Source organism: Diaporthe citri, assembly GCF_014595645.1.
Source record: "Diaporthe citri strain NFHF-8-4 chromosome Unknown scaffold_1, whole genome shotgun sequence".
NCBI lineage: Eukaryota > Fungi > Ascomycota > Sordariomycetes > Diaporthales > Diaporthaceae > Diaporthe > Diaporthe citri.
The window spans coordinates 4,561,524-4,823,564 of record NW_025064846.1 but is presented as its reverse complement, the minus strand read 5'-3'; the positions used below and the strand labels follow the sequence as shown (position 1 = coordinate 4,823,564).

Below are 262,041 nucleotides of genomic sequence, written 5' to 3'. Positions count from 1 at the left end.
CTACCTTAACTATCGTAAGAAAATAAGGATGTAGCTTTTATTAACTAAGGCTAATAAGGAGGAAAAGTTTATTTAAAGGGGCGTAAAATTTTTTCTATAAAATGGGGCTTAAAAGTAATGTTGGCTTAATGCCAGCCTAGGCTTAAAGTAGATTAGCTATATGCTAATTAATTTAACGCTATAAAAATACTTAAAATTTAGGAAATTCCTGTTAATAAAGTAAATTGCTTATAATTAAGCGCTAATTAATTATGGATTATATAATAAATCCGCAGTCTTAAGGTTTTAAGTAAAAAAGCTTATATAAAAAGCTTGCATTAAAGGATTATAGGAATGCTATTAATTTAGCTGCTAACTTATGCTTAAATAATTATTTCTTATTAGCTTGCTTTGGCTAGTATATTGAATTATAAGAGCTGGGGTGTATTAATTATAAATAATAAGCTAAGCCTTTGACATAATTAAGAGGCGCTAAGGTGTAATTAAATGGCTGGGTAAAGAGCGATATTTAATTTATAATTAAACCATAGTGTCCTTTATTTTTTATTATATAGCTACTCTTTAAGGCCTGCTATGGGAACTTAAAAAAGGAAGATATATTATGGTTTGGGCTTTGCTTATTATAATTAGTTAGTAAGCTTTGGTTTTATAAGAATAAGCTTTGGCGTGGATGTAAATAGGGAGTGAACCTTCTCCTTTGCACTTTAAATATAAACCCCATTTAAATACCTTACGGTAGACAACCCAAGGCTAGCTTATAACAATAAGTTAATATTATATATTATTAAATTAATAATAAAGGTTTTAATTATTAAATATTTTAAATATATATATTAAAAGTTTATTATTTTTATTATTTAAATAATAAATTAAAAAAATAAATTAAATATAAAATTTAAATTTAATTTTATTATATTAAAAAATAAATAAATAAATTTTAATTTTATTAAAGTTTTATTATTTTTAATTAAATTTAATTAATTAAAAACTTAAAATTAAAAATTAAATTTTTTTTTAATTTAAAGTTAAGTTTATTAATTAAATTAAACTAAACTAATTTCAACCCTGCTTATGTGTTTTAGCATGCTGATGATATTATTTACTAAAGGCAATAAAGATTCTGCGAGTCCTGGTTAGTTGCCATGGCGTAAAGTGACTCGTTTTTGCTAACGGCAGTCAAGATTCGGTAAACCCTGACGGTCTGTCGTAGTATTAGCGCGACTCCGTCGTTGCCGACAATGACAAAGGCCCAGCGAGCCCTGACTAGTTGTCATGGTACAAGCGCAGTTCCGCCACTGCCAAACAACCAATCTACGACCTGCAAGGAGGGTGAAATGCGCGAAATAATCCGATGCTGAATGCTGTGATCAGATGGGGGCTCTTTTGTCTCAAGTTCCGGAAACTTACGCCGCACAGCTACGTTAAGCCCTACGGAAGGACTCAAGTCAGTTAAGTTTAGGCTCTTATAATGCAATGATACATTTAGTATGAAACTCAAGTTGCCAGCTAACTAGAGTGCGTAGTGACAGCCTCAACTATTTATAGACACCGTGAGAGGAAGTAGATGTTGTGAATGGACGTCTCTTAGACCTGTTCCCCGTCTTCCATCCCCCCGATCCGAGATCTGGCTTCTGGGAACTCCAACGGGGAAGCTACATAAGGGTCCGAAAAAGATTTAGTAGAGTAACCTTAGCGGGAATTAAGCTCGTTGTGCGGTTAAACTCTGTTTGGGATATCTACGGCCTCCGTGACACAGACGGCCAACCAGACTCTACAGGCCAGCCCAACGCTCCCCCGGATGCGCCGGATAAGTAGTGAACGGGCCCTTTGGGTCGCCTGGATATCACCTGATGTGAAAATGCAAAGAATGCAAAAATATCAGGCGATTATCGCCGGGAATTGAGCCCGACGTGGGGGTCGAACCCACAACCTTGAGATGTATCTCTTGTCAGAATCGTGAGGTTCTTTCTAAGAGTCTCACGCTCTACCGATTGAGCTAGCCGGGCGCCTGTGAAGACGCCTTGGTCGTTAGATTGAGAGTTTCCGGTGGGATTATAATGTCCGTGAAAGGTCCAGTGGGCTGACTGAGCATGCAGGATTGTACAGCGCTAGTCTCGAAAAGTGCTCGCGTGGCGTCTGTGCCTTGGAGTGAAATGTGGGCCGTTGCGCCGCACACAGAGCCGGCCTCTGAATGGGGCGCGAATCGGCTTCGGGAGTCCGGGCGGGCCTCGAGAGAGTGGGCACGTCCTGGCGCCTTGACGGTTTGGTGAGCGTGACGACCGCTCGGGGCACGACGCGTAGAACGAATATTGGTTGTCTGTCTGTCGTTGTACAGATATCCTCCCTGTGCTCCGGTCGCGTTGTTACATCGTCGAGGGAGAGGTATCAAGGGCGCCCGTCTGTCCGGCCGTCGAGCGAGCCGAGATGAGCCGCCGAGTCCACGACTCATTTGAACATTCGGACCGAACAATGCTCAACAGTGAGCCGCCGCAACATCTGTGTTCGATATTTGGGACGTCGCGACCGGGCAGGTTGAGCCTTCGCGGCTGCATGGACGCGTCCGATCCTGGGAGTCGACGAGGGGGCGACGGAACACCAGCGCTGGCGTGTGCCTCTTTGATCATTCTATTTTCATTTATTCGGCGTCACGACTGGCATGAGAGGCTGGCGATCTGCGTGTTTCGCAAGATGGTGCTCCCGGGACTGATTGCGTACGGACTGTCGCACCGCTGTGCGGAATGGCTGCGTGCTTCCGCGTCGGACGAGCAGCCGCACGGCCCGTCACCCCTGCACGGGAGCACGTCTCATTGGCCGCTGACCTTGTCCACTTTGCTCCTCCCCTTTGACTACCACCACCTTGATGGTATGGAAGATCGCCTACTCGTGGAGAGTTGTACACTGCGAAACATTAACGCTGTACAAATATTTGTGCTGTGAAGTGGCTAATCTTACGGGCACTCTACGTGACAGGCATGGATCTCAAGGGTATCTCAGATTCCGCGGCACCTGAACGTGGTATCCCATGTCTCCTCCTTAGCGAGCTCCACCATATTCCTCCAGGTTCACATTCTCCGGCATAATCCTCCTGAGTGACACCGTCGCCAATCTCAAATGACAAACGATCGTGCTTCTCTTTCCAGCAAGAGACAGTGACGTGTCACAATAGACCATCCTTCTGATCCACTCCGTTTGAATGCCTACCTACCTGGGCACCAAATAAGGCTGAGCTCAGGACAACCTCGTCTACATTCGAGAAGGTGACCCACATTCCAGATCTGTCGTGGCTTCCAAATGGGATGAAGATGTCAAGCCAGCTTTCTCCAACGTCTGCTCCGAACGACGCTTGCCTCTGTTATCTGGATACTTCATTATCGACCATTCCAAGGCCAGCTACCTGTACCGTGTGCTGCTTTAAATGGGTTTCACGAGATCCAAGGGATATAACATGGGCTTGAATGTCTCTAATTTCGGATTGTTCTAGCAATTTCATGTCCTTGGAGTGTGGTAACACACCCCTTGCAGGCCGTCGACCTCCCCCCCCCCCCCACACCAGCCCAGAAAACACAAACTGCAAGGGTTAGGCCCAGCTCCAGGGCACAAGAAGGTGTTTGCAGTTTTCCTCCGCCCCGCCCGAGACATTCCTGGACTGGCGGGCGCCTCGAAAGGTTTTAGGTTGGCGGTGCTATTGCTCATTACGAAGCAAGGGTGAGATGTGCCTGTCAATTGTCTCAGGGCTTGGCGCCCGCCCGCTAGGAGGGCCTGGCCCAGGAAGGAAGGTCGATTTCTGCCAGCCTCACTTTCCGCTGCGCGCCGCGGTGCGTTCTTGTGACGGTAGACCGAGGCCGGGACACGCCTGGGGGGCAAGTGTCGGGGGCGGAATCAAGCCACACCTTGACAAGTCATCCATCCCACACCACCATCTTTGAAAGCATGCGGGTCACCATGGAGGTGGCTAAACTTTCCAGGGGTACCACAGCAACCGGTCTGGCATGCCCTTGCCTCCGATCCAGCCTATTGGGACCTGCTCCTTGCAGGCTTTGTCGTCACCTTTACCATGTACTGCCAACGCATACATGCCCGAATACCATGATTTCTTGCATCGCCTGCGGCCTCCAAGCATCATCATCGCCTTCAAAGCCACCTTTGCAGGCCAGGGCAGGGCATGACAGGGGCCCCGGGGCCTTGCAGACTCCGGGGGAGACACCGCCGTTGTGGCTACTGTACTCCATCTGGCTTGCATCTGACAGTCAGAGATCCCAACGAGACGGTATGACGTTTTGCTCCCAGCTCCACAGAAGGATTGGGCAGCACCCAAGTGTGGGGTGACTAGACTGTGGCAGCATCGACGAGAGGGGACGGTGACCCCGAACTGACTCCTGTTCGACGTTGGACCGCCTGTGATCAGTGGGACGACGGCCTGGTCGGGATTGGGAGTGGCAGGCGAGGGACGAGGAGGAGGGGCTCGAGGGGAAATGGACGGGAGTATCGTGAACACCGTCGATCACAGGCGAGGGAGCCCTGTGTGTCCCGTGACGACTAGCTTCACCGTAGATGCCCATCACACAGGGCTACCAGAGATTTTCCCGAGTCTTGCAAAGCTTCACGGCTACGAATTGGGTCCTGTGCCTCCGTGCGACCAGCTACACACTGTAGCCAGAGCGCGATGTTGGCCCGGGGGACTGACTGCTGAGGGCTGGGAGAAATGGGAGAAATCAGGCCCCCGTACAACATGAGCCTGACTCTTTGACTGACCGTGCCAACGTGCCGAGCCAGACCAGACCAGAGTGATGGCCGTTGGCGAAAGAATCCATTTTTCTTGGTCCTGTTCCTGAGCCTCAAGGTCTAGTGGCCCATCACTGGTCAGTATGACGAGTTCGTCTGATAAAAGATTCTGGCGCCTAACCCTTTTGTCTGTGACAATAAGGCAGTATCCATGGCTATGGGAAGGAAAGGCATGGATAAGAGGGCTGGGAGTGTGCTGATCTAGGACCAAGCTGGAGTAAGCTTGAGTTAGAGGTGAAAGGCTCGGTCGGGCACCCATTTACAGTCAGGAACATCGGCTTGCTTGCGAGGATGACTCCGGATGAGGATGCTGGACTCTCCCAACACTGAGCAAGGACTGTCGTGCCTCGTTCCAAGGGCCAGAGAGGGAAGGGGCCAGCTGAGGAGCTGAGGCTACCTATGCTACCCGCTACCTATATTAGAGCAGGGGAGAGGGAGGAGGAGAGGAGGAGTGAAGGAGCGGCACACGCACGCGGGCTGATAACACGACATGGACAGGCCGCTGTCGTGCCTGTCCCTACACTAGTCTAGTAGATGTCTTGACTTCTCCCGGCGCGACCTGTTAGTAAGGAAACACCCTACCCGGACTCGAATGAAACGAAACTTTGCTCCTTTTTCCCATGAGAGAGAGAGTCCGGGAGACACAAGACCTGCATGAGGTGAGGCTGGTCTGTCTGAAGGGGGTTGTCCGCTTGTCCCAGGGACTTCTCTTATACAGTACACACCCCGCCCGTCCCTTCCCTTTCCCACTCCCTCCCGTGCCCTACGGCAGCCAGTCCAGTCAGCCAGTCCTCCCGCCCTGCACTCATTTCCCGCATGAGAATCGGCATCAGCAGCACGTCAGCAACAGAAAAATAAAAGGCTCCTGTCTACTCGGAGACGTGGCTGCACCGCCACAGTAAACAAACAGCAGCCCTCATTGTCGAAAAGGAAATGAGCGCGGCCTCGTAAAGCCCCACGGTCATCTGGAGGGCCTGTGCGCATCATCCTGGGTAGCTCCCCTTCGCTGCGACATCTTTGCCTGGCAACGAGGCGCGAGTCGGTCCTGCGTGGAGACGGCCGACGAGCTGAATATCATCACATCAGCTTCTGTCAGAATCTTGATTCCCGGCCCCGAGGGAGCTTCGAGCTTTTGCATCAAGCTTCCTTTTCCAGTTCTCGAACCGCCACGCTGTTCTGAACCTGGTCTGTGGCTCGGCGCAACGGCTGCGGATTTTGACACGATTTGACATGCGACTATGACCCGGAAGACAAGTCCAGCCTGTTCACCGCCCGACCAGCTATTTTCCTCGGCACTCCCGGTCGTGACGGGCATCGGCGTGGAGGTGGGTACAGGAGGGTGCAGGAGTGGGAAGCTGGGCAGAGGCCGAGCTGTCATCAAGATTCAAGGTTCGGCACCAGCACCAGCACAAGCAGGACCAGCACGGCCAGCAACCGCAACAGAGCTGGGCCAACCGGGCACTGTTGGGCTCGGACACCAGCGCGATTCACCAGTCTCCTTCCCCGACTCCCAGGTTGAGGGCGCCAACACCTTTGCCAACGCGACACGCTGGTGACAACCCGACACATCCAATACCTGCCCACTAGCGCCAGTGAGTGAAGCTTGCACTCAACTCATGCGTGCACTTCGCCTGCCAATTCGTCCCAACTGACCGTCACCACCTAAGCAAGACGCAGCCTGCAGGAAGACGGTCACTTGGCCTTTTAGCCTGTCCGATCTGCCCGCCACCTGCTTAATCCTGCCCGCCTACACTGCCAGTCAGTCCCCGTCCTCGCGCCAACACCACCAGCCCCCTCGATTTTCCAATGCGACGGATCGTGGCGCGCCCTTGCACAACTGCGACTGCGACTGCGACTGCGACAACCACACCGGCCGTCTGGACCCAATTGACCTTTCCTGCTGGCTGTTCTTTTCTCTTCTTGCTGTGTACTGCCTAACAGCCTCTCCTGCCTGCGATTGACTTTCCCAGTGAGTCAGGAACCACACCCCCACATACCTGTGCTAGCCAGCCCACCATCTTCCTGCTGCACACGAGCTCCTGCCTGCTGGTGTGAGGGAGCTTGCACAGGCCGCGATACCCAAACTATCGGACTAAGACTGACCGCTCCAACGCCTCGGTGCTCTAGGCCGCCTTTTGTCATCCGATCACAAAACCTAAACTTGACTTTTCCCGTCACCACTCGCCCGGGTGGTGATCATTCACCTTGTCCACCACTTCAGCCCCGTCTGGTGATAAGGGAAAGGCGACCGCAAAGGTGACCGACCCAGGCCAATTCCCTTCTTACGACCGTTACGAACGTTACGAATCCCCCGATCCAGCCCAGCAGCGCCAGCAGCGCCCTCTTCGTCGATCGCAGACCCCAATCTCTCCCGAGCAAAGCTCCAGGTCGGGCGCGTCCACACCGCTGTCGCATCGGGGCCTGCGCCGCACCACTCGGTTTGTCGGCACACCAAGTCCGCCTCCAAACCCACCCGCCTCGCCTCCAAGACGAGTGCACTTGGAAGCAGTCTCGGTCGGTATCAGCCCCGGAGGACTCTTTGCGACAGCTGATCCGAAACGCACACCTGAACCAGCCGCAAGGAAAGAGCGGCAGCGACCTGTAAGACGGCTCTCCCAGGATCTTCTCAGCGACCCCCTCGAAGAGGCCTCGACAACTCTTCCTCCGTCCCTCATCCCTCCAAGAAGCTCATCCTCAAATCGAACCCACCGAAAAGCCGCACACCCGGCTGTGCACATCTCGCAGCATACTCACAGTGCGATTCTTTGGGCGCTCGAGGAAGCACTGAGACAGCCCAATCCTTTCACCCCGGATCTGATCGAAGAGAACGCGTCGATGGCCGATCTCCGTGGTGCCGGCGGCCAACCCGCCGTCACGAACGGGTTCTCCTCCTCGACGACGAGGCCGACGGCCCCACCAGCTCAGACTGGTTCTCCGTCTGGGATCAAGGGCCCGAGGATGATCATGCGGGAGCGTCAGGCTAGAGAGGAGCGCCAGCGTGCAGAGCGTGACCGGTTGGAGCGGCAGCACGCCGAACGAGGCAAGATTAGTGGAAGAACAACAGAGAAGAATGGCGGAGCGTAGGGCCCCTGCTGCTGGCGCTGGACCCACTACTGGCATGGCTCAAGGAGGCGATCCCTCCGCCTCCATACCCACACAAACGCTGGACCCTGCCGAAGGTACACAACGCAGGCAGCAACAACCCCTGGCGCCACATGCGCAACAACCAGCACTTAGACCGCACCAACCTACCCAGTCACATCGCCACTCACGATCCTCCGCCGCGCAACAGCAGCAAGCTCATCAGTTCTCCGGCGTGCCAGATAGCGGTGGCGCTGGCGAGCAGGTGCCAAGCGCAGCAACGGCGCAGCCTGGCGACGCCTCCACGACGACCAAGGCCCAGCCAAGGAACTCGTTCCCGCACGCGTTTGAGCGATGGGAGGCACTCTCAGCTCACTGGGAGGGTCTGACTTCGTTCTGGATACGGAAGTTGCAACAACACGCGGACGAGATCGATCGAGACCCCGTGTCAGCGCAACTTTCGCGACAAGTCAGCGATCTGTCAGCAGCTGGCGCGAATCTGTTCCACGCTGTCGTTGAGCTACAACGACTCAGGGCAAGCTCGGAGCGCAAGTTCCAGCGGTGGTTTTTTGAGACTCGTTCGGAGCTGGAACGGCACGAGGAGACAAAGGCGTCCCTCGAACGCGCATTGCGAGAAGAGCGCCAGTCCAAAGCAGCCGCCATCCAAGAGGCAATTGAAAACGAGCGTGCCAACTCCAAGACACAGAAGCGCGTCAACGAGATGCAGAAGGAGCTCCTCATATCCAAAGAGGAGGCACGACGCGCTTGGGAGGAACTAGGCCGCCGAGAGCAAGAGGAACGAGATCGCACATTCTCCTTGCAGCAAGGCCTACCTACTATCGTCGGAGGCGTGCAAGTGGTCCCGATGACCCAGGGTGTTCCCAGCAGAGGCCCCAGCACCCGGGAGTCACGACAGGCGCAACAGCCTGAGCTGCCGCCACAGCAGTATCCTCAGTACCCCCAGGCCAAGCCGCCCCCGCCGGCGGCACCCAGCTCAGGCGCAGGCGGAGGTTACTATCAGCCGCCACAAGAGATCGAAGAGGAGCGGCCATACACTGCCGAAGGAGGATCCGAGGCAGGCTATAGCGAAGGTGAGTACGTCATCGATGCTCAGGGCAACTTTGTTCGGGACTCGCACGGAGACAGAGTCCCCTACCGTGCCCCAGGCACGCCAGGAGATGATGACTCTGACTCGTGGACAGAAGAATACGAGACTCCTTCGGCACAGCATGGCGTTAGCTACCCTCCTTCGGCCTCTCAGTGGTCGGGGACGTACACCTCGGGCCAGCCTGACTATACAGGCACTGGCTATGCTGCCCCTGGCTGGGAGACCATGCCCCGCCACCACCACCCCACCCGACTCAGCGACGTGCTCGAAGAGGACGAGACGCGTAGCAGGACGAGCGCCAGCCAGAGCCAAGTCAGTCGGGCTTAGGCCTCACGGCAACTGGGCGAATTGTGTCGCTGTCTTGCTCCCGGATTCTGACGGCCCCTCGAAATCCTGAAATTCAAGATGCCGTGGTTCGAATGCAGAAAATTCCATGGTGCTTGACAGGACTGGTCGAAGTCACACGGAGGGCAGATGTAGTTTGGCGACGCTGACTACTGAGATGTGCTCTGTCGCATCTTTGGATTAGGTGCGGCGAGAATTTGGGAACCAGGCATTGGACACCTCGACAGCATTTTATTGCATAGCATGCATCGGCGGCATACGGCGACCAAGCTCTTTACTTCGTTTTATTTGCAATTGAGGCAGGGACGATGTGTTGTTATTAAGTGTACACAACCGACTGCGACTGATACCACATTGTACACCCACACAGAATCTCCTGTCTGTTCTACGCCGTGCAGATGCTCAGATCTCTGAGACAGGGGAAGGGAGGTCATATCTGCACTGGAAGGAGCTGTTGTGCGGGGGATTATTTCTTTGAAGGACTTTAATGCTCGGTCGGACTTATGGGGGCTGTTGGGTCGGTCAAAGTCTTGACGAAGAAGACGACGAGACCATGCAGCACTGGTATCCAAGGAACTCCAGGCTCTCCTAGGAACCTGTTCAGATCGCTCGGCCTCGGCATCTGAGCGTGGTCGCAAGTCTGGCCCACGGATCGAAGTGAAGAGAGGGAACACAGCTCGTCATCCTCGACTCCTTGCGCCGGACGGATGTCCCCTCTCGCCATTCTGGGCCGAGCGACGTTGGTCCCCTGGACCCACAACCTACCTGCCGCAGACATCTCACGCGGGGATGCGAAGGAGCAAGGATAATAGAAGTGGGAATGAGGTTGAAGACCAGAAGAGCGTATTGTAATTGTATATTTCTGTAGTAGCGAGAGTAATTATCAGAGGCCCGAGGCTGGCAGAAAGCCGGTGGCAGTAATCCTCGCACTTGATGATCCATGTTTCAAGTGATTGGCTGTATGCGCTGTGAGTGTTTATGTGAGGGTGTCCAAGTGCCACAGTGGGGTCGAGTGGGATGAACAAGAAAAGACTCCCAAGTCTGTTATCCCGATGCGCAAGTGACGGTGATCGGCGTGAAGTCATCGGTCGGGGCCCGAATGTGCGTGCAGTGACACGGCAAAAGAAACGCCGCCCCACCCACACCGCACCTCCTGCAGCTTGCCGTTCCGTCACGGCAGGGGTGGCTCCTTGGCCGGCCGGGAGACTTCAGTTTCAACATACTCAACAGTTCCAACTCGGCTCTCACGACTCTCGTACACACACCACACAAAGTAACTTCTCACTCCCGGCCTTTCTCTCCCTGGCTGTCTACCGCCGACGGAGCCCCACACATTTAACCACTCAACCGGCTATAACCCGGCGTGCACAAACCCCCTCACCGTGTTCTCTATCGCACGCACGCGCACGGGCAGGCAACAGAGAGAGCACCAGAGGCCACGATGAACGCGGCGTCGAGGGTAAAGGCGCTGCCGCTTCTGCGGTCCTCGCTGCTGGCCCGGAGTAGCGGCAGCGCCTGCTGCGGCTACTCCTCTGTTGCGGCTGCCCGTGCGCTGCCCCGGAGGACGGCAAGTTGCCGTCCCCCCTCGTCCTCGCTCTCGCGGGGCGTCGACGCCGCCGCGGCGAGGACCTGGCGTGCAGAGGGCGTGAGGTGGAACAGCACAGAGAGTAGTAGCAGCAGCAGCAGCAGCAGCAGCAGCAGCGCGAGCTCCGATGATGGCGGGAGCGTGGCGAGTTCGCAGACTCCGCTGGGCAGCGAGGCGGAGGCTCAACCTGCGGCGCCAGCATTTTCGTTTGCCTTTGAGTGAGTTCTAGGCTGCCACCTCGTTGAGTCCTACAGTGCGAAGCCGCTGACTTCTATACCAGCATCGATGGCGTGCTGCTGCATCCAAGCCAATCCCTGGTGCAACTGAGACTCTCAGGTTCCTCCAGCGGAACAACATCCCGTTCATCCTCTTGACGAACGGAGGGGGCAAGTCTGAGGCCGAGCGGGTGGCCGACCTGATGGAGAAGCTCGGCGTGGAGCTCGACGTGTCCAACTTCGTGCAGAGCCACACCCCGTACCAAAAGTTGCTCGACCCCGATGCGGACCTGGGCCACCCGGCATTAGAGAAGTATCTCGAGCAGTCTCTCGGCAGCAAGAGGTTCTCAGGGAAGGAGACCGTGCTCGTCCTGGGCTCTGACGCCTCCAAGGCACGGCGCATCGCCAACGGGTACGGATTCGAGTCGGTGGTCACGCCGGGCGACATCATCAAGGCGTGCCCGGAGATATTCCCGTTCGACCCGCTGCGTGAGTTCTACGACCGGCAGGAGATCCTGCCGCTGCCGAAACCCATCTACAACCCCAAGGCCGACCCAGCCGTGAAGCTGGAAGACTGCCTCAAGATCGATGCCATCCTGACCTTCAACGACCCGCGCGACTGGGCCGTGGACATCCAGCTCATCACCGACCTCCTCCTGTCGCACAAGGGCTACCTAGGCACTTACAGCAGCCGGAACGGCGACATGTCCCTTCCCCACCTGGAACAATGGCAGAACGACGGCCAGCCGCCCCTCATCTTCAGCAACATCGACCTGCAGTGGAGCACGGGCTACCACCAGTCGCGGCTGGGCCAGGGCGCCTTCCACGGGGCGGTGCGCCACGTGCTGCAAGATCTTATGGGCGGGCAGCAGTCCTGTGAACCCAGGACGTTCGAGTTCGGCAAGCCCTTCCCCGCCACCTACGCGCACGCCTGGGCCACGCTGGACCGGCACCGCCGCCGCCTCGGCCTGCCCAACCCCACGGTCGTCTACATGGTCGGCGACAACCCGGCGAGCGACATCCGCGGCGCGCACCAGTGGAACACGCACCTCAAGCGTTCGTCCCCGGACAGAAGGCCCGCGCTCGGCCCGTACTGGAGGTCGTTCCTCGTGCGCACGGGCGTCTGGAAGGAGGACGCCATGCCGCTCAAACACATCCCCAAGGTCAAGAAGCCCCACCGCGCCGTGGACGACGTACGGTCCGCAGTCAAGCTGGCGCTGGTGGATAACAAGTGGCCGGGCAAGTTTGAGTGATTGGTGGCGCGGGGCGATGTGCCCCCAGCCCCAGGGTGGGCGTTGGATAGGAGGCGGGCGTGCGGCGGGAGGCAGGGGCGTTCTCAACGGCTTACGGCACGCATGTTGCGGAGTATTGGCGGCGGGTTCTCTGGCATTGGGTGCGTTGATGACCAGGCGGTGTCTGACATTACGCTACTACTCTACAAAGGAAGAATCGTGTGAGCAAGACGAAGTTTCCGCGACTCTGCAGCTCGTCCATGCACCCGCTGAACCCTGCGTGCTTACGTCTTCTCTGTCGGCAAGGCCCAAACTCGGGAATATAGATTTCAGGGCCCTCCTGGCGAAAGAAACTCAAGTGGTCACCGTCCAGGCCGCTCGCCATCCAAGGTAGATGGCGTTGCGGGGCTGCCAAAACCGAAGTCGACGCCGTAGAAGATGTCCTGACCATACAGGAAACAGTAGTCATCTTCGATACTTGTCGGTCCCCTGCCCAGCCGCCCGCCACACCAGGACCGAACAGCTCCTCCAAGCCAGAGGGGACCAAGCACTGCGCGATGGATCTTTCTTGCCAGTGCACACCGACTTTCGCGGCGCACTAAAGCAGAAGTGAGAACTCGACACCGTCACCTCTTGGGTTACGATCAACCGACGGCGCGACGGCAACAAGCCGCCCCCCCCCCCCTTATTTCGCCGTGACACCAAATTTTGATGTTTTCCCGAGGGCAACAAGTAGGGTGTGATTCATTTCTCGTCTGTTGATTAGATTTCTGCAGGTTGTGCTTGCGCTGGCAATAAGAATGCTCGGCATCGGCATATTGAGGCTGGGACACATGAACAGGGATGATTTAGAACTGGCTCCCCGGTTGTTCCATCCAAGTCAATGGAAAAGCCGATTCCTGAGGCTGACTACGACGTCGCACTTGACGAATTTGCTTTTACGAGAGGATCATCGATCTGAACTCGGCAATGCTGGGGAAAAGCAAAGGTATGTAGGGGGGTCGCAGTGGGATGTAAGAGTTATAATGCGATGTACCCCCGCCTGGCTTGTTGGCCCTATTTCTCGCGAAGTTTTTGTCACCTTGCTGCCAGATCTTTTATCTCCTGGGGTAGGTGTATGGTTCTGAGGTTGCAGGCGCAAATTTGCACCTCAGCCCAGAGACAACCTGTCCGGGTCACCCGGCTTCGGCAGAGGAGCACCGAGAAAATGATCCGCCGAAGCGGGATGGGAAGCCGTTGGCAGAAAGCGGTGAGGAACAATCATGGGGAAGTCCTTCCTGGTCCAGATCAGGCCACACGTTCCATGCAAGTGAGTGCATCGACGAGGACTTGGTCCGCCCAACCGGAAGAGCTCCAGGCCTTGTCTTGGAGACAGAAGCTCGTGGCATGACAGGCAAGATCCCTCTCTCTCTCTCTCTCTCTCTAAGAGCAATCGGATAGCATCAGCAGCAGTAGCGTGAGAAAACCCAAATCCCCACCCGGGGAACGAGAACCTGATGTCTTCTCAACAAAGTCGCAAAGTAGAAAGTGCATCGCATCTGTGCTTTGGCGGAAGAGACCCGCGGGATGCCATCAGGCGGTGTGGTGTCGCGGGCGCGCGCACACATTAGACTTTTTTTCGCCTGTCTCTCCTTTCGGTCTGTTGCCAGTTTCCAGTTACTCCGTCGTGGAATGCTGCGACGTCCCTGAGGAGTACTTGCAGAATCTGCCCACCCCTTCTGTCGGACCCAGGAAGGACGCTGGAACAGAGTGGTGTTCGTCCGGGCTGGGCTGCAGGGGCGCATGGATCGTCGCTGTCAGCTGCAGGTGGCCCCCCCGGCAGCCGGGGAAGTTCTGGGCAGAGCCCCACAGGAGCTCTTCCCTGACGGTCGATGCTTTGTGTAGCGTACAGTACGGGGTACGATGTAGCCGCGCGTCTCAAGGCGAGCAGGCATTGCCGGGGGCATAGTGCAATGCGTCTCGCCGGTGGCTGTTCTCTGGACGGGGGTCAGTAGGTGCTTAATGGAGCAAGGCCAGGACCGGGACGGATGGGGTCTGGGTGTTTGCCCTGGGGACGGCGATGATGACGACGGTAAGGATGAGGCTCTGGGGGGGGGCAGAATCCGGAGATGCATTAGGGCTGCCAGGGGGTGCCTGACTAGAGATGTACTGTGTGTGTATGTAGGTGGGCTCCAGCACCGTACATGGTACGGCACATTGATCATGTAGGTGAGCTGCAGGTGACTGTGCAGACAGCAGCGAAGAGTTGCAGCCGCAGGGCCGGCGCCAGCGCCAGCGGTTAAATCTCGAGTGCGTGCATGCGCGCATCCAACATGCCGCCTGGGCAGTGTACAGTGGGCTGTTTCGAGAGGCGCCCCAATGTGGGAGAATTGTTTCGCAACCCGCAACCGCTCCCTAGAGAAAACCGGCGTCTATCCACGCGCTGCGGCTCCAAACCCCGGGGGAGGTCAAGTGTAGCACGGACGGGCTGGAGTTGAAGGGCGTAGCGCTTCGATATGACCCGACCATCCATTACCCTGCCTGGTGTGGTCCTGCCAGGTGCCCAGCAATTCCATCAGATAATAAATGCACACTCACATACACATACACTGGTAGGGGTTGGAAGGAGTGACAGGGGGGAAGCCAGCCCCCAGTGGGCGAAACGCCGCACGAAAAGGAACGCTGATAGGCAACCCCCCCTGCTGATATGCCCATGTGCTCTTGCCCCATGTCCGCAATTGCGCCCCTCTCCTGCCGTTCCAGTTCCCAAGTTCGCTCGCTACCTGCCGGTAGGTAGCCTGCCCTGCACTGCAAGCAGGAACAACGTCCAGCCCTCCAACAAGATCAGAATCAGAATCAGAATCAGAATCAGAACTAGCACACCGCAGGCGCGAGCGATCTGGAGTCTGCAGTCTGCAGGCTGGATTGAGACTTGAGGCGAGGACCGAAGTCTGGAGAGTTGCAGCCTTGGGATGCCCTCTGCCCACAACCCGCTTCCGCGCTTCGCATGTCCATGTCCATGTCAGCTCATTTCCGCTCAGCACCAAAGTCGGCGTCATGGTTCACCTGTCCTGTTGAAACCCTGCCTTTGTGCCATCCTCATCTGACTGACTGACTGACGGCCTGTCTGTCTCTGTGCCCGGTCCGGACGGCCCACTCGGGATATCACTCCTCCTCCCTGTCAACTTGCCTGCTGCTCGCTGGTCCTTCTGCTACCCCTCTACCCCTCTGCGACAGCTTCCATCCTCTCACACACAGCGTTTGTATGTGTATGCGTGTGTGTGTGTGTGTGTGTGTGTGTGTGTGTGTGTGTGTGTGTGTGTGTGTGTGCCGCCTGCTCCCCTTCTTCACCGACTTTATATGCTTTTGCGCTTGGAGGCTGGCTCTCTTCGCCCTCGGCCCCTCCCCCTGGCCTGGTTCCAGCCCTGGCCCTGGTCCTGACCCTCTCAACATCTCCATCGCTACGCTCGTGCTCGAAACAATTGCCAGGACCCGTTCCGATATTAATACCGACACACTCCTTCTATACATATCGATCCGGGGAAGCCATCCGTGCGTGAGGCTGTCTTGAACACCACACTAAAATAATAATACCCGTCCGACCCCAACAATCCCTTGGTTATTTCTACTAGTCTACCTGCTTCTCCTGATCGTCCTCTCGCTCGCGCAACGTCTCCAGACCAGCGAGCATCTTTGCGACCGACGCCCGGCACACCAAAGGCACACCAAAGGCACACCAAAGGCACATCAAAGGCACACCCAAGGCGAGGCAAGGCTCTGTTCAGTCGCCATTCGTTTCTGTCTGGGCACTGTCCTGTCCCGTCCCACCCTCGCAACCGTCGACCCCTCCAAGCTCATCTCACCTGTCAATCAGCACGCCTTTGCTCTTGCTCTTGCTCTTGCGCCTGCGCCTGCTCCTCGCTCCCCGTGCCGTCCAGAACGCCCATCCTTGTCAGCAATCGGCGCTGTCTCCGTCGCATACCACCCACTTCAGCTATCCGCGGCTCGGCCAGGGAAAAGGAACCGGCGAGCCATTTTCGCGCCTCTAAGCGCACGCCCTCGACAATCATCTGCCTGCCCTCTGTCTCTGCCTCCCTGCCCTTGCGCAACCGAGGCAGAGGGGTTCGCGCAAGGAGGGCGCAAATCCAAGATCGTGGTCCAAGACAACCCGCAGGCTTACCCGGAGTCGCTGTTACATTTTGGTCCCTCACTGGCGGGCACATTCGGCGCCTCTCTCCTGGGCCATCTGCCCCTTGGGTGCACACCTCCGTCATCGACCTCTCTGTATCACCACCACCCGGCCAGAGAGGAGACCCTCCGCCGACTGGGTTTTTTTTTTTTTTTTTTTTTTTTTTTTTATGGTTTTTTTACTCGGCTCGGGCTGCTTATACACCCCCTCGTTGCAGACTGCCCACCACCTCCACCGGCCCTGTGACGCATCTTTTCTCCCCTCTCCTTATCTTTGCTGTTCGGCAGGTCGACAGTGATTCCCAGTGTCCTCCTTGCGTGATATACGCTCGCTTCCTTGTATCACAACATAATACAAATCCCCAATACCGGCTGTCAGTTGTGATTCCCGGCCAGCCCCGCGGCAGATTTCGCCTGGTAAACCTGCGGTCAATTTGTGTGCGCCTCGTCAACAGCAATCTTACCCAACCCACAGCATTGCCATGAGCGCATCTGCTCCGGAACAATGACGCCGTGCGCGAAGCAGCCGCAGACGCTTCAGTTGAGGTCGCTATCGTTGTCCTCCCCCTGTGGGACGACTCGGCGCTGTGCCCCGTACCCCGCAATCCGATTGTGGGATTGTTGCCGTCTGCCTCCGAGTCGGTCGCACCGCAACCACTGTGGTTCTACACGCCCAAAACACACCCGGCCATCAGTCAGTCGCGTTGCGGCTTGACGGAGGTTGAGGTGCTGCTTTGCGAACCCGAGTCCCCTGGAGGGACCTCACCAGAGCCCACGACCCCTCGCACGGAGTTTGAAGCACACGCCGAGTCCCCACGTAGCAGCAGCAGCTTCTTGACCGCTTCCGCGACAAACCCCCCGGGCCCCCGCTCTCCGGACACACCTGAACTCTCGCCCGGGACCATGTCATCTACGTCGCAGGCCCCCCAGGCGGTCCCTGTCAGTCAGCTGGGCCTTTCGGCCGAGGTTGCGGTCCTCCAGCACGCACAGAGGGAGGCAGCCGCGGGCGGATCAAGTTCTTCACGCGCAGCCAGCCGTGCGTCCTCCCAGGGCCTTCTGATACTGGACAGCAGCTCCCTCGCCCAGCTGGGACGCCACTTCGACCGCCTCATGCAGCAGATCTCCCAGCAGCTAGATCACCTGACCGAGCAGTCCCAGATTGTCACCATGGCTGTGTATGACGAGGCTGGCAACCTGATGGACAACTGCGATGTCGAGATCCGGAGGTTCCATTCCATCATGGCGCAAATCGACGACCTTGAGGTCGAGTTCGACCGCATCCGCCACATTCGAGACATTGTTCGAGGCTACCGGCAGCGGGTGCAGGAGATGGAGCGCGCATTGGAAAGCTCCCAGCCAAGCTCGTCGCGGCATCATTCGAGCAGTAGCAGACACGGGCACTCCTCGCATGGCCACTCATCATCATCCCACCGACACCACCACGGCCATCGGAGCTCGAGGCATTGAGGTGGAGGACGAGAGCCGGAAAGGACGGGAAAGAGATATCATAAAAGAAGAAAGTTAGGCACCTGCGTCCTGGATCCCCGCAAGGGAAGGGAGGATCGGGCAGAACGCAACGTTCGAGGAAGACCACTGCCGGGCGACTGGAATATTATGAAGAAATTGGGGACACTGTCGTACAGCGTACTTGGCCGGGGCATTGTTGGTCAAGACAACAGCAAACACGGCAAACACGCCTCGTCTCACGACAAAATGGATTGGTTAGAAAATGAGGTCACGCGGCCGCATGGAAACACAAAAAAGGGGTTCATTCTATTTCGCGGGAGGAGGATTCCATTGCGAGAAAGCAAGCATTTCAATCGCGGGTGACTACAGGACCGCAGCTTGCCAGGGGTTAGCTTGCACCCCGAGCGAAGAGATCGATGTCACAAGGCCGTGCCTCTCAGTATTGAAGCCGGGCTCGCCCCCCACTCTATGTGTCGTCGGGGCAATGCCAAGGTCCTCAACGAGAGGTGAACGGTGGACGGTCGATGGCAGAAATTCCCTTATTGTCTTCTCCCATGGATGGGGTGGTCTATCTCTCTCTCTTTAAGATCGATCTGCGCCTCACGGCTGGACTAAGAAGGGACTATTTAGCCTCGCGGCAAGTATGATGACGACGATACGATGATACCGAATTCTCCTTTTTATTTTTGTTCCTCTTCATCGCCCCTATTGTTGCTTCACCCTGTCCGATCTATCTGTATCTAAAAACTGTCTCTTGCATGGCGGTTTGCCCGTTAGTGTGTACTTGTATTGGTGCGCGTTAGCTCCTCGGACAGCTGGGTGGGTGTGGGGAAGAGGAGAGAACAAGATTGTGTCTTGTGATATACCCCCATAGTTGAACCAAGGTCTTTGCTCCGACATGTGCTCGCTTGAAAACTTGGCTGGGGAATGATTACTGTTCTGAGCGGAAATGTCCCCCGCCTGGAGTAAGACGTTTCTTGGCCGTGCAGGCGACCAAAGGATCACCAGTTGAGCCCAGTTCGTAGTCAGTCATGCAACGACAGCGAATGATTCTTGAAAGGCTATTGATACAATGTTACCGCTTACATCTCAGGCTTGCTGCTTCCTCCTACCGAACTTGACACCGACGCAGCCCAGACGTGACAGACTTGACGATCCACCTAGCACCACAACCCTCGAAACGACAATAAAGGGCTCCCTCAATCCGCAGTCTTTAGCCTTAGTAATCAATCATCTTAATCCCCACTCGCAGGCCCTCCGGCAGCTCCTCAAGCTTGATGAGCCCCATCTGGACACAGTCGCCCCAGAAGAAGAGGGCGCGCTCGTGCGCGTACGAGAGGTAATCAAATCCCTCCTCGTCCTCGCCTCCACCGGCGCTTTCGCCGCTGCTGCCAGCAGCACTGCCCTCAGAGGCCACAGGCGAGGCCGGCGCCTTGTTCTGATCCACGTCTCCGTCTGCCTCGCTGCCCTCCGCGGCGGGCTCTGTGTACCCAGGTATCTTGGCCTGCACGATACCCCAGGCGACCCACTGAGCGCTGTTCATGGCACGCCACAGCCGCGTCTCCCTGACGAGCTCTTCGACGCGCTGGTCCGTAGCGCCCTCTGCGCGGCGCTCCTCCTCCTTCCACCCGCCGGGCGGCGCGCGTGCATCCAGCATGAACTCGACGACGGAGCTGCTCGGGTTCTGCGGCGTCACCAGTGGCGTCGCCGAGGGCGTGACGTCCGCGTCCGAGGAGGCGGATGCCGGTGCGGAGGACGCGATCTTGGGCCGGTGCTCGATGTACGCCTTGATGAAGCGTTTCTGCTCCTCAGTCGAGGGGTAGCGCTCCACGCTGCACGCGAACGGCGCGTGCGGGTCGTGGTAGTTGTACGCCCACTCGGTGAAGTGGTTCGCAAACTCGCAGCCCGGAAGGTTGGCCGAGGCGTACTCGAAGTCGATGACGATGAGCTGCTTGTGCTGGTTCTCGGGCTGCAGAAGCGGGGACTTCTCGTCATCTGTGCAAACACGGAGGATGTTGCCGTATTGTGTCTGGGAATTTGTGAGTAAGCGGTCTGAAAAATCCCGTAGCCTGAGCCCAGGACATCGAAGACAAAGGGAGACTTACGTCGTTGTGGGCGAAGACTAGCTTCTCATGGAGGCCTTCAGATCCATAGTACTGAACGAGAAAGTTCCGGTATTTATCAACCATGGCCTTGAACTTGGGCCATTCTACACCACACACAAAATCTGACTGCTTCCAAGAGTCTGCTCCCCCGGCTAGCCTACCCGCAGCATGGGCTGCAACGAGCTCGTCGAGGAAGAGTGACCTTCTTTCAACATTGTCCACCCAACTGTCCCAGTTCTTGAACAATGTCGGGCCACCGTCCCTCTCCTCCTTGAGAAGGTCAATGCCGGAGTGGAGCTCACGCATACGCTTGGCGATCTGCCTGGAGGTTGCTGATTGCCTCATTTCTTCAGGGGTCAGGGGCACGGCGTTGAAGAACTGCTCAAAGCGACCGTTTGTGAACGTTCCCAACATTCGGGGGCCTATCTTCTTCCGGGCCAGCCGCTTCAGGATGCTGAGCTCGTTGTCCCGATCGATCAGGTTTTCAACATGGGGCCCGTAAATCCGCAGCAACAGCTTCTGTGGCTTCTTCTTAACAACCTCCGAGTCGCCAGATGGCACGTTCTCCGGCGGCGTCACAACATAGACTGCATTGGTCAGGGCACCACTCAGTCGCTCAACCTGGATGTCATCGCCGGCGTCCAGGGCCACACGCCTCCAGCCTTTGAGCCGAAGCGTATGCGCCAGGCGGATGATCTCGTTCTTGAAGGTTGCCCAAGCTTGCCTCTCTTTTTCCTCGCGCTTTCCGGATACAGTTGAGTGGTCGTCTGCGGATGCCTTGCTGTATTTCAGCGTTTTGGAGTTGTCAAGAATAGCATCGCAACTTGGCACTATGGCATCTCCATCCACGTAGTCCGTGTCCGACGAATATGCTCGAGAGAGTTGCAGAGTGGAACGTGAAGAAGTCTTCTTGCGGTGCGAGAGTCGTCGGCCCAGTTTCGCGCTGTAGTGCGGTACAGAACTGATCCCCAGAGCAGCCATGCTATCATCGAGAATGCGCTGCAACCGATCCAGGGAAACATCGCTAGAGTTGGAGTCGATAGAGGCCGTCCTGCGCAGCACGTTCTCGACCTCGGGCTCCACCTCTGGCTCTTCAGCCACCGGAGGCTCCTCGGGTTGAGCCTTGTGCTTCCGCCGCGAGTGAAGGTGGTGGTGGTGGTGGTGGTGGTTGTGCTTCCGAGGCTTCTTGGTATCCCGCTTGGCCTTCTCACGCTGAAGCCATTCAGCCACCTGAGCGAGTAGCTTCTCGGACGCGCGATCGACCCTCTGGGAGCCACTGTGAAACTGGTGAGAGCCCTGCGACGGTTGGTCACCCTGGGCTGCAGCGTCTTCTGGGAGCTGCGGAAGGGACGAAAAGCTTTGGTTCCCATTAAGATCCAGAGTGTCAATGCTGCTTTGGCTGGCAAAGGACGTCCGAGATGAGTTCGCCGCTGGCAATGGGGGTCGGCCACTGAGGCGCTTCCCGCTCACGCTGGCAGCAAATTCCCTCCTCGGCCTTGGCTCCTCCTGAGCAAGGGGCTCAGGCTCAGCGATTTGGACGGCTAGAGATGATCAATGTCAGTAAGAGGCATGCTAATATGCTTACAGAGGCAAAGGAAAAAAAAAAGTCCCATGCGACGATTTGGAGAGGCGCCTTTGCATTCCGTCCGCTGAGACAGTCAAGGTCAACTCACCTCGGCCATGCACTCCAGAAATTACGGACACAATGATGAGATGGAATCCAGTCTAGAGCACTACAGGAGACCGAGACGACCAAATCTGGGGCGCACTGTGCTCTGTGCAGGGCGCAGATGCAAGCGCCGCATAGAACTAGTGGGAAGGTGAGAGCAGAGGCAGCTCGGGTTTGAGGGAGGTCTTACCCTTTGTCGGGCCACAAGGTGGTGTTTGGGCGACATCTTCCTCGTTCTTCAAAGCAGACCTGATAGGCTGGCCTTGGGCGTTGAGAAGTGGTGTTGAAGGCATTGTGATGGCAGGGTTTGGTGTGAATGCCGTTAAAAGTGCTGATGTGTTGCTGAGTCGTGGTGGTTGTGTCTACTCGGGCATGCAGCAGTTATGGCTCAGGTGAACGTGTTCCGAAAAAAAAAAGTGCGGTGAGGAGCATAAGGATTTAGGATCAAGGCCTGACAGATAAGCGCCGGGCAGGGGAACAAAGATCTTTCTAGGTCGAGTAGGAGCCACGGCGGACGGGATGCCTGCCACCGTTATCTTTGCTGGAGATGCAGGCGATGATACACGGTCAGAAATAGGCTCCTTTGTGTGCGAAGTGTGCGTTGTCGACGAGACCAGACACGATGTTGAGATTGGGGACGTGGGAATTGGACGGGGACATGGGCAGGGACAAGGGTGTCAGAGGGTTATCATGTGTCAAGAGCTTTTCCTCCCACGCTTGTCAATCGAAATGACAGGCAGCAGAACAGATGCAGTAACAAACTTGAATTGGATGGCATGAGGCTTGGTCGTCGCTGCTAGCCTGAGCCGTGGCGGTGACGTAAGTAGCTCCTCCCGCCTCTTGAGTCTCTCCTCCAAGGCCTAAGCCGCCAACGGGGCAGGCCAACTGGAACTGTGGCGCAAGCCTACTGGTCTTGGACTTGCGGCGCGTCTGCACCATAATACATCATGCTCAGTGCCACGAGGCCTCCCCCTGGATAAAAGTCGAAGTCATCGTGCAGTATCAATAAGCATGCGAGGCTGCCTTGGAATTCCACATGGCCTAGCGTCACATGGCTCTGAAAGGAAGATGCACGTCGAAGAGCCGCGCTGCAACTCTGCCAAAAGCATTGCGTGATCGACAACTAGGAACTATCCTCCAATCGAGCCTCGTCTTGGGCTGCGGGCTATGCTTCAAACAGCATCAGGTCAACATTCTAGATTCTTCCAAGTGGCTGGAATCCCCACTCGTCGCATCTGAGCCGCGTCAGCCGCGTCAGCCGCGTCTTGCCGCCGTCTCAGGGTCGGTCCGGATGTATTTTGTTTTTACTTGTGTCAATAACTTTTGTACAGGTTTCATACAATATACAACTAGAACCTGTCCATCTCTTGCAAGGTGTAGATCGCCATCGCAGACAGGTGTAGTCGGGTGAGTGGAGAGACCACGCCGTTTCACAAGCCTCCATCACTACTTCCTGAACTCGCCCTTCCACTCCCTCATGTGGCCAAGTATCACGCTCGATGCCTGGTCAGGCGAGTGTTGCCGTCCCAACGCCTCAACGAAGTCGCCCTCCGGATCCATCAGGTAGAAATATATGCTGTGGTCGACCAGATAGTCCTGTCCCGCCGGGACCTTTGAAGGTGTGCTGAAGTAGACCCTGTATGCCTTGCACATGGCCTTCACCTCGTCATATGTGCCCGTCAGCCCCACAAACTTGGGATGGAATTCGGCCAGGTACTTCTTAAGCTCCTGAGGACCGTCGCGCGCAGGGTCGCAGGTCACGAAGATTCCGTTCAGCCCGCCGGGGATCTCCTTCTCGACGTTGTCGAACATGATCGCCATCTTGTCGAGCTCTTCAGGGCAGATGTCCGGGCAGTGTGTAAACCCGAAGTAGACCTGTACGTGCGCGCACGCCCGGTCAGTCGTTATTCTCGTGAATTCGGGGCTACACGGCTGGTGCAGTGGGGTTGCTCACCAGGGAGTACCGGCCCTTCATGTCCTGCTCGGTGAAGGGCTTGCCGTCCTGGTCCACAAGCTTGAACGACCCGCCGACCTTTGGCTTTCCGACCGCTTTATTCGCCTCTGCTATGCGCTTCTTCTGCATGCGCTCCTTCTCATGTTCGAAATACCAGGTCAGGCCGCCGGCTGTCACAACGAATAGCACAAGTGCTCTCCAAGAAAAGGGCTGCGATTCGACATGAGTTAGCTTCCTTGATGATGTGCTCTATGCGCGGAAAGCGATTGGGCGCTAAGATTGTTTGCCTACTCCTATTTGGTACCGGCTCCTGGCCTCCTCAACCGACTTGTACTTGAAGCGCTTCTGCACCAAGGGCTGATGTCTCGAGGGCTGGTCGAGGTTATTTGTGAGGGCTGGTCGTCGAGTCAAGGAGGCCTGCGTTGAGGAAAGGAACCGCCGGCATTGTCGCGAGGGGACTTGTGTTTCCTGGAAGGCCTTCAGGAATGCCCTGGATGGGGCAATTGATCGAGACATGTTGCTTGTGGCTAGGGGAGAGGAGTTGCAGGCGAAAACGAATCCGCAGAGCAGGAGAATATCCACCAAAGTTTCACGCCACTTGGAGAGGAAATACACCAAGCGATGCCACTAGAGTCGGGACCGAAATCGAAAGCTCATCATCCAAAAAGCTACAGGGAGCTCGGGCCAATTCGCGACTTCTCCAAGTCATGCTGGGTGGACGGGTGGAGTCGAGCGTGGAGCCGAGCGGCCGCCAATCAGCTCTCACTTCCTCCACGCTCCCTGAAGCCGTGAAGGGAATGAATTGTTGAAATTAATGAATTCGCGGTATTCCATCCACTTCCTTTTGCATCAATCATCAAGCCTGCTCCAGCTGGTTTTTGACCGGCCTTATAATTCTGGCATTTTTCGACTTCTTCAGATCCAGCCGTGACATCCGGAAGCGGGCTGATGAACCACATCCTATGGATGCCTTCACAAGCTCACACTTCGCCTCCGCCAGCTATAGCCATGGACATTGATCAGGCTGAACCCGCAGTGGTGCAGGACATGAGCATCAAAAGAGAGACCAGCAATGGTGTAGACAGCGATCCTAGGATGTCGCAAATCCCAGAAACTGCAAACACGGGCTCCGCTGGCCCACGCTCGTCGCAACCGCGTTCGATGTCTCAGGCGGATGCCACACCAGACGACAAGTCGGATGTCAAGCTGGGGCCCACGTCCAGGGCCACCAGCAAGAAAGGCACGGCTAAGATCGTCAAGAAAACTGGCCGGAAGACTACCGGCAGCGGGACCCGGGGCGGTCGAAAGTCGCGTGGCGGTAGCAAATCTGGAGCATCATCCCGGGCCAAGAAGACAACAACCACCGCCACTACAGCCTCTCAAGCATCAGCCTCATCACCGCTAGGAGGGCCTCTGGCATCCAGCGAGGCAGGGGCCAGCGACGAGGAGGAGTCGGACCACGGGCCTTACTGCATCTGCCGGGGACCGGACGACCACCGGTGGATGATTAGTTGCGACATGTGCGACGACTGGTTCCACGGGGAGTGCGTCAATATCGATAAGACGATCGGCGAGGCCCTGATCCAGCGTTACGTGTGCCCCGGCTGCACAGACAGGCAGGGCATTAACGTCACTAGGTACAAGAAGACGTGCAGTCTTGAGGGGTGTTGGAGGCCGGCAAGGATATACGACGATATCCGCGGTGACGCGGACTACAGCGTGTTCTGCAGCGACAAGCACGCCGAGGATTGGTGGGAGCAGCTGGTCAGGTCACTGCCCGAGAATCGGAGTCTGAGGGCCAAGGAGGCGGACCTCACGAGGGAGAAATTCATGGGGTTGTTGAACGTGCCCGCGGCGCACAAGTTCGTTGAAGGCGAAGAGCCGTGGCATCTCGGCAAGAAGCCATTTGGTGAGAACATCCATCCTGCTTTCATCCTTGACTTTTGTTCATTCCGAGGCAGATGAATTCGATGGGTGCGGGATGATGTTTCCGGATGGACACTGACGATCAAATTTCTAGCCGTACCTAATGAGTTCTGGTCACATGTCGACCAGACTCTCGTCTTCACGCTGGAGGAACAGTCTTTCCTGGCTGCGTCCGCCGCAGACCGCTACGCACTAGCCGAGGAGATCGTGCTGAACAAGAAGATGCAGCAGCTTCTCGACCTGGCCAACGAGCGGCGCAAGGCCGCCATTTCTGAGGGCCTGGTCGAAAAGGACGTGTGCGGGTACGACACCAGGCTGGACCTGGTCGGCTGCCCGGAAGAGTTCGGCGTCTTCGTCAAGTCCGCGCAGGGCGAGGCCATCTACAAGAATAACAGCCTCGCAACGGGCGGCGGCTGGACGGAGGAGCAGGTCCAGGCGATGAAGGCCGCCGCCGCCGAGGTCGAGGACGGCAGGGAGTGGACCCTGGCCACAGCGGGCATGTGCGACCGGAGGAGGTGTAAGCCGCACGCCTCGTGGTACAACATCTTCACCAAGAGCACGCGGCACCTCATCAAGGAGCTGGCGCGCCAGGCCAAGGAGAAGCTCGACGCCGAGACCAGGGTCCGGGAGGCGGCCGCCACGAGGTATTTCAGGCGGAGGAACGAGAGGACCTCCGTGACCAGGTTGGATGAGATGGTCATGACTTGACGTACGTGACGACCCAACGGTCAGAAGGCGTCAGGTGAAAGAAAGGCGATACTAGGGTTCCTGTGGAATCATACTCGGAAGAAGAATCATCTAGGTCGCTGTGGTTGGGTAGACGCGGCAAAAGTATTACTATCCCGGAGCCGGCTCTCAGAACTCGGTTATAATGTATGAGCAGCTCTACCATCCGTGCTTCAGTCTCGTCGCCTCCCTGTGATGTATCATCTCTACAGGTGTGAATAGCATCGTCTCAGAAGCCCTGCATCGGTCCGGCCTCACAGGTCACTTTACCACGAGTCGATGTGCTGTGTGTGATGCTGACCGAGCCGGCTTCGCCGAGTCCACTGCGTGTTATTTGCCTCGTGGAATGCAGTGACGCTCTCCTCCTCCACGTTATCACAGGTCGAGCAGTCACCAGTTCGTCACGGTTCCCATCAACCTATCGAAGCGGTGTTTCTCAGATATCCATCCATGTGAGAACAAAGCACATCAGAAGGGACATCTTGGCCTTTGGGAAGGACGTAAAATGTGGCACACGCGCGTTGAACTCGATCAGGCGGGAGGTCTCGCGAAGAGGAATCGGAGGATGGAGGTCCATGGTGACGCGAAGAACGATCACTCTCGGGCTCGATAACCTGGACAGATCTGGAATTCAAGAACACTCTTTGACTCAGTCCTCTGGTTCAGCGAAATGGTCCCTCTGCGAAGATGAACAGATTGAGAGTCAGCCTGCCCTGTAACAAGGAGACGGACAGGATGGGGCACATGTTCTAATTCACAGCACGACGCTCAGTACGGATCAAAGGCGGAGCCAAATTATTCCCTAACATATTTCAACCCTCTTCAACAACGACGTCTCTGCTTGCTGTCTAGAAGAGCTGATTGTCTTCGTACAGTGGTTGTCATCCTTCCAGACTTACGGCGTCCGCCTGGCAGAATGAGGATGGGCTCGCCAGATCAGCCACAGGTACAAACCTGTAGGCAGGCCCCGACTGAGAATGTGGACGATGTATCAATGTATTGAGCACAGCCTCTAGAATATTAGTGAATACTACTCCTGCTGAACAGCATGTTGTTTGACTGTTATGTGCCACTCACGTCGTCGTTGACCGAAATTGGTTCCTGAACCTGGCTTGGTAGCGACACGGCTTAGAGCGTCTTCTCACCAGCTCGATACACCACACCCTACCTGTGGCTCTTTACATGACCGACTAACCCAACCATGCGTCTCATCTTCCACCAAGACCGCACCGCTCTAGGCCGCAACTTGAGGAAGCCCCATGCCTCAGTCTCAACCAGATCCACCAGCCTCAGCCGCAGACGATCCCCTCGCCGCAGATCATGATCTGTGCCTGCGTCCGAACATACCGGGGCTGCGATCATCAAGCCCCCCGTCGCGCCCAGGCAGAAGCGAACACGGATGGAAGCCCTCCCGCCCCTCCATCCCTCAGAAGCCAGTCCCACACACGAGAGCCCCAGCACGAAAGAGTTCGGTCGGGCACCCCGTACACGAGCGCGCAATCTCATCCCATCGTCTCACCCAAGAGGAGTTTAAACATCGGAGGAGCCACCCGCGCGCGATCCACGCACACCTCGCCAATCCCCAGGGTGCCCCAACGTGATGTTATGGGCCCTTACCATCCGCCGGCGGTCGTGAAGTTACATACAGGCCGCTGTGGACCGGTTGCCTTCGCAGAAACGGGAGGAGTTCTAAATCTGGGCACGCCCTCGAACGTCGCAGGGGCCGGCTGGGCCCCAGCCACCCTTGGGGGACGCGAATACGGGGTGGGATAGTGTGTTTTGATCTCCATGGCCATGGGCGGGAGGATGTACGGGGTCCCTGCCTAGAAAATCACGACTCTAGGGCCGTTTATCACGACGCACTCCCTTCCCGTTTGGTGCACTCTCACCGCTGGGCGTCGTCCCAAGGGGGAGGGGTGGAGGACCTGAGGTAGATCCACGTCATCCCTTCAGACGCCCCGCCGCCGGGCAGCCGTCCAGGCGATCCCTCCCTGTAGTGGATACGGGCACGTGCTGCAGGGCCTGCTGTTGCAAGCAGCTCACAACTGCCACTATTAATGACCGATTTGCTCGGTGTGGTATAACCCACATATACAGGACGGTACGGAACAGAACAGAACAGGATCCCCACAGCGGGCTGGCGGTCTCAGATCGGCCTGCGGGCCAGGGCCAGGACGGACGGGAGACGAGTCTCGGATCTGTCAGGGCTTCCCATGCTCCGGATCAGCTGAGTTCCGAGAGGCGGTCCCCTGGAGGCAGCTGTCATCTGGGGAGAAAACTGTCATCTTCGACATGCGGCAACGGTGGAGGCAAAGCAAAACGATGGGACGAAATCGTAAATAATGCAAAGGCCGTCCGTCGGTGAAGGTTGGAGAGGTGGTGTGAAGGAAGCTAACTCCCGGGCAGCAGATTTCGAGATGGCGCTGGCGAGGTGAGATCGCTGATTATGCTCGATCTCCCATATCTCGAGCCTCGCACGGATTCCAGCCAGCCTTGTTGCAATACCACCGTACCAACGTGAGCTGGACATCTGCACACGTGTAGCCAACAACTCGTGATGCGCAATGATTGCCTCAGCGACGAGATTCGCAGACGATCCTGGTGATCCTGGACCGATTCTCAGCAGGGCACCCGTTGATGGGTCCATGGCTTGGAAATCCCTGATACCTCCGCGCCGACGAAACACCATGGGGGAGGATGGGGGCAGATCTGTGGATGGGGCATGGCCATGACGCGGTGAGCACACATCAGCAAACAGGTCGTGGCCCTGGAAGACCCTTGACACTCACTTTGGTGTAGCAGGGGGGGGGGCTCCGAGGTAAGCTTAAGTGCTGCTCCCGAAAGCTTGGCCTCAGCTGGCTCCACTGTCTTGTCTCAGATTGGGCAGGGCTGCCAGACGCCAGCCTGCGGTATGACCAAAGGCGCGTGCGTGAAAGGCGGCCTAGGCTGCGCAGAGATGGGATGAGAAAGCGGCAGTCGTGTGGCTCGCCAGGTTGGTGGTCTGGGCGGTAGCTCCCGGGGCCCATGACGGAGAGGCTCAAGAGAGATTGGCAGCCTCGTGAGACAGGACGACAGGTTATCATCGCAACATGTCTACGGACGACGCTGCCACAGGATGAACGCTGCTAACGCCCACATAGCTGCAGATCAGGGACACCATCCCGAATTCCGGCGGTGTTTGATAATGCACCGCTGGGCACTTGAGGCGAATTCCAAGCCTTGGGACGCATCAATAAGACAGCGGCATATGATGTTCCTCCAGCCTGTCGTCAAAGTCACTGCCTCCAAGAGGTATGTACCCGCTGGGCACCCTGGACCCCGGCCATTTCATAGGGCTCAGTCGGATCTGCAAGGCCCAGCATAACTGAAACGCGACCGCCTTCAGGATGGAAGGCAAGGCTTAGCCTGCTAGCAGAACCGCGTTTCAAGCTCCTCTGCGTATCCAGCTCGTCACGCCTGGTACTGTCAGGGCTCTCTCACTCACTTGAGTCCGGCCCGACGGCCGGGGGCTCATAGTTGCTTGACACGGGTGCGGCCAGGGCACATGCTGGGGCATGAGGGGATCGCAGAGGAGTCCAAGAAGAGGCTAAAACATCCCAAGGCTACAAGGTGTTGGCCGAACTACACGTGCCCAGGCACCCAGGTGGGCACCGAACAGGCGGCTCGTGGCGATCTTTCTGGCCTGTGCTCTTTTTTTTTTTTTTTTTTTTTTTTTTTTTTTTTTTTTTTCCCTTTGCCAGTGACATGCTGACTGGGCCTATACCCTTTTCCTGGGACAGTCCACCTGGAACTTGACAGCCGTCCTACCGCAGCGACGGCCTCGGGAATCACTGACCTCGCCGAGACCACTGCAGGAGCTGCACAGACTGAGGCAGTTGCCCACTTCCCGTAGACACGAGGCACCCAATGGACTCTTCTTTTGCTGCCGGTTGATTCTCGGATCTCTTGGGTCACCCAATAGACTTCCACACTAGGCAGTCTGCCAAGTTGGAGGTTCAGTCGTACAGAGTGCACAGAGTAGCCGAGATCCAATGGCGAATTCTTGGGTGTCATTTCGAATGGCCTGGCTTTGCTTAGTCCACTGACATGATCTGATCTTTCAGACCAGAGAGAGCGCTGGTGTGAAGTCTGTCGAGCAGCCTGTGGCACGCTGGAACAAGAGAAACTCCGAGGTCGACTTGCCCCCCTGGTTCCCCGGCCCCGGCTGAGGAGCAAGCTTAAGCGCGGTTGTACTATGCAGTAGTACTGCTATTAAGTGTGCTAGTAGTTGTCAGGAAGCATCGTCACCTCTCACCAGCCGCGTGGACAAGCCCTCGGGCCCCTGGTATCGTAGCAATTGCCGAGCTCGGGGCTTGCAGCAGCGCTTTGGCCTCCTCCGTTGCTGGTGGTGCAGCGGCCCCATCCAAAGTTAATAACAAGAAGTTGGTGCAAGCCCATCCTGGCCGCTGCCTCGTATGTGCTGGACGGGGGCTTGTCGTCGGGGCAGGTTAGGGCGAGGTGGGAGGACGACGACTCAGGACCAGGCGACAGACGGCACAGCCCAGCATCGACGCAGGGCGCAAACCTGGCCGAGCTGGAGCTGCCACTGCTGTTGCTGCTCTTCTGAGGCCAGGGCGCATGTGCACCCATGGCTGAGAGCAGTTCGAGTCGGGACTGCGGCGAGAACAGACGGCGACGGCTCATGCACGTCGTCTCATCTGAAGTCTGGCTGTCGTTCGCGGTGGCGAGCACACATCAGAGCCAGCGGCCGTTGTGTGGTGGCATTGAATCTTGCCCGTGGCCCCGTCTGATGTGGTTTACTCAGGTAGCCGCTTCTGGTTGAAACAACGGGGCTGAGATGAAACATGGAGGAGGGGCTCAGACCACCTGCACACCGACCACCGTCCACCGTCACCGACGCCATTTTACTCGGCCTCGGTAGCTTCTGAGGCTCTGTCCAGCGTCAGTGCCGCTGCCGCGAGAGACCTGGGAAGGTTTGGAGATAAAGTTCACCTTAAAGCCATACCTGAGTCGACATCAGATAGCAGCGCGACGAGGGGTGGCGTGATGACGAGGGAAGCGCGGGACTGGACGGATTCGGTGTGGTCAAGATTGGGAAACCTGTTGCCTTGCACTGTAGGCAGCATGCACGGCCGAGGGGATAGAATACAGAATAATCTAGTCTACTGCTGCATACCTGCATGCTGCACAGTCGGGTATTGTGTGTTGGGTTGACGTTGATTTTGGCTGTTTTTGAAATAGACGAGCAGGGCCCTTGTCTCTGCTGCTCTGCTGCGGTGATCCGCAAGCGAATGGTGATCTTGGCACGGTGATTGGGCGGTGAGGATGCACCTCGGGGCTCTGCAGCATAGTAAATATGGAGACGGCAAGGGCCATTTCCAACACATCGGAACCTGTTGCAGCCAACCCGCGTGCGAGTCACAGCAGAATAGAGACATGGTTTAGTCGAGCACCTGCCTAACCACCTTGACTGCCTCTTGTCACTGTGTACCTAGGTAGACCAGGTCCTTATGCACGCAATACGGCGCCAACCAAGAGCTTCTGACACAGCCGCACGCACGTACAATGGCCTACTTGCATCTATGCTGCATTTATCCACCCGCAGCTTGCGGGCCGTGCACCTCTGGGCACATGTTCCCTCTGACTCCCAGGTAGCTGGCATCTCCCGTACAGCAGTCCACCATGGAGTAGGAGGATGTACGTAGGACAGAGATGAGGTACTCTACCGCCCGGTACAGGACCACGTCGGCACAGAACTCACAGGCCGACCTTCCTTGGACTCGCATATGGCAGTGATCTGCAGGAACAGGGGTCCTCCCACCCAGGCACCACCTGCAACAAGGGCATAGCCAAAACAGCAACGACGGGCACCCCCTACCTGCGCACACGCTGAGACCACAAGAGCAGGCACGACCGGCTAAGTCCCCAGTACCCATGCCCCGTACTGGCGAGATGTGCCATTCCATGTAGAGAGTACCTTTCGCCTCCGACAGCCAATCTCAGCTCTCAGCTCGCACTAATGCCCAACTACAGTACCTTTCCCACCATGTGGACAAGCGACCGTTTGACGCCACTCGCGCCAACAGCGACGCCGTCTCATCCTGGCGTCCAACGGCGTCGGCAGCCCTTGACGACTTCGACAACCGCTGCTAGGCCACATGTTATAGCATTCTACCTGCCTGGGCAGGTGGATATTAGGCTTTGCCACAAATCAATGCGAGGTCATCTCCTCCTCTAACTGTTGTCCCTGGGAACTGACGTGTCGCAGGCCCGGACCGCAGACAGGCATCTCCCAGACGGCATCGACGCCCCAGTGGACGTCGCCCGCGATCTCATCAAAGCGTATCGGCGAGCTGCGCCCGCAACCGCTTGATGTCCTTGTAATTGGGGTCATCTCGCGAACTGAGGCTTAACTTTCTTTGAATCGGCTCGAGTCGAGTCGCACAACGTCCACCTGGTCTTGCCCAGCTCTGGAAACACTTGACGATGTCGCCGCCAGCCGGCTTATCACCATCATGGTAAAATGGGCCCGGGCAGATTCTGCTGGTCGTGTTGGGGAACCCCCTTTTTGTCGTAGCTTGGATGAGAAACAAAACAGGAAGAATGCATGCCAGACAAGGCTTCGTTTCCGCACTCACACCTTTGGCCGCACAGTACGCAGTACGCAGGACATGACCCGCCAGTCCACCGCACACCGCACACCGCTTCGTCGAAAAAATCTACACGTACAGATACGCGCGCTGGAGCCTTGGTCGGGGAAAATACTGGGCTGGCCGCTCCCTTGGTACCCTCCCAAACCGCCCACCGCCCGAATACGGGGCGTTGGGCCTCAGGAACAACAAGCACCACGACAGCCGCAGCGGGCGGGCTTGCAGACGTCGGCGTGCACGACAGCCCGCAGCCCCACCCCCCCCCCCGACTCGGGTCGAGGTCCCACGGAGGGCGACTTAGTGGGAACCTCAGATTGCCGCAAGGGTCCGCCGATTGCGACGATCTGTATCGAGCTCGAGCTTCCTTCCCTTGCCTCGTGCCTTTGTTCTCCAGTTGCGATGCTAGCGTAGCCTCAGCGAGCCACGTTGTTTCCGGACCCTCTCGATGCCACTCTGGACTGCAAAGCTCCACGCCGTCCCGACCTAAGTTGCAATAACTGGGATCTGCAGGATTTGCAATAACGGGCATGTGGTTTATAAACTCTAACCGAACTGGCGCCCCTCGGGCGCTGGATTTGACGCCGACTCGCCAGCTGTCCCATATCCGAAACCATAATCATGCTGAGACTTGACAGCTCCCACAATCAGGATCGTCGGCCAGTGGCTGACCCCGTCCCCATACAGTCACGAGGCAGCCAGGAGGGGGGCCATGAGGGGCCCGGGTGGGTACGCAGATGCGTTGGAGCGAGTCAACCAACCTTGATTATGACAAGTGACAACAACAAAGATCGTCGGCCAGGTGTGGTCGGTGGGGCTGAGCGGAGGGAAGACGCAGAGGGCTGAAGGCTGAAGCTGTCCCCGAAGCCGTGCTGCCCGGATAGGCCCAAGGGACGGTGGGACAGGTGAGTAGAGACTGGTCGATGGGCGCTGCCGAGTCGAGTCCCAGGACGATTCCAGGCGAGCTCCACCGCCGCATGGGCGATCATGACCGGAAGAGGGAACAAGCAAAACTCAAAAGCCCAGAAGGGGGAGGGGGGCGGCCTGTAGGTAATTCGCGCGGCAACATGGGCATTCCAGAAACACGGAGGGGAGCAGGACGGAAACCTTAAAACACCACATCACCAAGTCAGTGGCAGTATAGTCAGTCGAGGGCCCCTATATCACGCACAAACAACCTATATCCTGACCCCTAGAAACGCGCGCTGAGCGCCGTTTGGAGAGCCATGGCCTTGCTACGAAGGTGAGGTACGCAATGACGGCCACTGTGACGGTAGCGACAGGCACCCGGAACATTAATTTTTGATATAGCCCGCCTGCTTGAGTCGCCGATCGCCGGTCTGGCTTGATTTGGAGGACGATCCCGAAGGCTTGGCCATGCGGCAATTTCCTTGTGGGGACGGGGGCGCCACGAGGCAGGCCAGCAGCACGCACTCGTGACGGGCAGGAGGGAAGGGGGATCCAGAAGCCAGAGACCTGCAGTAGCAAATCGCTCAGCCAGTGAGGCATACGACGCGTTGGCGCTGTCTATCTGGGGGAGGCGGTGACAAACCTTGTTGGTCGTTGAGGAGGTGGATTGGGGGAAGCCTGGGAGGGTGAGGGTGGGTGCGGGTGTGGGCTACCTACAGTTCACGACCACTAAACCCGCTACTGTACTTCCAAGTTAATATCAATGACAAACCCCCATAAACAAGAAAAGACCACCACCGCAGATAAACACAGAGGTAAAGAAGAATGGAAACCACACAGGGCAAGAGACCCGGGGAATTTCAAGAGGGCTGAACCGAACAAGGCTTCCCCGGCTCGCCTACCCCACACACACACACGCACACAGAAACTCCCACACACGTACCCACGCACATACACACCTAGTGTAGGCTCATACCTTTTCCATACCCACCCGCTCTCCTGGGCGCAATTCCCTACCCCCCGATCGGCCGTCTGAATCGGCACAACTCTAGTCAATCCTGGCGCTCATCACCGCGGATTCCAGCCCTGGCTGGGTCCCACGCGCTCGTTCATCACCATGAGGCCACGAGTCCGAGGGACAAGGGCGCCCGCCCGCCCAAAGTCCCATCCGGAAAGTCTATTGTGATGACGGGTGGCACTGGTGGTGTTGGTGCGCGAGTACCCGTCGAGACAGACTTTTGGGATCGTGAGGTGCATGATCTGTGCAGTATAGTTGCGTGCGACTCATGAAGAACTCTCCTGGCTTGTTGGCCGGAGCGGTGTCTTGGGATTGTGTTGACCCTCTGCGGGACGAGACCAGACAGTAGTCACTTCATTGTGGGGAAGACTCATGTTGATGACCAGTGATGTGTTCTCGAAATGCCAATTGACTGCTTTCTCTTTTTAAGCTTTGCCAGCTTGTCAGAAATGTGCGGGTACCTAGCGTACCGCCTGAGTCCTCCCACCCTCTTCCACGGGCAGAGAGTATCGTACATCAGCTCCCAATTGAGCAAATCTGATCTATCGATGTAGACCGTAACATGGGGAATATACAATAAGTTATAGTGTAAGCGAGTCGTCCTCGCGTGGGAATAATTTTGTCCACCAGCCCTGGGGGGGAAACAAGACCTCTTCACCGTGTCCCCTTTCATCCAGAAAACAATAGACCCTGTAGCGCCCGTGAAAATGCTCCCAGCAAGCGCGAAGGCGCAGACAGTAAACCCCAGCTCAACGCCTGTACCGTGGGGGAAACAAAAAGAATGTTTTGTCGAGACGTCCCGGGCCTCTTCAAACCCCACACCTTTCCCCCCGTTTGTGATGGTTGAGGGCATTCCTCTAACCCGTTTGTTGAAGAATTGGTATCATTCCAGGCAGCCTCCCCAGTGCCAAATTTGGCCATCCCGTGCCAGGTATTGCGCATAAAAGGGCATACCGCGAGGTATTCGTCCGTCTGATCATTCCATCTTCCAAAAGTAACCGTCGTGACTTTGTGGCGCACCAATTAAATGTACGTAGTTGAATAAGCTTTTGTGAATCGAATTTGTCGTGGCGACAAGACATTATTTTTCTCCTCTCTCTCTATGACATCAGAGGCGATCCGTTGCTGCTGGTCTCAAAGTTGTGACAGCCACGCTCATGTCTCTTCATGTTGCTGCGAACACTGAAGGCCTTGCCGCAACCAGCATGAGGGCACTTGAAGGGCTTCTCGCCGGTGTGGGAGTGGCTGTGAATGCGCAGTGAACTGGGCCTGGAGAAGGCCTTGTTGCAGGTCTGGCAGATGTAGCGGTCCTGGGACTGGGGAAAGGAGGCTGCTGAAGACGGCGAGATGTAGTGGTGGTGTTGCCAGGGGTTCGAGCCAGACGAGGGCATCGCAACGCCGAGTGGCATGGGAGGGAAGGCCTGAATCGGATGTGAGCTTGAATCCATGTTGGCTGACCGGGTGCGTGGTACTCACGTGAGGCAGCGGCCTTTGATAGTAGAGCCCAGAGACCTGAGGCTGTGGTGGGGGAGTGGGCTGCATAGCCGGGTAGTAAGACGCCATCGCGGGTGGTCCCATGTATGATGAGGCTGCGAAGGCAGACTGCGCGTACGAGGGCGCCTGGATCGGGAGGCGGGGAGCCATTTGCTGGCGTTGGGCCTCCGGCTCCACATGAGCCATTGCAGGTGCCGCGTCGTAAAAGTAGTTTGATGCTGCCGATAGTTGGCTCACAGACTTTGTCGAAGGCGAGTGGTAACCCTCGAATGAAGCGTCAGAAGACATTGGCGGAGTCGGTGGGAGCGCACCGCTGCGGGCAGCGACATTATTGTAGTGCGAGGAATCCGGGCGGGCATCGGCCTTGTGCGATGAAGCTGGCCGGTATGTCAGTGGCCGTTGAAACTGGTCGCGTCGGTGCCTCTTACCTTGTTGCGACGCCGGGGAGTGTTCGGTAGTCGGCGACCCTCCATCGGCCAGACCAAGCAGGTTGGAGATTGAGGGCAGGGAGCACTTCGATGTCTCGTCCATTGGGGGCGATGGTGGGCCCTGAGGTTGTCCGTATGCGTAGTGTGCGCTGGGCTGTGAGGCGTAGTGATTCGACATCATCATCGTTGCCATTCTGTTGTGATTAAAATAGGCTTCCCTCGCGGAGGTGAAGTTGAGACTGTTGTATACGGGTCGCGGCAAGGAAGCAATAAGACTAATATTATCCAAAGTAAGATGGAGTGGTTGAGAGAGGACGACCAGATCTGCGAGAGGATTTGATGCTGGGGCTGATGTATGTTTATGTTGAGATGTTCGGAGGGACAAGACGAGTGCCGAGGACAGAATGTGGGAGTGGTGGATATCTTATGTAGGTGACGACGAAGACAAGCCCGATGTGGGAATGGCAGGGCAGGTCCAAGGGCAGAGAGGCATGCTAATGAGATCTCCCGAAGTAGAGAGGCAGGGACGATCAAGCGTAAATCGATGACCGTTGATCCCTGGACGCGGATGCCGCAATAGCAGCTGTCACAAATTATGTGTGGGTCACCCTCTCTGTGCTGTGAGGTTACGACAAGGCCTTGGACGGAGGGGAATATCAGCGCAGGCGGCGTCCCAAGGTACTCGTGCGTAAACGAGGAGTACTCTCGAGTTCCCTCTGACTCGGGACGTGATCGGGGTGATCCTTAGCGGTGCTCTTGCATGGCGGACCCGTCCTTGCACCCCCTGCCGACAGCCCCTGGCTGCCACGATCGCAGGCAAGGGTGGTGGGGAACTGTCTGCAGACAAGGGTCCGACGAAGCGGTCGAGTGTCATGGTCGCGGCCGGGGGTCGGCCACGATGTACCCCATGTACCTGATGTATCCGATGTACCGCAGTACCTGGAGCTTGGGAGAAGATGATCGGTCTGAAGAACATGACTTGCAAGGATCTGCACTGGATCCGCTCCCGGACACTGGGAACCAAACGGCTGCCCGCCAACCCGACCTCTGCCTGTGGCCGGGAACATGTAAGATCATCCCAATCTGACTCCATTCGATGGAGAGCAGCGTGTGCCATAGTAGTGGGCTCGGATGGGGATGGGGGGAGGCGGAGGGCGCAGAGCGCGAGGGTGAAAATCACGGCACCAGGTTGGCAGAGATGCCGAGTTGCGACGAACCCATCCACCCATTCGTTCATACGTTCGTCCATCCAGCGTGCCCGGGCCAAGCGATTTCAACGTTTAGACTAGCCCGAAGGAGTAGGACGCAGGGCGCTGTCATGGGCCACCTTGCCTGTTGCGGTGTCGCTGCCGCAGTCCCAAGTTCGACGACAGTCTGTGAGAGACCCTGCTTGGACGGCAGGGGTATCCCGTCCCACCCACCACACACTTGAGACGAGCAGCGACCGGATTGTCCATTTGCCTGATAATGTTTGAGGCCCCAAAAGCTTCATCGGTGCTGTATGGGCTTGGGCTGCGACCGGATTGACTAGCCATCTCAATGCCGTCCTGCCCTACTAAAGCTGTCATCTCAAACCTGTAGACGTACTCCTCCCAGCGTTCGGATGACCGCTGTCGCCGTTCCAGAACTTCAGCCCTGTCTCTGCCTGGCGACTTGGTCTTCCTACCCGGCCCTCCAGCCACAGCCCGCCGCCCAGCTCTTCGAGGCTGGTGAGGAGGTGGGGGGGGGGCGCTCGAGAGCATGAGGTCTGCTTGGTACGGATTGTCGGATCTGATGCTGGTGGAGCGAAGGATCGACGGCAAATTCTCCTGGCCCGCAAACATAGGTATGCAAACGCGTCGCGGGGTGGTGAGTTACGGATGTGCTGCATGATGCATTCCGCCGCCACTGGTGACGGTCCCGGAGCGCCTCTGCGTGCACTGGAGGGTCTCATCCCCCACGCAAATGCCATGATAGTTTGCAGGCAGGTTCAACGGGGGCAAAAGCCCATCACGGCCACCGGCGCACCTGCAGCAACATGATTTTTTTTTTTTTTTTTTTCCCATCATTCATCCGTTGTGCATGTGTGGTGATGAAGCGGCAGGGTTTGTGACTTGACCGATGCGTCCCATGAGAGAGAGAACGGTAGTTTTCACGGGGTACAATTAAGCTTGAGTGAGCGTGGGTGGATTTCCACATGGGTGAAAACTTGGTTGAGGCTCTGATCTCCGTATTACGGTACCGTGGTAGGTGACGACCCGCATGGGGGCAGTGATGAGACGCGGCCCTCCAAATCTCAAACACTCTTAACCCAGGCTAATGTTTTCTCCTCGAGAAACGGCCGGCCGGGTTTCGAGACTTGGGAAACACAAGTCGGCAGAGGAGGAAGAAGAATGTTCAAGCCAGCATGTCCCGACTGATGTCCTGGGGCCTGCCATCGTCTGGGGGGTGCCCTTCTGTTGCCCCCCCTTAACACGGGTTGAGTATGCTTTAATTGGGGCCCCGCGATCGACGGGGAAGAAACGAAGAGGTCATCGTGGGCGGCAGGGGTCGGGCAGGGTGTGTCTTGTCGACGAGTCGCCTCCAGGTGGGTTGCGGAGGGCAGAAAGCATAAGATTGGCCTTGTGTTCCGAGGCTTCCGTTCCCCAGGCTGGAGGTGGCATGGCCACTTCTGGGACGGGCAAGGTCTGAGGACGACAAGGCGGGCGCGGGCTGTGAGGCTTGTTGTTGCTGGATGATCGACTCTGACGTCTTTCGTCCAATGCTGACTTGTCCAAGATGAGTTGATACCGCGGCACGATGCATCCCAATGCTCATGCCATCCCATCGTGGGTTGACGGCAAGGCCATTGACTTCGGCTGACATGACACGACACGAACCCATACATGGGCGGCGATGATCATGGACATGACACCAGGCACGTGAACGAGACCGTCAGGCGCGGTGTGCACGCCCGCCCGCGCAGACACGCTTCCAGTTTCCAATGCGTCCTTGCGGTGTGGACTGGCGATGATCGGCGGGCGTGGCCAAGACATTGGCAGAGCAGAGGTGAGGGCGGCATGGTTTTGACAACCGGCTCTTCCAAGCTTCCTGCTGAGGTTTGGGCAATGCAGGCCGTGCCTCGTCTCTACGTGTTCTATGCACCCGTCCAAGTGCAGATCTGGTCTGACTGTCTCGACGGTCGTGACTGCCATGTGCACAAGGTTCCCGAGTCGGGAGTCTGATACCTTCCAAACTGGCAATCGGTGTCATCGCCAGCCGTGCGTGCAAGTTCAGAAAGGAACGCGCCAGGGGGCGTGAGGAAACGGTGTCGCACCCCTGCGCTCAAAAAACCTCCTGCCGTCAAGTGAATGCACTTGTCCTTCTCCCACAGGCACCGTAACGACAGCGTCACATTCTGGAGGCGCTGCGAGAAAGCACGACCATTTGCTTCTGATGCTACGTACCCGGCAGTGTCTACTTTAATCAAGGATGCTTCTACCCCTTTCTGCAATATACTGCGCTGTACCACGATGTCTTCTTTGTGCCGTCGTCGACTGCGTTCGCCAAAGACGATCCGCTTCAATTGGCCGCGCGAGATCGACTCGGATCGGTAGGATCGCGGAGATCACGACCTGAACCCCAAGTGCCGTGACCATTGGGGGGCATTCGAGTCTTCGAGCGGCTTCCAGGATCCAGCCTAGTCCCTTCCAGCCAAAGGGAGTCACGCAGGTACTTTGGCGCTCTCCGGAATGTGGCTTATCCTGTGTGGGATTTGAGCCCTATATCAGAATGCACATATAGCGCCTCCTTGCGCAAGCTGGAAAGATGCGACCTGGCGACTCGACGTCGATCCCGCGGCGCCGCCTTAGCTCTGGTCGCTTAAATGCAGGTATGCATCTCATCAGACGTTAGCGGCTTGCAGAAGCCACCATTCAAGAGGGATGTGATTGGATTTTGTGTGGGCCATCTACGCAACCCCATTCCGCCCACCGACGGGATACCGAGGCAGGGACTGCTGTGTGACGCCTGCGCGGCTTTCGTTCAAGCGAATCTTGTCCTGTCGGGGGATATTGTCTTTGTACGATCTTGTTGATGATGGCCCAGTTCGGCTCTCGCTGGGCGAAACAACCGGTATGAACGACGCCGGCCAGGCGTGGTCCATACACAGGCCTGCCTTTTGGTGGTGACTAAGACCTCAGTCATCTGCGCAAAAGCACAACCGTCCACACGCACCTACCCGCGTCGTCATGCCAGAGGATTTGCTGACCGAATGGCTATGGCTGTGGCCCTTGGCAGGGTCGACGTGCTGCGCGGAAGCAACAGTCTCCGGGCGTCCTGCGGCTCAAATGCAGTAGCAGGGTCTCCAAGCTGCCTCGCTGAGTTCGAGTCCAGGCTCACAGACCTCTCTGTGACAGGCCCTGAAGCCTTGGCATCCTCTCGGGCTTGGCACCATGCATTGCAGTCCTGAAGCCCAGTCTGTTACGGAAACTGGACCGCCCAGTACCCTTTTGCCTTCTCTGGTGACGCCCTTGTCTCGAACAACCTCCCTGCCTCTTCGGAACTTGTCGATCACTGCTCCAGGATTCCAGTTTTCCGTCGTCCTCCATTGGCTCCTTGTCAAATGCGCACCGGCCATCATCCCATCCTTTCTCTGCCGAGACGCACGTTTTCAGCCTTGCTGTCAGCGATGTAATCACCACGCGACCTCGATATCCAGACCCAGGCCTTCTCATCCCAATACAAAGGGGTCAACCTTCTCCGCGGATGCGCCTAACCCAACATGTCTTAGGCCGATGTCACTCTGTAGATTTATTTTTTCAGACGAGCCGACATTACGAACCATGATTTGCGGACCATCCTGCTCCCAGCTTCAACTATTTGGGGCACAGTATAAGTGTGTTAAGCCTCATCCAAGCTTGGAATTACGGCTGGGATTGAAGAGACATCGCTCGGGGTGCTTCAGCGGTGGTGCCGCCGGTCGAAATTGACAGGCGGGGCCGATCATCATGACTTCTTCCACCCCTCTTAGATTCAAAATTAAGATGGCTCCGCCACCAAGAGCCCACGAGGCTGGCTCGGGTCGCATTTGCTGCAGGGCAAATGATGATGGGCCATCTGCCGATCACTCCTAACATGGCCACTGGAGATTTGGATGTACCACGATGGCCTTCCACTTTCGGCCTGTTGGGGCAGCTGGGCTGATGAGATGGGCCAAACTCGCCCATGCCATTCTCAGCTTCGCGCCTTGCCTCAAATCAACGCGCAACAATCCTGGCATGCCCGATGCCCTGGGAAATTCGATGCAGCTGGAACGAATGTTCTTGACTCGACGTCGACACGATCGCACGTCGAAAAGCTTCATAGGAAAAAATCAGATCAAGATCACGAGATCGGAGTCCGCCCAAGGAAAAGGGATCAACCTTGAAGGACCAGGGGAAGCAGCTCTAAGGGCAGACTAGGAGTCAACTCGTCCAGGAACATCAAAGACCTTGCACTGCCGTTCAAGGCTAAATGACAACGGTGCGAAATTGTGAGCTTCCAGAAATCCTGCATTTCTCCGCAAGCTCCTCTCCCGGGAGTCCCGGGCACGTGTCTGCTGGAGCCTCTGAAACTAAGTTTCCCCAGGCCCGCCCAGCCCCTCGATTAATCTCATCACAACACAGTCTTCAACGGCTGCAACTATGCCACTACCGGCGTTGCCCCCAAAGACCCAGGCGCGCTACGGATTTATTGGCATTGCAACATCGTGCCTGACTCCTGGCTGCGCACCGTCGATCGTTCCTTGGCAGGCTGACAGGCTGGCATTTCCTTCCGCACTAGTGGTTGTTGCTGGGCATCGTTCAAGGAACTGCTTCACGAGAAGTTTGCCATTGATTCCCAGTGGAATGGGATGTGGAAGTCCCGGCCAAAGAGTTCTTCCCAGCAGTCAATCTGATTCCTCCGCGATCAAATCGGATCGGTGCACAGTCCAGGTGGCGTGGATGAGCCATGAAGCTTGTCGAGCGGGTCCGGCTTTTCTGGCGATCGGTCAGGGAGCCCCTGCTGGAGATCTGTCTCCTTGCAGGTGTGCCGGCTGCAGCTGCGAACCGAGCCTGCGATTGCGTGTCGGTCGCCCGCTATTTTGGCCATGTACTGTGCATCTATTCGCAATGGCTTGGACCATGGTTGAGCGACTGGAAGCGCGGTTTGGCGTTTAACTGTATGGCAGTTGCGGAACAACGGCGCGCCCGATTTGACGATGACATACGACCATCCGTCTTGGTTGTCATTTGAATCCCTGACGATGATCTGCGAGCCATTGCCGATCGCTCCAACCCAAGGGCCTAGCAGATCGGTTTGCAGCCTCCTGAACCTGGACTACCCAAGCTAGGCGTCATTGTGGCCTGATTTGATCCTTCGGCCTGTCTGCTGGCTTCATCGGTCTGCATTGGAACCTCCACATTGTCAGCCCAGTCGACCCCTAGGTTACGACAATTCTCTGGGATTGGACTGTGCGCTATAGCGTTTAGCCCACACAGCTGTCCTCGACTCAGATGAGCCCCCCGCGATGGTGGTCGCAAGCTTCCGGAAGAATGACGATGAGCCAAACAGAGAAAGTCTTTTTCTGGTCTCGCATCAGAGCTGCTCGGGTGGCTTCAGATACACTCGTCAGGGCCGCCACGGCACATGTTTCAAACCCGCATTGTCTGTGGGGACGAGTGGAATACCATAAGGTCTTGGTGGCGCGTGGCCAACACGATGCTTGGGACGAAGAAGTAGAAGCTGTATTTTGAGCCTGTCTCAGCCACCGAAGGCCCTTGGCTTGGCGGTACGTGAGAACAAATACACCGCTGTGCTGTCGTGGATTGCCATCCATACCAGCCTTAAGACATGCACCGGTACAGTCGTGCCTAGGGGATCAGCTGTGGCCAGAACTGCGAATACCGTGGAGTGTCGCACTGCGTCGAGTCCAGTCCCTCGTTCTTCACTTCTGCAAGCACTCGTCCCCGGGGAGGAAGCTGAAGGCTGTCAGCGTGGGATGCCAAGGGCGCCTACGACATTGTGCCGTTGATCATCTCCCGCATGTCTCTTTCCGCCTTATAAGTGGGATGCCGTCCCTCGCTTCCGAACACAATCAGTGCGTGCATTATTACACACCAACCGGCTGGAATGTGCTATCGGCTCAGATGCACTTCGGCTTGCCCGAATTTTGGGCTTCATCTGGAGGGGGGCGAGTCGATTCGAACAATCTTGCTCACGGGCGAGCTCCCAAAATGTGGGACGGGGCCACGGAATGATCCACCGCTACTTGTTTTCCATCACGAACATCAATTGGTCTTTCACTAAGATGCTGAACTAGAGCCGTGGAAAATTGATAGGGCAGTGCAGCTCCCGTACGAAGCCGGATGTACCACTTGTTGTTGGCTCCCAGACTCACACAACTCAAAAGCCAGTGGAGGCTATCGATATGCTGTGACCACCTCATTCAGCGACGTTCGTTCGGCATACTCTCGTGCTAAACAGGTTCTCGCCGTCAAAACACTTGAAATGTTGTTGGAGAGTCGTCCTTTTAACCCCCCCCCCTTCTTCTCGCGTGCCGCATGGGTCAGCCGTAGCACTCTGGATGCTTCAGATCCACAGCTCAGAGACAGCAAGCCACGATATTACGCGGTCCATGATGTCGACCTTTTCACAGGTTGAGTTCACTGGTATATTAGGGCACATTATGCGTCTATCCCACCCACCCTGTACAGACAGCAGTACCGCAGGGGGAGATGATCCGGATGCCAGGCATGGATCTTCCCGAGCCGAAGGTCCTGAGCTCAGCATATCATTCGATGCTCAGATAGGTCGCTGATAGTGTACTCCTTATGTGGACGACAACGATGCCTCGTCGTGGCCGAAGTCTACTTATGTCGCCTTGATCTAAGCTCGGTGGTGTCAACAGCAAATGAGGACGGCTCACCTAGAGCACATGACCGCGTTGACCTTGCGGCTTACCTCGAGCCGCCTCGGAGCCTGGGTTTCTCGTGGGTTTGGGTGACCTTCCCACCGCCACCCATGCTCGAACAATCTGAGAGACAGGCCGGGTCTGTTCGGCTCTGGCTCATGCTTTGAAGATTTGTCAACAGGGTCTTGCCCGAGACTGAAGCAGCCTGCGAAGCTGACTACCATTTGGCCCCATCGCAGCAAGCCCCCAGCTGACTGCAACTCAACGAGCGTGATAGGGCCGGAGGTCGAAAACAAACTGCACACGTCCAATCCGAGAGCGAGTAACAAGAGAAATGCAGCGATGAGTGGGTACAGGGCCACGTCTCCACGTTCGATGACTGGCTGGGTTTGTGATTTTCAACCGCAGGAAGCGCATCCATCCAGTCGGCGACTCGCAAGCCGGATCAAGCAGGTCATGAGTGCGTTCCCAGTGGATCGGTCCGCCTCGTCGAGTCTTATCGGGAAGCTGCAGGTGCTCTTTTCTTTTCGATCCACACATACTGGCTGTCAGACTGCCCAGCATCTCTGTGGAGGAGCCACTCCGAGACAACCCCGTGGTGACATCGTTGGGAATCGTGGGGAACGCTACCGCACCCCTTCCGTCAACAGGTCGGATGACATCAAGAGTGGTCACCGCGGGCCTGAGGTCAAGTTTAGGCTTGCAAAATCGCGCACTCTTGTTCTTTCGGTCAGAACGTGAGATCTGTGCAGGTCGGGTCCCATCCGCCCCAGTTTCCACGTTGGTCTCCCGCCTGGCGGATGCACTGCGCTGCAGCGTGGGATGAGGCCCAATGACGAAGCCGAGCGACTTACCTGTGGTCAAGATCCCCTCCGGACGACGATCACCAGGCAGAGGATAGACTACCACATTAGCTGTCAGACTTTTGTCGTGCTCGAAAGCGGGCTAACCAAACTCTGCATGCAGTTGATCACATCTGGTCTGCACGAAGGACTTGCGACCGGCGTTGGGGGCCAAGGACTGGACCGGTGGTCAGAGAGCGAAGTCGCCAAGCACCCACCAGAGATCTCCCGGCGGATCATCATTCATTGCCATGTAACATCACTGCCAGGCCAGCTGCGGCAGGTTCCAACCCCTTTTCGTCTTCCACCTGAACACCACGGATGTTCGCCTCGTCGCGTATGATGGACAGCCGGGCGTTGTTTCTTCAACCTGGTGTTCCTGCACGTCTTCCCTATCAGAACATCAGAATGGTCATAAATGTCGGCCCGCCCAAGAGCCACGAGCGGACCTGGACCAGGGAGCTTCCACCTGCTGCCACCCCACATGGGATCTGGAGGATTATTTGCCCATGTGAACCAGGGTCGCCAACCTCGCTTCCGCCGATCATCTCCCAGGATTCTTCGGACGGAGCCAATCATTCTACCGGTTGCACCGGTGAGCTCTCGGGACAAGGGAGAAATGCAGGGCAGGTCCTCCTATACATACCTCGTGCTATCAAAGCCGGTGATCTTCGCAGGCATTGGCTCGAATGGCCAGCCACATGGTGACAGCACCATCTGATAGCGACAGCGGGAGGCTGCTTCTTTTACACGCGCTGGTTGCTCGATGAGGACTAGATGCAGCCGCTAAGGCGCGTCCCACGGTAGGATGGTGCTCTTTTATTGATTTCAATCTCTCTCCAAAGCCCGGAAGCTCTGCTTTTCTTGTACCATTTCAGGGCGTCCATTCGTTATTGTCGCGGTTGATCATCGCAGGATGAAACACTAAATGCCAATGATGCGCGCTCCCAGATCCCGTATTTTACAAGAACTAACGTCCACGGCCAGCAGGACCAGGACCACTACCCTGAGAGGATTTGAAGAAGCGTCTCGTGGCAGATTTGTACACAGTACAACACGCGTGTACATCGGCTCGGCTGTCAGGCAGATCCAGTCCCCACCCGTACGACTCAAGCACTGACCGCCAGAACATGCAGCGCCAGGGTCCTGCTGGAATAAGGTTCTTGTTGTGCTTTTCTCGTCCACAGAGTTGCAGTGCGCCCGGGGGCCTCGTGCCAGATCGGGACAGCTAGCAGACTCCCCGCTCTGTGCTTGCAAAGCCTTCCATAATCATCGTGGACGAATGTGTGGATACATCGCGTGCCTTTCGAGGCAGCCCTTTTTCGCAGCCCCGACGACCGTTGCAACCTAACGAGTTGGCGCCCCCCACGGCGGCGCCCCAGGTATTGCAAAGTACCGCTGACGTACTGCCGTGCATGTATCTCTTTACTTCTTCCTCCCCACGTTCTCTTCGCTGGGTCTTCGTCCGAGACATGGAGCAATGGCCTGGCTCTCGCTACCGAATTACCAACGGCACCAGGGCGTGGACGCTTTGATTGCCCAAGCGATGGTGCCCTGGGACTTTTGTTCTGCCTTCAGCTCTTGGGCTGGCCTGCTGCCGTCGGACGCAGTTGCTTCCCTTTTTTTTTTTTTTTTTTTTTTTTTTTTTTTTCTTTTTTTCTTTCGGACGCACCTGACGAATGTCTGCCGCCCGGTGGCAGGAAACGATTGCTTTGGTCGCCGGCCCATTGTCCGTTTTTGGACCGAGAGGGCCGTCCCCGCAGGTAGGGTCCCGGACACCAGCCGGCACAGCCCACGTTTGCTTATTCGAATCTGCGCTGGTGATCGTCATTCCCGGGGGACACTGCAGCCGCCGGAGCACCGCGTGGACATGGTGCAGGCGAGTGGGACGGACCTACCGAGTACTGTGGTCTACATCGGACAGGTACCAACCACAGTGCTTTCAAAGCCTGTTCCCGCATGCTGTGGCGGTGAACACTGCCGGTTTCAAGAGGGATTCCACCTCGACAGCACGACAGACTGCCTGGCCCGGGTTCGCTCGTTGCGCGAGCCCAATATTTACACTTTGCCAACACCACCACCGCCCTGGGTCCCGGAACCTTGACAACAGTGCCTCTGAGCCGGCCCCACCAGCGGCGACTATCGGGATGGGCGTCGAGACGCGCGTTGGAGCTTGTCGACGTGTTCCGCTCAGCTGGCGAGCTGGGCCACCCACTGATCTAATGGGTAGTGTGGAATGCATATGGTGTGGCAGTTGTGATTTGGCCACACTCTGTGGGATGGATGCCGGGTCATAGGGAGGATGCTGGTACAGAGCCATTTTGTCCTCCTTGTCCCCGGTGACGGGCATGCAGTCAGACACAACTACAACCAACAGACCATCCGGTACCAATCTTGTCGCGCCCACCCAAGACTAGGCACAGGCAGAGACCAGGCCCCACATGCAGCGGCAGATCGACCACCAGGCAAGGCTCCTGCGCTGCTGCAAAGCTAGTTGACCGGGTTCCAGGGTCGGTGGCTAGTGGTCCAGTCCAACAGCTTGGTAAGAAGGGGGGCGCAGCCATCATCTCCGTACCAGCTTTTTCCAGAAGCACCTCGTCGAGGCACGGGTCCAAGCTTCCTGCGGCGCTAGTCTGGCCTCACGCCCGCCAACGTGATCCCACCTGTGTAATAGACCGGGAAAGCGCCTCGGAAATGTAGCCTAGCATCTTAGATCGGATCTGGTATAGATGGCCTCCCTGGCTAGCTGGGTGACAGCAGGGCCTAAACACAGGAGCAGGGCCTTCAACGTCCGGTACGGGGACTTTTATTACACAGAGACAGGCACAGTCGCGACGAAAACCATGGAACTCGGAGGTCGCTATCGATGATGCACAGAGCGGAATGCCACGAGGCAAGGATGAAGACTTGCTAGGCCGGACCAGCAACGCACGTTTGCTTTGGCATCAGAAAGTCTCGACGCAGGAGATGCGATTGGGCGCCAGGCCCAAAAGCTGTCTCGAAAGTGCGCGCCGGCGCAGGGGAAAATAAGAGACAAGACCACGGGCTCGTGTTCCAATCTTCCCGGACCGGACTTTGTGAGGGGATCTACGAGGTACGCACATTGTCTTAAGATGCGAGCGTCTGAGGCCCCTCTCTCCGTCTCTTCCCTACCTGCCTGGCGAACGACGCCACCCCGTCCGGCGGGCATATTGGCTTGGGAAGGAAGGAAACCCCTGGCGGAACGCAGGGCCGGGCATTGAAACCCGGGGGGGGGGCTAAATAAGCAAAGTTGCCAACCGAGGCGCCAACCAAAGGTTGAAGAGAAGGAAGGGAAAAGAAAGGACAAATAGAAAGAAAGAAAGGGACACAGGGCGAGAAAAGTAGGATGCCCAAGGGGTCAGAACCACACTTAGGTAGGGACGTTGAGCCGTGGCGCGGCGTGGGCAGCTGCTTGGTGGCCGGCCCCCTTTCAAAACACGGGGAATAAATTGCAAGCCACAGTAATATTCCCCCTTTGCGCTGCGCGTTCCCGATGCGGTGTATCGACCGATGTGAAGGGGCAGGAGAGACAGAGGCAAAAGGAAAGGAAAAAGAAGTGTCAGCCACGAGGCTTCTGGCCCCGGCCCGCGGCTTTTGCTCGTTGCGTAGAGAGACAGACAGTTACTTGGGTGGCCTACATTCCAACGCTGATCTTCGCGATGTCTCTCATCGGTGTCTCTGTCTGATACCAAGCTCACCGTCCGGCAGCAGTCGGCCCGCGAGGCTGCGGGCGTCTGGGGGAGGGTGGTCCTCTGTGTGTCTTTATGTCTCTGTCTTGGTGGCCCGGGCAAGGCTGGCGATATTGCATGTGGGCGCACAGGCTTGTCTTTGGTCGCCCTTCTCGGGCCGTGATGCCTTTGGGGCTGCCTATATAGCATGTGGCACACGACCTTTGTTATTACGTGGATGCCCGTAATGCATTCTCTATTGTTACGATAAAATGCCGTTGGGGGCGTGGGGTGGGGTGTTGTGATCCCCCTGGTCCTTCCCCCGTCGACGAGCGGGCGAATCACCGGTCCTGTCACATCACCATGGACATGCACATACAGATAATATCGAAAATCGAAATTGCACTGCTGCCGCTCTCTTATCACGAGCTGGCTAGCCGGCTTACTAGCCGGGCTGCAGTCAGTAGCTGGGCTGCACTGCCTATTCTTTCTCGTGTCTGGCAGAGACCATACCGAGTCCATCAAGCTGAATTGGGAAATCCAGTCTAGGACAGCACACACACACACGCGCGAATAAAACCCAAAAAGAAAAAAAGACGCTCGTGATGCCCTCCATCCCTCTAACGCCGGTCGACAACAGTTTTGCCCCCCCCCCTTTTTTTCGCGTGAAAAGAATGCGCGCAGCCGGAAGAGAAAAGTATTTAGCCCTCAGACGTCGGGACTCGCATGCCTTGTCCCACCAAGGGCACGTCCACATCGGCGTAAGAGCATGACGGGGTATGTCGTCCTGTCGCTGCTCTGCCCAGCCCTCGCTGGCTGGCTTCGTCAAGCGTTGCTCAAAAGACATGCGTAAATAGCGTCGGCCTTTTTTCCATGCTCGTCGACAAAGGAAATGAAATTCGTTCTGCCCGGCATCCTGGGCGGCTGAGTGACTTGGTATCTCCTCCCCCTACCACCTCCCACACCGTGACATCCAATCTTGCATAGCAATGCTGATCAGTGAAAGGGAAGAAAACAAAAAGGAAAATGCAGAGTGTTTGTGCTCGCCATCGACAATGCTGGCCTGTGGGTGGCTGCGACTAAAATATGTGCTCCGCTGCAGAATGCTCGCCGTTTAGATTGCGCACCGCAGATTCTGACTGGGATGTTGATTATGGTTCATATGCCCAAGTGGGCGGGAGGACCTTTTGTACAACTGCAGCGAGACTCGGAGAAACAGGCTCGAGCTTCTTCACAGTCCCGGAATGGGCTTGGGCATGTGCTTGCTGCGGATCAGGAAGGGACTGGGCATTTCATCCACAGTCTCGGGGTCCCAGATCGGGGCGGGCTTCAGGTTCTCGTTGCTGTTCAGAACCCTGCCACCCGCACGCGCCTGCGAAAGCTCGACGAGCGTCCGGCCGCGGACGTTGCCCATCTTGCTGACGAGACCGCCGCCGCTGCCCTGCTGGCCGACAACGGATTGCTTGCGAGACAATCCACCTCTAGTGGATGAGTCGCTACCGCTCGCCGCGGACAGGTTCGCAAAAGAGGGGATTTTGGAGACCTGTCGGTTTGGCGAGTCTCGCTCGCGGAGGGCACCGGGAGATCGCAGTTCCTGATTCGAAATCATGTGCGGCAGACCAGTGGTGGTCTTGGCGGGTGCTGGCAGGGACGGCTTGTTCCTGAGCAGGCTCCCCGACGGCTCGGTCTTCATGTGGGGGAATGCTGGCCGCGAGAGGCTCTGGACCTTCTTCACCTTTCTGGTCGGCGATGGAGACGCTGGCGTGTCGTCGGATTCGTCCTCCGACTCAGACTCGAAGTTGTCGGGGATCTCGGGGACTTTACGCCACTCCTCACTCGCAAAAATGTTAGGCTGGTGAATGAAGGGGCCTTTTCCAGAGTTCTTGCGCCGGGGCGATAGGGACAGAGAAGCGATTGCGCAAGGGGACGGCGAGAGATTGTCCACATCCATCGGCGTGCCGAGGGGGCCGGCATACATGGTCGCGGCGCGGACGAAGGGGGTTCTTGCCGCCTTCTTCAGTTCGTCCTTTGGTGTGTCTGGGCCCATCTCTGACAAGTCTGTCATGTCTGTTCCCGCAGTCAAGCCGCTCTGGTTGCTGCTGGCACCAATGGACGAGTAAGGGAACTCGGACTTCGCTGCTGATGAGCTGAACTCCATCCGCTGCTGCTCGTTCGCGAACGAGACCATCTTCTTGTGCTGTTGCAGCTCGACCTGCACACGGGCCTGCACCTCCTCCTCGTACTTGCTCTGGAGCTGTTCAATCTCGAGATTGACCAGGCGGTCAATCTCCAAGCGGGCTCTCGCCTCCCACTCCCGCCGCAGGGACGAGTCGATCTCCTGCCTCATGGTCATCTTTTCCGAGTCCAACCGAAGTAGTCTCTTTTCGATTTCGCGCGCCCGTCGGTCCACAGACTCCTCTTTCTTAGCGAGGGCCGCCTCCCGCTTGTGAAGTGCGCGGCTCATCTCAACCACCTCCCGCTCCTTCCGCATCAAGCGCACGACCGGCAGGTTGAGCAGTGCTGCCGTGTCTGGTCTCCGGTCTGGGTTCACCTTCAAGCAGTCCCTGATGACAGCGCTGAGCTCTGCCGAATATACACCTGGGAGCGGTGCGACCTTTCCCTCCTTGATCTTTTGGACCAACTGGTAGTGTGACTTGGCGTTGAATGGAGGCTCCTTCGTGCAGAGCTCGTAGATGATGCATCCCAATGACCAGACGTCTGATTTGAGCGTGTAGTTCTCGGCAGCACAAATCTCGGGTGACATGTAGAACGGCGTTCCAACGTAGGTCGACGCGAACTGTTGCGATGTCAACACCTTGGACAGTCCGAAGTCGCCGAGCTTGACCGAGTTGTCTTCGCCGAGAAAGACTGTAGAGGGTGTCAGCATGCTGTCACGGTGCTATCGAGGCTCCAGCACTCACTGTTCTCTGGTTTCAGGTCTCGGTGCAGGATGGTCATGCCACCTGGTGGCGTCTTGGGCTTTGCAGAGGGGCCCAGCCCCATGACGTCTTTTCCAACCTCTGGGGGGTCGATGCCGTAGTGACACCGGTAGAGGGCCGTGACGAGCTGTGAAAAGATGCTCCAGACGAATGCCTCTTCAGCATATTGACTCTTGGTCTGCAGGTCTCGGATGACGCGACCGAGGTCGCCATTTCCGCAGTACTCCATGTAGATGTGGAGGTCCTGGGTGGTCTTGAGGTGCTCCCGGCTGTAGTATCCAACGATGTTCGGGTGGCGGAGAGAAGAGAGGATGGTGAACTCGGCGTGGAGCTGTTCCCTCTCCTTCTGTGACATCTTGAGGTAGCTGATCTCCTTGCGGCAGAGGACCATGCTGTCGTCCTTCCTGCGAACCTTGCGGATGATTCCAAAGGAGCCATGGCCTGTGTACGAGACGGTATCAGCAAGGTCACGCCCATATCGGCATGGTTGGTTGCTCCAGCACACGATGATGCAGGGGCGACAATGGACAATGCGTACCGATCTTCTCGAGGACCTCGTACTTGTCAGAGCTGTCCGACGCCATATTTAGATGCAGAACCGGGCAGCCTTTGTCAATGGGTAGGTTGGGGATGATCCATAAGCTGCGGGAGAAGCAAACAAAGGCAAAGGAGTATTCAGGGTCGAGGACGTGGTGAGTGCGTCTGCTGATGTTAGTAGGACTCGGTCGACCCAGGTCGGGTTTGTTGTGTTGAAGGGATACGGACTCTGCTTGGATGGGGTCGAGAGAGGTAATGGGGATATGAGGATCAAGGAATCGAGGTGAGGCGAGGTGAGGTGGTGGTGGTAGTGCTTGGACACCTCCCCATGTCCAAAAAGTATATGTCAACACCTCAATTGCCTGGGCAACCATTTTTGCACGGGGGTTAGGGTGCCCGGGCCGACCTCTTGTCTGCATGGGTCCCCACTGCTGCCGTATCGATAAGCCCCATGACGACTGTGTAGATGCGCCACCCGGTGCCGGTGCGCTTAACTCCGATGACCTCTTCCGGCTTTGTACTCCGGGGGGCGGATCAAGTTGCTGGCCTGCTTGCTTTCTTTGCTTCTTGTTGGACCTGTGCCGTAGTATCATTATCCATTGCCACACGCCGGTCTACACCATGGCTGGAGTGCTCAAGAAATATGAGCTCGAGGCTAAGCTCAAGGACGAGCACACGCTGATCCAGCAGGGGATCCTCCGCGATGAGAACCCTCTCGATCTAACGTCAGATTTCACCAAGTTCCTGGGTGCATGTAGAAAAGGAGATCTCAAGACATGCCAGGAGCTGATATCAAACGGTGTGAATATCAACGGCAAAGACGCATTCGACTATACTCCCCTCATCATCGCCAGCCTCTGCGGTCACTTCGAGCTCGTCCAGCTCTTGTTGGAATCAGGTACGCCACCCTGTGATGTGGGAATGGCCTCGCCGACAGAGCAGGTGCTGATGCCCATGCAGGTGCACTTGCGGAGAGGAATACGTTCCAGGGCGAGAGAGCAGTGTACAATGCCCTGAACGACCGGATAAGGAACCTCCTGCTGTCTTATGACTACTCAAAATCCACCGACCCGCTGCAGCCTTGGTCGTCGCACATAACGTCCTTGTTGGCACGACAGATTCCAAAAACTGCAGATATCACGCTGACTTCGGGGCCCGAAACCCTCCATCTCCACAAGTTCTTACTCTCAGCTCGGACGCCGTATTTCAGGGCCAAACTGGCGGATGCCCCGGAGACGACGCAGTGGAAATTGTCTAGTGCGGTGCCGGTCGAGGCTTTTCGCCTTGTGGCTCAGTACCTTTACCTGGACGAACTGCCCAGGGAATTGGTTGATGCCCGTAGCTCAACCTCTGAGGAAGAGGTCTTCAAGGGCATTGACAAGATCAGCAAACAGCTCGAGGTCGAGAAGCTCTGGGAGGCGGCCTTGACCCTGGACGACCGGCGATTGGCGAGGCAAAGGTATCAGGACGAGATCCAGAGGGCGCAGGAACAGGTCGAGAGTTTCTTCCAGGAGCATGTTGTGCGGCACAAGATGGTGGTGGACACGAAGAAGGTCAACGAGATCAAGTGGAGGCTGGACAACTCCATCTTCGCCGACTGCTTACTACGGGCCGATGACGACGACGGAGACAGTGAGGATGAAGTCGAAGACGACCAAGAAGCGGCGATCATCGGGGCCAACGGCATCCCAATTGGGCCTGCAGCCCAAACTACGAACCAGAAAGAGGCAGAGCACAAGCCCAGAAAGTCCACCGTCTTTCCCGTACACAAAGCTATGTTGATCAGGTCTCCGTATTTCGAAACCATGTTCTCAAGCGAGTTCATGGAGGCGCAGGAGTCGGAGTATCTGCACATCGTCAAGGTGGACTGCACACCCGAGGTTCTGGAGATCATCCTGACGTTTATGTACACGGAGAAGTCCGACTGCCCACTCGACCTCGCCCTGGAACTGCTTTACACATCAGACATGCTCCTTATGGACCGCCTCAAGACCAAAGCGGCACAAGCCATCAGCACGCTCGGGAGCGCGACAGGCAACATGCTCGTGGACCGCACCCACGCCGAAGGGCACGACGAGCAGGTCGAGGTCGAACCGATCAATGTGTACGACGTGATCCACGCCGCGTGGGACCTGAGGGTACAGAGGCTGGAGGAGTTCGCGGCGCGGTACCTGGCCTACAGGCTGGAGGACTACATCGACGAGCCCGAGTTTGCGGACCTCATCCAGGAGTCCGCGTCGAGGCTTAAGCTGAGGCAGGAGACCGACACGATCGAGCTGCTGGACGACATACGGTATTACCTCTCGGAGCGCTTCCGCCTGAGGTTTGAGGATGCGGGGCTGGATGAGATGCTCGACGAGGAGGGGGAAACCAGGCCCGAGGCTGTGGAGGGGCTGGTCGCTGCCAACGGAGAGGGACGCGATGGCATCAAGGACGCAGGTACAACTGGTGTGTCGACTGATGGGATCGCCGCTTCTGTTGCCGACGACACGTCTCCGCTCAAAGAAGCTGCTGCTGCTGGTGGTGGTGGTGTCAAGACGTTGGAGGGAGAAGTTGTCGACGATGAGTTCGACTTAGATGCGAGGAACTACCAGACCCTCTTGAGAAAGATCGATACCATGCTAGAGAGGCTAAAGCTAGACGCATGAGACTAGAAATGTTGGGCCACGCACAAATAGAAGTGAACCCATGCTGTGCAAAAGTTGGTCCAAGAGGCAAAAGGTTCGGCCAACTGAGGCCTACATCCTGTTATATGGCAGTTTAGATGCGCGATTATTGTTTTTGTTTTGTTTTGATGTTTGATCGAGCCAGTTCTTTTTTTTTGCGCTCCTTTTTTTTTTCTGAACGTGTGTGCATCCCTCCCTCCCCCAGCTGCCCCTATTTTTTGTTTGTTTTGTATTTTTCTGAATTTGAGTTTTGCTTCTTGACCACTGCACTACGCTCTCTTTTTTTTCTTGAGGCAGCTGGTGCTAGAACCTGTTTCGATGCCCTTATTAATACCAGTCCAGCGACTGGCTGGTGTTGTGGTGGTTGGTGCTTCGAGCCAGTGGCCAGCCAGACTGAGGCCATCGCAAACCCTCCCACGCTGGCGCCCACTACCTTCAACCTAGTGAATACACACAAGTCTTCATCCAACCCTCGAGTATTCGGACCTCTGTCACTCCATGTCATCTCAGAAACCTCTCACCTCTCCCTGCGCCAGGAAGCCAACCATCTTGATGTGACAAGGAGCCTTGTTGAGCTTGTATTGGGATAGCGCGCTGGTGGGACTGTCTACCGGAACAGCATTGTATTCGATGAAGATGGAGAGAGTATGGACTAATTTCGCCCGTGTTCAAGAAGCCGAGTCATACCAAACCCTACAGATGTTAGGTACCAAACAACAACGGAAGCGGAACGGCATACCGGTCGAAAGACATCAAGAAGCAGGAGTGGCTGGTTCTCGAGCGTCTCAGCGGAGCTTCTGGCGTCAAAATTCTGGCCAAAGCTTGGCTGTTTAGTGAGGTCCTGTTTGCGAGCCGGTTCGATGGCTGTGAGGACAATTTCGATGTAGGAAGAGGCAGTAGGAGCCCATCATACCCCCTCAGAGCCGGCCCCGACACTGTCAACACAGCTCACTGGCTCATGAAGGCTTCAATATGAGAGCGCGCAACGGCAGATGGGCAGACTGGCAGCAGCATGGACGACGGGGTGGTCATATGGCAGCTTCTGGAGTGATGGGGCAACGTCCACGAGTCACATCTGAGCGTCTTGTGCGAGGTACTACTGTCGAGAGGCGCCTAAAACGAGTCACGGGCTGGTCCGTGATATATGATAAAGGCTTTGCGTAGAAGCACAAGTGTCCGCAAGAGAGGCACCTCATGCTGCAGTTTGGCAGCAAGAGGAAGTTGCATGTCAAGGACTGTCGACACTGCCAGGCCAAGATGCATAGCTGGCCTGTGAGAGCCCGCGAGGCGCAAAGGAGACACCACTGCCACAAATGACCAACTCCAGAACATACAGCCACAACCACTTCTTGGGCCCATAGCCCCCATTTCTCATGAATACTGGTAAACACAGGTACGGTGTGTCAGGGGAAACGTCCTATGGGGGCATAGCGACACTTTTGCCCGGCTAGGCCTTTGTGGATCCGAGTAGAGCAAGAATAGACTAGGAGTTGTGCAATGCCCACCCCTCCCCCTTTCTCAGCACCGAAGACCACGAAGCTGCCCAAGGACCCAGACAGCACAGTGACTCCAGAGCGTAGTAGAAGATGCCCGCCCCTATAAACAGCCCAGGCGCTGAGTGTACCAGCCCGATCTGGCCCGCCGTGAAGTGGCCATGTGTTTGTTATGCCCCCTGTGACGCATATACAAAACCTTGTTGACCATATCCCGTCGGCTCTCGACAGCCCGGCTCACACAAGCCCGGCATCCCAAACCCCGAGCCTGTAAAGATGGGAGGAAGTAACGTTGCTGGCAAGCCTGAACATCCCCGCCCCCAACGCACAAAGCACTGTGCGCTCTCACCTAAAGCGTCCCCATAATAGCAGCAAGAGGGGATTCGCCGCGAAGACAAGAGTGACAAGGGGGAAGGGGGAAAAGTAGTCGAATACGAGGTCGGCCTGTTTCTGGCTAGGCTCAGGTGTAGTGTCGAGGACCGGCTCCACCGTCCCTTTCTCGATCGCGTGGCTGCCGTCCCCGGGTGGAGAGGAGGAAAACCGCACATGGACAGGGCTGCCAGCACGGGCGCAGGACCTGTGTCGCTGCCGGCGCGTCGCCGTGAGAGGTGCGCATAGAGACTCGGGCACGGGAGGCGGTGTATTTCCAGGCAGCGAGGGGGCGGAGTACTTTTCAGCCTCCGCGAAACGAATGGGGCAGCCGGTGCGCACCGGCGAATCATTGTGATGATCGTTATTTCAACAAAGAAAATGAAGAAAGCCGTTTTTTTTGGACCGGCCTGCTCTCGCTAGTAGTAAAAGTGCTTGCTGTTCGATCAGAGGTGGAGGAGGTGCCCGTACCTCCTAGTTCGAGATGGGCTTTTTGTAGCCGTTCATGCGATGCCCAAGATACGACATAGATAGTCCCGCGAGGCCTCAGCATTATCCATCACAGCCTCACAACATTCCAGTTGCCATCGAAGGCCGGCCACAATTTTCACAAAAGCCACGAGACATACGGTCCGTGAACATGAAATTAGTCGTCATTCAAACCGTAGATATTATATAGACGTATCCTATCAGTCATCATCCCAGTGCCTCCGGCTGATAATAATCGGCCGTGCAGGGTCCCAGGGGCCATAGATTTCGTTCTTGTACTTCTGCAGCCCGATCAGCCACCAGCTGCATCCGCCCATGGCAACGGCAGCAATGACGCAGCCGACCACCATACCCAGGAGGCCGCTCGCCCAGGGCCAGGGCTGGTTCTCGCAGGCGCGGGGCCCGTCACAGTCGGCGCCGCCAAGGATCATGCCAACGCCGCCGCCCGCGCCGAGGACCAGCAGAACCGTCAGGACCACGTGGTACCGCCAGCTCCGGTGGCGCGCGTAACGCCGGAAGACGGGGAACAGGCCGAAGACCTCGATGCTGAACAGCGTCAGGCTGAACACCTGGCCCGTCGACGGCAGCCGGCTGGCCAGCACGGTCGAGGCCATCAGGGCGGCATTGGTGGACAGCGACGCGACGGGAAACTTGTTGACGCCGACCCAGGCGCCCGAGTAGTCGAAGAAGAAGATGTTGATGGCCAGCAGCCAGAAGGACATGGCCCAGATGCTGTCCGAGGAGGTCGAGAGGGTGAGGGACTTGAGGATCGGGGACAGGCCGAGAAGTGTGAAGTAGATGAGGATTGCGGACTTGATGGTGTTCATGCGCAGGTGAGCCCGGCCGCCTCGGAGCGGCGACGAGGGCCGGTGTTTGACCTGTGGGCCGGCAGGGTCGGTGGGTGAAGATGTCCGGCGGGACCGCAATTGGTTCGTGGTCGTGCCAGAAGTGCTGACCTGGGAGGTGGCGGACAGCAGAGAGCTCGCAGATGTGGAATAAGGCTTCGCAGTTAAGAGGTTCGTGGCGCTGGCACTGGCGCTCGGCAGAAGTGCCTGACCCGGGGGCATGAGCAGGTTCGATGTGGAGCTTTCGGCTGATGGTAGTGTCGACGCGCTGCTGCTAGCCGCGCCGGAGACGGTCTGCGAGGCCGCGATGCCCTCTTCTCCTTGCCCCCCGCTGCCGCTTCCGCTACCACTGCCCCCGACAGAGCTTCGCTTCTCATCCTGGGGCCGTGAAGAACGGCGGTAGTGTCTAGGGCCGATGCTCCTTGTCCTGTGGAGGCTCTCGATATCATCGTTCTCGCCCTCCTTCCCCACCCACCAATCCCACAGGAACCAGCCAACCGATGTCGCAATGGAACCCCAGCCGACGACAGCCACGGGGCTCAGTCGCCCCTGATGGATGCCTACAAAGCAGACGACAAATATGCAGACCGTGCATACATGTTGTACAATGACGGTAGAGTCTGCGACCAGGGGCCAGAAGTCGTAAGGCTTTAGTCGGGGGTTGCGCTGGAGGTTTTCGAGGAAAGTCCCCTGGTCGGTGTAATTGTCCGGATCTGCACGGTCGACTCCATCAGCTCTGCTGCTCCGTAGGCCACCAGTGGCGACAGTGCCTCCCAAGGTGCATCACTTGAAGACTTACACGACTGCTTAACCCACAGTAACTTTTTCCAGGGCCTCTTTCTCCGCCGCCGACTGCGACTCCTGCTGCCGCCGTCTTTGCGATACAGATGGCGTGGAATGTGGTCCCTGTTGCCCGGTGCTTCGAACGCATTTAACCGTCGAGGGGGGGAGGCGGCGTGGAAGGCATCCTCTGGGGCAAGATGCGACGGGTCAGGACGGCCGTGGTGCAATGATGATGATGATATTGATGATGTTGATGCCACTGCTGCTGCTGATTGTTGGAAGCTGGTCGGGGCGGTTATGGAGCGCGCCAGAGGCGGCAGACGCTCGATCTTGTCATTGTAGTCGGAGGCCTTTGACGAGAACTGCAGGCCCGAGGGAGGAGCCATTGAGCGGCTATGAAGATGGGCGTCCTTTCTCCATCCACACACGATGGCAGTCGTTCGTGGGTCGAAGGATCTCGTGGCCTAGGCCCTCGCGAGGTTTAGATTTGCTTCCGGCTCTGACGTAGGCTGGTAGCGCGGCGCCTGGACGGGACGTTGAACAGGCGATAACGATAAGGGGGGTGCGATGGGCGTGAGGCTTGGTGGCTTGGGCATGTGTGTGCACGGGCCGCTCCGTGGTGCCTACGCATGGGGCCAGGGGAAGAGGAAGTTCAGCAGCACGCAACTGAGTGGTGTGCTGGATCGCGGAGTGGAGGAGGGTGTGGAGATTGGAGATCCTGGGCAGGTTCGGCGCCAGATCTGTTTCCCCCTGAGGAGGGACCCTTCGTGCTCAAACTTGTCAACGGTGCTGCGAGACGTGCCAAGCCTCTCGTCAAAACCTGCCTCACTTCTCATGCTCGGGAGATTTGGTGGAAAAAGCTTGGCCTCGCAGTGAGTGGAGATCGTCTGAACGTCTGGGGAAGCCTATCACATCATACACGTACACACTTTCGATCTCAGCTGGACTCCACTGGGAACTGAGCGCACTGACGAACCAGAAAAAAGCCTTGCGGTCACTGGTCAGGTCCCCATTTCGACCACAATCCTGACGATCCTACTATGTAGCCCTAGGCAATCCAGGCGATCCGGGCAATTCAACGCTACTCTACCTGCCAAACTCAAAAATAGCCCGGGTGTAATTTCGAAATACGGCAGTGCCGGCTGGCGCACCCGAAGGGGATCGAGTCATTGGCCGGTGCGAACCATCGACTAGTCTCGCGATGGCCTCAATCCATTGAACATGGTCTTGGCCTGTCCATCTCACAGTCTCGTCGAGCCCTAAACCCGGCCAAGCCAAAACAGGTCGGCTCCATTGCTGCCCCAGCATCCCCGGCCGCCGCCCACCCCAAGCCGTTGTCTCTTCACGGCCTGAAATGGCGCGACGGGGATTGCATCTTGTCCGTGCCCCTGGTTGGATCTCTGGGCAGCATTCCAGTAGCCACCACAAAGCTAAGGCTGAAGCTTAGCCCAGCATGTCGTGCTAGCCGGACCGGCGCCAACCGTGTTGTTGTGTCCGCGCCGGTCCCCAAACAAAAATGACTGACTGGCAGTAACCGATCCAATCCCTCTTGACCCAGGAGAGGGTCACCGCCGTTGCGTCAACAATGTGGCCCTCATTTACATTCTCGTATACCACTGCTGGTAGGGATTTGCCCTCAAATTCTTCCCAAAGCGGTGTAAGCCAGGTTGAGACAGAGGCGGCTGACTATCGCGAGATTATATTGCAGTCCATTCCAGCGACGGCGAATCGGGTCGGGCAGGACAGGCCCGCACGCCGATGACCTCTCGGGCCTTACTCAGCTCCCACGTCTGGCTGCATGTCGTGGACCGGTCTAGGCTTCTGAGAGGGCAGAAGGAAAAGTCATGTCTGTCAATGCCCCGCCTGTCACTTTTCCGTATTTCCTCCTCTGAGTCCCTCTACCACTCAAGAAGCACGGGGTCCCCTCACGAATTAATCAACAGTGACGGAGTCGGAAGTTATCCGGCGGAAGTCGCCCAGTCAGAGTTTTCGAGGACCGGCCAAGCCCATAAATATACGGACGTGAATTGAACGGGGCTCGACCGAAGGCACGGGGAGCCTTGTGTTGCTGCAGAGGCGAGGATTCGCTGGGCTAGGCGTCCGTGGACTCGGAGGCCGAGGCCAATTCTGCCCGGACGAGACGGAGGAAGTGGGCCAGCAGAGGACCGAGGCACTGCTGCGACATGCAGGTGAGTGCTGCTTCTGCATACCAGAGAACAGTAAATCCCTCAACTTCTTGAGGGGCGCAGGACTGCCCAGGCCCCTTCTTGGCCAAGCAGTGCTTGTCACAGAGAAGCTGTCATAGACTCGTTACTCGTTACGCGGGCGCAGACGCAGATCACCCCAGAGGAACAAGTCCCTTGTTTGGTGAATGCCACGGCTGTCAGCTTTGGACGTCACCTAGTGCTGGATCCGTGGTCTACTGGGAGTCCAGTAGTTGCTCCTTGGGATTTCAGCCCATGGAGACAAGGTCACATCGCCCTGGACAGCACACAGCACCCGCCATTGCCAGCTGGTTGTCATTGTGCTGCCTGCCACGGGAACTAGCGCAGTGTGCCGGGCAGAGGCGAACTCTAAAACTGTCCGCCGCAGCCAATAGCAGCCGCCCACCACGAGGGAGTGGACCCCATTTCCACAGTAGCTGGGCTTATATTAGATAGAGTTAGGTTTCGGGGTCCATCCCAAGGGATGATGATTCGATCCATCGGCCGTCGCGGCATGGCCTCGTGGGCCATCCTCATCAGGTAACCAACCATCAAGCCAGCCAGGCAGCTCCGCCCACTCTTACGCTGTGGCGAATCACGATGGGTCTGGCGGGTCAGCGTGTACGAGGGCTCATCAGGGCAACGTTGCAGGATTCTCGCAGAGCCTCAGCTGGATCATCACCTCCTGTGTCGAGAAGGGCTCTGGTTTTTTTTTTTTTTGGGGGGGGGGGGGGTGATCATGGCATGATGGACAGCCGGAGCATTGTACAATTCTGGCCGAGGCGATGCTGAGTGAGTGACTAACCAGCTGGCAAGGTACCGATGGTGTCAAGGGGTTCTGCAATAAGAGGGTTATATTCGGTTTCTGATTATGGTTCTATCTAAGTTTATGCTAAAGGGCCGAGAAGCCAAGGACTACCTATTAATGCCCATAAGAGATCTATGCAATGCTCCTTCCTTATAATCTGCCCCCTTTAAAAAATAGCGGCGCCTTTATAGCTAATAAATAATTTTAAAAGGTATATTTAATAAATTAATTATCCTATATTCTATCTTTTAAGCAAAGTATTAAGCTTAAACTATTTCCATCTTCCTTATAATCTTTATTTTCATCTTTTAAAGCATTAAGGTTATTTTAAGGTTTATTTTATAATTTATTATATTCCTTATAATTAGCTGCTTTTATATTTTTACTTAATCTAAAGTTATTTATAAAAAGTTTTAATTTAAAAATATATTTATTATTAAGTAATTTAATAATAATATTTATAATATCTTAAATAGCAAGAAAGGCATTAAATTTATTTATAATTATTTTAATAAATAAAGTATAATAACTACCTTTTAGGGTATTGATTTATTTATCCTTTTTAATTAATTAATCTTTTAAGCTAATAATATATGCAATGCTAAGATTAAGTTGCATTTAAAGTAAATTCCATTAAATATTTAATTTAATGTTTTTTAACTATAATTTTGCAATTTAAGCTTGCTATTTATTAACTTTAATGGTAAATTTAGCGTTTTCCATTTTATATTGCTTATACTTTTATTATTTTATTAAAGGTAGGGACGTTATTAATAAGAAATATAAATAGGTATTAATATATTTTATTATAGGCAAGGAAGGTAGCATAAATTAATAGGTTATTGCATTATTAATAAGAGATATAGTAGGTTATGGGAATATATTAAACTTTATCTTCTTTAGGTTGCATTATAAACTTGCCATAGGCATTATATTAAATTTTTTTTAATTAGTTTTCTTTAATGGATTATATTTTTTAGTTTAAAATGATATAATAAAGATATTAAAATTGCTATTAAAGGAGCAATTATTAAGGGAAGGTGGTTTTTTAAGTAGGTTTTCTTTAATTTTATTATATATAAATTTAATGGCTTTAGCATTTTTATTAAAATTGCTTTTACCTAAGAATCTTTTAAATTTAAATTAAGATTCAGCTTAAAAAAAAGAAATGTTATAATTTACTATATTAAATAAATATTATAAAGAATATAGCAAAGTTAAAGCTTTTTTAATTAATTAATTTATCTTTATATTTATATAAAAAAGATATTAATTAAATTTTCCATTAACAATATCTTATAATTTATTATAAATATATATTTACTACTTATATTCCTTCTTCTTATACCTTTTAATAAATTATAGGAGCTTTTTATTATATTCCTACTTTTATATTAAATAAATAAGGATAAGGAAATCCATAGCCTTATTAAGTTTATTAATTTTAACCCTATTAAAATTAAGAATTATTTATAATGTAATATGTAAGTTTTTCACGATAATCATTAAGCTAACTTAATTATTTTAATGCATAATATTATTAATATTTTTAATTTAAGGCTTTAAATTTTAAAAAAGATTTACAGCTTAACGCTTTGCTTTAAATTTATATCATTTAAGTTTATTTTTAAATAGCTTTTTGCTTTTATCTCCTTTTATTATTATTATTAATAATAAGCTTAAATTATAAAGCTATCTTAAGTATATCTTTCGTTAAATAAAAATAAATAAAAAAATAAAAGGAAGGAAAAAGTTTATAATTTTTAAGAAAGAATTAAAATTATGCTTTAAGTAATATTATATTTATCCCATTTTTTCATTTAAAGTTTTTAAGCAAATATTATTATAAGTTATTATAGCAATTATTGGTAGTAGTTATTAATGGTAGTTACTATATTAAGTTTATAATAAATAGTTATTTACGGGCGAATTCATTAAGCAGCAATTATGCATTAAGTTCTAGTTGCGGCAAGATTATCCATTCTTAGAATTTAGGTCTTAATTTAATGTATTTAATAAGATATTTTATATCCTTTAATTTTAAATATCATTAATTAATTATGCGCTTTATATAATCTTTAATTTAAATAGGTTTAATCCAAGGTATATCTTAACTAAATAAATTTAAAGAATATGGCTTAAAGTAATTAATAAAAATAATATTATGCTTTAACTTCTATATGCACGGAAAGTTAAGTTGGTATATAAAATAATTAATTCTTTCCATAACTTTAAAAGAGCCTACATATTATGGTCCATATTTATAATCAATATCTTATAAAATTCTATATCCTTTATATAATTAAAATAATACCCATGCTTTAACTTTAAAGAATTATGCAAGATATTATTTATTAAAATATGCTTTTACTATTATTGCTATAAGTATTAAGGCATTATATATATAAATATGGCTTTAAGGAAGGTTTAATAGTTAATAAGGCACTTAATTTATAATAATATTTAAGACATTATTTAAAGTAAAGCCTTTAATAATTTTATTTAAAGAAGTTTTAATTGCTTAAGATTTGTTATTATAATATTTAAATTATATTTATAGCAAAGTATTTAATTATTTTCACAAATTATTAAGGTTATAAATAAAGTAGCGGAGCGTAGATTTAATAATTTATATCATCCTTTTTAACTAGCCATTAATTTATAAATAATATATAATTATATAAAATAGCTTTATTTTAAATAGTTTTTATATTAATAATTAAATGTTTAATAGGAATTTAGGGTTTTAATTTAAGAGAATAACTTTTAAATAGCCTTAATTACTTTAAAGTAAGTATTATAATAAAGAAAAGGCTTATTTTATAGCTTTTTATATTAATTTTTTAAGCATTAGCAATAAATTCTTTAAGAATTTACAAATTATTAAGAGGATATAATTATAGCCTTTTATTAAGGGAAGTTTAAGGATAAAGTTTATTATAATTTAATAATATGGATATAATAAGCTAAGTAATAGTTATAAGCTTTTATAAGCTTTATATTTTTTAATATTAAAAACTTAGTAATTAAGGTAGCAATAGGTAAATTTATGCAGCTTGAAATGCAGTTTTTTAATATAAAAAAGCTAAAGGAATTCGTTAAGTTAGGCATAATTATAATAACTATCTATATAAGCAAGTTTTAAGATTTTAATTATATATAATTAAGAAATATAAAGATAAGGAGTTTTATCTTTATTTAATATTTTTTAAATAAGGTTAAAGCGGATTTTAAATAAAAGGATGGCTTTATTTTTATAAAGAGCATTATTTTACTATATTATATTTAAAATTCTTGCTTATTAGGGGTTTATTTAATAGCCATCTTAAAGGTACTTACGAAAATTAGGAGATATTTTAATATATATATTTTCATTTTATAAATTTAGTTTTAAAAGTATTATAAGAACTATTAAATGCATTTTTAAGAAAAATAATTAATATTTATCTTAATTATTTAAGAAAACATTTAGTTTATTATCTTTAGTTAACAGTAATATATTTAATAATAATATATGCAATAATGCATTTAGCATAATATTCTCTCTTTTTAATTTATATAATAAATTGATTTTAAAAGCATTAATATATTTAAGGGCATAAATTAATCTCTTATTATTTATTAAAGCTGTAATAAAGTTAATAATATTAAGTTATTTAAAAAAAGCAAGAATTGCTAAGTAATTTATATAAATCATAAAATAATGCTTAGTAATATTAATTTAGTATTAATATTTTTTAAATACCTATACATAGCTAAGAAGTTCCATTTCTATAGCTTAATATTGGCATTCCGCAGAAAATAAAGTGCAGCTAAGGTATGCAATTATTTTAACTAAAGTTTGCGATAGGTATATAATAATATAACTATCTTTCATAAGTTTCCTTATAACTAAGTCCGCTATATAGTAAACTTGCATTTTAATTTTAAACATAAATATATTAAAATTAATAAATAAATGCCTTTTTAAATTAAAGTATATAATAAATATAAACTTAGTTAGGTTTTATTTCATAATATTAAAGGCAGCTTTTTTTATATTGCTAAATAGGGTAAATATAATTTATTTTATTTAATTTTCTTAAGCTATTTTACCCTTTAGCTTTATTAAGGCATTTAATTAATAAAGATTTATCTTTTATTATTCAAGAAGCTTAATCTTTATTATAAAACGCAAAACGTTATATTTTATATAACTTACAAGGCTAATAAAATATTCCAAATCCTTTAATAAGCGGGGAAATTCCAAGGCTTTAATAGCCTTTAAGCATTCTTTAATTATAAAAAGGCTAAAAAAGTTAATATAACGGCTAAGCATAACAGCTATTAATACTGCAAAATAAGATTTTTTTAGGCCTATTAAAATATTCTTCTATCATAATTAATTAAAAACCAAATAAATATCATCAATATAGTCTTGCAAGGAGCCATTTATAACAATAACTATATTATTAATATATGCTTTAATAGGTATATCTTTAAAGAGCCAATTTATTTATCATTATATATAAGCTAAGCTGCTATAATATCCTATAATAACGTAATTAAATATAAATTATCCGCAAGCTATTATAATAATAAACATCCATTAAGATTTAGGATAAATTTATTATTAATAAAAGAAAGCAATGGCATTAAGAACCATAATGTATTTTGCATTTATAATCTTTAAGAGAATTTAATCTTAGCTTTTTATAAGGTATGCATTAAGGATTAATATATAGTTTAATCCTTAAATATTAATTACTATACAACCTTTTTAGGTATTATTTAGCATAATTCGCTAAATAATAAATATAGGGAAAGAAAAGAAAATAAATTAAGTTATTTATTTAATTTTTTTAATAGCTTACAGTTTATTTAAAGTTTTATCAATAATCTTAACGTCCTTTAAGGTTATAAAGTAAACTTTGCACTTTTTTAAAATTATATTTTGCTAATTTTACTTAAGGCAAACCTTAAGCTATTTATTTTATAAAGCTTTAGCCTAACCTTTATCTTTAAAAATATTTATATTTTCATTAAAAAAACTTAAAAGCTTATTTTAATTAATAAGATTTAAGTTAAAAAATATATTAATGCCTATTAAGGTATGCATTTAAAAGTTGTTTAACAGCATTGTTTTTAAACGCTGAGAATTTAAGGATTTATAAAAGGCTATAAATATAGCCTTATTATCTTTATTAATAGCATAAATTTAACATTATGGATTTAAAGAATATAAATATCTTATAAATATTCTATTAAGTATAATAATAAGCTTATTTATTTTATTTTTAATAACCATATAAGCTAAATAAATATCCATAAAGAAAGCATAAGCATTGAATTAAGTTAATGCAAGGGTAAACATTAAGTCTTAAATATTATTAGTATATAGGCAATATTTAATAGGAAAATAAATAGTTAATTTAAGTAATATAATAATATATTGCGTAGCAAGTACCTTGGCCTTTATTAAGCGGCTATAATTTCTCGTTTTTATGGGAATTTAAATATAATAAGAATTAATATTAATATATTCTTTTAAATTAATAATATTAAAGCCCTTTAATCTTATAACATTTATATTAATAAATATATTAACCTTTAGGTCTTTAATTATAAAGACTTTATAAGTAAATAAAGCAATTACTGCAATCCTGCGGTTAATATATTTTTCCAGGAATTATAATAATATAAGTATATAATTATATAACTTATAAATTTTCATTTTAAGTTTGCATAATTATAGTGGAAATGCATGTTTATAAATTAGCAAAAGGGGATAATTTTATTATAACCATTATTTATTTGCTATTATTTAATTATAGCTAATATTGCTATAAATATTTAATAATAATCTAAATAATAGTTAAATAAAAAAATGTAAATAAGTTTAAAAGCGAAAATTAAATTCTATCCTAAATTCCAAATTAACCCTTACCGGTAATTAAATTATCTTCACGCCCTTTATAATATTTAATAAGATACTAAGGCCTTTTAGTTTTTTATTAGCTGTTTCAGGGTATTTTTTAATGCATTATTTAAGCCTTAATTGTTTAGTAGGCTAGTAATCTCCGCTTTAGCTGTGAAAGCCATTAACGTTTATCTTTATCAAGGCCAAGGCTTTTTAAAATGGATAAAGTAAATATAATTTATTAGCAAATTATTGCTATAAAAATGCTTAATATAATAACGGTAAATAAATAATAATGATGCTAATATGCTAAAAAAGGCAATGTTTAGGTAGTTATTATAATTATTAATAGGAAACGCTTCCTTAAAGGGATAATTAAAAGCCTTAATAACTATATTTATAAAGAACTCTTTATTTAAGACTTCCTTAATTAAAGGTAGTTAATATATAAGCATATTAAGTTGCTTTATAAAGTTTGCAAACTTGCTATAATAGGCTTAATAAAGCTAATTTCATTAATATAGTTTAATAGTAAATAGGGCTTACAAGGTAAGCAAGCAATAATTCTTTAGAATAAGCTATTATTAATAATTTCCCAGCTATGGCTATTATTAAGCAAGTTATTGCTACTCATTTTATTATCAACGCCATGCAACGTATTAATTTAATAGCAACTAAGGTTAACTATATCTAGCATTTTAAATCTAGCCTTAACCAGTTAATTAAACCAGCAGTTAAAACTAATTTTAAGTTTAATTAACCATATATAATTAATTATATTGTAAAAGAGCTTAGGATAGCTATATTTAAAAGCATTGCTATAATTGCCATTGCTAGGGCTGCAAAGGCAAATATTATAAGGCGTAAAGAACGTTTAACCTGCCTTTATAAGCAAGTATGGGCTAATAAGGATAAATAACATTCCAAGCAAATAAATATTATTATTAGGCTAAGTTAAGAATTATACTCTTATAGTTTTAAACATTATTTAAAAAGCTTTTTAATATTATTACTTTATTAAATTTTTAAAGTTTAAACTTAATCTTAAAAGCAAGCAATTTAAATATAGCAATTAGCTATATAGAAAACTTTATATTATAAGCCTTTGCATTTATAATAATAATTTAAAGAAATAAAGTAATATCCCATCTCTTTGCAACCTAATAAAGAAATAAATAATTTATCTTAAAACTAATTATAGCATTTAAAAAGGACTTAATAAAATGCAATTTTAACTTATTATAAATTACTTAAACTATCGCTATCTTAAGCAGCTAATAATCATTATTAATTAAGATATAAAAGTATTATTTAAGTATATCCTTTAAGAAATACTAAAACTAAACTTAATAAATATTATTTATAAAATAAACTTATTTAATATGCTTTAAATACTTAATAAAATAAAAGATATTAAAATATTTTATAATCTTTCCATTAAATTAAATACCTAAATTAATATATTTATAAAGGCAGAAATAGCCAATATTTGCTAGCTAAATACTAAAATATTTATTAACGCCATTTTATATAAGCTTAACTTAAATATAAATTTAAGGAATTAATGCATTTATAAATACTATAATAATTAAATATGCAAAGTTTTAGTTTTGCTAGTTATAAAGCTATATTATTGCTTATATAATAAGGTTAACAGCGTTTTTAGCTATAAGTAGTACTATATTATTATTATTAAATTTAAAGCCTTTTAATTCCATTTTATCATTCCTTTTTAAATACAAAAAAAAGCCAAAGTTTTAATTATATATTAATATAAACAATATATTTCTAAGAAAAACTTTTAAGAATAATAATAAACTTAGCAAACTTATTATTTAGCAATGCTTAAATATTTAAAGAAATTACGTTTTAATTAATATATATAATAAATTACTAAAAAGCAGCGTTTAGCTAACTAAGGAAGCAGCTTAAAGATTAAACACTAAAAGGAATTTAAGCAATAAGAGCGCTTATTAATAGGCAAGAAATGCAGAAAGGCTCTTTTGCTTTATTAATTAATTCTATAGCTAATAAGTTTTGCCTTAAGGAATTAAATTATTTTTATTAAAGATAAGCTATAAGAAATGAGTATATTTAAGCTTATTATTTTAAATCTTTATAATATATAAAAACCTAAATAAGTAATGAAATTATAAGAGCTATTAAGCATGTAATTATTTAAGTTTAGCCATGGAGTTTTACAAAGCCATATAACTAAATAATCTAAATAAATAAATATTAAGATAGTTATGCAAGAGCAAAGTGAGTAGTTAGAAATTAATGGTAAATTTGCAATGGTGCTCTCATCGTTTTATTGGATGAGGCTATGTTTATAGTAATTATTAGCTGGCGTTTAATTCCCGTTATTTAAGCTAAGTTATCAAGGGGTTCTGTAATAAGAGGGTTGTATTTGGTTTCTGGTTGTGGTTCTATCTAAGTTTATGTCGAAGGGTTAAGGGGCCGAGGACTACCTATCAATGCCCATAAGGGGTCTGTGCGGTGCTCCTTCCTCACAGATGGCGACCTACGTAAGGCCAGAGCTTGAGCCGTCGGGCTGTCCATAACAGGTAATTTCAAAGTGCAGTGTATGCGATGCAGGTCGCTTTGGGTGGGCGGCGGCAAGCAGCAACAGCGGCAGCAGCACGAGTGCCAGAGATCGGACTCGTCAGTTTAGCGTTCTTTGGAAGGTTCCGACTTGCGCCAAGCTGATCTCTCTGCTCAATGCACGTGCGCCGTTCGCCAAGCGGTCCCAGGATCGCTCTGGACGCAGAAGTCCCTGGTCCTTGCCGCGGGCCAGTGGGCTGGAGGAAGGCATCACGGCGTTACACTCTAAAGGGTGCACCCCGGTCCGCGGGTGTTTAGCAAGTGGCAGCCTGGCTGCACCCGGGCACAGATCCACCCCTTTCCCTCACCAAGAGACCCAGCACCCAAGAGGGCCCGACAAGAGGTCAAACAGAGCACAAGACGCGGGTAAACTTTAGCTCAGCGTCAAGCATTCGGGTGCTCCGCCCAGTGCAAGCTGGCCCGCACTGGCTTTCGCTGGCCCTCGCTGGCTCATCTTCGGTCTCGGTTCGGTGCACTGTTCTTCTCCCGGACGGTCGGGGGCTAGCAGTCGCTCATGCTCAATGCTTAATGCTCATATGGTCACGGTCATGGACCTAGCAGGTGGGTAGTTCCTGCCCATGCCCGGTGCTCGTGGTCTATGTACTCGGTCTTGCACAACACCTCCTATATTAAAATGCTCTGATCGGATCTGGGCTCAGCCTCATGAGCAGCGCAGCCCAGCAAGGGTGAAGAGCAACCCCCTTCCCACACCACCGGAAGCCCAAACTATACAAGCTCACTCCCGCCCTCCCAAAACGGGGCATATTAATACTCGCTCCCCTGCCGGCCTGCATGACCACTTACTTATACGCACTGTACATACATGTGCGTGCACACACACATGGATACATAGAGCTCGTCCGATCCATCGTCCACTTTCTTTTACTTCGGTCATCTGGTCTCCCTTTCCGAGTTTTACGATTCACTCAAATAAAACTTATCCCAAGTCCTGCCTGCTGATCATCACAATTCCCCTGGGAGTCCAGTCCCGATCAGTGCACGCCAGTTCATCGCTCGTTTCAACATTTGTTTTGTCAATCATCCCAAGATCAACCCCCAACTCCCACTGGTTTCACCTTTTCTTCAGATTACCACTGGGAACCCCCGGGCGTCCATGCTTCAGCAAGCTTGACCTGGAATATAAGCATCATTCGTACCCACGCCGATCAAACAGAGCATAACTTGATCCTGGTGGTTCCTCAACGGGGGGCGGGCACCATTTTGACACAGGGCCATTCCGAGACAGCTTCACGAGTCGGCAAATTTGAGTGTCTGAGACATACGCGCTCGCGACATCCTGACAAGTCCCCGCAGCCGCGCCGCACTGCTTTCTCATATAAGATATCCAGCCACCGGGAACTCGGGAGAAGAGTGAGCAACCACAGCCATAAACACACTCAGATCATATCATCGGAGGCGTCATTTTCTGGAGCCCGTGTGTGTTACCTGCCGGACGAAAAGGATATAATTCTCACAAAGGAAAAGAGAGAAAAAGGAAAGGACCTTCGCCCACCATGAGGTCAGGGCACATCTTCTACTCACTCTGGGCGGCGGCGCCTCTCGCCATGGCGACACCAGTCCTACCTCACCTCGTTCTGTCAAAGACCCTAGAGACAGTCTCAGACCCGTCATCGGGACCGACTGGGTACCAGCCGCCGGCGACTATCACGACCGCAGGGGCGAAGGGGTCGAAGACGGAGATCCTCCGGCCTCTCGACCGACAAGCAGTCATCGACGACGACGACGACATGCCGCGGCAGCCAGCCTTCGACAACCGGCCATTATCAGCGTCGGCATCCGACCTCTCACGGCTTGCCTCGGAGGTGCTCTCGTCGGCCGGACCGTTGACGTCGGACCTCCTGGAGGCACTGGCGAGGCTGCAGTCTGCACAGGAGTCATTACCAGAGGAGGCTGAGGCCGAGGCTGAGGCAGAGTCAGACACAAAGACACAGTCGGACTCGCACCCAGAGCCCTCGCCGCGAAGGAAAATGTCGGTCGGCTCATTAGTAAGGCTCGCATCGAACCAGGGCGGAGGCGTGCTACGCATCAAGCAGCATACCGAGACACACTCACGAGACTCTGCTGCGGCCCTGGGGGGTGCGCGCCAGTCCCGCCCGTGTGGGGCTCACCACGCCGACGTGCTGGTGATCGGGATGGTGCTGACATTCCTGCTGGTCGTTCTTATGATGGAGACGGCAGAGCCCGTGTCGAGGACGTGAGTTCGACCCTTCCCATCTCACAGCCGAGCTCCAGATCTAGCGTTACTGACTCTTGTTGCCTCCCAGTGTGCGCCGGATGCTCAAGAAGGAGGGTGCCATCCGCCTGAAGGACGACGTCGAAACAGCTCGAGCCATGTCGGTCCGAGCACCGGGCCTGGACATCCCCGAGACGATAGACGAGAAGCCGGAAGAGGAGCATGACGAGGACGAGGACGAGGACGAGGACGATGACGGCGGTGCTGAGCCATGGGTGATATGATGACCATCAGCGTGGGGACGTGAGGCGTGTGTGCATTGTCTTGGGCATAGCGGGCGTTTCTGGATGGGTTTGGATGGTGTTGGTGTGTTGAAAGAGATTAATTGTGTATCCCACCAAGGGGCCCAAGGGGGCCCGCTGTGCGATGGCCGCGAACGAAGTGTCACCACTTGGGCACCGTCGAGATGATGTTCTCGACTAATTCCCCGGGGCGATTCGGCCACCCGCTCATCGCTCGCGGGCACATACCGAGCCGGGATGGCACGGAGAGCCGGGCAGATGGTGTGGCGAGGCTGCGAGCAGGAAAGTGTCGCACCCCGTGTGAGCAAGTAAGCTGTGAGCCGGCCGCGCGAGTGACCTCGATACGAAATTCAAAAAGACAACCCAACAAAGAATTAGTCCACAAACCAGGAGGGCGGGAACGTGCTGTTTGACGAGACATGCCCATCACTACGAGCCAGACAGCAGCTGCACTGACGACACACCACTTGGAGACACACGAGCATTCCACAGCCCCTCTCGTGTCATGGCAGTCTGAGCAGCTGTGCGGGTTCAAGACTCGGGTCGCCCCCGCTCACCCACTTCCGGACAGCCAAGAACTGAAGAGTGGACTCTGGCTTTCCCAGATTCTCATCAACGATGTCGTACATGTGTCACATGCTGCTGTGTGCCCTGCGTGCATGACAGCGAATCAGTGCCGGGTAGCACGGGGCCCCCGGGCGATAGCTCTGGCCATGCTGGCTGCTCGAGAGGCTCGTCGGCCATTCCCGACGCCGCCGCCGCCGCCGTGCCGGGAGGACCTCATGGGGTGCGTGCACCACAAACCCCCCTTGGCAAGCTCACTGCCCCCAAAACTGTGGGGCAGCAACTCGCATGCATCGCACGCATCGCATACATCGCATACATACAGCCGAGGAACGAGAGAGGGGGAACAGGAAAGAAGCTTTTTGTTCTTTCCTGCTTGCTTGCATACGAGCAAGGCTGAGCCACACACATGGCGGGGATTCCGGGCGGGACCCCCAAAAGGCTCTGGGGACTCTTATTACCTGACTTGTTAGTTTCTTGTCATGCATGCGCGCGTGCATCTGGCTGGGTCGGAATGGGGCCTGACTGACAGAGGTCTCTGCAGCGGGAACAGGTCAGCTGGACAGAGGCGTGGGTCCACGGTCCCCGATGAGACCCAGCACGTTGTTATTGTTATTGATCACTGCTCGCTCGGACTGGTAGCAACCTGCCGTCCCAACAGAGAGGATCAGCCCAGCCAGAGCTACCACGGTACCAATGTGGCGCGGCACGTTGTTGGGCTAGCCGTCCAGCCCCTCCAGCCATGTCATCTCTCACTGTACCTGTCACTGTACAGTACAGTAATATTTCTACTGCTGCGGATGTGACCGTGACCGTCACTTTTGCCAACCGTGCAGTCGAATGGGGGTTGGTCTTGTTCCTGTGGGATGCCGCCGAGGAGGACAACGGGGCGACGAGACTGTGATGCCGGCAACAATAACGACAACAATGACAACAGACGGCTGCGTGCTGCTCACCGATGGACAATGAACGACAGTGTCCGACGACACACAACCACCATACCGCACATACCACACAAACCACACACCAACAAGAAAAGCGCACGAACCCCGGGCCCGCGGGGCCTTGGCAATGGCACATGGGGTGCCGTACACTAGCTCCAGGAGCGGCTCCAACAATGGCTGCATGGCTGCATGGCTGCATGGCTGCACGGCTGCACGGGCGGCAGGATCGCCAACAGCCACCAAGGGAGGGCTCTGAGCAATGGGCGGGCAGTGATGGTGATCAGAGGGGCAGAGGGGCTTCCCGTTTCAATGGGCGCACATCTCTCCTGCAGGAAAGTGGCAGAGAGAACCACCCACACCCCCCGAGTCCAAGCCACACGGTCAGTTCCTGGCATGAGGAACAAGCTCAGCCCTCCTCTCCTTCCCCTGCTGTCTCCTCCCGTCTCCTCCTCGCCTCCTGCCCTCCTGCCCTCCTGCCCTCCTGCCCTCCTGCCCGTCTCCTCAGCCCAGCCCAGCCCAGCCCAGCCAGAGCCCAGCCCAGCCAGAGCCCGAGGCCGAGCCCTTGCTGCAGCTGATGCACACTAGATCTACCTGCCTTGCAAGGTTGTCACTTCTCACGTCGCCCTGGCCGACCCATGATATAATAACCAACGCCGCCTCCTTCCTGTCCCTCTCTGTATCTCTCGCTCCCAGAGCTGTCTGTCCGACCCGACTGGCTGGTTGTCCCATCGCGTGGCCTGGCCAATTGCTGCAGGGTATTGCTCTCGAGAATTGCTACGCCAACGCGAAATTGTCACGATCCTCCAGAACTTGTCTCCCGACCCCGCGTTGTCTTCCTGACCCAGCCACCTGGGCCCTCTCCCTACCCCGCAGTGCGGGTCCCCCATACTGTAGCCCATCAAGCCCGCCCGATCGCGCTCAAAAAGCTCAGCTCACCCTCTGCCCGAGGCCATCGTTGCTGCTGCTGCTGCTGCTGCTTGCTTGCTTGCTTGCTTGCTTGCCCATAGCTCCAGCTCGAGCTCAAGCCCGGAACCGAGACCCCGGACCCAGATTCGAGACCACGGGCCAACGCGCTCATGTCTCTGCAGGTCGAGGATACCAGAAGAACTCGGTCGCGCTCTCCAGGCCGGCGCGACCGCAGCCGCAGTAGAAGCCGTGGCCCTCCCTTGGTCGTCGAGACCGACCCATACGGCGACAGGGAGAGGGAGCGTGCGTACGAGCACGAGGAGCGCCGCTATCAGGCGCCCCCCTCACCCAGCGACGATGCCTACTACCGCCGCCCGAGGAGCCCAGCCGTCGAGAACGGCGCGCGGACCTCGTACGGCGACCTGAGATACGATGGCGACTACCGCAGGGATGGTCCCAGGGAAAGGCACTCCGACTCGGACAGGGAGCGCGACAAGGAGCGCGACAAGGAGCGCGACAAGGAGCGCGACCGTGCCGGGCTGATGGACGCCTTCCTGCCGCAGAAGTACGCCAAGAAGCTCGAGAACTCGGACGCCTACAACTACATGACCGCCCCCATCTCCGACAAGTCGAGGGAGCGGTCGCGCGACCGCCGCGCCCAGAAGAAGGAGAAGCTCGAGGAGGACCTCGCCTACGGCAAGCTTCACTCCCCGCCCACAAAGGACGCCCGCCCCGTGTCTCCGCGTCCTCCGGCCTCCCCGCGCCACTCGCCCTCGCCCTCGTATGAGTACGCCAAGCCGCCCCAGTGGGAGTATGAGAGGGACGAGAAGCTGTCCTCGTACACCTCCCGGGACCCACGGCACAGCTCGGATGCCCTCGGTGTCGGCCACGGCCATGGCAGCTCCTCGCGCACGCGCAGCCGGAGCCCCGCGCCGGGCCACCGGGACAGGGACCGCGAGAGGAAGTCCCACTCGCACCGGGACTCGCTCACCGTCGACCCGCGCGGCTCGTCGGCCAGCGTCGTCGCGGTCGAGCCGGGCGAGGCGCCGCGCAAGAGCGCCATGAAGCGGTCCTCGTCGCCGCAGCCGCCCGTCAACAGGATGTCATCGCTCTCCGTGTCGACCCCGTACCACCCGGGCGCGGGCGGCCTGTCCGTGTCGGCCGCGCCGGCGTCGCCGCTGCTCGAGTCGTACCACGGGACCTACCAGCAGTCGTCGCCGATGCCATCGCCCCTGCTGTTACCGACCCACTACGGCCCAGGCGACGCGCAAGTCATGGACGTCTCCCCGATCGGGTCCGAGGACGAGCGCAGCGGCAAGAGGCGGTCGCGACGGGCGCGTTTCGCAGACCCGCAGGACGACGCGCAGCGGCTGGCAGACGCTCTCAAGGGGAGCAAGCCGCCGCGGACGGAGCCCCTGATCGAGATCCTGCCCGGCATGACGCATGAGCAGGTGATGGACCTGCGGGCCGAGTACAAGCGGCTGGTCAAGACGGGCCCGGAGCGCAAGGGCGTCAACGTGGCCAAGCACGTGCGCGTGCGCCTCAAGGACGAGGACCCGTCGCTCATGAAGGCGTGCTACGCGACGGCGCTGGGACGGTGGGAGTCGGAGGCGTACTGGAGCAGCTTCTGGTACCAGGGCGACAAGACGCGGCGCGAGCTGCTGATCGAGAGCCTCATGGGGCGCACCAACGACGAGGTGCACGAGATCAAGGATTCCTTCACCGACAAGAAGTACGGCGACAGCCTCACGCGCTGCATGAAGCAGGAGCTCAAGGAGGACAAGTTCAAGAGGGCCGTGTTGATGGTGCTGGAAGAGCAGAGGATGGAGGACTTCGACCGCCATGGCCGCCCGCTGGAAATCGATTACGACCTGGTCAGGAGCGACGTGCACACCCTCCACAAGGCCGTCAAGGCCGAAAAGGGCGGCGAGAGCGCCATGATCGGCATCGTCGTCATGCGCAGCGACGCCCACCTGCGGGAGATCCTGCGGGAGTACAGCGAGGAGCACCGCGCCAACTTTGCGAGGGACGCGCTGAAGAAGAGCGGGAACCTGGTGGTAAGTACCTTCAGCCTAGAGGAGACCTTCGATTATACTACGCCAGCGACTAACACATACATTCTCCACAGGGCGAGCTCCTCGCACATATCCTCAACGGCGTGATCAACAAGCCGGTGCGCGACGCGCTGCTGGTGCACCACGCGCTGACGGCGTCCAAGAAGGACGGCCTGCGGCGCGAGCTACTGACGTCGCGGCTGGTGCGCTTCCACTGGGACCGGCACCACATGGCCGCCGTCAAGCGGGCGTACACCGAGCGCTACGGCAAGGACATGATGGAAGCCGTCCGGGACGGCACCTCCGGGGAGTGGGGTCAGTTCTGCCAGGAGCTGTGTATTTCGCGGATGCCCGACGACGTCAAGAGGGTGGAGAGGATCCAACTGTCGAGGTAATTTTGGGCAAGGGGGGTGGGCAGGATTCATATGTGAGAGTGATGGGAGTGATAAGCGATGGTGGTGGTGGTAATGCGTCCTGGGTTACGGTGATGATGATGAATGACTATCATGACGATCACGATGTGATGGAACAAAATCTACGCGAGATGAGAGATCCGACGGAGGAGGGGGAAAAGGGCCAATGGTATACTACTCATTTGTGGGTTGGTAAAGAGTGTGTACGTGATGTATCTCCATGTGTGCATTCGATTCTTACTAGGAAGAGAGGCTTTCACAGGCTGCCTGCATATACATGGCTTTGATACCCGGTCGGACTGGGAACGGGAAAAGAGACGAGAGGTTTTATATATGATACATGCTTCAATGGAAGCGAGCCCAAAGAACCTCCTGTCCGAGGTGACATGTTCAGATGCTCGAAGTCAATTCGGAAATTGCACCGCTAGGTGCTCCCTGCAGGGTGTTGAGTTTCCGAGGCTCTTTCCGACAACATGGTGATCTCGTGGATTCCTTTCTCCAAGCTGTCAACCCGATCATCCCTTGTTTCCTGCCTATGCCTGCTCCACCCTGCCAACGTTTCATCGCCCATGCTGACCTGGCCGTAGTAATCAATATGCCGTGCGCCGTTCATACCTCCCCGCCCGGCAGAGTGACCTCGGAATCAGAACGCATCACGCCCGACCAATCCGCTCCCAAGAGAGACTCATCTGTGCCGGGGATGGTGAAGTTCGATTGATCTACGGCGGGTTCTACGCCGAGAATAGAAGGCCAGGCTTGCCGAGGCCTGCGTTGCTGACAGAAACTCCATCCTCCTGCGCTGCTGACAGAAACTCCATCCTCCTGCGCTCCACCCGCCCAGAAAGCTTCGGTCCATCCATCTTACTCGAGGGGCGCCATCTTACTCGAGGGGCGTGGCACCCTTGACATTACTGTGGAACTCCCACTCCCTCTTTACACAGACACATGCCGTGAACCGTCTGCATGATATCAACTTGCAGAAAAGAGAAAGCTGGGGCCGCCCATCTCCGACTCCAACCGCCCCCAACCCGTCACAAGCACCCCGTTCGGATCGACCCGCCCGCAGATCAACTGCCGGGTATTGCGTGGGGATAATGCGCGATCGCGCCGCGAGACTGACAAAAAACCCATATGACCCCCTTATCACGATATCGGCCTCTGGCGTCGGCGCCGAACGGCACGCACGGCAGCTTTGGGCGTCACATCGTGCATCTCAGCGGGCCACCGCGCCGTCTGATGGTCGGCAGGGGGAGGGGAGGGGGAGATATTGTTCTCGCATGGGACGGCGGCCTGGAGGCGGCCGCTGTGGTCGAACTCTCGTGCTCGCAGGGGCCTCCACGTTGCTCTTTCCCTGCCACGCGTGTGTGCTTTCCGACAAGAGGGCTTGGTGAAGCTTCTCCGCATTCAATCAAAAGTCCCGCCAGCACGCTGAGGTGAGAATATAGCTGTGGATCTGTGTGGATCTTGGGTGCGTTGGTGTGATGGCATCTCTGCATGGCTGCGACTCCACGCCAGGTTTTCCTGATGGCGATGCCTGTCTCAGGCATGCACGCCCTTCGGCATCGGCGGTTGGGGTACGTCCCGACAGCCCGTTAACTTTGCGGGGGTTGGATGGAGTTGGATTGCTCTGGATGGAACTTCTTCTACCCGGCTCGGTGTTTCTATATGTCTGCGCTGGCCCTCTGAAAGACGTGGGTGCCTTTAGTGGTTCCGCCAACTTGGGCTGTGTCTACCGTCATTGAAGCTGCACACATACCTGTAACAGGCTCTCACGTACCCATCACAACTTTGTCAAAAAGTGAGCCATGTTGCAATACGCTCTTGATCTCGGCTCTCAGGCCGGACTGTCCTCCACCTACGGCCGACTCGTAGCCGGCGCAGCTGTCCTGGGGCTCGTGCTGTATGCCTGTTTCCGCGAGCCAGGCCTGTACCCGGGCATCCCGACCTGGGGCGTTGAGAAAGGCTGGATGAAGATCGAGAAGGCGCGGCGCAAGTATACAGCGCAGGGAACCCAGCTCGTCGCAGAAGCTGTCGAGAAGGTATGACGGCGCCCCGGTCCACCAGGGGATACACCTCTGTAGGGAGTCGAAGTTGAAAAACCCTGTGTACACAGTTCTCGCAGCCCTACCAAATCGCTACCGATGTAGGCGTCAAGATCTTCCTCCCCGCCCGATACGCAGAGGAGATCAAGAACGTCAAGCAGATGAGCTTCAAGAAAGCACTCCAGTGGGTAAGTCTGGGATTTGGGGAGGACAGGACGGACCATGTTGACAAGTTTTGCTGAAATTCAAACACAAAGGAGTTCTTCCTCGATTATCCGGGCCTTCGGGCAATGAACACACTCACGCACGAGGAAGACATTGTGCAGAAGGTGACCCGGCAGAACATCACACAGTCTCTGAGTTCGTGGGCCCATCACGGAGAACAAGCCTGGGTTTGCCGTCAGTCAGGCTGACAAGCTCTCGCAGATCTGATCACCGACGACCTCTCTGAAGAAGCCAACTTGGTACTGGAGGAGAGGCTGGGCGAAAACAATGGTATATTGTGCAGCCCCGTCTGCCGTTACTCGCAGAATCCCCACTAATATGCTGCCGTCACAGAATGGACATCCATGGCACTGAAGCCCTTCGTCCTTGACCTCGTAGCCCGGCTCTCGTCGCGCCTGTTCGTCGGCGAAGATCTCTGCCGCAACGAGGAATGGCTGGAACTGGCCAAGAACTACACGCTGGATACCTTCGCCGCCGGACGGGCCCTCCGCAGCTGGCCCTTTGCACTCCGGCGCATCATGGTATGGATACTGCCGGAATGGAGGAAGATTAGACAGGACGTCGCGGACGCGAGGAGAATCCTCGCCCCGGTAATCAACAAGCGGCTGGAGTGGAACTGGACGGCAGACGCAAAAGGTGTGCCGCGACCCAAGACGGGAGACACTATCCAGGTAAGACAGACTCGAGAGACGCCCGGGCCCTGAGACGTTGCTGATGCAGTGTGTTTATGGCAGTGGTTCCAAGACGCCTTTGAGAGAAACGGACTCGAGCCCAGGCCTGCGGATGCGCAACTTGCACTCAGCGTGGTGGCCATCCACACGACGACCGAACTGCTCACAGGTAGCCTCCTCGATCTGGCACAGAATGGTGACTTCATCGACAGCCTGCGCGAGGAGATGATCCCTATCCTTGACGAACAGAACTCTGTTGGAGACGGCGATGCTGAGGGGACGGGGAAGAGACACTGGAAGAAGAACAGCCTCTATAAACTGAAGCTATTGGACAGCGCACTGAAGGAATCACAGCGCTTGCACACCAGAGACATCGGTGAGTTCACCTGTGGCGGTCTCGGTGCTGTATGATCACTGACCCGATGCTCCCAGCCTCTATGCGACGCGTCGCCGAGGCCCCGGTCAAGCTCTCCGACGGTACTGTGATCCCGAAAGGAGCCTTCACCTGGGTCACCCTGGACGCGTATAGGAACCCAGACATCTATGCCAACCCGGAGGAATACAACCCACGGCGGTTCCTTGACCTCCGCAATCAGCCGGGGCAGGAGAACAAGTGGCAGCTGGTCAGCACGACTGCCGACCATCTCGGGTTTGGACATGGCGAGCACTCGTGTCCGGGACGTTTCTTCGCCTCCAATGAGGTCAAGATTGCGCTCGTGCACTTGCTGATGAAGTATGACTGGAAGCTGGCGGACGGGCAGAGGCCCGGAGACGTGGTGAAGGGGGGAAGTGAGATAGGTGTTGACGCGGAAGCGAGGGTCCTGTTCAGAAGGAGACAAGAGGAGGTAAGACTGTGATGACGATGTGAGGGAAGGACAAGCCAGACGTGAGAAAGTGAGCAGAGTGTTTTTTTGGGGCCCATATCGAAGCGAGAGCATCAACTGTTGTTGTGAGATTGTCGAGCTCATCGCGGGTTCTCAGCCTGTCGTTAACATCTAGGCGCAAGCATCATGTCGATTTAAGCCATCGCCAGTCATTCCCTTCCAGCTGTGTGCCATCAGCGTACAGATCAGTTCCCAAATGTCTGGGTGTGACTTGACCGGTGCAGAATGCAACATCAGATGAATGAACCCCCCGGCATAACCTTCCGCAGGGTAACTTTCCGTGGGATACCGTCTCAAGGGGACAGGAAACGTCTTTGGGATGTTCTGTAAGATTGCATATTTTGACAGGCCGTTTTATTCGCTTTCCATGCACTCTTCGGTACTTGATAGACGTTTGGAACGTCGTCCGTGAGCTGTATGGTTTCTTTGGAAAGTAAAAGCCATCCGAGGTATAAATTGCAAGGGGGGATTCACTCTCGGCAACAATCCCAAGACTCCTGAGGCAAATGAGATTCTCACTCAAAGTCTTGCAGGTAAGTGATGGAGAAGCTCGCGAACAGCTGTCTAGGACCGTTGTGCATGCTTGTGGCAACAGTAGTGTAGAACGCCGTGCCTAGGTCGTTTTCGGCCTTCTCAAGTGACCTTTTCGACCGGATCGCCGTGCTCCGGCCAGATGTACCGATTATCAGACGGAGAGATGTGCACAGCAGCACCGGCAGTCCGGGGCGCGTATCGTGGAACAAGTATCCAGGTCTTCCCAGGCACGGCGTGCGGATCTGTAGCCAGTAGGCAGCTTCTGGTCCCTGCATAGGGGTCCAGTCACGGTCCGTGCAGGCAAAAGCGGTCCGTCTGGGGGGGGGGGGTTGCTAGTAGGGTACGGCAAGCAGAGCGAACAGAGATGAAACAGAGATGCAACGAATGGGAAAGGGGAGGACGAGATAGACGGCCTTGGCTGATATGCCTGGTGGTCTGTACATAACACAGCGACGCGACTCTGATCACTGCCCTCTCACATGATGTGAAGGGGTCTGAGCTGACATGAGCTGGGTTGTGTTGATTGCGGTTGTAGAGTTATTAGAGTTTGGGGATGGGGGAGGGTTGAGGAGAGAGCTCGGTGGAGGTGTCTGCACTGCCACCTCGTGGCCCTGGTCCGGCTGATCGTGCCTGGAAGACACGGAAAGGCTTGGGAAGAAGGCTTGGACGCCGAGCGGCCAGGGCTGAGGGAGGGGCCAGAGGTTGCGTAATGGTGCTTGGGAGACGGCAGATTCGGGGGCGGTCTGGCCATGATGACCTTCTCGTATCTCCTGTTGGCCTGCCTGTCCTCGCAAACAGATAGACGCTGTCCAGGCAACCAACCAAGAACCAGGCAACCTGGGGAAGAGAAATGAAAAAGAGAGGGCTGGAATGGACCTACAGAGCATGTCGAGCCGGTTCTGTGGGGTGCAGCAGGCTCAGAAGCTCTTTCAAACCGGCCGGCCCCCGCGGCAAGGTGCGGTGGAGTTGATAGTGCAAGATATGAGCGAGCCATGTTCGCCACTAACAGGCACCCAGGTCCTGTGAGGCCTCGTCACCCCAGCACCCAGCCAGGACGGAGACGGAGTACGGGGAGCAGAGCCACCCAAAGGAGCATAGCTCATGACACTCAAGCCCCATCCATGCCGCCCACCCTGGTTGCTTGGGGTGCTCTGGGTGCTTGCGTGGTGGCGCTGACTGGTGCTTTCTTTCAGTGACGCCAGCCCCAATTCCCACCTCAGACAGACCTGTTTCGACTCAGTACGAACCCTGCAAGAGTCCTGCCTCAGCAGCCAAAGCGAAGCGTCTCAGCTGTTCATAACCTCCCGCCTCCGTCTGCGACTTCCAAAACCCTACCGCTTCTCAACCACTTTCCTCTCTCCTCCTCCCCTACGAACAGAATCTCTGCCTCTCCATCCGCACTTACGATACCCCCGCTCATCGAGCCATCAGATCCAAACAACAGACGAATCGCAATTTGATTTCTGTGATAAGAGCCATCACAGAATCCCGCCCGATTGATCCGACTCCTCCAAACCCCTAGCAAAACCACACACACAACCGCCGCAATGGCTGACAACCACTCCCCATACGACCCCGATCCGCGACAGGGACGCGGCGGGGACAGGAGGACACAAGCTCTGCAAGCGGTAAGTCATTTTCATTGAAGAAACCTGCATTTCGTTTCGCCAGGAGCTCCCAGATTGCGATGGGTCCAGACCCGTCGCCCTGCTTCCGCCGCGGCCGAATTGGAGCGACGTCAGCGCGCCGTCTGCATCATCAGCATCACACCTTCGGCGGCACGATCGCGAAGCTCTGGAATCAAAAAGGGCACAGGAGTATCGCCACTCCAAATGCCGACGAGCACTTTCTGAACGTTTCAAAATGTCAACTGCTCAATCAGCGGTCAGAGACAGCGGACAAGGGGCGACAGTGCCGCTTCAGACGCCCAGAACTTGCCAAGGAAGAACACAAGCGCGATCTCTCCATCCGGCACCGACCCTCCACCCGCATCGCGTATCGATCAAGACAAGAGCTACCTTCTAGGCGTCAGCTACTCGCTGTTCGGGCTCCTGAGCCGGGCGTTGCCGCGGATTGCTACAAGCATGTGTAATGTCTGTGCCAAGTGACTGACGCAGCAGCGTTTTGCAGGAAATCGACGACACCGTCAATGTCATGCACGATAACATCCAGAAGGTCAGGGAGCGCGGCGAGAACTTGGACCACCTGCAGACCAAGACCGACAACCTGGCCAACCAGGCCCATGGCTTCCGCCGCGGCGCCAACAGAGTGCGGAAGCAGATGTGGTGGAAGGACATGAAGATGCGCATGTGCCTGATTGCAGGCGTTATTATCCTGCTCCTGATCATCATCGTACCGAGTATGTGGAACAAGCTCCCCCCCCGGGCGCCGGGTGGCTTTTTGTATCTGGTAATGTAACTTTACTGACGGTTGTCCTCGCAGTTGTGGTCACCCAGACCAAATAAGCGGTTGGCAAAGGCTGGAGACGCAAGGCATCATGGCGCCACTGCGGCATGAATACGACGAAGCGAATGATCGATTACACGACTGTCGATCTCGCCGGCTTCGGGACGCATCCTCACGTGGACAACGACGAGGGGGAATGGCTGGCTGGCAGGCGTGCGAGCCTCGAGTTACCTAGCAAGGGTGGAGTTTTCTAGCTTTTGATTTCGACCGGTCCTTTTTGATGAACCTAAACTCACGTCTCGGTTATGACCAACGACGGAAGAGCAGTCTCGCAGCGTGCTCTCGCCGCGGGCTTTACGCCAGGTCACGGCCCGGGTTCCGAGTCTCTCCCAGAGCGATGCTACTAGGCTGGCAACGACCCAAGCACCTTTAACGCGGGACTGTATGTATGATGGAATGGCAAATGACTTTTTTGCAAATCACTTAATGGAGACATTCACGACTTACTTTGAAGCCCGCCCAACACATGTGACAGTGAGCCCTCGCACAGCGGAGTCCAAGCCGGAGGTCAGACAGACGGACATGGTATGGGTGCACGGGTTGCCGCATATGAACACGAGCTGGATCTCACCGAGTGACGACACAGCTGCAGAATATGGTGGAACCCCAGCCCAGACCCCTCGCGTATAAGTCAACACGTCTCGTACACACCATGAGGAGGCGGTGGGTTGGATACCTTCCACCCATCCTGGGTACCCGAGCACCGAGTAGGAATGGCGAGCCTGGCTTCGGCTTCTCAGGCGCCTGCATCTAAAGCCGGCAATTGTGACATGCTGCAGTGGAGAGGTGTGCCAGAAGGGCAGGTTCGAAAAATTTAAGGGCGACTGACCGCTCCATAATACACACATGTTTACATAGCCTACTGCCTAAACAGGGAGATCGCCCGATGGAGGCTGGCTCTGTAGGAGCCTGGAAGCCATGTACGTCCGTACGGAGTACCTTGAGAGACCCATCATCCGTCATGTCATGTCCACCAACGCAGCCGAGGTCTCTCGCGTTTACGACACCAATCGCTGGAGCCAGCCAGCTGGAGCAGCCAGCTGGAGTGGGCCACACTGGGGCATCTGATAAAAACATTCGCGCGCCCAAGACCTCGGGCACGAGTGTGCCGGGCGTCCGCGCTGTGAGAGTCCAAGGGGAGAGGGTGGATCAAGAGGGGCATCTGATAACTTTGTACCGGGATGGGCTCTCCTGCCGATGCCCCATGGTGTGCCAAGGTTCCGAAACGAGGGAATGAGGCCTGCTGGAGAAGAAGAAGAGGGTGGTGGTGGTCCAGTGATGATGATGACAATTATCCCTCGGCTCAGAACCGACGCTCGTTGCTGGCTCCATGCAGGTGGTCGACGATCCTGCACGCTTCTTGTTGTCAGCATGAAAAATCTCTCAATGCAAGGCTAATACCGCAGACATGCTCACATGCCGGGAATCTGGATGGGCTCGCCCAGGTCGGGTTCGGACGCGGGGGAGGCGGCGGCGAGCACCCAACCACGAGCTTGCAGGGCAGAAACGGTTGCGAGGCTGGCCGGCCGCGGCAGACTGGCTGGACTAGACTAGGTAACTCGGGCGTGCGAGGAGCGGCTTCGGCGTTGCGTCTTGGGCCTTGGAAAAATCCCTCCTTGGCCTTGAACCGCCCCTCCTCTCCCCCACGCAACTCTGGAACTTTTTTTTTGGGTGGTGGAACCCCAGCCCGGAGCTTAGCCAGGCCATACCCCAGTCGGCACCGCACACCAGCACATACAATACACACCCGATCCTCTCCCACAGTCTCCCTCTCCCTCTCTCTTTCCTCTGCGTCCTTCCCTCGCTCTCGTGTTAGACACTCTCCACTCCGTAGCTGACTGACTTTCTCTTTCGATGTTGACCGCGTGAGAAGGCAATTTTCCGCTTCTCAATTGGGTTTTGTGGTCTGCGCATTCGAGTCAGAACGGGAGATATCGTGAGTCAACAACCAGCCCTCCACGCCCCAACCTGGTATGGCCACCATGGCTGGCAGAATGGGGCAATCGCAGTCCGCTGCGCAGGTCCCGGCAACATGAGACAGCATCACAAGGCAGTTGTTTCTGTGTATTGGACCATCTCGACCGACTGTGCCCCGAGAAATATCACCCTTCCAAACGGATGATCTGTGGCAGATCCCTTATCTCCCCACTAGATACATACACATCGAGACTCCAAAGCCTGGGTGTTTTCCGTCTCCTGTTGCCGCCACCTGCCACGGAGCCAATTGGCCTGCTGTCAGCTTGCTGCTACAACAGATACCTTGCGTCCCTTCTGCCCGGCTAACTCAACAATTCTTTGCCTCAGGAGCATCTCCACAGGAACCATGCTGTCCACCTCCGTGAGGGCCTTCCGGGCCGGAGCCCGCCGATGCGCCCGACTGCCCAAGCCTCAGACCGCTGCCCCCCGTGTGGTTGCCAGCGCGCGACTTGCCGAATGCTCCCGCCGCGCCCTCTCCACCTCGACCAAGCAGCTTACCGATCTCAGCACTCGCGGCATAGTCATCCAGACGCTGAGCAGCGTGGGGTCCAAGAGGGAGGTCCAGCAGTACCTGTCGCACTTCACATCCGTCTCGTCGCAGCGCTTCGCCGTGATCAAGGTTGGAGGTGCTATCCTGACCGACTAGTGAGTTGCCCAGAACAGACCTTGGGCGCTTCTTGGGGCACGAGGCTGATAATCTTCTTCTTCACAGCCTGGACGAGCTGTGCAATAGTCTGGCGTTCCTCTACCATGTCGGTCTCTACCCTGTCGTCGTTCACGGCGCAGGGCCACAACTCAACAAGCTTCTGGAGGACGCTGGGGTCGAGCCACAGTTCGAGGAGGGCATCCGGATCACGGACCACAAGACCCTCGCCGTCGCGCGGAAGCTGTTCCTCGAGGAGAACCAGAAGCTTACCAACCGGCTGGAGGAGATGGGTGTCCACGTCCGCCCCATCACCAACGGCGTGCTCGAGGCAGACTACCTGAACAAGGAGAAGTGGAACCTGGTCGGCAAGATCACCAACGTGAACAAGGACCTGATCGAGCAGGCTATCAACCACCGCTGCCTCCCTGTCCTGACCTCCCTGGCCTACACCCCCGAAGGCCAGTGCCTCAACGTCAACGCCGATGTCGCGGCCGCCGAGCTTGCCCGCGCCCTGGAGCCATTGAAGGTGGTCTACCTGTCGGAGAAGGGTGGTCTCTTCGACGGAGAGGGTGGCAAGATCTCTGCAATCAACCTGGATGAGGAATTCGAGTACTACATGTCACAGGCGTGGTGCAAGTACGGAACTCGCCTTAAGATCAGGGAGATCAAGGAACTGCTGGACACGCTGCCCCGTTCGTCATCCGTCGCCATCATCCACCCCCAGGACCTGCAGAAGGAGCTGTTCACGGACTCTGGTGCCGGTACACTCATCCGGAGGGGCAACAAGCTGTTTGCGTCCACGAGCCTGCGGGAGTTCAGCGACGTCGAAAAGCTCAAGGAGGTGCTCATCCGGGACAGGGAGGGGCCCAACGCGCGGCAGACTGTTGACACCTACATTGAGTTCTTGAAGGAGAACCCCTTCAAGGCTTACTACGACGAAGCCCTGAGGGCGCTGGCTATTGTCCTGCCACCGAGCGAATCCCGCCCCCTGGCGACCCTGGCGACGCTCACCATCACCAAGTCTGGCTGGCTGAGCAACATTGCCGACAATCTCTTCACCGCCATCAAGAAGGACTTTCCGAAGCTAGTCTGGACTGTTAGGGAGCATGACGAGAACCTGACATGGTTCTGGGACAAGGCCGATGGAAGCTTGTCTGTCAACGGCGATGTAATGTTCTGGTGCGGTATCGAGGACGGTAACGAGGTCATCAACGTAATGAAGGACTTCGAGACGCACGGTCGGGCGATGCTGGGCGACTCCAACCTCGAGGCTCGGATGCAGCGGGCCGCCATCAACGCTGGTGCCACCTCCGCACCTAAGTCCGGTGCGCGACAAGCTCGGGGCTTCTCTACGATGACCAGGCCTCGTTCGTGGCAGACCAAGACGGCCGGCCAGTCCCGAGGCTTTGCGACGACCACCAACCCCAACCCACCACTGGGCAAGAGGAACAAGACGAGGGATGGGCCGGCAAAGGTGGCTCTGATTGGTGCTCGTGGGTACACGGGCCAAGCGCTGATCTCGCTTCTCAACTCTCACCCTAACATGGAGCTGTCGTACGTGTCGTCTCGTGAACTGGCAGGAACACCGCTGGAAGGATACGACAAGGCCCAGGTCACATATGTCAACCTCAGCCCCGACGATGTGCGGGAGAAGGAGAGGGCTGGCGAGATTGACTGCTGGGTCATGGCGCTGCCAAACGGTGTCTGCAAGCCCTACGTTGAGGCCGTCCACGAGGGCCGCAAGTCATCCAGCCACAAGAGTGTCATTGTCGACCTGTCCGCCGACTACCGATTCGACAACTCATGGACGTATGGCCTTCCCGAGCTCGTGCCCCGGCAAAGGATCCACGATGCGATCGACATCTCCAACCCCGGCTGCTACGCAACCGGAGCCCAGCTCGGCCTCGCGCCCTTGGTGGAGCACTTGGGCGGTGAGCCCGCCGTGTTTGGCGTCTCCGGATACTCGGGGGCAGGCACCAAGCCCTCGCCCAAGAATGACGTCGAGAACCTGACCAACAACCTGATCCCGTACTCGCTGACCGACCACATCCACGAGCGGGAGATCAGCACGCAGCTCGGCCACAGCGTGGCCTTCACCCCACACGTGGCAGTCTGGTTCCAGGGCATCCACCACACCATTAACATCCCGCTGAACAAGACCATGACGTCCCGGGACATCCGCCAGCTGTACCAGGAGAGGTATGCTGGCGAGAAGCTGGTCAAGGTGGTGGGCGAGGCGCCGCTGGTCAAGGCGATCAGCGGAAAGCACGGTGTCGAGATCGGCGGGTTCGCGGTGCACAGCTCGGGCAAGAGGGTGGTTGTCTGTGCGACCATTGATAACCTGTTGAAGGGGGCTGCGACGCAGTGTCTGCGTAAGTCTACTGCCCTGTGCTCATTCTCTTGACGTGCGCTTTACTAACTTTGGGCCCTACAGAGAACATGAACCTGGCACTGGGCTATGCCGAGTACGAAGGAATCCCACTATAGATGAGTAGGCTTGGGCCACAGAAGACGGCGCGACAGGCACGGATCGCAACCATGTGCAGGTTGACCTGATGGACAACACCACACGCCCGCCTGACGCAGTCTATCACGGTTGATGCGCCATGAACATTGCAGGATGGTCCGATGTCGCCCAGAACCTACGTACCTTTCGGAGGTTGCCGGGTCAGCTTTTCTTTGTTTACGTGCCAGCTCCTATTACGGCTGCCTGACCCGGGGGAGAGGTGGGGAGGCTTGTGAAGGTGAAGTTAAGGGAGGGAATGCCCTTGTCGCAGTCTTATTTCAGGCATCTGGCGTTCTGGGATAACCAAAAGGGTATAAAGCAGCTTGTACACCTCGCTGTACAACTCGGATGTTTTACTTTTTGAAAGTTTTTTTTCTATTTCTATAGTTGGTTTCTGTAGCGGTAGAACAAAAATCGCTTAAACAAGTTCTCGAATCATGGCATTGTGACTGTCAGTTGAAGTAACAAAATTCTGTTTTCGAGGAAAATGCCATGCTCCTAGTGAACTGGGCACGATTGATGTTGAACGAGTAGACTCCCAAGGAGGGACGGACTCTGTAGATCCCTGACGCTTACGTAAGTCACTGTGGTGGATGTGCTATGCAATCCAGCACCCTTGGACATCGCATCGCAACGTTTTTGCCGATCGCCAACATCAGACCCAACGACGCTTGTCCCGCCCGCAAACGCCTCCCGAAGATGTCGATGTTCAGGGCGAAGAAGCTCGACCTGGGCTGCTTCGTCAACATCAAGGTCATCCGCGACCACACCAAGCGGAAGGTGTACGAGAAGCACGAGGCGGAGAGGTACGTCCGCTCATCCGATCCACAGCAGAGCAAACCGCGCCCCCCGAACCCGCTTGCTTGCCCTGGAGGGACGGACTCCCGCTTCCGCAGAGAACGAACGGCGAAGAATGGGGGAAAGCAAAGGCTGACCATTTCCGCGCTCTCCCGCACACAGGCAAGCCCTCCGCTACATCATCCGCAACACGACCCTCGCGCCGCGCGTGCGCGCGGAGGCCCAGCTGCAGCTGACGCAGATGCACTGCTACACGAACCCGACGCAGATCCGCAACCGGTGCATACTCGGCGGCAAGGGGCGTGGTATCTTCAGCGACTTCAAGATGTCGAGGGTAAGCATACAGCCGTGGATAGTCATAGGGAGGTGGAGTCGGGGAGGTACAGGATGATGATGTTTTGCTGATTGCATTGGGTACTCACAGTATAACTTCCGGCTCCAGGCCATCGCGGGCTCCCTGCCTGGTGTGCAGAAGGCTAGCTGGTAGACGGGAGTGCAGGAGGGGGAAGAAGCGGCTTCGAGAACCGATGGGGAAGAGATACCGGTCCTGCTGTGACCTTGACTTTTCAGTCATGTTCGTGCGAGACGTTGCAATGACGAGAAACCTCTTGATACGCAGCCTCTGAATGGGACGACGCTGCCATTGTGTGATGGCAGGCCGTGAGAGGAGACCAATGGTGGCTCAAGATGAGCAGGCCTTGTATATCAACACTTTACAGGCGAAAGAAAAGCCTCCAGGTACAAATATCAAAAGACAAACTCCCAGTTGAAGTCGGCTGTCTGGCAATCCCTATTGTGCGTGTTTGTCTGAACGTCATCTATTGAGTCCTTGGGCGAGCAAATACTGCAAGTCCTTTGGGGAAGGGCTTTCCGTCAGCAAACGACGACACAAAGTTGACGCTGCTCTTGTGGGGAAACTTTTGGGAACAGACAACGCACTCTTCTTGCCTCTTTTTCTAATTGTTCGAAAGACCACTGACAACTTTTCGATCTGAAGTGGTCTAGCAGACTTTGCAGTCTTGCCTTCCAACTATTTGACAACAGCAAAGCCCGACTTCTTGCCGCGACCACACCACCGCTCTCCCATCATCTCCTCCTTATCCAGTTTCTCCATATCAACAACTTAGCCACATTGCAGTGGATTCCACGGCACAAACAATCCGACATGTTTCGACGACGATGGTCTGGTCTGCCAGAAGACCCTTCCTTCCCTGCCGACTTGGAGAAACTTGGGTACGTCGATAATGTCACCTTGCTTCCTGTCCCTTACTCCTCGTTTCGCCGTCGACAGTTACTTCGCGTGACCCTCAAGACACCAAACGCATCGCAGAAATTCATGATCAATGACAGCTAACCAAAAGCCCGCCCAGCTACTTCGTCGAGCCCAAGTCGGACGAGATCCGCCTGATCGACGGGCCGAACTACTACTTCAACTACTTCCACACCAAGAACGTGCGCCACAACGACTGCCAGCGGTTCGCCTTCAACACGGCCGTCGAGGCGCAGCTCATCCACCCGCGCCTCGAGGCCCTAGGCCTGACCAAGCTCGCTCTGCCCCTCGGCACCCCGACCACTGATCCCCATGTCCCCATCTTCGTCTCTCCAGACCTCAAGAGCAAGGAGCGCGTCATCCTCATCGTCGGCGAGAGCGAGCAGGAGCTGGGTGTCATCGCGCACAGGGTCATTGGCGGCGCGGGCGGCGTCGACAAGGGTAGCATGGTGGGGATCGTCAGGGCGCTGCTCCAGAACGATCACGACAGCGATCAGAACCACGCGGACGGCGGCAGCAGCATCAAAACCCCCGCCAACACCAATACCACCCCGGGTATCGTCCTCGCCAACACAGGCGAGCTGTGGTGGTGGCCCGAGGGCGGCCGGGGCCTCACCCCGCGAGGCGCGCAGGGCGCCCCGATGCGAAGCGCCGTGCACTGGGGCCGGTTCCGCGACGACGGCCCGAACGGCTGCGCCAACATGGTCCCGCGCAACGACAGCCCTGTCGCGCACGTCAGGTGCGTGTTCGAGCAGGTCCTGGGTAATAAGGACCTCGTCGCCGCGGACGCGGTGGTGCAGGTCGTGGGCGTCGGTGACGGCGCGGCGGCGGCGCAGAAGGTCCTAGACGGGGACTGGGCGCACTGGGGAGGCAGGGTCGGGTGCCTGGCCATGTTGGGCGGCGGGCTTGATGCTGGCTCGGTGCGGGATGATGGGTTCAGGGCGTTCCTGAGGGAGGTGAGTTTTTGTGCTGCTGCAACTTGCGGCAAATCGTGCCGCCATGTTTCTCGCCTTTCCCAGTCTGTGTTTATGCTAACACGGTACTTTTCGGAACGCAACAGAAGGCCCGCCTCTACACCACCTGCCACGAGCCGGCCGGCACCCTCCTCTCCGGGCCCGACGGCAACGACAGGACGGTTCTCCCCACCGACTACGGCACCTACGTCTTCAGCTCCGGCGAGCGGTACTACACGGAGCTGACGCTCATCAAGGCCAAGGACGTCCTCCTCGCCTGGCTGGCCGAGGTCGACCGCGCCGGTGCGGACTACGCCAACCCCGAAGTCGAGGTCACCTACGCCGACGAGCACGTCGGCGCCGCGCCGAACTGGGCTGATGGCGATGATGGCGGCGTCAGTGGTGCGTGGGGGGACGTCCCGGCCGATGGTGCGGCTGCTGCTGCTGCATTCCAGAAGCCGACGCGTGAGGAGGAGAAAGAGAGCGGGTTGGAGATCATCAGCCGCGAAGAGTGGGAGGATCGCCTAAGGAGGGAGGGCAAGAACAAGCAGGACACTGCTGTCCCTGACAATGTCTCTGTCGTCGGCAAGCCTAGAGAAGACGACTGAAAGCCGGGGGGCAACAGGCGCTGAAGCCGTTGTGGCTGGATGGTGCCTCGAGTCCCACAGATACAGGGCTCACACATGAATGGTGCGATGGTTCGGATACTTAATCAGAATGGTATCGATAGCAGCCTTGCTGTCCACTGTGACTTAGAACATGCCGGCCACCCGCTTGTGAAATTTTGAGAGAACGGATATTCGCACCAGCAGAAACGGATAACCAACGCCCATGCCCCCAATTCACACACCCAACACCTACGCATCCACACCTACATACCCAATACCTATACACCCAATACTTATATAACTAGAACCTATTAGGTGTGTGGGTGTTGAGCGGGTAGGTAATGAACAGGCTTAGATGATATGTTCTGATTGGCTGCTGCTATAGTGCGAGTAATATCCCAGGGTACCATCCGTTCTCAATTTTAATGCGGGTATCACTTCATACTTGATGTTTCCCCTCTCATTTTCCCTTTGTAGAGGCTATTTTGCCAGCCTTACCTAGTCCGATACCAAGTGACTGCCCACTCGGGCGGAGGCACCCAGTCATCTCTGGACATCGCCTGCCACGAGTCTCTCTAAGCTTTCAGCAGCGAGGTCATCAAGCCGGCATTCGGCTTCTCGAGATCTTCCAGGATCTGCTGCGCCCGAACCGTCCTCTCGATCAACACCTTCTCCTCAGCAGCCCACCTGCCACCGCTCTCCTCCGCGACCTTCCCGCCAGACCACAGGCCGAACCAACCCGACGACGACTTGGTTTCGCCCTTCGCCTTGGCAGCCTCTTCCTCCTGGACCATACGGCTCACCATGGCGGACCAATTATCCAAACCGGAGGCGAGGCACTCGCGGCATGCCTTCTTGGCTTCCCGGTTATCCTCGTCGTCTTGCAGGACCTTGTGTAGCTCCTCCTCGGCGAGGTCGACTCCCTCGCGTGTCCACGCCAGGCCGTCTTCGCGAGCCGACTCCTTCAGGACGTACATGATCTCACCAATGTGCAGGTCCAGGGCAGCTTCCTCACAGAGCTCCTTGCTGTCGCGGATGGGAGGTGAGGTCCCGTCGGATGGCGGCGGCGGGTACGGTGGGGGCTTGAAGAGGTTGAGCACTGTCTGCAGGGGGCCGTCCTTCTTGGGGGTCCCGTCGTAAAGAGCGGCAAGCTGCTCATCGGGGCTCTTCTGTGGCGGCTCACTGGATAGTGATCGCCGTGCCTTGAGTATAGATACGAGAATGGGTAGGGCAGCGGACGGTTCCTCGTGGCGGGCCTTGAAAGTCGCCAGTGCCGTCAGAGAAGTGAGCAGGTTTGTCGAAGGCTTGCGGTCGGCCTTGTCGCTCAGAACTGCTGTTTGGGGATCGATGAGTGGTGGTGCGCCGGGACTGTATATCTCCTCTATGGCCAAGTTGACAGCGTCGTCGTACATGATGGCCGCAGGCCCCACCACACCCTTGCACTCTAGCCAGTTCGCGTACGCCAGCGCTGCATCCATGCGCTGTTTTGACGTGAAACCCTCGGTGGACAGCAGCTTCAGGTAGCACTCGTCCGGACTGGGGAAGCCCGCCGGCACGCAGTCTTCCTCGCGCGGGGCGGATTTGGCACCTGGAGGTATTGGCTTGGGAAACGGGTTGGAGGGGCCCTTGACGACGTCGGGGGGAAAGACAGTCTTCCTTGTCTTGTCAAGCACCCAGCCTTCAACGTGCTCGGATGCCCTCGCATACGTCAGCAGCGCCTCGTAGTATCCTCGTCTCCAAGCCTCAGGCATGGCGGAAACGTCCTTTGTGCCGGCGGGGCTCTCTGGCCCCATGTCCTTGAGGCCCTTTCCGTCGCCGTCGGGGTCCTCGAGCCTGGATATGACGTCCTTCATCATCTGGCTGATCAGTGCCCAGTTCTCCATGACGACGTCTGGCCGGTTCCTCTCGGCCTCGGCGCCCCTCTTCCGCATCCTGGTGAGGAAAGACCACTCGTGTGGGGTTGGGAACTGGCGCTCAAGGAACTCCTGCTGGACGGCGAAAGCGGCGCTGGCTACGCAGGCCAAGAGTGCCCAGACATATGCGGTGTACTTGACGCTGAGGATGGCCTCGCGCCGCAGCCAGGTCTTGCGCTCGGTGGTGAGGTAGCGCCATTGTTGGCGCTGGAAGCGGGACGGGATGGAGAGGAAGGGGAGCTGTGGGCGGGCATTGTAGAGGGCGGGTGAGTTGTGGGTGAACGTCCGGGTCGGCTTGTCTGGTGTCTTGAGCTGGCGGAGGAGGAACCGCCGGAGAAGACGGGGTCGCATTGTGGAGGGGTTCTCGATGTCGGTCCCGATATAATTGAGTCGACGATTTTATGATGGACGGTTGTCGGGCGCGCTCGGCTTCTGTGCGAAGGACGAGCTCGTTCAGAGGGATGGGCCGGCGAACGGTAACATGGTAGTGCTAAGGCTGTATGCAGCTGAGCTGGTTGAACAGTGAGGAGGAGTGAATGCAATCAGTGAAGAAGTTGATGACCGCGATTGGCAATCTCGGCCGGATGCTTCGACCAGACTCGCTCGGCTGTTTGATGTCGTCGTTGCTGAGTAAGCAGGACCAAACTCCACTCTGCTCCCGGGATCCAACTTGCAGCTGCGGCTTGGGGCATGTAAGTCGAGAACCCCACCTCCAGGCCTGGGCCTGCCTGACAGGACGTACATCACCAGGCCTATTTACAGCCCACATAGGTACGGTGACACACCCAACATCACCCACACACCTAACACCCACACACCTAACAACCATACACCCACACACCCAATACTTATACAAACTAGGTGTATAGGTGTTGGGGATATAAATTGAGTGTGTGAACTGGGTGTGCGAATTGGGCGCGGGTGTTAGTTTAGTGCTAGCGACACACGGGGGTGTATACCCTCTGTTTTTTACGGGCGCAAATATCCGTTCTCTTGTATGTGGTATGTATCATGTCACTTCGTGAACCCGACGTTGTACAGGACTGCCATGTGCCTGGGACGACTGGCACACGTACAAGTCCACATCCCGCCGTAACCGCCCTCTTCCGGCGCTGTCATTGCCTGGAGAGGTGTGTGCCTGGTTGCGAGCCCGCCCCTGTGTAGATCCATCATGTGCTGCCAAGCGGGCCGTCTCATTCGTCGCCTGACCTCGCCTCCCATCTCTATCAGACATGCTCTCGGCTGAGCTGACACACCCGACCCTCCGCTGCCCGTTCAGCTTCCCATCTCGCACAAGGCAGACGGCACCAACCGTCTGTTGGCTGTGGTTCAGACCGGGTCGATCCATGTCACAAGCGTGCCAAAGATGAGATGTCTCTGCCGTCAGCCCGCCGTCTGCTCGTCATGTGCATGTGCATGTGCTAGGCCCTTCAGCCTTCTATATCCAAGACCGACTCCCTCCTGGGAACAGCCTCCATCGTTCTTGCACAGATAGATAGGTGCAGATATATGTGGGTAGGTTCCCCTGGTAGGCCTGCCTCTGCCAGTGAGGCCACCACCACCACCACCACCACGATGGCCTACATGACACCCACCACGAACACCCTCCACACCCTCATCCCGGGCTGGACCAACACCCCCATTCCCAACTTCTCCCTTTCTGCCGCAGGCCTACTCGTTCTCGCCGACCTAAACACCATCGCCCAACGGACCTCTCTCCGCGGCGGCTCCTCCTGGTTCGACAGCCTCCTCCTCGCCCCGGGTCTGCACTACCAGCAGGCCGCCGACGAGGTCGCTCACGGTGATGCCAAGACCCTGGTCGCCGTCGAAATCCAGCCTGATGGGAAGCCCGCCTCCCACCAGATCGTCAACCAGGCCGTTGTGAACTATGTCCTGCGCACTGCCAAGGAGGGCGAGACGGTCGTGCTGGACGTCGGCGAGATACCCGTAAAGTCACGGTCGTGGCGTACGGGACGAGCCGGTCGTGGTGGGCAGAGGGCATCGGTGTATACCGGGGGTCGGGGCGGTGGTGGCAATGGTATTGCCTTGCCCGACCTAGGCTGGACGGCACATCTGTTGTATCTGGCCAGCCCCCTACTTACCTGCGTGGCTATTGTGTTGATAATACTTGTAGGAGATTGTGGGGTCCCCCTTTCTCTCTAATACCAGAACTCACGGCATGTACGAGCTCCCTGCTAATCTCGGCACAGGGTGGGCACTCGCCCTCACCGCGGCCCTGATGCTCTCTCGCATCTTGAACATATTTGTCATAAAGCAGCGCTCTCGGCCAAAACCAAAGATACTCCCGCCGCCCTTCTCCCATCCACTCTCCCTGGACCCCAGGATGGCACGCATCACACAGTACACCATCAACATCAGCCCGGTCACGACGGTCATCCTGCGCGGCCTCTCGAGCGACCTCCAGGCCCTCACCACCACCGTCTGGCTCCGGCCCAAGACGCACGCCGAGGGCTACCTCGAGGCCATAGCCAAGGTCCTGGTCTATCTTGTCGCCGCCTGCAGCGGGAACGCCACCCAGGCAGGCAATCTGATCATGCTGGTGCTGCTGCTCATCAGCGGCGGCATGCTGGCCCTGAGCAACGCGAGCGTCAAGGGCCTGCGCAGCGGCGGGAGGGTTGTCGCGCCCTCCCCAGAGGACAGGTACGCGCGCGGTCCGCACGGCGGCGGCCGGTCGAGCGGTAACAGCAGCAGCGGCAGTGATGGTCGTGTTGGTGCTGGTGGAGGGGTTCAGAACGGCAGTGGCCACCGGTCCCGGGTGAGGCGGCGGGAGACTACTGAGTCGTGGACCGAGAGCAGCGACCTGAGCAGCCTCAAGAGCTCCGAGGACTCGCTGGAGAAGGGCGAGGGCCCTGGGAGGCTCCGACGGCACTCATCGACTGATAGCGGGCCGCCGGACTACCGCGTTCAGGTTGACACCCGCCTTGGCGTGCTGGAAGTTGTCGCTTCGAGGGGCCGATAGGGCTGATTGACGTGTTGATCATTACGAAGAGGAAAAGACTCAGGTATTGTAGCGAGTATAAGGTGGTTTGATGTAAGCTTTTGATGCTAGACCACAGGAGCACCCAGCGCAGGCTAGGATGTGTTGCAGCGGGAAGACAACAGGCCCTACGAACTGATGCGACGTAGAAAGCACAACAGGCAACTCCCTTTCATTATCCTTTCGTCCAATGATTTGGGCTCCGCCTCTTCTTTGAAGCTTACAATAGCACTGAACCCAACACGGCAGTTACGATGGGCGAGGGGCTGCTGGTACGTGCATACACAACACGCAGGCACATCACATTCTTCGAATGGGGGATTACGAGAAGGGCATGTTGCAAGGCCAAATCAGTGCATCTGACCATTAAACCACACCAGACCAAAGCCCTTGGCTTTTGGTTGGCTCTCCTAATTTGGTATCTATCATGACAAAGACGGATCCGCCAACCGAGAACCAAGAAGAATTAGAAAAATCATTTCCATTGCCCGTCGAACTTTCTCCCCTATCCACCGTTTCTTCAGTGCAGATAGGCCGCGCAATCGCAAGGCGCAAGGGAGAACGTCGGAAGCACTCCAGGATCTTGGCGAGGCGCTCTGAGCAGTCCGGGATGAGCCGGTCTCAGGGAAGAGAGAAAAGACGGGCAGAAAAGGCGGGAATATGAATATGTGAATGATCCTCCGCAACCGATGCAGTCTTGCCAGATAGTCCACAGTCCATTCAATCCGACCAACGATCTTCTCGTGCCTTCCTCCCTTTTTGGTGTCCCCCGGCACGCAGATGAGTGCTCGACTCTTGCGTGTCAGTGTGGGACAGACACTTTGGATGAAGAACCCCACCGACGCGATGTCTTGCATCCCAACAGGTAGAGAGTGGTGTCTCAACACCCATTCCCTGGGACGACCGCTCATCGACGACGACAGTGCCGCGGGAGTTCGACGGGTTCCCGCCACCGACGTCCCCCTCTCACACCTTTTGAAGCTCGCGAGCCTCACACCTCATGCCTCATCCTCAGCGCAGACGATGCCATCAAGCCCCTGACGATCCCTCATGCAATCAATGCTGGTTTTCTTTTGCCAAGCCGAGCCCACCACCAAACGCTTTCCCACCTGCGAGAACAAAGCCCGCGAAGCGCAAATGCAGTAATTAGTCGAACGGCGGGCGGGGACTCCCTCATACTTGGTACACAATTCAATAGGAGATGCTGTGACCCATGGTCGAAGAGATCTAAGAATAAAATAAGAATAGTTTGTTGAATCCGTGAGTCCTGTGTTCGTTTGGAGACGAAAATCCGTGTCAGGTGTAGTAAAATATGCTGTGGGCGCGAGGGTTGGAATTGACGCCGAAAAATGGACGGAAGAAGAAAAACCTAGGCCGACAGAAAAGAAAAGTTGACAACCGAGATGGTTCCGGATCCTGCTGTGTTGAGACTCAGGGCCTTTGGCTTCGCTCTCCCAACACCGTTGTTGCATCGGACTAGATGCTCCTGGAGGAAAGCTTCTGCCTGGGCGAGTGTTGGAATGGTGATAGTATCTGAGACCTGAACTGTCCAAGTGCCGAGAGATCGCGCCGCACAAGGTGGTTCAATAACAACGAGAGGTTGTTATAGAGTACCTATCGTTATGGACCGGCCGAGACTTGACCAATCCACCACTTGCCGGATGGGGCAGGGATGATATTCGAAAATGGTGCCGGGATGGAATCGAGAGCTAGGCTCAAGTCAAAACGCGTTGGCTCGAAGTATGCCGAGTTTGTCGCAGGAACCAGAAAGAAAACAGCGCAAGAGAAAAGTTGCAATGCGTTGGTACAGAAAGCCTCCAGAGTCTGGCCGCCAGGGGAAAAAGTCATGTTGCTCGTGTCGCGGCTTCCAAGAAACGACTGCCGCAGTGGCAGTAAAAGTACAGGCCGTTGCAGCGGCAAGTAGCGAGCGAGGAGCCCGCAATCCAAACGAGAAAATTTTGGTTGGTGGCGCTAAGAAAGCTCCTCGTAGCAGCGCACAACCTCACAAAGCGCGCGCAGCAGGGTCGAATCCAGCTCCCGGGCGTTCTGCCCCAGGATGGCGGCATCCTCACTGTCCTCGTCGCTATCCCTGGCAGCAGCGGCGGGCGAGCACTGTTTGACCGTTTCCACCAGTCGCTTGATGTTGCCGGCGATGGCGTCGCGGAGGTCACGCATGGCGGACTCGGACTCAAGAGAGGCGGAGAAGGCCGCGGCAGGCGGGGTGGTCTTGCGGTGCTTGTCCTTGCGGCCGCCCAGCGTGCCGGGGCGTGGCCTGACAGGCTTGCCCATGTGCGTCGCGCCGAGGCCGAGGAGCGAGGCTGCCTTCTTGGGAACCACGGCGGTCGACGCGGTGGTGGCGACCTCATCCTGGAGCTCGCGGATGGCCAGGTCGTCACGGTCCTGTAGCTCCAGGTCCGCACGGCTAGTGACGCCTGGAGGGAAGTTCAGAGATGGCCGGGAACGCAGACCGGGGTGGCCGGGGCTGCTTAGCAGGTGAGGCATCGCGCCGCAGAGAGAGTTCATGTAGTTGTAGGCGATAAGATGGGCATACAGGCCGTCGAGGAGGTAGTCGGTCCCGTCGGGGAAGATGCTGCGGAGCGCACCAACGCAGGCACTCACCTCGGAGGACTTGCGAGACGGGGGAGTGTTGGACCGCATTGAGAAATTACGGTGGTCCACCGGTGGCCAGAAGTCATCTTGCTCCTTCAGGAAGGGCGAATTGGGAGAAGGGGCTTGGCGAGATGAGAGGTGAAGCTTCTTGCCACGCAGAGAGAGCTTCTTGAGCTTCAGGTTGCCTAAAGATGACTTGCGGTCCACCGACCCAGACACGGATTCCGTGGTGTATGCGTCAAAAGCTGTGAACGCATAGTCGTCGCTGTCACGGCCGAAGCCACGGTCGCCACTGCTGGTGCCGCCGCGCCTGAGCTTACGCGAATAGCTACGGATCGTCTGCACGGTGAGAGACGAGGTGCGAAGCATTGTGTCGGGGAAGTTGCCGACGCTGATGCGCAGGTTCTCCAGGACTTCAGCTGCGACGCGGACACTGCCGATTGGAGCCTTGCTCGTAGGCGAGTGGGTGGTGAGGTGTGTCGTCGAGGTGAGGTGAGCGTTGGTGGCGCTCGAGTCCAGCCAGGACTGAACTTGAGTGACGATGGGCATTCTGGAATGGCTTTGTGTTTTTCGAAGCTTGTGAAGCAAACTTGGATGGTGTCGCGAGTTTTGATGAGTGTCGGACGCGTCGTGAGCAAAAGCTTCCTGGGGAGGCGGCGAAGGAGGCCGCAGCTGATAGCTTGACGTAGCCGTGAGGGCGTACTGTGGCTCGTAGATGGGTTGGCGGCACCTGGCATGAACGTTCTCGCACGAGGCAGCCTCGTTGGTCTCCCAGTCGTCTGGGGTATGGTATGACTGGGGCAGAGGGGCAGTCGACTGGTATGGTAAAGAGGGTGTTGGCGGCTTCGAAGCAGCCTCCAGCTCGACCTTGTGCGGGGCACAGCCTACGCGAACTTGCGTGGCCTCTCCGATAACAACAGTGGTGACTTGGTGGCTGAGAGAGGATCGCCTCTTGGGAACATCGACATGAGCAAAATGTTCTGCATGTCCCAACGCGCTCGACCGTGTTGCCGACTGGTCTTGGGATCCGTCCGAGTACTCAGCAGCTCCGACCGATGCCACGCCTCCGTCCAGGTCTGCCTCGGTCCTCAACATGTCAGGATCCAGGTCCACCCAGCTCCTGCCGCCCTTTCCAGGAGCTCGTGCAGCTTCCTTGCTCAGGCTGCTGGCCGGAGAGAGACATATTTCTCCTACTCCTCCGAGCACCGAATGGATCTCGACCGATGTGGCCGCCGTGGTCACAGACTGCTTCCGGGTCCGGACTGATGGCGACGACGTCCCAGGCTCGATGTCTGCAGACGAATCACTGACCCAGTCGTCGTCGAGGCCGTTGAGGAACAGCCTCCTGCTCTCCTTGTTGCCGTCCTTCTTCATGTGTATCTCCTTGATGGCGAAGATGTGATCCTGCCGTTGGCCTGGGAGCGAGCTGAGCCGGGGCCCGGGGCCTCTAAGAGGCCACTCGTCTTGCTGTCTTCCATGTTGTTGTCTTCTGGCGGTGTCCGTCCTGGCCCTAGCGTGCTCCCTTGGAGAGCACAAGGTGGTCTCTGAAGTCGTGCGGTGCAACATACCTGTAACAACACGACCGGGATTGCGGCGCGGGACCTGAGGTGGCTGGCATTCCAGGGCCAGTGACGCCGCCGGCGACCCTGCGGTCAAGCTCCTGGTGCGGAACACATCCTGCGATCTTGCCAGGTCCCTGGCAAGAATCTCTGGGAAAGTTTGCTCGATTGCGTCCATGTCGGTTCTCCCAGGTGGGTGGGTAGCAAACAGGACCTGAGATTCGGGAGGCAGAGGCGCACAGGAGCTATACTCAGACCTGGGCCCTCCGTGGTCCTCGGGCAGCAGGGACTAGCCTCTGGAAGGGCTGTCGCGATTGTGTTGCACAGGGCAAACTCTGGGATCGAATAACAAGACGAGCCCCTTCCGGACGCTCACTTGGTGTGGCGGCAGTTGAGGAACTAAAAAAGCCTCTCGTCACAACACAGGTCCTAAGCCCGTGGCGTGGGCGACTCAAATCAGGGCTTGATATTAAAGGGCTGCTATGCCAGCCAACGTCGGCCGCGGGAGGGACGGACGGACGACCGAACGGGCGGAGTGGCCCGACCTGAGGTCTGACAAAGAAGTAGACCAGACAAGCGGTACTACCGAGGAGGAGATGTTGATTAACAAATTATTTTGCGCGGACAGGCAAAGTGGACGAGAAAGAGAGTATGCGGCCGGGCTTCCAGCAGTGGTCGTCCCATGCGGTGACACGGGTTATAGGACCACAGCACCAGGACCAACTGACGGCTCGTAATGACGCAGCAGATCAGCCGAAACGGTGCTGCCACACGAGACACTGTCCCGGAGCATATAATAACGAGGTGATGGCGAGAAGCATGGTTGACATGTTCGAGACGGCAAGGGAAAAGAAGACATGGCCGATGCTTATCCCTCGCCCTGCTGCCACAAACTCTGTCAATCAGGTCCCTGCGGGTGCGAGAGTGAGGTGGCGGGCCACAAGCCAACTGAAATGACAGGGAATGGGACGGTGTCTCAACCCAGATCAGCCAAGACGAGCACGGCAAGGTCGTAAGATCGATTCCGCAGAGAAAGACACGAGGACGAGCAAGCCTCTGCCCGCGGGCTCGAAGGGAGAAGGTACACCATGGCTGCATGGTAGATTGTTGACTCAGGACCGGGGGTTGGCAAGCAGTGGGAGGGCTTGCAGGCCCTCTGCCGCCTTGCATATGCCGCCGCAGGGGTAAGAGGACGCCAGGACGAGAGCCACAGAGCTTGCAGCGCGCCGGTCTAGTGCAGGACTGCTGCGAGGCTTGCCGCGTGTCGGTGTGTTTCGACAGGTTCCGGTATTGACGAGGAGCTGTGGCACAGGACGCTGAGCGGTCCGAGTCGCACGCCCGCGATAACGGTCGATGTAGCAACCCGGTCGATGGGGGAGTTTTAAGGCGTCACGAGATGGGATCCCGATGATCCAGGTAGATTAACCGGGAAGGCCAGGAACCCCAGGAACCATGCTGCACAGATGAACGAACGCCCAAGCCGTTCGTTTGCGAAGCACCCCAGGCGGTCGCCCATGTTGACAGCTGCCTGCCGGGCGCGCAAAAGCAACCAAGGAGGCGCATCCAGACCGGAATAGTGAGCGCTGTGGCTTGAAAAACTCGTCGTGGACAGGTGAGACAAGGCCATTACGGAGGGCCCGGATGCCATCACGGCTCCGCGTGGCCTGGCCTCTCGCTTCTCTAGGCCCTCTGGCTCTCAGACCCGGCAGTCTCAGTCTGACGATGCTCGCTTGTGGCATGGGAGCCGTCGATAGGGGACTCCACAGGCGAGTGATCGTCGTCGACTCGGAATGGCGCCAGGATATGCTGCGCCCAGGCTAGAAGCGAGGACTGATCTTCCAGAAGCTGGCGTAGCAGTCGAGGAAAAGCAGCCGTCTGATCGACACTACTCCTCTTTCTCTGGTAGCGAGATCTGGGAAAAAGCAAGTGAGATCAGCGGATCAGACAATGGGACAATCAGAGGCTGGGTTGGCGGAGGTCAGTGGGTTTTCAGGACCAGAGCAGGGCGACGAGGTTGGATTGAGGAGTCGCCGACGGAGGTTGTGACCCTACTAGGGCAGGAGGACGTTTAGCAACCAAGGTTGGGGCTCATGCCCACCCCACATGGCGCTAGACCTAACCAGGGGATCCCATCTGGGCAGCAACAAGCACCCCTGGAAGGGGCGCCCAAGAGGGTGTCCTAGTACTATGCTCAGCAGTCCCAGCTGGTGTGTTCCTGATTAGCCTGGTCAGCAATGTGACTCTGTGATATGGTAATAATGAAGGAGGAATACTGCCTCATGTTATTACTATTATACATCAGCCAGATGACAGACACTGAGTGCTTTGCCATTCAGGGGTGGTGTCCAACGCTGATGTGAATATGATGGCACAAGCAAATCCAGTCCTTGCTGAGCTGACGCACTACAGTGCTGTAAACAAACAGACAGCCACGGCTGGGCAACCTGCACGGCGCAGTCCAAAAAGCAAAAGGCAATGGCTTGAGCATCATGCACCTGCACAAGCACCTTGCATCTCGGGCCCAATAGTCCAGATACTAGTCAGCCATCGAGTCCCGGCTTGGCCTCAAAGCTCCTGCCACACATGGTCATCAGTGGCCTGTTGGGTGTATAAGACTGCATAGCCTAGGCGTTTTCCACCCGTCTACCTGGGCATCTGCCCAGGCCAGAGCACTAACCATCCACTCCAGGGGCCCTCACAGTCCAACGGTCCAGGCGAACTTATGCAAGCAAGATGATGGGACAATTGGTTGGTTGGCCAGCCAGGTGACAGGAGGACAACATCGTCGCCACGGTTACTTCACAGCCCCGAGTCGCTGGTGTTGGATTCGCCGTGATGCTCCCCATTGAGAGATAGCAGCCCGATCATGCATTGGGCACAGGCCTTGGTCCCGCCGAAACGCACCCAACGACGTCCGTTCAGCGTCATATCTGGTGGACGGACCACAGTCCGGCCCGGCTGTCGGGCACCCGGAGCCCAATCCCGGCACATCATGGGCCGAGCTATCGCACCCAACCAGTCCGGGACCGGCGACAAGTGGGGCGGGCCCACCGACGACGGAGCTCCGGTCTGAATTTTGCGCCCTTCAAGGGGCGAGAGTGAACCTCTGGGTCGATTTTTTATTTTTTATTTTTTTTAAAGCGCCTTAAGTATCGCACGATGCCTGGGCCTCGCATCGCCGCCGGGAGGGCAACGTCAGCAACCCAAAGCGGTTTGCCTACATCACCATAACCTACATGCAGCCTCTCTCCCAAGTTGGCCCCGTCAGACATGTTCCACCACGACGATGAAAAGCACTGGGGCCCAGCCGGGCCCAACCCTGGTGTCCTCCAAGAAAATCACCCGGGTATGTATCCTGGAGGATACGATGACCACGACGTGACAACGCAGGGCTCCCACGACGACGACGATGACGACGTAGGGTCGACCGCTCCCCCATCAATGAGGAGGCAAAGGACTGCCCGTGCGTCGGAGGATCTGAGGAGGACAGCCAGCAACGTCCTGTCCACCATCGCCTCGCGCATCACGACGCGAGGCTGGCCGGAGCCGCCGCCTCCCCCGGACGGCGGTGCCAAGGCCTGGACCCAGGTGGCTTGTGTACGTCTTACTGTCAAACTATCAATACCTAGGAATTCAAGATATCGAGGCAGCTCCGAATTGAAGACAAACTTGCCTGATTTTCTGCACGAGTTGTGCCTGAGTTGTGCCAGTAGATGGTGACACTGCCGGATTGCTAACCTTGACGCAGGGATGGTATGCTAGAGCACACTGCTTGATTTGCCCTATTGACTTTCCAGTTCGAGTTACTGATGAGCCGCGCGCAGGATCGCCATCTTCGTGACCTGGGGATACTTGAACTCGTTCGGAAGCTTCCAGACATATTATGAGCAGACGATGCCTGACACGCCGCCCTCGACAATCTCCTGGATCGGGTCCCTGCGTAAGCACCATTCTTCTCCTCTTACGGCCTCCCGTCTGTCATTATTTGGAATATTCCAGAACGCATCACTTTGGGACCCGTAGCAGGTGATTAACATGGACCAGAAATCTGGCTGACCATGGTCGGCGGTGTCTTTACCGGTCGGCTCCTCGACGCCGGCTTCTTCGTGCCGACCTTCTTCGTCGGAGCCGCCCTCCAGGTCCTCGGCATGTTCCTGATGAGCGTCTCCAAGACATACTGGCAGCTCATGCTGACACAGGGCGTGCTTACCGGCCTAGGTGGCGGTATCTTTTTCACACCCTCGCTGGCCCTCGTGACTACCGTGAGTGACTGGCCTACGCCTCTCCTGGACGAGAACGAGTGGCTCTCCTCGTACATCTTGTGGCTGACCTTGCAAAGTACTTCGACAAAAGACGTGGGCTGGCCATGGGGCTTGTCACCACGGGAAACTCGGCCGGCGGCATCATCTATCCTCTCGTGGTCCGACAGTTGATCCCCAAGCTCGGCTTCGCCTGGACGTCGCGGGTCCTGGGCTTCATCAACCTGGCCTCGCTGGGCGTGTGCCTTGCCTTCATGCGCCCGCGCCTCCCGCCGCGCAAGTCGGGCCCGATCATCGACTGGGCCGCCTTCCGGGAGCCCGTGTTCGACACTTTTGTCGCGGGCTGGTGGCTCATCATGTGGGCCAACTACTACACCTTCTACTACATCGCCTCCTTCGGCGTCGAGGACCTTGGTATGACCTACTCGGCCGCCTCAGTCCTCATCATGGTCGTCAACGGCGCGGGCCTCCCATTCCGCGTCATTGTTCCCCTGTTCTCCGATCGCCTTGGGCCGCTGAACGTGCTGCTCCCCGTCACGCTCACATGGGTGATCATCGCGTTCTGCTGGCTGGCCGTGAGGGATATTGGCGGGTACTACGCCTTCACAGCCGTCTACGGTGCGACTTCTGGGGCGTTCCAGTGCTTGCTGCCGACTACCATTGCCAGCATCACAGACCGGCTGGACAAGGTTGGAACGAGAATGGGTATGGCTTTCGCGATCATCAGCATCTCGTCCATGACTGGACCTCCTGTTGGAGGCGCCCTACAGACTTCAGGGTCCCGCCCATATCTGGGGCCGCAATTGTGGGCAGCATGCTCTATACTGGCCGGTTTTATTCTCTGTCTTGCCGCCCGGTGGGCAAAGGCTGGACTTGGCTTCCGGGCGAAGTGCTAAGCCTATCACTTATGACCCAACACAATAATTACATTATATAACAAAAATATGAACTAGCATTTTGTCCTTCCCCAGTCGAGATATTAATGTACTGGTTAAACGTATCTTCATTTTTAATGCTGTCTTGTTATGTTATAGTGAAGAAGCCTAAAGGGAGGTTTTTTAAATACATAGGCTTGGCCCGTTTCACAAGAAACATAAGCTTCAGAGACTGTCCTCAGTTGTCTTATGATATGCTAGCCAGGGCAACTGTAGTAGATGGAGGAGTCTATCTCTACAAGACAGCTGGCGTGATGACACACTAGATATTCCTGCTGCCAGTTGTCTACCTTTATTGGATCACGTAGAATCCTAGGAGATTTTTTGATTACTGAAGTAACTACAAGAAGCATCGAGCTGCCCAGTCTCCCAAGTGTTGTTCACTTAAACAGCCGCAAGCAACATTTTGTGTTCCATGGGGCAGCAACGTACAGACACGGATGCAAGACAGATCTCGATACATGGACTCAAACACACATCTCCCTAGAGTAAACAAACAGTGTATCAAGTACCTGGGTACCTGAGCCAGCTGCCCTGCCCACCACAGCTCCACTATTGCGGTCGACCATGCAGCCCTCCCAGATGCCAGGTGCAGGTCAGAAATGAAAACCTTGTACTGAGTTTTGGATTTTGAAACTTTATTTCTTCAGTCACTCACTTACTTTCCTGGAGTCACGCTGTCAACAACACACACGCAGACTCCGTATCGGGAGCGTCAAACGCTCCCAGCTACCCAACCCTCGGCCTCAGCAGCCCATGAAAACATGCCAGTCCACGATTGTAGACGAGTGCTTGTCTGAGTTCCTTTCTTGTAGCATCCGAGGTGGAAGTCTAGCTGAACACGAAATGAGTTCTCTGGCTGTCCTCACTCAACATCCGGCGCATAGAAGAGATGAGCAAACGTCTCGGTCAGACTGATGCAGGAAGACCCGAGAAATCTGTTGGCTTGCTTTTACTATTCTTCGCTGCAAGCACCACGGCAGAAAGCTTGTGGTCGGTATTTCCATGATGAGCCCTGTGCATGATGACAACGAATATGTGGCATGGTTTCTCGGTAACGAAGTAAACTTGAAAGGAGTCAGCACACAGTAGATTATCCTCTTGGGAGCTGTTCCACTGCAAAAGGGTGCAGGCGACAAAGTTTCAGGCGGTTCGGGCCGCAAACGCTACTGTAGATCGATCCACCAAGCTGTGGGGCTAGCGTGCTGGTGAAGAGACCCCTGCTTGTAAAAGGATGCAGGGGCAACTTACACCCACTCTGTCAGTGAATGCCCACATTCACCTTTCCAGTCACAGATCAATCCGTTCAGTATTTATAGCCTAGATTTCAGGCCATTTGGTCTCTTCATTTCCATCCATTCTTCCTCACTTCAAACTTTCTACCCAAACTGCTCATCCAAGCACAAGAGACTGCTGCTTCGATGGACTACACTCGCGGTAGCAGGGGACGCCGGCAGCAGTCATCGGTCAAGCACCTAGACTGACAATCTCCAGTCACGACATTCCGAGAACACAAATGAGGCGTTTGCAGACAATCATTCCGAGGACATGTCAGACGAGCCACCCCGCCTTCAGTCGCACCCAAGAGCAGGTAACAAGCGCATGGCGCAGGAACTGGACGACGCAGCTAGCAGCACCCGCAAGAGAAGGCCCGGACGACCGCGTACCGTGGACAGGGACGAGAACGACGTGCCCTTGTACCGGCAGACTAAAGGTAGGAAAGCTGGTCGGCCGCCCAAGAAGCAGCCGCGGGAGGAGGAGGAGGAGGAGGAGGAGGAGGAGGAGGAGGAGGAGGAGGAGGAGGAGGAGGAGGACGACGACGACGACGACGACGAGCGGCTCCCTGATCCCCCAAACATGCCACCAGATTTCGAAACCTCGCCATTCACACTACAGGAAATCCTCTCTGGCCAACCCTGCATGGATCAGTACGAACTTCTCCGAGGCTTCTGGGTCGACGAGGCCCACTGGACCGAACTGGACGAGAATCTGGCGCAGTCAACGAACAACAACTCAGCCCAACGTTCCCTCTGGCAGATCATGTGGCAGGTTTTCAGGGCCCCGCTCACCGATCTCTTAGGTTCGGCCTGGTAATTGATACCTCCACAGCCTGGAACATCTTGACAATACGCAGCGACTCGGAGGCTTCGGCAAAATACCACCACGCCTACGTGACACTGCTTCAGACCGAGAAGCTGCGGGAGCTGGCCTTGCACCCCGTTTGGGAGGGCAGGATCGACGTATTCCGCTATGTGCTCATGTGGTCGGTCCGCTGCAGCATAGAGGACCACGACGATCCACTCGAGCCTATTAAGCCATTGAGCCCCCTCATAACCAACAAGATCAAATCCAAATCGGCCAGGGCTGAAATCGCCTACGAAATCACCAGACACAATGGCATCCGCTCTCAACCTTTGATCGACAGGCTGTGCCGGAAGCTGAGAGCCATGGGCAATCCCCGCCCCGCTGTATCGACCGTCGAGAAGCAGTTGTTCATGTTGAGCAGTGCATATATGACAAATGTCATCGAAGCTTTAGGCCCCCTCCTGCATCTCCCCACCCAGACTACCCTCTGGCCCTCTGCGAGTTCCTTCTACGGAGATTGGAAGAAGGCCAAGCCCCTGGCGGAGACCAGGTGGCCGAGGAAAGCGACTGACGTCGGTCTCATGACCAAGGCCTTTGTCCAGCGAATGAGAATGGAGTCAGCTTGCAGAGATCGCCTCACTGGGGCCGGCTCATACCTCTACGACATCGGTGGAACACACTGTTCCGCTACGGCCACATGTTACGATGACATCGAAGTGGACGAGCGCGCTGGCCCGACCCAGAGTCAGCTCGATGTCGTCAGAGGCCTGGTCATGCCGCCGTTTGGCGCATACCTCCCGGCGTCCCAGTGGCGCATCAACGAGATCGAAATAAGCACGAATACGCGGACGAACCTGGGCAGTTCGGTCTCTCGGTCACGGGCTTCTTCGGCTGCCCGCAGTGAGCGCCGTTCGTCCACCCACGATGAAGGAAGGACCCTGCCAGCAACGTCCCTCCTTTCTCCAAGGGGGTTCAGTTCGACTCATCCAGACCGGCGACCCCTGCACGAGGAGGGTAGACGTGAGGTAACACATCTGTCCTCATCTCCAGCCCAGAGCTCTGCCAGTCGAGACGAGTCAGTCAGTCATGGTCACCAACAACAGCCTCGGAACCGCAAAGCTACGAGGGCCATCTCCTCCGAGGTTGATCGATTCTTGAAGAGTGACGACGACCCAGTTGTGTGAAACAATGGGAGACCACCTGCAACCATGAAGTTAATGGTGCAGAGCTTCTGTTCGTGGGCAAATTGTGGTTCGTCCACAATTGGTTCTCCCACTAGGGCTTCAAGTAATTGAAGGTGCAGCTCGTCAAAAGGATCATGGAAGAAATGATGAGAAAGAAGGTGCCGGAGACTATCCGCAAAGATGCTTGGCCCTTAGAGACCCACAAAACAGCCACAGTGTTGCAAGCTGGGACGAGAAATCCCCGATCATGGCAAGGCAAAATTCCGGGGTGGCAGCACCTAGGTGTATGTATAACTACATTAGACTGAATGACCAGTTCAGGAAGCAAGGTATAATATTGCTTCCTAAGGTGCGTTCATTCTGTCCGTGTGCATGCCTGCAGGCGGATAACACGAGAGAGAGACCGAGAACGACTATCTCGGTCGTTTCTCCTGTCGCCATGACGTCGCACGGATGCTCGCTGTCGTTCTCCGCATCCCCAATACTGCTATTCGTCAGACGGGGCGAGCCGCTACTGCAGTGCCGAATACGGAGTGGATTCGGGCGTGGAGACGGCAGAGGGTATCTTGGTAGACTATACTGTGGCACCGTTGATGCCGAACACGCGGGAAGGCCCTGCAGCCCTGCATCGGGCCCCGTCCCACCCACACGTTTACTGTTGATTAGCAACTATTGTGGATGAACACTGCGGACAAGCGGTGGACACCACCAGAACAGTCCCTTGATGCCCCCTATTATGGGAACAGAATCTGTGCGACCCATCACTTCATGGCGCTCTAGCTTAATTGCTCTGGGAACAGAAGCACAGCCCCGAGCGGCTACTAGGAATTTCGCAAGATGAACATAAGAAGGGCCTCTGTTCCGCATCTGAAAGAATCAACTGTGATCATCATCTCAGGCAACATTGGGTCTCTTTCTTCTGATTATCACAATCCAGAGCCATACATATTGCAAAACAACATGAAGTTTTCAATCTTCTCTGTTGCCCAGCTGTGCCTTCTGGCCTCAGCCCTGCCTCAGCCCTGCCTCAGCCCTGCCTCAAAATGGGGCTGAAACTCTTCCTGAAGGAGAATGGCGGGCAGGTGGTCCTGATGACTGTGAGTCCAACGGAGAAGACCCCCTTCTCACACCATAACCCACTGACGCCTTATAGTTCGTGGCCCTTACCCGATGATGAACACTCTGGCGAACCGCGGCTTCCTTCCCCGTGACGGCCGCAACATCACCCGAGAAAATGCGATTCATGCCCTGGGTACTGGAATCAACTTCGATGCCGAGCTGGCCGGTATCATGTGGGGACCAAGCCGTCATCGCCAACCCCGAGCCCAACGCGACCTTCTTCACGCTGTGAGCCATCCCCACCGATTTCAAAAAGTAGCTCGGCTCCTAACCATGCGTAGGGATAACCTCAACCGCCACAATGTCTTGGAACATGATGCCAGCTTGAGGTATGTACGTGCGCAGTACCCAATCGCAGAAGAGACTCCCACTAACACTCCAACTACTAGCCGCTCTGACGCCTTCTTCGGCAACAACCACGTCTTTAACCAATCTGTCTTCGACACCTCCACCGTCTACTGGACTACCGACATCCTCACGCCCAAACAAATCGCGAACAGCAAGTTGGCACGGCAAGTCACCTCGCGGGCTTACAACCCCGAGTACATATTCAAAACGACCACCGAGGATTTCAGCCTCGGTGAGGTCGCCGCCTCCTTCATCGCCTTTGGGAATCTGCAGGATCCCACCGTCGAGAAGAAACTCGTCACCTACTTCTTCGGTATGTCTGAGTGCCAAATCCATGTTGTCGCTGAATGTCACTTCTGACTGAAGTGGCTTGGACAAAACAGAGAACGAGCGCCTCCCCAGCGAGCTGGGATGGACCGAAAAGGAGGCACAGGTCAGCCTGACTGATATCATGAGCGCCACAAACGTCCTCAGGAATGCTACCAGTCTCTTCACTGGCGCTGGGACTCCACACAAGGTCCGCCGTGATCTGCACGCCGGCTTCTAGGCTCTCGGAAGGGTCTGCGGTCTAGTGTGCCCGGAGCTGTGTGATTTATCTTTCTAAGAATTTGCTGGTGATGGATTGGGACGCCAGAGATTGATCAATGAATTCTCAAAGTATATGGTTACAAGGCTTGGAAAGTCTTATTTACTCCAGGCCACAATCAACTATTTTCTTTCCAGCTCAGGTTTCATTTGATACGACATTCTATTTTCCCGCGCCATTAGCTCAACCCTACAGTATGCTTCTATTCGGTCTATTTCAGGTTATTCTAGTTTTTGAGTACAATCGAGGCTCAAATGCCTGAATCAGGACTGCTAGATCATGAAGTCGAACGGCCACTTTGATAAGACCGTTCCCCCTCTCCCTTCAGACCCAGAAGACCCTTAGCTAACCTTGCCCACCTGTCCCAGAATTAAATTAAGCATTAAACCACATCCTCGCGATCCTCAAAGCACGCCCGTACTCGATATCCAGGTAGTAATACCTTGGGCTAACACCAACGTGCACAGCCCTAATGAAGCAATTAAGCAAATGATAGTTAATTGTTGGGTATTAAGGAGAGAAATCTCCCCGCTATTAAACGCTCAGAAGGAGCCTATTTATAGGCTAGCGCTAGCGTATAGGCATACAACCCTCGCAGCGCTAGCGTATAGGCATACAATCCTCGCACCTTTCAACACACCCCCCATCACGAGTATCATCATCCTAACGATAATAAAAGATATTCCGTTTCAATAGCTAAAAATATAATTTAAATGTTTCGCTATAATTTATACTAAGATTACTATATAAATATCATTTAATATTTATATATTTTGCTTATATCATTTTTAATTAATTATTTAAACGCCCCTCTTAGCAATATAAACCCTATACTTATCTTAATCTTAATCTCCTATAAGCCTCTTTAAGGGTAAGGCAAGGCAATGCTTTTATATAAATATTGGCGAGATTATCTTTAAATGCGATATAATAAATATTATATATTTCTTTAATTTCTTTATAAATAAAGTAATAATAAATAGCGATATATTTTAATTAAGCGTTAACTTTATAATTTTAAATAAGGTTTAATGTTAATTAATTATTAATATATAAAATAAGCAAACATTTAATATGCTTAATGCTTAAATCTTTTAATGCTTAAATCATTTAATAAAGATATAATAATATTAATAAACATACTATATATTCCGCCTTGCAAGTGGATTTTATAACGGTAGATTGGTGTTTTAATGATTAAGCAATTAAGCTGCCATTAAAGAGTTGCATATATCCGCTAAATGCTTTTAAATTATTTAAATTAATATTATAAAAAGCATTAGCATGTATATTAAGTATGGTAAATTAAAATAATAACGTTTATTTTAAAAATCACAAGGCATAGTTTAATGTATGCTAAATGTATTAAAATATTCTCTTTGCAATATTTAAATAATGAATTATAGGCTTTGCATTAAATATTAAGAGCATTGCATATAAAAACGCAAAATTAAGTTTCATTTTAATAATAAGAAAATTAATAAATCCGGTAAGTAATTAATATATTATTATATTTATTATAATATCATTAGGTTCCTTTTATTATGAAAATAAATTTAAATCCATAAAAGTTTATCTTTAATTGCAATTAAATATATTAAAGCATTTTAAAATCCATTAAGCATATCCCTTTTAAGAAATGCAAATTTTATTATTAGTTTATGTAATTTCCAATCTAAGTAAATATTTGCAAAGATTAAAATCCTTATACTTAAAACATTGCATAAGCTTAATGTAAAATTTATTAACTTAAAAGGAACTCTTAATAATAAGAATATTATTAATATAAATAGTAATAATAATTTAATCTTTAATAAAAATATAAGAATTAAATATTATTTCCATTAAATATTTAATTAATTCCTTTTTAAAAGTATTAAACTATTCGCAACTTAATTATTTAAATTTATATAGGGCATTAAGAAGTTTTAAAATAACTTATTAATTATTAAATAATATTTAATATCCTTGCAATAATTATATATAAACGTTATGTTTTAAATAGCTATATAAATATGCTATTTTAATATTAAATTGCTAAAGCCACCAGCCCATTATAACAGCAATAGCAATAATTAATTTTAAACTATTATAGCGCGTTATAGGGCTATAAGTATCATTATAATTTATGCTATAAATTTATATATATTTATAAGCAATAAGTTAAGCCTTATAACAAATAAGCTTATTAAAAGCATTAAACTTCTTTATATATACCTAGCAAGGATTAATAATATATTAATTTACAATAGCAAGTATTTTAACTTATATACTTATATTTAAAAGTAATTTAAGTTTTCTTTTAATAGCCTATTATTAAACATCCCTTTTATTACTCTTTATAACCTATATATATATATTAAGGATATTATTAATATTTACCATGCTAGCAAATAATGCTTAAATAAAGATTTAATTAGGGTAATCGGCATTAATTAATATTAATTAAGCAAGATTTAACATAAAGTTTGCATTAATTAATGCTAAATTATTAAAATCTTTAAAATATTTTATAATAATATTTACATTTTCTTTTGCTTTTCGCAAAGGCTAAATTCATTGTTTTTAAGAATTGTGGAACTATATGGGTCCTATAAGTTTAAGTAATTCATTAATGGGTTTCGCAAGTTTAAGCGGTTTATCTACGGGTTTATTTGCAAGTTCCGCATTATTAGCAAGTTTTATTAATTAAAACATTAATAATACCTTTATCTTAAGTAATATGTTTTCATTTAATTAGTTAATTATCCATGCAATCTTTATTACTAAATTAAATTAAGTAATATGGCTTAATATTGCGGTTATAATGACTTTTTAAAGTAATATAAATAAATAAAAAATAATCTTGCCTTTAGCCTTAAATCCTATAAAGTATACCTTTTTAGCTTTATTTAATAATTTCATTCTTAGTTTGCAAGCCTTAATAGGGATATAAAGGTATATAGAGCAAAAGTATAATTAAAAATATTTAATATTAAGCTTTTATTTATAAAGCGCCTTAAATAACGTTATTTAGCATAATAAGGCTAAGTATAGTTTTTAATTCCATAAGTATATTATATAGGAAATTGCTTTAAGCTATAAGAATAAGTAATTTTCATTGCAAATTATTATGTAAGTATTAATAATAATAGTATATATAAACCTTTTAAGCATGCTATTTAACTTATGGTAATAAAGGGGTAATTTCTTATAAATAATTTTATATCTTTAAAATATTGCAATAATTATTTTATTTATATATTTACCTTCGTTATTTAAATTAAATATCTTAATTTTCGCGCTAAATTAAGTTTTAATTATGTTTAAAAATCCCTTAATAACGTTTAAAATATTGTCTTTTTAAGTAATAAAGTAAACTTAACAAAATTAAATATAATTATTAATAAATGAAATAAAGTATTAAGAACCTTTTAATAATTTTACTAAGAATTTACTTAATAAATTAAATTAAATATATTTAAATAGCTATATAAATTATTGTTTTAGCAATAAATATAGGCATTTCTTAATAAACTTTATAAGTTAGCATAGTTTGCAATGAAAATTCATTAATTTATTTAGCATAACGTCTTTATCTTTATATAAGCGTTAAGCAGTTAATCTTAATAAATTACTATAGCTAAAAGCTTTATAAAATTTACTATATATTATAAACATTATAAAGTTATTTTCTATTATTTAAATTTTAAAATTTCTATATTAAAACTTTGCCTATAATATCTTGCGAAATTTATTATCTTTTAATAATAAAAAGATATTATTTCCCTATATATTTAATTAAAACCTTTTTTAAATTATAATCCAGCTAAATAAATAAGTATTCCTTAGCGCGCAATTATATAAAACGTTAATAAAAATGCTTTTAATAATTAATTCATTTAATAATTACAGGAAGATCTTTATAAAGCTAATGCTTTTTATAATAAGTTAATTATTACCCATAATGGTAATTATACTTAAATGTAATTATAAGGAGCTAAAGTCTTTTATGCATCTTATTATATGCTTTAAAGCATTAAAATTAAAAATTCATAATATTAAAGTATTTATAGTTATTAATAGCTTTATTATATATATTAAAACGTTAGTATATAATATTATTATATCTTTCTTATTATTATTAGAAATTTTAATAACTTCTTTATTTATAGCTTAATTTGCAATAGCTTATTTTTTACCCTTTTTTTATTTTTAATTAACTTTATATTTAACAAGCTTTATATAATTAATATATAAATAGTTAATAAATATAAAGTTTTATGCATAATATTAAGTGCATTCTTTATTGCTTAATATAAAGTTAATACTTATTAATATAAACTTTACAGCCTTTTTTATACCCTTTAATGCTAACTTCTTTTAAATAAAGATAAAATAGGCTTTAAATTGTTTAACCTTTATATAAAAAATAATGTTTATTATCTTAAGTTTAATTTTAAAAAACATTATAAGGTTTTAGCTGCTTAAGTTATTAATAATATTATTTATAATATTTAATAATATTATTAAGAAGAAAGAGCCTTTAACCTTATTGCTTTTAAAAAGTAACTTTATTAACCTCTTAATTAATTATCTTAATATTAAGGTTTTAATATAAAGTTTTATTTAAAGGTTTTAAAAAGCGTTTAAATAGCCTTATAAGTTAAAACTATTTTTATATTATAAGTTTATTAATTAATAAAAAAGGTAAATAATTAAGTTATTAGTATTATAATTAAATTAATTAATTAGTGTTTTTTAAGCATTAAAAGATTTTTTGCATAATATAATGAATATTATAAAGCTTAAATATATTAAGCTTAAAAGCATAATAAAGGCTTGGTTATTAAGCTTTTCCCATTTTATAAGAGCTGCATCCTTATTTAATTATTTCTTAATATTTATAATATATTTACTAAGGCTAATAAATTAAAAGCTATAACTTTATGCTGCCCTTTAATTTAGGAAGTTGTCTCCTTTTAAGTTTAACTTTAAGAAAAATAATGAATTAAGCTTAAAGTTAAGTATATTTAATATCTTTTAAATAATATTTATATATTTCTAAGCATATTTTAAATAATATTTATATATTTTTATTTATCTATAGTAATTAGCATTAATTAATGCAGGTAAATAAATGAAAAAAAGCAAGTAATTAAAATACTAAATAGGGCAAAAGTGCTGAATTATTATAAGTTACTATTAACCATGGCAACTATCATAGGGTATAATAATGATATATAAGCAAAAGCTAGCGATATTAAAATCCTAATAATTTAGATATAAAAATAATTATAGAAATGGGGGTATTAATGTTTCTTAATGTTTTAAGATATTTTAAGCAATGCTAAGCTTATAACTTAATGAAGCAATTAAGCAAATAATAGTTAATTATTAAGTGTTAAGGAGAGAAATCTCCTCGCTATTAAACGCTTAAAAGGAGCCTATTTGTAAGTTAGCGCTAGCGTATAGGCATACGACCCTTGCAGCGCTAGCGTATGGGCATACGACCCTCGCACCTTCCAACAAGCCCGACAACTCAAGTCATAAGCAAGCGTGGCTGCGCCACCGGGGGTATCAAAGTCGAAGCTGAGGTTTGGGGATGTGAAGATAACGATGGCGTAGCACAGACCGAGGTAGCCAAACAGCAAGGCTACGAAGAGCCGAATGACGGACGACATCCTGTCCACGCCGCCCTCGCCGAACCACTCCTTCAGCTTCTGGGGTGTCCAGTATGACCTTCCCAGGAGCAGTCTTGCGGCGAGCCATACGAGGGACAAGGGATAGACGGCGAGAGCAATGCCAGCAGGGATCTTGTAGAACATGAGGGCGGTCTCGTCGCTGTCGCTGAGCAGCTCCGGGTTGCTGAACAGCCACGTTTTGGAGCACAGGTCCTCGGCCGCGCAGGACGAGGTGCCGGGCGCGGCGTCGATCCCGGACGCGAGGCAGTCGTACCGCTGGAAGACCTCGCGGTCCTGCAGCCGGAAGGCGTGGATGGTGGCGCACCACTGGGCGAACAGCACGACGTGCAGGGCCCACCTGATGGCCTTCCTGGGCTTGGAGTCCGGGTGCGAGCAGCGCCAGGGGTGAAAATCCAATGAGGAGATCAAGGCCCACGTCACGATCCATTCGTCCAGTGACACGGGTTCTGCGCCGTTGGGTCCGCGCACGAGCGTGGCAAGCCCCCACCACCCTATGGAGGCGACGGGAAGGACCAGCTGGAGCCAGCCCGTGGCGCTTATGCCCTTGCACTTGTCGGGGTGGAACAGAATCTTTCGGAGATCCAGCAAGACTAAGAACGCTGTCATGGTCAGGTAGGACCATGCTTTCATCGCCGTGAAGCCGTAGGCGCTGTCCCTCGGGGTAGACGGGATGACCTTGAAGCCTTCGAGGCAGCTTGCCAGCTCGCACCATGTATATGTAGTTGAGACCTGTGGCCCATTACTGGGAGATGAGTAGACCCTGTACTCAGGCCGGGAAATGAAGTAGTTGTGTTCTTTCTCCGTGCGGTGGTCTTCGATCCACTGCCGCGTGAGGGAGCCACCGGTGAGGTCTACCTCAATCAGGGCACAGTCGACCTCGGCCGTGGTGTTTTTCGAACAGCTTTCAAATAGACTATTTTTGTACAGGGCAAATTCAGGCGTGCTTTCGTCCGTATGGGTGACTCTCTTTGTCACGGCCGTGATCTGGTAGGCGAGGATGCAGCTCTGGAAGGCGACCGCTGCGAGGAGACCGAGGTAGATGAGGCACAGGGCTATGGTGCGCCTGATGCTTGAAAGATTTGCTGTGCCGAGTTGTGTGCGACACTCCGTACTCTTTCCCCGGAAGTCGGAGTCCAGCTGATGTTGTGGTTGTCGGTAGTGACCTCTTCTGTCGTGGTTGTGAGTTTGGCCATGGTTTCTCCTGGTATTCTCGTTGTGATATTCTCTGTGATCATTTCTGACATTTTCATACCCGCCGTGCCCCTGATTATGTCCTGTGTTGGCACGGTGATGATTCTCACGATGTCTTCTAGCGTTTCCGGAACGGACTTGGTGCATTTTGGAGGCGTTGAAAAGGGGAACAGAAAACAAGGAGAGACAGGGTAATTGTCCACGACAACGATAACGGCGGAAATAAGGGAATTCGAGTAGCTGCCTGCCTATAAGCAACATGATTCAAATCTTCGGAAGGCAAGGGAAAATCACTGAGGCTGTCCTGGATAGCCACTGGATTTATATAATTGACTCCCAGTAAGGCTGCCATCACCGAGCATGCTGTCCCGGACTCAGCAGAGCCTCAGGCATAGCCACCTCATCGAAGTGTATAATCTGCAATTCAATCCTTATTCCTACGTCTTCTGGGAGTCACAGAGAGCGGTACCCAATACGAAGTGTTGGGGAGAACACTTGCATAGTAAGCGAGCTGAAGCACAGGGTCAATTATAGCTGGTGGGTGGTGGCCCACCGCTTACAATTGGGCTGACAAGCTGCCACATGGATTTGATGTGCGTCGCCAAGAACGAAGATGTGCATTTATGGCCCCATTGACATCTACCGGCAGAATTGTGGTACTGTAGATGAATCCAACAGCCCACCGAGCATGGAAGGATTGGGGTGAGTGAGCCGAATGATGGAACGGCCGTTGTCGCCACTTTTTCGGTTCCGTGACGGGCCCGAGATCAATGACGGAAATTGATGAATATGGCACAGAAGTTGACAAGTGATCAATTGTATCAGCGCATTGACAGCAAAGAGCTACTCAGATGACAATTCCTGGCTGACACACCATTGAGAATTTATGATGAGGTATGCTCAAGAGCGGTGAGCTCTCTGGGAAGGCTCTCTGGTCCTTGTCACAAGGATGTATCCCTTGTGAACATGTGAGTTCTGATATACAAACAAAGATCCAGGTTCGACATGCAGCAGAAAGAATGGAGAATGGTTAATGGATGGTATGAACTGGTGGAGAAGGTGACAAAGGCCCCTCCCAGGTAACACTGCTGTCACTAAACCTTGCCTACAACGAATGTTTAGCTCCCTTCAATCCCTGTGACCCTGCGGCTCTGGCCCAGACTTTAAACATCGAGCCCTGTACCCTGCACCTGTACCCTGCAACTGTCACTGTGGAGCTGATAAGATAAGCCCTACCAAGCCCCTCCACTCTCACCCGAGGTTGGTTTCTGCCTCAGCTCAAGTTGGCTTGACGTCAAAAGAAAGCTGTGCCTAAATTGAAACGAAACCTTGACCTCCGACACATCTACTTCCTCCTCCCACCACTAATCAGCTGTACCACATCTTCGCACCGTTCCTCTTTCCTCTCTGCCCGGCAAACGTCAAACTGCTGAGCACAGCACTCACCTGACCCCCCCCCCACCTGCCCACACAATACCGCCAAGATAGGTCGCCGTCGGCGCGCACGCCACCAACAGAAAGGACCCCGCTCCTGGCAGAAGCCGCCACGAAGGAAGATGGGCCAAGAGCAGTCCGGTCTCCTCGACGATGACACCCCTCCAACCACCCTGTCCGAGCGCTCGCTCTCTGCGGTGGCCCAGATGATCAAAGATGGACACGCTCGCAGGATCGTGGTCATGACCGGTGCTGGCATCTCCACTGCCGCTGGAAGTGAGTAACTGTCTCGCCTTGGTCGCACGGCCGTCCCGAACTCTGCGCGACCACGAGCTGACCTCATGGCGCATAGTTCCCGACTTTCGCTCGCCCAACACCGGCCTGTATGCCAACCTCGCTCGCCTAAACCTCCCGTACGCCGAGGCCGTCTTCGACATCTCCTACTTCCGCCAGAACCCCGACCCCTTCTACGTCCTTGCGAAAGAGCTGTACCCTGGAAACTACTCCCCCACCATATCGCATGCGTTCATCGCGCTGCTCGCCAAGAGGGACCTCCTGCGAATGCTCTTCACCCAGAACATCGACTGCCTGGAGCGACAGGCTGGTGTCCCTGGAGAGCTGATCGTCGAGGCGCACGGCAGCTTCGCCACCCAGAGGTGCATCGAGTGCAAGACGCCATTCCCGGACGACAAGATGAAGGAGTACGTGTTCCAGGGCGAGGTGCCCCGCTGTGTCGATGCAAAGTGTGGTGGCTTGGTGAAGCCTGACATCGTCTTCTTCGGAGAGCAGCTCCCCGAGCCGTTCCACAAGAACAGGCACGTCCCTTCGTACGGCGACTTGGTCCTGGTCATGGGGACGAGCCTCACTGTGCAACCGTTTGCCAGCCTGCCGGAAATGGCCAGGGACGAGACGCCCCGTGTTCTCTTCAACCTGGAGCGTGTCGGATCCCTGGGATCCCGGCCGGACGACGTGTTGGTCCTGGGCGACTGCGACTCGGGCGTCCGCAAGCTCGCCGGTGAGCTGGGCTGGGGAGGCGAGCTGGATGCAACGTGGCGGGAGATTGTTGGTGACAAGGAGGCAGAGAGGCAGCTGAGGAGTGCCGAGGAGCGGGAGGCTGCGATGCGGGCTGAGGTTGAGGACTTGGCGGATAAGGTCGGGGAGGGCCTGAACCTCGACGACGCACCTAGCAGCCCCGATGGAGATTCTAGCGCTTCAGATGAGGAGGAGAAGTCGCACAGGTCGGAGGACTTGCGCGCAATTGGCTCCGGACTTGAGCCCCACCCCACGTCGCACGAATCTCACCAGGCGGCCGCCGACCCCCAGGAGCCCAAGGAGACCCTTCAAGAAGACACTGCGAACGGTCAGCAGCCATCTACTGAGGCCAAAGGCGACATTTCGGCAAGCTCTCCGGTGGCGGCGAAGGAGCCGATCGGCTCGGCCCAGGCTCACGAGGCAACACCCAAGAAGGATGCTGGAGATGAGCACACCCAAGAGAAGACGGATAAACCGGCTCTAGACAACCAGGGTAAATCGGCGCTGTGAGAACGCGGCACGGCTGGAGCATTGTTTCGGCAGCATTTCCGTTTTTCACAGCACGCATGAAGACACGCGCACACTACCGTCCACTCCTGGGCCCGACCCAGACATTGCATGATACCATCCGGCATTTCGTGGAGTATAGGAATAGCCCTGAGAAAGACATACGAGACGATCCACAGGGGAGTTTGGTTGGCTTTGTATCTCTGTTTTATGGGTAGGATATGCACGGCAGGATCATGGTTGAATTACGAGCATGCCTCGGAGAATTCCTTGGCCCTTTGGGTGCAATACGAAGTCTGTTGACATTGTGATCTTCTGTTTCTCCTGTGCACACCTAGAAATCAATCATGAGCTGAAATGTCACAGTGATTATTGAGGCGAGCATCGCACCGGCTATCTGATGGTAGGTGATATCGACATGAGCTTTGCTGTAACTCGGGGACTGACTGGCCTGGATATCCTACTTGGGCTAAAGTACCGTTCTTGCTCAAAAGTGTCATGCTGACCAAGAAAGCCCCTGGGAGGTCCCATGAGGACGTCCTCCTCGCAAGGCTCTCCCAAGCGCACAGCTCTTTCACCCGGATTTAGCTGATTCGAAGATGCCACAAGGTCCAAGGTCCTCATCGTGGTCGCCCCAGCGTACCCAACAAGCTCGATGCCGTCATGCAGGAGGACAGGCTCCTCTCAGTCCCGGGACAGGCCCCGAAATGCCCACCGCGGAAGAGCTTAGGCGCAAAGGCCAAGCCAGCTCTGACACCTGCAATGCCAGTCTCCTTCACGCCGGATGCCTCAGTTCAGATCTCCATTTCCGTCCTCGATCGGTCTGCAAAGAAGATAGCCTCCGCCTCCAGCGTCATGACACAAATCGTGGTTTCGGCCAGGTGACTGAGTCTGCGGATTTGAGGAGGTTGCCGAGTTCTTGCCTGACACGGAGAGACGTAACACACGTGGTGGTGATGGGTGCGCCGCCGGCGATGAGCCGGAGCACAGGTTAGTGTCTTTTCCAGTTTTGGGCGTGAGTTGTGATGGTGACCTGGGGGTGGGGTCAGCATGTCGGGACTTGGGTCAGTTGTCAGTTTGATAAAGCAAGCGAATTTCCCACGAAGATTAGTTGTGTGTGGTAGATTAGTAATAGGGGGGATGAAGAAAGGAATTTGGGGGGGGGGGGGGGGGGGGGGGGGGGTTGAGAAACGGGTAGGGCAGAAAAAGAAAAAAAAAAGGTGTGAATAATAGGCCGACCTGGATTTGAACCAGGACCCTCCCGGGGTACTTAAGACCTTAGGTAAATCAAGTCAAGCCTTAGGTCTTGAAACTCTCTAACCCGTATGAGAAGATATATCGCACTGTTAATAGTGTAAGCAATTTGGGGGATTTGGGGTATGTATTGCTTAAATAGGTTTAAGTTTACCTTTAAAGCTAAAAATTGCTTATTTAGGGCCCTTAAGGGCTAAACGCCCCTGCTTATACCATATAAACCCCCTTTTTCCAATAGTAAAACCTTAAGCTTAAATTATAATAATATTATTATAAATATATATATTTCTTATTCTTAATTTATTCTTATTAATAAATTAAAAAAAGGGTTAGTATTAATTTAAGTTGCGAATTATTATGTTTATTATATTAAAATAAAATAAAAACTTATATTATTATATTAACCTTTATAAATACTTACTTTAAATTAGGTTTTTAATAGTAATAAATAAATGCTAGTAATTATTTTCATTTTAGTCTTTTCTTTAAAAATAACTATAAAGGATTATATTATTATAAAAAGTTGTAAAATCTTTCTTTAAGTTTTTCTTTATTATTATAGCCCCTTATTAACCCTTTTATAACTTTAAAATCATATTAAATATTATATTAAGTTAATAAACTTAATATAGCGTTTTTAATTTATTATTAACTCCTTAATTAAGGCGGCATTTTTAAAGAGCTATAAGCTTATTTATTTTTATTTATTTTATTATGCTTAATAGTAATTAAGGTAGGGATAAAATATTAAATATAAACTTAAATAAAGATTAAGTTATTCTTATTATTTTTATTACTTAATCTTAAAGTTTTATTTTTATTAATTATATAGTTAATTAATATATTCTTTTAATTAATATTTTAATTATCTTACTTATTATCATTATTATTTAAGTTAAACTTCTTCTTAAGGTTGCTATTAATTAAGTTAATTATGCTTTTTACGTTTAGGTTGTTTTATTAAAGCTAATTTACCTTTTTTATATATTGCTGGATTGCTATTATAAGGTCCTTTCTTAAGCAATGCATTTCCTATATAATAATTTTTATTGCTTACTTTATTTCTCTAACTTAGCTTCCCTTTTATTTTAATTTATATAGGGCCTTTCTTAAATTACCTTTTTAATTAAAATAGCATAAGGAAATACTTATTTTCGCCTTTCTTTTTGCGGCTTCCTTATTTTAAGTTAATAGGGTTTTCTTTTTATAAGGCTTAATAATAATTAAATTTAAATAGTCTTAAAGGAAAGATTTAATATTTAAATAATAACTTCCTTTATTAGCTTTTTAATTAAATTTTTAAGAAATGCTTAAAACGTTATCTTTAGCTATAATTAAGTATAGGAGTTAAGGGCTTAATAAGTTAAGGTTTCTTTTAATGGCTTGCTAAAGGCTATTTAAGATTCCCTTTTCTTAAGCTTAAGCGATATAATTTTTAATTTAATTCTTTAAAAAAGCATATAACCTTTTCTTATTATTATTTCCTATAAAATAATAAAGAAAACCCTGATTTATTAAGTAATCTTTATAGTTTAAGTTAATAATAAGTATATAGTTCCTTAAGTCTTAAATTTCTTAGGTAATTTTTATTATTAAATTAACTAAATTTATAAGGGTTCTTAATTACTTAATATAATATTATAAAACTTAGTAAATTAAAAGTTTTATATTATTAATTACTTATAATTATCTTAATTAATTAATTTCCTTATTACTTATTGCTATTAAAAGCGGAGTATATAATAAAGTTTTAGATTTTAATTTATAAGGTATTAAATATTTAATGCTTTAAGCAAACCTTTATTAGCGCTTATCTTATATAAAAACATTAAAAGGAATTTATTTTAAATTCCTTGCATTTATATTATTATCTTTTATAAATAACTTATCCATAACTTTAACTATAAACCGGCCGTTTATATTTCTTTATTTAGTTCTTTAATAAATAATGTAAGGGTCTTAAGGATTGCATTTCCGGTAATTCTTTTGCTTTTCTTTAAATTTATTTTCCTTTTTAAATAACTATTAATTTAAGGCTTAATGTTTTTAATTAAATAGGGTTTCTTAAAACTTAATATCTTAATAACTTGCTTTATAAATAATTTACTTAAACTTTATATTTATTAAGCAACCTTTTTTATTAAATATTAAGCTTAAGTTAGAATTAAGCAAATCCTTAACGCTTTATTTCCTTAAGAAGTTTGCAATTTAATTAAATTGCCTCCCTTGTTTATTAATAATAGCTATTAAGGCAATACTTAGCAATGCATGCTTAGTTTTTTCCTATTATTAATATAAAGGCTGGCAATTAAGCTTTATGGTTTAGTTATATGTATTTAATAATGACTTTAATTAATTTCATACTTATAATAGGATATTTCTTGGTAATTAAGCTTATAATAATAACTTAAGGTAATCTTAAATATAGGTTAGTAAGTATGCTTGGCTTATCTTAGGTATTTTTAAAATATTAAAGGGAATCGTTTTTTATTTTTTCTGGGTATTAATTATAATGTTATTTTTTTACTTAAGATATTAAGGTAGGTAATTAAGCCGTTTTGGGTTAAGTTTTATTTATATTTCTTCTTTCTTATTTATATGCCTTTTAATAAGGTAAATAATGCCTTTTAATTAATGTATTCCCACCTTTTAAACCTTATTTTTTTCCTTATTAAAATCTTCCCTAAATTTAAGTCTTAAACTTTTATTATTATTATTAAGTAAATTACCCTTATTATTTAAGCAGTTTAAGTTGGAATCCTAAGCCAACGCACCTCTTTACTTAGCACTTTTATTACTTTATTTATTCTTAATAATCTTGCTTTTTTGGTTAGTAAAATTAATTAAAATATTAAGATTAGGGGTAGGATTTTTTATAAGTAAAATCTTCTTTGCTCCTTAATTAAATAATAATATTGCCTTTTATATATTATTTTCTTTCTTTAAGTCCTTATTTTAAAGTTATATAGCTAAGATATTATTTAAGTTTAGTTTTCTTATTATTAACTTTATATATACATTTTAATCTTTACGCAACACGCTTTTTAATAGCCTTATTTAATGCTTTGCCTTATTATTATTAAGATTCGTTATTATTATATTTTAATTGCAGAGTTGGTTATTAAGGTATAAAATAACGTTTATAATTTATTTATTTTAGCTTGCTACTTAGCGTTAAAATGCTTGCTGCTAGTTACGGTTATGTTTAAAATCCAAATTAATAATTAGCTTGTAATATCCCGCTACTTCCTTATAATATAGGATTTATATAATATGGTTTAGGTCTTGGCCTTTACTTTCCTCTTTATTATTATATAAAGTAGCTGGGGGTTAGCTTTATAAGCTATAAGGGTATATTATATTAATTTAAATAGTTTTATTTAAAAGCTTATAGGTTACTTTATTTATAAAGATTGCAATCTGGTTAATATAAAAATTATATTAAGCACTTATGTTTTAAATAATGTTAGCATCTTAGCTTAGTTAAATATAAGACTTAAAAAGCTAAATTAAAATAAGGGTTTGCTTCTTAAACTTAATAATTAAAGTTTAATATATAATAAAGAATAAATATTAATTCTTGTAACTTAAAGTTAAAAGTAATTAGTAACTCGCTAGGAATTGCTTAATAAACTTTTTTATTGCATTAAACTATTTATATGCCTGCTTAATTAAAAGGTTAAGCGTTTCTTATAAGCACTTTTTAAACTTCTTTTTCTTTAAGATAATGAACTTAAAGATAAGAAACCTTTAGCTAATATTCTTTAAACTTTTTTAAATAATTTATTTAAACCTTTTTATTATATTATCATTTTATATTTTATAAATAATCTTATTAATTAAGCTTAAATTTATATTACTTATTTTTAGCTTTAAATAGCTTACCTTAACCTTAATTATAAGTTTAGCTTAAATATATAATAAATTTAAGTTTATTATATAAATAATTTAAGTAAACTTTGCATTTATAAGGAACTTATTTAGCAGCTTAATTTTAATTATTGCCTCTTTTAATGCCGCTCTTTATACTTTTATTAATTTTAAATTTTTAAAAGTTTTCTTTAAATAATAAGCATATTAATATTATTTCTTATCTTTTGGCCTTAAGCATTTCTTTTTCTTTTAAGCAAAAGTTAAGGCTTAAGTAAACTTCTTTAAGGTTAAAATAAGCTTATAAGCGGGCTTTGCTAAGGGTATAGCTTAAGCTAAATTATTATAAACCTTATATAGCATAAAATCTTATGCTTTTAGCTTATTATTATCTTAAGCTTAAGCCTTTTTTAGCTTTTTTTAATATTAATTTTAAAGATATTATATAGCGATAAAGTAAATTAAGCTTAATATATATAATCCTTATAATTAATATCTTGCTTGCGCTTAAAATTTATAATTTAAAGTATCCTTAATTAATTTAAGGTTTTATGCAGCTAGGACGAAATTAAGGTATTAATTCTTATAACCTTTTTATAAAATAAGCTTAATATATTTAAGTTTATAAAAACCTCTTAACTTAATTATAATAAGCTTATGCTTAAACTTTATATAAAGGCTTTGCTTTTCTTTATCTTTGCTAAAGTTTTTTAGCTTTATTAATTAAGCCTTTTCTTTACTTAGGCTAGCTTATAAGTATAATGGTTTTTCTTTTTAAGCTTTCTTTTAATTTAAGCTTAAGATCTTTATTAACTTTTTATTTAATCCTAAGGCTATTTTTTTTCTTTATATACCCTTTAATATAAGGATTTTTAAATAAGAATATTAAGTTTATTAATATATAAAGTTATAGGAATTTAATAGCTAATTTTAATTTAAAATAGGGTTTTTAATTAGCGCGCTTATTTAAGGTGCTTTTAATAGCCCCTTAAGCTTATAAGTTAAGGCTTAAAGTATTACTTATTTATATGCATTATAATGCTTTTAATGCATAAGTCTTAAGTTTATTATACTCTTATAATAATACCTTATATATTTAAATATTAAAGTTATGTTATTATATAATGATTTAAAAAGGTTTAAAAGAAGTTAATAAAATAAAAGGTTATAGTAAAAGAAAGTAAAAGTTTATCTTAAGTAATTATTTGCAAAAAAAAAAAAACCGTTCCTTTTTACCTTAAATTAAAAAGTTTAAATAATTTAATAAAAAAAATAAAAGTTTTAAAATAGTTTTAATTATTTTAATATAAAACTTTATAAAATTTTTTATAACCTTAATTTAAGTATTATAATAGTAATAAGTATATAAATAGCATATTATTTAAATTAAATAAGTATATAACGCGGGCTAAGTATATATATACCTTTTAATACCCTTAACTTTGCAAGCTATAACCTTATAGCTTTTATAACACTTTTATTAATATTATAAATCCCCTTTCCCCTTATATTAAATGCATTTTAATAAGTTTATAATATAAAAATATAAGTTTAAAAGCTTAACCTTATTTAATACTTTATTTTTCCTTAACTTTATCTTTATAATCTTTTCCTTTTTATTTAAATTTCATACTACTTAATATTCCTTTAATTTTAAAGGCTTTACTTAATATAATTTAAAGTTATTTATATAAACCTTTCTTTTCTTCTTACCCTTAAACATAAGATTTATAATATAAATTATTATATTTAAGGTAAGGTTAATTACCTTTTAAGAACTTATTTATTTTAATTAAAAAGCCTTAGCCCTTTTTTTATTATAAGGATTTTTTGGCTTTTTATTTTAAAAGTTTTAAATCTTTAAATCCCTTATAACTAAAACTTTCTTTTATATTAATTTACTTACTTTAAAGGTTTTTAAATGCTAATTAAGCATCTTCTTTATCGCAACCTTTAATAACCTTTTTATATATTTAAATCTTATTAACTTAATCTTTTTTATATAAGTAAAAATTAAGGCGTTATTATTAAGGGTTTGCTTTTTAACTAAGCTTAATATTTCTCATCTTTTTAATTTTATATTTATATTTAAGGGTTTTAGCTTTCTTTTTATTAGCTAGCTTAACATTACCTTAGCTAATATATACCTTAATTTCCTTATTAAGCAATTATTAATATTAATTATAATATTAAGCAAAGCTATTAATTATAAGTTTAATTACTTATATTACCGATTTTAAGCTTATTATTTTAATCCCTTTTTAATTATCTTTACTATAAACTTAGCTTTCTTTATTAAGGCTAGGTAATATATAAGGCTAAATAATAATTTAATTCCATGGAATTTAAAAAACCCTTAAACTTAGTTATTATAAAAATAAAAGGCATTATTTAAATATATTTATTTTAAGAATCTTACTATATTAATAATTAATTTTTATAAAATTATTATTCTTATAATTATTAGCTAAGTACAAGCTAATGAAATAATAAACCTATTAAAGTAATTAATAAAAATATAAAAATAAGTTAATTTATTAACCTTAAATAGTGTAATTTTACTTAAATAATTTATATTAATTAAGTTTTATAGCCTTAAAGATATTATAAATATAAGCTTAACTTAAATAAGGTTTTTTAAACTTTAAGATTAATATATTATGCAACCTTTAATATAGCGCTTTATATTTAAGTATTAAATAAGTTATTATATTTCCCCTTTTAAGTTATAAAGTATAAATATTATAGTAAAATAATTATAGTAATTATAAGTATATTTTAATGCAATTAGGACCTTCTTTTTTAATATATAAGTAAAATATACCCTTAGCTCCTTTTAAAACTTAAGAGCCTTATTTATAAGTTTATAATTAACTAACCTTTTCTTAATGTATTATTAAACCAGCTTAAGTAGTTCTTTTAAAAATTTATCTTCCCTAAGCAAGTATAAAATAACCTACCCATATTATTTTAAGCTTATATATATTATATTAATAATAACCTTAAAAGCTATTAATAAGGCAATATGCGGTAAATGCATAGGCAATGCCTAAACTTATGTTTATTATCCTATGCTAACTTATCTTAAATAAGCTAAAACTATTATCTTTATATTTAAGGCATTAAATAAAAATAAATTTACTATTTTTCCCCTTAATTAAAATAAGCTATTTGCTATTTATATTACTTAAGCTATATTTAAGCAATGAATTAAATAAAGGTTAAAGGTAGCTATAATATTTAACTATAATATAATTTAGTTAATTAATTTCTTATTAATACTTAAGGTTAAGAGCATATTAAGATAGTTAATATATATAATAATGGGGAATTAAGATAATAAAATGTGATTTCTTAATTCTTAAAACGCCTTAATAACCCTTAACGTTTCCTTTTTATTAATAATATACCTTGTTTTTATATTTAAGAGTTAAAAAGATATAAATGCAATTATATGTATATTTTTAATTATTTTATTAATCATTTTAATCCTTATTAATAAGCTTATAAGTTGAAAAAGCATTACTTTAATTATAAGATTTAATATATTTACATTAAGATAAAATTACTTATCCTTATTAAGTACAGCGTTTACTATATTTTATACTTTATTATATATATTTATAAATACCTTAATATATTTTTAATTTTATATAAAGTTATTATAATTTTGCTAATATATTTAGCAAAATTACTTGCTTATTAGCATGGTTTTTTATATTTAATTTACATGTAAGGTCTTTAAAATTTAGGTTAAAGATACTTAATTAAGGATGAATTCCCTTAAATATAATAAAAGCTATAAGAAAGTATTTAACTTTTCTTAGGTCTTTAAATAATTTTCTAGTTATGCTTACTATTAAAACCTTTCTTAATATTTATATATTAGTTTTATAGCTTTATTGCTTAATTTAAAGCTTAAAATAGTGATTTATTTTACAAATAAAACTATTTTTAATGGTTTTAAGTTAATTTGCTTAAATTTAAGTTTAAGAAAATAATATAAATATAAAAAGGTAAATAAATTATTAAAAAACTTAGCAAAGGTTGCATAATTGTTAATAAACTTATTAAATAAGGCGTTAAGATGTAAAATATATCTTATTATTAATAGTAGTTTTAATCCTTTAAACTTTGGAATTATTAGTTAAGCTTTAAAGATTATATCCCTTAGCGCATTATATATATAACTTGCTTTAGCTATACTTTAAGGCATTTAATTTATAAAGTATTATATATAAGGAGTAATTACTGCCGCCTTATATTTATTTCTTAAGGTTATTATTACCCTATAATATTTATATATTGCGTTCTTTTAAAAGAAAACCTTATGGCTTGATTAAAGAATATCCTTAAAAACATAAGCTTAATTATAATAAGGCTATTAAGGTAATAAGGTTGCATTATTTACGGGTTAATAATTAAATACTACCTTAAAAGTATTAGCTTTAAATAGGAACTTAATATATGCTGCTTATGATTTAATTACTAGCTATATTTATTTAGCTCTTTTTAGCTTTAAGAAGAACTTTAAGGTAAATTAACGTTATTTCCTTAAATATAATAGCTATTTTAATTAATATAATAAGACGTTAAGTAATAATTTAATAATATAATTAATTAGGTTTATGGTTTTAATTTTATTTAAAAATAATGTAAAATAATCCCTTTAAGTATATGCTAACCTTTAAGCTTAATCTTAACGTTATTAATTGTTTGCTGCATTGCCTAAGGCAATGCTTATCTTTTTAAATTAACTATTAATTATTAATTAATTTTCCTTTAATAATGATTATTAAAAAAGGCACCTTTTAATATCCCGGTTTAAATAAATCCCTTGTAATATTGGCTTATATGCAGTTTTAATTATTATTTTTTTAATTATACTTAAAAGCATTAATTTCCCCCTTAGCCCTCATTCCTTAATAAAAATAGCTAAATTTAATAATAAATTCTTCTTAATTTAGTTTAAATCTTTAAATATAATATTAAGGGCTTACCTACCTTAATTCCATCCTTTTAAAGCAGATAAAGCTTAATTTATATTATTATAAATATTTAAGTTTTGCATAAGGGGAGCTAATTAATTTTCCTCCTTTATTATTTCATTCTTATTATTTAAAGTTAAGGCTAGTGCTATAATCCCACCATTATCTTCTTTTTAACCCTATTAAGGCTTATTTATCTTTAATAATTAATTAATTAAATATAAGCTTGCTGCATTACAAGCTTTCTTTTTATTTATAAGGATATATATTAATAATATTAATAAGGTAAATGCCATTATTATAATTTTTAATCCAGATTTAATAATAAGGAATAATAGCTTAATTATTTAATTATAATCTTAAAATGGCAAGCAATTAATATACTTAACTAAGTTTATAAACTAAATGCATTTAAAAATACTCCGCCCCTTTTTATAAATTAAGTTTAGTAAATTTTCTTAAGGCTGGAGGTTACTAATCCGTTTTTTACCTTATTATTTTAAATTTATATTAAGGACTTATTATTATTTTATATCTTAATATTCTTATTATATTTTAATATCTTTATTAATTTTATATTAACTAAAAGGGTTATTAACTTAATATAACATGAATTTATTAAAAACTTATTATTTTTATTTAAGAAATTACTTTTATTATTTAAGGAATTATCTTTATTACCTTTCTTTAAGCCCTTTTAATTTAGTTTTAATAGTTTAAGTATAAAGGAGTTTGCCTTAGTAAACTTTATAATGCTTTTAATACTTATTTAATCCTTTAAGGTTAATATACTTAAGTTATAATTAATAATTACTTAATTTCTTTATAATTAAGTTTAACTTAATATTATATTATAAATATTATTATTCTTAATAATATAAGCTTAATATATAATTAAAATCCCTTTAATTATAATAAAGACATTAATATAATAATAAATAAGGGCCATTAAATTATTAGCTAACTTAAGGTACATTTCTTATTTAACCTTTTTTATAATTAAGTTAAGACGTTATATTATCTTTAATTTAATTAGTTTTCCTAGGAAACTATTATTTATCATAAGTTAGTTTATATTAATGCTAGTTATATTACTCTTAATATACCTTAAAATTAAAGTTTTAATTTTAAAGAAGGACTTATTATAATATATTAGCTTTTTAGCTATACTTATAACCTTTTTCTTACCTTTCTTTTCTTTAAATTAATATCTTTAATATTTATTAAATTAAGTACTTAGCTTATATATTATTTAAGTTTTTAATAAGGGGAATTAGTTTAAGAATTAAGCTAAACTTAACTTAACTTTTATACCTTATAATAAAAACTTAATATTAAATTTATTGCCATTTTATTTATTAATTCCTTAAATGGGAATAGTTTCCTTAAGGGCCTTTTAATTTAATTTACTTATTAAGGTTTTCTTAAATATTTCCTTAAGCTTTATTAAGGTTTCTTAGCATTTCTTTGCCTTTAGGTTTTTATTTCTTATTAAATATAAGGAATTGGGTTATATTGCACTTTTTAACGTGAATAAGGTGGCGAGCTGGTAAGCCTTATATAAATGCTTATTATTTCCTAGCAAGGCCTTAATTTAAATCCGCTTATTTTTAGCTGCTAATAAGTAAACTTCCTTCTTTATTTAAGTTTATGCTTTTTATACATTAAGCATGCTATTTATTACTTCCCTTAATTTTAAGGGATCCTTTAGCAATAATATTTTAATAAGTATTTTTATAACTTAGGCTTAAGCTTAAGCTATATATTTAAGGAGGCATAAATTATTAAGAATAGGCTTTCTAGCCTTAATTTTTGCCTTAATTTTATTAATTTAATTAAATAATTAGTTAAGATAAAGGTAAGCTTAAATATTATATCCTTTCTTATTATAATTATAGCATATTTATATAAAACTTTAACTTTTTGCCTAAAAGTAAAAAATGCTATAATTACCTTATCCTCCTTATATAAAGCCTTGGCTTATATAGCTACCTTAAATTAATAATTGCTATGCTTAATTATTTTAACCTAAAGGGATATAAGTAGGCTTACCCGCTAAGTTTTATTCTTAATTTATTGCTTTAATTTATGATTATTATCCCGCACTTTATTAAGCATTATGGTTAAATCTTTAATTTATAATAAAATAAGCTGGTAAGCTTAGCGTTAACTATATTTTTATAATTTAATTATGCATTGTTTTTATGATATTTATTATTTAGCTTATAACTTAATCTTAATTTATAAAAGCTTTACTTATTGCCCCGTTTTTTAAGAAAAGGTTTATCTTAGCATTAAGTGGAAGGTAATAGTTAATAATGTATTAATAAACCTTATTAAATATACATTCCTTAATTAAAATGTTATTATTTCTTATCTTCTTATTTACATATAATTAAGTTATGATTAACTCTTAAATCTTTTAGCTTTTATTATAAAGTTTGCCGCCCTTTTAATTGGAAAGGTAAGAAAATAGCTAGTAAATTAACTCTTAAGATTGTTTTTCCTTATATTAATAGGATAGCTTAATAGCTTAATGCATATACTTTAAAATTAATTTTATGAACTTATAAGCAAAGGTATATACTTAAGTCTTAACTTTATAATTTGGGTTAATAATTCTTATTTAAAAGCAATTCTTAAAAAGAGTAGAAACTTTAGGCTAGGCTTATTTATTTAAAGCAAGTTTTAAGTATTAATTAATCCTAGCCATACCCTTTAACTTAAAATAAAAAGCCGCCCTTATTTCTTAAACCTTAAAGGTTTTATTATTAGGTGCTACCTTTATGCTATATAACTTTATATTATTAATATATTCCTTTAGGCTCTTTCCTAAAAGTTTTAAAAAGGTATTAATAAAAGAAGGAAATATAATGAAATGGTTTAAGGGTTTTATTAAATATAATAAAAAGGTTTTAAATTTAAGCAAGCTATTATAATTTAATATTAAATGGCTAAGAAAGGAATTATTTAGGTTTAGGCAATTTTAAAGTTTTTTTTGCAATGATAAAGAAGCAAGCTTTGGGATAGGGTTTTTAAATTCTGGATTTGGGTTTAGTGATAATAATTTAAAGTTTAAGTTATTAATTTTTATCCATTTCCTTAATAATATTTCCAACCTTAATAAGGCTTCTTAATATGCTTTATGCCTTTATTAATATAAGCCGCTTTATTCTTAGCATTAATAGGGTAATAAAATCCTTAAGGAAGTTGTGAATTAAGGTATATAGCAAGTATAATTAGTTTATTAATTTACTTTTTAAATTATAATTTTGAAATTTGGATTTGCTGCTTAAGGGAAGGGTATGTACTTAGTTAGGCGAAACTTTGCTACCTTAACTTAAAGATATATAGAAATAAAGAAAGTAAGGCAGGTAAATTTAAGGAGTTTAATGATTTGGTTAATATAATAGCGTAAACTTAATGCGGCGCTGTTTTAATGGTATAAGCTTTAGCTTTGTTTAAACTTAGGGGCTTAGTTGGTTTATTCTTATTATGCAGGTTATTTAGCTTACGCTTAATTTTAATTTCAGGATTTAAATTAAAGGATAGGCTCTTTTAATGCAGGTCTTAGCAGAACCTTTATAAAACTCTTTAACTTATATAAGAAGATATATTATACTATTAATAATGCAAGTAATTTAGGGGATTTGGGATGTGTATTGCTTAAATAGGTTTAAGTTTACCTTTGGAGCTAAAAATTGCCTATCTAGGGCCCTTAGGGGCCAAACGCCCCTGCCCGCACCACAGTCTCTGCGACTTTAGCACAGGAGTTAGAAAATCCGGGCGTGCAACCACCTACACTACTGGCCTGACAACACAACATTATCTAACTTATATACTGGGGTCAAAGTTTGGTTTGGGCCCTTCAGCCACCTGGGAGAGGCTGGGTATGTGGCGGTGGGCATGCCGGGGGAAAACTTATGTGTGACGAGCCCTTTAGAGGCCGTGGTGGCGTGATATAAGTCTGGAAAGACGTTCAACTATGTCCTACTAGTCTCACTAGCTCACACTGCCATAAGTGGATATCAGTAAGTATCTTGCAGATGGTCTGCTTCTGTGAGTAATAGGAGTTCCGTGCGTATCGCCAGCCTCAGGTAAACCGACACCTTGCCTTCGGAATTTCGCTATTACCAGAGAAAGCATTGATTCAAGAGAAAATGAATGTTTTTAGGCATTGCCAAAGGGATTAGGGCACGAGAGTACAGTTTATGTGAGCCAAGATTATGTAGGACAGGGTTAGAGATTTCAACGGAGGTGTATCCTGCGCTGGAGTGACACGGCATGGCACGGGCAGGAATGAGTCACTCGAGGGAGCTGAAGCATCGAGGAAGGTGGATTGTCTCTTTGGAGGGTGTGCGGGAAAGCGGGAGGAGAGAACGAAAGCCTGATACTGCAAGACCTTGCACCTTAGCTCACTGTCGCCCGAACACCTCCGAACGTGAACCTGTTGCAGACCAGTTTTGCCTGTGAACATACTGCCCGCTAGACTTAGAAGTTTGGGCTTCGAGTCTGCCGGCTAAACACCCAGTGTCCAACGAACACCTCTTCAAACAGCTCGCAAAGACGTGTGGCTGTACTTGATAGCTATAAGACTCGAGGAGAAATTCCGCCACAGTCTTTCCTAAGTCTTGCATGGAGGCGGGCTTTTGTATCAGCGTCAAAGTGTATGTTGGTTGGTGGACGTCTGAGACTCGGGATGAGCCGAGAATCCGGAATCATCCCCCAACGGGAAACCGCAGAAGTCGATCGATACATCTAACCCCGGGAGTGAAAAAGCGTGTTGGTCGTGAAAAGTGGTGGATAGTTGAATGTGCGTTGCAGATGCCGAGGAGGTCGTTCAAGACCCTGGTCTCTTTTGCTGCAGTGGCTTATGTCGACCCACCAAATCCTTCTCTCCAATTGCGGACCAACAGAAATCTCCAACACCCAAGTCGTCTTACAGCTAGACTTGACCATGCATAGACATGGTTAACTTCCCCGGCTGGCGGGACAATAGTAAACGACACTGACCAACGTCTCGCTGCGGCCTCATACATTTGTTGTGTGTGGACCAAGTCCTGGCCAGACTAAGCACTGGGATATTCAGCATGCACCGATTCTCTGTCCTCACGACCCTGCTGACGGCTCATGTTGCCGCAGCGGTCTCGACATTCGAACAGAAGCCGATTCCTCCGGTGCACCAGCGCAACCCGGGCGATACGGCTGAGTCATTCTGCAGGTGCTTCCCTGGAGACGAGTGCTGGCCGTCTGATGCCGAGTGGTCGTCCCTGAACGCCACGGTAGGGGGCCGACTCATCGCCACGGTTCCGCTCGGTTCCCCTTGTCACGACCCCTACTACGATGAAGATCAGTGTGCATACCTCCGGGAGCAATGGCTCTATGCGGGCATCCAGTAAGTCTACCGGTGGGCCGTCTCTGTTGCTACGAAGCCCTCATCTAATGAACTACCACAGCCTCAACTCAAGCTCTAGCGTGATGGCCCCGTTCTTCGCCAACCAGAGCTGTGACCCGTGGACTCCGCGTGAGCGGCCATGTGAGCTGGGCACATATGTACGTTATGCCGTTAACGCCACTGGCTCCGAGCACATTGCTGCCGCTGTCAACTTCGCCCGGAAGAAGAACGCCCGCCTGGTCATCCGGAATACTGGCCATGACTACCTGGGCCGTTCCACCGGCGCCGGGGCCCTTGCGGTCTGGACTCACCACCTGAGGGCTATCAAACCGGTCCAGTGGGACGACGCAGACTTCACTGGCACGGCTCTCAAGCTAGGGGCAGGAGTTCAAGGGTATGAGATGCTGCAGGCTGCGACCGCGCTCGGTCGTGTTGCTGTGGGAGGAGAGTGTCCCACGGTGGGCGTGGCTGGGGGCTACACACAAAGCGGTGGTCACTCTGCTCTAAGCACGAATTTCGGACTCGCCGCAGACCAGACGCTGTCATTCGAGGTTGTCACCGCCAGTGGTGAGCTTGTCACTGCTTCCAAGACGGAGCACTCTGACCTATACTGGGCCCTAAGGTATGTTCATAAGCCCTCATGTCGTACAATTTGGAGATCAGCCGCTGACATCTGCACAGTGGAGGTGGCGCCGGAAACTACGGCGTCGTTGTGTCTCTCACAGTCAAGACCTACCCAGAAGCCACCGTCAGCGGCCTTAAACTCTCCGTGGAAAAGTCCGACAACGGCAACTCGACCGACCGGGTCTTCGAAGCGGTGGATGCGTTCCACGCTGCCCTCCCAGGGCTGGTTGACTTCGGCACCATGGTGATCTACTACTTCACGACTGAATACCTCAGCATCTCCGCCCTGACGGCCTACAACAAGACGCAAGCAGAGCTCGAGCAGGCCATGCAGCCCTTCCTCTCAGCCCTGGGGGACCTGGGCCTCCGCCACGGCGTCAACTATACCGAGAACCCAACCTACTATGACCACTACAGCGCCTACTGGGGCCCGTTGCCAGATGGCTGGATTCAGGTTGGCACGGCCAACTTTGGCGGCCGGCTGATCTCACGGTCCCAGCTGGAAAACCTCTCTGCCACGGCGCGCACTATTGCCGACGAGGGCGGTATATTTATTGGTGTCGGTACGAACGTGGGGCCGTTCGGTGGCGGCGAGAATGCGGTGCTGCCTGCGTGGCGTGACGCCATTGTCTCGGCGTCGCTTGAGGTCCCTTTCAGCTTTGAGGACCCGTGGGCCGACGTGTTTGGGGGACTAGACCTCATCACGGATGTCTTGCAACCTGCTATCGAGGAGGTGACTCCCGGCATGGGGACATACATCAACGAGGGAGACTTTCGGCAGCCCAACTGGAAGGAGGTATTTTATGGGACTAACTACGACAAGCTTCTGTCTATCAAGCGCATTTGGGATCCAGAGGGGCTTTTTTACTGCGGCGTTGCTGTCGGGAGCGATGGCTGGGTGGTTTCTGAGGACGGGCGGTTGTGCAAGGCTTGATCGTTTCGACTATGCCAGGAAATATTCTCTGCATCGAGCTCTTGCACTTGTGTATCAGGAACGGAACTCTACCACGGAAGAGGCTGATCTTCGGGGAAGGCCGAGTGAGTTGTCCCTCGAAACACTCAGGGCCGGAACACGACAACGTCAGCTCGAAGCTTGTCCATAAGAGCCCATGGAAGACGAGCCCGTGACGTCGGATTTCAGGGTCGACAGCCAGATTGCTTCCCTGTTTCGAGAGGAGACCTCGTTTGACCTCCACCAATCCCACACGGTCTGCGTCCCAGTCGATGCCTATGAAATGAAACACCAGCTCGCGTTGTACATTCTTGCGGCTAGCATTTGCGGCATCATTACCATGATTGATTGGCTCCGGAGTCCGGTCGAGAGCTATACACATTGGGCTAGCTCATGCCGTGCTCGGTCTTAAGTTGATCATCAACGGAAGGCGCTCCCAGATGAGATATGTGCGCTGCTTATTCCACCAGTCCTCGTCCGGGCTCGCGAGCTCAAAGTCGAAATGCCACAGGAGCTTGGCCATGGTGATACGCATCTCAACCCACGCAAGCCTGCATGGGAGTAAAGTCAGCATTTGTCCCAGGTCTAACAATTTTGCACAGCCAAGAACTCACGCTTTTCCTGCGCATGATCTCAGCCCATGCGAAAACGGTTGACTTCCACCCTTGTCGTCACCCCCAAACTCGGAGTCTGGCGGTAGCTCTAGCCACCTCTCCGGGACGAAATCCATGGGGTGCCTGAAGTTGAGCCCCGAATGGGCAGCGGCCAGCATGTGGACGCCCACCCCAGTTCCACCGGGGACGAACTGGCCGTCAATGATCTCGCCGTTGTCAGGCACCGTCCGGGCAAGCGAACAGCACAAGGCCGGGCGCAGGCGCATAGACTCCTCGAGGCAAGCGGTAAGGTACCTGCAGTGCACGGTGGACTGCATGGTGATCTCGTCCTTGGATCGAAACATGGAGCGAATCTCCCGCTTCAGGCACGCCATCTTGTCGGGGTTACGCAACAGCAGATACGTCAGACCCGTCATGGTGTCCGAAGTGGTGTTGCTCCCGGCCACGATGAAGGTGCTCGCTAGCAGCGTCAGGTCGAGGCTGGAAAACTTCTCCTCCTGGTTCTCGAGGATGTAGTGCATGAAGTCCTTGCCGGGGTCCTTCGCCTGGAGGCGCGCCTGGACCTTGGCTGCTGACAGGGCGAGGTGTTTGCGGCGGGCCTCGCGGGCGTACTTGGGCGTCAGGAATTGCAGGACGGAAATCAGGCCGTACTGCAGGGCGAACTGGAAGAACACGACCGACTTGGCCCGATTCCCGAGCACTTGGAGATGTGGCTGGTCTGCCTGGTTGAGGCAGTTCGCGGTGGTGCCAAAGGCAAGCTCTAATAGCTCACGGTCAGCGACGCCTCCGGCAACATAGATGGTGCTACTTGCCGGTGATCACGTCGTAGGACAGAAGATTGAACCACTTGGCCATATCGGCCGGGCCCTGCTTGCAGCTCTTGAGCAGCTGGGTGAGAAGGGTGTCGGAGTGTGCCTGCAGGTACTTCTCCTGGCCCCTCACGGCCCTCTCGCTGAATGCCGGGTTGATGGCCTTCCTGAGCCTGGCGTGGCCCTCCGAAGTCTCGGTCATGAGCGCCCTCTTGCCGTTGATCTCGACGGGCGCGATGCCACGCCCGTCCACGGCCTTTTCGAACTCAGGGGAGCGCTGGCCGTAGATCTTCCTCCAGGCACTCGATGTGGTGTACGACAACTCATTGGGGGCGATGCGGACGACAGGGCCGTACTGGTTGTGGAGGTCGCGTATGCGCCAGCCAAGCCGCCCTCTGAAGTTGAAGTAATTCCACGGCAGGCGGGATGTCGCCCAGAGTTTCGGGCCTGGATAGGACGACAGAGGGTGGAGGAAGAGATTGTAAACAACGTTGACCACGAAGAGGCGGGCAATGAGCTGTGATTATTGCTGTTAGCGTGCGAGTGCCACTTGTTGTCGAATTGAGGTAGTCGTTGACAACTCACAAGTAGCAGGAGGCCCATCAAAATGCTGCTGCTGCTCACGGAGGGCAGGTACGCCTGCACAGGGCCGAACACCGCAGAGGCCGCTGCCATTTCTGCAAGTTGGGCCCCTAGTGACGCGCCCGTGATGTTGACAACACCAAACTGATACTTTTTGCCTGACTTTATTGCCGAGACGAACAACTATGCGGCTCTACTGTGCATATCTTGGCACCGACTATCAGTGTTCTGCACAGTATCTGTGCTTTGATTCAACAACACTCCATGGGGCAAGTGCCGGGGCTCTTTCATGACGACCCCACCTGACGAGCAGAAAGCAAAGAAGGTGACCAAGCCTCAAACATGCCGCTTCTGCAGTTGTCCAATTGATTCATTGCTTCCTGCCACGCACCCGCGACGGTTGATCTACTATCCACAATACCAATTGAGAGGCATGACTCGACCGGAGAGAAGATAGATAGTCCCCCGACACTCTGACTCGTGCTGGACCTGGAGCCCATCGAAGCTGGGATTTGCTACCAGGGGACGCCGGCTGACTTCGAACACGGCTCACTTAACTGGCAAATCGGCCGGAACTCCCCTCTTCCAAAAGAGGACAGTCTGCTAACGAATAGGATGTCCCATAAACAGCACGTTGTCACGCGGGAAGCATCACACACGGTGACCACAGCCTCCCAGCTTGTCGGCCGTCATCCATGCCACCATCACCGAGGCAGTGGATACGCGACTTGGGACACGAGGGCGTCGGGATGGCGAGGCTTATCATGGTGAAGATCATGGTCTCAAACATAACCAGACCTCGCGCCTTGTCTAAAACGACGACGCTCACCTACCCACCAATCTCGATCCCCATGGGCCTGCCCCTGTACAGGCCGTGATAACGAACAGCACAAGACTCTCCAAGATGGCACAACCAGCGTCATTAATCCACGAGCCCCCAGGCACCGGAACCATCAAGCCGATGCAGATTCTCTCCCTCGGCATGACGAGAACAGGTAAACAACATGCCACAAGCTCACTCCGACCCACGCCCGCCCCGTCCTGACATGCCAGCACAGGCTCCTCCTCTATAGCGCAAGCTCTCACCATCCTGGGGTACAACAACATACACCACGGCGTCAAGGACGTCGGCAACGCAAGCGACTGGCCGGTCCTGTCGCGGGCGGCCGACTCCTTCTTCCCAAGCCTGCCGACCTACACGGGCGCGCCATTCACCCGCGCCGACTGGGACCAGGTGTTCGGCAAGTACGAGGGCGCGACCGACATCGCGTCCTTCTTCGCCCTTCCCCTGATGGAGGCCTACCCGGAGGCCAAGGTCATCCTCGTCGAGCGGGACGTCGACTCGTGGTACGCCAGCATGGAGGAGGCCATCTGGAGCACGACGTGGGGATGGCGCGCCTTCCTGATCATGGACGTGATCGGGCGGCTCAAGGGCTTGCAGGGCGGGCTGACGATCCGCAAGATCATGTTGGGGTACTACGAGGCCGCGAGCGTGGGGGGGATCAGACGCAAGGCGAGGGAGCGTTATCACAGGCATTACGCGGAGGTCAGGGCTGCCGCGCCAGAGGGCCGCCTGCTGGAGTATAAGGTCGAGGATGGCTGGGGCCCGCTGTGCGAGTTCCTGGGCAAGTCAGTGCCAGAGGTGCCATTCCCGCATGCGAACAAGAGGAAGGATCATGTGGCCCGTGTTGCAGCGCGACAGAACATGTTCTTGAAGATGGTCGCTCTGGGCATGTTGAAGAAGCTGTTACCAGGCGTGGTCCTGACCGTGGCGGCAGGGTTGGGTTATTGGGCTGGGAGGGATAAGGGGTATGATCTCTCTGCCATTGTAATATGGTGGAAGAAATGGTCTTCCAGGTTATAAACGCTATGAGAGATGACCTGGCCTCTTCCTTTAAGTCATTGAGTGCCGACTTCTGTTAAAGTCAACCTTGAAACTAGAGCCCGGGTTGTTTTCTCAGCTCGGCATGGTGTATTAGACACTGGAGGTTGGAAGTCTGCATTTTGGAAAACCTTAGTTGACAATGGCTCCCCTAAGGAGATGGGAAGAAGTGAATATGCCTGGTCCCAGCCGGTTGACGCAGGGCCAACTCCCTGTGATCTACACTGACACCCACATCACTACCCGAGCTCAGTCACAGGCCTTTGTCATTGGCGGCGAGGTTCGGTTCAATGCTTTTCCTACAACACAATGCGGCATGATTGTGTGATAATGCCATTCAGAGAAAGTCTGAGAATTACAAAGAGGGCCTTGTCACACTGCCGCCGCTGCCGCCAGCCCATGCAAGCATTGTTTCCAGTTGTGAGCTCCCATAAAGGATCTGGCTGGCTGAGGTGTTTCAGTCAGAGAAGCACACACATATATAAATTTCGCCATAATAAATCTCCAGTTTGGCTTTCATTCCGAACCATCAATCTCCAAACAGACACCTGTTCATGTTCAGGAACCTCCACAGACAGATCCAACAATTTGTCCAAAGACTCAGGAACATGGCAAACAACTCAAACAAGAACCTTGACGCGGAGACGTCCAAGTTCTTCATCGACTCGGACGAGGCCCGCGGTGTAAACCCCTTTGAGGCGGCCTCCCTTGATATTCCTCAGACTGCCCGACCGGACAGCAGCTCTCCTCTCGCAAAAAAGTTTGCTGAGCAGGAGGACGAGGCCAAGGGCCCATCTAATACTCGCTTCACTCCCACGCCGCGCCCGGAGCCCAAGGCCGACAAGTCGGTGGCCGAGATCCAGGCGCAGAAGGTGCCTCGCAATGCCTGGATCTGTTGCATTTGCGAGGTCACCAATCCGTTGGTCGGCCCGGCTTGCTGGCAGTGCAAGTCTCATTATGCCTGCACCCGATGCTACTCAGCGTAAGGGGGCTGCTGTGAGTAGCGTGGCTGTTTGAGTTCGTTAACTTGGAGTTTTTGGATGTAAGTAAAGTACCCGTTAGAGAGACTAGACTGTTAATTAAAGGTATCGGAGTTTTGGAATTTGAGAATTTATCAGCCGTGAATCGTTGCCGATGTCTTTGCCCTCATTTCTGGATACAAATCTAAAAGGCAGTTCCGCCCGATCATTGGGCGGAAAGACTTCTCAGGATGCTTTGATCTCCCCGTCGTAGTCCTCGCGCCAGGCTTTCGTCCACCTCAAGTACTCCTCCAGTACAGCACCGTCCATGGATGCAGTTGTCCACCCCGCTGCCCCTACTAGAAGATCCACGGTCCACACATAAGCCAGCGCCTTCTGTCCATCCGCTAGTGTCACCACCTGCACCTCGTATAGAGGGTTTTCGAAAGCATCCAAGATTGCCCACTCTTTGGGGCCGAGTCCACAACTTTAGACACGTCAGTGACTCTGAGCTTCCGATTGAAGTGTCAAGGCCGTTGAGTCCTTACTAGATGCGACCATGAGCCTCACAAGACTCGTCGTGAACGAGCCCCGGGTATGACTGGTCCGGGAGCTGAGACACGCGGTATCCCGGGGCTTTTGCGGGCTCATTCCCAGGCACACGGTCCAGCAGGGTTGCGATAACCTCGTCTATCATGAGTGAGCCATAGGCAAACAGGGCGGGTGCTGAACGGGAGGGGTCATCGCCGAGTGCTGCACGCGCGAGTGCGAAGCGTTCGCTCTCGGTGGCCATGGCTTTTGGATATCTGGTCGATCTTAGATTGGCCGAACCTAGAAACTTCAGGATTACAAGGTTCTTGTGGCGGATTCAAGTCGACCAGATACCATCTATTCGTACTGTCCAGACTCCCAGGCCTGTTGGTGTGGAAGGCTATAAGTATCGTGAGGGGTTTAAAAGCATAATTATAAAAATATCTATCTCCTAAGAGTAGTTTAAAAGGAGGAAACAAAAGAAATCTAGCTATTTAAGTATTCCAGGAAGTAATTATAAACCAAGGTTAGGGATATGCATGCAATATACCCTTTAATTAAAAGGCAATTCCTGCCCTATTAACTGCCCTACTTTTTTAAGCAGCTAATTTACACTTAAAAACATTAGCTATAGCCCGCTAAGCAGTTAATTATTTAACCTTTCTTATAATATATATACTTTATTACTTAAACTTTAGCCGCCTATAGCCTTATAATATAGCTTGCAATTAATAATTAAACCTTTTTTTTTAAACTTTTTAATTAAATTTATATTTAAAAATACCTACTTTTATTAATTTTAAGTACCTTTTTAATTATATTAAAAATAGCTAAAAGTAATAAAAAACAGGCTTTTAAGCCTTAAGCTATTTTACCTTTTTATATTTTTAAAATTTAAAAAAAGAAATATAAGCGCATTTAAATTAATAAGAAGCTTATTAATAAAAATGGCAAAAGCTTTAATACTTTTATTAAGATATTGCTAAATAATATGCTTAAAAGTAAGTTTCTTAATTAATTTAAAAATTAATTTTAAAGCATATATTAATTCTTAATATAGCTTTAAAAAACTTTTAAGCATATATAAATAACTTAAAGCTTAAGATAAAACTCCTTTTTAAGAAAAAGGCTAAAATAAAGTATAAAGAAAAGAAGAAGGATATAAAAAAGCTTAAGAAAATTAATAAACATTATATTCTTTATCTTTTTTATATTAAGAATTTTATATATAATTATAATAATAATTTTTATATAAATTATAATAATAAAGGTAATTATTATTATTATTATATTTAAGGTAATTCTTATAAGCTATTTTTAATAATTCTTTTATTATTTATATTTTATCTTTATTATATTTAGTTTAGCAATTTCTTAATGCTTAAAAAGTCTTGGTATATTTAAAAGGAGGCCTTAAATATATATAAGCATAAGGAGTTTAATCCTATTTATGTTAATTGCATTTTTATAATTCCTTTTAATACTTAAAAGCTTTTTATCTTATAATAATAGCTTATAAAGGCTATAAAAAGTGGATATAAGGATATAATAAAGCGCTTTAAAGCTTAAATTATAATTATTTTAAAATAATATAATAAGTTTAATATAAAAGCTTAAAAGCTTTAAAACTAAGTTATTAATAATATAAAAAAACTATAAAAAAATATAAAAGATATATTATTATTATAATTAAGTGCTTTAATTTTAAGAGTAATATTAAGGAGTAAATATAGTTAAATTTTAATTTAAAATTATAATTAGGAATTTAATTAAAGGTTAAGAAAGTTTTTTAAAAAAGTTAAAAGGTTATTATATTAATTAAAAAAAGGTTTTAAATTAATTAATATATTATTATAAAGATTAAAAAATAGTTTTTAATTATAAAATAATTTTTATATAAAGGTTATATTATAATTTTTAAAAAGTATAGTTTTTAAGATTTTTAATAAAAACTTAATAATAAGAATAATTAATAAATAAATTAAATTTTTTTATTACTTTCCTTATATTTTAAAAATTTAAAAAAGCTTTAAAATATTTAAATTAAATATATAATAAAACTTTAATAAGTTTATTTATAGGTATCTTTTTAGTTTTTAAGTATATAATATTAAAGGTACTCTTTTTAAATTCCTATTTTAATTATATTTATTAAATATTTATATGTTTAAGCCTTATTTTTAACTATTTATGCTTATTAATAATTAAGTATATTGTTATTTAATTATTATAATAAATAATTTAAGGCTTGCTTAAATTTAAGGTTATATTTTTAAATAAGCGTTTTAAAGCTATTATTTCTTTAGCTATAAGCTTTAAAGTTAATAATTTAACCTTAATAGTTAAAGTAAAAATAATTGCTTATTTATATATTTTTTAATATATAAGGCCTTTAAAAAGGGTTATTATATATCCTTAGGAAGATCTTTAATCCTTCTTATTATTAATAAATAAAGCATTTTTAATTATTAAAAGTGCTTAAGCTTTTTAATTCCCTTTAAATTATAATTTAAGGAATTAAATAATATATAAATATTAAATTATATAATTTACTACCTTAAGGTAACTTAAACTTAGGTTTATAAAGAATCTTAATAATATAAAGTAAGGAAATATTATATTTAAGTATATTATAATTATTATATAAAGGATGGAATTAACTTTTTCTTAAAATTTTTAAATCTTTTATTTTAAGGCTTATTTAAAAAAAGGCTTAAGCTTTTCTTTAAGCATTAAAGTAAATAATAAAAAGTTTTTACTCCTTAATAAGTTATATTTATTTATTATCTTTTTAATATATAAGTTATAAAGAAGCATTATAATGTACTTTTCTTAATCTTTAAAAATTTATATATTTAAAAATTACTAAGCCTTTCCTTAATTCTTTATTTTATATGCAAACTTAATCTTATTTTTAATCTTTATAAAGGAATTGCATTTATTCTTAAGATATATAATTAAAATATTATTTATATAAAAGAGGATTATTACTTTATAAGCTAAGTTAATAAAAAGGCATGGCTTTTTTAATAAAAGTTTTAAGCTTAAATTTTGTAATATATAGTTAAAATCTTTATATTAAAAAAATAAAGAGTCTTTAAGTTTATAAAGTACTCTTAAGAGCATTTTATATTTCCTTAACTTTTTAAATTTATTAAGCAGTTTATAATAAATTTAATTTAACTCTTCTTAGCTAGCGTTTAAGAATGTAATTATAATGTTAAATTATTAAATCTTTAAATTAAAATGCATAATAATTATTATTATTATATAAAATGATTTTATAGTTAAGATTATAATATATATGCTTTTTATAGTAAAATAAGGTTATAGGTTTCCTTAAATATAAATTTACACCTTAAAAGATTTAATTATTTCATTCTTATTAAGCTTATATTTATATATTTATTTTAAGGGTAGCGATATTAATTTTGCTTTTTAACGCTTAATAATCCTTTAAATATTAAGCTTAATAAGGCTTTGCATTTCTTAATATATTGCCTTAAGCTATTTATTTTAAAAAGGGCTTTTTTAAGCCTTTCTTTATATGGTTAGTTTTAAAGGTAGATTTTTATAATATTGCTGTTATAAATAAGGCTTAAATTTAATTTTAAGGGCTTAAATAGCAGTTATTATTATATTATTTAAGGTTAAAAAATATAAGTCCTTAAATATTCTTTATTTTTATCTTTTAAGTTAATTAAGTAAGAAAGTAATTATAAAGTTACTTTAAAAAGTTATATTAAAGTAAAATATAATTATATTTATTAAATATAATGGTTAGTTAAAGGATTTTTAAGGGTATTTATTTTAATTATGCACTTAAGAAGATCTTTTTATAAGTTTAAACCCTTAAATTTATTCCTATATCTTCCTTATTTATATTAATTAAGAGGATTTTTAATTTCTTATAACTTTAAATATGCATAATTCTTAAAAAGAAGGTTTAAGTTTATTAACCCTTGCTTTATTAATAAAAGTATATTTTTTTTATAAAAGCCTTATTTTAGTATATTTAGGGTTTTTTTAAGGGTTAAAAGTCCTTATTCTTAATTTCCTAAGCTTTTTAAAAAGGTAATATATAGCAAACTTTACCTTTTAAATTTAAGAGTTCTTATCTTTAAGTTTTAATTAAAAGTATTAATTTTATCTTTTCTTAATATAAAATGAATATTAAATTTATTATTTAAATTAATTAAGTTGTTTTTTGCATAGGGTATTAAGGGTATAATGTAAATATAATCTTAAATTTCTTTAGCATTAATAATTTTAATATTTAATGATTTTACTTTAAGAATTAAAAGGCTATTTTTTATTTTATTTATTGTTAATTTATAAAATATATCCTTATTAAATTATATATTCCTTATAAAGATTATTTACTTAAGCAAGGGAATTTAAATTTAAAAAATATTAAATGTTATATAATTAATTAAATACTTAATATAAGCCCTTAATTCCCCCTTTATAAGGCATTTCTTTATATTATTTTTACGTTCTTTTCTAAGCATATATGCTTTATACTTATAAGTATAAATATTATCTTAATAGGGCAATAAATAAGTTATAAAATGGTAAATTTATGTTAATTTAAATCATTAAAAATAATAAAAAAACCATATATATAAAAAAGTATTTAAGGCGCGCCCCTTTTTTCTTAAAGCAAGTAATATATTATATAACCAAGCTATAGCCTATATTGCCTTTAGCTAAAGGTTAAAAGGTAAATTAGCCCTTAATAATATAACTAAAATATATTTAATTATTGCTTTGCTAGCCCTTTTTATAACGTTATTTGCTTTTAAGGTTTAAGGGGGAGCAAGTTTTAAATTAATACCTTTTCGTTTTATCTATTTAATATATTTAATATTTATAAATTAGCTAATTATTACTACCTTAGCATTTTATTTAATTTTATAAATATTTAAATTATATTACCATTTTACTTAATTTTTATAAGCTTAAAGAATATTAAATACTTATTTTTAAGTCTTTAATATAAGGGAGAAAATATAAATAAATCTTAAAAACTTATTTATTATTATAAGCTTATAATTTAACCTATTTAATGCTTATAAATAGTAAAAGAAGTTCCATAAAATTTAAAAAAAGGGTTTTAAGTTCTTGCCTTTTAATAACCCATGTTAAACTACCTTTTTAATAAAGGCTTTAAAGCAATTCTTATAATTAATTTATTTAATTCCCTTAAATTTTACGCCTTAAATATATTAAATTAACAATTTAAAAGCATTAGCCCTTAAATATTTAAATTAAAAATGCTAAAAAGTTATTAAGTTTTTTTAGTTTTTATTTAAGTGCTAAAAGGGCTTAAAAGGTTTTATTAAGTTTATTAAAAACATTATAAGCCTATATATGCTTATAATGCTTATAAATATTTATAATAAAAGATAAAAATAAGAAAACTATAATAATATATATTTAAGAAAAACTAAATTATATTATTAAATAAGTTTAAAAAGAATAATGCTTTATTTAAGTAATTTAAAATATAGCATTAAATTAATTTTATAATATTAAACGCTTAATTTTTATAAAAGCGCTTTTAATATTATATTAATATAAAATTTATTTATAATTATTATATTTTTTAAAATTAAATCCTTAATCTTTTTTTTATTTACTTTATATAATATATTTTTAAAAAACCTTATTTTATAGCCTAAAACCTTTAAAAATAAAGTTTTTACTTTAATAATATTTATTTTAATAGCTTTTTTAAAGGTACTTAAAACTAAATAATTAATAAAGTTAATAAAGTAAATAACGCTATAATTATTTAAGATTATACTTAAGAATAAAGAATATAATATAAAATTTAAGGTTATATATATTTTTAAGGAATTAATTATAATTAATAATTATAATAAATTAATTAAAGCATAAATAAATTAATAAAAAGTTAATAAAACTATAGTAAAGGTATTATTAATTAATTAATTTTTTAAAATTAAGATTTAAAAAAGCATAAGTTTATTTTATAAGAAAAAATAAAATAAAAAGAAAAAATTAAGATATTATCCCTTAATAACTTTTAAAAATACACTTAAGGAGGTTTTTAATATTCTTAATAAGCTTTATATTTAATCTTTAAACAAAAGGTTTTTTTAAGTAAGCTTTTAAATTAAGTTCTTATAGCAATTTTCTTATAATTATATTTTAATCTTATTATATTTAAGTTTCCTTAAAGGTATTTTTAACTTTAAAATTTATTCCCTTAAAAGCATAAAATAAAGGTAATAATAATTAATAAAAGGCTAAATATATTTCTTTTATTAATTAGTTTTTTAATAAGGGTATTTATATATTTTATTTTATTAATATAATTAAGATAATGCATTTTTATTTCTTAATTACTTTCTTAATTAATTACTTTTTATTTTAAAAGGTACTTTTAATTTTAATATAATAAATATTGCAATATTTTTAAAGGTTAATATAAGCTTATTATAATATAAGAATATTGTTAATCCTTTAAATAAGGTTTTTAAGGAATAAATAGGTTTTCTTAATGCATTTTATTTAATAAGTTATGTTACGGTTTAAGCTTTACCCATTGTAATTAATTAATAGGCTTTGCCCTTATAAAAATAAGCTTTAGCGTAAGTATAAATAAGGAATAAACCTTTTCCTTTACACTTTAAATATAAACCCTATTTAAACACCTTATAATAAATAACTTAAAGCTAGCCTATAATATATATTTAAAGTCCTCTTATATTATAAACTTATAATATAATTATATAAAACTTAATATAGCAAGATTTAAAAAGAATAATGGCAGCTTATTAAGCCTTTCCCTATTTAAAGAAATTCTTATTTTAAAAATACTTAGCAACTTAGCTAGTAAAAATAAGGATTAAGTTTGCAATAAATAGGGAGGCAATTAATATTAAAGGGGCTTAATTCTTTTATATATTTAATTAACTAAAAATTTTTTATAATTACTTTTTACCCTATATTAATTTTATAAAGATATTTAAGGGGTAGCTAAAAAGCTTTTTAAAAAAGGTTTGCCTTGCATTTAAGGACCCTTTTAAGCAAAAGCATGCTAAGCTTAGCTTAATTACATTATAGCAGCGCTATAAGGAAAGGATAGCAAAATTTCTTGCTTAATTTAATTAATTAATTTATATAGCAAAGGCTTAAAATTAATTAAATAAGTATAAAATATTATTAATAGCTAATAATTTAACCTTTATAATAAAAGCTTAGCTTAATTATAAGAAATAATTAAATATATTTAAGGCCTTTTACTTTATCTTATAGTAATATAAGGGCGTTTTTAATGTTATAATAAGGGAAAATAATATTTAATCTTAAAATAGCAAAGTAATAAATATTAATATTATAGCAGTTTTAATAAGCAAAGTTAAGTATTTTATATATAGCTAACTTAATTACTATAAGCGTAATTACCTTAACTATTATAAAAAAATAAAGATATAGCTTTTATTAATTAAGATTAATAAGGGAAAGGAGTTTATTTAAGGGGGCATAAAATTTTTTTTATAAAGTAAGGCTTAAAAGCAATGTTAGCTTAGCGCCAGCTTAAACTTAAAGTAAATTAATTATATATTAGCTAATTTAGCTTTATAAAAATACTTAAAATTTAGGAAATTCTTATTAATAAAGTAAATTACTTATAATTAAGTATTAATTAATTATAAATTATATAATAAATTTATAATCTTAAGGTTTTAAGTAAAAAAGCTTATATAAAAGGCTTGCATTAAAAGATTATAAAAATATTATTAACTTAGTTATTAATTTATGCTTAAATAATTATTTTTTATTAACTTGCTTTAATTAATATATTAAATTATAAGAATTAAGGCATATTAATTATAAATAATAAGCTAGGCCTTTAGCGTAATTAAAAGGTATTAAAGTATAATTAAATAGCTAAGCAAAGAGTAATATTTAATTTATAATTAAATTATAATATTCTTTATTTTTTATTATATAGCTACTCTTTAAGGCTTATTATAAGGACTTAAAAAAGGAGGATATATTATAATTTAAGCTTTGCTTATTATAATTAATTAATAGGCTTTATCCTTATAAAAATAAGCTTTAATATAAGTATAAATAAGGAGTAAATCTTTTTCTTTGCACTTTAAATATAAACCTTATTTAAATACCTTACAGCAAACAACCCAAGGCTAGCTTATAATAAGTTCTTAGCACTTAAAAATTACTTAATTAAGGGTAATGCATATTATAACTGCTTATAAAAAGTTATTTAAACCAGTAAATCCCTTAATCTTAAATAACTTATAAGTATAAACTTATAAATATAAGTTTATAAAATCTTAATATTATTATTATAATTTAATACTTAGTTTTTTTACTTTTTTTAAATATTGCTAATATTAAGTTTAAAGGGTATTTATTATGCTTAACTTAAAAAATATAAAATTATTTTTAATATTTTAAACTATTTATTAAATAAAGAATTATTTTATATTTATTATTTTAATTAAATATAAAGAAAGAATTAAGCTAAACATTATTTTTTATATTTATTTTTAAATTTTTTATCTTTTATTAAATTTAATTACCTTATTAAGAGTTAAGGCAACTTATTATTAAAAATATTAATTATATTCCTTTTTTAATTTATTAAAAAATAAAAAAGAAAATAAAGTAAGTATTATTTTATCTTTTAAAAGCTTATTATTGCTTAAACGCTCTTAATATTTATTATATAAAGCCTTTTAAATATTTCTTTTTTTCTTTTTATATTATATAAATTAAAAATCTAGTTTTAAAATTATATTTAATTGCTTAATAAGGGCTATATTTAATATATTAAGGTTTATAAATTCCTAATACCTTTTAATTTAGCAATAAAATTATAATATAATGAATTAAGTAAAAAAGAAATAGGTATTTAAATAAATTACTTAATTAATAAAGTTTAAAGAAGCGTTTATAATTATTATATAAATATATGCTTAAAAATAAAAGGAAATAAATAATATAAAATAAATATAATTAAGATATATTTTATATAACTTATTTATAGCTTATAAAAAAAAAGATTATTTTATGTAAACTAAGCTTATAATTATAAAAAGCTATAAATATTATAAGGGGTTTAAAAGCATAATTATAAAAACATTTATTTCTTAAGAATAATTTAAAAGAAGGAAATAAAAGAAATTTGGCTATTTAAGCATTTTAGGAAGTGGTTGTAAACCAGGGTTAGGGATGTGCGTGCAACAGTTGGCGTATCACTGCTCGAGTGATGCCACAAAGACAGGGTTAGGGGAGCCCTTATGTAATCACTAAAACGTCACTGTGAAGTCCATTCCGTCCATTGCTTACCCGACTCGAGCGCTTCACTCACTCAAGTTGGATCGATCTGTGAACCCACTCACGACTTGTAGATGATGACAAGTTCATCATGTTATCCCAAGGAGATTTCCAATGACACATCACTCCGTACCTCCGTCCCATCTAGTCACCGTCTCTCAAAAGTTGAAGCATCATGCCTCCCGTCCGGCTCCGGCACGTCCACCTCCCCGCGTCACCATCACAGGGCATCTTCCCGAGCTACCAGACAGCAGCCGCCCTGCAAGAGCTGCTGCGACGGCGCCAGCTGGACTACCAGGATGCCGAGTCATCGTCACCGTCGAGCAAGGGGCTCACTCCGCCTCACCCAACCCTCATCTCCTTCACCCCGCAGCCCACATACACGCTCGGCCGACGACAAGCCCAGACACATACAAACTCGTCATCACCGGCGCCGTCCTCCCTGTCACCAGCAGAGATATCACGCCTCAAGGCGCCCCTCCACGTCCGGTCATCCTCCGCGCACTCACAGCACACCCAGGGCCTGGCGCCCACCAGCGGAGAGAAGAACGCCGCCGATCCGCCAAGCACCGAGCACATCTTCCACCCCTCGGTGCTGACGTCGCCCCGCGGCGGCCTGGCAACCTACCACGGGCCGGGCCAGGTGGTGCTGTGGCCCGTCATGGTGATCAACTCGTCGACCAGGGCCCTCGGCCACAAGCACTTCACCGTGCGCTGCTACTCGCGCCTGCTGGAGCGCACCACCATCTCGCTCCTGCGCCGGCTCTTCGGGCTGGCTGGTTTCACCACCGGCGACCCGGGAGTGTGGGTCAGGACGCCACCAGCGCCGGGGGGCATGGCAAGGGGCGCAGATGGCGACGGCGAGGTGCGCAAGATCTCCGCCCTGGGCATCCACCTCCGCCGCCACGTCAGCAGCCTCGGCGCCGCGCTCAACCTGGACATGCCCACCACGCGCGCCGCAGGCTCCACCATGCAGCACCGCGGGGAGGCAGAGACGGACGAGGCGACCAACCCCTGGGCGCGGTTCGTCGCGTGCGGGATCGCGGGCAAGGGCGTGACCTGCGTCCAGGAGGAGCTGCTCGCGGCCGGGGGCACGGGGGTCCCGGGGCTGGACTCGGAGGTCGTGGCCCGGGCGTGGGCGGAGGAGCTCGCCGGGGGGGTGGGGCTTGACCCGCGCGGTGTGGAGCTTGTGGGGAGGGACGAGGCCGACGAGCTCGTCGCCGCGGCCCGACGGGACGGTCACGTCGATGCTGCAAGGGGGCACGAGCTGTGACCATGGGCGGCAGGGGGTTTGGCAGGCAAGTCAGGGCGACGACGTTGTGATCAGGTGCGCGAGCGGTCACATGATGGAAGGTGCGACACGGGGAAGGATTTTGGGAACAAATTATGGCTGTCACACGATTACGATCAGCATTTGGGGGGGGGGGTGGTGGTTTGCAATGTCAGCTTACTAGACTATAGACGAAGATACCCGGCGTTGTAACATATCCGGTCCATGGCTTGCTCTCTACCGTCCTGGTCCGCTCGGCCCGTGGCCAATCATGCCTCGACAGCACACCGAGTGCCGCACATACAAGACAATATCTGACCGCATCTCGACCGCGGTCACAATCGATCACAGACCTGCACGCCGTCGCCGTCGTGTTCGCCAACCCTTGATCTGCCGAGCCGCGACATGGCGAGTACCACTCAACGCTTACACAAGCCCCGCGCGCGCGCCCCACCCCCCCGGTGACAACTGACCAAGGCGGCCGAGCTCAAGGTGGGCACGTCATCAGGAAGGAATAAGCACCAAAGGGGGGTGGGAAAACGACACCTCACATTCACCCCTCATTCCTCACAACGTGGCAGCCTGTGTGAGCCGCGCCCCACCAAATCACAGCCGTCGGGGTGGTCTGATCTCCGGACCGCAGGGAGTCTGGATGGAAGCTCCAGAAGCGGTAGTCTAATTGCTCTTGCATGACAAGAGGAACAGGCGGAACAGGCACACGGACCCCGGACGGTGCAGTTCGTGATAAATGATCTTTCGCATCCCCACTCCCCATCACATCCCACACGCCCTGCATGGGCCGAGCCCCTTATCTCCCTGTCGTTGGGTCCCCCAGTCGCTGCTGGAGCGCCATCCTCTCCCCAAATTGCCCATCCAATCCCCAAGAGTCAGGGGGGCCATGCCACCAGAACTTAAGGGGCCCCATAAGGCTTCTCCCCCTCCCGTCGGGGTATTGTCACGCCGCTGATTGGTTACCACCATCGCGGTAATCTTGCAATCATAACGCGTATGTCCCTGGCCGGCCGCCCCCCCTTGTGTCTCGGGGCTTGTTTCTGTGGTGGTGCTGACCACCCCCTCTTCAAGTGAAAAAAAGATCGCCTAAAACTGTGCCACTCCCTGCGGGCACGTTCTGGCCAAGGGACAGTGACCCCTCCCCTCCCATGCAGCGGGTTTTCTCTGATAGCAGCAGCCTCTCATTAGCTAAGGGAGGGCTTCGAGGGCGCGATTGGGGGGCCGCGGAACACATGCTCCGCTAAACAGCCTGAATCGGGCATGCATCTGGTTGAGAGATGCCGAATGTGGGACCCTGCTCGATCGGCCCATGGGCGAGCTGCGGGGGCACTGCATGGTCATTGATTCGCTTGTTCCTTCTTCGTGTGTGCGTATGTATGTACGAGTGCATGTGCGTTTGTGGCTTCGGTGGGTGTGTGTGTGTGTGTGTGTGTGTGTGCGCGCCAGCGGGCCCCTGTGTGCATGTATAATGTATGGGAATGCCTCCATCCCATTCATGAACTGGACTACCCAATGCTCTGCATGGCAGTTGTGGGGCCCAGATCTAATAAGCATAATGCAACATGCCTATCTGTCACTCCTCCTGGGCGTTGCCGTTCGATCCATCTGGCCTGTCTCAAAGGTCCCATCCAGCGGCCCCGAAAGAGGCAATGGCTCGGCACCGGGACAGAGCTGCAGCGATGGTGGTCAGCCAGCTCGCAATCAGTGGGGAAGGGGTTGACGAGGGAGGGGGGGGGGGAGCGGGCCAGCTTGACATTCTTGGGATCAATACTGCCCAGAGTCGATAGTGTCGCACGCCCTACGGAGGTTTTTGTCGAATATGACAGCCTCGAAACCCTCCCCCTGACGTCAAGAAGCTTCCTCGCAGCTACAAGGCTGGCCATGACAGGGCGTGTGAGTGGCGGCTAATATTTGCTGCAGAGCTGCAGAGCTGCAGACATGCACGCTCAGACGCTGCACTGCGCTGCTCATCCTTTGTCTATTGACTGACAGACTGGCAGATCACTGCAAATAGTAGAAGCCCTTCCGCCTCGTTTTGTTGGCCGCGACCGACAAGATGCAAGGCGTGAAAACCATTGTTAGGCCCTGTCCTTGCCAGACCCGCAAATCGAGAATCCATCTGCGGGTTTGTGGGGCTAGACGGGACGGGAGAGGCCGCAGGGATGGGAGGGAGCGAGCGGTTGCGGGTCGGCCGAGACAACCTCCCCCCCCCCCAGGGTCTCGCTATCTTTGCTGTCCCTCGAGGCTCAGCAACGGCAAAAATGACAGATCTTCCAGGCCGGACTGATTTGCGGACCATGTCAAGGTGTCGTGACCCGACGGCTCTTCCACTTGGGGTTTTCTGTATGATCCTGTCACTCCGGGTACGCGAGCAGTATGCGCCCCCTAGGCCACCTCCCCTGGCCCCCCACAGGGGTAAAGGGAACAAAAAAGGAAAAAAGCCTCTGGCAGCCCCATCTTGAACGCGACTGCAATGTAAAGGGCTCGAGTAGTCCGACGTGCAGAAGCAAGCGCCAATTTCCAGGCCCACCTGAGACAGGAATGTGAGGGCTGCTGGGAGGCAGCAAGTTCTTCACCGGTGTCCTGAACACGCTTAACTCCTCCGTTATTTTTCCTTCTTCTTTTGCCTCCTTCTCTCCCCTCATTGACGGAGTTCAGCCGCGGTCATCGACTCAGATTACCAGATAACCGAGCCCAGGGTTGATGCGGGCCACGAGAACCGCCCCCTGCGCTTCTGGCGGCTGAATTGGGACTGCGCGGTGGGACTCCCGTAGGCCCGGCGGCAGACTCCTTGATCTGGAGCCTTCACCGGTGGGATCCCGACGCGCATATACTTCGCATTTCTCATTCGAAGTGGCGGCTCTGTAAACATGCACATGGTAATGGCATGCATTGGCGGAGGCGGAGAGCTCGCCGCCTTTCTGCAGCGTACCCAGACATCTTCACCCCCGCGCCGGTCGCCCTCATGGCCAGACGCAACTCCGACAAGGCGGATGGGATCAATGGCCCTTGTCTGCGAAACACCATTGGGTGTTCGAGCAGGCAAGAAACTCAAAGGTGTTCCCCTGTGCCGCTCGAATCTTCCTGCATGCTCCCTGTCATTTTGTGGTGGCTGGCCGCATCGACAAGGACCGCCGAGATCAGTTTGGACAGTCCCCGGCTTTGACCGCCTTGGCAGCCCGCGCTTGCGGTAGAGTAGAGCCGCGGCCGAACATGCGTACTGGATCGGTGCGGGTCTTTCGTGGTCCCAAGCCTCGTGGCAGAAGTGGTCTGGAAGACAGAGAGGCGGGTGTGCCCCCAGAGACCTGTGCTCAGATGTTTCCCCGCTGCAACAGTCCACCCGGAGTCGAATGCGATACTTGTCATCAGCAGGCCATTGGTGCCCGACCATGGTTTGCTGTCCAGTAGGACATGTTGAGGCCGACTTCGAAGGGCATTATGGTGAAGTGTATCACGACGCGGCAGGCTTGCCGCAGCGCCAGCAGTCCCGTATACACAGAGCAAGCAGCTCTGCCACTTGACTGGCTGGGCGGCGCAGAATCCAGGGGCGTGGACCCTTTTCGACTTCTCGCGTCTTCTGCGGGATCGTAAACGCTTAGGTCGCTCCTGCAAGCGTGTAGAACGTCACGGCGACAATCGGCTTCCAGAAGAGGCAAGCCGCCATCCGCGCAGGGGTGCCTGGGGCCAAATCCGGCTCTGCTCCCGCGATGTTTCACTTTTCAGAAGCCAACTATAATTGTTCTCTTTGGAGGGAGGATTCTCGTATCTCATGCTCTGGTCGGCCTCTCCGGAGCTTGGGGAAAAGAGGCGACGTTAGGGGCGGCGTGCCACTCCGGAAGAATCGAGGACGGCGGGAGGTCCTCTAGGCAAGAGGGGATGAGTAGCGCGGGTAAACTTGAGAAAATGTGAATTCTCATGAATGATGTCGAGGCGTGAGCCGTCATGGCGTACAGTGCCGAGCTGAAAATGCTGTGAGACGGCAGTGTTAGTCGCAAACGCGACGCCACAGAGATACGAGGACTTACCTCGCGAAGAGGACATCTCAAAAGACTGACCCTAATGGCCTAGCCGCGGAACAGACTACGGGCTTTGGGTATACGGAGGGAAAATTTCAGAGACATGCCATTTGTGACAGCTCAAAGCCGAAGCAGGCATCCGGTTCAACCTCCCCTCCTTGCTTCGCCCGCTCCATCAGGGCATACCCAACGATGGCTCGGCCGACGCCAGTGGTCCGCGGTGGCCACGGTTACGTACATGAGATGGCGTCGCCCCCAGAGGAAGCCACAGTCGTGCTGCATGATGTCTTGCACCCGCAGAAACAACAGACGGAAAATTAGTTTGGGTGGGGGGGGGACCACAAGTTCGGGTATCACAGTGTTTGGGTGTGCGATGACGGCTACGGATTGGGAGAGCCGAGCAGCTGTCAGCAGAAGGATTTCCCATGGCTAATCCACCACCTGTCGTTCGCGAGACCTCAACTATTCAATGTGTTCATGATGGGAGGGACGGATCGGGACGGGGATCAGATCAGGGGAGGGGTGGGGAGTGTGGATCGAGAGATGGTCCGGGTCGTGGCATCGAGAAGCAAACTTTGTGAGTTGGAACACGCGGGTCCGGCAACAGAGCAGGAGTCCCACGAGGCTTGCCCATGATGGTGGGCATGGGGGCCCGAGAGTGCTGCATCGTGGGAACGCAAACTGCGGGACTAACGCTGGCCTGCATGTCCAGGACGAATAAACTGTGTGTGAATGGACATGACCTTGCATTGCCAGTCGAGTCCATGCATAGCATCAACAGCTGTCCCGCTCTAATTCGTTTACTGTTGGTCCTGGTCGTGGGCTATACAGTAGTTACACGTATCATGACCACGGGTGTTGGTGTTGAATTTCGACGGTTAAACGGCTATGGGTGTTCTCTGATCCGAGCAATCGACGCGCATCGAAACCCAGCCGGTAGACGCCACCCGCTGGGGTTCGATGCCATGAGATTAATATGCGTGCTTCATGCGTGAAATACAGGTGGCGCAGTGGCCCCTTTCTGCAATCCGCAACGCACTGGCTGTTTTGCTCTGGATGAGGACTCTGAACCATGTGTGTGTGTGTGTGTGTGTGCAAGCTCCAGTTGTTGCGAGCGGGCTGGTGGTCGTTCTCACGAACGGCGGCTGCTTTCTACTTGCCAAGACCTCAGAGTCGCGTGGTTACTAAGTCGGCCTCTTCGTCGTAGTTCCATCGCGTGGCGCAGGTTAGATCGCAACTTGACCTTGCCTGCCGCGCCGAGTGGTGTCGTGGCGTGAATCCTTCTCCAAAAGCCCTCATCATCATGATGGCTGCGAGCCTGGCAAATCAGTCGCTAGTCATGACCAGGCCGTAGTGTTGTATTTCTTGAGGTGACTCTGATGCCACCGGCAACAACGAACCTGAATCAGGCCCCCCCTTGAGCGGGTGGTGGTGGTTCGCTTTCTGGTGATAATCTAGAGCAATTATCGATATCGTGGCCCCCACACTCCCATGTCGATATGTGTAGCGGGTGAGTTTCGGGAGTTGCAGTTGCGGGCGGCTCGATGCCACTCACTTGCGGAGGAGAAAACCACTCCCCCCCCCCCCCCCCCCGGGCGCCCGGCGGTAATCCGCACCAACGAGTCGTTGATAACCTAGGGACGCGACGACGGGCTGGCCTCGCCCTGCGTTCTCGAAACAAAATAACGAGTTCGTCGATCTGATGCCAAGCAAGTCAGGCCGGGAGCGACCAACCATGCCGGCCCAATTCCCTGATCTCGCATGATGGTTGCAATGGCAGGTCGTTAGCCGCAACGATCCACCCCGCTAGCGCAGGTGGGACCACCTAGGAGCTATCTTAACATCGTCTTAACTTCGGGAGCTGGGGACGTTTCTGGGTGTGATTTGGGCGTGCCCCGGGGAGTGCTTGAGCTTAGTGGAGCGCTAGCTAAGCCCGGCTCGTCATAATGATGATAGGGACGACGTTGTCTTTTGAAGCGGAGGCAGTTTCACGAGGCCCGCCTCTTGCAACACCACCGTCGTCCACAGTCCGCTGTTGCTGGTCGACTTCGGCAGGTCGCCTCGTCCTCTCGAGCTGCCGCCTGGTCTTGCACCTGGCGCATGCACGGCACGATACAGGTCACGTACATGTCAACCGTACATGCTCCGCTCTGATGCGATGGGGCTGCTCCTGCCGAGGCCGATCCTGTAATGCAAGCATCTGGCTGCCCACCCGTGGGTTCTGGCCAGGCCTGCCGGCTTGTCAACGCAGCAGTCTTGCCTGTGCTTTGTGCATTTGTGCATGTGTCTTGGAGGAACGGGTGTGGGTGTGTGGCGCCTCTCCGTGGCAGTCCGAGACATGTCAAGCAACTCTACTGTCAAAAGTCAGATTGTGTCACGAGGTCACAAGGTGTATGCGTGGAGTTCCATCCCGAAAGCCTGATGACCTCTCTCGGGGGTGCACGCACACGGCTGGGCCAGACAGCACGGAGGTGAGCAGGTCAGAATATCGACGCAAGCCGCCGCAAATGAGCCTCGTGCAATCGGCCAGTGTGCATCTGTCAGATCTCAGAGACGGCGAGATGGCGTGGTGGCTTCGTGTAACCACCAGTGCCGGCGTTGCGTCCCCCTCCCTCAGAAAGGCTAGCACAGCCCGGCTGAGGTCCTAGCCGACTGTGTACTGTCCCAGTCCATGTGCGGGTTGCGTTTGGTGGGATTGTTTGCTTCAAGAGCTTGGTGTTTCGCCTCGCCCGTGCAGAATATACTGAGAGACACGAGACAGATACCACAAGGGCATGGACAAGACCTCGGGTTTACCGCGGGCTGGGGCAACCCCCTCCTCTGGTACACAATAGATCGCTCGACCGACGCCAGCCGTGGCATCGTAGGCAATTGTTGTATAGTAGCATTTGCTACCTGCCCCGGGAGACATCTTTTACCGCGAAGCTTATCCTTGTACGTGTCCGGGTCAAATCGCATCACGGGCTTTCCTGTTGTCGATTATTACGAAGTACTGCGTAGCACACTAGACCACAGAAGGCCGTCGATCGATCAGGGGTGCCCCGAGAAGACAATGTCTCTCCATAGCTGTCTCCTGCATTGGCGAGAAATCCTGTGCTTATCAAAGTGACGAAGCTACAGCATTGGCTGAGAGGCGAGGCCCCACAAAGGCCTGTCTCGTCTGTGCCCGAATAGTGGCATTCAATATGGACGGCATGTGTTCCTTGGTTGGTGAGCCAGAAAGCCAGAGAACAATCGACCGCAGGAATGTGGGATGGAAAGTGTTGCTTTCCGGAACGGAGCGGAGGCGAGAAACGCGTGCATATTGCCGACCTGCCGGGCGTCAATCATTGGCGACTATTGCTATGAGGCGATGATGACAAGTTGGGGGTTGTTATTGATCCCACGTTCTGCAAGATGATAACCTATATGTGGCTGCTCTGCTGTGCTCTGCTGTGCTGTGCTCTGCTGTGCTGTCCTGCGCTGCGCTGCGCTGCGCTGTGATGTGATGTGCATGATGGGTCCGCAAGCATGGAGCTCTGCCTGTTGATGAGACGACAAGCTGTCCAGGGCCAGCTTGCTCAGACGTCTGGTATCGGGAAGGACGGGAGCTTCCCGGGATCTACCATACAGGCATTATGGCATTGTGTGCGACCCGGCTTGCAGGCATGCAGGCTTGTAGGGTAGACCTCATGGCCCGGCTCCTGGGTGGAGTGCATGGCAGCCGGCCATGTCTGTGTGCTACGGGTTGCCTGTGTGCGTGCGACGAGAGGCCGGCGCACATGGACAGGCAGGCACTGGCCGTGCTGTGCTGGGTGACCGTGATCCCGTCGATTAGCTTAGCTTTGTGTCCTCGGCCGCCTGCGGGCGGATTGCACCGTTGGATCGTGGATTAGATTCGAGGTGATCTTGTCTGCCCCTGGCTCTGGCTCGGGATCTGGCACGGCGGGCTCTTTGTTGTCTGGTTGGCGCCACGCCGGGCCCAGAGACTGAGCACGCACAGATGGACGTTCCGTGCCGATGGACGCCAGCCAGGATGGCAGGGCCGGGTAAACGGTGGCGCACGGATGAATTGGCTGATGATGGACCTTTTGTGATGTGGGATTACTGGATTACCGGAATGTCGACCATGCTGCCACTGATGAATCGGCGGGAGGTTGAGGCCTGGAGGCGTCAATTTGCACCAGAGTTACGGGGAATCGAGTTGCATGAATGCGACCGTGACAGTGGCGCTCGAGCAGGCCAGAGCCCTCAATCCGAGCACGGCAGGCGAGAACAACCTGGTAGCTTGCGCATAATGAATCATGACGGGACCAGATTCTCGTGTGTCTTCCATGGCTCGATTGAAGTCAAACAGACCGGGGGGGGGAGGGGCATGGAAAAGGCGACCAAAACCCAGAAAGGCCAAGGGCGGACGACGCGGCGGAGGGTCGCGGTCGCAGGGTGTGGGTTCTGAAACCTCAAGCCAGCAAACCACCGACGGGCCTGGCCTGGGCAGCGGGCAGTGTTGCCTGCCCCCGTTGCTGCCCCCGTCCGGGCCTAACAACTAACGCCAGAAGACCTTGCACGTGTGGATGGAAGGATCGCCCACTAACCAGCTAACCTGAGCACTAGCCGACCCTGGCAATGCTCGACCCTTGGGAATGTCGTCTTGTTGCCGAGATTGCTGGACATGGCTAGCTAGGCCCTGCCCTACTCGCCGTGTAGGCCGTGTGTGCTTGTAGTGTAGGGGAAGAGGCATCGATATTGACTGGGCCGTCCAAAACCCAGCCGAGGGAAGCAGTCTGCGAGCTGAAAGCTGGACCAGCAAGCCAGCCCCCCTCCAGTGGGTGATGCTTGGTGGCGGCGGGAGGAGGAGGAGAAGGAGCAGCAGCAGCGATCGAGGAACGGGAGGATTAAGGGCAACGGAGCACTATCGCCATCACCATCACGCCCGCCATCGTCCTCGCCCTCTCCAGGGAACATTCCTCGAGCTGCCGAACCGATTGGTCTTATGCATCCATCGCCATCCACACACACACACACACACACACACACACACACCGCACACACGGCCGAGAGAAAGTATCCTGACGTCCCAGATTGGTTGGCCACTCATCGGCCGCCGTCCACAATTTTCCACGGCATCCAGACGTCCAGGCGTCCCAAGATTGCTATCGACGTCTCGCTCCGAGAACCCCTGACCAGGAGAGCTCCCACACGACAGCAACCTCAGCCAGGGGTTCCCCAGCCGAGCGCCCCTCGTCAATGCCGCTAGAGATTCCCGGGACAGGCCACGGACGTACCTAGGTAGGCTTCGGGCTCACCCAGGCTCAGGGCCAGACTCCGGCTCAGGCTCAGGGCCATGGGGCTGCCGCGGGCAGCGGGTCGTCTGGCATCTGGCATCCTCATCAGACGAGACCAGCACCATGGACAGGGCTCCTTTCTTGGCCCGTGGCGATCACCCAGACAGACACGCAGCCCAGCCCAGCCAGCCAGCCAGACAACCAGAAGTCGCTTTCTCTATCGACACCCTTCCGGCACCAGCACCATCGCCAGCATCGGCCCATCCAGCCCAGCCCATCGTCGACCAGCCAGACACTGAGAGCTTGCTTGCCCCCTTGCCAGCTGATCCGTCCAGTCGTTGACGCTCCCAACCTGGAGGCTCCCTGTCCATTCACTGGCTACTCCCGCGGGTCAGTGCGTCGCCGCCCTGCTCGGGGTTTGATGAGAATGGGATGGGTTGGGATGTTCGTTCTCTCTCTCTCGCTTTCCCTCTCTGCCTGTGCATGCAGCATTCAATGAGGAGGAAAGGGAAAAAAACCGAGCAGGGCAGCCAAAGACCCTTGGCCTCTCACATCCCCAGCTCCTCTCGTATAAGCACTCCAGCTTCCAAACTTTCTTTCTGCCTTGGATGTCTTGGGGTCGTTGCCCTTTCTCCATAGTCTTCAACTACTAGACGCAATATCAACAACACACTCTTGCCGCCCGCCCTCCTGCAACGCATTCTGCAACGCAGTTTCTCTGGGTGTGCCCACCACACCTGCTCCGCATCGGATCTCGAGAGTGTGTGCCTGTGCCGCTCCCAAGGTATCTGTCTAATTTGAGTACTTGCTGGGGTCACGGTCTTGCGTGTCTCTTGACCCTCCTCACGACTCACACACAGTCAGCACTACCGCGATCCTTGGTCCGGCTTAGACAACCAGCAGGCCACAGAGGCTGTCAAATCTCGTGTGCTTGCTGCACGCATCAGCACCGTATTTTATCCTTCGGCCCCACTGTCGCCATCACCGTCACCGTGTCACCTTCGAAAGGGAGCCCGACCTTGCTCTACCTCTCTTACCTCGCACACCGTCGTTGCCCCCGACCTTGGTCCCAAAGCCGACGTGGTCCGTCAACAACGTTCCGGCCTCGGCTGCTCTCTGTTGGGGTGGTTGCCTCTATCTTGCTCCTCTCTGGGCTGTCAAGCCGATACTCCTGCTCCGAACCACGGTCTACCTTTTTTTTTTCTCTTCTTGTCTTCGCTTCCCTCCATCGAATTCGTTCTGGCCTGGCCTGCCGTCTGACTGTCAACATAACCTCTCAACTGCTGCTTTCTCCGACCGGCTGCACCCATCTCCCCGTCACACCTATACACATGCGGACCTCTACGTCCTGACAAATCTCCCGGGTCGGGATCTATCACAACCGCTCTGCGCAGGCTGTGTTGCCTAGGGTCTTGTTCAACGGCCGTACGTCCAACTTCACTACATGATTCATCTGTTCTGCTGCGATGCCCAAAGCTCTGACCGTGACTTGCTTCTTTTGGCGCCGTTCCTCTTGTCATTTGTGCGTGTGCATGTGTGTGCGTGTGCGTGTCCGCGCATGTGAGAGTGTGAGAGGATGAAAACTGACGAGGTCTTTCACAGACGGACTGATACTTATTATCCAACAGCGGATCGGTCGCCCCCGGCGGCAGTTCAACGACAGGCTGCATGCGACAGAGCAAGCAGGACAAAGACATTTGCTTGTTCAACGGTCGACAGCACAGGACCATATACAGTGGCTGGTGATCCCGACCGCTTCACCTGATTGACCTGCCTCTGCGCCTGCCCTTAATTGGGCTGGTTTGTCTGGCTTGGTCTGTCTGGCCCTGTCCGGCCTGGGTCTGATCCTTCTTCGCGTTGCCCCCTCTTCGAGCTCAGGTACTGTCATCCAGGCATGTTCCAGCCGCAGCCGACACCGTACTCGTCCTTCTACCCTGCCTACCTTCCCGTCGGCGTCGAGGATGATGGGCTGAGTGACGGGTTCGGCGGCGTGCAAGCCGCTGGGTACAGCACCTACCCGCAGGCGCCCTTTGCGTCTCTGTCCCTGGGTGGGCCTGGGCCACAGGCTGGGGCGCCGGGGCCCCCTGCAAGTGGCCCTGGACCAGCCGGCGGCTCATGCCATGATGCTCATGGCGGGGCTGCAGGGGTCCCTGTCGACGTCCGCTCTGCCCCGCTACCCGTGTTCCCTTTCCACAGCACCCTTCCTCTACATCAACACCATCAACCCGGAGCCCCCAGCCTCTTTGACCACCGGCAGCAGCCATCCCTCCAGCGGCAGCAGCAGCAGCGGCAGCAGCAGCAACAACAGCAGCACTACTCTCCCAGTCACAGCTCAGCGTCCCACGTCAAGATGGAGCAGAACCAGGGCCTGCCCGACGACTTCGCCGCCCAAGAGGCCGCAGCTAGGACCTGGGAGCCCGAGGTCGAGGTACGTTTTCTTGCTCACAATCCCGCCCTTGCCTGTCTTTCTGTCCCGCGCAGCCCGTGATAGCTCTTGTCGCCCAGATCTGTGCAGCTCGAGGGAGCTTCCTCGGCTAACCACACCGGATCCGTACCAGGGGCCCCTACTCGGCGACAGGACCACAATTACTGCCATCACAGAGCAGTATGCAAAGGCAGACCCGGTCTATGTTGACAAGACAATGGTGAGCATCCCTCAATTCCCTCTCTCTTCCCCCAGCGCCAGCCATGCCAATCCTGGCGAGGCCAGTGATGATTTGGCAGTCTTGCAACGGCGCTGACGATCACCTAGGCCCTCCCCCAGACATACTCACACTACAGACCCGTCAAAGGAGACGGCAACTGTGGCTGGAGAGGTAAGCTACGGAGCTCCCTCAATCTCGCCGGATCGGCCCCCACCTCCCTCTCCCCGCCCTGTCACGCAAGGGCGTTCCTAATTGTCATATCCCGGGCCAAATTTGGTCACATCGTCAGCATCCTTCCCGCGGACAACCACCCCTGTGCCAAATAGACTTGTGCAGTTGCTGACCTTTGTCAAGCTATTGGGTTCTGCTACTTCGAGCTGCTCATCCAGCAGGGCAGCCGGGAGATTGTCGACGGGGAGCGTCTGCGCCTTACTCAGCTTAATGACTACCTCGTAAATAGCGGCAACTACGATCCGGATCTGTTTGTGGACTTCGTAGATGACACGTTCGAGCTCCTCAAGCAGATCTCCGACAGCATACATGACCATGACACAGCCATGGCCGTTCTCACTACCAAGTTTAACGACTTATCCTCCATGAACATACTGTTCCATCTCCGGCTGCTTGCTGGGGCATGGCTGAGGGGCAATCGAGACCAGTACGCGGGATGGTGCGAGGCTGACCCGGAGACCTACGCGCAGACCGTGATTGAGCCAGCCCAGCGCGAGATCGAGGAACTGGGCGTGGTGCTCTTAGTTGAGGTACTGCTAAAACCAGTCGGGTTCACACTCGAGATCGCCTACCTCGACCGCAGTCAAGGGAGCCAGGTCAACACCCACCGATTCCCAGACGGAGATCCCAACAACATAGGTCCATTCATACATCTCCTCTACCGTCCAGGGCATTACGATATCTTATACAAGCCCACGACGACGAACAGCACCACTTTACAAGTCAACCGGATGGCTTACGCACCCACGTACCATGAAAGTGCTGGCCCACAGTTTCAAGACACGTTCAGCCTCACCAACCCTCTAGCCTTGATACCGGGTTTTGGAACTGTCGGGCCGGTGTCTTCCATGGGACAGCTGACAGGACCTTCACTGGACTACCCGTCCAGCCCACAGTCGCCATGGTTCTCCTCACCTTATGCAGACTCGTCGCCCACTCCCCCGGCACAGCCGCAACCATCGCAGCAGACTTCCCTACCGGCGCAGTCCATCCCTGGCCCTTCGACGACCCACGAGATCCGTTTCAGCCGGTATCAGTACGCGGAGCCGATGGACACCAATGCCTGGCCAGAGCAGCCACTTCAGACGAACACGTTCAAGAATTCGCATTTCAACACCGCTCACTACAACAATCCCAATTTCCAACCAGAAGAGTACAGGCCCGGCTACGATGATTGGATCGAGAGGTGCGAACGGCCAGGAAAGAAGAAGGGCCACCACAAAGCAGGTCATTCTTCGTCTGACGACAGCACGGGTCGCGGGGATACGAAAGCCGAGAAATGACAATCACAGAGCGGGCGCGCGAGGGTCAAGAGCCACAAAAGCTGCCGCCGATGAGGATACGTTGACCAGTCAGTGTTATGTGAGGATTTCAAAAGGGGCGCCTGTAGATTGAAAGAAGGCTGAGCCACGAGGGTTCAGACCCAGGAAACGGCCCGGTGGCAGACAAAGGAGGGGAGATGGCACGAACAACCCCTGGCACACACAAGCGAAACGGCGCTTTCTCATTTGCAAAGAACCAAAAGTCTTGGGCCATTCTCGGAGGGCGTAGCAAGTAGGCGCCACCCGGAGGAAGGGGGGGATTGGAGTGGCAAGTGATTCTGCATTTTCAGACGACGTTGCCTTTGCTGCGCGAGGCCAACGTGGCCCAGGTCTTCTTTTATTGGTTCTCGGTCTCGGTCTCCAGTCTTTCCAGAGTCCATTTGGAAGCGAGAAAAACTGTTTTCTGGCGTTTCTGCTTTTCTGTGCTTCTTTTGGGAAAGGGAGGGTGGTAGTAAGGCAAACAAGGCAGGGCAGGGCAGGGCAAGGCAGGCAGTTTGTAATTATGGCCGGATCGGCCGTGGCTTTCTGGCCGGGAGGTAATGTAATTCCTGAAATCATAGCGTTGGCGTTCTCTCGCGCTGGATCCTTACCGCATGTGTGCGTATGTGCGTGTCCTTTCCCAGGCCCTCTTTCTCTGCCATGCTCATGTGGTGATGGTGATGGAGATCAATGCTGCTTCCGGGCGGCGCCGTGGTCGGTCAGTGGGAGGCGTTCGTACTATCTTACTCCGTTGGGACCGCCGTTCAGCTCCCCCAAAAAAACACCACACCGGCTTGGCCTCTTGGCCAACCGCGGTAATTGAATCTCCCATCGAGGCATCAGAAAACAACCGTTGATCAGCAGAAGGCTAAGTACAGGCTCGCCCCCCTTCCCCCTGGACAGTTCGAGCTTCCACAGTGCAAAACCCCCCGTGCAAGGCGGGACGCGGAATACGAGTCGCATCTAGATTGTAGGATCCTGCTCCGCTGCCACTTATTAGGCTACCTGCCGTGCAGGGGCAGCATGCCCTGCTCCGCTCGCGGAAGGAAGAGTGCGAGCGAGTGAGCGGCGGTGCGTGGGCTGCAATGGGATGTGTTCTTGCAGGTTCCTGCATTCGATATTTGACGACGGCAGTGCGCAGGCCAAGTAGGCCAGCTGGGAAATCCCGTGGGCGCCCAGCGGCGTGCCGCCAATCACTTCTCACTGTGCATGGTATAAACGGGCCGAAGTCCCGGGGTGGCATCAATATGTGGCTGTCTATTTCAGGGTGTTGACTGCTCGGATCTCCATCGGAACCACAGCCGCAATGGGCAGTATCCTTCATTTGTGGTGTGCCGCTTGACCAAAATGACCAGGTGCAATGATTCCTGGTTGAGAACAGGTCGCCTACATAAGGCCTGCTTAAGAGCAGGCCATCTCGTCTCCTATCGCTGGTGCGCAGATTATGACGGGACGCACTATGCCGGACCAAATGTTTCCCTGGGTACTCTGCGAGCCCTCGGGACGTGTCCGGCGGCTCTACCTCCCTCGCGACGTGATCCCATCGACGGCTCGAAGAAGCCGCCCCCCAGGTCCGCCCCGTCGCTGGCAACGGTCGTGTCCGAATTACGGAAGCCGTCGCCATCCTTGAAGACGGTGGTGTACAGCTCGGCAAGCGCATCGGACAGGTGCTGGATGGCGCCGATCCGCTCGGCGTCGCGGTCGCTGTTGATCTCCAGGACGCCCCTCTGCTGGTCTATCTTGCCGTTGATCTTGCCGTCGATGATGAGGAAGCCCATTATGTCCTGCACCTCGGCCTCGCTGATCCGCAGCTGCTTGGCGACCCAGTAGAGGCGCATTCGAGTGTAGGGGGTGATGAGTTTGAGGACGGCCTTGGTGCGCATGTTTCGCGTGACCTCGTCGATGTTCTCGGCGATGAATTGGTCGGCCAGCAGGTCCTGGTTCTTTTGGAGGACGCTCTCGTACTTGTGGATGTCGTCGCGCTGGTAGGCGTCCACCAGCTCGGTCATGGCGGCGATGCGCGGGTCGTTCCTGTACGGCTTCGTCTCCTGGCTGTCGAAGGGGTTGATGTCGGACCTCATCAGCATGGTTGTGAGCAGGAGGTATTTGAGGACCTGGATGCGCTGCAGACTTCCAGCCTCGTCGTAGTTACGAAAAGACTCGAAGAAGTCCGACTGCGCGTCCTTCCAGTTCTCCTCGCTCATGTGCATCTTGCCGCCGCACTCCCGGATGATACCCATGATCTTGGGGTGTGGCACGGCCGAGCGCACCTTCAATGCGCGCTGGTACAGGAGCTTGAGCTGCTTGTTGTTCTTCGTCTCGGCGTACATCTGGATCTCAAGGGCGTAGATTTCAAGCAGGTAGGTGCCTTTGCTAGAGTCCTCGCTGCCGTCCTCGCGCTTGCAGGCGTTGTGGAGCTCCTTCAGCTTCTTATTAACGGATGGGTACTCCCTGCGGTCCAGCAGCAGCTTGGCGAGCTTGATATTTGTCTTCAGCCACAGCCTCTCGTTGTTGGTTGTCTGAAAGCACTCCAGGGTGAGCGAATAGAACTTCTCCATGCACAGCGCAGCTCCCTTGGCGTCGGAGCTCTTCTCGATGTAGTCCAGCATGTTGTTGATGGACTTCTCAGAGTAGTTGCGCGTGACGGCGGACTTGACGTAGGTGAGAAGCTCCGCGTAATGTTTGATGGCCTGCAGTGATGGTCAGTGTGCCGCCCATCCTGTGCGCCGTCCGTGACAAACCTCATCGTAACGCTGCAGCTTGAACTCTAGCTTGATGGCCTGTTTCAAGCCCTTGAAGCCCCAGTCGCCCTTCTCCTGCTCCAGGCCCGGTACCTCGAGGAACTCCTTGATTGCGTCTTCGGGGTCGGTGACCTTCAGTTGCTTGGCGTTGTAGTACTTGTTTTCGATGTCGACATCTCCGGAATCCTCGTTGTCGTCGTCGTCGTCATATTCGAAGTCGTACTCCTCATCAGACTCCTGCATGAAGTCGTCGTCCGACATGTTGATAATCCTGGTAGACGTACTGCTGGTACAAAATCCGTAGCGATGAAGTGGTCTAAGGAAGAATATTGGCTCGGGGGTAATTGTGATGCTCTGCTGGTGAGGAACCACAGGTGTGGGTGAAGTTGCAAACGATCGATGGAGTTCACAAACGGGTGGACGTTGCCTGCCTTGGGCGGGTTGAGAGGGCAATGAATGGCAACTCCAGGTTGATGAGGGCCCGTGCCAACGCTGTAAGGCTGAGGGGCTCAAGCGGCCAGGGGTACCTAGGTAGACTGTGGGGCTTATCGCCGCCGTTGCTGCTGGCTGCCCCCCAGAGGTAACGCAGTGCACGGCCCCACTCAGTTGGCTGTCTGCCTTGGCTTTTCCGCCACCGTCATTCTCGTCCTAATTCCCTTCCTCTACCACCCACTATACAGCCATCTACACTGGGTCTTTTCCCGACACCAACCTGCCTACTGCAACACAATTTCGCATTCATATTAAGTCAAAATGGGAGGCAACGACCTCAACCTCAAGAAATCATGGCATCCCCAGTTGATGACCAACCAGCGGCGCGTTTACGACGCCGAGCAGGCAGCGCTGCAAGAACGAAAGCTCACCGAAGCCCGGCTCGAAGAAATCAGGCGCGAGCGACAGATCGAGGAGACCCAGAAGCAGCTCGAGGCTGCTGGGGGCCAGAAGAAGGTTGATCGTGTGGAATGGATGTATCAAGGCCCTAACGACGGCGGGCGCGACGAATACTCGAGCGAAGCATTCCTCCTCGGCAAGCGACGCATCGACTCCGTCCTTCGAGGCGACGACATGAAGAAGGTGGAGAAGACCGCAGGGCCGACTGGCGAAACCCCGGGTCCTGTCCCAGTCATCGCCTCGGCGCGAGACACGGCAGCCAAGATACGTGAAGATCCTCTCGTGGCGATCAAGAGGCAGGAACAAGGCGCATATCAGGCCATGATGAGGGATCCCTCCAAACGCCGGCAACTTCTGGCGCAAATGGGAATTGTGGAAGAAAAGCCCAAATCGAAGCACAGGGAGCATAGGGAGCACAGGCATCGCAGCCACAGGTCGCATCATCGTCACCGGGATGATGACTATGAGCGCGAACATCGTCACAGACGCCGGCGAGAGGACTCGAGAGAAAGATCGCGAAGCCCCCGTCGATACGACGACGAATCAGACCATGAAAGGCGGCGCAAGAGGCGGCGCTCACACTCACGGGACAGATCGCCACCCACGCATCGCGATGATGACGATTCGGGCAGTGGAAGACGCCACAGGAGTCGCCGTTCAGACTCTCGCGATGGGTCTCGGGCTTGGCGGCGTAATGACTCTGGTGACGACGACGGGGAGAGGCCACCGAGAAGGGAGTATTCAGACATTCGGCGGTACGACTCGGAGGATCGGAGGGAAGTCAAGGAGAGGAGACACTCCCCAAACCGGAAACGCTCTCAACGCGATCTCAACGGGGGAGCACGCCGCACCGAAAACCGCGATGATGAGGAGGAGAGGGCAAGGAAGCTTGCGGCCATGCAGAATGATGCCACAGACCTGGACAGAGCCAGGGAAGCCCGTCTCGCAGCTCTGGCGGAAAAGGAACAGGCAGATCGCGAGGCTGATGACCGAGCCCGAGCGAATTCATCCAAGTACGGAGGCCGGGAGTTCGCACACAAGCTTCACAACGCGGCAGGGAATGGGTCTCTGGCGGACAGAATCGGTCGCGGCCGCCAAGGATTCCAGAGGGACGACGACTGAGGTGGTATGCGCACGACATGGAGTATGTACAAAGAAGTCAGGGCTTGTAGCTGACAATTACGAAGCTGATCATTCTCACACAGAGGGCAATGGTGCTCAGTATTGGTTCTTTGACCGTGAAACCTTGCATCCATGGGAATTTGCTAATCACTGGCCTGACTTGTCATAGACCGTTGTGACGTCGCCTATGTTCTGAACCCGATGAGAAAGTCACGCATGCACCATGGCATTTGGCCAAGTTCAATTTCGACAACTCCCCGAAGGGAAATCTCCGAAGAGCCGCAACCTGGACGAGCTTACCACCCGAGGTAAGTCGTGCAGCTGTCGTGAAGCATTGTTCATGATGGCGGAAACGGTCGTCGAAGCCCAGCATCACTCGCCAGCCTGGGGAAACACAACACACAAGTCATATGGACAGGATCTGTGAGTCAGAGCGAGTTCTATATTCTGGCGGATGGGTATGTTCAAAAAAAAAAAAAAAAAAAAAACCGTTGGAATAATTCAGCTATGCGAACAAGACGCCCACGAAATACAACCCGAGCAGGACGTGCCCGATTCCCTGAACCCAAAGTCTGCACCTCAATGGGGCACGCAGTGAACGAAACCAACCACCTCCCGCTACGCCTCGGAACAGCGAAAAGCAAGGAAGCAAGAAGCAAAGTAAATGGCACAAGAAATCTCAGAATCAAAGGAAATCGCAAATTGTCCTGTATGGCCGTCCCAGATTTTTGGAAGAACTCCGACTCCACCAAAAAAGACCCACATCTCGTTCTCGCATCGCTCATGACCCTTCCTCCTCAGGCGGGCCCTCCCCCACTTGCGCCCCCTTATGCCTGGATCTGCACGTCGAAGCAGGTGCTCCACTGCGGCGCGCCGTCGTAGCTCCAGACCCAGGCCAGCATGTGCCTGCCGGGCTCCATGTTGGTGGGCATGGTGACGTCCATCCAGTTGCCCTTGTCGACGAGGCCCTGCGCGGCGCTGATGATGCTGGGGTCGGCGGGGTACGAGAAGGAGTCGTCGGCGAAGCCGGCCTGGGCGATGCGGTTGGCGTCGGTGAACTCGTCGATGGTCTGGATCTCGGTCTCCTTGGCGCCGGCCCAGTACACGCTGACCTGGCCCGGGTCGTTGTTGGCGCCGGCGGTGGCGCCACGAGTGTGGCCGTTGCCGCCGTACCTCAGCTTGATGGTGCCGCCGGGGCTGACGGTTGCCATGGGGGCGTTGGCCTCTTGGCCAGGGCTGCGCTGCGAGGGGTTGCAGGCGGAACGGTCACCCTCCCAGGATTTGGCGGCGATGTTCCATGAGAAGTTGGTTGACTCGTCGATCCAGTCGCCGGGGTTGGCCTTGGCGCGAGGCCAGCCGCGGCACTTGTCGGGGAAGAAGCTGTTGAAGGACCATGATCAGCTACAGGGTTCTTCGTGTGTCTGCCCTGGGCCAGGGCACCCTTTGGGGGGCGGAGGCGGTTGGTTCAGCACTTACACTGGGTCAATCAGCTCTGCGGGCGTCTTTTGGGAGCCTGCGATCATCTTTTGCAGGAGGTCCTTGTTGTCGTGGTCGGTGCATTCCACCCAAGAGTGAGCCGAGGCCATGCCGATGACGGCGAGGCAGGTAGAGAGAGAGTACTTCATCTTGGGAGAGGATGGGTTTGTGTGTGTGTGTGTGTGTGTGTGTGTGTGTGTGTGTGTGTACGTGCGCACGTGTGTATGATGCTAACAAGCTTCAATGAATGACGACTGCTAAAGAGCGGAAAGGACTGTATGAGCAGTGAACCACCTAGGGCATGTAAAGAGTGATATGCGTCGGGGGGTGGGGCTGTGAGTGGTCGAGTGTTTCCTGGAGGAGAGGGTGTGCAATGAGCAGGACCGGCCTTGAGGCTTTATACCAATACCCAGGTGCCCTCGAGGTGCGCCGTTGGGACACTTGGACACACGGACACAGGGGTAAAGACCCGTCGACGTCGATTGTTTCAATGGCGCTACTAAAATTACACTTTAATATGTAAAAGTGGGGGAGACTTGCCCCCGTCCACAATAAATATTCGATACGAGGGTCCTCAGGTTTCGTACGGACAAGAGAGTGGCTACTGTGTACCCAGCCCAGCTGGCCCCGGAGCACAACTACTTGCGTGCAAGAAACCCACCCGTGGGCGGTCCTGCCTCAAACCTTGAGGGCTTCGCCCATAGGCCGGCTGCCAAGGAGATAGACGCGCGCCTTTTGGGAGGTGTCGAGTTCTGGATGCTTTGGGCTGGGCCCGATAGGCGCGAATCATGGGCCCTACAATGGTGCAGGTCGCCAAGCGGTCCACTTTTGCCAGCGATCAGCTCATGGGTGGCCAGCCTATGAGGGCAATTGCAAAGGAAAGAGCTCTCATGGCCGCGGCAAAGGAGGATGGTGAGAATAGGGGGCCACAAAGAGGTCGGTCAAGAGGCTCAAGTTATGCTTGGTTCGCTACTCGTCCGGGCCTGACAGGACGGCCGGCTGTCGACCAGATGTTGGACCGAGGCCAGGTTGTAAGCCCCCAACTCACATAATCAATTGTTTTATGCCTGTGAAACGGCCCAAAACAAAACACAAGGTTTCACACCAAATGTGAATAAGCATTGGGGTCTGTGGTACTAGCACCACCAACTGCGCTGGGAGCCCCTTGTCAGGGTCAACATCGGACGAACGGTGTGGCGGCCATGGGGAGGACGACTGTGGCGTCGAAAATGGGTTTCTATCGCCCCCCCCCCCTCAGCCAACCAACTAACACGCCGCAATTGATTTTCGAAACGACCACTCAGTCAGCCCTTTTTGGACCTGGCCAAGCGTTTCGATTCTTCGTCTTTCGATATTGGTCCCTTCCAACCTGAGAACGCCACAACACCCATGGAGGCTGTCAAAGTAAAACCGTAAGCATGGGCAGAAGCAGCGCCTTTGCGTGCGATTCATTAGCATGACACAACGGTGATCTCAACCATGACTGCATATCCGACCCTGTCACCGCCCTCCTTGTGCAATTAGGTAAGATTCCCAAAGCCTCGCTCATGACCAGGGAACAAGCGCCAGCAAGCGCCGAGGAGAGCCCACAACGCCGCCCCGGGCTGACCGTCCCAGTTCGAGGCCCATCTCGACTCGAAAATCGACCGCCATCGACCTCGACGCCCCGAGGCCAAGCTTCGCGGCCGGAAATCAAGAGCAGCGCGCTGGGCTCGCCAATCTCAGGGGTATATCGGCACCGATCCGGGGGTTGACCAGTCAGCCAGTTCCGCGCAGGGCAAGGAGCAGCGGGGCCTCAGCCTGTTGGACTGCGCCGGGGGCTTGCTGCAGTGGCAGGCAGGCAGAGGCGGTCGGGCGCACTGGCTGGCATCCGGCCGATGCGGCGTTGCCATCGAGGGCGCCGGTCCTCATCACAAGCCCGCCCCCTTTTTTTTTGCCCGAATTTCGGCTGATCTCGCCCACAAAGGGGGCCATCGGTCGATTGCTCTGAAATTGCAGAGAAGCATTCTGGTCCTCCCGAGTTGGAACTTGAGTTGGGGGTCCCCATTCCCCCCTCCGGCTCCCCCCTTCACCCCCGGAGGCGTTGGGTGCGGTGTGTGTTGTGCATTTTCCCTGTTTGCTTGCCGGTCCCGCTTTTCTTGTCTTCCGGTACCCTATTTTTCGGGGTCGTGGCTCACCCTCTGGCCCGTCCGCCGTGGGCACCCACCCGGGGAAGCAAAAACCGGCCAGGGCGTCCACCTTGGACGGAGGGGCCGAGAGAGCTTAGCAGGATTGAAGCCTTTTCAGCCTGCAGCCTGCAGCCTGCAGCCTGCCTCCGGACTCACCCCGGGGCTCTGCGTTCTAGGCCTCTCGAAAACTGGATTTTGCTCCTCGGCTTCAAAAGATACACCGCCCCCCACCTGGCCTTGGAATGCTGTGGGTGCTCCGATCGAGCTGAACTCGGGACTTTAATGGCGAAATGGAATCAACCGAATCATCATGGCTTTGTGGGAGTGTTGTTTGTGATTGGTGGCAAGACAAATTGCAGATTGTTGAGTGGAAATCCAGCGGGTTAGACCAACTAGGCTGGCGAGGCTGTTTGGATTTGTGCTAGACTCTACCTAGGTAGTAGCTCCCGGAGACTCTGCGGGTTCCACAACAGCTACTGTATTCCCCAGGGACTCGGCAATTCAACGACCCTGTCAAAGCCAAGACTTGAGGTACAGTCAAGCAGGGTTGAATGGGACTCACAACTTACTAGGCCCTGAAGTCGACAATCATTCCGACTCGGCCCAGCTTGCACAATCAGCTGGGTAATGACAAACAGCATTACCAATCTCATTCCAATTGTCCAATCAGTGTCACAGCCACAGGCCAGGCATTCCAGTTCACTTCCACCTCAGAGTGACTGGGCGGTTTATCAGGCATTGCCTCTAGCTCCCCCAAGCTTGAGTCATCCGGGGACACAGCCCTCTCTGGAGTGCACCATTGAAAAACAGACCCATAGATCTCTTGATCAACAGATCGTCATATGATGACTTGCTCCGTAGAACATTATCTAAAAAAAGAAGTGAAAGATTCTCCAGAGAAAGCTTGAGCAAGGGTGACATGGATACCTGGCAGATCGGACTTGCTGTGGCTCTCCCAATGCTGGCCATCACAGTGCTGGCAATTGTATGCATTTGCGTACCAGAGCAAAAGGGCTCTCTGCGACAATGGCGGGGACCCTGGGTGTAGAATAGAATGTGACGGGAAGTAATTCATTTCAGTTCCTTCAAGTTCTTGACGTCTCGCAAGGTGTAATTCTTCTCTGATGTATGTTGTCTGTGCTTTTGCACGCCCGTCATCCTCGGGTTGGCCTATGTGGAGGCCCACGACATCAAATAGATACACGGCTAAGCGCTAGAGTGCAACGAAAGAGCGACCAATCTTGAACACCCAGAAACACACCGCTGAGCCTCAAAAGCCCGACATCAAGTCGGCGGTGTATTCTATTGATAATGGACCTATCACACTGTTCATGCTGAGAAATGCTGTGCTCCACACTAGAGCTGCCCAACCACCATACCTGCGCCGATGCAGGTCTTGCCATCGTACTTTGCCCTCGGCAGGAGAGCAACCGCGGCAGCCTTGGAGAGTTGGGTTGTAGACGAGTCCGAGTTGGCTGCTTCCCCGGCAGTCAGGGAGTCGAAGCATGTCCGGCCCTCGGCCAGGCACTGGTAGATGACCAGCTGGTCCTCCAGGTGTATGTCGACGGCACGTTCGCTGTTAACTGCGTACATCATGTGTCAGCACCGGTATTAGCTATTGTATTGTTGGTAACGGGAGCGTGGGCCTTGAGCTCTCAGCTGCTAGGTGCTCTCTTGTTGGATTCTGTTTCTCACCCTCGTCTTCCAAATCCTTGCAGACCTGACTCGAAATCTCCTTGCACAGCGCAAGAATCGTCGAGTCCTTCAGAGGTTGGGCCATCAGGTAGTCCCGTCCCCAACGACAGTCTAGAAGGATGAAAGGTTAGTAGTCGCCAGGAACAAAAGACAAGGGGCTGCCTACGCTCAGACTTGCCCACGAGTAGCACGTAGACCCTGTCGTCATGGCCGCTCTCCTCCAACTTGAACTCGATATCGATGTTTCCAAATCGAGCCTCGATGTCCCCCTGGAGGTGCGTTTGCAGCGGTTCATGCAGCACCGGAGGAGTGACAATGGTCACATCGACGCTGGTCAACACGCTGTCGACAGAGCCCGCCACATCCTCATCGTCGCAAAACTTGGCATTGGGTCGAAGGGAAAGGGTCGTGCCGGCCTTGCGCGGGCGAATCTTAAAGCGCACCGTTCCCTCCTGGAGGCACTTGCGGGTCATCCTGTCCCATCCGCGCTTGACAAGCTGGCAGATGATTTCGACGCCGAAGTAGTCGCGGAGGGCTGGCAGGAAGACCTGGTCGATGTACTCGAAGCTTGGGGTGCCGGGCGAGTATGTCGTGCCCTTGAGTCTGAGCTCTATTGCCTTGCCGTTGCCGGGGTCTTGGCTCCCGATGTAGAGCAGGAATGGGAGGATGGTCTGGAAGTGCAGAACGGAGCTGGCGAGCATGGAGCCGGGGTCGATCTTGATCTCCCTGCGCGTTATCTGCTTTGTTGATGGACGGTACTTGGGCCGGAACTCGAGGGTTCTGCTCTCAATGACATTGCCTATGATCTCCGCGCCGGTTTGCTCGGCAAGCCAGTTGACAATCGCCACGAGGTCTGCCGTCATTCCCGGCTTGTTTGTTCCTGTAGTGAGTCATGGTCAGCAGGTCGTCACTATGGAAAAGACTGCAGCAGCCATGGGTCGTCAGTTATTGGCGATTGGCAAGTCAGTAGTCATAAGGGTGCAGGGTTGTAGGAGGCTGGAGAAGGAGGGGAGGAGGAGGAGCAAAGGGACAGAGGACTGTCAACCTCGAAAGTGCCAGACATGGCTGGTGAACAACTTACCTGTCAATTGGGCTGATGGGTGCTGCCGTATGTTTTCGATTTTCAATGGCTTGAGTGTGATCGCCGAGAGGCAAACGGCCGTTCGCACGAATTGACCAGTCGCGCTTTCCTTGTCAAGCACGACGGGGTGGCCGTTAGCAGGAGCTGAAGAACCCATCCTGGACCCAATTCGAAGAATGTCTGGAGATGGAAACGCTCGTTCTATGATTATTCTGCTGCCGATCGCAGGTTGTTGTTTCGGGAAGGTTTTCTAGAAGGAAATCGACGTGGTGGTTGTTCAGAAAGGCAGGTATGATGATGTTGGTACGCGGTTGTGGGCAGGACGCGCCTGCAGGTACCCGATCTGGATCTAGCGATACCAGACCTCGGAGAGTTGAGGGACTTCGGACGAAAAGTGGCTTTTAATGGTGTGTATTGAATGAAGATTCACATCGTTTGACATTGGAAGGAGGCCGGCAAATCCAAGAAAAGGACCATAAAGAAACAGCTGGGTTTCAGCTTCAATTGCAGCTGTGACAGCGATGCACGAAGTGGATTGGATACATCCTCACCAGCCCCGGAGTGAAAGGATGCATGGACGTAAGAGAACAACAATGCAGTTTTCGGTGTTCTCAAGATCACCCTTGCCGGATATTCAAGCCACTGTGAGAGGTCATTGTTTGTTTATTGCAAGACCGCGGCTGCTACCATTACCTGTACTTCTCGTACTCGACAACCTCTGCTATCTTGGCCTCGACCCTCTTGACGGTTTCGGCATCGTACAGATCCTCCGGAGACTTGCCTCCCTTGAGCACTTGCTCCTCATGTATCTTGAACTCCTTCTTGGTCATGCACACAAGGTCACTCATCTGGAGGGTTGTCCACCTCTGCTGGTCTTCTCCTTCACCCAGTGTCTTCAGGATGCTTGCCTGGGGCTTCCTCCACCTAATGAGGAAAAGACTCGTCGGTAGGCCACTGATCGCACTCCTACCCCTATACATCTCCTCCACGAGGAAGGCCACCTCGCCGTGGGTCAGTGGTATCCTCAGGCCCAGAGCAATATCAGCCGGAGCCCCTGGCTCTGACCTTACAAGCCTCTGCTCGTTCGCCTGTATCGCAGAGAACAGAGAGTCATGCGTCTTTCCTGATGCCTTGGACTCGACGTAATCGCAAGGATAGCCTGAGTGATAGGTTAGCAAGTTTTGGCGTGGAAGTGGGACGGAGGAAGGAGCTCGATGCGTACCTGTGATCTTTAGAATGACGTGGTTGGCCACCGTGAGCCCGAAGATTGCTGGCATGGTTCCGAGAACAGGCAATATGCGCACGCGGAAGTCGGGGAGCGGTCCCAGATCACCAACCGTACCCTTCTGGAACTCCTCATCAGACAGCGGCAGCAGCTGTGCCTTGCCCTCTGACGTCCTCTCCGTCGAGTAAACCGCAGCGATGCCGTGCGTAACGCCCTGCAGCTTCAGGCGGCGCCTTGTCGCCCTTGACAGGCCGTCATCCGTGCTTGTGCTGATATCTCCGGTGATGATCCTCGTCGGGTCGCTCTTGCACCCAGCGCCCATGGCGGAGATCACCTCGATCTTGTGGTCATGGCAGTACTTGAGCAGCGCGACCTTGGTGTCGATGTTGTCGATCGCATCGACCACGAAATCCGGCTTCCAACCGCCCTCGGCCCACGGCGCCAGCAACCTCTCGGCACTCTCCCCGTCAAACTTCTCCAGGCGCAGGTCGAACTTGACCCAGGGCGCGATTGCCCTCAGCCGCCTCTGCAAGCACTGCACCTTGGGCAATCCGACGTCCGCCAGTGTTGCAACCGCGTGCCTGTTCAGGCTGCTCAGCGTGACCTGGTCGAAGTCGACCAGCCGCAGCTTCGAGACTCCGGACCGGGCGAACGCCGCCGTCGCGTGGCTGCCGACGCCGCCGCAGCCCACAACGACGACGAAGGAGCTGCGCAGCTTGTCGAGGCCTTCGGGCGTCAGGAAGACGCGGTTCCGCGCCAGCTGCTCGAGGATCAGCTCATCGTCGAAGTCGCCGGCCTGAGCGCGCCGCGCGAGTGCCTCGGTCCGGATGTCTTCCTTGTCGGGCGCAGGTATCGTTCCGAGGCTCGTGAGCTATTAGGGCAAGGGTTGCTGTTAGTGATCAGCACTTCTCCGCCGTCAAGACCCTGATGCTCAGTGTGGTGCTGGGTACTTCGTCTCGAGGTGGGCAGTGGGAACATCTACTGACTTTTTGCAGCGGGTGGTCGTCGCTCGGGTTGGGTATCGAGTCCTTGAGCCTGGACACTCTCTGCTCGTGTGACAGGCGCTGGTAGCTCAGAAGACCCGCGGCCACAATGCCTCCTGATATCACTGCGGTCGCGGCGAGCTGGAAGCGCGAGTCGGTTGTCGCGCGAGACAGGAGGCCCGACATTGTTGCTTTACAAGGGGCTGCGTTTCCCTTGGACCAGGCCAGTGAAAGAAGATCAAAATGTTTTGGCAGGGCGATGCCGTCATCCTACCCCAACGGCTGTATTACGTAATACTGCTCCAACTACACCAAACTGCGGTCACTTACACTTGGTTTCTCATCGCACCTCAGAGTTCCAACCACATGCATCCAGAGGTTGCAAATTGCACATTCGAATATGTGTATATACTTCAATTTGGCAGGTTCAACGATATTCAATTAAATTCCAAGTACTAACTTTTGTCGCAGATCCTACACCCACAGAAGGTCTCCTGGAATCAGTTTCCGAGAATCTTCCCAGTGACAGCATCCACAGAGATCACGCTAGTATCAATCATCTGGAAAGTATACAGCGGGTTGTAGGGACCGTACTGCGGGGCCCCAAGCGGCCTCGCCAGAGTGACCTCGAAGAAAGCCTTCATGCCCACCTCAGCGCGGACCGCCTCGTCAGCCTGCGTGATCTCGACCTTGCAGTCCTCGACCGCAAAGGTCTGCAGCCCCACGATCGGCGTCCCCTTCTTCACGACAGGCAGGGCCCACTCGCCCCAGCCCGTGGACTTCACAGTGGCATACTCGTTGTTGTCGCCCACGAACAGAACATCCAGCTGCGACAGGCGTAGCGGGTCTGTGACGGGGTAGACCGGCCCGGCGGGGAGGGTGGCCTGGACGCGGAGCAGGCGCGCCGAGGGCAGGGCGCCCTGCGCGATGCGCTGCGCCTCGAAGACGCGGCCAAGGAAGCTGAGGATGGCGTCCGGCTTCGAGGTGGCCCCGTTCTTGCCGTTCTGCCCGTTGGTCACGGCCAGGTTGCTGACCACGCCGTTGCCTTGGCTGCTGTCGCTGCTCTGCCGGGCTGCGCTGTCAAGCACGAACACCTTGACGGTGTAGACCTTGCGGATGACAGGAGTCCCAAGGCCCTCTGTACTGTATGTGACAACCTGGGTGATACCTGTCTCGAGCGAGTTGAAAGTCCAGACAAGGTCTCCCCCTTCGATGCCTGCTCTGGTGAGCATCAGGAATTGGGGGTCAAAGTCCATGTTCAAGGTGGCTCCGGGTCCTGAATAGGCCCTCTCGCTGATGGTGAAGGGCTCTTTGTAGAGAGTGTTGATCCTCGCAGGAGTCTCGGCATCCAGTGTCTGAGGCGGCTGTGGTGTGTCCGTTGAGAGCTTCTTATCGCGCTTTGGTAGGCTCTGGCCGTTGCCCACGGGGGGTTTGAGACCAAGCCACTTGATCTCGATGATCTCACCGCTGGGGTGGTTGGAACCCACCAAGATGATGGTGTTGCTGGGGTCGCCGACCTGCAAGTTGGGGATATTGAACGGCTGAGACACCTCGAAGGGCTCTGTGCCGTGGGAGAGGGGGCCGGTCCAGGCATACAGCTCGAAACGGAGCCCGCCCACCCACGGGACGACGCGCTTGAAGAAGTAACCGTATGTGAACTTCTGGGCTTCACCCTGGGCTGAGATGGTCAGCACCTGCTGGACAGGGTCATAGACAGCACCAGCATTGGTGAAGGGGGCAAGGCCGAGGAAACCCATATTGTGAGGCTTGAGGAATTAGGTAAGTGACTCTGGCTCAGCTTTTTGTTTTGTCTCACAGATGTATTGAGAGCTGCTTCGACCAATATATGGGAGTGCTGCAGGGTCAGTAACTGAATATTTGTACCTGTGTGTGGCACTTGGGTCCTCAACAAATAGTGATGGCTCCATAGCAGTATTCACCAGGACCCCATTTCTTGTCAAAGGAACCCGGTGGACTGAGGTTCTGGACTCGATGCCATCATGACCAGACACATGCCAAGCGTCTGAGACAGCCCCTAATGCTACAATGTCCCAGCTCGCTGCCTACATTCTTATATGGACACACAGAAATCACATGCAAGCCGAAAACGGAGAACAAAAGGAAACGCAGATATGCCACCACGTCCAGGCCTGCTCGTTCGACAAAACATTCCGAGGTTGGCGAGGAGTTCTGAGCGGCCTAGTGGCCTGAAACCAGGCGATCCCCCGACCCGAGCTCGCATGTTTATAAATCTTTGGTACTTTCGTAGTGTCAAAGGCACAATGAATGAAAGTTGCTTTCGCTTTGATGCGTCCTCGACGTATCCACGTTCGCTACACTAGGACTTGGGGAAACAAGAACCTGCCGACCTCACAACATGGATGAGAGCATCGCCCAGCCTCCGCTACAGCCCTTTTTTATACCCATACTCGTATGGCTACCGAGAATTCCTGTTCTAACTAAAAACCGGCATCCTGAAGAGACCTACACATTAGCCCTCACGACGCCCCGAGGACAAATCTTGCAGCACTCCGGTGGCAGTCTTTGTTTCCCATCAGCTCGCACCCCACGACACTACTAGTAGGCATGTCACCAAACCTGCCACGGGACTAGAGCCAGCCCTTAAGCTCCTGGGCCGTCTATCTCGATGGGTAAGTCATTGTTCTCTGTCCCGTCCTATTTCAGCCGCACACGGCTGGGACGGTCCATTCGGGAAAGGCGGGACGGGACGGGGCGCACTTGTCAGTTGTGGGGATCCCACCAGCCTGGGAACACAAGACAACAAGCTACCTACTTTCCCCAGCCTTGGCCAGTTTGACAACTTGACAGGCCTGGATCGACCTCTTTGATGATGGATCGACGGCGTGGATTCATGCAGGTGCTACCCCGCAAATTTGGACTTGGACACCCTTGAACTTTTGTCTATTGGCTTTAACACTGAATTACTGGTGTTGGTGTTGGTGTTGGTGCTCCATCAGTCTAGACCACCGACTACTTGCAGTCCGAGACCCTATGGCACTTCCAACGGTAGCACCCACATCCCTCCGAGAATCCAGTGCTCAGTTTTTCTCAAGACATCACAGTCTGCTTCTTCGTTCGTCAAAGTCTGGATTGGGAACGGTGTCTCTGTTGTGTGCTATTAGTTAAGGTGCTCATTTCCATCACGAATTGTGCTGCTTCTGAACAGGGAATTTCGTCAAGAGCATGCGAGGGATCTGTGGCTGTATGAGGTCAAAAGAGTTAAAATCATTGTCGCGAGGGCCCCCTTTCTGCTCTTCCTACACACTGCCAAGAGAAAGTAGAGGGTGATGATGAGTAAGTGGCAGGCTCCCTCAAATGGAAGAGTGCTAGTAACACACCAAGCCTTGTGTAACGTGAGAGAAACCAACGAGGCCGCCATGACTTGGCCATGCGAACATTTTCATGCCTTTGAGTTGGCTCCGCGCCGTTGGTTTCCACCTTTCAAGAGCCCGAACCCTGGAGCCCCTGAATGTAAGCGAGTACGAATACCTCAGGACCGTCGTCCCCGAACTCGAGTACGGAGGGGCACAATGGCCGGAATAGTCTCCCACTGATGTCAAGCATGACTTCAATCAGCCAAGTGCCGAGGTCTCGACATTGAGTTTGGGATAAGGGAAAACGACCGCAAAGGTTCGGGGCCATCTTGTCAGAGTTACGGCGTTCCGTAACCTGATTATCAATGTAGACGTGGCTCCCGGGACCAGGAGCTTGCACAATTGTACGCAAGTCTCAAGCCTTGAGCGAGTCCGGTCCACAACACGACACTTGGAGGACGTGAGCCCCGGGAACAAACATTGCCCCCTGCGTGGACGGGTCGCCGCCTGCATCCCTACCCTCCACAATAAAGACGGGGATCACGGGTGGGTCGACTACGTATCTACATAAGGCCTCCGCGAGACTTGCCTCCTGCGCACTGTACTTTCTCCCCCACCAGCCATCCATCTTCTCACCACCCCCTTCCCTCTCCCACACCAAGACAACATGTCCTCCCACACAGTAATAGTAACCGGCGCCGGCGGCGGCCTGGGCAAGGCCACCGCCACGGCCTTCCTCGCCGCAGGCAGCAACGTGGCCATCTGCGACGTGAACCAGGAGCGGCTGACCGCGGCGGAGAAGGAGTGGCTCGCCGCAGGCCACAAGCCCGAGCGGATCCTGACCACGACGACGGACGTGACGGACCCGGCGTCGGTGCAGGCGCTCGTAGACAAGACCGCCGAGCGCTTCGGCCGCCTCGACCTGCTCGTGAACAACGCGGGCATTATGGACGACTTCTCGCCGGCGGCAGAGTGCCCGCCCGAGCTGTGGGCGCGCGTGCTGGGCGTCAACCTCAACGGGCCCTTCTACGCGACGCGCGCGGCCGTGGCGCAGTTCCAGAAGCAGGGGCAGGACGGGGATAGCAGCAGTGGAGGTGGCCTCATCATCAACATCTGCTCCGTGGCCGCCAGGACCGGGCACAGCGCCGGCGCGGCGTACACGGCGTCCAAGCACGGCCTGCTGGGCCTGAGCAAGAACACCGCCTTCGCGTATGCCGACAAGGGGATCTACTCCGTCGCGCTGATGCTGGGCGGCATGAACACTAACATCACTGATGCCATGCAGAAGGGCATCAACGTGGATTTCTTCCAGAAGTTCGAGCAGTCGCAGGCAAAGTTCGACGGGGAGAAGCACACGGTCCTCGTCGAGAACGTGGCCAAGTATTGTGTGTTCCTGTCGGACCGCGGGATCGCCAGGAGCGCCAACGGGGCGTGTCTGGACTTTACGAACAACTGGCCTGCGCAGTAGAGGGGCACGGAAGGGATCGTGGTGAGGAGCGGGATGAAGCACAAGGGTTTGAGGAATGCCGGCTCGCAGTTTGAGCTCGCATTGAAGATGGCTCCAGACTAGACCGATGGAACTCACTGCCCATTCTGAGGAGTGGAGTGAGGTTGGAAACATGTCAGGTTGAGTCTGGTCACGGGCTTGTCTCGGTTAGTCCAGCTTGGCCCAGATGCTTGGACGAATTCGAACAGGCTTTACGACAACATCCAAAACCACGCATGCAGCTCGAATAGTCAAAGCACATGTATGCCTCCAACACCACGCCTGAATCAAGCAAAGTCTCCCATGATAGTTGGGAAGAACAAGCCACCACTACTTCTCCCAAGATGACCGTCCACCCTCCTTACCACCAATCTGCTTCTCCAAAACAGCCTCGTATTTTTCGTCCACACTGCCCGGCCCTGTGTGGATGTGGATCAAGTCCCGTGCCGCATCGCGGAGCTTGTACTTCTGGATCTTCCCGCTGGCCGTCTTGGGGTAATCGTCCGTCCAGAAGACGTATTTGGGGACGAGGTGGCTCGAGAGCCTGCCGCGCACCCAGGCGCGTACATCGTCCTTGCGCAGCAGCGGCAGGCCCTGGCTCTCGGAGCGAGCGAAGCCGTCCTCGCCAAAAGTTGGGTCATCTTCGGTGGCGACGCCGGCGCGCGGCACGATGAAGGCGCAGACGGCCTCGCCGTGCTTTGCGTCCGGCACACCAACAACCGACGCCTCAGCCACCAGCGGGTGCTGGAACAGCGCGTTCTCGACCTCGAGCGGGTGGATATTCTCACCGCCTCGGATAATCAGGTCCTTGATGCGTCCAGTAATCGAGACGTAACCGTCCGCAGTCATGCTCGCCTCGTCGCCGCTGTACATCCACCAGCGCCCGGTCCCTGGACCCCCGTTGCCGTTCTGCCCGACCGCAGGCTCCCCCGTAGCATCTGGGCTGTCCGCCCTGCCGGTGTCAACGTCCGGCTCCAGTATGCGGACCTCCTTTGTCTTTTCCTCATCGCCCCAATAGCCTTGCATGACGAGATACCCACTCGTGGCCAGCTCACCCCGCTCGCCGATCGGCACGATCCTGCTCCTGTCCGCCGGGTCGACGATCTTGATGCGCGTGTGCGGCATCACCTTGCCGATGGTGGCCGTCCGCTTGTCCAAGGGGTCGCTCGGCGCCGTCATGCACGACACGGGGCTGGTCTCGGTCATGCCGTAGCAGATGACTAGCTCATCCAGGCCAAGCCTATCGTAGAGCTTGCGCATCAGCGACTCGGGGACCGACGACCCGGCTGCGATGCCCTTGCGCAGGTGCGTGGGCAGCCGCGAAGCCTCCTCGGGCGCGAGCCGGGTCTTCTTGTCGAGCTGCTCGAGCATCGACACGAACATGGTTGCCACCCCGTACAGGCCGGTTGCACGGTGGTCGGCTGCCATCTTTAAGCTGGCAAAAGGGTCGAACGCCGGCGACGGAAACAGAATGGACGCGCCGCTAGTAGCAGTAGCCATGTAGCCGAGGACACAGCCGAAGCAGTGGAACAGTGGCGGTGGGCAGACGATCAGGTCGGACGGCGTTAGGCCCATACGTTGGGCAATCAGGTAGCCATTGTTGAGAATGCCGGTATGCGTGAGCATGGCGGCCTTGGGATGCGACGTCGTCCCGGACGTGAACTGGATATTAATACAGTCCTGGGCGTGTAGTGGGGAATCGGGCACGACGGGGCGGGTGCTGCTCAGCGACAAGGACGACAAGGACGGCAAGGACGGGGCAAGCGCCGTGTACGGAGTCAAGGACGGGTAGTCGGGCAGGCGGAAATCCACGGCAGGGTGGGACGATGTGTTGTCCACCACCACCACCTTCCTCAGCGTGGGCACGACTGGGCTCTCAAGGCGCCCCGACTCCAGGTCCGGGACTAGGCTCCTGAGAAGGTCCAGGTTGCTCCGCCCCTGGCAGGGCTTGTAGGCGCGGTCCGTGACTGCGGCGGCGACGAAGACCTCGACGCTCAGGTGCGACAGGGCGGCAGCGACCTGCGAGGAGTTAAAGGTCGGGTTCAGCGGCACCAGAATAGCGCCCAGCTTGGAGACGGCGTACGTCAGGGCCGCGTGCTCTGCCGTATTTCCGAGCTTGACAGCCACCCTGTCGCCCTTCTTGACGCCGGCCGACCTAAGGGATTGGGCCAGTGTGTTGGATACGGCGTCGAGGGCGGCAAAGCTGAGGGTTGTCTCTTGGCCAGTGACAGCCGTGGTTGTCGGGTCGCGGCAGATGACTGCCGGCCTGTCACCATTCTCGGACACGACCCTCGCGAAGTGTTCGGGGATGGTATGAGGCAGGAGCGGGGGCTCATCCGGCCCCTGTGAGATGCTGTAAGTCAGGCCGCTGGACGAGAGCCTCGCTTGAGTCCCGTTCACAGCCAGAGAGACAGCCCTGGCCCCCCCGAACAGCGTCCTCGACCGTCCCCACGGCCGGGTCCGGGCAGCTCTGAGGCCTTGCGAAGCCCATCGCGAGGTGAGTTCTGGCAGCATGACGTCAGGAAGCGGATGGATATGATGGGTTACGCATCGCGGGCCCGTGTGACAGGAGCAGCAACACGCGCGAACGGATAAGCTCACAAGATATTTGACGAGACAGCGGGAGCCCTTCGGTGCTTATGACGATGAAGACGGTCCGCTCCCCGGAACCCAGCCCCAAGTCGGAGCGGCGCACCCAGCTCGATCCCCGAAATGCGGGGTTGGCGTTTGGGGAAGTTGCATCCAAGTCCACAGTCCAAGGAGACTAGCCCAGCAGGCCAAGGCTTACTACCGAGCTCGGTGCCACTTCCACCTGGATTTCGGTGGACCCTGGTGCGACGACAGGAGGGAGAGATGATGGCAGTCACGATGTGTGTGCGTGGGTCGTCCGGGCCCTAAGCTGGGTTGACCACCGACCACTGCCGTCATTTGGACACGCAATCCCAAGATCCCCCAGGCCACGCAACGCAACAACTGTCACCTCCCGAAAGTACAACCGCCACTCTGTGCTGCCGCCTCTCGTCCTGGTTGTGACATGTGCTGACAAGCAACACGATGGAGCTAGGTCAGTCTCGAGACAGTGCGTCCGCCCTTCGTCTCACCCGCATCTCGCAAGTCTCCCTGGTGGCTGAAGGGGGAGCTCGTCTGCTTCACGTGGACCACAGGCGGAACCCGGGCAACAAAGTAATCGCCATAGATGTTTGCCAAGCCTTGCTGTCTATTATTCTCTAAAGGTCGTTATCGTCCCTCAATCGATCAATACTGGGTATGCATATCATATAACAAGTGGCTGTCTCTGCTTTTCCCCTTTCTCGCGACCGTCGTGAAACCTCGACATAGAAACCAACGCAAAGAGACCCGGACTCCAATCGCATGCATTCGTGTTGGCATGTTCGCAAGAGGGGAAATCAAGAAAAGTTTGTACACAAGAAGAGACGAGGAGCATGGTGCTGCCCGTCAAGTTTCAGGGCCGATGTGCCTCTCGCTCTCGGGCTTCCACGTGCCTGTTGAGATAGGGTCAGTCTCCAGTCCGATTGTGCCCACACTCGTTTCTCTCTGGTGATCGTAAACTTACCCTCGAAATCGTGATGCACGAACGCCATCGGGTCGTCAGGCTCCTTTGCGCCCATCTGCTGCACGCCAGGCGAGAAGCTCGTGATGGGGAGGACTATGACATCGCCGACCTTCTTGGCAACCTCCATGCCCGTGAAGTTCCTGTAGTCGATTGCCCCCTTGCTCGTGCTCATGTCGAAATACCGCGGGTCGTTGAAGTACTCGAAAATCGTGTCGGTCCACACGGCCGGTCCCGTGAATTCTATTACGTTCTTGGTGTCCATCGCGGCAAGCAGCCCTGACCTCTTCCTCTTGAGCGTCTCGGCCGCAACCCGCGCGACGATATCGCGCAGGACTGGGTGGCCCGGCTTCGACTGGATGGTCCACTGGCAGAACTGGATCCTCCGGCTGTACCAATCGTGCCAGTCGGGCCGGTCTGGGTCGGCCTCAATGCCAATCACCAGGCCGATTGTCTCGCGCGGGACGGAATCGGGTACCCACTCCACCGCGGACTTGAGGGCAGACGTGTCGATGTCGCTGTACACGCCGCCGCGCGCCAGCAGAATCAGGTACCTGAAGAAGTCCGCCTTCAGCACCGGGAGGGGCATCGCGGTGTAGGCTTCGATCACCTCTGGGACGGAGGCGTAGAACAGCTTTACCAGGTTCTCGGCGACGTCGTCCGTTATGACCTCGTGGATGAACCCCGGGTGGTGCTCCGTCCACGTGGCCTCCTCTTCCCTGAACTTGAACTTTCCGCTCGAAGGGGTGTATTTCCACGTCTGCCAGATAAACGCGGGAAACTTGGTCTCAACATCGTAGGGAAACTGGTAGGCGAGCTTGTCGTAGGTCGACATCTTGGACAGGTCCTGCATTGTCTTTTGCCCCGTTATCTCGCTGCTGCTGCCGCCACCACCACCACCACCACCATTTCTACTGGAACCGCCATTGCTTAGTGGCTTCTCAGCCGCCTGTGGTTTGTCTGTCGAGGAGGAGGATTGTTTCGAGGACTCGTGGTGTACATTGTCTGTTTTTGGCGAGACTTCTTCTGGCCGTATTGGCACGGGTGGCGGGGCTTCGGGCCCGTGTGACCGGGTGACGATGTAGAATATGGTGATGAAGAAGGCGGCGGCGATCAGGGCGCGCTTGACGGTGAGCATGTTGGGCTGTCGCCTGGGGCTTTTCGATCGCGCCGAGACGGGGATCAGCATCGGCTTTCGACGAACATTGAACATGGAGCTAGATGGTCCCGACCGGCTGACGTGCGGAGGCGGCGGTAGCAGGTGGTTGCGCGGGTCGGATAAGGGGCTGGGGGAGGTCGGTTCGGAGGCCCCAGATTCGTGCTGTCGGTGCGCGACGATGAGGTTTCGGAAGACGCCCAAGACTGCGGTGGGATTGAAACGGGTTGCGCCGCCGTGGGAGGGTGGGTAAGGGCCCAGCTAGGGAGTGACGGCTGGGTACAGTCTTTTGTGTTGGAGGCAGAGAAGCGTCAAATGCCAATAAGAATGCGATGGGTGAGTGAAGTGAAATCCCACTTCTGGGCTTGCCAGGTGACAGACGGAGTGTTGCAGGGAAGGGCGGGACGAGATGACGCGAGACGACGATATGGACGTGTAGATTGTTGTAGAAGTAGTAGTAGTGCGACAAATTGAACGCATTGGCTGGCGGGCTGACTGAGATGGCAGGCAAGGGAATAAAAAAAAAAAAGTTGGGATCTCGCCAATTGTCAATCAACGGTCGTTCTCCTCACAGGCACAGGCACAGACGCAGACACACACATGCGCACACCTGGGCATGGGCAGGGGAAGAAACGAGCCAAGAAAAGTATGGTGCGGGATGATGAGCTTGCAGCTAGGCGGGCTTGGCCTTTTTTTTTTTTAATTCGGGACCACCCCCCGAACAGGGCGCAGGGGTGTGGGCGGGCAGATTGATTGACTGGTTGACTGATTCGAAGATGCGGGTTGCAGCAGGTGCAGCTGCGAGTTGATTAAAAAGAGTGGCCAGCGTGGAGGCGGGCAGGGCAGGGCTGGACCGGGCTGGACTGAACCGGTGACGCGGAGGCCCATGGAGGAGGAAAAGCTTGGGGGTCACGGAGTATCTACTAGTCTACAGTACCTAGGTATGATGCAGAATGTAGGAAGGGAATGCCGACTTTTACAAGGCGTCTCGTCTCGGGGTTCCAAGTTTTCCACATGCAGCTGGCTGCTCTGCGGGGCCAAGACGACGACGGCGCAGATCAGGGAAGATCAGAAACGATGCCCAGTTGAGCAGGTGCTTTGGGAAACCAAACGCTAGGTATGCGAGGCGATGCTGCTTTTACGAGGCGGCTTACGAGGCCTTTTCTGCTCTGCCTGTCATTCTTCGTATGACCCGAACCGTACGCATCACCCGGGTGTGCCATCGAGACGAGCGGGCGATTGGGTTTTGGAGGCCTTGCTCAACGGCTGGAAGCAAAACACACTGACGAAGCCAATGTGGCAATGACCTTGATCGGTCTGTCCCTCCCACAACAACGAACTCAATTTCCGGTCGGGGCAGACACGCTGTGTGATGAGTTTGTTTGGCCTTCGGAGATGCTCGTAGGAGAGAGATCTGCAGGTGGCCGGTCCAATCCCATCCCAATCTGCCCATATTATCTCATCAGCATCAGGACCCACGAGGTCGATCCGTTGGGTGGCAGCAGGGGTCCAACAGTTGACAGTGTGTCTGTCTGTCTGCCTGCCTGCCTGCCTGCCTGCCTGCCTGCCTGCCTGCACGCATTGGTCACCGCCTACTGTTCAACGAGGCTTCCCTCGTCAATCTAGGGTCGCCAGAGGTTGATGATCGCCAGAGCCTCAGAAAGCTAATAAACAGGGAACTCATCAACGGGACCACGCAATGGGAGGTTGACATGCGGAAGGAGCCTTCGAACCATGACCACTGACCACTGGCCAGAGCAGAAGGCTCGAGGAAGGGTACCAGGCAAAGCTTAAATTGAGGGTCCCTTGTTTCACCTGCAAGCCACGCCTTCTCCAAAAATGGAATCCGCGCTCCTCGGTTCGTCGGGAGGAAAGGGACCTAGGCACCACACGAACAAGTGTCCTTCCTGCCCGCTTCCAAGATCGTCTACGGGAGACAATCTGAAACCACCAACGCGCTCCCCTCCTGTCCGAAAAGTTCCCCACCCCCCGTTCAGGCCATTGTGATCGGCTGGGGCGGTGTTGTGCTGCCAATCGATCCCTGTTGGGGGCCAGCTTGGGGCAGACGAGCAGGACGAGGTCGATGTCAGGTTCCACGACCTGCAGTCCCTTCTCTCCCGAGGATGCAGTCGAACACATTTCATCCCATCATTTGTGGGCCCTTCTCTGCCAAGCTTTCCAGCCTGCATATCCACTTCTATTTGTGCACATTAATCCACAACCACCTTTTCCACTTGTGGTTGACCAGCGACCTGTAGGCCGGGGAGGGCTAGCCCTACAGATACCTCACCGGCCCACTGCTGATAAGGATGCCGTCTCGATTTGATCATGCCACGCCAAAATCCAAGCCTCGCATGGCGCGCGGCGATTCATGATCTGCCCGCGCTTGAACCTTCGAGGGCACAGCCGGAAACGCGAATGTGGCTGGTTGTGGATGCGGCGGATTGAAACCACGCATTCTATCCGCGCCGCGCCACATAGACAGCAGCATGCTTGCCCACGCCATGCGGTACTAAAATAGCCTGCGCGCCTGCCACGAGACGCGTGTGAGCAGATGCAGCCTCGTCCGAGACATCGCTCCCGGAGCTCGTGTCTGCCGGCCTTGTGGGACCCGGACAGCCTCTCTGGGTGCCTACCCGGGTTGAGTGAGAGTCCTGCCTCCCCGGCCACTTCTCGACGTACCTGTCAATCATCTCGTCCCGAGCTGACACCGTCTGGTGGCAGCAACAACAATGAGACCGGACGAATAGGACCGCGACTCGAAGACGTGATCAGGCCAACCTTCGTGAACTTCAGACCACGGCAGCAACAACCGTCGCCGGTATTCAGATTGCTAACTCCGGATCCCATGGTATCTCAAAAATGATACCCCCAGGACTCGTGGAGGGGGAACCAGAGCTGCACGCTTATGCATTTTGTGCTGCTATGCGAATCGATGCGCGCGCATTCACTGCATGCTCATGGGCGGTGCTCCCGGTTCATGCCCCTGCTTCAATGCTGTGGAAATGTCTTACTGGCATCAGAGCCCGTGTCCGGGGCACTTGACACCACCGCCCAAAAACGGTCATTTCGGATCACAAGTTGACACGATATGAGAAGGATTGTCGGCAAAATTGTTGATGTTATTTATATTGGGGACGAAACCGCTGATGCCTCCTGGCAACGACCGCGTCAAACTACGCGGCCGGAATCAACGTCGTCGGCTCCGCGGTGCTTGTCACCAGCAGGCTCTGTATGACCTCTAACGCGCTGAGCTGCGACCCGAAGTCCGAGTACCCATCAAATCCATCGGCCGTCCACCACTTCATGCCACAGGAGACGGTCGTGGTCCCGTTTGTGCAGCTCGCAGCTGCCGCCCTCGCGCTGGTGCTGAGCAGCGTCATGATGTTGTCCTTGACACTAGGGACCAGCACCGCTGCCTTCCCCATCCACCTCGACAGGCTGCTCTTGAAGCTCGTCTGGTCCAGGTCGCACTCCGACGTGACTTCACACTTCCGCTCATACATGACACCCGTGGCGTTATTCGTCGGCGGGGAGAAGAAGGTCGCATTCGCCGCGGCCACCAGTCCAGCGACTCGCGATCCCCAGATGACCTGCTGCTCCGGAAACCCCATAGCACCGTTGTATGCATACATGTTGGCAGCACCCATCATATAGGTCGCGACGTTGTATGACCACTGGTCCGCAGACATGGCGCTGCAGTTGCCAGTCCCTTCGTCGGATGCCCCATCGAAGACATTGAACTGCGGTCCGACAAGCCCGACCGCAACAGACCAGTCCCAGATCTTCCCGGCCCATTCGGCATATGTCGTATTGCCCGTGTACCGGGACAGCCTGGCGGAAACCTGGAGGAAACCCCCGTTCGTCACAGCGTTCTTGTAGAAGTAGCCGTTCGCGGTCTTGTCATATTGCCACTTCAGGCCCCCGCCGCATGTCGGGCTGTCGGCTTCCCACCTCTGCGCGAACGCGTTGAAGGCGTTCTCGGCGATGGTCACCCACGCCGGCGCTCCCTCGACGGTTGTGAGGTTATACTCCATCGCGGTCAGCGCATTGTACACCCTGCTATGTGTTAATCACCTGCCACGGGTCCCAGAATCACACACTCTGGAGTATTCCAAAGCACAAAGGTTGGGGAACCACAGTAGGAGAAGAGTGATACTGACCAATACATCTGATCGTCGTTTGCCTCCCAGCCCTGTTGCTCCGCAGGCGCAAAGTCGAAGTTTGAGCCGAGGTTCTCCGATATGGCGGCCAGGAGGGCTGTCTGATACTGCGTATCCTTGGTGAGAATGGTATAGTCCATCAGCCCGTTCCAGCCCGAGCCCGAGAGCCACCAGTACCACGGCTTCGGCTGGTTGAAGTCTCCCGCTGTAGAGTTGGCATTGTAGTACGCCTTGAACAGTCCCGAGGCGACGGTTGAGGCGGACGCGGAGATGGAGGCCGTGTCGGTGGTGTCGAGCTCGATCGCGAGCGTCAGGCACGCCAGCAGTAGTGACAGGAAGACTGCTGACGGAGAGGAAACGAATGAGAGCCTCCAGCCCATTTTGTGGGGTCCGAGAACGAAAGAGTGAGTGAACGAATGACTGATAGGCAAGCGAACTGGCGGCACAGCACCGGCGACGAAGAGAAGGACGAACGTGCTGGGCAGACGAATCTATATAATTCGGAGCTCCTGAAGGGAAGAAGGAAAGAATAGACCAAATGGCCTGCAATTTTCGCTATAAGTACTCGTCGGCGCGGGCAGTGACTGTCACGGTGAAGGAGGGCATTCACCATAGGACAGACACCCGCACGCAGACTGCTGGCCAGTTATCATGGCCTATATACATTCGAGCCTGTCCCATCCTCTGCATGTTTCCCCGCTCACTCTACCGTTCTGTTTCCAGGAACACAGGAAGACTAAAACAAAGATTGGCCCCAAATGCTACCCTCCACCCCGCGCGCGCGAGCGATCGCCACGTAGGTAAATTACTCGGGGTGGCGCCCAAAGTGGAAGCTGTACATCTCAGGGGCTGCGGGATTGGCCAATGGCGAGGAGGCCCCAATCTAAATTAGGTTCTCGGTATGCTTAATATTAGTGCGTAGAAGTCTTCGCCCTCTTGGGCCAGAGACATGCGCCGAGGCCTGCGGTCTTTTTTCCTGCACCGGAGAGTCTTCTCCTATCCCCACTGGGCGATGATGCTATCGGTTGGCTGACTTGTCCCTGAGATGGATGGCTGCTCGTCTTCAAGACAGCGAGGAGATGTTTCCTGCTGTGTTGTTATGGTGGTTAGCGCCGTGCGTCAGCAGGCACTTTCCCCGGACCTTCAGGGTTACAAGTCATGGGATGGCACGGTTTGCTTGGCGATGGAAGACTTGTAGACCAAGCTGGTTGTTTGAAACATGGCTAAGAGAGCATTTGAATCGTATATATTAGTGCTCGATAATCCAAGTCACCGTCTTTGAACAACGAAAATAGGAGTCGATGAGGCTGAGTTGATGTCCCTCCATTCGTTGCTGGTTGATCTTTTATATGTTAGCAGCGGAGACGACTCGCAGCACATCACTCAGCGTCAGTGCCGATCATGACGTCCACGTTCGTGCTACGGCTTTCCATCGCAACACGAACAGATATAATCCGTGTATTAATCCACTGAAACGAGCTCGTAGACTTCGCAGTTGAAGCAGTCTGGATTTTGCCCACCGCATGAGAGGCAATGAGGATGCGTAGTGGTCAGGGTTATACCCTGGGTCCTGGTTCACCTGGCTCGTGCGCTCCTACCAAACTTAGGCGCAGTAAATTTCAGTGCTTTCCTTGGCTTCGACATGAGGAAAATCGCCGTCAAGCCTGCCTGCAACCAACTTTACCACGAACCGCTGTCTTCTGTGCATTGAAGCACATCTCCCAGAGTAAGGAAACATGTTGGCCGAGGAATTCTTCTCGTCCATCTGTGGGCCCCCGCTGTCCAGCAACACGGCCATCGCCAAGGACGTTGGGATTTATACGCACTCTCTATGGCCAACTTTTGCTGCAAAATCGGCATTTAAGAAGAGTGCGACTCCACCAAACTGTCTTGCCGCCAGCGAGACGCACGTGTTTGCCGCCCAGCATGAGAAGGCTTATGTCCATGTCTACTCACGCCTCCGTGGCAACCAGGAGGCTTTCGTGGCTTTCCCCGAGAGGATAAGGTGCTTGACGTTGGCCGGCGATGTACTCATCCTGGGGACCGTCGAGGGCAGGATCATGCTGTGGGAGGTAGGTTCTCCAGGGTTTTACGTGCACCCAACAGCTACCGTCCAGTTCACTGACGAATTCCGCAGACCTGCACTGGCAGATTGGTGTCACTGCCTCCCTGTCACGTCCAGGCCGTGTCTTGCGTCGTAGCAACGCCGTATCATCTCCTGACCGCGTCCGACGACTCCAACATCCATGTTTGGAGCCTCGCCCAGCTTCTGGAACTCGACAGCAACGAGGAGCGTGAGCCTGTCGTCAGTTTCTCCAACCACAGGGGGGCCATCACGGCCATCGCGTCATCGTCTGGCGATGGCGAGGAGACAAGTCTTTGCGTGTCAGCAAGCAAGGACAAGACGTGCATCGTCTGGAACTATCGGACTGGTGCAGTCCTCCGCACTCTGCTGTTCCCTACCTCCCCTCTGTGTGTTGCACTTGACCCTTGCTCGAAAGGCGTTTTTGTGTCAACAGAGAACGGCTCCGTCTACTCTGTCGAGTTCTTCGGCCCAAAGCCGCTGCTGGGACCCAAGAGTGAGGAATCGTCTACCGTCGTGCAGGTCACGTCGCCCTTTTGTGTTGCACCCTCAGAATCCGGGCCTGCATCTTGTCTGGGCTTGACGTACGATGGCACGGTCCTTCTGTCTGGGCACCCCAAGGGTCAGATCCATGCGTGGAGCGTGACCGACAAACAGGCTAGCAGCGGCGCAAAGGAACTTACGAACCTGAATGCTGCCGTCACAAACATTGTCTTGGACCCGCCGCTGTCGCGCGGCAGCAGGCCCACCAAGGCGTGGAATATTGTCAAACCGTCTCAAGTCCAGCGTGCGTACACGCTTACTTCGCAGTTTGAGGCTGATCTCAGATCTGAGACGCAGTTCCACGCAATGCTCAAAACGCCAGGTTTCTCGGACGAGACTCTCGAAGATGCCATGTCTACCTTTTTGCAGCCAGCAGAGGAAAACACCAGCGACCAGTTGTCGCGTGACCTCGAGGAACAGTTGGAGATCTTCCGACAGCAAGATTCGTCGAGCAGAGATACAGTTTGTGGTTTACCTTTTGCCAAGGCCACGTAGGGCTCAAGATCCCCGGCGGATTGCCGGGGTGCGCCTCCGTTTCAGGTACGCGCTTGGAACCTCTCTAGCCCTCCCGCTCGAGGGGTCCCGAGCTCCCGAGCTCCGTGTCGAACCCCACCCGCTCCCAGCACTCGGTGCCTCGAAGCGGCTGCCCGTGGAAAAGCAACCGCCCGGGCCCTGGCCTCAACCTGGACATACAACTGGTCGATAACGGCTCGAGATAGTGCATAAACCGGCCCACGCGGCAGAAACAGGGCTGTCTGTGCCCCAGCTGATAGCTCTCGTTGCACGCGAACCTAGGCCTGCAGTCTGCAACATGATGTGCCGGAAATGTTTGATGTACTCGTCCCGGACGCCGTCATGGCTGTGGCTGATGGCCTCATCCCGTCGATCACTGATCACATGTAAGCTTCCTTGGGAAGCTTGACTAGTGGATCATCTGAAGCTTGGTTTCCGGGTGCGAGATGGCTCGACACGGCCCACTGATTTTTGCAATCAAGGGTGGCGGTCGTCGTCTACCCTGTAGTTACGGGATTCGACACCGGTTCATAGTCGGAGAAGGGTCTGCCATGGATCGTGGGCGCGGTTTCAGTCGTGCCCCAGCCAGAGAACCCCTGGCTGGGGCATCTCAGAGATCAGATGGAGCGACAGCAATATGAAGAAAGTTCCATGCGCCTGCCAGACCTGTCTTCTCTTCCCCTTCTGGACTTTGGACGACCTGGTGTTGCCAAGATGCGGTTCAGCGTTCTCACAAGCATACTGACTGCCCTGGTGGCAGCAGTCGACGCGACGCCGCTGCGGCCACGGACCCTTAATCATGTCGTCCACGAGGAGAGACTGGCGGCGCGGAGCAGCTGGTCAAAGTCCCATCGCCTGCACGCCGCTGCGACCCTCCCAGTCCGGATAGGTCTGACGCAGCAGAACCTTCACCGGGCTGAGGAGCTCATATACGATGTCTCACATCCGGAGTCCCCCAACTACGGAAAGCACTGGTCGCCTGCGAAGGTCGTAGACATGTTCAAGCCCAAGCAGGGCGCTGTTGACTCGGTGATGGACTGGCTGCAGATGGAGGGGATACACCCGAGTCGGATAAAAATGTCGGCATCCAAAAGCTGGATCACGTTCAACGCGACGGTGCGGGAGATGGAACAGATATTGAAGACGACATACCACGTCTACAAGCACTCGACTGCGGCAAACACTCGCCACGTAGCTTGCGACAAGTACCACATTCCCGAGCACCTGGTGGAGCATGTCGATTTCATCACGCCTACTGTGCACTTCGACCAGCGTGTGGGACAGGGTCGGAAGAACAGGCACCAGGAACTCCCGGAGGACGCCATTTCGGAGCTCAAGAAAAGGTCTGCAGAACTGCAGAAACGGCAGCGTCCCGAGAAAGGCATCGTCGGCAAGCCCGATGACGGCAGCAACCCGAAGCAGGGCGCCTTCGTGGACAACGCACTCATGGACCTGTCGCAATGCGATTCCATGATTACGCCCGCGTGCCTGCGAGCCCTCTACGCGACGCCGCCGGGCAGCCTCTCAGCCAGTAACAACACCCTTGGTATTGTGGAGTACACTCCTCAGGCTTTTCTTCAGTCGGATTTGGATATGTACTTCAAGGAGTTCGAGCCTAACCTGGACGGCAAGTCGCCAATCGTGACGCTGCTCGACAATGGCGTCGTCCAGAACCAAAACAAGAGCTTCCAATTCAACGGCGAGTCGGCGCTGGATCTGGAGTTCGCAATGGCCCTGATCTACCCTCAACAGGCCACTTTGTACCAGGTCGGCGATCTGGTCCAGAGCGCGAGCTTCAACAACTTCCTGGACGGCATCGATGGCAGCTACTGTCAGTTCGAGGGTGGGGACTCCAAAGATCCCAATATCGATGGCCAGTACCCCGCTTCAGTCAACTGCGGCACCACCAAACCCACCAACGTGATATCCACTAGCTACGGCTTTAACGAGGCCGATCTGGGCATCAAGTACGAGAAACGCCAGTGCGATGAGTACATGAAGCTGGCGCTACAGGGCGTAACAGTTGTCTACTCCTCGGGCGACTCCGGGGTGGCGGGCAACGGAGACCAATGCATCGATCCGGTCACAGGAGCATATAATAACGGATCAACTGGCATGTTCAACCCGTCGTTCCCGGGGGGCTGCCCGTGGGTCACGTCTGTGGGGGCCACTCAGATCTTGAATGGCTCGACGGTCAGGACCCCCGAGAGCGCCTGTGAGAGGGTGATCTTCTCTGGCGGAGGGTTTTCGAACGTCTTCGCGATGCCGTCATACCAGGAGAAGGCGGTGGGTACCTACTTCGCCGACCACGCCCCACCGTACGGCGCGGACCGCTTCAACAACTCGAAGGTGGTGAGGGGCTTCCCAGACGTTAGTGCGAACGGTGCCAACTATGTCACGGCTGTGAACGGCCGGTTCTCGCTGTCTTTTGGAACATCCGGTAAGTCCTCGTCTCCTGCCCTCCCTGCGACATCTGATGGGATCTTTCTAAATTAACGCAACACTCCTCGCAGCATCCGCCCCCGTCTTTGCGTCCATCATCAATATGGTCAATGAGAAGCGCATCCAGGCCGGCAAGGGCCCTGTCGGGTTCGTAAACCCTGCGCTGTACGCCAACCCGCAGGTGATGAACGACGTGACCAACGGCAAGAACCCCGGGTGCGGAACTGATGGCTTCTCGGCCGTGCAGGGGTGGGACCCGCTGACGGGGCTGGGGACACCGAACTATCCTCAGTTGGAGGCTTTGTTCATGACCCTGCCTTGAGAGCCTTGACACTCCTGTGTACGATCACGCGGCAGTGGCTTTAATGTTAGACAGACACGGGCGCATGGGCGCATGGGCGCATCAAGTGGGATGGAGGCGCATTTAATGTATAGATGCTCGGGCAACGGGGCATTAGAAAGGGGCGAAGGGTACAAGGGATATTATGCATAGGTATTTTCTGGCTAATTCATCCATGTTTCGTATGTTTTCTGTGGGGCGTCGCGATCCCGAAGGCTCTTGGTCATGTTCCATCCTGCCCCAAATCCTCCATTCCCACGCGGTCGGCGGACCTGCCATTCGCCTTCGTGTGGCCTGTGGTCATACGTCGCTTCCCATCCGTGCACTTGGACTGGGGAATCTCGGCATTTGGGATCTTGTTTTAGACGGCTTTGGGATTGAAACAGGCCTGCTGTGGATGATCTCTAACTGGGGATGTGTGACAGCAACTGCGGCCAGGTCGAGACGGGCATGGGGAGGGAACATTTCGTTTGGCGCTACTTCGCTGACTACCACCATTCTTCCAAAGCTGAGGGTAATGAACGATATGATTCTTCTACCTCATACGTATTGGATCTGCCGTATTCGGCCATTTGGGGGCCACAGGGGCAACGTTGGTGGTCTCATCCCCAGTTGCCCTTCCCAAGTCCGCCATGTAAGCTGACGCCTGGCTACCACCCTCCTCAACCAGCACGCTAGTGGAATGCCCTGACTGGACACGATACAATCGAGCTTAATCCATCGTCCAAACGGCCATATTCCTCCGACTCTGACGCTCCGCGAGCATTGTTACACAATCTGGTTGAGGCCACTCCTGCTCGGGGCCATGATCGAGGCGACCTCCTGTGGTCGACTACACCATGTACAAGCTGCTTTTAAAACGAGTAATTCTACCCCGTTCATCATGGAAGTCATGAGATTTTCCTATTTCTTACAATCACTAGCGCCCTTACATCTTAACCTGACATTCATGACAGAGGTGCTCTTAAGAACTCGGCTAGCCAATTAATCCAGATACTTTGTGATCCGATTTGACAAGAGAGAACAATTCGGAAGAATGGCTACTTCTGGTAAAGAGATATGGAACCCGGGAAAGGTCCTTCAGGGTCAGTTCCCAGCATCTCATTCTAGTCACTTCCCGCCTGGGCGTTACATCCTCATTTTGACATAGCACCATTCTTCCTCTTTGTCGCATGCTCATACTAACTCCCTACAGATGATGCCGCCGTGTGAGCATCTATTCTCACCCCAGCGTTCAATATGTACAGGCTGACATGGTTACCTGCCCTTTAAAGATTTGTCCATGAACACAACCCCGCGGAAGAAGTTGTCGCTGGGAAGGTCAGAACGACCAGACAGGGAAAAATTACCGGAGTAACTGTGTACTGGCCTCTGCCAGCTTTGGTTCGTTGCTCGTATCCTCCTCGTCCCGCTCCCGGGAGCTATTCACTGACACGATGTGCCGACTCTAGCCCGGCAAGTCCAAGGGTGACAAGGGGCCAAAGGTCGACCAGAACGAGATCGACAACATCGGAAAGGTGTTCGACACGATCCGAAGACAGCCAGCAGACCGAAAGGCAGCAGCTGTGAGTTTCACGTTCAGGGGCGAGGAGTATCAGGCGAAGAAAGAGGAGTGCATCTCCCGCGGTGCCCACGTGCGTGGTGCAGTCTGCTTCAGCGGTTCGAAGCACAGCGTAAGTCGACATCTCATACTTGGTGGCCTCCCAGTTTCTTGTTTGATGAGCTCATGCGAAGAGCCTTCCGTATCACCAGAGCATCGGCAAAAACCTCACACCAACCTGTTTATCATAAATCAGACCAACACGATCCTCTCTACTTACTTTTTCGGTCTCGTAAATTATACCAAAAATATCAGCTGACATTTCTGCGTAGTTTACATCTAGGGGGATTTATGCGATGATGACCCAGGATGGCTATGTTGTCATTGTGAAGACCAAGTCATTCAAAACGACGCAGGCGGCCGTAGAGGGTGGGAAAGGCCTGGCGCACAACGTACAGAGTGCCGCAATTAGGTATGCGGCTCGGAAGTGAGGAGGTCATGAGCCAGAGTCTTCAATTCTGTTTCTGTGTGGAACATTGGGGCTTCGAGCCGTTGCATGTGAACAAGGAGCATCGCAGGCTGGTATTGAGGTCCTAGGCATATTTTAGTCGAGTGTGGTAGCACAGTCGATGGCTTCGAGGTCAGGAGGGGCAACGAATGCAATATAATCATGCTGGATTAAAGCGATTACGTGGGTGATGATGGACAGTTTGACTTATCGGGAACCCTCCGCAGGGTGTCGGTGCTTACGCCCGACCGGACCTAGACTCCTCCCAGCTCCGCCCAAGCTTCCCTTTGTCCCACCCACTTTGCCAAACGCCGACACTCAAGGCAATCGGTACGCGCGATAGCAGCGCCAAATATCAGATCACACAATCAATCGCACACAATGGACGGAAGTGAGCAGCCATCCAGCCCATCCTCCGCGACGAAGCCCCGGATACCTTATGCCTGCGAGGCCTGCCGTGCTGCCAAGGTGAAATGTACCCCAAGCAGCGCACCAGACATCTGCAGACGGTAAAGAACCTGTGACTCTCTCAGCCTGGGCCATCGTAAAGCGTACTGACCACCTCATGTATCCACCAGGTGTTCCGTCTCAAAGCGCGAATGCGTCTTCAAGACAGGCCCACGGAAGAGGAGGAGACGCGACAAGCTGTCAGCTAAGCGCCCATTTCGTACTCCGTGAGGAAGTGATCAAGTAACTGACCCAACCGTTCATCGAGCAGCCGCCCGGCCGCCACTAGGAAGACACCACCCCCTTCAGCCCCATCCAAGACATTTACCATAGACGTCCCACTGTCGGCCGGGGATGACACCGACATGGAACCCTCGGAGACCTTCGACGCTCTTCGGGATGCTCACGGAGCTTACCTCGATGGTCTCGTACCGGATGACGACCTAGATGGGGACGCAGATGCTCACCCCTCTGTCCAGGCCTCCTGCTCGACCAGTGGCGCAGGTACTTTCTCGTCCTCGACGCCATCGGTCAGTTCTCGTTCCGTCCACGGGCTCAGCAGCATCCAGCCTCAGTTCAACCTCGACTCCGCCACGTCCCTCCTGAACTCGTTCAGGAACGGCATGCTACCTTACTTCCCTGTGCTCGCCCTTCCGTCCGATGCGACTGTTCCATCATTGGCCAAGGATAAGCCCTTCGTGTTGCTTGCTATACTGGCGGCAGCCAGTGGGGGCAGAAGTATGCAGGGTCACAGCCTCTATGACGAGGAGTTTCGCAAAGTCCTAGGTTTCAAATTCGTCAGTGGTGGCGAGCGGAGCCTCGAATTATTGGTCGGGCTGCAGATTTACTGTGCGTGGTGAGTACACGAAGCTGAGTCTGCTTTTCTGAGGCGGGAGGAAGTCATGAGCACCACTCGCTGATACAACCAAGGTATCCATTCCACCTGAGGCCGAAACAGAAGCAAGCTTCACAGTATATTCGCATGGCAGCCGATATCGTCCATGATCTCGAACTCGATCAACAGCCTGATAACTTCGACCAAGGTAATTTTGAGACAGACGAGAAGTTCCTGGCTGGGATCCGAGCTTATGTAGCTTGCTACTATCTTTGCACCAGTATTGCGTCCATCTGGTCCAAGAAAAACTCCCTGCCTTTTGAGCAGTGGACAGCCACCTGCTGTGATATCCTCGAGAGATCGGAGGCCGGTCCAGCTGCAAGAGCGGACCAGAGCCTCGCCTGGCTGGCTCGATTCGGTAATATTTCTGAGGAGACTTCATCATTGACTAAGCGCAAGGGACAGCGACAGCACGAACCCCAGCATGTGCTACTGATGGTCAAGGGGATGGAGGCGCAGATGCGAGAGTGGCAGGGCCGCATAGCTGCTGATGTATCCTCAAAGCGTGAGTCAAATCCGAGTACAGAGCCAACTTTGCAGACAGAGGTACACGACTGACGTCTCATCTAGCTGTGGTCCACACTGCCTCCCTCTTTACAGATATCTTGCTCCAGGGCTACGCACTTCTCAAGTTCCCATACTACAACTCGCGAAAACAGAATCAACAATCGCAAGACCCACTCGTCGACCCAGATCGATTATGGTCTTGCGCTAAGTCTTTACGCACCTGGTACGACTATATTTTCTCCCTCCCGGACGCCGAATTCGCCAATTTCACCGCGACAGACTGGGGCCACTTCGTTGGGGGGATCATCCTCGGGCTTCGATTATCATTTCCTCTCCCCAAGGACTGTCCTTCCTGGGACCATGTCGCAGCTCGTGAGGCAGTCGATCTGGGCTCATTCCTAGAGAGATTCACGCATGACGGCAGTGGTACCGCAGACCTGACGCCGGCCTCGAGCAAGTCGAGTTCCAGCACAGACGTGTTGTCGGCAAGCAAGGTCGTTCTGGGCGTCGTCAAGACCAAGTATGACAAGCGTCTTGCCGCCTTGGAGAAGACTGCTCTTGCGCAGCCGCCTCACCCTATGCCCGCCGACGCTGATGCGGGGCTGAGCAAGTGCCCAATGTTTGACGGGAGCCTTGATCCGTTCATAGAAACATGGGACGACACTTTCCTGGACCCTTCGAGCCTTTTGAATGCCTCGCTCATGGACCCTGCGATGGCTGCCGTGCCTGGGGCTGGCAGGTCCTCCGACGCACAGCCAGTGGTATATCATGATCTCTGGGCTACGATGACTATGGGTTGGAGCCAGGATAGCTTCGCCAATACGGACTTCGGTGGCCTCTAGAAAGAGAACATCTTCTTCTGGGCTCAGCCTAGGGTGACACAAGAGTCTTCTTGGCTCCGTCGACCCCAAGTTATGCACAATGAGATTAATGGCGCCGCATCGGAGGTTCCGCTCAATCACAGTGCCGCAGCTGTCCAAAAGTGAGTCACAGGGTTTTGAGTTTTCATCGCTTCACGATATGAAATCCTTTGGGCCTGGTCTCGTGACGAGCTCTAAAGCACATCGAACATCTTCCGCCCGGGAAGGGCGTGATAGAAGGGCGACACCCACATGCATGATTACTACGCCCCGAAAATCCAGCCGACTGGTTGAAGAGCATGGCCTTGTCGATAGTGCATTGTCTCCCGAAGACCATTGCTTGTTGTGTGGTGGGCAGTAGACTCGCGGGAGTGCTTGTCAAGATCCCGATGCTTGGACAAATTGGATGGCGACAAAAAACTCCGCAGCGGCTAGGCTAGTTGACGTTAAGCTGGGACGAAAATTGGATGAGGGAAGGGGATAATGACGTTCCTACGGCTAACAACATGGCCCGGAATATCGAGACCATCGGATGAGCCTGTATTCCCGCAGCACTCTACCCGCAACCCTGATACGAATAAGAGATGGATGTCACTGCCAAAAGCAAGCACGATGCTACGGTGTTGTTGCTCTCAACATGTGCTGGATACGGTTGAGCCATGCGAGATTCTCCCCCGCCTACGCTTCGGCACTATTATTACAAGGTCGACATAGCACTCGGCAGAGGGTCCTGTCATATTGCAGATCTTGCTTGGCAACGCTTGTTCTTAATGGTATACACCTAGGATTGCCCCGAACAAGGGTGCCTGATTGGAGATGCAGCTGGGCTAACTTGGATGAAGATGAAGCGAAGGTCCTGTAAAAGACAATCTAAACCTGAAAGTAAGGCTCGGGGAGGTGCTCTGTCTTCGGTAAGAGTCCATGGAATATCATCATGTGACGACACTTGCAGTGGCTGGCAGCCGTGTTCGTTCTGTCGACAGCTTCATTGGTCTGCCTGTTAACAGCATATTCATCACAGAAGATACGAACATACGAAAATGGCACGCCAAAGCTTGTATATTGCTGGAGCTGCTCTGCTACGTGGGCGCAGAAATCCCGGGCCATCGCATCGCGGACATCACGTCTACTTGGTCCAACGAACTCGGGCTCTCCTCGCATTCTCGTGAAAGCTCACATCCTCTAGTCGACATTGGTCCTCACCGTCCTGCACAATGCTGGGACTTGAGCTTATCTTTTTGTTTCGTCTCTTCCTAGCCACGCCAGTCTGCTCGTTGCAGAAGCGAGACGTCAGGGCAACCCTTGCAGATGGGACGACTGTGGTTGGGTACGACGCAGAAGGCCTTTCCACCTTCCAGGGAATCCCTTATGCTCAACCTCCAGTTGGAAACCTCCGCCTCAGACCATCACAGCCTCTTACAACACCCCTTGGGACGGTAGATGCCACTCAAGATGCAAAGGCGTGCCCACAGCTGGTGGTGAACCTCAACTCGTCAAGTGTCTTGGAGAGCGTAGCAGGGCGCCTAGTCAACACGCCGTTCGGCCAGAACACACTCCTCGGCGCCTCCGAGGACTGCCTGACCCTCAATGTTATCAAGCCTCCCAATGCAGCCCCAGGCGACAACCTGCCGGTGATATACTGGATCTTCGGGGGCGGTTCCGAGCTCGGTTGGAGCTCCCTGTTCAACGGCTCCAGCTTCGTCACCGACTCGATCGCGATGGGCAAGCCGGTCGTCTGGGTCGCCGTCAACTACTGCGTGGGAGGGTTTGGCTTGATGCCGGGCAAAGAGCTCCTGGCCGAGGGCTCCACGAATCTTGCCCTGCGGGATCAGCGTTTAGGTACGCTGCTTGGGCTCCGACGCCCCTGACTTGTGCACAGCTGACGATATCTCAGGCCTACAGTGGGTCGCCGACAACATCGCACAGTTTGGTGGCGACCCGGACAAGGTAGTCATCTTTGGCGAGAGTGCCGGGTCTATCTCCGTCCGCCTCCAGATGACACTCAACGGCGGGGACAACACCTACAAGGGAAAGCCACTCTTCCGCGGCGCCATCATGGACAGTGGAAGTGTGATTTCGTACGCCCGTGTTGACGCCCCCCGCAAGCTCAACAGGTCTACGACTCGGTCGTTCGCAGCGCGGGCTGCAAAGGGTCCGGAGACACACTGGCGTGTCTTCGCTCTCTGAGTTACCAGGACTACCTGAACGCCGCCACCAGTGTTCCCGCCCTCTTTGATTACAATGGGGGTCAATTGTCTTAGTGCGTATTTTCAAGATCAATTTTTCAATGCTTTCCTGCGGTGATCCCTCGAACGAGAAACACTGCTAACTAGCAGCCAAAAGTGCTCCTAGACCAGACGGCGATATCCTCCAGGACACGGTTGACGTACTATCTGCTTCCGGGAGATATGCCCGAGTCCCGTTCATAATTGGAGACCAAGAAGACGAAGGCACGCTGTTCTCTCTCGCAAACTAATCTGTCAACAACAGATGACCTGGTCACATACCTCGAAGACTTTTACTTCCCGCAGACCGGTCGCTCTATTGTGGAAGGCTACGTGAACAGTTATCCGGACTCTTCTTCTGCGGGCTCGCCATACGGCACTGGCCCTTTCAACGATGTCTATCCGCAGTTCAAGCGGCCAGCTGCGCTTTTGGGCGACCAGCTGTTCACTCTCCAGCGCCGCCGAGTCCTGCAGCTCAATGCACAGCTTGGTGGTCCTCCATCTTGTAAGCAACTCATCAGTCCAGGGTTCACGGTAGACGCAGGTCGGCGGGCTCCAACTCATGTCTGCGCCTCTCTCTCCTTCAATGAGATTCGACTACATTTGATTTCTCAATGCTGGGTCTCCCGTCGCGGCTAACAAATTGGCGATATAGGGACGTACCTGGCCAGATATTTCTACGGGACACCGATACTTGGTACCTTCCACGCCACCGACATACTCCATGGGTTCGACTACATCGGGGACACGGATGAGTTTGATGACGTGCGACGCGCTCCAGGTGAAGATGGGTCCGGTAGTCGGAGACCATATAACTTCTTAATACCCCCATTTCGGTCCTGGAGGCAGCTTCAAGCAAGAAAAGAAAAGAAAAGAATTCATTACTGAGCCGGCTGCATGAGAGAAATCAAGGTCCATGTACATCTTCAGGAAATGAGGATCATTGATGGAAACGACCTCGTGTATTGTTATGAACATCTTGGCCGGTTAAACAGGGGCATGAAGCACACAGTAAATGATTCAATTGTTTCTTATGTTGTATGCATAGCAATAAATATCAATCACGCCACCCATGAACATGGATGCCATGTTGTGAGATCGCACGGTGACCAGATGGATTACTCCTATGCCGGAACACAAGCGGTGGATCTGAAAGCCCGCCTGCGCGTGCGCGCCCTAGTCCGCGTCTACCAAGTCTTTCCATCTTTGGCATGTTAACTCACGGGACGGGGATGGTATATCTAGAGAATGAGCAAGTTCCTGGTTTCGTGGATGAAATTCTTATTTTTTTTTCTTCTTTTGTTGTGCAGGCTCTGCTCTTCGAGAGCCCATGACATCGTTATGACGGGGTAAATTCTTTCACGAATTCTACTTGTGCCAACGCAAACCGCCCCGCCCTCGATAAACAAGTTGACCGCTGACTTTTCAAAGCCCTGGTTCCCGCTACCATGCCCTCCCTTCCACCCAACGAATGACGACGGCGCTCTCGTCAGGAGCCAGGAACTGGGGTGTTCCCACCGTGCCTGCTACCAAGCATCCATAGAAATAGAAATGCTCCCGACCCAATGCAATCTATCAAAAACAAGACCACTCGCGTTGCTTGGAGTGAGTGTTAAGAATGCTGTCTATCCTGGGTCCAAGCGCTGTGAGGGTATCAAATGTCAAATAGTCCTACTGGCTTGAAAATGAAAGGTGCCAGCCAGGGGCCATCCAACGATTCTCTGGTATGGCTGAGTGGCGAATTTTGCACATAACATCGGGAGTCGTACAAAAAAGAGTCTGCCGGCCGAGGAGTGGATCGCCGCACCGCATTGTACTCTCAAATGGTGTAACGCGAGGGCGACGAGTGTGCGTGACGTTCGCAGATGACCGTCCTATCCGGCGAACACCGGGCCGTCCGTCGATGCCGTCGGCGGACTGTGGATGGTTAATGAAAGACTTGTTAAAGGTTCAACAGCGGAGACGAGTCTCAAAATCCAAACCCTCCCGCCTCGACGGCTGGCGAGCACCGGCCCTCCCTGCGTCGCCTTTCGCCGTGTGCCTTCATCGCCCTGGCGACCGCGTGGCTCTCTCGCCCAGCGTCCGGGCTTGGCACTGGCCTCGGCCTGTCCCGAGGGCTGGCCCGACTCCGAGCCGAAAGGTAACCATCAGCGCCCTCTAACGCCAAGGGTGTCACCGGTCCGGGGCTGCCCAGCGGTTGCAGCCTTGGCGATATGGGCCCTCTTGGGGCGCTGCTCTTCCTATGCGAAGGAGCCCCATGGCGGCCCGTCGCGGCCGGATATGAGGACGAGCCTCCATCCTCTAAACGTTGTTTGGCAAGCTGGGCTTGCGTGATCATGTCGCGCTGGTATTGTAGTAATCGCATTTTGGCCTCCGAGTCGGGGCGCCCGCGTGGGTCAGTCCTATTGATCTGCGGCACAACAGTGTCGGACTTGACAGACGAAGGGCCGACGGCAGAGGACGGCCGTGTACTACTTCTTGACGAGTGGTGGGACTGCTTCTGTCGGTGCTCGTAGTTCGAGGGATAGTACTTGCCGACAGGCAAGGGCGTCTCGTGCAGGCCGCTTGGCACGTAGGAGGTGACAGGCGTGTGTCCTCGCGACGAAGGCATTTTGGCAGCCTGTAGCATGGGGAACTGCCCAGGTGGTGTGGAGATTGGGGTCGGCGCTGAGGGAGCGCGAGGTTCTGGGGCAGACGAAGGAGCACCCTGAGTACTTTCGATGCTCCGGGCGAGGCTCTCGATATCGCAGTCTCGTTGCGCCTCTTTTTCAGCGGTGTGGAATGGATGGGGTCTGTGGATGCGGTCTTCGGGATCTTCGTGGAATGGAAAGTAGCCGCTGCACGTAAGTGATCGTCAGTGTCAACCCCTCACTATCGTCCCGTGCCGCCTACCCACGCCTCTACGACTCGTGGAGCCGCAGGCGGGGGAAGGGACTGAGTGGAGAACATACCCTGATATGTCACCTCGAGCAGAGAGAGGCGGAATTGGTGTGTAGGTCGAGCTGGTCTTGGACTTTTTTGACGCCGACGAGGGTAGTTCGATCACGATAGGTCGGCTGTGTGGAGTGGTGGAACTTGTCGAGTCCGAGGAGAACCGCGAGGTTAAAGTACTGTGAGGAGGTTGCGAGGGGATGTCTACATAAAGAAGAAAGAGGGCGGTGTCAGCCAGTTGTTACTGTGTGCAGGTGCATGAAGTGCTTGGTGTGAATGCAGGAAATGCATGAAGGATTTTGGTCATCCGATGGCGCGAATGTGGGCATCGCTGGGCGGACTTTGTTTTGTGATGACGTCCTGCAGGCCACTTGCCGGATGGACCGCATGGGCCGCAATGCGGTGTTCGTTGTTGCTGACGCCCTTGCCGCGAAAGTCCACGATCCCCTGTCCTGCCACGGGAGCAGTGCGGGACCAGCCTCCCGAGACACCCCTCGGCGGGAATGGCGCTCTCCCAACTGTGACCCCGAATCGCCTGTGGAGCTCACGGGGGCACTACCCTGAATCGCCGTTGTATTGTGACGAAGACGTGGCCGGCATGTATCCAGGACCCTGACGGGATTGGTGTGGTGGTGATGATCTTCATGTGATGCCGCTGGCACGCAGGCGACCACATCTCGAGGTGTGAAACTCGCCAAAGCCTGCCGGTGCCAGACCCGCCGTGCCGCTACCAAGCACGCCATGAATATGGTTGGACAGAATCGCACTCCTCGACAGTTGTACGAAGAGGCCATTACAGTCGGACCAATGATCTTCGGTACGACCACTTGGGAGCCATCATGGTGACGGGCGCTTGTAATGGCAGTCGCGGCAATGCTGCCGTAAAGCGCGCCAAACCAACGTCCTCTGATCCAACGCCGGGCTTCATACAAGGCGTTGTTGGGTGATGATGTTTTGACGAGACTCAAAAGGAATGGGATTTATACTTACTGTGTGTTTGGGGATTGTGAAGACTAGAATACTCCTGATGCGAGAAGAAGGGCTCCTTTTCAGAGGCGGGAGTCTGGTGTGGTGAGAAGACGAACTGGTCGTGGCTTTTGGCGCTGGTGGCCGATGCGGCGGAAGACGCTGACGAGTTCGAGCCGGTTCGTCCGCGAGGTCTCTGTCCTTGGGCCGCGTGGGACGTGTAGGACAGTGGTTTCATGGCCGATGGGCGGCCGGCCTGGTTTATGTCCGACATTGTGGCAAAGAACGATCCTATCTGCCGGAAGCTCCAGAGACGCACGCCCGTCGGAATGATTGCCTTGGCCTCGTCCAAACGCGGCAGACGGGCTGCTCCAGTCTCCCGATAGGATTCTAGACGCTGCAGTTGAAATCGAGTTAGCCTATCTCGATCTCTTTGGACTTCGATCTTGCCCGATTGCAAGGCGAAGCGATCAATGCGCCGGAAGGGCGAGGCCGGGGGAGGGACACGGAATAGAGTTTGTTCAAGAGTCTGGGGATCCTGTAGTGCTGCAGAGCTGCACGTGCCCGACCTGCCACGATCCCACGGTAGCGGAGGGTGACAGTGTTCGTGCTGTGGAGCTCAATTTAAGCTTCAGCCGCTACCAACGTCGGCGATATTCCGAAAACCGCTGCACCAATCGACGATTGGTCTTGCCGGGGTCACAGATGACCGTCCCTGGACGAGCGAGCACGAACGTCGGCGTCGTTGAGATTGCAAACTTGCTGACCGAAAGATAGGTCTGACGATCTCCCTCACTTCGTGGGTTGCTTCGCCACCGCAGCATGGACATTTTCTAGACGAGAACGATAGGAGGTCGAGTGGTGAAAACGAGACAGACTGCTTACCGCGCAGGAAAGAGCCTAGCTTCACCAACCGGAACTCTGTAATCTGGGGCAGGAGTCACGCTTCGGCCGAGACTTCGGGGCTCATCCAGCTTGCACGTCGACAAGGTCTTCTCGGAGCCACCTGAACAGCTTGGCTGCGTCGTTTCCCAGTGCGCAAGGTTGACAGTGACGGATATGCATTCCACACGAGACAGGCTGGGATTAAGCGGACCACGATTCGGGGGTGGGATCGCCGGCAAGGCCCAGCTGACAGAGGAGATATCCTGAGGAGCACAGGATACTGTGGGCGGCTGGGGCGTGGTGACGATAGTCGAGGTGTGGTGCAGAAGTCCTTGGTCTCCTGTTCTTCTGTGCTTCAGGACCTCAATCTTCAGTTCGCAGCTCGAATGGCGGGCGCAGGTGGTTCAGAAGGAGATCTTCGATTCGGCCCGCTGTGACCCAGGCCCATTTATTATCCGCAAAGGTTCCGCAGTTATGGGTCGTATCTCGGAAGATTCTGAATCTGCAGTGGGTATTTCCTTTCCCTGATGTGATCGTGTTCGATGGTGTTTGTCGTGGTCGTGGGTTTTGATTCGCATTGGAGCGTCGAGAGAAAAGTGCGGCCTTGGACTGAATCAGTACTTGTACCAACAGGCCGCTGTTTTGGTGGGTACTGCTACTGGTGGGAAGCTGGGCAGAGCGATGAAAAGAGAAGTCACCTTCCAATAAATACGGGGTGAGGGTACGTACCGACCGTCGCCCGTCCCCTCCTTCCCATCACATCGGTGGGTCGTCCCCGACACTAATAAGTACCTAGGCACCGCCCTGTAGTGTCTGAGTACTTGCGTACCTGGGTAGGTACTTCAGTGCTTCCAAGTCGGCCGGGAACTGAAGCTACGATCAGGCTTCAGAGTGGAAGAGTTGAGTCGGCTTCAGATACACAAGCACAGGAGACGAAGGATGAGGGGACAATGGGGTGTCCGTGTGCCTGACTAAGACGTAAGGAGAGCTTCAAAACACATCTGATCATGTTATGAGAGCAGTGGGGACTCCTTAGAGCTAATTTCGAACCTCAAGAGGAGAAGGCAACGTCTGGCGCCATCATCGCGGGAGACGTGGGCCCTCAAATGTTTAAGATCATGGCCTCTGCCTGAACCTTCACGCGCACCCGAGGCCATCATCATCAGCGGCAAAAATGGACAGATGCAACAGTTTACGATCAACCCCCTCCTCAACCGAACATGGGGGAGACGAGGAGGATCCAAACGCTACCGCGGACCGCAGATGCAATGCAGGCGCCCCCTTCCGGCCACCTACAGCTCCTCAACGCATGTCAAATCCGAGACACAGTCGCTGCGGATGGCCACCTACGCAGCTCCCCGGGAAAAAGCCAGAAGCAGTCCTGTGGTCGCCAGCGGACCATTTACGCTGCCTGAGGTCGTCATCAGGGCCAGTCGTCGGCTTTCCCCAGAGGATCTTTCCAATTGTGGAAGCGGTTATTGGAGGCTGAAAGAAACATCAATAGGACCCTGCCTTTCTGCTGAGCCTCTGTGAGCCACACCCTCTCTGTCTGTCTGCCCAGGCTTGCATGTCCTCTTCCCATGCCCCACGCGCTAAAGGGCAGCACATCTTTACCAGAACAGTATAATGAGCGCCGACAGCTCCCAGACAGAGATCAGCACGTCACATTTCCATCATCACTCCTGGTCCGCGCTAGCACCTGTCGGAAGTTGAAACAGTCAGGCTGTGACCAACACTCGACGACCGCCCTTACTCCCTGCCCAGACGGAAACCCTTCTAGAAAGTCGTCGACGAGTAGGTCGGCTGGCCGGGCGGGTCAACAAAGCCTCGACCTTTGCGGTCGACCGCCAGAGCAAATTCAAATATCCCCTTGACCCAGAAAGGTCCCAATGGGTTGGTATGACGGCGACCTTCCTGGCGCTTACAAGGATTTTCTTGGCACCGGAGCCGAACCAAGACACACAGGCGCCACTAACAAGGGTGGGAGTGCGATGGAGCACGTACCCGACGGGCTAGGAGGACCCTTGAGGGGCCAAGGGATGGCATGATTGTCGATGCTAGCGGGACGCCCAGCAGGCCGATCTCACCATCTCCTATCAGCTCCACGGGTCGCTGTGTTGGGAACGGTCGCCTTGTGGCTCGGGCGCCACCAACCAAAACCCACACCAAGCCACCGTACCCTACCACAAGGACATTCCCGCCTTTTGCCCGCCGAATAAGCCAAACTTGATATGGGACGAGCGGTCTATTGGGCACAGGACAGGGAGGGCGGAAAGACCCTGAAAAAATCCAAGACACGGCGCCGCAAGCAGACCCCGAGACCAATAAGTGACAAACCCGCTGGAACGGAGGCAGCGAGTAACACATGAGCGGAGCGAGAAGGCCAACCCCCCCCCCCCCAACAGGGACAACGAGCAAGGCCTGGGAGGGCAAAAAAGCAAGCCGCCCAGGACAAGGCCGACCGACCGACCGACCGGTTATGCAGACAATCCACCACGGGTGGAGAAGACGACGGCCGCGTGCCGCCAGCCAACCAGCCGCCCATCGGCGGATGTCGTTGCTGCCCCAGAAGAACAACAAAACAGTGAGCCTTTCGGGCCCCAATGTTTCCCCCGGCCGCGGCACGCGGTGGGTTTATTTTTGTGAAGCCAGGCTACCGTTTTGTTTCAGCGCAGATCGCTTGTAGGGGGGTCGCTTGCAGAAGCGTGGGATGGCCCAGCTACCGTGGGGTGAGGAGTTGCATTTCCAGCCTCTGGTTCCAGTCTCTGGAGGGTTCCCAATTTTCTCTCTTTTCCCTCACGTTGTTTTTGTCCACGCGGCAGGAATCCAATGTCTCGGATCGCCATTTCCGCCCCAACCAGATTGTGAAAGAGGCAACCGTGCTTCGGGGGTGTACAGACGTGTCCCAACCTCGTCTCGCGACTGGCCCGTCTCGCCAACGAGAAAAAGGCGCGTCAAGTGCCGAGAATTGGTTCCCGCAGAAGAGACAGAAAAAGGTGAGAAGTGACAACGGATATACCAGTAACCATGGGGTCGTCACAAGCGTGTGGGGGCTTGCCCCTTCTCCTCCCCAGGTGTTCGTAAAAGCTTTTGCGGCTGGGCGCCATGGGAAGAGGAGCATGGGGCCTCATTGAATGGGACAATCTGTGCGGTGACGTCATGCGACGCTGAGCGAGCAAGGACTGTCAACAGGTGCTCGCAAGGAGCAGTTCTGGCAGTACGGTGTTGGGCAGGAATACCTCGAGGACCCTGGAGAATGTTGATCAAGAGTTGCAGATTTGTCTGTTGACCGAGTGAGTAAAGATCTACTACCATCGTCCGGCAGATGGATGGGAGGCCGCGTAGACAGCCGCACACCCTGCTCACCACGCGTGGGTTGGGCCGGGATTGACGAGGCGCTGCGTCTCTGTCGAAGGATCTGTCGATCAATAGATAAGTCTGATGAAAAACAAAACGGGCGATGATCTTTTCACAAGCTTCGATCTGACCAGTTGTCGCACAAATTGTTGCCTGCTCAGACGGGATGCTGGGCTCTGCGAGTCAGAACTTTCTAAACCGCCAGCATGTTGCCACGAATCGAGAATTACACAATCTAGGGCCGATATGGTGTCTGGCACCTGGTTTGCTGAGGAATCAGATCATCTCGGTCAAGACGCCTGTCCAGCGAGGAACACAACGCCGCACAGTCACACGCAGCTCAGGACTTTCAGCGTTGAAAACGAACACAAGTATTAATCCGTTTGGTGGTATCTGGATATCTTTGCAGAGAGAAGAAATCAAACGCTGATCCCCCGAACCGAGGGCATGGTATCAATCAATCATCAGGCACCATCGCTATTAAACTATGGCCCACGAGGAACACATATTCCAAAAACCCATCATCCAAAAGCTGAACTGAGAAGAGGAGTTCGATGCTTCAGGCCCTCCGGGTTCCCTCCGTTTATCCTCATCCCCCTCTCCATCTCGGCGGATCGTTTGCGGTGGCGGATAGCGCTCTGGCGGCTCTCGCAGTGCCGGGGCGGCAGCGTGCCAAAAGGGTGCGCCTCGACGTTACTAATGCGCTCTCCCGTCTCGCTGGGAGGCCACTAGACCCTGGCGCGACCGGTGAAGCGGCTGTGTCTCTCGCGGTGGGTGAACCAGTAGGCGGCAGCGCCGACAAAGGTGAGGAACCACAGGATGGCATTGGCGAGGTCGACCCAGACGGCGTTCTTCATGCGCTGCACGCCGCTGTCGCCCTCGGCGTCCTCATTGATGTACATCTTTCCAAAGACTCCGAAGAGCGCGATCCACAGAATGAAGAGGACCAGGTTCCACGCCCACACGAGCCAGAAGCGCAGGATGAAAGGCACCAGGTACAGCACCGCTGTGAAGGCGGACAGGCCGCCGACCACCTCTGCGTAGACCCATTTGCTGTCGATGTATGTGCCTTGCTTGTTGGCGCGGCTCAGGTCGATTCCGTACAGCGCGCACACGGTGATAGCGAGGGCGAACTGGACGATGTGGATGGCGGAGAAGACGAGGTATGAGAGACCGGCAGAAATCAGACCCATCTTGGGCAGTTGTTTGCGTTGTGTTGCTTGGCTGTAATTATTGTTTCGCGTGACGTCGGAGCTATTGGTGTCGCCGTTTCGGTGTCACTTCCCGAGAAATCTGTTCGTATTGGCACGTGAAAAGATGGAAGCTGCAGCGATTTCGCGATGTCGTGATGCCGGACTGTCGTAGGTCGGGGTCGACTCGTACGTCAGAGCTCTGCCGTCCTGTTGTTTGTTGGGAGAGTGTCGCCTATTTGAAGTAGCGGTCCAAGACGGTGACTGGGTCAGAATTATGTATGCTTGTGTATGAGTGACTGGCAGAGAGTCACTTGAGTTGGCGAACGACAGAAAGATATGTAAATCAATGCGACAGAGAAAAAGAAAGGTCTTGGAATGAGAACATGTTGATCCAAGTCTGGCTCAAAGCAGCAAGTAGCTTAAGATGATGCCGTCGTACCTTGCTTGCAAGGCACGCGATGGACAGCGATGACGTGGGGGCTTGTGCTAGAATGGAAGGCCGCTGGGAGCCCCTTCCAATCAGAGACGCCGCTGGGTCAAGCCTCCCTGTCATCGTCTCCCAGTCCAGCGATAGCGCCCACTGTACGTGAACCCTGTCAGGCCTGTGTGAAGAAACCAGCCGGGCGCTAGGGAGTATTGGATGAACCGGTGCCTCCACCTGAACTGCTGGCCTCGACTGCCGTGCGGGCCAATTTGGCCTTCATCTCCACACTGCAACACTGTTTCGAGATCCAATCTCCCTCTCCAAGCGCCGTCTGTTTTCCCTTCAAGCATGGGACACGTTGGCGCGCGATAACTCACCATTGTTCCCACACGCTATTAATGGAAGACGGACCCTAACCCATGGCGCCATGCGCCGCCAGTCATGCGCATTCAGAACCAGGCCACGCTGCCGGGGCTTCAGTCAACGCCAGTTCAATCGACCGTGGACATTGTTTCCATTGTCTGGTGTCTGCCTGGCTTTTGTCTCTACGGCTACTTTCAGCTGCTGCCTTCACGACGAGGCCCCCGAGCTCCATCCAATGTAACGCATACCAGAGGGTTTTGCTGTCGCCTGTTGCAAGGACGCGGACAGAACGCAATCAAGAGCCTTTCGAGCAGACCTGACCTGACGGGTCTCGTGCAGCCTGGAAGCCGGCACAGGGCTGAGTCGGTCCACGAATCGCGAAATCGCTGGCGGCGTGTCCTGGCCAGCACCGGATTCTATCTCGCGAGGTTCGCCTTTCCGTCAGTGCATTCATTCCCAAGTGGTGATGCAGCTAGCATTCGGTCCAACTGCTCTAGTTTTGCAGGATTGAGCGCGTGGGAGAGCTGAAGAAGAGGCCCCTCTCCGCTCACTGTGTCGTTTTGCTTGCCACAAGGACGCAACCCGGAGGCGAGCCGCCTTCGAGTATGAACACGGTGGTGATGTTTTCAATTCGATATCTTCTAGCACGCGACAGATTTGATGGGACTCATCCTCTGAAACTTCCATCGAGAAATGATGCATGTGTTTGCGAGTCGAGTGGCTCACAGCCTGCATATGTGGTCTCCAGGATGGAAAATCCATGCGGCACAGAGCAGTCGCGTTTTCTTTCGGTGCCTTTTCTCAATGGTGATGATTGCGGCCAGTGGCTCAGACTGCTCTGCCCTCTTCTTCTTCTCTCCTTGCGCTGTCTTTTGCCACGCTGCTTGGCAGCACTTTTTCATCGTTCAGGGGAAGTGAGCTCACATGCTTGGATGCGTGACAAAAAGGCCCGGCACAACCAGCAAGTCCTTTTTGGGCCTGTTTCGCCCCAGGAATCGTTGCAGCAGTCCACATCTGGACAAGCTGGTCTTGTCAAGGTCCCAGACGGCACCGAGATCGACCAGGGTCGGCCAGCCCTACTGGGCTGAGGCTGAACCAGCTGAAGAGCTGAGCAGTGCTGCACTTATGACCGTGGGGGCCGTTGCTCACCCGGCGCACCAGTCCTCAAGTCAGACAGACTCTTATCATTATCAGACTCTTATAATTAGGCACAGAACCGCATTCAGATGGGGCGAGTTTCATCTTATGAGGGATGACACGTCGCGCAGCAGCGTTGTATGGTATATTTTTGTAATGCGCATCTCTTTCCTTCAGTCCGGGGAGTGCAAAGAGTCAGCAACCGGGCCCGAATCAGAGGATAGTCTTCCGAGAGCTCCTGCCCGGCTTGACGTGAAATGGATAGGCCAATAACACGGCACAGTACTCGGTGGTTAGCCGAGGACACTAGGCGGTTGGACTAGGCCGTTGTGAAGGCCATCTGCTGTCGACATTCTCTCGTGTCAATGGTGGCAGCACTTGGGGGTGGCACAACACACGATTCTCGACACCGCCGGATCTACACTGCCTAGGCGGAATTTCAAAAAATCACCTAGTCGGCACGGTAACCAGCAGGATTCAAGGGCGTTTCTCGCCACGAACCTCGGCAGCCCATATTCGAGACCTTGGTTGCTCACCCCTCACGGAGATACAGCCTTCATCGACGATAGCGCGGGTGGCTTCCATCAAGGACAGGACGAGGTTACATGTGGTGGGTGGGCAACGGCGCCCCATGAGAAGACGACAGCCAGCAGGCATCCTGTGCTCCCGCCGCAGCATCGACTAGTGTGCACTACAGTGGCGATAGAGAGGCAGTTGCCAGGCAGAGACGGTCGTAACCTGCACCGTGGTTTGACAGTCTCGACTTACAGACCGGTATCCCATGGTGGTGAGGGTAGGGCTCGGTCAAGTGGGCTCGTCAGCAGCTGGAATCCTACGCCTTCACGGCTCTGGGTGGCTCCGTCGGTCCCGACCTCACGTCCCAGGACACCAAGACACCCAGGTGTTTCGGTGTGAACGCTGAATAATCGCCATATTCTCTCTGCGTTTCCTCGATATCAAAGCTGTGGGGGCTGAGCTTAGTTAATCACATCCCATCCTTTTCAAACGGCGACCGCCCCCAGGCTTGACGGCACATCATGCCGATCAGACCAGGAGGCATCATTCTACGCCCTCGCGGGCTGTTTTCCTATGGTTCAGGCATCTATATTCTGTCTTCTCGACAACCCCGAGTGGGTCTCGCGGTGGCTTTGTCTGTTCCTTGTGGTGGACCTGATGGAAAGGGTGGCAGGGAACACACAGAAGGATCGACTATGCTGGTACCTGGCCCTTCTAGAAACATATCTCGGTACAACCCACTTGCCATGCATAGGATGGTGCCGACTCGGTATACCCTTGGGACTTTCTCGGGATGGCGGCGCTGACTCCCCCACCTGCAGACATGCTCACTCGATGTTGATGCCTTGGTACCTTTACCTGGTGTGCTACTTCTTTGACAGCGGCCTTGTGCCTTGGGAGAGACATCTCAAAGGGTGGGGGTGAGGGGCTTGGGGATTCGTTCCCTTGGAAAGAAACTACACCCTGTCACCGGCAAAGGCGAGCAAAGTGGCGATGTCGACCTTTGGTATCCCTTGGGACGTCTAGGCTGTCTCGTCGCTGAATACCCATATGATATTGAGCTCCTCGATCAGAGTATAAAGAGTTGGTTGTCCTTCCAGCCTGGTGGTCATGATGGACTCGATATCATCCACAACATCGACAACATTCCCCATTCAAATACCATCTTTCAAAGCTCCAACGCTTCGAAGCCTTTCAAGTACTCGATCAATATGCCTTCACACAGCCGCCGCCCTGCTAGGAGTACCGTGATGGTTTGGACCTGTGTGAGTTGAACTCATCAGCTGGGAGATGTGTGTTCACAACTGTAGTGCTAATCTCACGCATGATTGCAGTGCTACTGTGGAGCGGGAGCCATGCTATACAGTACAACTCCGGTGTGCACCACCTGCGACCATCAACGATGTACTTATTGCCATGTTTACAATACCACCGGCCCCGTCACCGGCCGGTAAACTCTCCAAGGTAGGCATGGCTTGCTGGATTTGGCGTTATCAATGAAGTCCACTAACTTCTGCTTTCTGGCTAGTGACCTTGGACATGTCTGGAGGCTCATAGGATGGGTGGAGGTGCAGTCAGTTTGATCATTCATGGGTTTCTTTGTTCTCGGGTGCATTTTTTAGATTTCCTATTGTCAGCAGGCCACCCTGCGAAATTTCCTTGGGTCATAGTCGTTCTTTACCAGCATGGATTTCATTTGCACAGCGTATACCTCTTCTACAGCGTCATCAAAACGGCGCCCGAGCAATTGGAAGCCAACCTTCCTAATCTCTTTGCTTTCTTGTGTCGGCATGACCTGCTTCTTTTGAATATCCAATTTCTGTTGAAGCTTACCAGAATCGGCTCTGGCCTTCATTCCCGAGCCCGTGGATTGTGGACAGAATCTGGGCAGGGTTCGGACCGAAGTTATCATTATTGCCACCGAGTCGCCCGGCCGCTACGTCAGCACTCAACTCCCGGTCCCTAGACGTTCGAAACTGCACTTTTGAGCATGAAGATCATCACACACGTGACGCTGTGATCTACCTAGGTAGGGCGGAATGTGCATGCGGCCTTGAGCCTCCTTTCTCTTGCTTGCGCCACATGCGCGTGACCACAATCCGTGCGACATCGGTGGTCGCTCTGTCCACCGCATTTCGGTCGGATCGCCTTGGAGTCCATTCAAGGCCAGAATATTGTCTTTTTAGTTTCTTTTCGAAGGCGTCAGAGCGAATCGCTTGAATGGCTGTTTTGTGTGAGATCGCAGGGCGTAGGGATTAGGGAAAAGGGACACTGCCCCTTTTCTTGTCCTTCAACCCTTCACGTGTCCTAGGGTGCTCCGGCCCCGGAAACCTATTCATCTCACTCGAGGGTTTACGGCTGTGCTTGGAGTTTGCTGGCCTCGAATGAGTGATTGGCTCGGCGATGTTTCCTGAATGGCTTGCAAGTGTTGGCCGAGCGACTTGTACGTCCTCTCCCTTGGATCCGCGGGTCACGACAGGGCGACCATGTCAGGGCGTTCATAGACTTTGTCGTCCTTGGACGGCGCCTGCCAGGCATTCAGGGTGGCAGTGATATTTTGAAGGGCGTGCGATTGAAGGAATCACTGCTGTGACGTGGTCGCGTGGGAAAATTATTAAAGCCATCAGTCCTCCTGCAGTGTTTCCACAATCTTTCAAGGACACTCGTCATCGTTGATATCAACGCCGCGCCCTGGTACACATATCTATCTCTCCATCGTCTACGAGAAAAGGCTCTTCAGGAGCAGAATAATCAACCAAGATGGGAAACGGACATCATCACCATGGCTCATCCTCAAAGCACGGGTCGTCCTCCAGTGGACGTCCATCGCGTTCCCGAGCCGAAGTAGTGACACTTTGGACATGTGTTCGTGCCCTTCCGTCGCTTGATTGGCAATACTCTCCTAACTTCTCTTCCCAAACAGTGTTACTGCAACAATGCAGGCAACTCACTGAACGATTACGCGTGTTACAACTGTCATGTCCAACGCTGCAGCAACTGTGTTGCCTACCAAACTACTGTTTACCCTGACCGTGTCAGAAGGTGATTGCAAGGTCAGTCGATGGTGATGGAGTAAACTGGATGAGCCTCTCCATGCTTACTTTATGCGTGACAGGATACTGGCGCGGCTATGGAGATCCTGGGCCGTTTTGATATCGGAGTCTCGTCTTTGCTGGCTTCCGTGTCTTAGATTCATGTTGCTCACGCATCAAAATTCGGTTTCTTGTTTGGTTTTGTCCATTCCTAGTTCTGGAGCTCCGTGTTTCCCCTTGTTCAAGGTTTCGGTTTTTGACTTTTCTCCTTGTCTTCTTTCTTTCATTTTTTTTTTTTTTTTCATGTTTTCGCTGAATTGTATCACTTTTGAAAGGGGAATGACGGGCACGACGGTCTCGTCACCTCATTGCCTGTAAATTTTCTTTTCTTTTATTAATTATTCATCTTAATCAAGTAACTGTGCTCTTCAAAGAAGCGGTGGCTCTGCCTATGTGCCGCTGAGTTAGTTGAAGCTCCGTTGAGGAAAGACGAACGACCTCACGGCCACCGAGTCATCTTTGGATCAACTTAGAATTTGATACGCTGTGTCTCCCAGCTGAAAGGAATGACGTACCTATGTAAAGCTGTGCTCCAGGCGCTCGCCAATGGTGAATCGAGATCGTTCTCTCCAACAAGCACGTACGGCCACCTTCCTGCCTCATCCTCACGAATCCGCCTCAATCGTTTGCGTGTAAAAAGTGTTGAGGATCAATCATCTAAGCCTCCACACTGACTGTAGTCGGCCTAAGCCACTCATTTGTATGTCACTCCAAAGGCTTCTCTGGGGGTAGACGCAATGACAGGTGGTCATTACAGCAGAGAAAGACACGGTAAGGCAACTGTAGGCCCAAGCGGCATCCCGTACTAGTATGGGTCACTTCGGAGGCTGTCATGTGATAATTACTACTCAACAGCGGCACTTTGAATGGCAATGCCTCAATATTGGTAGAAAAAGCCCTGCCGGGAAGGCAAGAGTGGCGATGAAAAGGGGCTTTGCGCCGTATTTACGGTCAGCTTTTCGGTGAGCAGCCACCAGTCCGATCTCAACAAGGTCAGCGGCGCGTAGTCAAACATTGCAAGGCTCCACCTGTTTCATGACTCTGACAGTAGGGTTGTAGGTCAAGGCCCTGGGCTGTCCCGAGGTGGTCTGACATTCTGACGCCTTGCGTGCGCTGTGGCTGAACGTGGGCCGCGGCCGACTTTATGTCACACTCTGTGCGCAGTGGTGTAGCTCCAGGTTTAAGGTTCCATGCATAAGCACACGGCTGGTTGCATGACCACCTCTGGGGTGGTGGACCTGCAGCCGGAGGCAGTAGGAGAGGAAAGAGAGCCAAGGATGGGTGGCTTCGGGAAGGAGTGAGGGGCGAGTAAGGGAAAGATGGTGGGGACGAAGGGGAAGCATCCTGTCGTAGCTGGTTGCCGCCTTGGACCCCTCCTGCCCCGATCTTGGGTACCGCCCAGAAGCCTTTGGTGCCGGAACACTTCTGGAGTCTGACCACTCTGCCTTGTGGCTTGGTTTTCCAGATGCAAACTGATCGGTTGGCTTGTGAGAAGGTTCTCACGCCCTCAGCTAGTTCCCTGGCCATCTTCGATTCTTACTCAAGTGGCGCCGGCATGGAACATTGGCTGGGGTGCCTGATTTCATATGCTGTGGGGGTGTACGACAGGCCGAGTTGGTTCCTATATTTGGGTTTGGTGGGCTGATTGATGATGCAGATCAACTTATGCGGTGCTCATGCTCCTGCTCCGACTGTGGTGTTTGGCGACGACTTCCTTGCACTACCTCCAAGCCAGCTGAACAACCCTTCTGAGCTTGCTACCTGACCCCGAAGTTCGAACAGACCTAGGCAGGACTTGTTTGTACTTCCCAGGTTGATTTACATGGCTGTGATACGTCGGTCAGCGTCTCACGCTGAACAGCTACTTGAGGTGACAAAACTCAGATTTTGCAGGATTATTAATGATGTGACACCAGGGTACGCGATCCGAATGAGAAGGGAAACATGAGATGAGGTGCCTGCCACCGAGATTAAGCACATCCATTGTTAGGTCCTGTGTTCTCTACATCGTCCGAGTGGCTCCCTGTGCCATCTTTTGCACTGTAGGGGCCGTCCCCTATATCTAAGGGTTCGGAAACACCGTCAATCTGCACCCTTTCAAAAGAAAAACAAGGTCTCGGCTTTCTACTATCGATGCGCTTTGGGTGATGGAGCCAAAAGGAGGTTGGAGATGATCAATAGGCGGAGAAATTGAAAGAGTAACCAGAACTTGGGTACCTAGTCAGCGGGGGTATGAGTGAACGCCGTGACGTGCGGATCCCATCATGCCTGATGGGCACCCACACTTGACATTTCGGAGATGCAGTGAGTAGGTTTCTTTTTTTTTTTTTTTTTTTGGAGGCTTAGTGTGGCTGCAAAGGTATGCTGACTATCATCTGCCTATTCCTGGACCTCTCAGGCGTCTGTGATGATGTCTACTGTGCCGCTGAGAGGCGCCGGCTGAAGCCAAGGCTACGAAGCGTGTGTAACATTCAACGGTTACGCGAGATCTGGAGCGCCGTGAATGTGCAACACGGCTAGTCCGAATTTATCGATGTGGGGGTCGGTCTGACAAATGGGCGTTGCCATGCGCAATGTCATGCTTATGACCAACGGCAATTAGGAGGAGATGGTGAGAGCGAGAAGAGTATCTTCAATGGCCTGTAAGTGAGAAGAAAATCCAGGACGTTGGATTTTCTCGGCCTAGCATGCGGCTCTGCAATTTCTCAGGTGTGACCAGAGTGATCGGATGAAAGATAATTCACTGAGTGGCCTATTAGAGAAGAGTTGACGTGGCAGTGTTGTATATCATCAATTGCAAGAAGTCCGGGGCGGCACACAGATGTGGTTACACCGACGGGGGTTCAGACAAGCAATGACAACAACCAATTACACGCGGATGATTGGACGGACTTGCTTGCCGTCCACCGGCTTCAATGTTCACCTAGTGACTACCAGACGCGAGGTGCGCCTGCGTATACGGCATTGAAGACGCAGGATACTTGCCTACAGCTTGCACCTCGGTATTGTCCTTCGAACAATTTCGGCCCCTAAAGAGGAAGTCCTTGTCCAGAAGTCGACTCGCCACATTGCACCAGAAGGATATGGCAAGGGCCGTGGATTGAGGCTCTGCTGTGCACGGTACCCAAATCTGACGAAACAAAAACCCCCACTCCGGGTCCGGCCCGTTCTGCGACCTGTTCCATATACGAATAAGAGGCGTCATTGCACGACCGGCGGCCAATCAGGTAGCAGCGCATTTCGACCACTCAGGAAAAGACTGACTTGTGGTCCACGATTGGAAGGTGTTTCGATGCATTTGGTGGGGCAGGCCAAGCGGAGTATTTGGTCAGCGGGCTGAGTCGATGTGATGGGTCGGTATGGCTGGAATTGGCTGCTCGTGCTGACCGAGTGCCAGTACATGGCCGGGGAGACAGTCCCCCAGTTATCCTCTGGCGGTTGGTCGGGCCCGATTGCTGGAGTAAGCCCAATGCAAGGCCGGTCGACCAGGTGTCCCACTGCCGTCTCGTATTGTTGGTCCGCCAGTTCCCTTGGATGCATACTGCAGTAGGGCGCGGGGTAGCATCGCTCATCTAGGTATGATTGATGGTTCCGCCCATGAGGGGTCGAGATTTCCGCGGTGAAGGGTGACGAAGGGCAACCAACCCAATTTCCTAGCGCTGCAGCAAAGACCTCAGGCCGCGTCGGGGCCCCCGAACCGCGCACTTTCAGGCGTCAGGCAGCCAAAGGTCTACCCCTGACTGACAAGTGGTCGTGATGCCTGGGCCAGTGCACAGCATCCTGGATAATTGTCACTTGTTGCGCTCTCGCCTCCGCAACGCACCTGTGACGCTGCCGGGAGCCTTGCGAAACAAAGGAGACGGCGCGACAGCAAGCAGTCTCTGCCAGAAATCACTGGGCACCGCGACCTCCGGCGACGCCGTCGCCTTGGAAAAGCCTGGTTGCAGTTCGTGCGTAGTGTTGATGGCTGAAATGTGTTTAGGATGGCGTGGAGTGGCCACAGATTTGCGACCAAAGAGCCAGCGATTCGGAGGCGAGAGGCCCGTTGTATGTCCACCCCCTCTCGCCTCCAACTCAGCCAGAACCGATGGCGAGAGGACACAGGCCCTGCAGCCAATGCCAGCTGTGGACGGCGTTATCTTTTAATGGCTTCGGAGTGGACTGAGATCGCAGAGCCTGGATTATTAGGCAGGTCACACTGCTCTCTGGGATGCCGTGTCGTATTTGGCTAGGTATTTCGAAGACAGGTGCTCACGATGCTGGTTGGCAAGCATCGCATGCTGTACCATGGTGATAACGTGCCATTTCTGTGACCCGAGCGGAGGAGAATCCACCGAATGGTATTGGTGGCGTGTCAATCTACTGCTCCAGCAAAGTGTCTTTTGGATCTAGAACATAGATAGACGGTGCTTGTTGAGGTGAAGTTGGATGCCGGGACTGCAGCGCCGATAATTAGCCGGTGCCCGAAAGCGGGGGCTGTTGTGGTGCTGACAAGCCGCACCCCCCTTGCTGCAACTCGGCCCTCATCACTGCCCTGAACAACCCAGGGCAACGACATGTCGTGGTCTCTGAATCAACGCTGCTCGCCATTCCCACGACATCAGGAACCAGACTGCTTAATTCCGCAGCGCTGAGGTATCCATCGGCGGCGATGACCCACCCACGATTGTGGTTGCCCATGGGAGCGACGGAGAGCGATGACGTGCACGAGCTGAAGGCAGCAGGATGGACCACAGCCACGCGCTGAGTCTCTCTGCTGACCTAGGCAGCCTCGATCTCGACAACAACCGGCCGGAATATCCGTTCAATTCTCGTCAAGGCATCTTGTCATGGACTTTCCCCTGGCTCGAGACGCTTGCTTCCAGGGTTCTGACCGAAGTTTGTCTCGCTTCGGGCCGGTTGTCATCCTCAACGCTGTGGATGACACGGTGTGACGGCCGGCTAGGGTGTTTCACCTTGACCAAGCCTCATTTACTGATCGGACTGTCGACTTCAAGTGTGGTCGGGAGGCTCAGCAGTGGCGGCGCATCTGGAGTCGACGTGGCGGAGACGAAGTGAAGCAGTTTGACAGGCAACTCACGAGACCGCAAGAATATGCGAGTGTTCTGTTCGCCTGGCCGGGATCAGGCCCGAGTTCGGGGCTGGATGGCGGAAATGAATGATGTGCAGCCTCAGCTGCACTTTAGTGGCCGCGGCATCAGATTCGATTTCCGAGGCGGTTCAGCTTGAACCGCCGACCACAACTGCGCAACACTGGCATTTCCATGGTCTGAACGCCCTGAAAACTGCCGAGGGAAGGGGGCAGGCTGGACTGGAAGGGTGTGAAGGATCGATAGTGCGCGAATTGGCATATCTCGCGCTGCGCAACACTTTGGCTGCTCCAACGCGGACGGATCTCACCAAGTCCAGGAACGGCCAAGTCTGAAAGAGCGCAGCGAGGCGAGTGCCTGCAAGAAGCCAAGCTGCAAGATTTTGAAGAGCCTTGTCCTCGAAAGTCTCTTTGGGACGGGTTCCTTCGGGATTGCGGCTGGTTGCCTACTTAGTGGTTCGCGGCCCGGCGTCACGTCACAGAGGCTACCATCGACGTCCCGGTGGGACAATATCCAGAACGCATCATTGCCGGCAAGCAACAAGTCAGTTGCTTTGTTGTCATCTTCCAGGGTGCCAAAGCATCGTTAGTCCTGATGGTCTCCTAGCCTGTCGATGTTCTTTGCACGGGATCAGCTGATGTAACCATGGACCGTCGTGCTTACGGGAGCTGAAACCACCGCCCTTTTTCCACTCTTTCGGGGGTCCTCTTTTTTCTTGTTGCCTTTTTTCCTGATTATCTGCGGTCCACCCAACAAACTCGATTTGTTCAACTGGCTCACATGCTTGATAGTGACGTCCACTCTCTCCCTAAGGGCAACCCATGCTGAGGTGGCGAATATCAAACTCACCACGAGGGCCAACACGACGCTTGGAGCCCGATGCCTCAGTCACCCTGGTCGGATTGGCATCGTGGACCTTAGGCAGAGCACGCCGCGTCCCTTTCCGTGTCAGTGCCAAGACGAAACTCTCCTCCTTCGAGTGGATGAGAATCACCCTGCTGGCTACGATGGACACTTGCACCCTTCACGCCAATATGGCCCACCGACAGGGCGCCGCCGTCACCCCGACCGACACCTGACCGACCGGCCACGACTACCCGTGACTCGACAGCCATGTCCTGGGGACTTCCATCCCCGTGGCCGTCCCTCCTCCACCAATGTCATCAGTGGCAAACGTTGTCTGTACCTGCATTAGTGGGCCCCTCCCTTCCCACGAATCTCCTTCCTCAATCGCCCAAGGACTACGTACTTGCTCGAATCCCCTTGCCGCCTCGGCCCTCGCCGCCGTCAATTATCATGGATTGTCTGCGAGGCAGAAGGTCATGAGTGCTACCCAGCCCTCGCTATGGTGCCCTGAGGCGAGCGGCGGGCTTAGACTCGTCCTGGCAACAACCTGGTGTCCCTCCCCATTGCGTCTTGTCACGCTAGTCCCTAGCCCCAGGTACCCTCTGTTTTCATACAGAGCTGTCTGGGTTTCAGGAAGAATTACTGGCTGTGGCGGGGTCGCGGAGCGTGGAGCAGATGACCTTGGGGAGCCCTTGCCAGAATTCCCGGGACCACTGACATTTGCAGCCTTGGTTTACTCTACATCGAAGAATGCCTGTTTCCGTCTGAGCCATGCCCTGGGCTCTCCTCGTCGACACCGCTCGCCTTGCCGACCTTGTTGAGTCACCAGGGCTTTCTCAACGAAGAAGCTTGCGATCTCATACACTGCCGCGTAGACATGGAGGACTTAAAACTCCAACAGAAACCCGTCCTGGAATTTAAGGTTGGCCAAGCAAGCCGTTCTCAACGCTCACAGTCTGCACAGCTCTTCTTGAAGAACCCAACTTCCCACAAACCGTCCAACGACATTCTTGTTACCGCTCGGAATCCGCTCAAGCCCGACCTAGCCACAGTCTCTCAGCATGCCTTCCTCCTCTCGTCACCCCCACAGCAGCAGCTCCCGCAAGCACGATGTCTACCTCGGCGGCGACGGCCACAGTGGGAGTTCCTCCCGCCGGTCCAAATATGTCCAGGAGAGGAAGTGGTACTGTGCATGGTGTAACTTCGGGCCCTTGGACTGGACCTACGACACTCATTGCGCCGATTGCGGGCGGGCCCGCGACCAGTACTGTCGCGTCGAGTACCAGACACGCAAGGTCCGAGTGACCTAGTCGTGGCGCCTGGCCGGCAACTACAGCGCCGCGAGGGTCGAACGGCCTGACTTTTTCGAATCAACATCTCTGGTTTTGACTACTTGGTTTCGTCCCACATATCACCAGACGGCAGCTGGTGAATTCTTGTTTTCGGCATGGGGGCCCATCAGCATAGTCGTCTCGACAAACGTGATGGCCTGTCGAGGATGGTGAGCTCCTCCTTCTTTCGAGTAGACCCTGTGCGGATTGGAGCTCACATGAAGCTTAGGTCGTTGAAGGCTCACATCCAGCGAGCAATCACCCCCCTTCCGCGGCACGACATCCTACCATCCGACTCTCCTCACCTATCCTCTGCGACGTCGTCTACAACCGGTTTCCTGCCGGGAGGAAAAAGAAGAGCATGGCGTTGGGAGTTGGACCCAAATTGATACCACTTTGTACTTTATAATAACACATGCGAGGGGGGGGGGGGATTTGCTTTCTTGGAGCTTTTACGGTAGTCGTCTGAATAAACTCATGCACCAACACATGCTTCGGGCCCATGATTGTGACCCGTCCGTTGTTTGACCCGGGAGGGCAAATAACACGCAGTTTCGTTTCGTTTACCCCTTTCTTTTATTCCCGCGAATCCTTTCCCAACGTTTCACGACCTCATGCGCGTCTGCATCACAGACGATCTCGGAAAGTCTCGTCTCCCCACGCTTATCACATGCAGGCAGCTTTGTCGTCTTGCCCCTCCATCAGTCCCCTCCTTCATCGACCACGAGTATATGCAGCCCTGTCATTCTGCAGATCCCACCCACCCACATCGCATGCAGTCTGAGATCGAGTGTGACAGCAAAGTTCCAGTCTAAAGCACATAAGTTCTGCGCAGTTTTGCTGTCTACATTAGAGCCCTCGGTTTCCGTCCCTTCTGTGCCAGAGTGATCTCGTTCTACCACCAATACTACGGCTTACTCTCCTGGCCCAGCTGCACCTACCCCGCGGACAACCCAGAACCCTGCGAGGGGCAGCAGCTGACCTCGACAACTGTCGTCATTGACCACGACATTGCACCACGGCAATTGGTGTTGCGGCTCCGTACGTGGGCCAGAAAAAAAGGGAGCTGACAACGCCCTCACACAGGCCCTTACTGTGAAAGGGCGACCACTGGAGCTCGATGTGCGCCGTCACATGAGGCCTCCCCACCCTGCGATCGCGGCTCTCTAAGGGCTTCCTCGGCTACATACTGGTTTGATTCAACCGAGCGATCTTTGATTACAGGTGGCACCGGCAGAGAGGAACTACGGCGGTAAAGGCTTGTGTCTGTGTCCCCCTTGGCCCCAACAACAACAACAACAACAACAACAACAACAACAACAACACCAGGCGCCTTTTCGGCCCCGGGTAGAGCGGGCCCAGGCTGGATCAGGGGCGGAGTGGCAAAGCACGGAGTCGCGCCTCACTGCACTTTGGGCTTTTTTCTGTTTCGTTTCGCTCGTGTTGCCAGGCAGGCGGAGGGGAAGTGGAAGGGGAAGGGGGCACAGAAACCTCTCGGGAGGATGATGGCTGCCTTGGGATGGGGGCCGCCCAATGCACGAACGAGGCAACAACACGCTAACGGGCCAGGAAATATAAGTATACACTCAACAAAACGAGAGATGTCCTGTCAGCCCGCCGATGTGCCTTTCAACCTCCAAAACAGCCTGAGGCGCGGCAACAAGCTGTGACGCAGTGAAGGTGAAGTCATACCTCCACCTGAGCGTGGGCGAGGAAGAAAAGCAACCTCGGGGCGCAACGGCGATCGGCGCTGCACCCTGCCTGGGAGAAGAAAAAGCAACAAGCCAGCAGAAAAGTCAGTCCCCTGCACGAACATGCCCGGAGACGGCGAGGGCCGCAATGATTGGCCTGAGAACGCCTTGTTGCCCGTCCACGCTGTTCTGTGTGGACTGCTGCTGCTGTCAGCCAGGAAGGGGAGAGGAAAAAAGCAATAGCTGAGGTTCGTGTTGCGGATCCTGGGCTTGCCATCCCCATGCAGGGGCCCTCGGCTGGCTGGCCTGCAGGCTTGGGGCAAACTCGAGTGGTGACCTGCCACGGCTGCAAGCGATTTAGGGGAGGACCGGGACAGGGCTTGCAGGTGTCTGCAGCTCGGCCGGTGGTCCTGGCCCACAGGTGATTGCTTCTTCTCTTTTACGGCCGAAACAGAAGGCCCGGGAATGTTTCCGAGCATGTTCTTCGGTAAATGACTGTAATTGGAACCGACCTTGTTACAGTGACCAACCAATTCGGCTTGTATTACCAGGAACACAGGCCAATGGGTGAGATGCCTTTCCCGAAGAGTTCGAGTCTGGACTTGACGGAAGGAAGCTGAGTGACTTGTCCCGCCTCCCCCAACGCCATTGTTCAACATCCGGTGTTCTCTTGTACTTGTTGCAGTCGGTGTTCAACCCACAACCCAATCAAATACAATGCGGCCACATACCACAAAAAGAACGAGAACACCACGAATTCAATTACTGTATTTGAAACCGATGTGAGCTGTCGGACTCATTGAGAGCCGTCACGAGAGTCGGCCAGATGTTGAAGTCTTGAGCTTCGTGGATTTTGCATACCGTAGCCACTACTCTGCTATTTCATCCCTACATGATTACAGTCCCGTTTTTGGAATGCACTCCAAGCATGCTGCAGATTGTCACAGGTGATATTTGCCAACCAGTGAGGCCTGTTGATCGGATTTCCGAAGAACGTATTTCTCGATGTGGTCGTTTGAGACTTTCCCTTTCCATCCCGTTTGATCTCGCCTAGTACGACACGAAAGCAAATGCAACCAGGATTTACGGAGGCAAGAGTCAGTCCAAAGGCCGAGGCTGAATCGCCGGGCCTGAAATATGTGTTTCCTTCGCAAGCCGGCCACGAGAGTCGGGATTGAACCTCGGCCCCGGCCGGTCGACGGAGGGGGCCGGGGATGTTACCCCCGAAAGAAGCCGAAACGACCCCGGATGACCAGGGTGCTCCGTGTCACGTCGGGGTTGTGCACGGCGGAGTTCATTCAACACCATTGTCCGTTCCGCAGATGGACGCCGAGTGGCTGTATTGGACTCGCCTGATTTGCTCATTGACGACTGCAGGTGCGCGTAGCCGAGTCCACGCGCCCCTCTCACTTGCCCCTCTGCTGTGCCGGTGAAAAAAGTTGCCCGTCGGCCTTGGAATTCGCTCACCCTCAGCATCCACACCACCACATACGCCCGCGCCTTCACATGCGACTACTGCACCTGGATCCTTCCGTCCACAAGCCACTTTTGCCCATTGTTCCGGTCCGCCCAAGACACCTCGGAAGCCCTGGATTCTCCTGGAAACCGGACACCAACCCAAACCCACACCAAGACAGCCCGGTCTAGCTCGCTAAAAGGTGAGAAAATGGCCGCCACCACCACGCCACTTCCCGCGCCTCCCTTCGTGGACGTCCCAGGCCTGCCCAACTTCCGCGACTGCGGCGGCTACCCGGTCGCGAACACCACAACCACGGGCAGCGGAGGTGACAATGGCGACGGCAAGACGCAGAAGATCATCCGCCGCGGCATCCTCTTCCGCTCCAGCGAGCCCTCGAAGCTGACGGAGGACGGCGTCGCCATCCTGCGCGACACCCTGGGCATCACGCACGTCTTCGACCTGCGGTCCAAGCCCGAGATCGAGCGCGACGCCAAGCTCGACGGCAGCCGAGGGAGTGGGACGGCGCCCGCAGGGTCTTTGCGCCTGTGTTCCTGGACGAGGACTACAGCCCTGAGGCTGTCGCGAGGCGGTATGCGCACTTCTCGAGCGCCGAGGGCGAGGTGAGTCGACATGGGGTTCACTTGCACTTTTGGTTTCGTCTCTTTCCTTTGGCTCCCTAGACTATCTGGACCATCGTGGCTGGCTCTGCACGTGCGGCTTTGTCTGATTCGGGGTGAGGCTGCTCGGAATGTGTGACCCCATGCAAGCGTCTCGACCTACAATCTTGCGCTCATGTTGCAAACCCGACTCCAATCAACCTCGGCCTCGCCACGCCTCAACAGCACTTCCACGCCTTATTCTGCTTCCCACGTGTCGGAGCCTCTCTCCAGCTTCCCTGCCCACCCTTGAATCCTAGGCTGATGGCATGCGTCCCCGTCTCGGACAATGACCGCCGCAGGCCCGCGACCACACAGAAACAAGGCTAACAGGACAATGCAGGGCTTCGTCCACGTCTACGACCGCATCCTCAAGAGCGGCACCGACCCGACGGGCGCGCAGCCCTTCGCCTCCGTGCTGCGGCACCTCGCCTTGCCATCGCACGCCCCGACGCCGATCCTGACGCACTGCACGGCCGGCAAGGACAGGACGGGCGTGCTGTGCGCGCTGGTGCTGTCGCTGTGCGGCGTGCCCGACGACGCCGTCGCCCACGAGTACTCGCTGACGGACCTGGGCCTGGGCCACCGCCGCGACGAGTTCGTCGAGAGCCTGACGCGGTCGGGTCCTCTCAAGGGCAACCGCGCTGCCGCCGAGCGGATGGTCAGCTCGCGGCCGGAGGCTATGCTGGGTACGCTGGCGCTGATCCGGCGGGAGTATGGGGGCGTCGAGGAGTTTGTCAGGGGACGATGTGGGTTGTCTGACGAGGAGATCGAGGGGATCAGGAGGAATCTGACTATCGAGGTCGGTGGTGACCAGAACCCTGTTGATTGGGAGGAGCATCGGAAGCTGTTATTATAGCATGATGTGCGGACAGTAGGTTGGTTCACGGCTGGTTCAGGAGACGAGTCTGTCTTGCCTTGCGGGAGGTTTGTTTTCTCAGGAATAGAGCTCGCATTGCGATGGAGTTCAGACGCGTCGTAGGCAGTCCGCATGATACACAATCCTGCCAACAACATTGCTATGCAGGTATATCCTGCTGTTCTGCCATCGGGCGTACATAATGTGTTGTACAGATGTTGCTTCCACCAGATTTATCTAATCGATCTTGGTGGGGATCTTGACCTGGTTCTTCTTCCGGTCCTCAAACGGAATGCCGTACCTCCAGCCAACGCCACCTCTGGCACGGCCATCCTTGCCGACATCATCAGCACTGATGGACTTGATCCGGAAGTCGAATCGGCCTGTTGTGACCGTAGTAGTATTCTTCTTCTCCTTCTCCGCCATTGTGAGGATCTTCAAGTCCCTGTCGTCTTCGGACTTCTTGGCCTCGCTCTTGAACTGAGTCCAACTCTCCTTCTCCTTCATGCCGTCCTTCACCCTCCTTTCCATTTCCACAAGCTCACGATGCGGCACACGCTCGTCGGGCGACAGCATGGTGTGGTGGAAGGCCTTTGCCGCGTCCTCACGGGTGAAGTGTCGCGATTCTGACGTCGGCACAAACAGCTGCTGCATCGTGTAGCCATGCACGTGGATCTCATTGATCGGCTCAAGGGCCCGTATTGGCTTGTCTTCGGGGTAGCTGTGCGTGGGTACCATGTCAAGGACGGCTTTCGAGTAGACTTTTGCCAGTTTCAAGCCCTATGATCGAGCGGAATGAGGTCAGCCATTGCGTCAAGTCACTCGCTGGGGTGATCAGGAAAAGAAGGTGTCATGTTTCTATCAGAGAGGCTCGCAAAGCTTTTTTGTAACCATGTGTTGTATGAGCTGTCTTCAAGACTAATCGAATTTTTTGGTGTATCATCAGAGAAACGGGGGTGGATGAGTGAGTAGTGGATAAAGGATATCGGTGAGCTTCGACATACCTTTGCCTCCCAGTCCTTTTCCACCTCTTTCATCCTCACGATAGCGGCCACCCTCTTCTGATCAACGCCCAGCTCGGCCGAAACGGCCTTGACGCCCTCCCACTTCACCATGACCTTGTTCCAGATCAATTCGCGCGCCTCCTCGGACAGTACCGGCTGGCTGATGAACGCGGGGTTGGAAGGGAAAGGCCGTGGCGGTCCGATAGGGTTTTTATCAAGGTAGTTTGGCTTGCCAGGCTTGTGGGTCTTGAGGTCCTTGCCGTGCTTCTTGAACCACTCTTGCATCCGCTGCTTCAAGACCGGTGCGTTCCGCCGTTGGCGATTTGTGCTGGAGGAGAAGGATCTGCATGATGACGGAAGAGACAGGAAGTGGGAGGAGAGGAGTGCGCGCTCAAGTGGCGAGGCCGAGGCGACCGCAATTGAGCTGCTGCCGGAGAAGCTTGAAAGCTCTGCACAGCAAGCCTGCAGCGATTGGGACGGTAACCGGGGAGGCATTGTGGGAGGAATGGATGAGGAAGGAAAGGAATGGAAAGGACGAGGGAAATTGTATTATTGAGATGGTATCAGTGTCGTGTCGCTTTCATTATGGTCGTACAGATGAGGTCTGTGTTTGCGACGTGTTGGGGCGCGCCCAAGGACTGGAACAGGTTGGGGGGAGCCACGCGATCGTGGAGTTGAGGAGGAGCTCCGGTAGAGCAGACGAGAGCTTGCAAATTTTCAAGTGGTCGGTGACGGGTTCTTCCTGTGGCCGGACCGACCAGGGTTGGGGTTCGGAGGTGACCGAGGAGACCCTACCCCCCCCCCCCCAATCTTGGTGATAAGTCCTGCCGAGGTGACAGCCATGGGGCGATTACACTTGCAGGCGTGCAGCCCACACTTGACGTCTAAGACAAATGTGACTAGTATTGGTATTTGTAGTCAAATATGGGAGCATGGAGACTCGTCTCTAAAATTTTGACCGCGGGGCTCTACTCCTGAGCCCTCTCTCCCTCCTCCCCCTCTCAACCTCTTCCTGCCCGAGGCGGCGACTGTGTTCCTCTGGGGCTACACCCAGCCCACGATCAGATCTCATCCTGTGCACTTTTCTCGCCGCTCTCTTCTCTCTCCTGTCCGATACTCGCGCCCGCCGGCTCCGCGCCCGAGGTCCACAGCTGAAGCTTCTCAGACTTGTCTTGAACATACGCCCAGTCACTCTCATTCCATGAGCCCTGCATGTAAGCCGTCGCCATTCCCCCCACGGTCACACCCAGCACCAAGCAGTGATGGTTGGCACCGGCCGATACTGCTTTCCCATTTGGATTTGGGCCTCCTCCACTGCGTCGCTCGCGCACCACTCCGACGACCCGACATAAGCTGTTGGCCGCAGTCGTACTTCCCAGTGCCAGCTGGGCCGTCCACTTCAGTTTCGTTGGGATCCGGTCATGGGGATAGTGTGTGCGTTCATAACGCTCGTATATCGGTACGCCGAAGACCAAGATTGCAAAGACGGCATATGGCAGGTTCATAACGTCTGTGGTGGTGTGTCGACTGCTTTTAAGAGCGTGGCGGCCTCGATTGCTTGCGGGTTTCAACGACAGCTATGTCGTCTGCGTCGTTTACACGTCCAGGAGGACAAAGTCGAACCATCACAGTCTAACAGCTTGTTTTCGTGCTTGTATCAAGGACACGACAGACGGATCTTCATGAAGAAGACTCCTTGCCTGCGTCTGTTGCATCCCCAGTGTTTCAGGTTCCGAGCACAGCACCTCCACCATCGACCACACGTCGTTGCACCTTGGCAGGTCTCTTGGCGAAACCTCGCCAAACATGCGAGGTGCCAGGTGTCGCTCGCTATTTATTCATCCGTCAAGCTCGAGCGGGACCGTAAGGCAAGACATGATCGGATATGATTCCATTGACACGTCGCACAGATGGCGACTTTACCCGTTGGTGGGCTCACATGCCACACATATGCTTGCCGTGCAAGATCGGCATCTCACTCCCCCACGCACGGCCCAGACGACGAATCGGTGGCTGTCGTTGTCAGCCGTTCAAGCCCGAACCGTGAGATGCAAGCGCTTGTGGGGCCAATATGACAAGAGCTCATCACAATGCGTTACACTACAGGAATTGTTTGCAGGGCCTGCGATTCGGGATGAACCGAATCCTGCACGTGTTCGCCAAGAAGAAGCGGCGATTTGCTGCAGCCGCCTTGGCCCAGCCGCAGTCAGATGGGGATTCCGGCATCCCGACCGTTCGTCCTGCTGGGTCCCGGCCGACGCAGGGTCTCGCCGGAAGCCGGCGTCACTTCGTCCTGTCGCGTCCCGCTTGTCCCGACCTTCTGGGTTGAATCGCAGATATGTTCTGCGAGCCCCTAGGTTGTTATCGGGCTCAGCGATGTCTAGGTGTCGTATGTGTAAGACTGCTTACACACCGGCATAGTGATCGGGCAAATGGTAATCATGCGCCGGCTTAGACCAAGATTGTTCCACCGGGTTTCTGGAACGTCCTAGCCCTATCTTGAGCGACGGCCGTCGCCTGTCACAGAGGACGGGCGCGGAGGCAACACGGCGGTTGCCGTCTACCACCAGCGACCAGGCAGCCAAATCCGAGGTGATCAAACCCAAGCCATGCGTGCTGGGACAAGGCTCTGGGCGCTGTTGGGGAAGGAGGGTAGCAAACACCACTGAACAGCGGCCGCTCTGGACGCACGGCAGGTGTCTGGCCACTTATCGTCGCGAGCAGCACGGAAGCATCCAGGCCCTCGAGCGTCCCGAAAAACTCTAGTCCTGGCAGCACCCCCTTCGCCAAGCCGGATAAGAGGTCGCTAATCCCCACTGAGGAGCAAAGCCCTTTCCACGGCCGTTACTAAATAAGCGTGTCAATCCTGGACAGGCATCGATACGCTGGACAAGGGAGATAAGCTCGGACATGGCGTTGATTGCCAAGCTCGAGGCTCATTGGAGCCGGCACCGGGAAGTTGACCGTCAACCGGCTGCTGGCACCTCGGCGAAATACAAAGTCTCGCGGGGGTGCCGGATGGACCCTTTGTCTTGTTGAAAGAGTATTCTCCAGGTTGCGTGGTACAATTCATCCCAGCCTCCTTCTGTTTTTCTCGGATCCAGTGTCGTCCCGTCCGGAAGGAACAATCGACAAAAAATCGTGCACCTTGGCGGTTCGCTCGACACGCCACTACTCCACAGGAATCCGCCACTGTCCCACAGACCGCGACCGGCAACGTGAAGAATTTGCCTTGAGCTGCTCGCGTGAGCACTTCTTCCGGTTCAAAGTCAACACTAAACGGTCAAGATGGCTTGGGCACAGAGCATCAACGAGAAGGTCGCCAAGAGCGCCGTTGGGCGCTGGTTCCGGCTCGATGGCAGCGGCCACAAGAAAACTCGACGCGGGTCCTACTTCTTCACAGAAATCCGCGCCGGGCTGGCGACCTTCTTTGCGATGGCGTACATCATCGCCGTCAACGCAAGTATCGTCGCGGACACCGGAGGCACCTGCATCTGCAACGGCGGCGCCGACGACCCGACATGTGAGAACAACACCGAGTACGCCCTGTGCTCGAACGAGATCAAGCGCGACCTGATCACCGCCACGGCTGCGATCTCTGCCTTGTCGAGCTTCTGTATGGGTTTATTTGCCAACTTGTGAGTCATCTGAACCTGATAGCTTGTGTATTCACTGTGTCTAACGTTAAAGCAGGCCCGTTGGTCTTGCTCCCGGAAGTAAGCAGCTTCCGGATACAATTTCTACCCCATCTGGAAAATCGATTTTCTATGTGTAGCCTGTACCTCAAAGGTATTTTTAGGCTGCAGGTTTTGAAACAAACCATGGCCATACCGTGACCTGGTTCTCCCCATATCCAGACGAAGCTTCTTCCTCAGTTCTTTGTTAGCTAACTCCTTTTGCTGTAGTGGGCCTTAATGCCTACTTTGCCTACACTGTTGTTGGATTCCATGGCACCGGCACCGTGCCATATCAGGTCGCTGTCACGGCCATCTTCGTTGAAGGCTGGATTTTCTTCGCTCTCGCCCTCTTTGGCATGCGCCAGTGGCTCGCGAGGGCCATCCCCCGTTCCATCAAGCTGGCCACGTCTGTCGGTATCGGCCTGTTCCTCACCATCATCGGCCTGACGTATTCCGAGGGTATCGGCCTTATTGTCGGTGCAACCTCTACCCCTACTGAACTCGCCGGCTGTATCGACAGTGTCCGTGATCCGGATACCGGGCTGTGTCCAGGAAGCCAGAAGATGAGGTCGCCCATGATGTGGGTCGGCATCTTTTGCGGTGGTATCCTGACGAGTCTGTTGTTGATCTACCGCGTGAAGGGTGCGATCCTGTACGGTATCGTCCTGGTGTCCATCATCTCCTGGCCGCGTACCACCCCGGTCACATACTTCCCTTACACCGACGTTGGGAACGACAATTTCGACTTCTTTAAGAAGGTTGTGGACTTCCATGAGATTTCCAAGGTCCTGAACGTGCAGGAGTGGAGCATCGGACAATATGGTGGGCAGTTCGGCCTGGCCCTTATCACCTTCCTCTACGTCGATATCCTCGACTGCACTGGTACCTTGTACTCGATGGCGCAGTACGCCGACTTGATCGACCCCGTCACGCAGGACTTCGAGGGCTCCACCATTGCTTACATGGTCGACTCGGTCGCCATCTCGATTGGTGCCCTCCTCGGCACACCACCCGTGACCGCCTTCGTGGAGTCAGGTGCTGGAATCGGAGAAGGTGGCAAGACAGGCCTGACGGCGATGGTGACGGGCATCTGCTTCTTCATCTCCATCTTCTTCGCGCCCATCTTCGCCTCGATCCCTCCGTGGGCCACAGGCTGCGTCCTGGTCCTCGTCGGCTCGATGATGGCGCAGTCCGTCACGGAGATCAACTGGCGCTACCCAGGAGACAGTATCCCCGCCTTTGTCACCATCGCGCTCATGCCCTTCACCTACTCCATCGCCGATGGCCTTATCGCCGGCGTGTGCACGTACATTGTGCTGAACACCACGGTCTGGATGCTGGAGAAGGTCAGTGGCGGACGCATCGTCCCCCCGAACAAGGACGAGAAGGAGCCCTGGACCTACAAGATCCCCGGTGGTGTGCTGCCGCCTTGGATGAGGCGCATGGCCAAGGGCAAGAAGAACTTCTGGAGCGAGGACGACAGGGACGAGGTCGCTGGCCACGGCGAGGATAGCCGTCGCACAAGTGGGAGCCTCGGGGAGCCGGAAGAGAAGACGGTCGGCGCTACCGCTGCGTCGAAGCCGGTCAAGGAGGGCGGAGAGGAGGAGCTGCATTGAGTGGGCGGTTCGTTTTATCGCATGTCTTAGAATGGGCTGCATTTCTAGAAACCTAGAAAATGTCCGCTCGAATCTGGCAGTTGTAAGCCACCATCGGAGGTCTCTCGCCTTCAGCTATATCATGGGCTGAGAGAAGTTGGATAAACAATAATACGAAGAGAAGAACAATTCTGCATACAAAATGTGTGACTCCATACAGCGAAACGCAGCGAAGGCTCTGAATGTTCCAGCGCCAAACCGTGATTCACCCACTGATTCAAGTACCGCCATCCATCGGGTCCTGATGCTTGTTCCTTCCCACTACAGCTGCTCAGTCCCATGTCAATAAGCTCTGGCAAGCGCATTCGGGGTGGTCAAGAGTGTGCTCAAGGATTATTTACTGTCGTCTCCTTCTGAACTCCGTGTCCCCAGCAACTTCTCCCTTTTGTTCATATTGGCCATTTGTGTCTGCAAATGGTAATTGCGAGCTCTTGCTCGTATCAGCAAGAATACTGCCCTACATAATCAAGCGCCCTGCCTTCCTTTCCTTTGGACCCTGGCACCAACTGGGACAGCATGTCCTCACGAGATACCCGACGACCTTTGGCGGTCACGAACGCACAAAAAGACCAACGTCTGGCTATGCCATGCCCCAGAGTGGATTCATTTCGCAAGACCGGGCACTCGCCACATGCCTGAGACGCTCTCCCTTCAGCTTCTCATAAGATGCATGTCTTCTCAAGTCCGATATCAATGACACGGCATGGCCAGCGATCCTGTATGGTCAGATGCGGCAGTTGCGAGGTCAATCCACTCCTCTGCGACGAACTACCAGTCCAGGAAAGAGCTTGCTCGTCGGGCATCGTGACTGTCGCATTTGCTAGACTCGAGGAAAAAGGGCGTCAACGAGGGAACTTCGTCCGTGGTCTTCGCTAAGACAATCAAGGGTCCACTTGCCACAACATCATTCGGACTCTGGTTCTCTTTGCGTTTTGCTATTCTTGGAGACCTCCGTCCACATTGCAACACTTCTTGTTGTTCTTCACTTGAACGCAGAACAATCAACATACCCTGTCTTTAATATTCTTTTTCTTGAGGAAGCACCTCTTTTCATTACAGTCGATGGCTCATTGCCAGCTTCTTACGGAATCTGTCTTGGAACATGGTCGCCGTCTTATTCGCATGACATCAAAGAATCCCGGGACGGACGGCTTTGTTCAATTCAAGAATTTTCCAGGAGAGATCCGCATCAAGATATGGAGAGCTTCAGTGCCGGCGTTTGCGCCCTGCACCTTCACTCTGGAACGTCACGAGCGAACTTGGCAAGACGTGATGGACGGGAGATACTCTGAGAACACATGCTGCATCACGCCAACTCTTGAAACCCAATATCGCATCTCAGCGATTCGAGCACTGCTCTTGACCTGCAGAGAATCCAGGTACGAGATCGAGAAGCTTTACCCACAATTATTGCACCTCAAGAGTGGTGCGATGCGCTGGGACTCAGCTACCGACATCTTCATGTCAGACCCTGCACAACAGCTGCATTTTCTGCAACCATCGTCCACGAGAGGCTTTGTCAAACGGGATTTCTACGGAGATTGGAATCGAGACGTGTGGAATTTCGGTTGCTATGGAGGACAAATGAAGGAGATCCATCGAGTGCCCGCGGAAAAGTATGCTCCGTACTCGCCGGTTGTGGAATACACAAACGATTACTCAGTCGAGAGCGAATTGTTAAAGGAACATCCCCTGGCCACATCACCAAACGCAGACGCAAGGGAGCGAATACGCCAGGAAGTTCAAAACGAGAGAATTTCGCGTTCATGGACTGACTTTCTCGTCCACGTTGCCGTCTTCCCGAATCTCCGCAGTTTTCTCATCGTTGTGCCAAATCGGTTTCAAACTCGCGATTGGTTGAAAAGGGGAGCATCGCGGGAAGATGTGCAGATGCTTTCGCGTACGTTACGCGGAATCCCTGGTCTATTCGCTTGGGCTCCAGTCTCGGAACAGAGATTGGAGAGCCACCCTACTGGAAACAACACCATTGGGACATTCGCAAGTAATTTCAAGTGGTTCTACAAGGAAATGAGCCGCCGTTTGCGGTTCTTTGGTTCCGTCACCGAAAGCAATGAACTGCAAACCAGTGACATATTCGCAGGTAATTTCGAGTGGTTCTATGAGGAAATGAGGAGACGTGTGCGGCTCTTCTGTTCCATCACCGAAAGAAATGACCTGGAGGGGTGGGGGAAAGTGGTCCGCCGGTCCATCAGGGGACATATACCACACGAAAAGCTGCAGAAGCTTGTGCGTTTGCCGATTTACATCCTGGTGGAGACCGATCATGACTTGAGTGAGGCCACCTTATGGGCAACGGGGAGATGAAAACCAAAGAAGACACCCAATATAAGGCACAACCAACTGCGGAAGCCCACCCGCTGGATTCAGATGGGAAGAATATTGGGGCTCGAAAGGGAGCTGAACTCGAGGCAACAGCGGCTAGAATGAAAGAAGAACATTACTTGCGGGGAGGGAACAGGAGCTGAGGTTACTTGTTGGACTTTGTGTTGAATGCCAGCGTTGTTTGCATTTGCTGTTCTCCACCCAGCGTTGAACCATTCAGCCAACGGCTGCTTTGTCCTTGCTCGGAAATGGAAGGTAGCTCTCTGGAGCCGATGCTGGCACTGTCTGCACCTGCTTCATGATTGTGCAGGTTCTCGAGATAGTTGACATCCAATAGAGCCAAGTATTACTGATTCGATATGCTCAGTGCCATGCTTTCCCCAGTGGTCATATCATCGCCCCATCTGCTTCTTAGCTTGTAACTAATATAACGAGACAGTGATCGAGTCACTGTGACATACAAAAAGGCACAGGACGTGAACTTGGCTCAGATCGTGGTGGCCTAATAAAGCATAATATCCTGCCCCATCGACTGTCAGGGCGGATAGACTGATTCCTGGCAACGCACTCAAAAAAGTAAATACGGACTTAATTAGATAAGAGACCACAATCCACAAAAGCCACAATTTGAAAACGGAATCTCGAAAACAAATCCTCATCTCGTCTTGAAGATACCCAGGAACTTTCCTCCGTTCTTTTCTTTTGTGCGATTACCAGCAAGCTTGTCCTGAGGTACCCTTTTCGTAGAGCCCGAAGTGGAAGCCGGGTAGCTTGAGGGACCGGGATAAGCGTGGTAGTTATTACCATTACGCGTATTGAAGTGCTCCGGTGTACCCTGCGTGTAGTTTCTTCCACCGTAGCTATGCTCTGATGCGCTGTATAGTCCAGCTCCATTGGTAGTGGGATGTATCTGTCGAGGCCTCCCCGGCCCTCGGTCTACATCACGACTATGTGTGTTGACGGCTACTCCACCGGAGTTCACATACTGGGCGGCCAAGCCTTGACTTGGTTGTTTTCTTATCCTCCTCCGGGGCTCTTCGTGTCGTTACGGCCGGGTAGAGTAATGTAGGTGTGGATCACAGTAGAGTTAGTGTCGTTGGAGTAAGTCGAACTTGCTGTCGTATATGTATTCGTGCGTGGATCGACAGGACGATGTGGCATTGGGCCCCTGCCTGTACTCCGACCGTCTGGAATGGAATGACCGCTGGCTTGTTGGTGCCTGGATCGATTCGCCACAGCAGATGGGTGTTGATTGCCCATTCTGCCCCTTCCAGCGCTGAACTGCGACCTATTGCGTTTCGCGTCTTCCGCGGCGCGTCGATATGCTTCGGCATAAGCGGGAAAGACATCCGGCTGTATCCTCCATAGTTCGCTAGACTGTCCACCAATACTGTTTCGGTACGAAAACAGAAGGAATCCAAGTAAGGCTCGACGGAATTTTCGATTATCGGTGACTTCGGTGATGTATGCATAAGCAACACGGTCATTCAGCCCAACGCCTCGGCACGGCGGGAGGACCAGAAGAACAAGAGAATTCCAGTCGAAGAGGGCCACAAAACGAGCTCCATAGTTTTTCTGGTAGTGCACTGCTTGCTGTAGCAAGAAACGAGCATCTTCCGCACCACGGACGTCCCGCATGAATCTTTGCTCCCCACTCAACATCCACGCGGCGAACATTTTCGGGTCTCTGGGAACTCCACGCTCGAATTCGTCCCGAGCGCAGCGTTTCGAGACGGCTCCGGGTTTCTTGTATTCCAGGATAGCATATGCTTGACCGTTGCGAAAGTAGCCCATATTGGCGCGTGATGTCGTCCCCAGCGTCACCTCGCTTCGTACATCGCAGGATTTAGAGTGATTCTGAGCTGCGTGTAAAGCAATATGCACCGGGTTGTTGAGGTAGATTGCTGATCCGTACACCACATCACCCTCGGAATCCATTCTCATGTTTCGTTCCCAAGGCGCCAGACGCGTATTCTTCTGATTGAGTCGTGATTTGTGTTGGTCGAGTGCAGCGTCTGCGATAGACAGCCATTTCGATTCTGGTGTCTTGAGGAGAAAGTTTGGAGGTTCGAACGTCCTGGTGGTGGTGGAAGGCGCCGAAACATGTACGTTCCCGTTCGTACCCCCGGAGACTTTCCGTCCAGAGCCTACATGATCTGGATCTACCGCCGCTCGGAATGATTCATAAATAGTAGGCATGTTACTTCTAGTTCAGCGTAAGTACTGGCGTCATCAATCTTTACTCCGACTACGCCGCTTCGGCAAGAAATGGAATGTTGTGGTCTTCCTGGGTGTGCGGAATCTTACGTTTCTTCTCAGGTAGTGGTAGACGAAGGGCATGCCTAGAAACAAGCGTACTGTTGAGACCAATTCGGCTGGTCGGGGAAGGCTTTTGTCGGAACCAAGCACGTCAAGCTATCACTCGGAAGATACTGATGCGTCGTTATTGATGGATCCTAATTTCTCTGTGACAGCTCGCCAGATCTCATGGTCGAGCCTTGCAGAACCAATAATTATGAGCCGAGTCCTGGCATCAGCGACGGACCTGGGTGTAAAACTCCATCTCGGGCCTAGGGCCGACACAGTTGGAAGAATACATGACACATTGGTCTTTCAAGGCGCTTATTTCAGCTTCTTTTCATATGGGTTTGAGGGCCAGAGTGGCCGGCAAACAGCCCACATGGCCCAAGTAGACAGCTAGCAACGGATCAAAATAGAACTCATACCGTTCTACGGTAAATGTTGGAGGTGACAAGTTGGTAGGTGGCCAACCAGGCCGTCTAGGTTGATACCGGTGCGGCGGCCTGGTGGCCAAGTAGACATGAAATGCGGTTACATCGTGCCCCTGGAAGCCATGGTGCACAGCAAAGCACCACCACAACTTGAATATAGGGAGAAGAGAGCTAGTGAGAAGAGGTACTAGGTGAAGAACACCGAAGTCGGTCGACGGTTCATTCTATCTTGGAAGTTCAAGCACCAAAATGCCGAAGTGCGTGCGCTCTTCGTGAGATCAAGAGTCTTACAATTGATTCGCCTCAGGCTCGTAGCCGTACAGATCTAGCCGAAGCCGAAAAGGCGGCCGCGGGGCCGGATAATTGGCCGCCATCACCCACACAGGTGAAACACCTGAGGCGGGTCAGCTTACGCCCAGAGAGGTCTCGATGCAGGACTGGAGAACGTATTGTCAAACAACAAGGTCGGCAGGGCTTCTCCTGAACCTGGCTAGGCCAGTGATGGCCGTTCATCGTGAAAATGCTATTTTGGGCCAACCACGCCCAAGTCCCCTGCACCAACAGGCGTGCTCAAGCTGTTGGTGCCAGCACTTTGTTTTTCACAGCATAGAATTAGTGTTTCACGCTGGGCTGAAAACGTTCCCAGCAGTTGTAATGCGCGTCGTCTCGGCTGAGGCCCGGGGGCTTGGTGCTACCACACGCTTCAGATAGTCGAAGGCTGATAACTTCAGCCGCAATACGTCTTGCCCTTTCTTCTGGCCTGCAATAGTAGACTGTTTGGCATTAATTTGAGCATCAATTTGGCCTCTCGTCATCGATGGCACAAGAAACAGATTCTACATGGGCAGTGCATGCCAAGCAGGACGCCACAAACGGCTGCTGCCTTAGACGCCTCACGAACAAGTCGCCACCAACCGATATGTGGCCCCGGAAAGAGGCTAATTATGGGAAAGGTGGTGGGAACTTCGAGGCCGGGTGCTTCGAGACCTCAGGTCCAATGACGCAAGGAAGAAGTGGCATCTTGGACGCTAGATTGATTCGCAAATCTTCGTGCGACCGGGCGAGGCACAGAAGCTACCAGATTCAGGTATCCTGGTTGCAACCGAACCAGGAAGCGAACAGGAGAATATCGTTCAGCTGGACTGAGCCTATGTACTTCCAAATATTCAGTCACACTGTGTAGACTTGGCATGCCAACGAATACGAAATTCTAACTCAGTCCGGGCGAACTCAACTGCTCGAATCTTGTCACGTTGACGTCAAGATGAAGACACATCCATTGCCCGAGGACCAGAACACACAGCCAAGAAGAGTTTACTCCAACAAGACGCAACTATGAAACCAGCGCAAAATTGGAGAGCCTGTCTGGAATGGCCGGTCATACTTCCAGAAAGAGAATCGAATCCCTATCAGAATTACGTACTGCCGAGGAGATCAGAGTGAATCCGAAGGTCCACGTTGATGAGTAAGATGTGCTTCAGATAACGACTGATGAGACCGGAACGGCGTCCAAAAACAGATAAATCTTGAAAATTCATTGTTATCAGAGAAAGACCGTGCCGCGGAGGCATCATATGAATTTCAACTCCGAGACGAGTCACTGTCTGTGGCAGGTAAGCGCCCGGGTTGGCTAAGTCCGCGGTACAGGGAGCACTGAAGTAGTCGGCACACGATAGAAGAACGAGATCAAAGACAAAATTTTGAAGGTGTTTTGTATTCATTCCATAGCCAGTCATCCAGACTTATGATATCGTCGACTTTATGAATCCGAGGTCGTGTGTGTTCAGGAACCGTGCTCCTGTACGCACGCCAACCACAGTCGCTCCGATGATACCCAACCAAACCAAAATACACCTCGCAAAGATTCCTTTGGCGACCTTCTCAGCTTCTTCAGCATCGTTCAACCGTGGGAATGGCTCCCCTGGTACTGGTTTTTCCAAGAAGCTGCAAAGCGGCTGCCATCCCTCCTTGAGGCTCATGACCAAAAGTCGCTCAGCCGGGACGACCCGCTTGACCATTTCATTGTGAACTTCAATGAGATCTAGTCCAACCGCAAATAGTCAGTTAAAACCGGGAAGTCTGCTCAGACGGTGAATGAAGCGAACCTGGACTTAGTGGAGTCCCTGGCCCGCGGGCCTTCCCCATCTCCCGCAGAGCGATCCTCTGCCAGTGAGCAGCGATACTGGGAAACCATCGAAGCCCAGGCATAGGAGCCGTGAGGACCGGCAAGTACCATGGAAATGCGTATTTGAGGTTGCCTCCAATGCTTGTCCACCACCGATCGGGGTCTCGCGTGACAAGGACCACCTTCGCCTCCGGGTACAACTCGATGAGCTCGGGGATGAAATCAAAGTTGGGCGTGTCGGTCACGCCGACGAAGCCGGTCGTCAATTCCCGCAGCAGCTTCATTGTTTTCTCCTTGTCGCCGGCTTCCCGTGCCTCGTACGCGCCGACCCATTTCTTCGCGAATGCTGCACCTGGTCAGTTGCGCCTGCTTTTCATCTAGCCATTGACTTGTGATACACTCACCGTCCTCGCGCCATAATATGTGTGTTCCGCCATGCATTACAGGCCCTTGCAGCACCTTCTCGAGAGCCAGTTGCATCGATGCCGTTCCTGTCCTCGAGTAGCCTGCGCCAATGACCTGGAGCTGCGTAGCGGCATCGCCCGGTTTGGAGGGAACACCACCCATCTTAGGGGTCGCTCGGTATCTTCACTAAATGACAAGGTGAAAACTGTCCCCCTTGAGTGGCTGTGAAAGAAAAGATGGCTGGTCTCTAGATTTAATACAATCTGCTTGGGGAATAAACACGTGTGTTTTATTTCGCGGTACCAGGGCTCTGCAGATAGGGGGCAACAAAAATCGCGTGTTTGGGCAAGCGGGAAAAGTTCAGGCTGGAGAGTGGATCTCTTATGGACGTTGGTCACTTTTGCGAATTGGCCCTGCAGGCTTGGAAGGTTGAGAACCAGGCAAGAAAATGTGATAGATTCGTTGGTGGGCCACCTCGGCTGACTTCAAAATACCGAAACCGCCACATTAAAGTTCGTAATCACATGCGCAGTAAACAACAACAACTGCAACAGCAGTCGCGACTCAGACAGCTGAAGTTGGGTCGGATATTTCTCCACGACACCTCAATACCCCCATTGAGCCTCTGTCGCACTTCAACCAGTTGCGAGAAGACAATATGCCAGAAAGTATTCTTAGCGACGAACTGACTGCTTTCCCCGACGAAAGTGACGCCGAGGAAGCGAGGTACGCCAATAACTGGAAGCAAAGTCCACATCCCAATTCGAGAGGACTGTTGGCTGACTTCTGGTCCGTTTGCAAGAGATGACGAGGCAATGCCGGATCTGTACTACTATGTTGGAACGGACGGCCGAACGTACCAAGGCTACATGCCAGGAGGTCAGTTAATACCCTCCAATTGTAAGATTATACTGACAGGAGCGTGAACAGAGTATCTGCTGCCGAACGACAGTGTAAGTCCCAATTCCAGTTGCTTCCAGCCTATTGGCGATATATTGGCTGAACAAGTCCACGCAAGGCCGAACAAGATCGACTGGGTACGTCTTTGTGTGGCCGTCTATGCTCTCGCTGATGTAGCCGAATCAAGACTGACAATCCCATGCGCAGACTTCTCACACGAGATTTACCGCCTCATCCTGGATAATAAATTGGCTGAGGCCCCAATACGATCACCGGAGTACGCTCTTGACAGTGAGTCCCGTTGATTCCGAAGGATCCGACTGAGGCCTGATAAGTAACGCATACGACAGTCGGGACAGGAACAGGTATATGGGCTCTACAATTTGGTACGTGCGGAGTGGATAGTCGTCACCATCAAAAGCGTCCCTGTCATGACTAATGTATAATACAGCTGAAGATAACCCAACTTGCCATGTCATCGGAACAGACTTAAGCTCCATTCAACCTTTGTCTTGGATGCCAAATTGCCAATTCGTCCAAGAGAACTCGGAGCTGCAGGAATGGGTGTTCCCCAACAAGTTCGACTATATCCACCTACGCGGGACGATAGCATGTTTCAACGACGTGACAACAGTAATGAGAAAGGCGTTCGATGGCCTCGCGCTCGGCGGGTGGATCGAGTTCCAGGATGCCTGCTTCGAGATACAAGGCCTTGAGAGCGGTAAATTTCACGGCACGGCGATGGAGCGCTGGAGCAGGCTCGTGCCAAAAGGAGCAGCGGCTCTTGGTCGCAACCTGGCGAAGGCTAAGCTATACAAAACGCAGCTGGAAAATGTGGGTTTTGTAGACGTGCATGAGAGGGTTATCCACGTCCCTGGTGGGCCCTGGCCCTCGGGGGACAAGGCGAAGCTTATCGGTGTCTACACGGCCAATGCGTTCCACACTGGCGTGGTGGATAGCTTCAAGAACTTCCTCCTTGCTGCGGGCGAGATGTCCTCTGCTGAGGTGGACAGTCTGACCACCCAGGTCAAGAAGGACATCCGGGATGCCAGTATCAGATGGTATATTCCAATGTGAGTGTGATAGACTACGAAAATGAGTATACATACTGACGGATTCGCAGGTACGTCGTGTACGGAAGAAAACCGTATAATGGGGAGGCAGAAGAGTAATTACTGTCTTCGCGTTTGGGGGGAAAAAAAAGGATCATGTGGGGATGGTGGACTCAAAAGGCAGCATTAGAATGACCACAGCAGGAACAGGAAAAGGAAATGGACAGATTGGATGAAACACGCAAAAGGTCACAGTAAGGTAATTGAGTATATCATCCAATGGGATATTGCATGAACATGGGAACAGACACAAGTTCGTCTGAATGAAACACATGATACTGTAAAAGAAAGGTGACATGTTTGAAGCAGCGCACAGATCAAGTCCGCCGGTATCATCAATTCTAATGCTAGATCTACTCTAGATCATAAGTCTATTGTCATGAATCTTGACGCAGTCAATACCGAGACGTGTCTCGGTAGTTCACCCCGGATGTGCCCATCACATCGAAGAACCCCAGAAACGCCAGTAACCCAGTCTATGTGAGGAAGAAAGGAAAAGGAAAGAAAAAAACAAACAAGAAACGCTTGCTAGCAATGCATAGCTGCTTTTGGACTCTTTAAACGACGACGGCGTGGGACTCGTCCGAGTGCAGGGGGTTGATGCTCTCGTCGAAGCTCATCTTGAAGTCCTGGCCGAGCTCCTTGCGCAGGGCGGTCTGGACGGCCTCGAGGACGTTGGGGAAGACGCCGAAGTTGGCCGGGTTGTTCTCGTCGTTGTCGCCGCCCTGGAAGACACCGGTGCGCACCAGGCACGTGTTCCAGCCGTACATGTTGCCGCCGATGATGTCCGAGGCCGGGTTGTCGCCGACCATGTAGATGTTCTCGGGCAGCCTCTCCTCGCCGTGCAGCTCGTCCATCCAGCTGGCCATGACCTCGTCGGCGTACTTGTACGTGGCCAGCTCGGGCTTGCCGTAGACGACACGCTCCAGGTCGACGCCGGTCAGGGCGCGGTACATGGCCTCGAGGCCGATGCGGAAGGCGCCCTGGGACATGCGGGGGGTGGGGTGCTCCGTGGGGCACAGCAGGTCGCCCTGGGAGAAGTAGATGGGGATGCGCTGCGACACGGGGTCCTTGGCCCGCGTGTGGAGGCGGCCGTTCTCGGACTGCAGCAGGTCCATGATGATCTGCATGTCGGTCGCGTAGTCGCGGCTGTCGCTGAAGACGAGGATGGCCTCGATGTTGACCTTGGAGAAGTCCCGGGGGCGCGAGGTGGCCCGCTCGGCGTCGGTGAAGACCCGGTAGGGGGCGATGGTCGGGTCCCAGGCGACAATGTCGTTGGGCACGACGATGTCCTTGAAGCCGTACTGCTCCGCGACCTCCCGGCACTTGTAGCCCTCGCCACCGACGACGATGACGGTCTTGTAGTACTCGGACAGGGCGGACATGGGTGTGTGGGATTGGATGAACTGGTCGGTGTGGACGGGCTGGCCCAGGATGCTGCTGAGCTGCTCGCAACGGGCCAGCTCGGGCTTTCCAGAACCGTTGGTGAGGCTGTGTCACGATGTTAGCAAGCTGCGCCAAGACGAAGAGGATGCTCGAGGCGCCCAACGTGGGGCGTAAACACTTACAAGATGTGAGGGATCTTGATGCCGAGCTCGTTCTCGCCGTTGAGGATCTCCAGAGCCTTGCGGCCCTCTGGGATCAGACGGTCACCGTGGACAAGGACACCGTCGATGTCGAAGGCAAAGGCCATGTTCTTGGCCTTCTTGACCTTCTCGGTCTCGATGGTCTGGACCTGGGATGCCAGCAGCGCACGAGTGGGCTGGATTGGTGGCATGCCAGGCCGGGTTGGCCGGCCGGTGACAGCATCGCGGTCAGGGTAGTGCACCGAGGACAGACGAGACTGGCGGGACTGCCTCCTGGGGATGGGCAGGGAGGCGCCAAAGGAGTTGCGAGATCCCCTGCGGTCCTTCATGGAGGGCACGACGCTGAGGTTGTGCATGTACTTTGCGGCCTCAGACACCGAGGACCGCGTAGCTGGCACCTCGATAGGGCCATCCTCATCAGGGATTGGGATGGCGGCCTTGTTCTCAGCCTTCTGGCCGTTCTGGGTGCCGTTGGTGGCCTGCTCGGGGTCCTGGACGCCAGGCATGATGGGAGCTGTGCAAGGAGGAAAGGGGGGGGGGTATCAAAAAGGAAGATGAGGTCTTGAGGTTGGCGTCTTGGGGATGGCTTCCGGAGCTTCTGTCACATCAAGCAGAAAGATAAGAGAGGGCAGACAGGTTTCACGAGTATCAAGATCACCTCACCCTCTGGAAGTGGGTTCGTCGAGCGCTTATATGCTCTGCCAGGAGCTTGCTTGAGCCTGCCTGAGCCTGATTCTCCCGAGAGCCGACTCTACAGGACGGCCAACTTTGGCAGAGCTGTCTGCTCGCATTGTGGTACTGTGTGTGCCTAAGCTTATCCCGGCAGGGGTTTCTGGTTCGCGCCTCGCGAAGGAGAAGCTGTTGAGATGATCTCATTCATGCGGGCGGCTGAAGGGGAGGAAGTACAGTCTACCTCTCGCCCACGGTCCGGGAGCGGGTCTCGATGGCGGGACGGTGGGATGCTCTGATGTCGTCAGTACCTACTGTCAGGTCCACGCATGTACCGCGCATCTCTAACAGCCATGTGTTTGCTGGAGGACATGAAGAATGGAGACAGTCCTCCACAGTACGTAAGGGTATGGGACGAAGAAGAATGGATACCCTGACTCGAAGAGGACGTCATCGCGCCACAATTGTCGCGATAAATTCCCGCGACGAGAAGTATCCACAGATTAGAATATAGCACGGCTAGCACAGGCAACAGAGCAGGTGTGTATGCTGTAGGCTGGCTATCAGTTGCCAGGCGGAGAGCGTGGGACGGCAGAGACAGACAGAGATGAGGTGAAAATGCCCTGTTCCGAAACGCACCGTGCCTGGCTCGTGCGACGCGTGTGTGCGCGGCGAGATTAAGGAAGAAACTGTAAAGAACCTTCTAAAGCTTATCTAGGGGGATCGTCCCGAAATCCGCGGTACTTGGTGAGTGGCTGGTGGCAAGGTACTCTACTGCACTACAGACAGTATACCTAGGTAGTATGCAGACAACTTGACGTCCCTGGATTCAGTCAGTCAGTAGGTTTTGTTAGTGTTCTCCAAAGAGCCGTGCAGAGCCGCCCGCCATCTCCTCTGCTGTAGCTGTGGTTGGCTGTTGAAGCTGCGAGTGCCCTGAGCCAATGAACCGAGCCAAACCGTTTGGAGCTTTGCCGAGCTGGAATCCTAGCGCATTAGGGGGCCCTGGCAGGCGTGGCTACCCTGCCGAGCCTGCTACCCTTAGAGCCTTGGTAGGGGGGACATGATTCCTCCAGGGAACACGAACCCGGAAAAGGGCCGTGAGGTCCCACCGAGAACCCTCCGCGCTCCCTCCGCCTCCTTGCAGCGCTGCGGAGCCGCAGATGGGCTAGATGATGTCACAAAACCGGGCCTGCAGCGAAATCTCTTCCGATCTGTTCGGCAGGATCCATAAAAGTCCCAGATATCTGGCAGTGAGATCCATGATCGTCGCCCCGAGTTTGGCTAACCGCTTCTCAACCCCTCGTGCCCCTCAGACAGACAAGACAGCTCGCTGGAGACGCTACCAAGGACACCAAGGACGCACGATGCACTACCGACGTGACTGCGGTGTGTCTGCACGCGGTACGCGACCACATTGCGGTACATACCTGACTCTACTGCGCCCGCGTGCCTGGCTAGCCTGGCTGCCCTCCTGATCCCGCCGAGACTGCCGAGCCTATCCCTGGACGACCGCACAGGGACCAAACGCCCGCCCTTGGTCCATCCTTGCGACACGTTGGACCCTTTCACATGCTCGACGTCGAAGTGACTCAAGCACAACCCAACTGAAACCACCATTTCGTAAGGTGGACCCACGACAATATCCACTTGGACTCGCCGACCGCCCAGGAGACGGTGCGAGCCCTAGCAAAAATTAGCAGCAACGGCAATAAATCAGCCGCCCGTGGCGACTGACGACTCGTACAATGCGAATGACCTGGCACTGTACTGTGCTGTCATGTCCCTCCCCCTCGTGCCCCTCCAAGAATAGGCACTGGCCGTTCTGTTGGGAGGGATGATGCAATCATGTTCCCAGCCCGGCCTTATCAATGCTGTGCTCTCGTTAGAGTTCCGAGGAAACCTTGGTCGTCGATGTTGCGCTGCCAGTTTCTAAGTTGGACATCACATCCCGTCAACACGCAGACCGACTTTTTGAATTCACGGATCGACGATCCAAGAGAGTGACAGGTTATCAAGGTACGCCCTCGCTGCCTCCTGCGTGCCTCCTGCGCATCTGCATGTGACAGCGCATACATACTTACACTTTTAGACAGCAACCATTCCTATTCCGCCATCGCACAATAGCAGAGCAAATCATAGCAAAATGGCACCACAATTCGAGTTCACCCTGAACAACGGCGTCAAGATCCCCGGCCTGGGTTTCGGCACATTCGCCAGCGAGGGCTCAGAGGGCGAGAGCTACAGGGCCACCAAGAAGGCCCTCGAGGTCGGCTACCGGCACCTGGACTGCGCCTGGTTCTACCAGAACGAGGGCGAGGTCGGCCAGGCCATCCGCGACTTCCTCAAGGAGAACCACGACGTCAAGCGTGAGGACATCTTCGTCTGCACCAAGGTCTGGAACCACCTGCACAAGCCAGAGGACGTCAAGTGGTCCTTCAACGACTCCCTCAAGAAGCTTGGCCTCGACTACGTCGACCTCTACCTCGTCCACTGGCCCATCGCCGCGGAGAGGACCGACGACTACCAGCCAAGGCTTGGACCCGACGGAAAGTACATCATCAACAAGGAGCTCACAGAGAACCCCGAGCCGACGTGGCGCGCCATGGAGGAGCTGGCAGAGTCCGGCAAGGCCCGCGCCATCGGCGTCTCTAACTGGACCATCAAGGACCTGAAGAAGCTCTTCTCGTTCGCCAAGATCAAGCCGACCGTCAACCAGATCGAGATCCACCCCTTCCTGCCCAACGAGGAGCTCGTCAAGTTCTGCATCGAGAACAACGTCCTGCCCGAGGCGTACTCACCCCTGGGCTCCCAGGACCAGGTCCCGACCACCGGCGAGAAGGTGCGCACCAACAAGACGCTCAACGAGGTCGCCGACCGCAGCAAGCACACCCTGGCGCAGGTCCTGCTGGCCTGGGGCCTGAGGAGGGGCTACGCCGTGCTGCCCAAGAGCTCGACCCCCCACCGGATCGAGAGCAACTTCGAGGTGCCCAAGCTGTCGGACGAGGACTTCGAGGCCGTCAACCAAGTGGCCAAGGGCCGCCACACGCGCTTCGTCAACATGAAGGACACCTTCGGCTACAACGTCTGGCCCGAGGAGTCCGTCGAGAACGGCACCGCCGTTGCCTGAGAAGTCATTACGCTTATCAAGTGGTACCACCGGGCCATGGCTTGGATGCTTCTGAGGAGGCTTGGCGAGTAGAGCAACACGGAAGTGACTGGAGATACCCAAACGACGAGAGCGAGCGAGGTTTTGAAATTTACGACAAAAAGAATACACAGCACTGAATGAGAGACGATAGACCCGACCATGATAGATCGACCATGATAGACCAATAGACCGGTTCGCCCTCGATACTGCTTCTGTTGCAGTAGATAGGTACCGCAATTGCACGGCAATTGCGGCGTCGCTTTTGTTCCACAGCTTCATGCTTACCTGGCTGAGTGACTGCTACCCGGCGCGTCGTCGTCCCCGCATCCGGTCGACTAACTATACGGATCTGTCATCCACGTGAAACGCATACTCTTCCTCAACCCCGGATTCGCGTATAGACCGGATAAGACCGACTGTAACGCAGATCGAGCTGCGAGGCCATCAATTGCGGGGAAGCAGTGGGATGTTCGTGCTTGCGCTCTTGTCTTGGGCCGTGTATTATTCAACCGTACCGACTGTGACGAGAATAGAGCACTCTTTCACGAAGAGGGCTTCATGCAGCAATTCGCACCTACGCAGCCACGCATGATATGGTGCTGATTCTATCAACCCCATACCCGAGGCGCTGAGCCGATCCCATGCCCCACTTCCGAGCACTAGGCTTGAATTTGGCCAGGCTCGCCAAACATCCTAACGGTCGGCCGCCCTGGAGTTGAAGCTAGTAACAGCACTACCGACGGTGGTGCCCAGACCGAGTGTCAGCACTGCCAAGGTGAGGCCAGGGGTGGTTACAACGGATCAAGCATAAGAAGTCATGCCCTCCTTCCACTGAGGGGTAACGAGAGCATGAGAGAGTGAACTTTCACAGCGACATCTCATTTCTTGTCTATCACCACCTGATTGTGCCAACCCTGACTCGGTGGAATACAACCCTCGCCGCGCAGAACCCCCTTGCAAATTGGATCACACGGCACACAAGAGAATTTATCCTCCGCACAGGCCTGCGAAGATCGTCCTTTTCGAAAAGCAGCAGGACCAATTCGGTGATGATGACGTCGCGCACGACCTTCGTCCTGGTCCCCGGCGCGTGGCACCCGGCGTCTGCCCTGGACCCCATCGCGAAGCCGCTCAGCGCCGCTGGGTACACGGTGAGGGGAGTCGACCTCCCGACCTGTGGTGCGGAGCCGCCCTTGAGCGAGTTCGGGCCGGACGTCGAGGCGATCAGCAAGACGATCGCGGAGGAGGCCGACAGGGGCCAGGACGTGGTCGTGTTCATGCACAGCTATGGCGGCATCGTGGGGACCGAGGCTTGTCGTGGCCTGGGAAAGAAGGAGAGGGAGTCCGCTGGGAAGAAGGGCGGCGTGGTCAGGCTGATCTACTGCACTGCCTTTCTGGTGGGCGAGGGTGGGTAATCTGCGACTGGGAGAGAGATGATGGGTATCATGCTAACCTAGCCACGATCTTCAGGAGTGTCTTTGATGGACATACTCGGCAACAAACCAATGCCGTGGTTCATAATCTCAGACAATGAGACGCGTGTGAAGCCCAACACGCCTGAGGACGTCTTCTACAATGATCTCAGCGCCGACGAGGCGAAGAAGGTCGCCGACACCCTGTCGCACCACAGCTACGAGTGTTTTACCACGAAACTCACGTATGCTGCGTACAAGGACATCCCGGCTACGTATCAGCTCTGTAAGAAAGATAACGCGCTCCCACTCTTCGCGCAGGAGAAGATGGTCGAGGACGCCAGGGCTCTCGGAGTGCAGATCGATACGGAGACGTTCGATGCGTCGCATTCGCCGTTTCTGAGCATGCCGGACGAGGTTGTTGCTTCATGTAAAAGGGCTGCTGCTGGTAGTAAGTCCATGGTGTGAGCTCCGTGCATGACCGGGTGTTGCTTATGAATGATTTTTGCACCCGTTACGAACCTGGTATTTTAACTGCCATCAATACCCGTATTTGTGTGGGGCACAAGTTGGTTCTCGTTACCGACTCAAATGAAATATAACGTGAGCGCGGAAGAGCATCAGCACTTTGTTGAAAGCTTGAAATATTCTTTTTCCAGAGCCAAATTGATCACTATGACGGTGTTAAAATGACTACATGCTGTGTGTTCTTGTTAGGCTTTCCCTACCCGAGAACACTCCTTGCCAGTATGCTTCAGCCCAGCCTAGACTATTGCCTTGCAAACAATCTGCATCCAAAGTCGGTTTGGTTTCCAAATCTGGGTCAGATCGGAGGTATGCCAGTCACTGAAATTGTTACTTGTCAGTCTACAATTGTAGAAAAACCGCTTTTTGTGGAAGAAAAACACAGACGCGTGTCACCCTCATTTCGTATGAGGCGTCCGGTCTCTGCCCTGATTATTTCAGTTTCAGAGAATCCCGTATTTATGTATATCTCTACCTACAAGACAGTTTCTCTAAAAGCCGCAAATCATGAAATATTTGTAAAACAGGTGTATTTTCAGAGCTCCCTCACCCTCGCATTCCGTGCAATCATTACCATCATACCCAGGACGATCATTTCAGAGGATGCTTGATCACCAATTTGCCAAACTTCCCTTGAGCAGCAATTTCTTGAAGTTCCTCCAGCGCATCCTCCGCACTCCCATCAAAGACCTCGACCGCTGGCATGCGGAAACCTTTGCCGTAATGAGCTACAGCCCAATTTACAGCACCCCACGTCTTCCTCCAGTCCTCGCGCCGCGCAGGCACGGTAATCTCCATACCGTTTGCAAAACGCAGAGGCACATCGTGGCGGGTGCAAGCCAGGGGCATCTTTAGGTGAGGCTTGCCTGGCTGGACGACCGTGGATAAAAACACCGTCTCGGGTTCCACCAGCTGCTCGATAATTTCAACTGCTTGGCCGGATCCCGCTACATCTATGGCGTAGGATAGCTTGCCCGCTTTCGAGTCTTGCACCGCCGCCCTGATCTTGCTAGTGACGCCGGGATCTTTGTAGTCAAAGCAGTGCGTCGCGCCGAGGTCTCGGAGCAGCTCATGCCTGGCCGGTGATGCCGTGGCGATGATGGGTGACACACCGCTCGCCCGGGCAAGTTGCACAAGGCAGAGCCCAACGCCCGTTGACCCACCCCACACCAACAGCGGCCCCTGCCTTCCTCCCTGCACCCCACTCTCTCCCGGCGGTGGGGCCTTGAAGAAGCCATACAGAGCATCAGCCGCCGTGCAGGCGACCACACTCAGCGCGGCGGCCTCTTGTGGAGGGAGGCTCTCAGGCACGCTGAACATCATGTCCTCGGGGGAGGCCAGTTGATTCTGGTGGGAGCCATACTTCTGCGACCGCCCTACGCCCGTGGGGGTCATGCCGGCCACCAGCTCGCCGACCGCGAACGTGGCATTACCGGGCCCACCCGGCGGCGAGTTCGGAGTGCGCAGTACGCGGCCGCAGAAATCATATCCCATTACGGTATCCCTGATCCCGAGCCCCGGGGCATGTCTGATGTCGGCCGGGTTGACGCCGGAGTACAGGATTTCGATTAGATACTCGTCGTCTCCCGGAGTAGGCAAGGGAAAGTTTCGGATGACTGATGTCTTGCAGTCATTGTCCACGAATAGGCACGTGTTCTGTTGTTGAGGCATTCTGAGAGTTTAGGAAACGATGATTTTACTTTGATTTAATAGAAATTTCTTTTCTTTAATTCAGCAATTGCTTGAAGCAATGGCTACGAGTTCCTTTTCATAGTCGGATTTACACTAACTAGCCATCGGACTGTCGGAGAACACAGGTCATGCGAGTCCAAACATTTGGGCCGTCGTGAAGTGGAGGCAACTCTTCCGCTGTGTGTGGAAAACGAAAGTATCCCCCCCCCCTGTCATTTTGATTAGCTATCCCCATTTAGCTATGGAAGCGAAATACGCACCAAGATTCTCATGGACACCCTTATCAACATTATTATGTACTTAATTTAGCAAAAAAAAAGTTATTATATAAAGAAATATATATATTTTTAATTTTAATTTAAAATAATTATAACTTATTTAAATTAATAAGAAATTTATTTTAAAAACT

The 262,041-nt window shown here is 51.8% G+C and overlaps 60 protein-coding genes and 1 non-coding gene across 61 annotated transcripts; 33 read left to right on the top strand and 28 right to left on the bottom strand.

Moving 5' to 3' along the window:
• Positions 1-1,902: 1,902 nt before the first annotated feature.
• On the bottom strand, positions 1,903-2,006 carry INS49_001319. The gene has a single exon. It is a non-coding gene; the product is annotated as a tRNA-Lys (tRNA).
• Positions 2,007-6,020: 4,014 nt separating this feature from the next.
• INS49_001318 (uncharacterized protein) lies at positions 6,021-7,866 on the top strand (the record flags this gene model as incomplete). The annotated part of the gene is made up of 2 exons (XM_043162150.1): positions 6,021-6,111; positions 7,004-7,866. 2 exons carry the CDS (start codon positions 6,021-6,023, stop codon positions 7,864-7,866), a joined length of 954 nt encoding a protein of 317 aa, XP_043030656.1.
• Positions 7,867-7,900: 34 nt separating this feature from the next.
• INS49_001317 (uncharacterized protein) lies at positions 7,901-9,298 on the top strand (the record flags this gene model as incomplete). The annotated part of the gene is made up of 1 exon (XM_043162149.1): positions 7,901-9,298. The coding sequence occupies one exon, from the start codon at positions 7,901-7,903 to the stop codon at positions 9,296-9,298; it is 1,398 nt and encodes a 465-aa protein (XP_043030655.1).
• A 1,459-nt stretch (positions 9,299-10,757) lies between these two features.
• Positions 10,758-12,369, top strand: INS49_001316 (uncharacterized protein; the record flags this gene model as incomplete). The annotated part of the gene is made up of 2 exons (XM_043162148.1): positions 10,758-11,119; positions 11,238-12,369. 2 exons carry the CDS (start codon positions 10,758-10,760, stop codon positions 12,367-12,369), a joined length of 1,494 nt encoding a protein of 497 aa, XP_043030654.1.
• A 5,049-nt stretch (positions 12,370-17,418) lies between these two features.
• Positions 17,419-17,982, top strand: INS49_001315 (uncharacterized protein; the record flags this gene model as incomplete). The annotated part of the gene is made up of 1 exon (XM_043162147.1): positions 17,419-17,982. One exon carries the CDS (start codon positions 17,419-17,421, stop codon positions 17,980-17,982), a length of 564 nt encoding a protein of 187 aa, XP_043030653.1.
• Positions 17,983-19,201: 1,219 nt separating this feature from the next.
• On the bottom strand, positions 19,202-22,049 carry INS49_001314 (uncharacterized protein; the record flags this gene model as incomplete). The annotated part of the gene is made up of 4 exons (XM_043162146.1): positions 19,202-20,011; positions 20,088-20,191; positions 20,249-21,628; positions 21,947-22,049. 4 exons carry the CDS (start codon positions 22,047-22,049, stop codon positions 19,202-19,204), a joined length of 2,397 nt encoding a protein of 798 aa, XP_043030652.1.
• Positions 22,050-23,202: 1,153 nt separating this feature from the next.
• INS49_001313 (uncharacterized protein) lies at positions 23,203-24,226 on the bottom strand (the record flags this gene model as incomplete). Its single annotated transcript, XM_043162145.1, has 3 exons — positions 23,203-23,631; positions 23,711-23,920; positions 24,002-24,226. 3 exons carry the CDS (start codon positions 24,224-24,226, stop codon positions 23,203-23,205), a joined length of 864 nt encoding a protein of 287 aa, XP_043030651.1.
• A 492-nt stretch (positions 24,227-24,718) lies between these two features.
• INS49_001312 (uncharacterized protein) lies at positions 24,719-26,344 on the top strand (the record flags this gene model as incomplete). Its single annotated transcript, XM_043162144.1, has 2 exons — positions 24,719-25,619; positions 25,731-26,344. The coding sequence occupies 2 exons, from the start codon at positions 24,719-24,721 to the stop codon at positions 26,342-26,344; spliced, it is 1,515 nt and encodes a 504-aa protein (XP_043030650.1).
• Positions 26,345-36,036: 9,692 nt separating this feature from the next.
• Positions 36,037-36,961, bottom strand: INS49_001311 (uncharacterized protein; the record flags this gene model as incomplete). Its single annotated transcript, XM_043162143.1, has 3 exons — positions 36,037-36,357; positions 36,413-36,807; positions 36,859-36,961. 3 exons carry the CDS (start codon positions 36,959-36,961, stop codon positions 36,037-36,039), a joined length of 819 nt encoding a protein of 272 aa, XP_043030649.1.
• Positions 36,962-50,511: 13,550 nt separating this feature from the next.
• INS49_001310 (uncharacterized protein) lies at positions 50,512-52,803 on the bottom strand (the record flags this gene model as incomplete). Its single annotated transcript, XM_043162142.1, has 3 exons — positions 50,512-52,148; positions 52,202-52,660; positions 52,758-52,803. The coding sequence occupies 3 exons, from the start codon at positions 52,801-52,803 to the stop codon at positions 50,512-50,514; spliced, it is 2,142 nt and encodes a 713-aa protein (XP_043030648.1).
• A 574-nt stretch (positions 52,804-53,377) lies between these two features.
• On the top strand, positions 53,378-55,404 carry INS49_001309 (uncharacterized protein; the record flags this gene model as incomplete). The annotated part of the gene is made up of 2 exons (XM_043162141.1): positions 53,378-53,654; positions 53,717-55,404. The coding sequence occupies 2 exons, from the start codon at positions 53,378-53,380 to the stop codon at positions 55,402-55,404; spliced, it is 1,965 nt and encodes a 654-aa protein (XP_043030647.1).
• A 2,569-nt stretch (positions 55,405-57,973) lies between these two features.
• INS49_001308 (uncharacterized protein) lies at positions 57,974-59,787 on the bottom strand (the record flags this gene model as incomplete). The annotated part of the gene is made up of 2 exons (XM_043162140.1): positions 57,974-59,331; positions 59,418-59,787. The coding sequence occupies 2 exons, from the start codon at positions 59,785-59,787 to the stop codon at positions 57,974-57,976; spliced, it is 1,728 nt and encodes a 575-aa protein (XP_043030646.1).
• A 12,643-nt stretch (positions 59,788-72,430) lies between these two features.
• Positions 72,431-73,394, top strand: INS49_001307 (uncharacterized protein; the record flags this gene model as incomplete). The annotated part of the gene is made up of 2 exons (XM_043162139.1): positions 72,431-73,131; positions 73,202-73,394. The coding sequence occupies 2 exons, from the start codon at positions 72,431-72,433 to the stop codon at positions 73,392-73,394; spliced, it is 894 nt and encodes a 297-aa protein (XP_043030645.1).
• Positions 73,395-75,996: 2,602 nt separating this feature from the next.
• On the top strand, positions 75,997-78,275 carry INS49_001306 (uncharacterized protein; the record flags this gene model as incomplete). Its single annotated transcript, XM_043162138.1, has 2 exons — positions 75,997-77,883; positions 77,955-78,275. 2 exons carry the CDS (start codon positions 75,997-75,999, stop codon positions 78,273-78,275), a joined length of 2,208 nt encoding a protein of 735 aa, XP_043030644.1.
• A 1,823-nt stretch (positions 78,276-80,098) lies between these two features.
• INS49_001305 (uncharacterized protein) lies at positions 80,099-82,129 on the top strand (the record flags this gene model as incomplete). The annotated part of the gene is made up of 8 exons (XM_043162137.1): positions 80,099-80,332; positions 80,407-80,523; positions 80,593-80,695; positions 80,762-80,830; positions 80,894-81,231; positions 81,295-81,607; positions 81,664-82,076; positions 82,127-82,129. 8 exons carry the CDS (start codon positions 80,099-80,101, stop codon positions 82,127-82,129), a joined length of 1,590 nt encoding a protein of 529 aa, XP_043030643.1.
• A 2,067-nt stretch (positions 82,130-84,196) lies between these two features.
• On the top strand, positions 84,197-85,114 carry INS49_001304 (uncharacterized protein; the record flags this gene model as incomplete). The annotated part of the gene is made up of 4 exons (XM_043162136.1): positions 84,197-84,277; positions 84,539-84,742; positions 84,780-85,008; positions 85,092-85,114. The coding sequence occupies 4 exons, from the start codon at positions 84,197-84,199 to the stop codon at positions 85,112-85,114; spliced, it is 537 nt and encodes a 178-aa protein (XP_043030642.1).
• A 2,324-nt stretch (positions 85,115-87,438) lies between these two features.
• On the top strand, positions 87,439-90,225 carry INS49_001303 (uncharacterized protein; the record flags this gene model as incomplete). Its single annotated transcript, XM_043162135.1, has 3 exons — positions 87,439-87,737; positions 87,805-90,110; positions 90,173-90,225. 3 exons carry the CDS (start codon positions 87,439-87,441, stop codon positions 90,223-90,225), a joined length of 2,658 nt encoding a protein of 885 aa, XP_043030641.1.
• Positions 90,226-90,943: 718 nt separating this feature from the next.
• Positions 90,944-91,529, top strand: INS49_001302 (uncharacterized protein; the record flags this gene model as incomplete). Its single annotated transcript, XM_043162134.1, has 3 exons — positions 90,944-91,050; positions 91,205-91,376; positions 91,467-91,529. The coding sequence occupies 3 exons, from the start codon at positions 90,944-90,946 to the stop codon at positions 91,527-91,529; spliced, it is 342 nt and encodes a 113-aa protein (XP_043030640.1).
• A 678-nt stretch (positions 91,530-92,207) lies between these two features.
• Positions 92,208-93,873, top strand: INS49_001301 (uncharacterized protein; the record flags this gene model as incomplete). The annotated part of the gene is made up of 3 exons (XM_043162133.1): positions 92,208-92,275; positions 92,413-93,268; positions 93,373-93,873. 3 exons carry the CDS (start codon positions 92,208-92,210, stop codon positions 93,871-93,873), a joined length of 1,425 nt encoding a protein of 474 aa, XP_043030639.1.
• Positions 93,874-94,448: 575 nt separating this feature from the next.
• Positions 94,449-96,137, bottom strand: INS49_001300 (uncharacterized protein; the record flags this gene model as incomplete). The annotated part of the gene is made up of 1 exon (XM_043162132.1): positions 94,449-96,137. One exon carries the CDS (start codon positions 96,135-96,137, stop codon positions 94,449-94,451), a length of 1,689 nt encoding a protein of 562 aa, XP_043030638.1.
• Positions 96,138-97,361: 1,224 nt separating this feature from the next.
• Positions 97,362-98,766, top strand: INS49_001299 (uncharacterized protein; the record flags this gene model as incomplete). Its single annotated transcript, XM_043162131.1, has 2 exons — positions 97,362-97,773; positions 97,997-98,766. The coding sequence occupies 2 exons, from the start codon at positions 97,362-97,364 to the stop codon at positions 98,764-98,766; spliced, it is 1,182 nt and encodes a 393-aa protein (XP_043030637.1).
• Positions 98,767-100,755: 1,989 nt separating this feature from the next.
• INS49_001298 (uncharacterized protein) lies at positions 100,756-103,131 on the bottom strand (the record flags this gene model as incomplete). The annotated part of the gene is made up of 3 exons (XM_043162130.1): positions 100,756-101,944; positions 102,080-102,809; positions 102,963-103,131. 3 exons carry the CDS (start codon positions 103,129-103,131, stop codon positions 100,756-100,758), a joined length of 2,088 nt encoding a protein of 695 aa, XP_043030636.1.
• Positions 103,132-106,223: 3,092 nt separating this feature from the next.
• INS49_001297 (uncharacterized protein) lies at positions 106,224-108,108 on the top strand (the record flags this gene model as incomplete). The annotated part of the gene is made up of 3 exons (XM_043162129.1): positions 106,224-106,554; positions 106,998-107,215; positions 107,293-108,108. The coding sequence occupies 3 exons, from the start codon at positions 106,224-106,226 to the stop codon at positions 108,106-108,108; spliced, it is 1,365 nt and encodes a 454-aa protein (XP_043030635.1).
• A 1,587-nt stretch (positions 108,109-109,695) lies between these two features.
• INS49_001296 (uncharacterized protein) lies at positions 109,696-113,430 on the top strand (the record flags this gene model as incomplete). Its single annotated transcript, XM_043162128.1, has 7 exons — positions 109,696-110,237; positions 110,282-111,132; positions 112,570-112,668; positions 112,721-112,763; positions 112,817-112,864; positions 112,925-113,196; positions 113,267-113,430. The coding sequence occupies 7 exons, from the start codon at positions 109,696-109,698 to the stop codon at positions 113,428-113,430; spliced, it is 2,019 nt and encodes a 672-aa protein (XP_043030634.1).
• Positions 113,431-118,895: 5,465 nt separating this feature from the next.
• On the bottom strand, positions 118,896-120,346 carry INS49_001295 (uncharacterized protein; the record flags this gene model as incomplete). Its single annotated transcript, XM_043162127.1, has 2 exons — positions 118,896-120,158; positions 120,266-120,346. 2 exons carry the CDS (start codon positions 120,344-120,346, stop codon positions 118,896-118,898), a joined length of 1,344 nt encoding a protein of 447 aa, XP_043030633.1.
• A 1,554-nt stretch (positions 120,347-121,900) lies between these two features.
• Positions 121,901-123,320, top strand: INS49_001294 (uncharacterized protein; the record flags this gene model as incomplete). Its single annotated transcript, XM_043162126.1, has 2 exons — positions 121,901-122,054; positions 122,131-123,320. 2 exons carry the CDS (start codon positions 121,901-121,903, stop codon positions 123,318-123,320), a joined length of 1,344 nt encoding a protein of 447 aa, XP_043030632.1.
• Positions 123,321-138,519: 15,199 nt separating this feature from the next.
• On the top strand, positions 138,520-140,382 carry INS49_001293 (uncharacterized protein; the record flags this gene model as incomplete). The annotated part of the gene is made up of 3 exons (XM_043162125.1): positions 138,520-138,824; positions 138,886-139,446; positions 139,506-140,382. The coding sequence occupies 3 exons, from the start codon at positions 138,520-138,522 to the stop codon at positions 140,380-140,382; spliced, it is 1,743 nt and encodes a 580-aa protein (XP_043030631.1).
• Positions 140,383-140,791: 409 nt separating this feature from the next.
• Positions 140,792-142,498, bottom strand: INS49_001292 (uncharacterized protein; the record flags this gene model as incomplete). Its single annotated transcript, XM_043162124.1, has 4 exons — positions 140,792-140,951; positions 141,015-141,694; positions 141,837-142,340; positions 142,409-142,498. 4 exons carry the CDS (start codon positions 142,496-142,498, stop codon positions 140,792-140,794), a joined length of 1,434 nt encoding a protein of 477 aa, XP_043030630.1.
• Positions 142,499-143,309: 811 nt separating this feature from the next.
• Positions 143,310-144,269, top strand: INS49_001291 (uncharacterized protein; the record flags this gene model as incomplete). The annotated part of the gene is made up of 2 exons (XM_043162123.1): positions 143,310-143,400; positions 143,464-144,269. 2 exons carry the CDS (start codon positions 143,310-143,312, stop codon positions 144,267-144,269), a joined length of 897 nt encoding a protein of 298 aa, XP_043030629.1.
• Positions 144,270-144,895: 626 nt separating this feature from the next.
• INS49_001290 (uncharacterized protein) lies at positions 144,896-145,273 on the top strand (the record flags this gene model as incomplete). Its single annotated transcript, XM_043162122.1, has 1 exon — positions 144,896-145,273. One exon carries the CDS (start codon positions 144,896-144,898, stop codon positions 145,271-145,273), a length of 378 nt encoding a protein of 125 aa, XP_043030628.1.
• Positions 145,274-145,492: 219 nt separating this feature from the next.
• Positions 145,493-146,039, bottom strand: INS49_001289 (uncharacterized protein; the record flags this gene model as incomplete). Its single annotated transcript, XM_043162121.1, has 2 exons — positions 145,493-145,733; positions 145,795-146,039. 2 exons carry the CDS (start codon positions 146,037-146,039, stop codon positions 145,493-145,495), a joined length of 486 nt encoding a protein of 161 aa, XP_043030627.1.
• A 9,252-nt stretch (positions 146,040-155,291) lies between these two features.
• Positions 155,292-156,389, top strand: INS49_001288 (uncharacterized protein; the record flags this gene model as incomplete). The annotated part of the gene is made up of 1 exon (XM_043162120.1): positions 155,292-156,389. One exon carries the CDS (start codon positions 155,292-155,294, stop codon positions 156,387-156,389), a length of 1,098 nt encoding a protein of 365 aa, XP_043030626.1.
• Positions 156,390-159,075: 2,686 nt separating this feature from the next.
• INS49_001287 (uncharacterized protein) lies at positions 159,076-159,789 on the bottom strand (the record flags this gene model as incomplete). The annotated part of the gene is made up of 1 exon (XM_043162119.1): positions 159,076-159,789. The coding sequence occupies one exon, from the start codon at positions 159,787-159,789 to the stop codon at positions 159,076-159,078; it is 714 nt and encodes a 237-aa protein (XP_043030625.1).
• Positions 159,790-167,572: 7,783 nt separating this feature from the next.
• On the top strand, positions 167,573-169,837 carry INS49_001286 (uncharacterized protein; the record flags this gene model as incomplete). The annotated part of the gene is made up of 4 exons (XM_043162118.1): positions 167,573-168,106; positions 168,237-168,323; positions 168,431-168,494; positions 168,678-169,837. The coding sequence occupies 4 exons, from the start codon at positions 167,573-167,575 to the stop codon at positions 169,835-169,837; spliced, it is 1,845 nt and encodes a 614-aa protein (XP_043030624.1).
• A 1,419-nt stretch (positions 169,838-171,256) lies between these two features.
• INS49_001285 (uncharacterized protein) lies at positions 171,257-172,857 on the bottom strand (the record flags this gene model as incomplete). Its single annotated transcript, XM_043162117.1, has 3 exons — positions 171,257-171,312; positions 171,378-172,545; positions 172,597-172,857. 3 exons carry the CDS (start codon positions 172,855-172,857, stop codon positions 171,257-171,259), a joined length of 1,485 nt encoding a protein of 494 aa, XP_043030623.1.
• A 492-nt stretch (positions 172,858-173,349) lies between these two features.
• On the top strand, positions 173,350-174,609 carry INS49_001284 (uncharacterized protein; the record flags this gene model as incomplete). The annotated part of the gene is made up of 1 exon (XM_043162116.1): positions 173,350-174,609. One exon carries the CDS (start codon positions 173,350-173,352, stop codon positions 174,607-174,609), a length of 1,260 nt encoding a protein of 419 aa, XP_043030622.1.
• An 827-nt stretch (positions 174,610-175,436) lies between these two features.
• Positions 175,437-176,234, bottom strand: INS49_001283 (uncharacterized protein; the record flags this gene model as incomplete). The annotated part of the gene is made up of 2 exons (XM_043162115.1): positions 175,437-175,989; positions 176,086-176,234. 2 exons carry the CDS (start codon positions 176,232-176,234, stop codon positions 175,437-175,439), a joined length of 702 nt encoding a protein of 233 aa, XP_043030621.1.
• Positions 176,235-179,324: 3,090 nt separating this feature from the next.
• INS49_001282 (uncharacterized protein) lies at positions 179,325-181,186 on the bottom strand (the record flags this gene model as incomplete). Its single annotated transcript, XM_043162114.1, has 5 exons — positions 179,325-179,374; positions 179,633-179,836; positions 179,979-180,059; positions 180,115-180,828; positions 181,030-181,186. The coding sequence occupies 5 exons, from the start codon at positions 181,184-181,186 to the stop codon at positions 179,325-179,327; spliced, it is 1,206 nt and encodes a 401-aa protein (XP_043030620.1).
• Positions 181,187-181,718: 532 nt separating this feature from the next.
• Positions 181,719-183,423, bottom strand: INS49_001281 (uncharacterized protein; the record flags this gene model as incomplete). The annotated part of the gene is made up of 3 exons (XM_043162113.1): positions 181,719-182,188; positions 182,252-183,125; positions 183,241-183,423. The coding sequence occupies 3 exons, from the start codon at positions 183,421-183,423 to the stop codon at positions 181,719-181,721; spliced, it is 1,527 nt and encodes a 508-aa protein (XP_043030619.1).
• Positions 183,424-183,737: 314 nt separating this feature from the next.
• On the bottom strand, positions 183,738-184,994 carry INS49_001280 (uncharacterized protein; the record flags this gene model as incomplete). Its single annotated transcript, XM_043162112.1, has 1 exon — positions 183,738-184,994. One exon carries the CDS (start codon positions 184,992-184,994, stop codon positions 183,738-183,740), a length of 1,257 nt encoding a protein of 418 aa, XP_043030618.1.
• A 2,245-nt stretch (positions 184,995-187,239) lies between these two features.
• Positions 187,240-188,040, top strand: INS49_001279 (uncharacterized protein; the record flags this gene model as incomplete). Its single annotated transcript, XM_043162111.1, has 1 exon — positions 187,240-188,040. The coding sequence occupies one exon, from the start codon at positions 187,240-187,242 to the stop codon at positions 188,038-188,040; it is 801 nt and encodes a 266-aa protein (XP_043030617.1).
• Positions 188,041-188,388: 348 nt separating this feature from the next.
• INS49_001278 (uncharacterized protein) lies at positions 188,389-190,549 on the bottom strand (the record flags this gene model as incomplete). Its single annotated transcript, XM_043162110.1, has 2 exons — positions 188,389-190,401; positions 190,490-190,549. 2 exons carry the CDS (start codon positions 190,547-190,549, stop codon positions 188,389-188,391), a joined length of 2,073 nt encoding a protein of 690 aa, XP_043030616.1.
• Positions 190,550-191,514: 965 nt separating this feature from the next.
• INS49_001277 (uncharacterized protein) lies at positions 191,515-192,767 on the bottom strand (the record flags this gene model as incomplete). Its single annotated transcript, XM_043162109.1, has 2 exons — positions 191,515-191,561; positions 191,633-192,767. The coding sequence occupies 2 exons, from the start codon at positions 192,765-192,767 to the stop codon at positions 191,515-191,517; spliced, it is 1,182 nt and encodes a 393-aa protein (XP_043030615.1).
• A 3,194-nt stretch (positions 192,768-195,961) lies between these two features.
• On the bottom strand, positions 195,962-197,328 carry INS49_001276 (uncharacterized protein; the record flags this gene model as incomplete). The annotated part of the gene is made up of 2 exons (XM_043162108.1): positions 195,962-196,844; positions 196,949-197,328. 2 exons carry the CDS (start codon positions 197,326-197,328, stop codon positions 195,962-195,964), a joined length of 1,263 nt encoding a protein of 420 aa, XP_043030614.1.
• Positions 197,329-198,684: 1,356 nt separating this feature from the next.
• Positions 198,685-202,851, top strand: INS49_001275 (uncharacterized protein; the record flags this gene model as incomplete). The annotated part of the gene is made up of 4 exons (XM_043162107.1): positions 198,685-199,020; positions 199,086-200,036; positions 200,622-202,527; positions 202,601-202,851. 4 exons carry the CDS (start codon positions 198,685-198,687, stop codon positions 202,849-202,851), a joined length of 3,444 nt encoding a protein of 1,147 aa, XP_043030613.1.
• A 1,054-nt stretch (positions 202,852-203,905) lies between these two features.
• INS49_001274 (uncharacterized protein) lies at positions 203,906-207,608 on the top strand (the record flags this gene model as incomplete). The annotated part of the gene is made up of 8 exons (XM_043162106.1): positions 203,906-203,954; positions 204,065-204,077; positions 204,144-204,189; positions 204,321-204,542; positions 204,742-204,881; positions 205,636-206,220; positions 206,295-206,764; positions 206,830-207,608. 8 exons carry the CDS (start codon positions 203,906-203,908, stop codon positions 207,606-207,608), a joined length of 2,304 nt encoding a protein of 767 aa, XP_043030612.1.
• A 1,232-nt stretch (positions 207,609-208,840) lies between these two features.
• On the top strand, positions 208,841-210,854 carry INS49_001273 (uncharacterized protein; the record flags this gene model as incomplete). Its single annotated transcript, XM_043162105.1, has 5 exons — positions 208,841-209,465; positions 209,521-209,688; positions 210,117-210,356; positions 210,507-210,632; positions 210,847-210,854. The coding sequence occupies 5 exons, from the start codon at positions 208,841-208,843 to the stop codon at positions 210,852-210,854; spliced, it is 1,167 nt and encodes a 388-aa protein (XP_043030611.1).
• A 966-nt stretch (positions 210,855-211,820) lies between these two features.
• On the bottom strand, positions 211,821-214,022 carry INS49_001272 (uncharacterized protein; the record flags this gene model as incomplete). Its single annotated transcript, XM_043162104.1, has 3 exons — positions 211,821-212,688; positions 212,803-212,986; positions 213,773-214,022. The coding sequence occupies 3 exons, from the start codon at positions 214,020-214,022 to the stop codon at positions 211,821-211,823; spliced, it is 1,302 nt and encodes a 433-aa protein (XP_043030610.1).
• A 4,696-nt stretch (positions 214,023-218,718) lies between these two features.
• Positions 218,719-219,183, bottom strand: INS49_001271 (uncharacterized protein; the record flags this gene model as incomplete). The annotated part of the gene is made up of 1 exon (XM_043162103.1): positions 218,719-219,183. The coding sequence occupies one exon, from the start codon at positions 219,181-219,183 to the stop codon at positions 218,719-218,721; it is 465 nt and encodes a 154-aa protein (XP_043030609.1).
• A 12,529-nt stretch (positions 219,184-231,712) lies between these two features.
• On the top strand, positions 231,713-233,152 carry INS49_001270 (uncharacterized protein; the record flags this gene model as incomplete). Its single annotated transcript, XM_043162102.1, has 2 exons — positions 231,713-231,946; positions 233,069-233,152. The coding sequence occupies 2 exons, from the start codon at positions 231,713-231,715 to the stop codon at positions 233,150-233,152; spliced, it is 318 nt and encodes a 105-aa protein (XP_043030608.1).
• A 2,187-nt stretch (positions 233,153-235,339) lies between these two features.
• On the top strand, positions 235,340-236,647 carry INS49_001269 (uncharacterized protein; the record flags this gene model as incomplete). Its single annotated transcript, XM_043162101.1, has 2 exons — positions 235,340-235,752; positions 236,107-236,647. The coding sequence occupies 2 exons, from the start codon at positions 235,340-235,342 to the stop codon at positions 236,645-236,647; spliced, it is 954 nt and encodes a 317-aa protein (XP_043030607.1).
• A 237-nt stretch (positions 236,648-236,884) lies between these two features.
• On the bottom strand, positions 236,885-238,146 carry INS49_001268 (uncharacterized protein; the record flags this gene model as incomplete). Its single annotated transcript, XM_043162100.1, has 2 exons — positions 236,885-237,427; positions 237,652-238,146. The coding sequence occupies 2 exons, from the start codon at positions 238,144-238,146 to the stop codon at positions 236,885-236,887; spliced, it is 1,038 nt and encodes a 345-aa protein (XP_043030606.1).
• Positions 238,147-238,712: 566 nt separating this feature from the next.
• INS49_001267 (uncharacterized protein) lies at positions 238,713-239,156 on the bottom strand (the record flags this gene model as incomplete). Its single annotated transcript, XM_043162099.1, has 1 exon — positions 238,713-239,156. One exon carries the CDS (start codon positions 239,154-239,156, stop codon positions 238,713-238,715), a length of 444 nt encoding a protein of 147 aa, XP_043030605.1.
• Positions 239,157-240,939: 1,783 nt separating this feature from the next.
• On the top strand, positions 240,940-242,944 carry INS49_001266 (uncharacterized protein; the record flags this gene model as incomplete). The annotated part of the gene is made up of 3 exons (XM_043162098.1): positions 240,940-241,289; positions 241,342-241,367; positions 241,557-242,944. The coding sequence occupies 3 exons, from the start codon at positions 240,940-240,942 to the stop codon at positions 242,942-242,944; spliced, it is 1,764 nt and encodes a 587-aa protein (XP_043030604.1).
• Positions 242,945-246,343: 3,399 nt separating this feature from the next.
• On the bottom strand, positions 246,344-247,264 carry INS49_001265 (uncharacterized protein; the record flags this gene model as incomplete). The annotated part of the gene is made up of 1 exon (XM_043162097.1): positions 246,344-247,264. The coding sequence occupies one exon, from the start codon at positions 247,262-247,264 to the stop codon at positions 246,344-246,346; it is 921 nt and encodes a 306-aa protein (XP_043030603.1).
• A 2,536-nt stretch (positions 247,265-249,800) lies between these two features.
• On the bottom strand, positions 249,801-250,750 carry INS49_001264 (uncharacterized protein; the record flags this gene model as incomplete). Its single annotated transcript, XM_043162096.1, has 3 exons — positions 249,801-250,099; positions 250,164-250,529; positions 250,588-250,750. The coding sequence occupies 3 exons, from the start codon at positions 250,748-250,750 to the stop codon at positions 249,801-249,803; spliced, it is 828 nt and encodes a 275-aa protein (XP_043030602.1).
• Positions 250,751-251,246: 496 nt separating this feature from the next.
• INS49_001263 (uncharacterized protein) lies at positions 251,247-252,660 on the top strand (the record flags this gene model as incomplete). The annotated part of the gene is made up of 8 exons (XM_043162095.1): positions 251,247-251,314; positions 251,391-251,467; positions 251,519-251,541; positions 251,607-251,625; positions 251,696-251,779; positions 251,839-251,874; positions 251,940-252,561; positions 252,612-252,660. The coding sequence occupies 8 exons, from the start codon at positions 251,247-251,249 to the stop codon at positions 252,658-252,660; spliced, it is 978 nt and encodes a 325-aa protein (XP_043030601.1).
• Positions 252,661-253,157: 497 nt separating this feature from the next.
• On the bottom strand, positions 253,158-254,692 carry INS49_001262 (uncharacterized protein; the record flags this gene model as incomplete). The annotated part of the gene is made up of 2 exons (XM_043162094.1): positions 253,158-254,091; positions 254,169-254,692. 2 exons carry the CDS (start codon positions 254,690-254,692, stop codon positions 253,158-253,160), a joined length of 1,458 nt encoding a protein of 485 aa, XP_043030600.1.
• Positions 254,693-256,998: 2,306 nt separating this feature from the next.
• INS49_001261 (uncharacterized protein) lies at positions 256,999-257,982 on the top strand (the record flags this gene model as incomplete). Its single annotated transcript, XM_043162093.1, has 1 exon — positions 256,999-257,982. The coding sequence occupies one exon, from the start codon at positions 256,999-257,001 to the stop codon at positions 257,980-257,982; it is 984 nt and encodes a 327-aa protein (XP_043030599.1).
• Positions 257,983-259,052: 1,070 nt separating this feature from the next.
• INS49_001260 (uncharacterized protein) lies at positions 259,053-259,883 on the top strand (the record flags this gene model as incomplete). The annotated part of the gene is made up of 2 exons (XM_043162092.1): positions 259,053-259,410; positions 259,474-259,883. The coding sequence occupies 2 exons, from the start codon at positions 259,053-259,055 to the stop codon at positions 259,881-259,883; spliced, it is 768 nt and encodes a 255-aa protein (XP_043030598.1).
• Positions 259,884-260,531: 648 nt separating this feature from the next.
• Positions 260,532-261,611, bottom strand: INS49_001259 (uncharacterized protein; the record flags this gene model as incomplete). The annotated part of the gene is made up of 1 exon (XM_043162091.1): positions 260,532-261,611. One exon carries the CDS (start codon positions 261,609-261,611, stop codon positions 260,532-260,534), a length of 1,080 nt encoding a protein of 359 aa, XP_043030597.1.
• Positions 261,612-262,041: the final 430 nt, after the last annotated feature.